Below are 280,846 nucleotides of genomic sequence, written 5' to 3' on the forward strand. Positions count from 1 at the left end.
CGTTGCTGGTGTGTAGAATCTAGAAGTCTGGGAACCACGATAAAAGGCATGTCCCGGGGGCCCCTCTCCTGAGTCTTTCCTTAACCAAGAGGGAAAGAACTGGGGGAGGGGGTGTTAGTCAACAAAGGGCAGCTCTTCATTCTTGCCTGATTAAAAGCAGAAAAACAAGTCATTGGGGACACCTGGGTGCTCAGTTGGTTAAGTGTCGGACTCTCTTGATTTTGGGTCAGGTCATGATCTCACAGTTTGTGAGATTGAGCCCCCACTCCCCTACCTTAGGCTCTACACCGTCAGTGCAGAGCCTGCTTGGGGTTCTCTCTCTCCCTCTCTCTCTCTGCTCCTCCCCAGCTAGCATATTCTCTCTCTCTCAAAATAAATAAATAATTAAAAAAAAAAGAATAATTAAAAAAAAAAGAAAGAAAGAACAAGTCATTGGTGAGAATCTCCAGAACTTCCAAGGCTCAATGAATTTCTCCAAGTACTAAATAGGAATCTCCCTTTCTCTCTCTCCCTCCCTTCCTCCCTCTCTTCTTTAAAAAAAAATTTCTTTTAATGTTTATTATTTTAGAGTGCATGAGAGAGACAGCAAGCAGGGGAAGGGCAGAGAGAGAGAGAGAGAGAGAGAGAGAGAGAGAGAGAGAGACATAGAATCGGAAGCAGAGCCTGAAGCAGGGCTTGAACTCACAGACCAAAAGATCATTACCTGAGCTTAAGTTGGCTACTTAACCAACTGAGCCACCCAGGCACCCCTTTCTCCCTCTCTGTCTTTGTCTCCGTCTCCACCTCTCTCAAAATGCCCTTTCAGGGGAAATTAAAAAAAAGCCCACTGGAAAACATGGTTGTTGTATGAATATTCCAAAATTGAATTAGTCAGAAAAAGAAATCATGTGGTTGTTAGGAGAAAGGAGCCTGGCCTTTTCTGTGACATGGGCGACTGCATCTCCTTTACTAAACTGTGGTAGAGGGCTGTCATTTGTGTTGATAGGGAGGCAGTATTATTCTCCAAAAAGAAAAGAAGATTGTGGTTTTTTTTTTTTTTATCAATACTTAATGAACTAAAATTATAAAGTTAAAAACGAAATGTTCTTCAACCTTTATGTTCAGTTGATAAATCGTGCTCATTTTTTCAACCACCTAATAATGTTGGGAAGTCAAATACAACTTTTCATTATTATTTTTTTTTAATGTCTATTTATTTTGAGAGGGAGCGTGCAGGCATGTGAGTGGGGGAGAGACAGATAGAGGGAGAGAGAAAATCTCAAGCAGTTTCCACACTGTCTTCCCAGAGCTCAGTCTCACTAACAGTGAGATTATGACCTGAGCCGAAATCAAGAGTGGGCCATTTGGGGCTCCTGGGTGGCGCAGTCGGTTAAGCGTCCGACTTCAGCCAGGTCACGATCTCGCGGTCCGTGAGTTCGAGCCCCGCGTCGGGCTCTGGGCTGATGGCTCAGAGCCTGGAGCCTGTTTCCGATTCTGTGTCTCCCTCTCTCTCTGCCCCTCCCCCATTCATGCTCTGTCTCTCTCTGTCCCAAAAATGAATAAACGTTGGAAAAAAAAAAAAAAAAGAGTGGGCCATTCAACCAAATGAGCCACCCAGGTGCCCCTCCTTGTTCTTTAATCAGCACTCAATCTGTGTGTAAATTTGACTGATTAAATTCCCCTAAACAACAGCATTTCCAAACTTGACTAAATTCTCTTAGATAGTTCAAACTATAGTTGAGTATGATATCTAATTCTTTCAAATACTTCAACTGGGAGTTTTTATAATTCTCAGAGGCAAAATTGCCTTGTACCCTCAAGTATTAGCTTGTCCATCTGATAAGTCAGACTTCAGAACCCAACAAATCAGGATCCCTAACCCTATCACCCATCCTAACCGCAGCCAAAGCATACATAAAATAGTGCAATGATTGCAAAACTTGCTACCACAACTATATAAGCAACTTAAACAAGCCCCCATATAATAGGCTGGAGTTCCTTCTTCATCTCAGAGTTAAAAAGGTGCTTATCGGCCATGGAGTTGGATCCCACATCCCAGGCCCTGGGCCTGCAGTGCCATAGGGGAGGGAGCAAGTGTGGGGTCTCAGGACTGGAGCAGAGGCCCAGTGAGTCAGGCTGGCACCCTCATTCCCAAAGACCTCCTTACCACCTGGTAACTCACTTCTTTGCCTTTATGGATTTTCCCCCCCCCGATAACAGTTTACCCCTGCATAGTCCCCACCTGCCTCTACCTGGTCCCCTATCCCAGAGTCAGTCCTGGACCCAGAGGATCCCAGAGTCAGTCCTGCACCAGCAGATCAACTCTCCATGCCCTGATGCACACTGCATGGCGACAGTTGTCAAACAAAATACAAGCCTGGTATGTAATCAGGGGTTATCAGTACATATCATTTTCTGAACCTGTTATTAGAAATTTATATAAAGCTTTCCTGAAGCACGCCTCATACTGTTTGCCTCTTTTGAGGTTGTAATGGACTCAGGGGCTTTACAGAATGATTATATTCTTTTTAATGCTCACAGTGTCACAAGTGTAGCCCATGGGAGCCCCTTATTTAAATTAGCTCCTTTTTAGTCTTGAAATACCTGTATCTTTGACAGCAAGCAAGCTGTGTCAGGCTGGCTTTCATTTTCCTTCTCTACAACACAGAATCAGCTGCTATGATTGAAAGCAGCAGAGAGGCCCTGGGAACGTGACACTGATTTAGGCTGCTTTAGTAAATATCAGAAATTCATATGTATGTGTCTAATTTTACCTCCATCTTTATTTACTGAGTACTCCTTTAAAATTTTTTTATGTTTTTTAATTTTATTTTTGAGAGAGAGAGAGAGAGAGAGAGAGCACAAGTGGGGAAGGGGCAGAGAGAGAGAGACACCAAATCCGAAGCAGCCTCCAGGCTCTGAGCTGTTGGCACAGAGCCTGACGCGGGGCTCGAACCCGCGGACGGCGAGACCATGACCTGAGCCAAAGTCGGATGCCCAACCGAGCCACCCAGGCGCCCCTGAGTACTCCTTTAAAAAAACTTTTTAAAAATTTATTCATTTTGAGAGAAAGAGAGAGAAGAAGCTTGAGTGGGGGAGGGGCAGAGAGAGAGAGAGAGAGAGAGAGAGAATTTCAAGCAGATTCCATGATGTCAGCGCAGAGCCAGACTCAGGACTCTTTACAGGACTTGAACTCTCGAACCGTAAGATCACGACCTGAGCTGAAACCAAGAGTAGGATACTCAGCTGAGCCACCCAGGCGCCCAGGAAGCACTCTTTATTTAAAGCAATCTGATGTAAAATAAAATAAAATTTTCAGTATTTCCCTCCCTTTTCTGAGCCACCGGCTTCTCTCATCTGACATACCCGTATCTTCTCGCCAACTTCAGTGCATCATGCTATACGTTAGTTTCCCCAACAACATGATTAAATCACATCACCTAACCTTCTGTCACACAAATGTGCACCTATTTAGATCCTGGAACCCTCACTTGGGTCGCCTGCTCTTTTAAAGTCCTTATGTGTCCCATTGGCCATTGTTCTGGATTTGTCTGACAATCACCACACTCTATTAGGAGCCAGAGCTTATGGGGTTAGACATAGAAGACTGAAATGTAAAGATGCTTTCATATCTCTCATAACACCAAAATCAGTAAGATGCCTTGTGACTATCAGGCATTAATACTTACAAACGTACTGTTAATATTACTTTACATACCAAACCATTGACTGCAGTTTTGGTACTGCAGTGTCTGTGCTTGTGGGTGGCAGAAAAAGAGAAAAGAGAGGGGACAGGCCTTTTTAGTCACTTTTGGCTCAGTTCACTTACAAACATTAATTCAACAAGCATGTGAGTTCCCACTACGTGCCATGCCCTGTTCTAGGCTCCAGGATCCCCGTCCTTGTTGGGATTACATTCTAATGCCAGCAAATACACTGTGTTAGCTAAAGCATGTTTGCTTCCAAAACCTGATTTAAGCATGTTCTAATTCCCCAGGAGACTGTAGGAGCAGAAAGAGGTCCCCTCACTCCCAATATATAATCCCTCTAACTGAAGTGCTATAGCATGGAACGCTTTTAACAGAGAACAATGCCTTCCAACGAAAAGGCAGGAATCTGGGACAGATTACTTATTGAGTCACTGAATTGCTATGAATGATTTTCCATTGAAATATAAATGTTAACATTCCAGGCTTTGCTGGCTTCATAGAGAGATTAGAAAGTAGGAATGTACTAAGAATGTGCACACAGGAGGACTCCAAGATTAAGAGAAGGAAGGCAACAAGAGGAGGGGCAGAGGACGCCTGGAGCTGGTCTGTGTCCAAGTACATCTAGATGGCTTCTCAAGGGCACATAGGCCTGTGCTCAAGGACATTCTCAAGGACAATGGTGGCCTGCACTCTGTTCTTTGCCTACAGATTTTATTTGATTTTTAAAAACTTTTTACGAGGTACACATGCATTCAGAAAAGTACATATACCCTAAACATAAAACTCACTGAATTTTCAGCAACTGAACATACCTATGCAAACAATCCCAATTAAAAAGCAAGATTTTATTTTGGGCACCTGGGTGGCTCAGTCAGTAAAGCCTCTGACTCGATTTTGGTTCAAGTCATGTTCTCATGGTTCATGGGTTTGAGCCCTGCATTTGGCTCTGTGCTGACAGTGCGGAGTCTGCTTAGGATTCTCTCTCTCTCTCCCTTTCTGTCTGCCCCTCCCCTGCTTGGGTTCTGTCTCTCTCTCTCTCAAAATAAGTAAATAAACACAAAAAAATAAATAAATAAAGGGGCGCCTGGGTGGCTCAGTAGGTTAAGCGTCTGACTTCGGCTCAGGTCATGATCTCGTGGTTTGTGAGTTCGGCCCCACGTCGGGCTCTGTGCTGACAGCTCAGAGCCTGGATCCTGCTTCCGATTCTGTATCTCCCTCTGTCTCTGCCCCTCCGCTGCTCATGCTCTCTCTGTCTCAAAATAAATAAAATGTTTAAAACATTAAAAAAAAAAACAAATAAAAAACAAGGTTTTATTTTAATAATATGAACAATTTTGCATGTGACATGAAATCCAAAAGGTCAAAAGAGTATGTATGAAAGAAGTCTCCCTCCTACCCCATTTGCCAGTCACCCAGTTCTCCTTTCTAGAGAAAAAAAAAACATTGTTAATAGTTTCTCACCCAGTGGGTTTTATTTAGTTTAGGAAGAATTTTTCATTCCAGGATAGTTAACAGACAATGTTAGTTTCAGGTGTACAGGTGTGATTCAACAATTGTATACATTGCTCAGTGCCCATCAGAAGTGTGCTCTTAATCCCCTTTACTATTTCACCATTCCCCCTCCCCCCCCCTCCTGTCTGGCAACCATCAGTTTGTCCTGTATAGTTAAGAGTCTGCTCTTTCACCAATGAGGGTTTTAAGATTTTATTTAAATTTCTTTTTTAGCATTTATTTTTGAGAGACAGAGACAGAATGCAAGCGGGGGAGGGGCAGCAGACTCTGAAGCAGGCTCTAGGCTCTGAGCTGTGAGCACGGAGCCCACCGCCCTGGCCTGAACCTGGGAACCTAGAGATCATGACCTGAGCCAAAGTCGGAAGCTTAACCAACTGAGCGCCCCAGGCGCCCCAAGATTATTTTAAAGTAATCTCTACACCCAAGGTGGGGCTGGAACTCACAAGCCCAAGATGAAGAGTCACATGACCTGCGCAATGAGCCAGCCGGGCGCCCCTAATGAGTTTTAAATCAGACTTTCTGACAACTGTAGGCTCTTTGCTGGGTGGGGGATGGGAGGGTGAAGTCCTCCCTTTATAGGCGCTAAATAAGACCCCTGAACCTGTCCCAGACTCGCCTGGCCTAGGCTGCCCAGAGACAACAGGCAAAAAGGGTCCAGGGCCGCGATTCAAGCAGCAGCCACGCCAAGGTCCGCCCCCACGCCCGCCTTGGCCCCCAGCCTTGGGTGACAGGTTGGGGGAAGGCGGGGCACAGACGCGGGGGAGGGGTGGGAAATCTGAGACTCGAGTCGTATGGGCCCCTGGCCATTAAAGAGGAAGCTTCCGGGCGGCCCAAGGGTGGGCAGAGGGCCATCGTCAGTCCTGGGAAAGGGGAAAGCGAGGAGGCCTAGAGGGCGGCCTTTCCCCGGGAGAGCGTGGAAGGAAGGCGGCGGCGGCCACGCCAAGGAGGAAGAGAGCAGGACAGGGTGGGGACAGCCCCTCCGGGGGCTTCTGGGGGCGGATCCCCGGGGTCTGGGGGTAACCCTTCTGGGTGTCCGGGGACTGTCCTCCCTCCGGGGTCTGGGGGCGGTGCTCTCCGAGGTGTCTGGGGACGGTCCTCTCGCTGGCCGGGCTGCAGCGTGGAGACCCGGAGGACCCGGCGGGGCGGCGGCCCCGCCCCGCGATGCTTTTTCTTTGGGGATCTCCAGGAGAGCCTTTAAAAATAGCCTGGCTGACGTGTGAAGAGCGGCTTCTATGGCAAGGGACGAGTGCCTGCTCTAGTGCAAGCTTGAGCGAGGGTTGAGCGAGGAGGAGAAGGGGCCGAGGCCGCCCGCGGGGAGAAGCGTCAACGCCGCCGCCTGAAGTGGGGCAAAGGTCGCGGTGGCACCCACCGCCTGCGGCGGCCCAGACGCTCTGGTTCTTGTGCCGGAAGCATTTTCACTCTCAACATAATAGGGAAAACAGAATTTTCCATAAAAGGATTTTGTTTTTCCCTTGAAGACGGTACACTTACCGGGTCATCTTTGGGCCTTCCCTTTCTTGATAAAGAAACTCAAAACAGTGACCTCTTTCATATATTCTAGTTAGCTCGTGTCAAATGAGGCGTTTAACTCATCAGCATTTCGGTTAGGTTTGAAGCTGATTGTTAGATAACAGATAACTGATTTATGGACACCTGAGTTCAGTCCGGAGCTATGCCACCTCGAGGGTATTGAGTTTCTGGCCTCAGGTTTATCACCTCTTTGGGAAGATGAAACTAGCACCTTGGATGTAATCCATGACACCAATTTGCGTTACATTGTGAAATCCGTCGACGACTTTTCTAAGACTTCAGAGGAGGAAGAGACCCATGCGAATAAAAGAATCGGGGAAACATTCCAAGAAGAGGCCCATCTTCAAGTTTAGGTGAGATTTCAGTAAGTAGTCACTGGATTACACGGAGTTGAACCTCCTGGAACCTTTTGTTGCCTTTTATAACCGGAAAGCAGGGTGTTAAGGGAAGGCTTTGCCCACACAGGGCTATGTACATCGCCTAGGTGAACGCACTCGAAGTCCCTAGCACCTCGGAAGCTCCCCTTGTGGGAGGGCTCACTTCTCGAGAAATCCCTACCCCCACCTCGAGGTAACCGCTGTCCCAACATTAACACCACGTGTCCATTTTGTTTCCTTTTGAACGTTCACGTATGCCCTCTGTGCCAGCTCTCAGGCTGCCGCCTCTCGGTTCCAGACCCACGCTCCCGTCGGCCTCGCGCTACGGGCGAGGCTGCCTCAGCGCCATCCCTCTGTCCCCTGTCCCTTGATACCCAGACTCCCCTGGAAACCAGCTGCAGGGAACCTGCAGCTCGTAGGAGAGGGGAGGGACTTGCTTCTTCCTGCTGGCTCCCTTTCCTGCCAACGTCACCCTAGCAACCTCCCCCCCCCCCCCCCCCCCCCCCCCCCCCCCCCGCCCCAGTGCCAGCAGCGCTTTCCGGCAGCAGTAATGGAGTCTAGTTTGTAATTTTCGCAGCAGTTAGAGAACCCCTCTGAGCGCCCCCCAAGACACCGGTCCCAGCACCAGAAGGTTGGGGAGGGGGCTGCCTCCAAGCTTCTAGATTTCAGGAATTTCAGCTTTTTTCTTCTTGTGCCCCAGTCCTAGGAGGTGGTAGCTACCTCCCTGATACCTGTTTTTGACTTTTAGTCATCTAGTTAATATCTTTATACCTAGTTAACTGTTCTTTATGATACATCCTGTCTATTGGGTTAGCTGGTGTGGTTTCTCTCTCCTTACTGGTTGCTGACTATAGAATCTATTCTGGGTTAATTTGTGCCTGGCTTCTTTCATGCATCATGGGAGTTAGACTCAGCTGGCTTATTACACGCAGCGATAGTTCATGGATTGTCGCTGCTGCTTATCACTCTGTGGACACACCGCCTTTTATTTATCCAAATACTGTTGTCATATTTTCAGTTTGAGCTATGACATGATGCTGTTGTGAATATCGTTGTACGTGATTTTCAATGCCTAATGTGCGTGCATTTCTGTCTGTGTGTCCCAGCAGTGGAAACGCACGATAGGGCATGCATATGTTCAACTTCAGTAGATCATGTACACGGTTTTCTAGAATGGTTGCACCGGTTACACACCCATCAGCGGCAGTGCAATGAGAGTTGCCATGTTGCACATTGTAATGAGTTCTCCATACCTCAAACTTAAAAATGTTAGCTATTCTGGGGCGTCTGAGTGGTTCAATTGGTTAAGCTTTCAGCTCAGGTCACAATCTCACCGTTTTGTGTTCGAGCCCCACATAAGTCTCTGTGCTGACAGTGCAGAGTCTGCTTGGGATTCTCTATCTCTCTCCCTCTCTCTCTCCCCCTCCCCTCCTCATATTGTCTCTTTCTCAAAGTAAATAAACTTAAAAAAAAATTTTTTTTTAAATTTAGCTCTTCTGGTATATGTGCAGTGGTATCCTAGTGTATATGTCATCTGCATAACAACTTCCCCCCAAATTTGGTGGCTTAAGAAATTCATTATCTCACAGTTTTTGTGGATCACCATTTCTTTGGGAGAGACTTAGCAGGGCAGTTCTGCTCAGGGTCTTTTACTCAGAGTTTGGCTAGAGGCCCCAGTTGCTCTTGGTGTTGGCCTCCCTAAAGCTCCTTGGGCAGCCACCTAACATGGCAGCCCGTGGTCCTGTCCGAGTGATCCAAGAGAGGGGGCGAGGGGGAAGCCACACACTTCGATCTGCTTTATTCTCTGTTGGAAACCAGTGTTTACTCGTAGACTGCCCTCAAAGGAACTAGTCCCCATGTCTTGAAGGGAGAAGTAGCAAAGAATTTGTGGACTTTAAAACCCTCATGCACACCATGGTTTTCATTGACAGCTGGTTATTAACAGAATTGAGATTGCCCATTTGAGTATGCTCTTTGGTGAAGTGTCTGTTCAAACCTATTGCTCATTTTTTCTCTTTATCGTTTTTTATTTTATTTTTATTTATTTATTTTTCTTTATCGTTTTTTTAAAAATTGATTTGTCGGAGTTCTTTGTCTATTCTGGGCACAAGCTCTTTGTGAGAAGTAGGTGTTGCCAATATCTACTCAGTCATGGGAAATTTCTCCTTTATGCCTTTCAGCGTTTTCAAATTTCTTGCTGTTCGCACATGCGACTTTTATATTTTAAAATATCTTTAACAAGTAAAAGCTCTAGTGGCAGACCAACAGGGAAGCAGACGACGCAGAGTTAAAACATCAATGGATGTGAGGGAAGGAAGGCAGTAGGTGCTGGCAGGACAGCTATTCACTGGAAATTAGTCACTGACCTGAACATTCCAAACTCTTGTTTCTTTGGAAACATATGAGGGCAGACATTTAAGAAGACTTAATTAATAAATTTCTGTTTTCTGTCCCAGATTTTGGAGATGACTCCAAGGATAACATATTATGTTCCCTACCTTTCCAAAAAAGGGTTACCTCATCCCCAGGGATGCAAATGTTTTCAGTTCTACTGTTTGCTTGCTCACAAAAAAAAAAATGCATAGCCCCGAGCTGAACGTGTGAGCAGGAACACTGTATTTATTTGTAAGAAACTAGCGAAGCAGCAGAATTTCTACGTTGGCTGATCTCAACAATCTCTAATCAACGTCCCCTTTCTCGAGGTTTCCTTCAGAATTGATTTATCTTTAATTTGTTATGGGAAAGCCTTCTCCATTATAAACCCTTCACCAATTAATACAAATATTTTCAGATATCCTAATTCTTGGTACTTTGTTGTCCTTTGGCACTTAATCTAAAACTCTGTCTTGAAAGAATTCTTAAGTTTTCAGAGCCCAAAATGATATGAATGGAACAATATTATTTGTGAGGTCAATGAGTGTTTTTTAAACAGTTTAACCTGAGAAATAAAATTAAAAGCCTCCAGATTTTGTCTTCCCTACTTAGTGTCTCTTGGAATCCTGCTGAACGATCTCTTTCCTAACCCAACCCCTTACCTGGTTAGGATCTGCTGTTTGAAACATAGTGTGAAGAGGAAACTTATTTTAACACTGTAAGGATCTGGGAAGTCTCATCACAGTAGAGGGCAGCTTGCGCCACCTGCTGGGGACATTAATAGTCCTTGTATCCTCGGCATGAGTCTAATTAGTTCACAACCTGACCACTTTTAGTATTTCTGATTGACGATTATTTGCCTTGAGACCCTTTGTCTTTATGTTTAAGAGAAAAGCAAAATATAACTTACCCTAGAGACAAAATAAATTTAAACCAAAATCTATAGCGTTATCCCAGCCAACATCTGCTCCTACCCCAAAGGATGTCCTAAGGAGTGGCTCAGATAATAGGCAGAGCTGAGAAATAGCTAATGTCTTTAGGGTGATCACAGTGGTGTGTGTGTGTGTGTGTGTGTGTGTGTGTGTGTGTGTGTGTGCGCATGCGCATGGTCCCACCAAACTGATGTCCTTCCCTCCCTCTTCCTTCCTTCCTTTCTTTTTTCATCTTTGTGTTTCTTCTATTTCTTTCCCTCTTTCCTTCCTTTGACCCGCTCTCATTCATTCCCCCTCTTCCTCCTCCTTCTCCATATTCTTTCCCTTTTCATCTCCCTTCCTCTCTTTCTCTCTTTCTCTAATGAACAAAACAATTTTTTGAGAATCTGATATGCATCCAGAACAAAAACTGTGAGCAAAATAGCTTTAGGTATATTCTTTTGTTGGCTAACTTCCCAAGTTTCAGACTCCTGCAGAATTCTGTGCTGTGAGCTGAGGAAACACAAGGAGCTGAATACTCAGTGTTCATGTGGTTCTTGGGTGCTGGGCTCAGAGTACCCCGTCACTAGCCAGTCTGTTGGGGCCTCTGCTCCCTAAAGAGCCAGAAAGGGTGCAGTCAGAGACCTGGGCCTGGAGGTTCCAACTTGGCCCTCACGACTTGTCAGTATCAGTTGTTTCTTTGAGCACTATCTAGCCTGCAGCAGTGTTGAGTCCCCAAACTCTCTACTGTCTGCTGGATTCCTGCCCCCTCACCCCGCCCTTTCCCCCACACCTGTACTCCTCTCTGTCCCCCACCCTTGTACTGGGAGCACCCCTACTCTATGATGGTCTGGGCTACTGGTCTTCTCAGCTTGGTCTTCCCTCTCCTACTCTTGAGCCTTAGCCAGACCCCACCCAACCACCCAAGGATAGACCTCATTAGCTCTGTGCTCCTCAAGGAAGAGTTTAACAATGAATTGACTCTCCATGAATACCAGACCCACTGCTTTCTTTGCTTAGTTACAACTGGTTGCTATTCCAAACTCAATGTAGCTGATCCAACGGTGAGTACCTTAAATCCTTATTTTCTTCCTGATGTGATGGCAGTTTCCATACTGATGACTCTAGTAGGTTTTACTTGCAGGGATTTAAGAAAATTACTTTATCTAATCTGAATTGGAAACCCAGTGAACTAATTTCATAATCTCTGGGTCTGTTTCTTTATCAGAATGGGTTAGAATGCGTCATAGGAGGTGATGAGTCTTAGGGTCACAAGTAAGACTTACTGTACTTTGTGCTCTCAGAGCAGTCTAAAAGTTACATTACTTTTTCTTTTTACTGTTATTGAATATAGGGGGAGAGTGATTGTGTCTACTCTTGACAGGTGTTTGAGATAATTCATATTTGAACATATCTACGTGAGAATAAAAAGTAGTCTCCTTTGTCTTCTATTTCTTTTGTAAAGTTATGAAAATAATTTTAAAACTGTGTTGACTATTACGTCTTCAGAGAAAATTGGTCAGATTTCTTTGAAGGTCTGTCCTAGCTTTTGAAATGATACCTACTATCGTGTGAGGCAAAGCAGGCAGTTTTGATCCTTTCTTACGCGAAGGTATAGATGGCACCAGAGCTGAAGTCCATCACGGTTGATTTAAACAATTATAAATAATTACCAAAGCAAATGAAATAAGCTAAAGTTTTAAAAGTGTCACAACACAATCAAGTACTTTCTTATGGACTGGTGAGGGCAATAGTCAAGAAACCATAAAGAATCTTGGAGGTTTTCAAATTATCTAGTGGGATTTCTTTGTTGACATATTCAATAATATACATTGAAGTGAAAGCTGGGTAGCATTTTAGTGAAAAGTCAGAAGTCCCAGCCCTCACTCTGACTGGCTAGTGACCTTGGGTACGTTACTTAACCTTTCTAAGTTTTAGTTTCCATGATTGTAAAAAAAAAAAAGTGATAATAACAGGGTTCATCTCATGGGATTATGGGTCTCACTTAATTGTCTTAAACGAGTTATTAGTGTTTAGTATGGGGAAGGTGTATAGTAAGTGCTCAATAAATGTCACTTAATGAAGCAAATTAGTTTCACATTCCTTTCGGTAATACGTTACTGTGGTAGTCAGCCTCCTGATATTCATGCCCTTGTAGAGTCCTCACCCATATTGTACCAGAGTTAGTCTGTGTGACCAATAGAACATGGCAGAAGTCAGTGTGTTACTTCTGTGATCGGGCTATAAAAGGCTATGGCTTTCACCATCTTGGGCTCGCCTCATTTTGGGGGAGACATTCAGGTTGCTGACAGTTTGGCTACTGGCAAGGAACTGGGGTATTTGGCCAATAGCCAGGGGGAACTGGACGCTGCCATCAAATATGTGAGTGAGCTTGGAAATGGATTCTCTAGCCCCCGATGATGGCAGCCCCAGCTGGTGGCTTAACGGCAACCTCATGAGAGACCCTTGCCCCAGATCCCCAGAGCCTAAAATAGTGGTGCATGTCACAGCTGATGATGTCTTAGATTTCAAGAAATATTCTCATTTGTCTAAATCACATCAAAGTCACATGGTCAATCTCACCCCCCCCCCCCGAACCGTACTTCTTAAACTGCCACAATCTTCATTTTTAGAAAAAAATTAGTGTATATCTAAAATGGAGATGCCTAGGCACATTTGTCATCTGGAGGGATTTTGGCAATTACTGACCAACTGTGAAACCAACTTATCATTGTGCGATTTTTTACATCGGAGGTGTTGCAAGAGATGTTGATTATGGTGAAGAGGAGGTGATGGCTTAGAAACCTGTAAAAGTGTTCTGGGAAGGCACGGAGAAAAAGGCTGCTGATTATGGGTCCACAGGATAAAGCCTGGGTATACAGGGACTTTATCCTGTGGCTCATCAGTCTCATCCACAAGTCACTGGTAGGTTGGCCACTGATATCATGGGATAGAATGAAGCCTGCGGGCAGGGTGTCTCTCTCTCTCTGTGCTCCCTCCCCACGTCCCACATCCACATCAGCTAGTGTTGGACATAGTGTGAGGTGAGGTGAGGGAGGGAGGAAGGAGGTAAGGAATATAAATGAGGTGCTTCCAAATTTTTCCATGGTAACAAGAAGGTAGTTTGTCAGCAGGGAAAATTTGGATCCCTGGAATTAGACTTTTAGGTGTTTGTTTAAAACTAATGCAGATCACCAACATGCTCATAACGCGTTTACTAGTTTATCAGAAAACCCACGTACTAATTGTAGGGTATGATCCAACAGAACTGTCATGAGCTCCATATTTGTTACATAATTATTATTTCTGCTTTGACAATGCCCTGCAGTCTCTCCCCTCTCTATTTTCTCTCCATCACCCTAGTGTAGTGCTTTGGCTTCAGCCTTTTGGCTGACCCTCCATCCAAGCACCATAATGTTGGCACATCAAGGTTCCTAAAGCACTACCGTTTAGTGCTTGCAAACTGCAATAGATGCTGTGGTTACTGGAATGACGCCCCTTCCTCCGCCAAAGATGTTCACATTCTTATCCCTAGACTCTGTGTATATGTGACCTTACATGGCAAAAGGGAATTACAGTTGTAGATGGAATTAAAGTTGCTGTGGTGAGATAAGAAAGATATTTGGTCTCTGTCCCCACTTCCTGAAACAGTGCTCCTACAACTCTTAGAATTCCTAAGTGAGGAGGTGTTCCAAGGAGGTGACTCTTGCTACCCCAGATAGCATCAGGGTAAGAGCCAGTTGCCAGAAAAGTCAAGAGTTGATTAGAATCTTGGAATTTTCAGCCTCATCTCCCCAACCTCTGGGGTGGAGGGGAGGACTAGAGATTGAGATTGTTGCCAAAGGCCACAATCATGCTTACATAGTAAAACTTCATAAAAATCTAAGGAGATTCCAAGTTGGCAAGCACATCCATGTGCTGGGAGGGTGGCACATCTCATCTCCACAGGGATAGAGGCTCCTGCACTCGGGGTACTTCTGGTTCTTGCCTTATGTGCCTCTTTATTTGGCTGTCTTTGTATCCTTTAAAATTTAATAGCAAGGATAGCAGTTTCCTGAGTTCTTGGAGTCATTGTGTATGTGGGGTTGTATTGTGGGAACCCCTGACTTAAAATTTTTTTTAGTGTTTATTCATTTTTGACAGAGAAAGAGCACACAAGTGGGGAAGGGGCAGAGAGACACAGAATCTGAAGCAGGCTTCAGGCTCTGAACTGTCATCTCAGAACCAGAAGTGGGGCTTGAACCCATGAACCATGAGATCATGACCTGAGCTGAAGTTGGATGCTTAACTGACTGAGCCACCCAGGCACCCTGGGGGAACCTCTGACTTTGTAGCCAAGTCGAAGAGAAGTGAGGCTAACCTGGGCACCCGATACTTGCAACTGGTATCTGAAATGAGGGCAGTCTTGTGGGACCAATCTTTAAACCTGTGGAGTCTGATGCTAACTATGGATAGTTAGTGTCAGAATTGAATTGAGTTGTAAGACACTCAGTTGGTGTTAGAAAATTGGAGCAGTAGCATTTGGAAAGATGCTACATGTTTGGTGTTAGGAGGAAAAAAGATCCTCAGTTTTTGATCAGTTGACCTTGAAAAGGGGAAACTATCCTGGATTATCCATGTGAGCCCATAAAATCACATAAAATTCCTAAAAGTAGAAGAGGGAGGTGGAAGAGGAAGTCAGAATAGTGTCATGGGAAAAGGATTAGATCCATCATTGATGTCTTTGAAGATGGAAGAAGTGACCATGAGCCAAAGAATATGGATGGCTTCTCAATGCTATAAAAGGCAAGGAAATGGATTCTCCCCTAGAGCCTCCAGAAAACTCAGTCTTGCCAACATCTTGATTTTAGCCCAATGAGACTCATGTAGGACTTATAACCTACAGAAGTGTAATATAATAGGTCTGTGCTTTTCAAGCCACTGTATTTGTTGATAATTTGTTGCAGCAGTAATAGGAAACTAATACAGATACCATTTCAATCTTGGTCTTATGTTACATTAGACAATACCCTACTTCCTCTATCTTATCCAAAGTCTACCTACCTTAATGCTTAAACTTCTTTTTGTCTTTCTTTCCAGAGTTAACATTTCTTGAGCATGTATTTACAATTGATGTTCATTATCCTTGGATCCTATATTTCTGAATTTGCCTACTTCCTAAAATTTATCTGTAACCCCCAAGATCATTCACAGATACACGCAAGTGACAAAAAAGGTAAATTTCCCAATATGTGTATTTCCAGTTGAGGTCACACACACCCTCTCTGTGGCCTTGTTTCAGCTCTCAGGCTGTGAAGAAGAATCCTTTCGGAGTCTATTTAGTGGCCTGTGTTTTGCATCTTTGTGTTTTTTGTTGGCTGTCTTGTTTACAACAGGCCCCAAGTGTAATGCTGAAGTGTGGTCCAGTGTTCCTAAGCTTAGCAAGAAGGTGTGATATGCCTTATAGAGAAAGTGCCTGTGTTAGATAAGCTTCATTTAGGACATGCCAAGGGTGTTGTAGGCTGTGCCCTAAAGGATAATAAATCAACAACATGTATTAAAGAAGGTGTCTTTAAACAGAAACACACATCACACAAGGTTCTGCATTGATTTGCTAATGAAAATGTTGTGACCAGTGGTGTGCAGGAACCTAACCTAACATTTCCTTTAAGAACAATGGCTCAGTATTCACTAATTCAGTGACTGCCTCAAAGAAAGAGAAATTATTGCATTCACTCATACAAGCTAACACATTATTTTTTTAAAGCAGTCTCTACCCCCAATGTGGGGCTCAAACCTACCACCCCAAGATCAAGAGTCTGATGCTCTACTGATTGAGCCAGCCAGGTGCCCCAGACTAACACATTGCTGATACGTAAAAACTACTTAATAACTGCTGATTGATTCTGGGGGGAAAAGCAGAGCAGATCATTTTTTTTTTTTGTGATGAAGTTATGTGGTGTGTTTTGTGGTTTGTTTGGCATATAGTGATTTTTATTTGTTGTATACAAATATCTTCCCATGCCTGGCTTCACTAAGGCTAAGAATGAAGTGCTCACAAACATGTCACTGTTCCCTAATAACTTTTTGGTTTATGTAGGATGTATTTGTGTGAATAAAACTAGAACGTGTCTATATTAAAATATCAAGGGCTCAACCTTCTCATTTTGGGTGGGGAGAATATTTCCTCTCATTTAGCTCAATAATTGTCAGCTTTTTATTTTTAGTATTATTATTTAAAATGTTTATTTGTTTTTGTGAGAGAGAAAGAGAGAGAGAGAGAGCGAGCAGGGGAGGAGGAGAGAGAGAGTGGGACAGAGGATCTAAAGTAGGCTCTGCACTGACAGCAGAGAGCCTGACCTGGGGTGTGACCCCATGAACCACAAGATCATAACCTGAGCTAAAATGGGATGCTCAACCAACTGAGCCACTGGCCATAAAGCCAATTTTCAGTTTTTTAATCATATAACCTTAAAGGGATTTTGAAAAACTGTACCCCCTCACCCACATTAATAGTCTTCGAATAATTTCTTTATAAGTTTAAATAGTTGCTACTCTGATGCAATTGTCAACACATTTAAATGACACTGCTACATCTGTCTTTTAAATATGTCCAAAGAAATATAAGTGTCATTGTGATTTATACCCACCTATATACATTTAAAAAAATGAACACGCTTATTTATTTATAAATTTTATTTATTTACTTTTTAATTTTTCCTTTTAATTTTTTTTAAATTTACATCCAAATTAGTTAGCATATAGTGCAACAATGATTTCAGGAGTAGATTTCTTTTTTTTATTTTTTATTTTTTTTTAATGTTTTATCTATTTTTGAGACAGAGAGAGACAGAGCATGAACGGGCGAAGGTCAGAAAGAGAGGGAGACACAGAATCTGAAGTAGGCTCCAGGCTCTGAGCTGTCAGCACAGAGCCTGACGCGGGGCTTGAACTCACGGACCATGAGATCATGACCTGAGCCAAAATCAGACGCTTAACCAACTGAGCCACCCAGGCACCCTCAGGAGTAGATTTCTTAGTGCCCCATACCCCATACCCATTCCCCCTTCCACAACCCCTCCCATAACCCTCAGTTTGTTCTCCATATTTATGAGTCTCTTATGTTTTGTCCCCTTCCCTGTTTTTATATCATTTTTGTTTCCCTTTCCTTATGTTCATCTGTTTTGTCTTTTAAAGTCCTCATATGAATGAAGTCATATGATATTTGTCTTTCTCTGACTCACTAGTTTCACTTAGCATAATACCCTCCAGTTCTATCCATGTAGTTGCAAATGGCAAGATTTCATTCTTTTTGATTTCCGTGTAATACTCCATTGTGTGTGTGTGTGTGTGTGTGTGTGTGTGTGTGTGTGTGTGTATACCACATCTTCTTTATCCATTCATCCATCGATGGACATTTGGACTCCTTTGCATACTTTGGCTATTGTTGATAGTGCTGCTATAAACATTGGGGTGCATGTGCTCCTTCGAAACAGCACACCTGTATCCCTTGGATAAATACCTAGTAGTGCAATTGCTGGGTCGTAGGGTAGTTCTAATTTTAGGTTTTTGAGGAACCTCCATACCGTTTTCCAGAGTGGCTGCACCAGTTTGCATTCCCACCAGCAGTTCAAAAGAGATCCTCTTTCTCCGCATCCTGGCCAACATCTGTTATTGCCTGAGTTGTTAATGCTAGCCATTCTGACAGGTATGAGGTGGTATATCATTGTGGTTTTGATTTGTATTTGCCTGATGATGAGTGATGTGGAGCATTTTTTCATGTGTCGGTTGGCCATCTGGATGTCTTCTTTGGAGAAGTGTCTATTCATGCCTTTTGCCCATTTCTTCACTGGATCATTTGTTTTTTGGGTGTTGAGTTTGATAAGTTCTTTATAGATTTTGGATACTAACCCTTTCTCTGATATGTCGTTTGCAAATATCTTCTCCCATTCTGTCGGTTGCCTTTTAGTTTTGCTGATTGTTTCCTTTGGTGTGCAGAAGCTTTTAATTTTGATGAGGTCCCAGTAGTTCATTTTTGCTTTTGTTATCTCTTTTTTTTAATGTTTATTTATTTTTGACACAGAGAGAGAGACAGAGCCAGAGTGGGGGAGGGGCAGAGAGAGAGGGAGACCCAGAATCTGAAACAGGCTCCAGGCTCCGAGCTGTCAGCACAGAGCCCAACATGGGGCTTGAACTCATGGACAGCGAGATCATGACCTGAGCCAAAGTCAGACGCTCAACCGACTGAGCCACCCAGGCGCCCCTAACATGCTCTTTTTAAAGTCAGAAATCTTACATTTTCTTCTCATCTTGAAATAATATTTCTATTACATACACTTGTTTTTGAAAGTCTTTTATTGATTTCTACATGAAGATATGTATATAAATGAAAATTCAATCTTTAGAAAGTGTCCTCTAACCATTAGGCTTTAGGTGTTTAATCATCTCTTTCCAGTAATCCAGAGTGAGGTTGATGAGAAATGTTTTGTATCCTTAAGGAGAATGCATTTTTCTTGGGAAGGTAAGACTCACATGTAGAAAACTGTAAGATGACTATTGAGCAGTGCTTGCAGAGTTGATGCATGGACTTTTAGGAAGAGGGCGGCCACCAGGAGTTGGAGTACCTGGGCCACCAAGCTGGAGTTGCTTGGGTACAGAAAGGACATTTTCAAATCTGTATCAGGATAAGTTGCTTTTTTTTTTTCTGAGTGAAATATCCAAGTCCATCTTAATAATTAATTCAAGATGAATTATTTTAAGATGGCCCAATTAAATTCTGTTTAAGGCATTGTGCTAATTTCTGGGGATACAACAGTGAATAAAGGATTTAAGATACTCCTACAGCCTGTTCTTTTTCCTAGTGGTGACATTGGGGACAAGAATATCCCTAGAAAGAGATCATCACTAAAGGGGGAACAGGAAGAGAAAAATGACAGGAACAGCAAACAGTATAAGAAGCTAATATTAAAAAAATAAAAAGGTAATTACTTACTGGAATTAGTAATATATTTTTCTTCTGATTCATTTACCATAGTTGAAAATGCATTCTCTTTTCTTCTGAAACTGGCTGGGTCTACATATGAAAAGTAACTGAACTATGACATGACCTATAAACTAATTAAATTGTTTCAATTACTCTGGATTGCCACAGGGATTGCCAATGATTAACACAGTATCAAAGGCTAGTTTATGTGTCATAATGCAATCTGTGGTCTCTTTCGTATAAAACCCAAGATTTATTTTTATTTTTATTTTTATTTTTTTTATTTTTTATTTTTTTCCAATATATGAAATTTATTGTCAAATTGGTAAAACCCAAGATTTAAAGCTTTTTAAAAACTTTTTTCTTTCTTTCTTTCTTCTTTCTTTCTTTCTTTCTTTCTTTCTTTCTTTCTTTCTTTGAGAGAGAGAGAGAGAGAGAGGGAGTGAAAGCAAGCCCAATGTGGGGCTCCATCTCATGAACTGTGAGATCATGGCCTGGGCCAAAATCAAGAGTTGGATGCTTAACCAACTGAGCCGCCTAGGTGCCCCATCTAACATTTTATATCTAGTAAAGGGTTTAATCCTCACAACAATATTATGAAGTAGATATTCGTATCATTCCCACTTTACAGATCCAGAACAAGGGATTAAGGAACTTGTCCAAGACCACATGGTTAATGAGCGGTAGAGTTGGGCCTTAGGTCCAGGAGGTTAGTCCCACAGTTGAAATGCCTAACTACTGCACTAAACATAAGGTTGTGTAGAGTCATGGCGACATATCCAGTTATATCCAGTTCCAAGTCATCGGATGGCACCCGTTCCAGGCCATTTCAAGAACTTTGTAAGCTCCAGGCTTGTTTCAAATTAAAAATCCCATTGCATTATATTAAACATTAAAATGCTTCCACACCCATATTAAAAACTATATATGTATTTGTGTTGTTGCTGTAATACATTTGGAAGGATTTCAAAAAGAGCACTTTTGCTCTTGAAATTACTTAATCTTGAATAATATTCAGTCTATACTTGACTGATTTCTCGACAATCTCTGGGCACACTCAGGGATTTGATCAAAGCGAGAAAAAATGTTTTTATGAGCAATAACGTTTTTATGAAAACTCAAGTTTCCAATGAATAAATTGGATACATTTTATAGTGTTAACGAAACACATTAACTCCAATTTCACAGTTTTCCTTTCTGTATTTTAGAATTAAAAGTTATTATAAAATAAAACCCAGGCACAGGAAACCACACAGACCAAATGTGTGGGCTATGAATTATTATAAAGCAAACACTCTTGAAACCACCACTCAGGTCAAGAAGTGCAACTTTTCCAGACACCCCAGAACCCCCTACCCAGTTGCTGTTCTCAGTCACATCACTCTGCCCCCCAAAATAACCATTATCTTGACTTTCATAATAATCACTTCCCTATGCGTCTTTGTAGTTTTACTACCCACATAGACGATGTAGTTTGGTTTTGTCCATTTTTTATAGGTCTTTTGAGCTTCTTTTAATTTATTTTTAAGTTATTTTGTTTTTTTTATTTATTTTTGAGAGAGAGATAGAGAGATAGAGAGAGAGAATCCCAAGCAGGCTCTTTGCTGTCAGCACAGATCTTACCACTGTGAGATCATCCCCTGGGCTGAAACCAAGTGTTGGACACTTAACTGACTAAGCCACCCAGGTGGGGGTTTTTTTTGTTTGTTTTTTTTTTGGGGGGTTTTTTTGGTGTTTATTTAAATTCCAGTGAGTTAACACAGTGCAATATTAGTTTCAGGTTTACAGTTTCGTGATTCAACACTTATATATGACCCCTGGTTTTTGTCATAGTTTCTTTTAATTTAAAAGCTCCATTTGCGGGACACTTGGGTGGCTCAGTCGGTTGAGCGTCTGACTTTGGCTCAGGTCATGATTTCACGGTTTGTGGGTTCAAGCCCCACGTTGGTCTCTGTGCTGACAGCTCAGAGCCTGTAGCCTGCTTCGGATTCTGTGTCCCCCTCTCTCTCTGCCCCTCCCTGCTCATGCTCTGTCTCTGTCTCTGTCTCTGTCTCTTTCTCAAAAGTGAATAAAGATTAAAAAAAATTTTTTTTCAAGCTCCATTTGCCATCCTCTCCTTTCCTTACAATCTATTTGTTGAAGGCCCGTAGAGTTTGTCCTGTAGAATTTCCCACAGCCTGGATTTTGCTGGTAGCACACTCACACCCAGTTTAACATGTTCCTCTTTCCTCAGTAGGCCATGCACGTTGTCATCTTGATCGGAAGCTTGATCGGCTTCTTCCCCTTGGCAAGAACAGAAGATGGTGTGTTCTTTCCTCAGGCAGAAGAGACCTAATGCCTGATGTGTAATGCTAGAACTTGTCACTGCTCAGTGATATTAATTCAACAGGAGTTACAAAGTAGACATAATCTAATTATATCCTGTCTTTTTCATCTATTCACTTGGAGTACTTCCATAAAACATTTCGAGATCAACTCTTTACTAACCCAGTGTACAGTTCATATAAGAAAACCAGGGTACATTATAACTCTTTCTCTTTATTTGTTTGCTGTGTTGATTATATTTTCATGGTGCAGTTCAAAAATTAGTTTCTTATTTATCTATTTAAAAAAATGTTTATTTACTTTGAAAGAGCTTGAGTGGGGGAGGGGCAGAGAGAGAGAGAGAGAGAGAGAGAGAGAGAGAGAGACAGAGAGACAGAGAGAATCCTAAGCAGACTCCTCTGTCAGCATGGAGCCCAATATGGGGCTCAAATTCACAAACCTGGAGATCATGACCTGAGCCTAAATCAAGACTCACATGCTTAACTGACTGAGCCACCTAGGTGCCCCCCAAATTAATTTTTTAAAACAATATTAATATGAACTCATGGATTTCAAGGTATCTCATGGGTTTTAACTCATTGTAATTATTATCTTTGTTGAGGTTCAGATATCCTGATCTTTGACCTGAGCCTTTTCAAATTGCCTTTAAGTATTTTAGATATCACCCTAGTAATCTTGGATAGACCTTTTTGTCTACTTTGTAACCCCTGTTGACAAAGCGGGAAAGAACATCCAAAGAAATAAAGACAGTCTCTTCAGCAAGTGGTTCTGGGAAAACTGGACAGCCACATGCAGAAAAATGAACCTGGACCACCTTCTTACAACATACACAAAAATGAACTCAAAATGGATAAAAGACTTAAATGTAAGACAGGAAGCTATCAAAATCCTTGAGGAGAAAGCAGGCAAAAACCTCTTTGACCTTGGCCGCAGCAACTTCTAACTCAACACGTCTCTGGAGACAAGGGAGACAAAAGCAAAAATGAACTACTGGGACCTCATCAAAATTAAAAGCTTCTGCACACCAAAGGAAACAATCAGCAAAACTAAAAGGCAACCGACAGAATGGGAGAAGATATTTGCAAACGACATATCAGAGAAAGGGTTAGTATCCAAAATCTATAAAGAACTTATCAAACTCAACACCCAAAAAACAAATGATCCAGTGAAGAAATGGGCAAAAGGCATGAATAGACACTTCTCCAAAGAAGACATCCAGATGGCCAACCGACACATGAAAAAATGCTCCACATCACTCATCATCAGGCAAATACAAATCAAAACCACAATGATATACCACCTCATACCTGTCAGAATGGCTAGCATTAACAACTCAGGCAATAACAGATGTTGGCCAGGATGCGGAGAAAGAGGATCTCTTTTGAACTGCTGGTGGGAATGCAAACTGGTGCAGCCACTCTGGAAAACAGTATGGAGGTTCCTCAAAAACCTAAAATTAGAACTACCCTACGACCCAGCAATTGCACTACTAGGTATTTATCCAAGGGATACAGGTGTGCTGTTTCGAAGGAGCACATGCACCCCAATGTTTATAGCAGCACTATCAACAATAGCCAAAGTATGCAAAGGAGTCCAAATGTCCATCGATGGATGAATGGATAAAGAAGATGTCGTATATATATATACTATTACTCGGCAATCAAAAAGAATGAAATCTTGCCATTTGCAACTACGTGGATGGAACTAGAGGGTATCATGCTAAGAGAAATTAGTCAGAGAAAGACAAATATCATATGACTTCATTCATATGAGGACTTTAAGACCCAGAACAGACCCAGAACAGATGAACATAAGGGAAGGGAAGCAAAAATAATGTAAAAACAGGGAGGGGAACAAAACATAAGAGACTCATAAATATGGAGAACAAACAGAGGGTTACAGGAGGGGGTGTGGGCGGGGGGATGGGCTAAATGGGTAAGGGGCATCAAGGAATCTACCCCTGAAATCATTGTTACTCTATATGCTAACTAATTTGGATGTAAATTAAAAAAATTAAAAAACCCGAATGTAAGCATACTAAATAAATAGATAAATAAATAAAATGAATTAGGAAAAAAATAATATTTCCACATTTTATCTTATTTAGAAATGATCCAAATACTCAACAAATATCTATCATTTAACTTAACCTAGTATAACTCTAAGGTTTTAAGTTACCAGAAAGATTTTGGAAGTTATTTTCAAGCAGACATATTATAAAATGGAAGTATTGTTGAAGGATTCATTTATAAACTTTTATACCACTTACATCTATTTAATTCATATGTTCCTAATGATAATTTTTGGACTGCTCATGAAAATCGTATGAGACATTAGTAAGCTAGCCATCATCTTAAGTAATTTTGGTGTTGTTGACAAATTGTGTAACATATGCTTGTTTGGCAAGCATCAAAAGTCACAGAAGTAAAAAAAAAAAAAAAAAAAAAAAAAAAGAGGTTAGACTGGGAGAGAGCCAAAGCATAAGGAGACTCTTAAAAACTGAGAACAAACTGAGGGTTGATGGGGGGTGGGAGGGAGGGGAGGGTAGGTGATGGGTATTGAAGAGGGCATCTTTTGGGATGAGCACTGGGTGTTGTATGGAAACCAATTTGTCAATAAATTTCATATATTAAAAAAAAAAGTCACAGAAGTAAAGAACCAAAAATTTAAACATATGACTTCCTTTTTTTTTTTAATTGCTGTGTTTGACATACATCAGACAATTAATTTGCTCTACTTTTTATTCTTAGGATAAATTGTAATTTTATGATCTTGTTAAAAGATGAAGTGAGGCATATTAAAAATTTTAAGAGTTTATTTGATATGGAAGCAACCTATGTCCATCAATAGATGAATGGATAAAGTAGATGTGGCATATATTTACGATGGAATATTATTCAGCTGTGAAAAAAAAGAATGAGATCTTGCCATTTGCAACGACATGGATAGACCCAGGGGATATTACGCTAAGTGAAAGAAGTCAGACAGAGAAAGACAGATACCGTATGATTTCACTTATATGTGGAATCTAGAAAACAAACAAACAAACAACCCAGAAACAGATCCGTAAATACAGAGAACAAACTGATGGTTGCCAGAGGGAAGGGGGTGGAGCAGGGGTAGCATGGTTGAAGGGGTGTGGGAGATACTGGCTTCCAGGTATGGAATGAATAAGTAATGGGGGAATGAAAGGTACAGCACAGGGAATATAGCCAATGGTAGTGTAATATGTTGTCTGGTGAAAGATGGCAGCTCCACTCGCAGTGAGTATAGCATAATGTATATAGAGTTGTTGAATCACTATGTTGTACACCTGAACCTATTGTAATGTTGTGTGATGACTCCACCTCAACAAAAAAAAGAAAAGAGTTTATTTGAGCAAAAGTCTATTCAGATGGGGAAGCATCAAACTGGAAGGGGTTAGAAGGCACTCTATGGACAGGAGCCTGGGGAAAGACTCAGAGAAGGTGTGGAAACCAAGTCAGAAAATCACTGATTGTTTACAGCGTAAAGTCTAGTTGGCTGTTGGTGCTTGGTTGTCCTTAGGTTTCAAATTCACAACCTTGAGCTATTTATAGACCTTGGTTTTAGTTTGCTTAGGTGAGCTGCCAAGAGCATTAGAGTCATTTCAGTGTGATGGCCTCCTTGTTTCATGAATTCAACAATCTTAAATATCTAGTAGAAATAACTTAAGCTTATTTGAGTAGTAAACCCAAGTAGAATATAAACACATGCCTGCATTATCCTAAATGCTGACGACTCTGAAGACATGCCTGTTTTCATTAAACCAGTAATATTAAATTAGCCCCATTTTCCAAAGATGATTCCAGTTCATGTGAACTTAAAAGGTACTTGGATTAGTTCCAATTTTTCTGAAAGTTTTAGCAATATCTAATTGGTGTAAGTGCTTGTGTTTTTCTAAGCCAATTAAAATAGATCTCTTATATGGGATTTTAGATTAATTCTGGCAATACCCTCTGGAGGGAGAAAATGCCACACACACACATCGTACATACATAGACACAAACATGCAGACAGACACAAGAATCTTAAAGCTTGCGTCCTAAAATTTTAGCCGTGAGTCAGGCCAACATAGCATTCAAACCCCACAGGTTTATATAAAATGGCTGGATCCAAACTGTGTTTCTGGCAGGTGGAACAGGTTTAGGCTACCTGCTCAATGAAGCCTACCAATATTTGGGGGGAAGACTTTCATTTGCCCTGATATGTAATGATAGAGGCTGTGGACTGAATTTTAGGCAAGAGCTCTTTTGGAAACACCAACAGATTGAGGATTTTAAAAGCTCATCTGAGTGGATAAAATATCTAGTTCATTTTTGGGAAGTTAGAGTAAGGAGCCCTTCAGTTGAGGGACCAACAGTAACCTCCTTGGAAGTTTCCATTTCAGAGAGGTTTCTTGGCTTCTTGAAACAACAGTTCCTATCATCAGAGGTTTGGGGCAACTGTTACTTAAAAAGTTCCCCCCTTTTGTTTTTTTCTTAGGTGCAGAACAGTTCCATTTCCAATGTCCTGACCTTTCACAGTATCTGCAAGAGTCTTCAGATGAACAAGGGAGATGTGGGACTTGGTAAGAAGGATGTCTGGGCTTTGAATTACTTCTAGGGTGTCACTTTCCGTCTTTGTAAAGATTCGATTAGTAAGATGGGGTCAGTTGTTTTTAATTCCTCAAAGAATTCGGTCACCTCAATGATAATAGCAAGGGGGTGACTCTCATCCAACTACATCGTTTTGAATTTGTTTCTTTATTTCAGAAAGATTTCCGACTAAGATGAAAATCTGAGGATTCCCAAATTCCAGATTTATAGCTATGTGCCTTTGGGATGTTTTTAAGTCATTCCACAAAGGCTAGAGTTTGTTTTCTTTTCCTCTGAGTACATAGTTCCATTTTAGCCCAGTTATTCATAGGTGAGGAGGCCTTAAAAACAGCTCCTCTTGGGCCCTGAATGCTGGCCTCCAATTGGGCAACTTCTGACCACAGACTCTTAAAAAAATCCTTTCAAATATATTATTATCAGGTTTGGTGAAGACAAACGTTGAATTTTCCTGGCAGTATCGACCCTCCCACTTTGTTTCTTTCCAAAGGTATACCTATTACAAATGTGACTCAAAACCAAAGTCAATAATTTTGCCTTTTTATAGCTTAACCAGGGACCCAAGAGGATTTCCAAAGCGGGTGCAAAAGACTCAGCTACCATGATCTAGAGCTACTCCCAAAGGCAGCCAGAAGAAAGAAAGACTTGGGGCGCTTGGGTGGCTCAGTTGGTTATGTTTCCTACTTCAGCTCAGGTCATGATCTCACGTGGGGTTCATGGGTTTGAGCCCCACATCGGGCTCGTGCTGACAGCTCAGAGCCTGGAGACTGCTTCGGATTCTATGTCTCCCTCTCTCTCTGCCCCTCCCCTGCTCACGCTCTGTCTTTCTCAAAAATAAATAAACATTTTAAAAAATTAAAAAAGAAAGAAAGAAAGACTTAAGTGAGCTTCCTGATCTCTGGCAATAGTCAGTAGGATATCAGCAACAGTGGAGTGCAGCCCACATCTCTGTGTGGTCAACTACAAGTTCTTGGGGTTCCCCAGCCTGAAGGTTGGCTGTTTGCAGATGCAGGTCTGACAGCCTGACACAAAATGGACAATAAGGAAAGCAATGGCTGTCCTTAGAAGAGCAAGGATCAATAACCAAAGAGTTCTCAAAACCAAGAGTCACCCAAGAGTAATACCCAAAGAACTGGTTCTTCCAAGTGTTTCCTCCTGCTAATCCAAATATAGATAAAGAGGGGCTCTTGCTGTCCTCATTTGATCAGAAATCTGTGAGGCTGACTTGGTATGAATTTTTACTTTTTGCCAGCTTTGTCAGACATCCTGAGTTCTCAGCTACAACCTCTAAAATGATTGAGGTGTCCCACCTGTCCTTTGTGATAGTCAAAACTCTAGTGGAGTAAAGAAAAAACAAAAACAAAAACAAAACAAAAAAACCAAAAACCAAAAAACCAAAAAACAACCATCTTTTTCTTCTATTCTCTGAGGTTCGGTGAGTGGGGCCTGTGAATTAAAGCTATGAGACAGAGTAACAAGAAAAAAGTTTATTTTGCAGGCACACAGCGCCTTCTCAGAAAAGAAGTAAAAACTCGGAGAAGCAGTTAGGCCTGGGGCTTGTATGTCATTTTAAAAAAGGATGATAATTGTGGGGTAGACACTAGACAAAGCAAACTGGGGATTTGGTAAATTGTGGGAAGATGACTAGGAGAAGTATATACTAGTAAGGTTTGTTAGGCAGTCTCAGGTGACTTGTCTTCCAGTACAGGAGAAGGGGACATCTTTAAAAATGGAAATTTCCATTATGAATGGAAGTGAAAGGTATGCCCTGCTTTTAGTCAGATGGGGTGTGGTGGTGTAGACTCTTGCCGTGTTTGTTGTTTCTCAGTGCCTTCAAGGTAAAAATAATCATTATGCCAAAGTGGCATGTTCTGGTCTCCTTCACAAGTTTCCATAGCGAAGAGGTTGGGGGCAGGTTCCCCCAAATGTATCCCTTTCGCCTGTGGACTATCTTGGGCTGAAGGTGATGGAGACCCTGTGGGCTCAAGAGAAACTTTTGCCCCTCCCTTAACTATGTAGAAGAATCTCAGTTGGGGCTCTTTCCAAGAATAAGAATTCTTACCAGAGATAAACTTTATCTGAGTGACCCACGTGTATGGTGAGGCAAAGGTATGTGAATTGCATGCCTTCCCTCTGAAGTCCCAGACCCTTACTGCTTTCTTCTTAGTTCAGGATGATATATATACCTCATTTGGAATTTCCATGTCTGTGTGGATTCCCAGGACATATGACATTAAGTTTGACTTTCTTCTGTTAACCTGTCTCATGTCAATTTGATTCTTAGTCCAGCTAGAGAGACCTTGAAGGGGGCAGGATATTCTTCCTCCCCGACAGTGGGGTACACACCCCCAGCATGGCTGATTCCAAGTGATGTTACCAGTGTGATGTCACCGCTTGTGGATTTTGGAACAGCGCACATGGCTTCTGCATACCCCTGTCTGTATCTCCTTTCTTCCACACCAAGAGTCCTGGTATCAGGGGCACAGGGCCTGATATATTAGAATATCCCACAGTTATTAAGTTGCCTTATCCCCTGTTATACATGCAAAAGTGTTAGAGTAACACCATAAATACCTTTGTTAGCAATATGCTTACTGAAAACAGCAATTTGTTTTTGCATTGTGCTCTCCATTCTTCTATTTTAAAAAAAAAAAAAGTTGTTCTACATCTATTTTGTCAGGGTGCATAGCTATTACATACCATACTCTCTCTTTTAACCAGAACTTGGTCTGCGTTCAAAAGGAACTGTATCTCCGATGTTCACCATCAATGCTTTTACATCAATGTCTCTCCCTCGTCCCTTCAATTGTCCAAAGCTTGTTTTCTGGAAGAAATCATGGGAACTCAATTCTCTGAATTCTTGCATGTTGATAACAGTTGTCCATGACTCTAACACTTGAAATTCCATTTTGCTGCATATAAAAATCCTTGGTCACATTTTCTTTCCTCATGAAATCAGAGTAGGTATACTCTGTTTTCTCCTGTCAAAGTCGGACGATAATCTTGTCAGGGAGCAAGAACTCCTGTCCCCTTCAAGGTCTTTTTAGCTGGACTAAGAATCAAATTGACATGGGACAGATCCACAGGGGAGAATCAAATGTAACAGTGTACTTAACGGGGAATCCACAGAAACACGGAGATTCCAAAGACACTCAGAATGAGGCGTGAATGTGTCCCTCAAGGGGGTAGCGGTCCGGGACTTCAGGGGAAGACATACAGTCCTCAGGAATAATGTAAAAGAGTAAATGCTTGGTAAACAAATGTTTGCTGAGCCACTCGGACACATGGGACATAGAGGACTTTGGTCAACAGGTCTTGCTAGGCTCCTTCTTGTCAACCACACCCAGTAGTATAATGTGGTGATCTGTGGTGATAGCTCCCTTCCCAGAACAGGTCCTCGAATTCTTTTTAGGCACTTGTGGGGGAAGTAAAGAGCTTTTTTTTTTTTTTTTTTTTTTTTTTTTTTTTTATGTATCTGCTGGGTTTTGATTGCTTTTTCGACTCACAATAATGTTCGTGCCAAAGTAGCCCATCTTGGGGTGGCCTGCCCTAGTTCCTACAATATCAATATTTTTCCCTCATAAATCACTTTTTGCCTAGATGCCCAAATATATTTTCTTAGCATTTTTCTTTAAAAATCTCATCATCTTACTGGAATGTGTCTTAATGCTGAACATTCTGAATTAATATTCTCAGGTACATAGGGAGTGCTTTCAATATGCTTCAAATATTTTTTGAAAAGTGCATTTTTTATTTCAGAAAAACCTTCTTGAATTACAGGTTTTAGAATTGTTCTCTGCTATTACTTCTCATCTTTAGGGACTCCTGTTATCTGTAAGATATTCTTGCCTATCCTCCATATTTGTCATATTCTTTGAAGCTCATTTTACCTTTCCTCCATTTCTTTTTGATTTTAAGATCATTGTTTATTTCCTTTCACGGTCCTTTTGGTTTCTGTTTCTTCATTTTTCTTCTCTTATTTCCAATTCTTTCCTGAGTTGTTACTTCATTTCTGAGTTTCCCTAGTCCTGATTTAGTCTGCCTTCATTCTCTTGATGTCTTTAGCTTGTTTTGAAATCATAGGCTCTGGCTCGGGTGTGTTTTGTGGGCATGTCTTTGTGGCGTGCTTTTGTTGTCTGTAGGGATGTTACTCTACTTCTTGCTCAATTTTCTTCTGACGATAACTTTGATAGTTTTCAACCATGATTCTTTAAAAAAATTTTTTTTAAGTTTATTTATTTTGAGAGAGAGAGGACAAGTGGGGTAGGAGCAGAGAGAGAGGGGAGAGAATCCCAAGCAGGCTCCGCACTGTCAGCACAGAGCCTGATGCAGGGCTCGAACTCACAAATGGTGAGATCATGACCTGAGCCTAAATCAAGAGTCCGACACTTAACGGACTAAACCACCCAGGCTCCCCAACCATGATTCTTTTCTAATGCACATTCTTACGTGAATTTACTTCTCCTCGGCATCCAAAAGGAGCGCTTTTGCCAGTTCACTTAACAATGCCTTCTGTTTTTTGTGAGTATGTTAAAATATGCAAGCTTGCCTACTGAAATTTCTCTTTTCCTTCTTTTCTCTGTCTTTTCTCTTTTCCACATTTCTCTTGTCCTTGTCCTGCAAAATTCTTATTGCATCCTAGGAGTTTCCACCCCATGGAGGGTCTTATCTTTATCCCTGTGGAGAAGGAAGGATTGTTCTAACCCTTCAGGTCTATTCGTGGGCTCCTTGCATTTACTGCTATTGGATGGATGACCTTCCTATTTTTTGATGATGTTCTTTCCATAGGGGAAACTCAATGCTGTTTCAGGTTTCCTCTTTTTTTTTTTTTTTAATGTTTATTTATTTTTGAGAGGGAAACAAAGAGACAGAGAACGAGCAGGGGAGCGGCAGAGAGACAGGAAGAGAGAAAATTTGAAGCAGGCTCCAGGCTCTGAACTGTCGGCACAGAGCCCGACGCGGGGCTCAAACCCATGAACAATGAGATCATGACACCTAACTGGCTGAGCCACCCAGGCACCCCAGGGTTTCTCTATCTTTAGGTCCATTAGACGTTTTATTGTTCCCCTGTTTCTGCTCACACGTACTCTGATAGCACCAAATCTTGCAGCTATGCTGTGATTCATCCTCACTGCCTTTACATTTTGGGGTCTGTGGGGATACCTTGTCAACTAATTTTGTCCCAAGAATTGTCCAGGGCTTTTGGTTTTGTTATCTAGTTACTCAGTCCACTGCACCTAATAGATAAATGGCCCTTGATCCATGTTAAAAAAAAAAAAAAGGGAAATTTTAATGAGTTAGTCTTAATAATTTGCACCCTGGACTCTGACTTGAAATAAACACATCAGGGCAGAACAAATCAGAATAATCCTCCTGGGAAAGCACTAACCAAACTGCTTAAAAGCAAGTTTCCTGAAAAGTAATTAAAGTTCCCTAAACTAGAATCTCTGACAATAAATAACATATCTTAATGTTTTCAATTTATCCAATATATGGTAGTTGCCCCCCTTATCTGAATTTTGCTTTCGGTTACCTGTGGTCAACCATGGTTTAGAAGCAGATAATCTTCCTTCTGATGTATGATCAGAAGGTCAAAAGTAGCCTAATTCTGCATCACATGCCTACGTTACTCACTTCATCTTATCACGTAGGCATGTTATCATCTCACATCATTATAAGAAGAAAGATGAGTACAGTGTGATAAGATATTTTGAGAGAGAGAGACCACATTCACATAACTTTTATTATAGTATAACATTATAATTGTTCTATTTTATTATTAGTTGTTGCTATTAATCTCATACTGTGCCTAATTTATAAACTAAACTTTATCATAGGTATGTATGTATGCATAGGAAAAACCAGTATATGTAGAATTCAGAACTATCTGCCATTTTGAGCATCCACTGGGGGTCTTGGAATCTACCCTCCATGGATAAGGGGGCGTTGCTATATTTTTACTGGGAATTAGTTATGTGTTGTATATTGTTATAAGCTATTCTAGATAGGAATAGGTATGAAACATAGCCCCTCTCCTCAAGGAGTTTCTAATTTAGTTAGGATTATATTGGATACCTGAAGTAGGAAGGTGATTTGTAAACTGCAGTGCTATAAACCATGTCAGTCATTTAACCTCTTGCTGCAGGGGTCTCATGTGAAAACTCCCCTTCTCCATTGTTCTCTGTAATTTATGAAGATCACATTGCATGCACTACTTGGAGGGAAGGAAAAATGGATAGACCAGGTTGTTGTTGTTTTTGACCTTTATAACCTAAAACAGAACCCTGAAGAAGAGCAGAATTTGCCACCTCAAAATGTCTGTTCGGCTTAAAGATTGTTGTTTTGAGCTAAAGGCAATGAAAACTGATCAGATTCAAGAAAAGCCCTTTACTGCCTCCTCAGTTGCCTAAACTTACATTGGAAAGGGGGGCCTGTATCAGGGAGAGAGTTATTACCTTTTTACCTAAGAAACTTATGTATATAATAGGTCAACCATTGTTTTCTAAACATCTCCTCTTGCCTTCCTGTGAATGGCCTTCCTTGCCTTTGCAACCCCAGCCCCCAACCCCTTTCGTTAGTTCAGGATGCTATATAAGCCTCAGTAACCTGGCTGCGGGCTGCGGCTGCCTTTTGGAATACACACACACACACACACACACACACACACACACACACACACACACACATATACATTATATATACACATATATATATACATATATATACATATATACATATGCATATATATACATATATACATATATATATATACATATACATATATATATGTATATATGTATGTTTTTTATTTGTTAGTTTGTTTTTTTGAGTAGACTTCATGCCCAGCATGGAGCCCAACGTGGAGCTTGAACTGACGACTCTGAAATCAAGACCTGAGCTGAGATCAAGAGTCAGATGCTTAACTGATTGAGCCACCCAGGTGCCCCTGGATCTTATATTTTTATGGGGCTTTTGTAAATACTGTTAAAAAGAAACCACAAGCCCAAAATGGAGTCACTTGTGCTAGGCCATGTCACCAAACCAGGGCTTAATACGTAACCTAATTGTGGCTGCAACCTCCACCAGAAATGTAGTCTTAACTGAGCAGTCAGGAATTTTGTGGTCAGCATCAATAAGGTAATGTGGCACATAGGCCCTCTCTGCCCCCAAAGAAAGATGAGGTATCCCACCTAATAAGACCCTTTTGTCCCCAAATGAAGGTGACCTCACTTGAAATAATTTTTTTTCCTGTTTATGACTTATTTGTCCTGCCTTTAAAAACTTTCCCTTTCTGTAGCCCTTTGGAGCTCTCCTCTCCTTGCTAGATGGGCTGTCGGTGATTCATGAATTCATGAATGAAGCCAATTAGATCTTTAAAATTTCCTCAGTTGAATTTTTGTTATTTAATAGTAAAAAGTGTGTGTGTGTGTGTGTGTGTGTGTGTGTGTGTGTGTGTGTGTGTAAGTAGGCTCCATGTCTAGTGTGGGGCCTGAACCCATGACTCTGGATCGAGTCACATGTTCTACTGACTGAGCCAGCCAGGCGCCCTGAAATTTGTTTGTTTTTACCTGTTAATCTGTTCTTATCAATTTGATTCGACCAGTTAAAGAACCTACAATACAGGAAGGGAAAATGTTTCCATCCCCCAAAGGATGTTTACCTTAAGAAAAAAATCGCAATGGTCAAAGAACCAAATCTAAGTCGCAAATGGATAACCGAGGTAGGAAATGGCTCCTTTAAGTTCTTTTACCATCTTGAGCAAGAACTCAATGTGTCAAATCAAGATTGATAAACCAGATAAACTGAGAATAGTAATTTACATGCAAACAATTCTCTCATTTATAAAATTGTTAGTGAGCTCTCATTCTGCTTTTGTGTTCGATTTGCTTTTTTGCTGTTTGCATACTTGTATCTCCCCCTCTCCCTCCCTCCCCCTCCCCCAGCCCTTCACAGCTTGGTTTTGGTGCCTTTTTAAAAATTTTCCTGGTGATTGTCTATAGAGTTCAGTACTGTGTATAGCCGAGTCAGGAATCTGCTCTGTCAGATATCCTGGGACTCTCTGGACTTTGGCTCTTCTCTTGAAATGAGGGTAGAATATCATGTAGGGCAGATAGAACACTACATTGTCCCCCAACATGACTCCCAGTGTATACATCCTGTTGAATCTTCCCTTTGAGTGAAGGTGGGACCTATGAATGTGGCAGAGTACCACTCTTGTGAGTAGGGTGTGATACATGGTAACAGTGAAGTGTAAAGGTATTTAAGGTCCCTAACAAGTTGACATTAAGTCAATCAAAAGAGAGATTATTTTAGGTGGGCCTGATTTATCATGGGACTCCTTTGGGTCTAGAGAAGAAACAGAAGAAGTCAGATAGATTTGAACCAACAGCAGCAGATGTTGGCCTTGAAGAAGCAACTGCCATGCTGTGGGAAGTGCTATGGGGCAGGCACAGCGGGAGGTCCTGGGAGCTGAGAGCTTGGTCCTATAATCACATGGAGCTGAATTCTCCCAGCAACCATGAACTGGAGGAACTCGAAACAGAATGTTGTAAATTGCTCAGTTTGTGGTAACTTGTTACCCAGCTATAGAAAGCGAATACACAAAAGTCCTTCTGCTGAATGTCAGGATTCATACTGTCTCTCCCCTCAGCTTTGTCTCTGTCTCACAGCACAATCCCTAGAATAATCTGTGAAAATTTAGCCCCTAGGAACAGAAAGTCTCAATGCATGTCTGTTGCATTGCATGGGTGAATGAAGGCAAGAATGCAAATAGCTGGATACTCCGGAGTTTCTGCTTCATGTGTTTCACTTTTCTCCAAGGTGTTCATGCACAGGATGCAAGTAAATATTTTTCTATAGGGCAATTATGGTTAAAGTGCCAGAATGATTGCTCAACTATGTCCCTGAGGCTGTCTGGTCCTGGACTTTTGTTTGTTGGGAATTTTTTGATTACTGATTCAATTTCTTTGCTGGTAATTGACCTATTCACATTTTCACTTTCTTCCTGATTTACTTTTGGGAGTGTATATGCTTTTAGGAATTTACCCATTTCTTCTAGGTTGTCCAAGTTGTTGGCATATAATTTATCATAATGTTCTTTTATAATCCTTTGTATTTCTGTGATGTCAGTTGTTATTTCTCCTCTTTCATTCCTGACTTTACTTGAGTCTTCTTCTCTTTTTTTTTCTTTCTTTCTTTCTTTCTTTCTTTCTTTCTTTCTTTCTTTCTTTCTTTCTTTCTTTTTTTATGAGTCTGGTTAAAGGTTATCAATTTGTTGATCTTTTCAAAGAAGCAGCTCCTGGTTTCATCTGTTCTATTGTTCTATGTGGAACAATCTGTCCTATTGTTTTTTAGTTTCTGCTAACTTTCTGTTCTAATCTATTATTTCCTTCCTTCTACCGGTTTTGTTTTTGTTTTTCTTCTTTTTCTAGCCCTGCTAGATACCAGGTTAGGTTGTTTGAGATTTTTCTTGCTTCTTGAGGTAGGTCTGCATTGCTATAATCTTCTCTCTTAAAAAGCTTTTGCTGCAGCCCAAAGATTTTGGACCATCGTGTTTTTGTTTTCATTTGTCTCCATATATTGTTTGATTTCTTTTATTTCTTGGTTGACTCATTCATTGTTTAATAGCATGTTATTTAGCCCCCATATATTTGTGGTCTTTCCACATTTTTTCTTGTGGTCGATTTCTAGTTTCATAGCGTTGTGCCTGTAAAAGATGCATGGTATGACTTCAATCTTTTTGAATTTGTTAAGACTTGTTTTGTGACTTAACATGTGATCTATTCTGGAGAATGTATCATGTGTTCTTGAAAAGAATGTGTTATCTGCTGTTTTAGGATGGGATGTTCTGAATATATCTGTTAGATCCATCTGGTCCATTGTGTCATTCAATGCCACTGTTTACTTGTTGATTTTGTGTTTGGATAATCTATCCATTGATGTAAGTGGGGTATTAAATTCCCGTACTATTATTGTATTACTATCAATTACTTCCTTTATGTTTGTTACTAGCTGCTTTATGTATTTGGTTGCTTCCACGTTGAGAGCATAAATACTTATAATTATTACATCTTCTTGTTGAACTGTTCTGTTTATGATTATATAGTGTCCTTCTTTGTCTCTTGTTACAGTCTTTGTTTTAAAGTCTATTTTGTCTGATAATAAGTATTGCTACCCTGGCTTTCTTGTCACTTCCATTTGTATGATAAATGCTTTTCCATCCCTTCACATATTAATTATACTTTTAATGATACTTTTTAAAAGGACATATATAATTCTTTTTCAAATTAAAATGCATCATAATAATTTTGTTAAGTCGGATTCTGTTATGCTTCAGGTATAAATGAAGTACTTTTATTTTTATTTTTTTAAGTTTATTTATTTATTTTGAGAAGGAGACAGAGAGAGTGGATGAGCAGAGGAGGGGCAGAGAGAGAGAGAGAGAGAATCCCAAGCAGACTCTGTACTGTCAATGCATGGAGCCCGACATGGGGCTCAGTCTCACAACTGTGAGATCACGACTTGAGGCAAAATCAAGAGTCAGATGCTTAACTGACTGAGCCACCCGTGCACCCCATGAAGTACTTTTAAAATGTATCATAGTTAGGTCTATGTTTTTTGGACTTAGCAAACATTACAAAAAATTTTAACCATACACAAGAGTGGAGAGAAATATAATGAATGCTTATATTGGTTTTCTATTGCTGCTGTAACAAATCACTATGAATTTAGTGACTTAAGGCTACACAAACTTGTTACTGTTCTGTAGGTCAGTAGTCCACATGAAGTCTCACTGGGCTAATCAGGGTGGTTCTGTGAACGAATCCATTTCCTTGCCTTTTACAGCTTCTAGGGGGCTACATGCCCACATTCCTTGGCTTGTGGCCCCTTCCTTCCTCCATATTCAATATCACTAACAGCAGGTGGAGTCCTTGTTAGGCTGCATCTCTCTGACCCTCCGCTATGCACTGAATGTTTGTGTCCCTCCAAAATTCACATGTTGAAATCCTAATGACCGTGGTGATGGTGTTTAGAGGTGAGGCTTTGGGGAGGTGTCCGGTCCTGAGGGTGGAGGCTTCATGAATGGGATCAGTGTTCTTATAGAAGAGACTTCCTGGGGCTCCCTCACCCCTTCTACCATGTGAGGGCACAGTGAGAAGGTGCCAGTGATGAACCAGGAAGGTGGCTCCCAATTTTCAGCAACCATGCTGGTACCTCAGTCTTATATTTCCAGGGTCCACAAGTTTGAGAAATACATTTGTGTTGTTGATAAGCCACTCGGTATTTTGTGTTTTGTTATAGGACTGACACTCCTGTGTTACCTCCCCTAACTGACACAGCTGTCCTTCCATAGGGAAGGACCCAGTGATTAGACTGGATAACCCAGGCGAACTTCTCACCTCAAAGTCCTTAACCTTAATCACACTTGCAAAGTCCCTTTTCCCATGCAAGGTAACATAGTCACAGGTCCGGAGATTGGGATGTGAAAGTCTCTGGGGGGCCATTGTTCTTCTACCCACTAAGCCATGCACCCCTCTTCTTGCTTCAACATTACCAACATTTTGCCAATGTTGTTTCTTCTCCTACTTCCCTGTTTGCTTTTCAATTTCCTGCAATATTAAAGCAAATTCCAGAAATCTTATAACTTGGCTGTACTTTAGTTTCTCTAACCTTAAAAAAAATTAACCACAATAGCATTATCACAGCAAAATCACCAACAATTCTTTGCACATCCATTCCACGTACAAGTTTCCCAATCTTTAATTCTTTTTTTTGAAAGCTAGTTTGTCCTAATTCTGACCCAAACAAGACCCACATACTTGCTTTGGCTCAATGTGTCTCTCAAGCCTGCTTTATAACAAATTTCCCTCCCCTCCTCTCTCCTTTTTTTTTTTTTCTTTTCCTGATGCTGTTTATTTGTTGAATAAAGAAGGTAGGCCATTTGGGCTGTAAAAATTCCACATTCCGGATCCAGGGAATTGCTTCCTGGTGGTGTCATTTAACCTGTTCGTTTGGTCCTATATTTCTTTAAGCTTGGAGTTAGTTATAGGCTTTACTGGATATATTTACTTTTTTTTTTTCTAGTTAGTGAGAATACTTTAGAGATGACGCTGTGTACTTCTGTTGCATCATGTCGGTGTGCATATGGTGGCAAGTTGTGATGGTAAAATTGTTAACCAGGAGGGGCGCCTGGGTGGCGCAGTCGCTTAAGCGTCCGACTTCAGCCAGGTCACGATCTCGCGGTCCGTGAGTTCGAGCCCCGCGTCAGGCTCTGGGCTGATGGCTCAGAGCCTGGAGCCTGTTTCTGATTCTGTGTCTCCCTCTCTCTCTGCCCCTCCCCCATTCATGCTCTGTCTCTCTCTGTCCCAAAAATAAATAAATGTTGAAAAAAAAATTAAAAAAAAAATTGTTAACCAGGAGGTATTTGAAAATATTACAATATTCAGGGGCAACTGGGTGGCTCAGTCGGTTAAATGTCCAACTTCGGCTCAGGTCATGATCTTGCAATTCGTGGGTTCCAGCCCCGCATCCGGCTCTGCGCTGACAGCTCAGAGCCTGGAGCCTGCTTCGAGTTCTGTGTCTCCCTCTCTCTCTCTCTGCCCCTCCTCTGCTCATACTCTCTCTCTCTCAAAAATAAATAAATGTTAACAGATTTTTTTAAAGAAAATATTACAATATTCTTAATAAATAATAATGTTTCCATTTACTGCTTACTTACCAGATAGCAGGCATTTAGCTGGTTGCTTTCTATACGATTTCTATTATATCTCTGCACATTAAGTATACTCAGCAAAAATATACTAGAATTCGTTGGTTGGGAGACCCTGTGTGTTATTGCTTCGAGCTTCAGTTTTACTTCTTGTAACGTGGGGTAATGGTTCTTGCTCTTAATTTACAAGCTTATTCTGAGGATTATTTGAAGTAATGGATGTGAAGGCCCTTTGAAAAGTAGACCATGCCATGCTATACTGTTATTAACATTAGTTTGAAAAAAATGAAAACTAAGTCCCCAACAGTCGCTCTGATGGCCTCATTTATTCATCACACACTCCCTGAAGGCACTTTGCCAGGCCCTGGAGAAGACGACGGTGAGGGAGACCCAGCGTGGGACTCCGGAGCGCGGTCCAGCGGGGCAGGAGGAGGGAGCGAGCAATCACAGCGCCACCCATCGACGCCGCGCGGAGGTCCGGCGGCTCGGCTTCCCGCCGCAGACAGCTCCCCGGCGCCCGGGGCGCGGAGCTCGCCTCGAGCCGCAGCCGTGCAGACCGGAAGCGAGACCGGGGCCGCCCTGACCCACGAGCGAGGCACCGGGGCCGCCGCAGGGCCGCCCTGACCCGCAACGGCCGGCGCACCCCGCCTCCCCTCACGGGCGCTCGGTGCTCCAAAGGCTTCGCGGCCGCCGCGCGCCCCTCGCCTTCCCGGACGTTGTTCTGGGGGTTCCAGGGAAGCTGCAGCACTAAGGACTCACGGGGAGAGAAAAGTCTAGAAGACATTAAGGATGGCGCAAAGGACCGAGTCGTTGCGGAAGATGCGACCAACTGTTGGGTTTTGCTTCTTTGCACCGACTGTTTAGGAACGCCGTGAGCCGCTGGGCCGAGCCGCTACCAGCTGGTCTGTCCGCACCGCCCGAAGAGTGCCGGGAGCCCGCGTTCCAGAACGCCGGCCCCCGGCGGGGGCGCGGCTGGGGGCGTGCCAGGGGCGGGGCTAGGGCGGGCCTCTCCATGGCGACTGTGCGTTTCCCCGCCCGCCCGAGGCCGGCGGGGCGGGGTTCCAGGGCCGACCCGGACCCGCCGGGCCATCCGCGCGGAAACTGGAAGCTGGCGGGGATGGTCGGCGGGCTCCAGGACAGGTGAAGTGATGGGGGTCCGGCTTTCCCGGAAGCCTTTGCTTTCTGATCCGCCTCCCTTGTTGCTCTCCGCCCACAGCAAGCAAGATTTTCCAGGAATTCTTATGACCGTGTTATATAATATTTAGGCTTCTAGGTTAATTGCTATTTCTTGTTACTGCAAACTGGAACCTCCTTGCCTTTTTAGCATTGCAAGTTAGCCTATTGAAAAAACGGTATTCTGGGAATTAGTCATTCTTTGCTGGCGAATCACGATTACTTAAGGCCCCTGTATTACATCCTAGGGGCCTCTCTCTAGTTTACCTATGTAGACTGACAAAAAAAAAAAATACGTCTTATTAAAAAAATACCATTTAAGATGGAACATTTAACATGCAAATAGTCATTGATGACACTGTGGTAATATGCTTAAGATAATAGGCAAGTAAGAGAAAAAAACTACAGGTCAGTGCATGTTAAACATGTTTTAATGTTGTTTTTGGGTGGAGGGAATTTAGATATTTAATGATAGCTTTGAAGTTAAAAGTCAACGGATAAAATATTTTGTTCCCAGTTGCGGATTGCAGCTACTGTTCTTATGTGTTGGGCAATGTAGAACAATGTTGCAATATGAACAATATAGAACAATGTTGTAATAATGTAGAGTAATCTTAATATTTTATGCTATAATTTAAAAGAGCTATTCTAGAACAATAACATGTCAGTCATTTCTGTTTAGTGTGTGGTTTTCAGGTTATTTTTGTGTTGTAACGGCCAATCAGCTTCCTTCTCCTTGTGCCACAGGGCAGCAGTCACTGCCCTCTGGGAATTGATGCATCTTCCACTTTAATTAAATAGCTAAACGAATGAAAGATTCTTCAGTAACACACACATTTTGTTTTATTTCAGGTAGAGGTGCTCTGATTTGGGGGAACACAAGCCAACTTAGAGCCTTCATACCAGTCTCATCTACCAGTTGTATCCTTTAAAAGGTGAGAAGGTGACTTAGTGATACTCCCTTGAACACAGGCTCCCAAGACTTCTTTTTAAATATAAAAGTAGTGGCTTTATGGGGTGCCTGGGTGGTTCAGTCGGTTAAGCGTCCCAACTTCAGCTCAGGTCATGATCTCATGGTTTGTGGGTTTGAGTACTGCATCCGGCTCTGTGCTGGCAGCTCAGAGCCTGGAGCCTGCTTCAGATTCTGTGTCTCCCTCTCTCTCTGCCCGGCCCCTGCTCGCACTCTGTCTCTCTCAAAAACAGATAAACATTTAAAAAAATTTAAATATAAAAGTAGTGGATTTAGATCCAAAAGGAAGCCTTTGCTCTAGGACATTGTTAGCTTGTAGGGTCTTGTGTGTGTGTTTTGTGTTTGTGTGCTGCTTCCTTTTTAAAGAAAATTGTGGCAAAACCTGCATAACGTAAAACTTAACCATTTTAACCGTTGTAAAGTGTACAGTTCGGTGACGTTTAGTACATTCACATTATTCTTCAACCATCACCACTATCCATTTCCAGAACTTTTTCTTTTTCCCAAATTGAAACCCTGTAAATAATGACTGCTCATTTCCCCCCTCACCCACCCTGACCCCTGGCCACCACCGTTTTACTTTGTCTCTATGAACTGTCTACTCTAGTCCCTTATGTAAGCGGAAGCATATAGTGTTTGTCATTCTGTGTCTGGTTTATTTCACTTAGTATAATGTCTTCAGGGTTCACCGTGCTGTATCATGTATCAGAATATCATTACTTTAAATTAAAAAAAATTTAATTGTGGTAAAATATACATAAAATTTACTATCTTGCCAACTTTTCATAGACTTTTTTTTTTTAAAGAGCAGTTTTAGGTTCACAGCAAAACTGAGCAGAAAGTAGAGAGTTCCCATATACCCCTGCCCCCACATAGCACAACCTCCCCCATTATCATCATTCTCCACCAGAGTCATACATCTGTTACAATTGATGAATCTACACTGACATATCAAAATCACCCAAAGTCCATAGTTCACATTAAGTCTGCTCTTGGTGATGTACATCTAAGGGTTTTAACAATGTATAGTGATATTATATCCACGTACTAAATATCCACGTATAAAAATATCCAAGAGTATTTTTACTGCCCTAAATATCCCCTGTTCCCCGCCTGTTCATCCCTCCCTTCCTTCCCCTAAGGTCCCTGGCAATCACTGATCTTTTATGGTATCCATAGTTTTGTCTTTTCCAGAATGGCATATAGAAAGAATCATATAGTATGTAGCCTTTTCAGACTGATTTCTTTTGGTTAGTAATATGCATTGAAGGTTCCTTCATGCCTTTTCATGGCATGACAGCTCATTTCTTTTTCGCACTGAATAATATTCCATTGTGTGAATGTACCACAGTTTACTTATCCATTCATCTATTGAAGGACATCTTGGTTGCTTCAGAGTTTTGGCAGTTAGGAAAACAGCTGCTGTAAATGTTTGTGTGCAGGTTTTTGTGTGGATGTAAGTTTTCAACTCATTTGGGTAAGATAACAAGCAGCACGATTGCTGGATCACAGGGTGAGAGTATATTTAGTTTTGTAAGAAACTGCCGAACAGTCTTCCAAAGTAGCTGTACCCTTGTGTATTCCCACTAATAATGAAGGAGATGGTCTGTTACTCCACATCCTCGCCAGCATTTGGTGTGGCCAGTGTTCTGGATTTTGGTGACTCTAATTTGTGTGTGTGTCTAATAGGTGTGTATCTTGTTCTTGTTTTAATTTGCATTTCTTTAATGACCTATGATGTGGAGCTTTTCATATACTTATTTGCCATTATACTTCTTTGGTGAGCTGTCCTTGAAGGTCTTCGGCCCATTTTAAATTTATTTTCAATTATTAATTTTTCATTTTCCCCCCAGCTATATTGAAATATAATTGACAAGTAAAATTGTACATATTTAAAATGTATGATGTGATGATTTGAGATATGTCCCTATAGTGAAGTGGTTATCACAGTCTACACAACCATCAACTAAAACATCCATCCAATCACATGGTTATTTTTGTTTGTGGTGTGTGATGAGAATGCGTAAGATCTATTGTGTTACTTTTGCCCACTTTCTAACTGGGCTGTTTCTTTTCTTTTCTTTTTTTTTTTTTTTTTTTAAACGTTTATTTATTTTTGAGACAGAGAGAGACAGAGCATGAACGGGGGAGGGTCAGAGAGAGGGAGACACAGAATCGGAAACAGGTTCCAGGCTCTGAGCGGTCAGCACAGAGCCCGACGCGGGGCTCGAACTCACGGACCGCGAGATCGTGACCCGAGCCGAAGTCGGCCGCCTAACCGACTGAGCCACCCAGGCACCCCTGGGCTGTTTGTTTTCTTATTGAGTTTTAGGAGTTCTTTGTATATGTTTGATAATAGTCCTTTATTAGAAGTGTGTTTTGCAAATATTTTCTTCCAGTCTGAGGCTTGTCTTCTGATGCTTCTGAATCTCTCTGTACTCCATTTTTTTTTTAACGTTTATTTATTTTTGAGACAGAGAGAGACAGAGCATGAACAGGGGAGGGGCAGAGAGAGAGGGAGACACAGAATCCGAAGCAGGCTCCAGGCTCCGAGCTGTCAGCACAGAGCCCGACGCGGGGCTCGAACTCACGGACCGTGAGATCGTGACCTGAGCCGAAGTCGGACACTTAACCGACCGAGCCACCCAGGCGCCCCTCTGTACTCCATTTTTAAGTGTATAGTTCAGTAGGGTTGACATTGTTGTCCAATCTTTAGTGCTTTTCCATCTTGCAAAACGGGATCTACACCCATGAAACAACAACTCCCCGTTTTCCCTTTTCCCAGCCCCTTGGTCACCCCCATTCTACTTTCTGTTTGTATGAATTTGATGACTCTAGTTACCTCTTATAAATGGAATCACATAGTATTTGTCTCTTTGTGACTGGCTCATTTCCCTTAGTATCATGTCCTCAAGATTCATTCATATTGTAGCATGTGTCAGGATTTCTTCCCTTTTAAAGGACTGAGGAATATTCCATTATATATACACACGTGCCACATTTTGTTTGTCCATTGATCAATTGACAGACATTTGGGTTGTTTCCACCTTTTGACTGTTGTGAATAATGCTGCTGTGTACATGGGTGTACAAATATGTGAGTCTCTGCTTTCAGTTCTTTTGAATGTTTACCTGGAAGTGAAATTGTTGGATCATGTAGCAGTTCCATTTTTAATCTTTTGAGGAACCACCACACTGTTTTTTATAGTGGCTGCACCATTTTACATTCCTACTAACAGTACACATGCATTGCAATTTCTCCACATTCTCATCAATGCTTATTATTATTATTATTTTTATAATAACAATCTTGTTTCTCCCCCTCATCCTTTTCTGTTTTGTTTTGTTTTGTTTTGTTTTTTTGTTTTGCTGTTGTTTGCTTGTTTTTGAGCAACTTGCATGAGATCACATACTAGGAAATAATACAACTGGGATGTAGACTTCCCCAGCTGCTGGATCATGCCATCCCCGGGGCTTAGGAGAGAACCCAGGAGCTACCAAGCAAGTACATGAAAGTCATGTACTTCCCTTTTAGAAAGAAAGCTCTTTTCTCCAAAAAGGCTCAGGGAAGATTACTTCCCTTCCATCAGAGGGACACCCAAACTTTTCTTTGGAAGAGTTCCACACAGGGGCTGGTGAGAAAATGTGTTCTGGCCACCTGTTTTGCCCATCTTTAAATTCCTGCTTGGCCCTTTGACCAGAGAGAACAGGTACATCTTCTTTAGCTGTTCCTCTTGTTCCTATGACTGGAGACTGTGAAGCATTTAAAGACCAGAAGAGTGATAATATATGTTTGTAATTCTAGAATGTTTGAGACAGTAAGCTTAAATGGGGGTTGTTAACTCCGTGGATGCGTATCGAGCACTTACTGTTTGCAGGCACTATCCTGGGCACCGGCAGAGGCGGGATATGAAGACGGTGACTAGTGCAATGAGAAATGTATTTTATATCATGATCAGGACACACAGATCCGTGTACTGAAAAGTGGAAGCAAAAGTTTGGTGAAATAAACTTTATGATGCCTTGCCTTGACTCTGTACAGTGCAGGCTAATTTTTTCTATTCTGTTTTCTTCTATCTAATTTTTTAAAACTCTGGTCACAAACCGCCAAACTGATTTCATGAACCAGAGATGGGTTTCTTTTGGCTTTTTGAAAAATTCTGGGTTGGGAGATGTTACCGATGCCATCATGTGTGATGTCAGGAATACAGAGTGTGTCGGCGGTAGAAATCAAAATCTCCAGATTGCGCACTTTAGTTTTTACCAGGGCCCTCTGGGACGTTTAATATCAAGTGTAGCTCTCTTAGAGACAAGTCAGGAAGGGTCCTGAGGGGAGTGCATCTGCCTTTTGATCCCAGCCAGACTGAACATTGTTGGGAGGCCTGTATAGTTTTCCCGCTGGGATATCATTCACCGAGTTTAATAAAACTGACAAATTGACCTTGGGGGGTGAAAACATGAACATTTCAGTAATTTTGCGTTTTGAACCCAAATCTGCTACATGCAAAGGAAAGCGTCTCATATGGACAGAATTCTTCATCACTTAACCACAAGCACTTAACACGCAGAGAATATCATCTTTATTGAAACCCCTCATAGCTTAGTTTTACACCTAGTGATAGAAGATGGATAAACATCTTTTCCCCCCATGTATTCACTGGGGAGGCAGGAAGAGCTGGCCATATCTGGGCCTGGGTGGAGCACTCCACAGTGTTCTGATAAAGGACCAGACCCTCCTTCCATTTTGTCTTAGAAAGAACACAGTTTCTCTCCGTTAGCCTGTAAAAGCCTGGATGTGGAAGATGTAGTAGCATTTAGTTATTCAGGCTGTGTGGCTGTGGAGATTTTAAATCATTGGCCTACATATTATGGTTGAGATAAAATTTCAAGTTTACTTCTAGTAAGGGAAGGGTATGGGGATTTTGGATGTCAAGCATTAGAAAGTCCAACTCAGTAAATGAATGGGGAAGACAGCCGAAGATGGCCACAGCTTCTAGATTCTAATTTCTGGCCTTTATTCTCCACTGGGCTTCATTCTCCCTAATCTGATTATGGCCATTTGAATTGAGTTCCCTTGCCTTGAGCCTGTTGAAGTTCATCACATTGTAAGGTTTACTGTCTAATCTAATCCTGATATACCTGCTTCATTTAAAAAAAAAATTTGTGAACATTATTTTTGTCAATCTCCATGACATCAGTGGAGGCAAGTGCTGTGACCCCATGATGAGGCTCAGAAAGGGTAAGTGGCTTGCCCAAGGTCACATGTAGCTGAGCTGAGCAGTAGGTGGGGTTTTGTCCAATTCATCGTAGCTATTCTCTCTGCTGGTGGGTATTCATAACGTAGGAGAAAATACTGGAAGAGGAATAAGTGGCTGCTGATTCGGTTTTCCTGTTTCCTACCAAGAAAGGTAGGCTCAGTTGTCCCGTGTCTGCTCCAGGGGTGGAGTGTCCTTTGCTCCCAATGGCTGGTGGTCAGCATGCCTTTTTTCACAGGTCAGCTGCATCAGAAAACGAGGACGCAGCACCGTCCCTGGGTTTGGCTTAAGTGCAAGTTGGCTTGAACCCAAGGAGGAGGTCACTTTATACCCATCTGGAAGCAGCCATAAGGTAGGAGTGGCATCTCATTACGTAATGTGCACCTGGCATGGGGGCCTTGCTGTGTCAGTTCTAGGGAGAGATTGGATCCTTTCCCCACCCCATCAGCCCTAAAAATTACTGTCTTCATTTCAGGAGGTAAAAGGGGATATGCTTTGACCATAACATTGAAGACCACATTGGAGATACTACTTTGATGAGTAACACGATGAGTTTGGATAGAGAAGGAGAAGTAGTTTCCCAAGATTTGAGCAAAAGGAATTTTTGCTTTAAGGATTTGGTGTCAGAGGTTGTCAAATAATGGTTTTCACTCTGGTGAGGAGTTCTATTTCTTAAAAATGATCACACTATACTGGAGAGCTGATTGACACGGTGTTAGGGTTTTCTCAAGAAAGTATGGAACAGTACCAGCTAGCTTGCTCTCCCTCTTTGCCTTTCCTTTTTTTCCCTCCTACCCTCCCTCTCGCCTTCCCTCCCTCTCTCCTTCCTTTCCTCCCTTCCTTCTTCCCTCCCTCCCTTCTTTCCTTCTGAGTCCTCTGGCTGAATGGCTCTGTGTGGAATATCTTTTATTTCTTTGTGGAAAAAAGAACACAGACGCTTGAGGGAAGGGCAGGGCCTCCGCCAACCTTTTGTTGCCACGTGGCCTTCCTTAAGCTGAGGAATTGTTCCCTGCCTTTGCTGCAGTCAGCCTGGAGGCAGGGGCCAGGCTGAGCCTCAGCAGGATCCAATGGGAACCTGGGAACCCGGTCGGGGAGAGCCAGCGCCACCTGTGAGTGCAAACCCGTGGCTTGTCACTGTGTGTCCTGTTCTGCTCCCTTGGTCCAGGGAAGCTGACAGACTGCAGCTTTGTGTCCCCTCGGCTCCTGGCCCCCACTCTCTGCTGCACTTGGAGGGCAGGGTGGGCCTGCCGTGCTCCAGGCCACCCATCTTCCCTTGCTGTGTTCCTGGATCTTAGCTATCACCACCGAAACCAGCTTCTCTGATGAAAGGAGGTGGGTGTAGAGAAGCAATTAGAAAGTTGTCATTCTGGTTTTTACCTCGGGAACTTGGAGCCTATAAAGAGCAAAGCTTTGCATGTTAAGAGAATTCTGAGGCTAACTCCAGAAGGCTGGCATTCCTTCCTCTCAACTTGTCCTCTGCGGCGTGAGGAGACATTAAAGTTTTAGGAAGTTTCAGCTGCTGTTTTTAGGATTTCAGGAGATCCTTCCACCTTTTGAAAGAAAATGAGACATTAAGACCAAATGGTTGCTTCAGACATATTTGACTGAATCAAAACAAAGGAAATTGGATGGTATTAAGAAATACATTCATTGTTCCTTAGAGTCTTTGTCCCTCTCTTATGAGCATCACCCAAACAAAATCCATTCCCTTAGTTGTTACTGGCAGCAATTGCACCTCCTTCTGGAGTTTGACTGCTGATAAGTGGATGACAGCAGGAGTCCTTGCTTTCTCTTCACCTGCATCAGATTAAGCACCAGCCTTATGGGCTGGAGGCTTATGGGGTGGCTGCACCCTCGAGTTGCCCAGAACTGCCCTGTTTTTTTTATTATTGTTAGTGCCACCTTTCACTCTCAGAGGAGTCCCCAGTTAGAAGATAAAGTACGGTGATTTTAGTTATGTGGCACAGGGGTTCAACCTTAGAGAAAACAGAGGGGGCGAGGAGGTTCTAAGTACAAGGACAAGGTATGGCACGTCGTCATGGTGGTCAGACCCGCTTGACAAAGATACTATGGATGTTCTGAGTAGAGTTCCAGGAAGAGCATTTGAGCCCAGGTTACATGCACAGCTGCTTTTGACCTCTCTGTCTGAAAGGATGCATTTAATATCTGGCATTCAAGTCCTGTTCCCTCTTTAATCAAATACTTCCCAGTAAGAATGCCACTCGAGAGCAGGTGGAAGAAAGTGAAGGCTTGGGCACAGAGCCATTCATTCCCCTCCTATCCTCTCATTTCTTCTTTTCTGAAAAGCCATAGATGGGAGTGAGGGCTTCGTAGTCCAGCAGACCATTGTCACAGCTCCATTTGGAGAAGCGTGAAGTGTTCCATCATCTTTCAGTTTCTGAAGGCACTTTCAATTCTCGGGTTATGTTTTGAACCTTCGGTAATGGCTCAAAATACATGTTTACCCCCACTTATTTTTCTTTAGGTAATTTTTATGTTTACCCCCACTTAGTTTTCTTTAATCTTACCCTGTAGGTAAGATTAAAAAGAAGTCCTGTATCTCAGTGGGTATATAGAACTCCGCTGTGCAGTAAGCGAGGGCCTTTTATAGGGACTTGGGCTTACATGCAAACATGAACAGCTCTGGAAACGGAATTTTGCAGACATTGTTGTAGACCCTCCAGGAATGAGACTGTTTGTGATCCCTTGTCTGTCAACCATATGAAGGTTCCTGCATTCATCTTAGAACATCATTTCCCCAGAAAGGACTTTTCTGTACATATTGGCTCAGTGAGCATCTGTGGTCAATGTCTCTCATAGCCCCCACCCACTCTGAGACTTCTGGAGTTTTTCGCATATCTGAGTTCTCTGCAGCCACCAGGTCACTACCCTTTAAGATCCTCATCCTTTTTTTTTTTTTTTTCTTTTTTTAAATGTTTATTTATTTATTTTTGAGAGAGAGAGATAGCGAACAAGCAAGGGAGGGGCAAAGAGAGCGGGAGGCACAGGATCCGAAGCAGGCTCCAGGCTCCGAGCTGTCAGCACAGAGCCTGACACGGGGCTTGAACACATGAACCGTGCGATCATAACCTGAGCCAAAGTTGGATGCTTAACTGACTGAGCCACCTAGGCGCCCCTAAGATCCTCATCTTGAGCATAAGATGAAGAACTTTAGTAGCATTCCACTTTTTTTTTTTTAAGTGGGCTTCACTCCCCTCCCATTGCGAGGTTCAACTCACAACTGTGACACAAAGACCTGAGCTGAAATCAAGAGTTAGCAGCTTAACTGACTGAGCCACCAAGGTGCGCCGCTCCCCCACCCCCCCTCCCCACCAACATGCCACTTTTTAAAGCCCATTTCAGGTCGTCCATGTACCAGCCTTTTTCTTCATATGTGTCAAAAGTAAATGCTTTTTTTTTTAATAGGATGCAAAGTTCATTTATGATTCCAAAAAATCCATAAACATTTTAAAGTTTCCCATAGAGAAACCATGGCACATAAATGTCTTCTGACAGAAGGCCATCCGGAAATTTAAGGCCGATTTGCAGGTGAAAACCCATGTTTGTGAAACATATAGTCCTAATGCATCATTGACAGATGTGTACTCTGTGAGGCTCCGGCCTCCGAGCCCAGAGTGGAATGGATTGCTCAGATCCCTGAAGCACATTGTCTGTGAATATTCACTTCTTTTGTGGAAAAGCAGTGTGGAAAAGTGATGAATTCATACCAGAGGCAACACAATGCAGGGGGCTTCTGGCCTGTTGATTTGTAAGGTCCAGGAAGGGCAGTGAATCCTTTTGGGATTCCAGTTACTCTTACTTAATATTTGTTGACTTTCCCTATTATGTGTCCTACCTTAACATTGTCTGGACAGATTGTTATTTAATGATTTCCAAAGTGGTAGTAAAACATTTTTTAGCAGGAAGATCATTCTTCTAGCATAATCTGACATAGTATTCTTGTACAAGTATTGGACACTTCATGTATTTGGCAATATAGGTAGGATTCTGGAACTCATTAGTTCTTAAAAGAATGAGATAGTGTGTGTGGCATTATTACGGAACGTAATCCAATCATTTCTCTTTTCCCTGTAGGTACATGGCTAAGCCCTGGACACCTGCTGCACCTTATGCAGGATTCCACAGTCCCCCCTGGTGAATTCTTGATGGATTTCACTCCTGATTGTTGGCAATTCCTGGGCAGGAGACATGGCCCTGATCAGGCTGGGGTTTGGAAGGCAGCATCTTTGTCTGTTAAGGAGGAGGAGTTTATTGCTGTCGAAACTCATAGCCGTTGTCTTTGCTGTGCTTCTATTCTGCGAATTTTTAATCTATTACTTAGTGATCTTTCGATGCAATTGGCCTGAGGTGAAAACTCCAGCCCACAACAGTGGACAAGAGACTCTGAAAGCCATGTTTTTGGCTGATACTCACTTGCTTGGGGAAATACGAGGCCATTGGCTAGACAAATTACGAAGGTAGGAGCTACAGTCAGAAATCTTTCTGATTCTGAATCTTTCTGGTAGAGAGTCTCTCTCCATAGGTCAAGGTACTCATTAGTTATTTTCTTCTCAAAGAAAGACACATGGGACATTGGACTTTTCCTTAAACATACCATTTGCTGAGCATCTGTTATTTATAAGGACCCAGAATTTGGAAAGCAGGTCTGGGTTTGAGTCTTGTGACCTTGGACAGGTTACTAGGGCTCCTCCAAGCCTATCTCTGCCTCCTTGTTAGTAACAGAGACCTTATGGGCTGTATGAGGAAAATGCCCACAGTAAGGTCCAGCACATGGGTATGGCCGGTCAAGGTAAGTTTCCCTTTTCTCCTGGGCAGGGGGAGAAACAGAGCTGGGTTGGTGGTCCTCTCTTGCAGGCAATGGTGTGTAGTTTATGATTTTATTTTTTTATTTATTATTTTTTAAAATTATTATTTATTTTTTTAATGTTTATTCTTGAGAAAGCATGAGCAGTGGAGGGACAGAGAGAGAGGGAGAGACAGAATCTGAAGCAGACTCCCAGCTCCAAGCTATCAGCACAGAGCCTAATGCAGGGCTCAAACTCATGAATTGTGAGATCATGACCTGAGCTGAAGTCAGACACTTAACTGACTGAGCCACCCAGGCGCCCCAATGGTGTGCAGTTTTCAGCCTACTTGAGCAGGTATGTGGCTTTCACCCTGGGGAGAGGATCAGGTCCTGTCTCTCCCACTTAGACCTGCCTAGCATAATCCATCTGCTTTCCCATCAGAAGGCTTTTTAAAAAATTTAACTGTGATACAGTACACATAACATAAAAGTTACCATCGTAAACAATTTTTTTTTTTTAATTTTTTTTTTTTTCAACGTTTATTTATTTTTGGGACAGAGAGAGACAGCATGAACGGGGGAGGGGCAGAGAGAGAGGGAGACACAGAATCGGAAACAGGCTCCAGGCTCCGAGCCATCAGCCCAGAGCCCGACGCGGGGCTCGAACTCACGGACCGCGAGATCGTGACCTGGCTGAAGTCGGACGCTTAACCGACTGCGCCACCCAGGCGCCCCATAAACAATTTTAAGTGTACATTTCAGTGACATCAAGTACATTCATATTGTTATGCAACGATCACTGCCAGCCGTCTCTGGAACTTTTTCATCTTCCCAGGCTGAAACTTGGTCCTCATGAAATACTGATCCCTCCTTCCCCCTCCACCCCAGCCCCTGCAGCCACCATTCTACCTTCTCTCTCTATGGATGTGTCCACCCTAGGTTCCTCATATAAATGGAGTCATACAGTATTTGTCCTTTTGTGTATGGCTTATTTCACTTAGTATGATGTCTTCAGGGTTCATCCATGTTGTGCATGTGTCAGGATTTCCTTCCCTTTTAGGGTTGCATAATATCCGTTGTATATGTAGACCACATTTTGTTTCTCCATTCATCTGTTGATGGATACTTCCACTTTTGGCCATTGTGAAGAATGCCCACCGAAAGGCGACTGATGGGGCTTTCTACCCCAGGGCATCAGAGCTCTCTTCTTGTCCTTGGTGACGCACTACCCTGCCCCCTTTTCCTCATCATGACTGCATTTGTGCAGGTCTTTAACCTTTACTAGGAGGAATATCCGTGAGCACTTCGGATATGGATGAACCTTACGTTGGGGGTGGGGAGGGGGTGAGATGTGTAATGTCCTTAGAGGTGAGTGACAAAGGCGAGACAAAAGAAGGAAAGATGGATGGGGCCTTCCTTCTTTACTCAGAGTTTTAAACCAAAGGAGGCATGAGATAGAGAAGGGCCAGAGTGAGATTTCCTTGGGCTTCATTTGGGTTTTACCAGTTGAGCTTTCTTCCCTGCCCTCCTGCTGCTGCTGTTTCTAGGTGCTTTCTTCTCCAGGGTGACTAACATGCAATCAAGAAAAACTGAGAAATGAATTTTGGGAGGTATCTTGAGTGAAGGGGTGCACCACGCAGCAGTTTACATGGGGCCTGGCCAGTCTTCTCTGACCCCAAATTACCTTCCCCTGTTTATGTGCCCCAGGATGTCACAGTCCCCTTGGGTAGAGGAAAAACAGCCAGGAGGATGCCTTAAAAAGCAGGAAGAGTTGGAATCCTTAGGAATAGGACACAGGTCATAGTTGGTCAGGGACAGGGGAGGGTGGGTCAAGGAAGCACTAACATGTTTGAACACCTATTGTGTGTTGGTGCTGTGCTGGGCACTTTACAAATGCTATCTCATGTAGGGGCGCCTGGGTGGCTCAGTCAGTTAAGCATCCGACTTCAGCTCAGGTCATGATCTCACGGTTCGTGACTTTGAGTCCTGTGTCGGGTCCTGTGCTGACAACTCAGAGCCTGGAGCCTGCTTCGGATTCTGTGTCTCCCTCTCTCTCTGCCTCTCCCCTGCTTGCACTCTCTCTTTCTCTAAAATAAATAATAAAACACTAAAAAAAACACCAAACCCCAAAACAAAAAACAGATGCTATCTCATTTAATCCCATAACTGTCTTATGAGAGACATAGGTTTTATTATTGCTGTTTACTAATGAAGAATAGAAATCAGAGAGAGTAGGCAGCATCCTCAAGGCCACACAAGTGGTTAATGGGTGCAGCTGGAGTGCCTGTCAGGTTCTAGATCCCCAGCTCTTTTCATTTACTTGTCTTACCAATGGGATGATTTCTTGGATGTCTGAAGTCTCTAGGATTTACAGTTTTGGTATTAGCTAGTCTGATTCTCTCATTATCTCCTCCCAATTCTGAAGGCACATAGGAAGTTGAGGTCCCTTCAAGAAGAAAGTGAAACTTAAGCCAGATGCTATCATCTCCTTGGTGTGATGCAAAATCAGTCTATGCGAGGCATCTTTGGAAGCTGCATTAAGCCCTCCCTGACCTCTCGGGCTGTCATGAGGGATGGCTTCTGGGGTACAGTGTGTGTGTGGGGCCTGATCTGTGGGTGTCACATAGAGGGAAGTCAGCCTTTAAGATGTGTGGGTGGGGCAGTTCAACTCCTGAGGGCTGTTGTTCCTCACATTTAATCAGATATGGACTCTGACCCTTCCAAGCATGGATGGGAAGCAGGGGTGGGGCCATGAAGGAGAATGGGGCCGTTCAGTTTCCTTTTTAAAATTTTTATTCTTAAATATTTATTTGAGAGAGACAGCGTGCGTGTGCTAGTGTGCGCAAGTGTGGGAGGGGCAGAGAGAGGAGAGAGAATCCCAAGGAGGCACCACGCTGTCAGCGCACAGCCCAATGCAAGGCTTGAACCCACGAACTGTGAGGTCATGACCTGAGCCAAAATCAGGAGTCAGACATTTAACCAACTGAGCCACACAGGCGACCCTCAGCTCACTTTTTAAATGGCCCATAAGACAGATCTGGGCTCTCCTAAGAAACAGACTGATGCTGTGCTTTTTCCTGTTGGCCTCAAGGGAGTGGCAAATGGAGAGAGCCTTCCAGACAGCTCTGTGGTTGTTGCAGCCAGAAGTCGTCTTCATCCTAGGGGACATCTTTGATGAAGGGAAGTGGAGCTCCCCCCAGGTAGGACCCTATGATCCGGGCACCCTCATCCCATCCTGCTTTCAGGGTGCAGCACAGGCAGCCCAGAAAATCCATGAAGCGGTATCAGTGCGAGTTGGAAGTTTTGCTTACTACCAATATTAAAAATGTATCGTCTATCTTGAAGGTCATTAGGATCTGTAACCTTGAGTTAAGCTAATCTTAGTTGACCCTTGAACAATGCCAGGTTAGGGGTGCTGACCTTGTATAGTCAGATATCTGTGGGTAAGTTTTGCTTCTCCTCAAACTTAACTACTAATATCCCACTATTGACCGGAAGCCTTACTGTTAACATAATTAGCACATATTTTTTTATGTTACATGTATTCTATACTGTATTCTCTCAATAAAGTAAGCTAAGAGAAGAAAATGTTATGAAGAACATCTTAAGGAAGAGAAAATACATTTATAGTATGGTCCTGTCTTTATATCTATATATATAGTATATATATACAGTATATATAATATATAATATATATATATATATTACATATATATATATTATATAGAGAGAGTATGGTCCTGTCTATATCCACATATAGGTCGACCCACACAGTTCAAACTCTTCTTGTTCAAATATCAATGGTATCTGTTTATGTAGGAAATAGGTAGTTTAGTCAGACCTTACTTTGTTGGAATGTGTATTCCCATGATCCTCTCAGAAAGGGAAAAAGAGGCAAGGTGGGTGCAAAGTTGCTTTTCAGCAGAATTACAGAATGCATATGGAAATATAATTTGACTTAATGTTCTTTTATTTAACCACGAAATTATGAGAACTGTGCTATAAAAGTTACTTGCTACTCTCCTTTTCCTTTCTTCTGAGGGAGAGGTGCAGAAGGGGCCTTGGGGGCCTGGTGTGAGGCTACTGTGCCCGTAGGGGTCTCCATCTGGGTAGTGAGGTGGCATAAGCCTTTCCATCACCAAAGAGAAAGGCTGTTCTCACCCTAGCTGTCAAAATATTTGGCTTATTATATTCCTGGAATTAACGGAAAAAAAGAAAAAACCTGTTTTGCTGCTTAGTTGAAAATGTTTAGTCACAAATGGTTTTTAGAAGGGATTTTGGGGGGTGGGATATTTTTAAAAAATCCATTGGCATTTCCCAGGATAACCCAAAAGGCATACAAAGAAGGTCTTGGTCCAGATCTGATAGAAACCCACTATTTATAAGGTTGCCTTGTTCGTTATAATCTAGTCTGTAATTAGATATAAGATAATGGAAATACTATATGCAACAAATAACTAGTTATAAAATGAGGCTGGATATACATGTTGCTTTTGCATGTTGGATATGCGACAAATAACTAGTTATAAAATGAGGTTGGGGGCGCCTGGGTGGCGCAGTCGGTTAAGCGTCCGACTTCAGCCAGGTCACGATCTCACAGTCCGTGAGTTCGAGCCCCGCGTCAGGCTCTGGGCTGATGGCTCGGAGCCTGGAGCCTGTTTCCGATTCTGTGTCTCCCTCTCTCTCTGCCCCTCCCCTGTTCATGCTCTGTCTCTCTCTGTCCCAAAAATAAATAAACATTGAAAAAAAAATTAAAAAAATAAATAAATAAAATGAGGTTGGATATACATGTTGCTTTTGCTTAATTTTGAAAATTAAGGGCAGCATTTTATGTTTTTATGTTTTTCTAACTTTATGTTATTCTAACTTTATTTTTATTTTTTAGTGTTCTTTAAAAAATGTTTACTTTGAGAGAGTGAGTGGGGAAGGGGAAGGGTCAGAGAGAGAGGCGAAGAAAGAGAATCCCAAGCAGGCTCTGTGCTGTTAGCTCAGAGCCCAATGTGGGGCTCAATCCCATGACCCTGGGATCATGACCTGAGCCCAAATCAAGTCAGATGCTCAACTGACTGAGCCACCCAGGCGCCCCTATGTTATTCTACCTTTAAATGTTATATGTTAAAGTGAAGTCTTTGTAAATGTATTGAAGGACTCTCTATCCAGCATATTTCTCTAGCATGGACCTTATTTAAAACTTTTAGGATAAAGTTAATTACTATTCAACTAAGTATTGTCTTCCTAGTGTTTGTCCAAGTGATGTTTTTAGGCTTAATAAAAGTCAGAATGATACAAACCTAATTCTCAAGCTTTAGTAGTTAAAGCAAATGTCAGCAGAATCTTGAAATATTTGTTGGATTTTGTCTTTCCCCCACATCCCATCCGTTCTCATTCCCACAGTTGTAACCATGGGGAAATGCTAAGATGAGGGATGTACTCATCCTTGTCTTGGTTGAGACACACGAATTTGCTTGGCATTTCCTAAGAGCCTCTTCTTACAATGTGTCCAGATCTGGAGTGATTATCAGCCTGGAGTCCATGGTTGGGCTTCAGGGGTTCTTTTCAGGGGATCTTAAAACAATGGACCTATGAATCAAATGTTTTGAGGATTGCCATCTAATGTTTTAATATGGGGGAATATCATTTAAATTTTTTTCAATGTTTATTTAGTTTTGAGAGAGAGAGAAAGAGAGACAGAATGTGAGTGGGGGAGAGGCAGAGAGTGAGAGGGAGACACAGAATCTGAAGCTCTGAGCTGTCAGCACAGAGCCTGACGTGGGGCTTGAACTCACGAACCATGAGATCATGACCTGAGCCGAAGTCAGACGCTTAACCGACTGAGCCACCCAGGTGCCCCTGGGGGAGTATCACTTAATTAAAAGTTGGCATCAGATTAAATAAAATATTAAGTCTTAGAAAAAGAAGTATGACATAGAATTGGAAATTCTAAGTTCTACATTAGCTCTATGAGCATCTGATTTGGACAGGGTAATTAACTTATCAGAATAAGGAGCATATTTTTTTAGCCACAGGGAAGAGAGGTTTCTGTAGCTCTCAGCAGTGACTTGTTTTTCCCACAGGCCTGGGCAGATGATGTGCAGCGGTTTCAGAAAATATTCAGACACCCACGTCATGTGCTGCTGAAGGTGGTTGCTGGCAACCATGACATTGGCTTCCACTATCAGTAAGTAGTTCAGTGAAGCATTGCATCCTGAGGGCTCTCGTTAACTATAACTTTGAACCTACCATTCTGGTGAAAGCCTTACTTATGCTGTGTGGGGGACATTTGTTGCCCTTGAATGATGTAAGCCCGGGAGCATAAACTCCACAAGGGCAAAGATTTTTGTCTTGGCACTTGTACACCCTTAACAAATCTCTGTTGAATAAATGATTTGTATGTGCCCTTGGGGGATTCTGACTTGAAACTTACATTTAATGACCAATTGTTTTCTTTGGGACTCAGAAAACAAGACCATTTACACTTTTGTAAATGGCATTTATATAGTGCTTATGATGTGCCAGCCTGTTTTAAGCGCTTTATTTCCTTATAGTAACTCATTTAATCTTTCTGATGGTCCTGCTATTTTAACCATTGTGCTGGTGAGGAAACTGAGGCTCTGGGGACTAAGTCACTTGCCCCAGTCTTTACAGTCAGTCAGTGGTGGAGCTGAGATTTGCACCTGATAGCCTGGGCCAGCTGGAGCTCTCACCTCAAAAAACTAGTCCGGCACTCAAATCCTGAGTTATTTCTTGTGTTTATGCTAAGTCTGAAGAGGTGCTAAGATGGCTTGCTCTGAAAAATGTTTCTTTTTACAATTGAACATAGGATGAGCACATACAAAATAAAACGATTTGAGAAAGTTTTCAACCCTGAAAGGCTGTTTTCTTGGAAAGGAATTAAGTGAGTATTATTTGTGAATTAAAAAAAAATTTTAACGCTCATTTATTTTTGAGAGACAGACAGATACAGAGCATGAGTAGGGGAGGGGCGGAGAGAGAGAGGGAGACACCGTATCTGAAGCAGGCTCCCAGGCTCTGAGCTGTCAGCACAGAGCCTGATGTGGGGCTTGAACTCATGAACTGTGAGATCATGACCTGAGCCAAAGTCTGACACTTAACCAACTGAGCCACCCAGGCACCCCTATTTGTGAATTCTTAAGAAGTCCTTCAGTCCTTGGAAACTTAATTTTTTAAGGGAACTGTCTTCGCCTGCCACACCGGGCTCTGTGTGGCATGGTTTACGGTTTCTGATGAAGGCACCACAGGCCTCATCCTGCCTGACGGTCACTGTCCGAGTCACCAGCCCGGTGGACCAGCCAGTCTCTGACTTTGCCTAGCCACCGAGGGCATCGTCTTCCTGTGTGCGGTGTCTCTGGGTGATAGAGATTCCATCAGGCCACTTTGTAGAGGAGTATATTTCATTTGTTCAAAATGTACTTGTTTCCCTTTATAAAGGATACTATTGACATCATGCTATCCCAGGATTGGGTGCAGGTGTGTCCACTGGGCTGTGTAGCTGTGTGCCCCACCCCCACGCCCGTCAGCCTTGATCTGTGGACCAAAGTGTCCCAGTCCTTTTGTCTGACCACAAATGAGCACCTGCTCTCCTTCTGCGTGGCCATTTTCGTGCTGTGTCTGGACCCTGTCGAGTCCGTGTGTATGTTTGCAGCACAGTGGACGAGACCATACATGGTGTTCTAGTTGCAGACCTAGTGGAGAGAGAAAAGGTGGGAGAGGAAGGCTCTTCCTCTTTAGGTCATGGCCCCCATGGGTTTCCAGCACTCGTGACTTTGGCCGTGATAGCTCACTGAGCCCGTCTCAAGAGATGATCTGTGACACTCCCAGAGACCAGGTCGGGGGTTCTCTACAAATGCTCGCTCTTTCCCTCCCTTTGCCCATAGGACTAAGTTTCTAGTAGCGTCCTTTCCTGAGTCATATGAAGACTTGACATAGTTGTAGTTATTTTTCCCTAGGGAGTAGAGTTTAGGAAACTTGAAGTGCACTGACCGTATTTCAGATCGTTTAGTTAGCTTCTTCTCACTAAAATTCTTTAAATTTCAAGCAATCTTTACTGACAGGTGCCTTCTTCACGCCCAGTTGATACGTGTGTAGGAGATGAAAGCATATTTAATGGGAGTCTATAAAAATATAATTAAGGTAAAGTGGTTGTAAAGGGCAACCAAAACTGACTTTATCATCATCCTAATTTGGGATTATCCATACCAGTTAGCTGTGACCTGCAAACCCCCTCCCACCCTGCCTTGTTTTCTGAGTGCGCAGATGTTAGCAAATGTTGCCTGTGGTTTGCTTTATGTAATAATAACAGTATGTAACATTTACCGAGTACTTCCTAGTGGCAGGCTTGATGGTAGTATTTCATTCCGTCCTTACCACAAGTCAGTGGCATGGGTGTGCTATTATATCCCTGTCTTTTCACGTGGTCAGATGCGAGGCTCAGTGGTGGTCTGACCTCAGAGCTTCTGTAATCTGGGATTTCTGAAAGTTCAAGGTTAAAAATCTTCTTATGATGTCTTAGACTCCACTCCCAGTATACTGCTGTTTTGTTTTCTTAACTCGACTCGTACCTAAAAACATAGATTAGTCGAGTGGAGATTTAAAGCTGTTCTGGGGCATGTTTCTTCACACTATGGGTGCTTTCCTTTTGCTTCATGGGAACAGCATTGTGAGAAGACAGTACACGGGAAGCCCAGTGGCCCTGACTCTCTGCCTCCTCCCTCTGTCTCAGTTTTGTGATGGTCAACAGTGTTGCCCTGGAAGGGGACGGCTGCAACCTTTGCTCTGAAGCAGAAGCTGAAATTATCGAAATTTCTCACAAACTGAATTGCTCCCGAGAGGTAGGAGAGCATCTGAATGCACAGGTGCTTCTGTTCTGGCATCTTCTGCGGTGTGGTTGCTGCACTTTGTGTTTTGTCCACCTCTCAGTTCCCTCTTCCCTTCCTGCTGGGGTTGCTGGGTTAACTGATTCCTCCCCAGCAGGAACATCACTCCAGCAGGTGCACAGATGAGCAGCTGCTGCCGGCGTCAGCCCCGGTCCTTCTGCAGGTGAGCGGGGAGAAGGTGGCTCTGCATATCTGGTGGACCAACCAGGGCCTCCTGGTCACATCTGACCGTCTCTAAATCCTGGCAGCATTTCCCCCTTTACCGGAGAAGCGATGCTAATTGTTCCGGGGACGATGCCGCACCTCTGGAAGAGCGGGACATCCCCTTTAAGGAGAGATACGATGCACTTTCCCGGGAGGCCTCACAAAAGGTTTGCTGTGGACCCCGATGCCCCCCAACAGACAGACAGATGGCTGTCACAGTTAGCCACCTGAGGGCGGAGGGCAGGGCTTTGGCAACATCAGCTTTTCCTATCACCCTTTTGTCCCTCCCGCACCCCACCCCCAGTACTTCAACTGCCTAGTATCAAGTTAATGAACATCCTCAGCTTTAAAAAACTTTATTCGAAGTTTTTTCCACCAATTTAAAGGTATTTGGAAATGTGAATGGAACTTAGAGTTAACTTTGGGGGCTTAGGATGTGCTGACTTGTATGTATTTATATAATACAAATATGTATTTATATATTACACAAATATGTATTGTATAATACTTAAATTATAATTATGATATATCAGTATATGAAAATATTTTTGTTATTTTATAAATAAAACATAATGTAAATATTTATATCATATAAATACATATTTGTGTAATGTATGATATGCTGTACTATGTGATAAGATACAAATATATTTATAAAATACATCTACAAAAATATTTATAAAAATATAAAATCTGCGATGAGAAGGATAGATTTTCCCTAAAAGCTCGAACTTACTTTTGATAGGATTTTAAGAAAAAAACGAAGCACTCTACCAAGTAGGGATTTTATATTTATGTTACTGAATACGGGCCCGGATGGGGCTCTGTCAGAGCACTAACCAGCTATCGCTGTCCCCTGGGTGCGGTAGCTGCTCTGGTGGCTCCGGCCGCGGCTGGTCCTGAGCGGCCACACGCACAGCGCCTGCGAGGTGCTCCACGGGGCGGGGACCATGGAGATCAGCGTGCCGTCTTTCAGTTGGAGGAACAGAAACAACCCCAGTTTCATCATGGTAATGTGGACGTTTATTTTCATCTGAAAGCTTTCATATAAGTATTGACATCAACACAGTAATCAACTATTTAATTGCTGCGATCCGTAAACACATATAAAAGCTGTAAATACAAACTTCCCCTGCTCCACACGCGCACTTAGTTTGATACACTAACCCCTGTCTAAACACCTCCCTGGGGACAAATAAACATGGCATTGCTCCTGTAGGGGGCGGGGTGGGGGGCATCTTACAGAGTGTTTCCAGGGACGGCACTGTTCTCAGGTCTGAGCCTATGCATTTTTAATTTTCTAAGGAAACAGGATCATGTCTTCATTAGCCATACTCCATCATCTTGTCTTAGGTTCCAAACGTGCCCATTTGCTCTGGCAGAAAAAGGCTACGGCTCTTGTAAGTTGGCTCAAGATGTTTCAATTAGTGGCCACCTGGTGTTTATTTTACCCAGGTCATAATGCTTTTATGTCAGGTACTTTTACTTCATGAAAAGGTGGGGAAACCCTCATGTTTTCAGATTCAGAGTAAACGAAACCATTCCCCAGTGTCATTCCGCACAGCAAACATGTCTACAGAAAAACCCATTGAGGTGCCCCCGGCACATGCATTTCTGGGTAATAGGTTGCTTACTTTAGCATCGAGCGCCATGAGAAATGGCCTTGTAGTCACTCCCCGTTTCTCAATGGCCACTTACATAGATCTCCATGCCTCTTGTATCTCTGGCACGTATGCGCACTGCACTTTAGAGGAGCCCATTGTGCCGGGGACTGGTTTCAACGGAGAGGTCAGCTCCACTCGGCACATTGGGAGCCTCCACGTTGTGTCTCCGATCAGTGCTTGGGGTGGGTGGCTGGCTTGTGGAAGCTGTGCCCCGCAGTCTAAGGGGAGGAGAGTCACTTCCTGGCCTCACCTGAGGGGACCAAGAAGGCTGCGTCTCCTGTTTTGTCTAAGACTGGTGTGTTGGTGCTGCGGCAGGGCTCTCACTGCAGCATCACTATTCTCATTTCCTTTCCAGGGCATGTTGACCCCCACAGAGTACGCCCTTGCCAAGTGCTACCTCCCCTACGAGAACACCGTTCTGGCCACATACTGTGTAGCAGTTGGGTTCCTTGCGGTCCTCATGTTAGCTCACTTTAAGCTCCTAGCCTCGCCTCTTCTCTTTGGTTGGAACTTGCTCAGAAAACTTAAGACAACGTAAAGCGCAGGAGACGCTTTTGCATTTCGTCACAAATAACAAAGGCAGGAAAACTGAACTCTGGGTAGTGCTCATGTGAGAAGGGGACAAAGGGGGTGGCGGTCTTTACACCCATCACAGGAACTGTAAATCACGGATGCGAACTCCTGCAAGGATAAATAGTTGACTGTACTGTTCTCATGCTATAACAATGGAACGTGTACTCTACAACAAGTCTGTTTTCTCATTTTATCAAATATATGTATAACCAAAGATCGTGTCTGTACAATATGTAAAAGCTATTAAAGTCTCACTTGCATGCACTATGCTGTCTGTCCTGTCCCAAGATGGAGCCGGCACCTGGGATTATGTGCGCACAAACACTGGGCTTGCTTCTGTCCCCCTACGAAGTGGGCCTCAGACTCCTATATATTATAAAGCTATGCACTTAAAATAAAAGTACAGACGCCACAAGCAGGAATATATTGTTTTCACAGACTTTTGTGCTTCTGTGCTCATTATGGAATCAGATTTTTAGCTAAGTGTAATTTTCTCTCCAGCAAGCCAAGCTGTTAAATCTGAATTTAATGTCTGTCCATGATCAAAAGAAACCTGACAAAGAGCTGGGAAGGGGCTTTTGGTACTTAAAAATAAATATGTCTTGATAATTTGAAACCAGGTAAAACGTGTTCTTTTCCAAGAGTCCAACTCTGTGTTTGAAGAGGAAGTTGAGTTACTGCTGAGTGATAACGTATATAACAGTATGCAGCTTTTGCTTTTTGTGCATATGGGGGTGTGTGTGGCTCTTCGGTTCACATTTTATGTGGAAAGTGCAATGGAAACACAGTAATTTCTACTTTATGTGTCTCATTTCAGATCAGGGTTTTATGAAACAGGGAAGAGAGGTCCAGGAATTTAGGGATGCTGACATAAACGGTGTGCTTCTTACACTGACTGTCTACAAAGTTATCCTTTAATTCATGGAAAAGTAGTATTTCAGTCTGGATGCATTTTTTTTTTTTTTTTTTTAGTCTGGATGCATTTATAAAGGATTACAAAATGCCTACTTATAGAGTAAACTTGACAATACTAAAGACTAAAAGGAAATGAAGTCATGTCAGCGAAGCTGTCACCTCTGGGTTTGTATTGTTGAAATCCACCTTTGGACATCTTTGCAGATTATCTCGCACCTAAGGCAACGATCCTCAAAGTTGTGGCTGTGGGTAGAATATGAAGCATCACCGCTATCGCGATTCTTGCTTTCTAGATACTGCGCTGTACGATAACTTCTGACGCTGCATTTACAAATCTTTCAAGTGTGAGAAACAGCCATATATTTTGACTTTGTCTTCCAAATAAAGGTTGTGTAATATTTCTTCTTGAGAGCAGGCAAATGGAGATGCCATCCTTTGACTCTCTTGGGCTGGACATGAACACAGACACCTCTGTCATCTTCTTGCTCTTTGTTTACACTGGAAGCTGTGGCCCAAGTAAGTGGTTCGAAAACTTTGACTAAAGGGAATGGTTGACCTATTTCCACTCAGGGAACTTGTAAAAAGTCTTTAAATAGGAAAATAATCAAAAGACATATTGTCTGGAGAAAAAAAAATCCTTGGTTCTTGAAAAGCTTGTGATGTTGGTACAAAATTATTTGTAAGAGGTGAATGATTAATGTGGATAATTTATATATATATATATGCATATATATATTTAATCAAAGATATTTTTAAAAGCACTAACCTGAAGAATATCCTAAATTCTACACACACCATTCTCTTTTTTAGAGCAAGCAGCAGGTAATGTTGACATTTAGCGGTTCAGCACGATAAAAACACGTTTCTTTTACAGATACAGCCTGATCGAGGCACAAAGATCTACACGGATTTTTGAGTAATTATAGAAAATAATATTACATTTTGTGGTCTGTACAGTTATAATAAACCAGCAGTAAAACAACAACAAGAATATATGAAGGGAGACTCTTGTCCAAGCATATCACACTCTAGAGAATCATGTGTAGACAGGACACACTTTGCAGTGGTGAATGTAGTAGGTTGTCTGCTCAGAGTAGGTCTAACTTAATGCCTGAGGTTGGCAGCGACTCAGATATGATTGAAACGGGTTTCTCTCCACCCTGTGACTTGGGGTCTAGCCTCGCTCCTGGGCCAGTGCAGCTCGGGAGAGGTGGCCACTTGCCCACGCATGTGGCTCACCGCCTCATACCCCTGCCACTGCAATCATGCCTGATAAGTCAGAAAAAAGTGTCATTTCTCCCCCCTTTATCAAGTTCCTGCCGAATCAAGAAATCACTGAATGGATGACTGAAAGGGGCCCTCACCCAGAGGGGTTTCACTGCAGCACCACCCAAGTGAGAGTGCTGGTTTGCAGCGACACAAATTGGTGGGGTTGGGGAGGCTGTGGAAGGTTGTGTTCAGTGAAAATGAAAGCTACAAACCAAACCTGAGGGGAACAGAGGTAGCCAGAGGCTTGGTGGTCACACAGGTCAGAACAGGACAGGGCAGCAGCTGGATGAAACCGGGAACTCCCTACTTTCTACCATGGCTTAGGGCTGACAGACAATCCTGGAATAAATGTTCCACCTGGTGGGGTGGCCAAGGGAGGAGAGGCAGGTGGAGAGAAGGTGCCAGAAGGCGCGCCCACCTGCCCCAGGGCTGCCTCACAAGAGTTCGTACTGTTTGAGGTGCATCCTCTGGATGATGTCACGGCAGTCATTGAACACTCTGCGAATGTTCTCGGTGTCCACGGCACAGGTAAAGTGTGGGTAGCAGTAATGTTTGCCGTCCCCTGTCGCTGTGCTGATCCTCTGGAAAAAAAAAAAAAGCCATCTATGCTGTGGGACCCTGACCACCACGTCCAGGGGTACATGGGAACACTGCTGCTACTCCATTTATTCTTGGAGAAGAATTTGGGCAATACTTTGATCAAAGACAAGGGGAGCTGGGATTGTGACTGTTTAAATACTGAATACCCTGCTGGAAACTCAAAGAACGTCACACTTACCTCTGGCCACAGAAGCTTAGTGTTCAGTTGAGAGAGGACATATATTTAAAAGACAGCCTCTCAGGGGAGCCTGGGTGGCTCTCAGTCGGTTAGGCATCCGACTTCAGCTCAGGTCATGATCTCACAGTTAGTGAGTTTGAGCCCCGCGTCGGGCTCTGTGCTGACAGCTCACGGCCTGGAGCCTGCTTCGGATTCTGTATCTCCCTCTCTTTCTCTACCCCTCCCCTGCTCATGCTCTGTCTCTCTCTCTCAAAAATCAATAAACATAAAAAAATTTTTTTTAAATAAATAAAAGACAGCCTCTCAAGTTAGGGTAGAATTTTCCGGAAATAAATGTCAGTCCCACACCAGCACTGTCCAATGGAACTTTTTGCACTAATGGAAATGTTCTGTATTTCCCCTGCTCTTACGGGAGCCACTATCACTAACTGACGCAACAGAGACTGGAGTTTTAGTTTTAATTTTAATTAACTTAAATTTAAATATCCACATATCACTAGTGGTTCCATGTGGATGGCTCATCCATCCTACTGAGCCCTCCTCCACTAACAACTTGAGCATTTCCTGGGGCGGGGTTCGGGGGGGGGTCCCCTGGTTAGTAGTGGGAGGCTTCATGGGCTTTCTCCCACAGGAGAAAAAACATGACTGATGAGGATTCAGAAGGACATCTTGGAGGGATACGCACATGTGCATTGGGAAGTCAGGTGGGGCAGTGTGGAGAGAGGCTGCCATGGGCTGAATGGTGTTCTCCCCCACCAATTCCTGTGGTGAAGCTCTAACCCCCAGCACCTCTGAGTGTGACTGTATTTGGAGATAGGATCTCTTCTTAAAGAGGTAATTACGGGGGCGCCTGGGTGGCGCAGTCGGTTGAGCGTCCGACTTCAGCCAGGTCACGATCTCGCGGTCCGTGAGTTCGAGCCCCGCGTCGGGCTCTGGGCTAATGGCTCAGAGCCTGGAGCCTGTTTCCGATTCTGTGTCTCCCTCTCTCTCTGCCCCTCCCCCGTTCATGCTCTGTCTCTCTCTGTCCCAAAAATAAATAAACGTTGAAAAAAAAAAATTTAAAAAAAAAAAAAAAAAAGAGGTAATTACGGGGCACCTGGGTGGCTCAGTCGGTTAAGTGTCCGACTTCGGCTCAGGTCATGATATCATGGTCTGTGAGTTCAAGCCCCACATCGGGCTCTGCTGCAGCTCAGAGCCCGGAGCCTGCTTCGGATTCTGTGTCTCCCTCTTTCTGCCCCTCTCCCGCTCCCTCTCTCTCTCCCTCCTTCTCAAAAATAAATAAGCGGTACAAAAAAAAAAAGATAAGTTAAAATGTGGTCATATGGGTGAGCCCAAACCCAGTAAGGTCCTCATAGGAAGAGGGGAGATTGGGACACACACACACAGGAAAGGCCATGTGGCGACACAATGAGAAGACACAATGAGAAGGTGAACATCCACAAGCCAGGGAGAGAGGCCTCAGGAGAAACCAACCCTGTTGACATCTTGATCTCAACTTCTAGCCTCCAGAATGGTGAGAAAATAATGTGTTAAGCCCCCAGTCGGTGGTGCTTTGTTACGGCCTCCCCAGCCAGCAAAGGTAGAGGTCACATGGAGCTTTCTTCATAGGTGCCCACAGGGATCCCCGGACGTCCTCCTCGTCCCTGCTCCCATCCCCTTTCTTGCAAAGCATCTTGGGAATCAAGATGAGACCCCTGCTGGGCTGGGGTAAAGATGTTCATCAGGTTATGAACCTCCTCCTGGGAGCACAGACTTATTTTTAGCAATAGTTAGGATTCTCTTGAGCAATTATAATTTTTAAAAAACTTAAGGACACTGAAACGTGTAGGGTAGGTATCTTTATAGCCCTAGAACATGGGGAGGAAGAGCCGTGTCACACGGAGTGGGCGAATAGGTAACAGGCTTTCTTCTGTAATGATCTGACCAGTCTGTCCCCGCCTGGGGCAACAAGAATGTCAGGCAGAGTCATTACAAAGGTAGTGGCTGTCTGCTTATCTCTAAACACACTGATTTTCACTTTAAATGACATCAATAAGCTTGTCAAGGAAAACTGGGCAGTTCCAGACTGTGCTTGATTGGGTCCCCTGGCTGTTGCCCATCTCTGAGGTCCCCTGTCAGGAGATGATGTTCAAGGTAAAAGAAATCAGAGGGGAGCTCATACAATACCAGGAAGAGAAGCCCGATTAAAGCATACAGGCTTCTAACAGATGCCTAAGGCATCAAGACACAGGGTGCCACTCATGCTTACCACCTGCTTTAAAAGGTCTGATGACGCACGCCCCGGAGGACTCTCTGGCCCAGGTCTGGGCGTGGGCTTGCAGGTGGTTTCCAGTGTGAGGGACAGGACAGCTTGACGGTGACTAGGGGAACACGGGGGGCTGACCACCTGGCTCTCCCTCCTCCTGGCTCCTTGCCCCTTTCGTTCTGAGTTCCTCCTGCTCTGGGGATGAATTGGGCCTCCCCGTCTTGGGAGGAAGTGACCCTGACTGGGACAAACCTGGTGGTCCTTGCCCTCCTCACACAATGACAGTTGAGGAGAACGCTCAGACAGCATGTGGCTCTTTCTTACAGAGGGGTCTATCTCATTATGCCCTTGCCGTTCTCTCCCCAAGCCCACCTTTACCTCCTCAAGGCCGGGTCCCCCCACAGACCTCTCCCTCTCCATGTACGGCCTCTATTCCCCACCCCGTCTCAGGGCCTTCTATCACCAAAGTTATTGTTTCGCCCAAATTTGCTCCCGTCCAGATTCGATACTGTTAACCATTTCTGTAACCTGACCCATTGCCTTCTAGGTCTGGGGTTAGGGCTTCCAACTCAAAACTCCTCCCACGACTCACTGGCCCAGGCAAATTCCACCATAAAAAAAAACCTAAATCAATAACCCCTAGGCGTTTATTTCCCTGACTTGCAAACTGCATACAAGCCAGATTTCTCCCATTGTTAGAGAATCAAAGGTTTTTTCCCAACATCAAATGGTGGTGGCACTAAATGCCTCATAGGCACACTTAGTTAACTTTTAGTCCTCATTAGGACAGCTTTTTATGTGTTTTTATATTTTATGGTCTTGCAAGATGTTCCTCCCAAAGGAAGCCTGTGATAAACTACAAACCGATTTACCTTATCCAAGAGATTCACAAGGCACACGGGCATAGCAAAGGTTCTAGAAAGTCTGACACCGGAGAAACCTGTCTCGATTTATTTCCCAGATTTACTCCTTGCAGAGCCCTTTCCCCATGCTACCTGTTAACCTCCTGGGGAATACTGTTCCTCAGAACTCACCCTGGGGACTTGACTTCTTATCCTTGTTACTTTCTCACTCAGTATAAGATTTCAGGAGGCAACCGATGGGGGCCCATGGTGGGAATAGGATAATAAGGTTCCCCTGAGGAGTCAGGAAGGCACCTGATCCCCGTGGAAATGTCAGGCAGACTGTGGGACCGTCCCTGCTGCACACTGGGCCGATTCTCACCTCTCCAGAAGCACACAGTCCACGTATATATAATTCTTTCACTTTTTATGTAAATTTGAAATCATCTCAAAATAAAGAGTTAAAAAAAAGAGAGAGATCTGAATTTTCCTGAATGTCTGAATTAGCCTCTGAGTGGTGAGTGAATGAAAGGGGGAGGGGCACCCAGTGTGGGTGCTGGTATTTCAGACTCTGCTAAAGGCTTCTTTCCTTTTAGGAAAACACAAGTGAACACAGTCTGGTGGGGGTCTCAGTGCCATTCTCTGGGGCCTTGTGCTGTGCTCCTTGTTTTTGCTTGGGCGCTGTGTGACCTGAGGTGAAAAGCCCAACCTCTCTGAACCCCAGTATGGTCAGTGGTGAGATGAAGTAATAATTCCTTCGCCTCTCATAATTTGGGTGGAGATTAAATCAGATCATGAAAGGGTAAGTGATATGCAAATTGCAAAGAACAATACAACTCTAAGGAGGTAGGAAAGCAAAGAATAAAACTGCTTACCAAAAACAGGTCTCGGATAAAGAACTTGGCTCGTGTAACTTTGGGATCTTCTCCTGCATCTGGTGTTGCTGTAAAAATTACAAGTGGAATTTTGTTTAGGTGATGAGAACACAACTCTATGGAAAATGGAAGAGGAATTACAAAGTAGGGCTGCGGTGCACTCACAGCACTAAAAGACACTCAGAGCAAAGCAGAAAGCTGAAATGTAACTTTATTTCTCTCATTTAGCAGCTGATGAAAGTTTTGGTTTTGTTTCTGATGATGGGGGATGACTCCCACTCAGAGAAAATGAAAGCATGCCACTGAACACTGACCAATCCCATAGCTGCCATCCCCTTCAGAGCTCCCTTGAGAGAGAAGGTTCCAGGGGCTGTGGTTTTAGCAGTGGTTGTGCTCATCCGGTCTGCATTCTCTTAGCTTTGTTCCCTGGAGACCCTCCCCTTCACTGTTCCTACCACGGAGGCCTTCTGTGAAATTGACTGTAGTAACCTGATTCTTCTCCCGTGCAGATTCCAAGTTCCTAAAATCTCGGCTTCCCTGCATGGTCTCATTGCTCTTTTCTTTCTCTATTGCAACTACCATGATTATATGATTATTCACGCTGAGCAGGTGATGGGGAATTCTACAGATGCTGAGTCCGCCCTGATCTGGAGACCTGCCATGCTTGACCCAGGGCAGGTGCCTGGGCAGGTTCGGTGCAGAAGGGAGGGAGGAGCAGGCAGAGAGAGGAGCACAAGATCCACTGAGGGTGTGTGTGGGAGGAGCACAGGATCCACAGAGGGTTGAGGGTTTGGAGCACAGGATCCCCTAAATGTGTGTGGGAAAGGAGCACAGGATCCACGGAGGGTTGTGGTGGGGAACCTAGCTTGTAATATTTTCTGGCCGGGTCACGTGTGGCCTCAGCTTGCGGTGAGATTAAGTCTGTGTTGGTAGGGATCACAAATAGAGTTGTGGTTGTGTTTCAGAAAGATTTTGGCAGCAATCCAAAGACTGTTCTGGAAAGTTGAGTGAACAGAATAAGGAAGCCTGGGCAGGATGCTACCTTGACCAGATCCGGAACTGAGAAGAGGGGAAGGAGGGCCCGGACCAAGACAGAGAGGAGGGAGAGCACATGACAGTGGACGCTTCAGTGTTGACTGTCCAGAGTGTAGGGATGGGAGCCTGGCTTGCTGAGGGCCGTAGTCCGAGATGAGAGGGCAATGCAAGCCGAGCTCTGCTGACTTCTCTTACACCAGGGGCTCAACACTAGACTGGCCAACGTTAGCACAAGGATGAAGAATTTTCTTCACTTCTTATCTAAGTTTCTAGGACAGTCCCTTTCATTCTGCTTTATCTAGCTGGGGGTTCAAATTTTAGGAAGTGGTAGCATTTCACTGCCAATGAACCCCTCCTCCAAGGTGGGCTGAGAACTGAGGAGCCGCAGTTGGAAACGGGGTGTGCCCCGGTCCAGGGCTTTAGCACTGAGAGCCCCCTGCCCCTGAACCCCACACCTGGTCGGCCAGGCCATCCTACTGGTAGCCAAAGTCATCGCTGGGCCGTGGTGGCTGGAAGGGTGGGCTTGGGCATGAAGGTTCAGAGGCTGCCTCGTCTTGGCAAGCTCTACCTGAGTGACCTTGAACGACTGACTACCTCTCTCAGCTCACTTTCCACAGGAAAACATGCAAATAACAAACTTCCGCGTAGGGTTACAGTGAGAGTCAAGGTCGACGTAAAGGGCTGACACAGTGCCAAGTTCAGGACAGACCCAGCCAAGACACCGAGAGAGTACTTAATAGACACACACCCAAAAGTGCCCTGTCTTCTCCTGCACAGTTTGAATGGAAAGTCAAACCCCGACAAATGGAATCCTAAATAGGACATTTTAACACTCTAGCATTTGAAGGTGGGGGCTGCAGTCCGGAGAGTTGATGCAAATTAATTGAATTTCCTAAATTTTCATCACATCTGTTGGAACTACAGTTACAGGGCTAATGAAAAAAATAACCAAATTTTTTCCTGAGTCAGAACTGGTTTTGAAATCTTACCATCTTCAGGAACAGTATAATTTGCATACTCTGGGAAATAATCTTCAATTTTTGATTTCCCCGCCAAGACTTTTTCTGCCAGCATATCCTGTTTGTTCAAGAACAAGATGATAGAAATGGTCCGTAACCACCTGAAAAGAGAAATAAACATACAAACTTCACATCTGCTAGTACATGAAAGTACCTCTAACAGAGGAGGTACTCAGTGAAAAGAACAGCATTTCCATCTTCCTGAAATGTACAGGATCTAGAATGATTTGATGTACCAATCTTGTGGACCCCCACTCCATCTGCATGCAAGACATTCTTATAGTAAGTAAACCTTATAATAAATAAATAGAGTTAATTTAGCAGTTCAGTATTTTCTAATTAATCTTTACTGAGAATATAAACTTACTGGTACCAAAGCTAAGGTTTATTTATGGAATAAATACACCCGGAGTTTTACTAAGAAAGGGTCAGATAAACTAGGAGTTAGAGCGATAATAACAATAAAATACATGAGTCATTAGCTAATCACACAGAATGTAATTTGTAGCTGGCTTGAGTCAGAACAGGCCGAATTTCTCCAGGGGTGGAGCAGGTTGTTAACCAGATATCGGTCATGACCACTGCATTGGACAAGTTAAGGGGAGGGGCTCTGTTACAGTGGAGGAAAGGTTCTCTCTCCTTGTTTTCCTAAACAGACATGAGAACTGGCTTAAGATGAGCTCAGTATGCACATCAGCAAAGCCTTTGTAAATTCTGTTATTTCAAAGGAATCAAGCTGATGACTAGTGCACAGGAATCTTACTATGAATTAGAAACACAATCCATTCTTCCTCCAAGTGGAAATAGTTTTACTGTTCCTTGTTATAAAATATATAATCCTGGTAAAAATGAATTTGTAATCACAGAAAATACATAGAAAAAAATCAAATGTAATTACACACAAAGGCAACTATTAGAACTGTTATGTTTTTACTTCCAGGTTTTTTCCTATTCTCAGACATATTTATAAAATAAGATCATGGTGTTTTTTAATGTGCTTTTTCATTGAACAGTATTGTGGTCATTTTCTCATGTGGTTGTGTGTGTGTGTGTGCTTACATATATATATTTAAATTTATATATATAAATTATATATAAATATATAATATGTATAAATGTAAAATTTATATATACGCTTATATAAAATTTTTTAATGACTCCAAAGTATTCCTTCATGTACCCAGTATTTCCTGACTTTTTTTCTTTCTCATTAACTGTCTCAATACTATATTACTGAGAACAAGTGTTAAACACTTGATAAATACTTTCCTGATAATCCAAATGTTTTGCAAGGTCAGCTTACGTTTCCTGTCCTCCTTGGTGATATTTCTTCTTAAATAGTTCAGAAGACACTTCGATTTTTATATAGGTATGTATCGTGTGTGTGTGTTTGCTGGGTTCCTTTCTAAAATAATCACCTCTTTGCACTAGTAGCAATTTCAAACATGATTATGCTGTGCCTTTGACCTGTAAGGGATCTTCTAGAGATCATCTATAGTTATTTGTGGATGGTACTTTCTAAATTTTAAAAACCAAGCAAAACCATTTTTTAACCCTCGATATAATCTTGAGCTTTAAAAACAGATATTTAAACTTTCTTTCCTTTTTTTTTAATTTTAGAGAGGGAGAGAGGGGCAGAGAGAGAAGGAGAGAGAGAATATTAAGCAGGCTCCATGCTCAGCATGGAGTCCAATGTGGGGCTCGATCTCACAACCCTGAGATCATGACCTGAGCCGAAATCAAGAGTCAGTCACTTAACTGGCTGAGTCACAAAGACACTCCTTAAATTTTCTTAACAGAGCACTATCAGAGCTTCATCGAGGACTACTGCCCATTTTAAGTGGGTCTATACACGAGATGGACCAAAAGAGATCCTGCTAATGGTTTTGGATTTACCAGTAAGAAAAGAATGAATATATCTGGAGAATAAAAATGAAAGCGAGCTGAGTGGTATTTTTAATGAAAGAAAATTTGCGATCCAGAGGTGCAACTGAATTTCTTATTTTTATAACCTGTTGTTCCAGATGCTTTCGAAAAGGTCCAGGGACTCTCTGAGCCTGTTGGTGTTGTTATCTTCCCGAATCACCATGTTGTAGCTGCTGCAGGCCGCAACATAAATGATAGCCGTGACATCTTTGTGGAAGAAGAGAGAAAAAGGGAAGCCCCCTGGTTAGAGAGCCACTGTGTGGTTATGATCAAGTACACGTCCAGCTGCTACTCATTTTCATCCCGTGATTATAAGAACGACTTAAAGAAGCACTGTGTGTGTGGTTGTTTCAGTAATGCACCCATATGAGCAAATGACAAATGTAAATTTAGGATGCTTAAATTCCTTTTTTAAATTAAAAAAAAAATTAATGCTTATTTTTGAGAGAGAGAGAGAGAGAGAGAGAGAGAGAGAAACAGAGAGCGAGTGGGTTAGGGGCAGAGAGAGAGGGAGACACAGAATCTGAAACAGGCTCCAGGCTCTGAGCTGTCAGCACAGAGACCAACACAGGGCTCGAACTCACGGACTGTGAGATCCTCCCCTGAGCCGAAGTCGGACGCTTAACCTACTGAGCTACCCAGGTGCCCTGGGATGCTTAAATTCTTTATGAGATTCACATTTAAGGCATTTGATGGATGGTCTAATCTGATTCAAAGCACAGAAATCACCATTAAAGCACTGGATCCATTTTCTTCTCTCGTCCCTCTGGCCGCCGACATCAAACATGCTGTGGAAGAACAACAGGACATGATGATGGGGTTGGGGGGGCGGGGCGTGACACCTCTGTGCTTCTTTCCTTGGCTGAGGCTCCCCGTCTGAAGCACTGCCCCATGGGTGGCCCCCGCAGACTGCTCCACTGGCTCTAAGTTTCTGCCTGACCCGGGAGTCCCCACCAAGCTGTTCCTTGGGGTCACAGCCCTCACTCTGTGGTCACCAGGCCGGCTCGGGCCCCTCTTCTCAGGGCAGCCTGTGCCAGGCATCCCCCTGCCCGAGCGGGTCCTCTGTACCTACCCAAAAGCCACTGGATCTTTCTCACCTTCTCAGGTGGCTCTGGTTCCCATGTTCCTCCCTGCCCTAAACTTACTGCATGCCCTTTAGGGCCACAGAGTCTGTACGGACTTATCCAAAAGGACAGCGAGGCACATTTGGGATGTTTGATGTCCCAGGGCCCATGGGAGGAAGGCTGGGCTCCCCGACCCCATCAGGACGCCAGCAGACAGCCAGGGCGGGGGGCGTCCTGCCCTTGTCTCTGCAGCAGGTCTGCTCTCAACAACTTACTGAAAGTTTACTTTGTCCACTTGGAATCGGGTCTCAAAAATCCCTGATGTCAGAACTCGGCATCTGAGAAGGTCCTGAGAACAAGAAGACAAACCAAGTGGCAACACTGTTCTTCAGAAGGAAAAGCCCTGAATGCAACCATAATAACGGAGTTTTTCAGATGACCATCTCTTCCAATTGTAAGAGAAACAATAATAACTAAAAAGTCAGACAAATGGTCTGTCTCACCATCTCCCTCCCAGCAGAAAGTCATAATTAATGTATTAGTTTTGTCTTAGAGACTTAGTAGCTGTGCTTTAATTTCCTTTAGCAGGTTTTGTTGTTGTTGTTGTTTTTTAATTTATCACTTCTGCATGTATGTCCATGCCTGTCCTGCACCTGACAGGAGACCCCACGGCTCTCTGCTTGCTGCACCTACCTGCAAAGCCACCTGCTCCGGGTGCAGACCTTCTGGGTGAGAAACCAAAGGCTTGAAAACAAAGATTTGGATAGTTTTGAGCTCTTGGGGTCAGCCTCACAGAGAGATGGATTTTGGGGTGAGAGAGGAGCTCAGGCCTTCAGGAGAGGCAGAGAGGAGAGAGATGCCAGGAGGGGCCCACTGCCAAGGCCCTTCAGGGGACATAGGACACTGGGGGGTGGGGTGTTGGAGAGGCTGTTTGAATGGAGCCCCCTAACTTCTTTGGCGTTCACTAGCTCTAGAGGCTGCTGGGAGCCTCCTAAGCTGAGCAATTCAGGGTTTTCTCCAAGTCTCTGCAGATGCCTGAGTGCCAAAGGTTTCGAGGGGCACAGAGGGTCCCTCTCTTCTACTTCTGAATGTGCAGTGGGACGCTTTTATCCAGCTCAACCCAAAGACGACGCTCTGGGTCACACCCGGAGAGCGTGCCTGTAATATGTGAACCAGGCCAGGGCCCAAAGCAGAATGGGCAGAGTTTACGAAGCTGGTGAAGCACAGGTTCAGTTTTCCGTTCACAGCTCCCAGAGGCACGGGAGTGGCACATTCCTATTCCACAGGGGAAATTACTTTGATATTGGCAGTTTAGAAATCCAGTAGGTTTTAGAGAGCTAAGTCAGGAGGCACAGCACAGGTTCTGGTGGGTACGCTGCGTGTACGTGCAGGGACAGTGGAAACGATTTGCCAGAAGTAGCTATCTTGTGGAATCCCTCCTCCTTAATCCACGTTAAAATAATCAGTGAGTGATAACTGGCACTTCCTCTAGTCCCAGGAAGTTCAAAGAGGTGGTTGCGGGCTCCCGCTTCACCTACCTGGTCTGTGGGTGTGTAGTCCACCAGACTGACACTGTCGATTCTTTCCAGGAAGCTGAAAAGAAAGCCAGCATGGGCTCAGTAGTGTTCTCTGATGGCTTCTCTCCGGGACTGCGGGCCAAGGGGATGGGCTCCTCACACAAGCACAGGAGGGCAGGGGCAGGCAGAGAAGCTGGGGTAAGTTCCCCCTTCCTTCCCTGAATATGTGTCCTCCCAGACAGCAGAACATTCCCGATGGAGGGGCCAAGGCTGACTTTTCTTTTCTTTTTTACCTCTTTTTTTTTTTAACCTTCCCTCTTCCCTTTTGCCCACCGCCCTAGAGTTGGGGGGGAGGGGCCACTCAGCAATTGGGGAGGGGCACAGGGCCTCCTTCAAAGCCACGATACTAGCAGAAGCCCATGTTGCAACATAAACACAACGCGGGAGGTCAGAGACGTTCCTTTAGCGTCACGGGTTCCTAATAAGATCGAAGTAATGTGTGAGCGCGCACACATCAGCAGGTTTAACCTGGTGTGTTCACCTGGAGGGACTCACAGAGGGAGGGAGAAGTAAATGAAAGGAAAGGAGAGGAAGGGAATTGCACTGTATGTGTACGTGGAAGGAGACATGGGCACTTGCTCTCTCACCCCACAGAGAGGCCGTCCTGTCCATCTCCTCGCCAACCTTGCTTTATTCTTCTACGTGGCACTTACCACGGCCTGACACGAGTCGCATTTATTTATGTTTATTATCTATCTCTTCCTCCAAAACGCGAGACCCCCAGGGCAGGTCTTTGTCTCGCTGGCCCAGGTATCCCCAGCACCTAGCGCAGGCCTGGCCCCTAAATCTTTGTTCGGGGAATCAATGTCTGCTCCGCTCCTCCTCCCGCAGCTAGAAGACGTAAGTGAGCAGGTGGCTGAGAGGCCCAGCCCATAATGGACACTGTGGAGATTTTTAAGACACAGGAAGACCTGGGGACTGGTTACCTGGCGAGTAAGGACTGCTTCTGGACAGAGAGGGGGCAGCGGAGGCTTCAAAGGGAGGGAGGACATACAAGTGAGAGAGGGGACTGAGTGGCCCCTGGTCTCCTGGCTGTGGGTGAGGCTCCAGCCCTGGGGAGAGTGAATGTGCCCCAGACTAGGGGGGACATGGCCGACTTCCTGGTCTGTCCAAGCCGGGATGGTTTGGGTTCCATTACTGGGCCTTCCTCTAATGCTCTGATGCTTGTGGGCATTTTGCACAGTGCAGGATGCTGTCACCTCCCCATCTCCACATGCTCCCCCGACCCGCCTGCATGGCAGGCCCATAAGATGCTTCCAGCCTGGCAAGAGGGAGGCTGAAGGCACATTAAGGCTACTCAATTCCCTTGGCTATTGTTATCTCCTCCCTCCTGGAGAGCTACAGATAGCCCCCAGTGGCCCGAGATGTGGCCTGGTGCTGGGGTGACATTTCCGGGGCCCTTCATGACTGCACTGCCTGTCACGGCAGTGGTCGTCAGTCATCTACAGAACTGTGGCTAGGTGGCAGGGCTGCTGAGAAGCCAAAGGGACCCGGATATGCCTGTGGCCTCTCTGGAGCGGGCACTGCGAGCCCTGGTAGGTGTTGCTGTGTGCCTTCCAGAAGATGGGTGAACTAGCCGGTGGGGAGAGCTGGTCCCTGAGCAGGAGGAGTTCGGACAGGACACAAACAATTCTGCAGGTGGGGCAGGAGGGCCTGCCTGGGAGCTGGGGAAACACGGGAGCCCCAGGGAGGGGCCTAGCTTGCTTGAGGTCTGGTTTGAGAGCCACAGTGCAGTTTGGCTCAGTCCTTGCTGCCCTTGAATTTGGTATGGTGGAGAGCGTCTCAGAAGTACCCACCCAGTTCCTGACCGTCTAGTGGAAAAGGGGCGGAAAGACTCTGATGGGAGTCAGAGTGAGACAGGTTTCTGCTCCTGGAAAGGGGGCTCTGGTCTGTAGCCCAGCCGACCAGGTGGTCCGGTTGGGAGATGGGTGCTGACCCCACACTGCGTGGGCTACAGTAATTCGATTCAGAGATGGTCTATCCTCCCAGCAGGAGACACATAATACTGAACATGTGATACAAAAACCAATCATCTCGGATGAAAGGGGCTAGAAAATTAACCTAAATATGGAGCCTTTGGGTATAGTTAGAGTTTAGGAAGCAACCAATTTCAAACAGGATGCAAGAGGGTGGAGGTAGGTGGGTGAATTAATTCAGATGGTAATAACTAGTATAAGTAGAAACAATGAAATGTGGTTAAAAAAATACATCAAAAGTTCTTGATAGATGTGATTAAAGACTGTCTTCCAAAGGAAGAGGTGGGAGTACCATACCGAACGCTATTAAAAATAAGTGGTTCTGGGGCGCCTAGGTGGCGCAGTCGGTTAAGCGTCCGACTTCAGCCAGGTCACGATCTCACGGTCCGTGAGTTCGAGCCCCGCGTCAGGCTCTGGGCTGATGGCTCGGAGCCTGGAGCCTGTTTCCGATTCTGTGTCTCCCTCTCTCTCTGCCCCTCCCCCATTCATGCTCTGTCTCTCTCTGTCCCAAAAAATAAATAAACGTTGAAAAAAAAAAAAATAAGTGGTTCTGAGGTGCCAATGACAAAGGCAAAAGATGTCGAGTTCTTTCCCATCCCTAATTTCCAGGGCAGATATTCAAAGTTCCACCTGGCTCTGGTACTTAATGATCTAAGTGAGACCTGAGAGGCATCCGAACATTTCCAAGAGTATCTTCTCAATTGTTACTGACGCTGAACGGTATTGTGAGTTCATGCATTTCAAATCTGTGCAATGAAAATAAAATGTGAAAATTCCCCCCTGAATGTAAATGCATCCCCCCAGTTCTTTGAAAGACCCTCTAAGGCATAAAGGAATGACAGAAGAATCTATACTGTGGATTTCTGCCAGCCTTTTGCCTTAATCTTTGATTCAATCACTGTATTTTTTCCAGCATGCTGTTAGAAGTACTTCAAATCAGAGCTCCTAAGATAATATCTATAGAAAGCTGAGTTTTAAAAGGATCTTCTAAATCATACACAGAATTTCGCATGACTACATTTTAAAGGGTTACTAAAACTATCTCCTTCAATATGCCACTGCCTCTTACGTGGAAAAATTAACCAGAGTTAAGACTCAACCTTGGAGACCAGTCACTCACACTGGATTCAGTTGCAAGACAATACCAAACTAGAATTATAAAAAGTCACCATAGTGATATGCATGCTGTAAAAAAGTAGTTAGAAAGCAATTTATTTTGATTTTTTCCCCCATTATTTCCAGCTACAGCTCAGGATATTCGTGCTTGGAGAAACATTTTCATGCTTTCCATTTCCATCCCCTCTTCTGCTGGATACGGGCACAAAACAGCAGCTCATGGTCTATTTCTCAGCTGCTGTCTGCCACCCCACTATAACTCAAAAGTCACAGAGTTCTTATGACCATGGCGTTGATCATGAAGCAGGACGAGGGAGTATGAAAAGACGAAAACTGTTGTTTAAACACCTTTAAACAATGAGATCTGAGAAAAAGCACCAACTATATTTAATTAAAATGTATTACAAATTGTTTCGTTTGTGAACAAGTGGCAAGCTGGAATTCTGGCAAAGGTCAGTGAGAAACTTTCCTCAGCGTTAGTGACGTTTACTTCATGATGCTAATGTGCAAGACATACAGATACCGGTGGAGGAGAAAAATATGACCTCCACAGTGACAAAGTACCAGGCAGTTCTGACGTGCTGCCCAGAAGGCGGTCCTCAGACTGGCAGCACGTGCCAACCTTAGGAATCGGGATTTCCAGCTGAGCCACATCCCTAGGTGGTTCTGACCCACAGCATCCCCGGTGCCTCAGTGACCCCTGTGCACGCATCTTTTCCTCTGTTTTTACTGCCATCCTGCTCTAGGCTTCATCTCGTGTCAGCAGGACAATACGGTATCTGATGACTCACACTCCTGCTCTTTTCCTCGGGGTAAAGTCCACATTTTCATTCCAGCCTCCAAGCCCTTGGCAATCTGTCCAATCTCTTCCCTCTTTTTGATGCCAAACGAACCCTCCACTCCTTTCAAATCCCCGTGTGGTTCTGGGCCTCTCAGACCTTTGTGCAATTCCCACTTTATTTTCTTTGAAGCCCCAGATTCAACCCTACCTCTTGCAAGAAGCCAACTCTAACCACAACGGACACCGTGATCCCATTCTGTGTGTACTCAACGTGTATGATTTGATTAGTATGGGCTACTGCTTTATGCTGTAACTTACTCCCTTTTTTAAAAATGTTTATTCATTTTTTGAGAAAGAGGGAAAGAGACAGATTGAGCAGGGGAGGGGCAGAGAGAGACAGATAAACAAAATCTGTAGCTGTCAGCACAGAGCCCGATGCGGAGCTCGAACTTAGGAACTGCGAGATCATGACCTGAGCCGAAGTTGGATGCTCAATCGACTGAGCCACCCAGGCGCCCCACTTAACTTCCTTTTTAAAAGTTGAAGTATAAAACACATGTGTGTCAAGTGCACTAAGCTTAGTGTTCATTTTGATGACTTTTTAACATTCGTATACACTCGTCTCCATTTTTCTCTCTGTGTGTATGCTTTACCTACCTAAATGTATGGAGTACTGTTTAAGGCAGAAGCGTGTCTTTTCCCTAGAAAGAAGCCCCAGATCTATCTAGTCGACATCTGATATACTTTAGTCTAAATCTTTTACTGTATTCAGTCACTCTGAATAAACACTGCTGAATTGTTTGTCCTGCTACTATTCAAGAGGGAGGGAGGATGTATAAACCTCAAACAGTAGGAACAAACATTTCAATTTGAAGAAACATGCTGAAAGAAAAGGATACACGGTGCTTCTGAGGAGACATAACAGGGCTCTGGCCGAGTGCCCCCTGCACCCTCTTTACCCATTGTGTACGTTGTCATCAGAGAACTCTAAGCAGGATTACAGCTGAGAACCCCAAGGGAGCATGCGTTCACACCAGGGACACTACCAGGAGCCAGCTCAGCTGGGTACCACACCAGGCCCAGTAATTGTGACCAAGACAGACACTGCCTTACCATCTAGTTGTAGAAAAACAAACCTAGGTAAACCAGGCAGGCATTCTGCTATGATTTGCTATGACAAGTGCCTGTTCCTCAGTTCATTGAAATGTCCACTGGCTTGGAGCTTTTTGCCAGTATAACAGAAGGTGTTGAGCTTTGGATTTTTGGCTACAGAAATGGCTCCTAGAAGATGTTGTGTGTATTACAGAGGAGGCATCTAAGACATAAGGTTCCTCCCTTCTGCTTTATGATGTGAGGTCTGTCTGGCTGACCCGAGACTACGTTCTGTTAGTAAGGTTATCAGATGGGTGCTTATTTTAGGTGGCTCTTTTCCAAATCAAGGACAGCAGGGTAGGCACCCAGTGTACAAGACTCATAGCATGCCTCCACCTGAAAGGCACATATTCATTAACATTTCTGGAAGAAACAGCTTTAGTAAGAGTTCTAAATTGCACACGTATCATCTGAAATGAAGGAAGCTAAATCGTTCATAAAATAAACTAAAAGTATATTATAAATCCATGTTAGAAACTGTACATTTGAAGGCAGAAAATAAAAAGGGAGATTTGAGTAAAAATTGTACTAGTACCTGCATGGAAAATTAACTATTTCTGTGGGATGTCTGAGCGGAAGCCTCTTATAAAATAGATCTATCATTAGTCCAGCAAGTTTCAATATAAGGAACAATTCTTGCTGCCATGAAGAAACTATTACAGTAAAGAAGTAATAACTAGAGTTTCTAGAAATATACATGAAAATTCCATGCTAACAAAACAGAAATTAAGGTGGTAAGGGAGAGTGTGGAAGAATACCATGCTTTCTGAACCAAATCTTCCTCTGAATTCTTTTTTCTTATATAGTTTTCTTAAATAGGATGTACACTCACATGCAATAACATGCAGTTTAAAATGATTTATTTGACAAACTTCTGTGGCTTACATTTCAGCATTTCATCAGCTGCAAAAGTGAGGAAATAATTCATGGGCCTGGTATGCTTTTGAAAATATTTATGGTTCATAAAAATGTACATTCATATAGTTTGAAATGAACATATTTTAAGAAAGTTCAAGCATATACAAGCATTGTTTAATCTCACAAAATATATTAATTTTGTTGGGAGTATTTGCACTATAAAAGGGTCTTTAATTTACCAAAGGATTCAACACTAAGCTATATTTTAAGTTGTAATTATTTTTCCCAGTCTAAAGAGGCGGTTATGACTCATGCTATGCTCACATAGCTGCCTCTGTGCAACCATGTGGATAAGAAGAGACCCCAAAAGGGAAGAGTTCGAGAAAGAAGAGGCAGGGACAGATAATCAATCGACAGGTATCCCTTACGGAAGACTTCGGAACATCCAAATGTAAAGACACTTAAAAATGAGGGTCAGTCCTCATCTGCATTTACCTGTTCATTTTTTTTTTTTTTCTTTAATACACCCATTCATACTGGAAAATGTAATGGTGACCGTTTGGCCATGAATCTTTCAAGGGGCTTGAAAGAGTCCCTATAACTATTTTTTTGGAACACTGGAATTCTCTTATGGAGAAATCTACCAGTGAAGGAAAGGGGAAATTTCAAATATCCGCAAGTATTTAACTTAGATTAATACACTTGCCAAAATAAAAGCAAGTTGCTCTTCTCCATGTTCAGAGGCTTTGAGAAAGTGGTGGTTACATGCTTTACTTTGCAGCCAGAAAACACACACTGCTGTTCTAGAAAGATGAAAGGCAGCACAGATGGGCTCTAGCCTTAGAGGGTCAAGTCTACTGTCAAATTCTCCATCTTTCCTCCTTCCCAGACTTCCAGCTGGCTGCACATATACTTAAGTTATTTGCATGGCTAAATAAAACATTCCAACTTACTTCCAAGGCTTTTCAACAAGTTGTTCCTCTAAAAGAAAATAATAAATGCAAGTAATTAGAACCTAAAATGCAGTTCTAATTTGATGTCTATTTTTGGTTATTAAAATCAAAAGAAAACCTACAAACACACCACCCCGGAGTTCTCTTAAACCAATCAACAGTTCTTTGGCAATGTTAGAGTAATATGACTGCCATGCTAATTAACATACTTTATAACAAGGCTAATTAAAGTGTTGAGATAGGAAAATAACTAGAAGTGTGTTCAAGACGTTCATTTGAAACTGTCACGTTAAACCTTGTCTTTTGACAAAGTCTTTAGTAAATAAAAATATAAACGAGCAATTTTTCCTTATAATAAATGAAATTATGTGGCCTTTTTCCAGTTGTAAAAACGTAACTACCACATGAAAAATTTATAGAACATAAACAGTAAGAAAATATTATGCACAATGTCCCACCATAATTTCAGTATAAATTATGTGAACAGATCAACAGAAGTCTGGAGGCGATGGCAAAAAAACAAAACAAAACAAAAGACCCCCCAAACCCCACAGAAATAGCACGGTCCATTAAGTTGAATGAGGTGTTGATAGCCCTGTAATCAATCTAAGTAATCCTTCTCCTCCTAATTTTTATGCACCACCTGTCAATTCTAGATATTACCAATTACACTAAATTTAAAAAAAAATCCCCAATTTTGAAAATTCAGGCAGAAAACTGAATACACCGAACAAGAGTTTGGACCAAATTTTCGAGAAAGATTCATACACACCAAATTAACTAGTTCTGTTAAAAGGCAGCTATAAAAATACACATCATCACAAGCTATACGGAACTTTAAAATCCAGTTAAGATGGAGGGAGCCTGGAATTTCTTAGTGTATCTGGAGAGCACTGTAAACCCAAAGGTAGAAGCATCTTAAGTAGAGAGCATTTCAGCATTCTGGCATGTTCAGAGTTTCTAGTGTATAGTATCTCATTAATATACAGAGCATTTCAGAAGGTGGCTACGGCCAGGAAACCTCAGAGTGGGTTCTGTCGTCACACCTGATCCCGCAGGCGGGCCAGTCTCTGGGACAGTTCATCCTGCTCGGCGGAGGCCACGCTCGTGCCCACAGAGCCGGTCTGCCCCTGCGGCAGCTCCATGTTGAGGTCTAGGCCGGCCTCGTCTGCCATTTCCTGGAGCAGCATATCCACTTGGTTCTGGGGAGTGGTCAGCGTAGTCGTGCTGCTCATCGTGTCTTCCATTTGCTGCGTCTGGACGTCCAGCGTCTCAAACTGGTGCTCAAATTTGTCCATCAAAGCAGAGATCTTCTCCAGATTCATAGTCTTCAACGTCGCATCCATCGACTTAACCACACCGGCCATCGACTTGGTCACCTTGCCCATCGTCACCGCCGTCTGGACTCTGGCAGCCACCGCATCGACCCGCGCACTCATTCTCAAGAAATTCACCGCTTGGTTCTTCTGGCGAATGGCATTTTCGGCGTGTATCCTCGCCACTTCCATGTTGCCCTTCTGAATGGCCTTTTTAATCTTGGCCTTTTCGGCCTTTTCCTCCTTGTCGCATTTTTTGGCACTCCTGCTGAGTTCTTTGGCGGCGAACTTTAGGTTGAACAGGTGTTTCTCCATGTTGGACATAGTCGGACGGTTCTTAGGGGTCTGTGGCCAGGGCCAATATGAGCGCGGAAGAGGGAGAAAGAGGCAGGTCCGCTCCCGGCCGCCGCTCCTTTGTTTTGGTCCCACTTCCTGTTTCTACGGCGCGCGGCGCAGACGGTGACGTCAGAGCCCGGCGCCGGGGCGGGGCCTGCGGGACGGACGGCGCTTGGGGTGGGGCGGGGGCGGGGCCTGCGGGACCCAGGGGGCTGGGGGACGCCCTCCGAGGCGGGGCTCGGGCCGCACCACGCAGACGCGGACGGACGCATACGGGTGGACGCTGCCGGTGCCGACCAGGGCGCTTGTTTTCTACGCCCCGTTTTACAAACATTCAAGCATTAGTAAATTGACAAAAATGAGTGTCCATGCACACTTGGGAATTAATCTACCGACGCAGGCAGGCTGTGTCTCGAACTCCCCGTAAAAAAATCTCCGAGGTCCAACTTGGCAGGGCTTCAGGTGTCTGGTCAGGGGGCTAAAAACCGTCAGCCAGGTCTGCAGACCAGCGCTTTCTTTATTTGCCCGGGTAACTTCCACTTCCTCAGGGGAACCTGAGCCGTGGTTCATTAATTCGTTAACAAAACAAACCTGCATCACCGACTTGCTTCTCAATTTCTGACTACAATTTGGAAGGGAATATTGTGATATCCTTTTACTGCAATGGGTGAAAATACCTTTAGAACCGTGGACCACCATATTCATACGGTAGCTTTAAGTTCAGCTTACAGGTGCTTTGCCAGCAACTGTCATCCATCTTTTGCTGACACAATTCTATCTATTTGATGTTTTATAAATAGCCAAGGAACTTCACTCACATTTAAGTTTGACAGGCTACATTGTCATTTTAAATTATGCAAGCAGAGAATGGTGAAGTATTGGGACCGACACCCACTGGCATACATCAAAACTGTCACTTGGTATTATACCCTTAAAAAACTCAGGCTTTGCAATGGCGGCAATGTGTCCTGTAGCTTTTTTTTGGTTTTAGAAAGATTCCTCAGATACAGCAATAACAAAATACAAGAAGGCCCAACCTGCCCTAATGAGCTAGGTTGAAAATGAAGAGCAAGAGCTAGTTCTGTTCAGAGAGAATTTTAATCCAGAGTCATACCATCCCGTTCGGTTTCCTGTGGTAACTTGCAAACCGTCTTGCACCACAAAGTAAGGGGGTGCGCGTGTCACATGCATCTTCTTAAACCACAGCTCTGATTAGATCATTCATGTGCTCCAAAATCTGGGCAAAAAGGCTGAACTTCTCTGTGAGGCATACTGGGTCCCCACCTTCTTTTTCTTTCCTTCCTCTCTGTGCCAGTCAAACCCGACTGAAGCATGGAAGTCTATGATCATTTGTGTCACTTGATCAGTGTGGAGAATGAGGCACGCTCCTCCCTCTGTGTACATTGTCCCTGTTGCCTGAGCTTCCACCCCACACACCTCTGCCTATTGAGATCCTGACACTTCTTTTTAAAAAAAAATTTTTTTTCAACGTTTATTTATTTTTGGGACAGAGAGAGACAGAGCATGAACGGGGGAGGGGCAGAGAGAGAGGGAGACACAGAATCGGAAACAGGCTCCAGGCTCTGAGCCATCAGCCCAGAGCCTGACGCGGGGCTCGAACTCCCGGACCGCGAGATCGTGACCTGGCTGAAGTCAGACGCTTAACCGACTGCGCCACCCAGGCGCCCCATGAGATCCTGACATTTCTTAAAAGCCCCCTCCTCCATGAAGCCTTCCAGGATCCCTCTCCTCTGTGCTGCCTCTGTACTCTGGACCTCTGCCTTAGCACACAGGGCATAACTCCTGGTACTGGGTCTGTGGGTTCAGGGCACTACTATATTATGAACCACATGGAGGTAGAGAACAGTTTTATTCCTTTCCCCCTAAGGAACCCAGCAAGCTCTCTTCACAAAATAGGCACTGAGTCCAGTAAGACTTTGCTGAATTGAATTGTGGTTGAGAGGAGCTAGAACATTATCCTAGTTAGCAGCTTAGCCAAGATTACTTTTTTTTCCCCAAAGCAGAACTCTTTCTTCACATGGGACACTTCTAGAAACAATAGAAAAAAGCAAATAAAAGGAAATCTGTTTGAAGTGGGGGTAGAGGACCTACGTCTCCTTCTCTGCTCACCCCCACCCCCACTCACCCTCCCTTTCTTTTGGTTTCCTTTCAGTTAGCCAAATGGTTCCTTGACATGTTCTTTAGTTTGCCCAATGACAAATTCTAATCAGGTGAGAGGGTTTGGAGCATAATCACGAGAAACTCTGATAGATGAGGAGGATGAGAACAACAAACATTTATTAAGTACTGGTGTGCCAAGCATTGTTCCAAGCACTTCACATGAATTAGCTCATCTCACCTTCACAAGCCCTCTGGGGTAGATGCTACTAACGTCTCCGATGTACCGGTTAGGAAACTGAAGTACAGAGAGCTAGGCAACTGGCCTGTGACCACACATCTGCTTCGTGTTAGAAATAAGATTCCGTGGGAGCGCCTGGGTGGCTAGCCCGTTAAGTGACCGACTCTTGGTTTCGGCTCAGGTCAGGATCTCACAGTTAGTGAGTTAGAGCCCAACGTCAGGGTCTGTGCTGACGTTGTGGAGCCTGTTTGGGATTCTCTCTCTTCCTTGCTCTCTGCCCCTCCTCCCACTCAAAATAAATAAATAAACTTAAAAAAAAAAAAGAAAGAAGATTCCATGGATATGAGACCAGTATAATAAAATAAGGAGGACTCCAAGCAGTTAATAAGAATAATAGACTGATCATCTTTGGCTTAAAAGAATAAGGTGACTTAGCTGTTCTTTTGAGAAGACTGAGGAGTTGCATGGACTCTAAGGTTGATGTGACCTAAGTTAAGGTTGCTAAAAGCAATTAACGCCCCCTGAAGCTACTGTCACTGACTGATGGCAAGTCTCCTCTCTGGGCCAGTCAGTCTAGAGCATGGTGTAGGGTTCCAGAAGCCATATTTTCAGACAGCAGGAACAAGGAGGGGCCAACTTCACCTTTGGCCAGTGCCCCTCCTCCCCCTGAGCTGGGTAGCAGCAGTCCTTAGGCCTCATCCTCTTCTCTCCTCTATCAATACCCCAGCCATCCCATTGTGTTCAGTATGATCTATAGCTAACACTCACTCGTGCATTTCTAGAGCAAGTTTCCTTCTGAGCTCCAGTATCCCCACCTGTCTCCGGACACTGGAGAATTTGGGGTGCCAGACTGTTTGGCAACTCCTCCAATTGACTGAACTCTCAGTCCTTCTCCCAAAAACCTGCTCATCCTACCTATGAAATGGCACCTCTGTTCACCCAGTTACTTGCTCGAGCCAGATTCTTAGGAATCATCCTGATGACTCCCTTCTCTACATCTGTCTACATTCTATTGCTAAGTTTTCCATTCTTTCCACTCCATTGAGGGTGTAAGCCTTCAGGGTCTGTTTCAGACTAGCATGCTTTCTTTTTGTGTATCTAGGAAAGGGGAGATTATTTTGAGTTTATGTAAGATTATCAAGGAACCTTTGTCCTATGGCAATTCTGACTGCACATGGGAATCTTCTGGACTCAATTCATGGTGTAAAGAAAGAATACAGACCTTCCTTGATTTACGATGTGCTATATCCCAATAAACCCATCATAAGTTGAAAAATACCCTAAGTTGAAAAAAATGCATTTAATACATCTCCCCTATTTAAATATTTAAGTGTTTATTTATTTGAGAGAGAGAGAGAGAGAGCAAGCATGAGTGGGGAAGGGGCAGAGAGAGAGAGAGACAGAATCTGAAGCAGACTCTGCATTGTCAGCACAAAGCCCGACATGAACTGTGAGATCATGGCCTGAGCCGAAGTCGAACACTCAACCGACCGAGCCACCCAGGTGCCCCAATACACCTAACGTATTGAACATCATACCTTAGTTGAGCCTGCCTTAAACGTGCTCAGAATACCTCCATTAGCCTGTATTTGGGCCAAATCATCTAACACAAAACCTATTTTATAATCAAGTGTTGAGTAGCTCATGTAATTGACCAAATGCTCTACTGAGAGACATACACAATGGCTGCAGAATGGCTGCAAGGGTATTATCCTTGTGATCATGTGGCTGTCTGGGAGCTGTGTCACTGCGAGGAGCTTTACTGCACATCGCTAACCTGGGAGAAGATCCAAATTCCAAGTATGGTTTCTACCGAACGTGTATTGTTTTCACATCATTGTAAAGTTGAAAAGTCCTAAAGTCGCAACATCGGAAGTCCTGGACCCTCTGTAAACAGTGTACAATCGTGGGACTAGTCAAAGCTTCTGCAGTACCTTATAACACTCAGATCCAAAGTAGAAACTTTCTTCTTAGGGACTCTAAGAAAATTTTGATTAGAGTACAGATATCTCTAGAAAACTGTGAGTCAAGCCAGCTAATTATTTTTACCATAAAATGGGGAAGAAAAATGTTTTAATTTGGTTCATACAGCCTATTCTGTTTCTTTCTTTCTTTGAACCAATACCAATGGCTAAACTTGAGATATTTAAGCGGGTCCTACGGCTTGAGTTCATTGGAAAAGAATCATTTGCTAAATCTAAAGACATTCCAAAATAAAAGAAGGAACTAAATATATATGGAAAATAATTTTATTGTGTGTATTAAAATCCTACTTCTCACAGGTAGTTTTCCAGGGGGGTTGAAACGTTATGCCTTGAATTCTCTTTTAGAGTTCCTCTTCACTTCCCACAATTGTACCTATGTATGTATCTGTGATTATCTCAGTAGCAGTGTGTCCTTTCCGATTTTCCCATGACATTTTGTTTCTTGACCTGGTACCAGTCAACCTCTGGGACACACAGATGCTTAATACATTCCTGTTGAATGCATTCAAAGAACATGGCATTGGATATATATCTTCTTGGTGACCACTTTAAGGGCTACATTACATATACCGTATTACTGTATATATTATATATATAATTGTTTCTATCACCTTTTAATTTTGGAACACGGCTATAATTGAAAACTCTGAGACTCCTCACACCTTGCGAAATTGCAAAGTCATGGTACCTCAAACTATGTTAACGTGATGTCAACGTTTTAAAATGAGTACAAGGAAGAGTTAGAAACAGGAGAGTTGCATTTGAGTGGACTTCTGCATTGCTGTGCATACAGGCTGGTAACGCCTAGATTATTAGTCCCGACGGTGGTGCAGGGAGTTAACACTCTTAGGAGTACCGGAATTCCCTATGTCCTGATGGTCTAATTTGGGATCTACCAACTGTACTGACGTGGGGGTGCTCGTGTTTCCTCTCTATACTGAATAACTTACCCGTGTGATGACAGGCTGGAAATTAAATCTAGATACTCCTGGCTTTCTAAGGATAGTCCAGGATTTCTTTTGGTGTCGAATGGAGCAATGATCACCTTGTCCTAGATGTTCAGAGAACTGGGTGGGAGGCTCCAGAGTCCTTCCCAGTCCTCTTCGCAATAAAGAAAGATCTAGATTTAGAAAAAAATCAATGGCAGTACTTTTTTTTTTTTAAGTAATCTCTAAATATTAATTTTTCTGCTTGGGTTTTGTTAAAGCATAACTCTACACTCTTTTTAGTTCAGTCTTATTTTAAGATGATTTTGGACCTTCTCAGCAAAGGAAGCAATGGGAAAGCAGAGGGAGAGGCGTGCAGTGTGGTCCTGACTGAGCAAGGAGCATGGGGTTCTTTTTTTCTGTCCTGAGCAGCGCTATCAGCTCTCCTTGCTGGGCCTCATTTCTTCATTTATAAAACTGGAAAGGGAGAAATTATGATCGTAACAGTGGGTAATAAGGTCTGCATCAGGTCTTGGCACCAGGAAGGACTGTTCCAAACCACTAAATTAAAAAAAAAAAAAAAATCCCTCAGAATAATTCAGGCAAAGTCTCGAAATAGCGTGTTCTGGCAAAGATATAAAGCAACGAAGACTCTCCCTGGGAATGTCAGTGGATATAATCTCCTTGGGAAAAATAGCATTATCTAATAAAGTTAAAATATGCATCCCCTATAAGCACCAATTCCTTATCTGATTATCCACCCTAGAGAAACTCTTGTGCCTGTATACGAGATTACAGAACAAAATGTTCACAGCATCATTATTCGTCATAGCCCAAACCTGGAAACAACCCAATTGTCCATGAACAGAACAGAAAAATAAATTGTGGTGTATTTTTATAATCGAATACTATATAGTAGTGAAAATAAATAGCTATCACCATACTCAACATATGAATAAATCTTAAAACCTTAATTTGAGTGAAAGAATCAGACCAAAATGGTATAGGCTGCTTAATTTCATTAAAAAAAAAATCCTGAAACAGTCTGTACAGATTCACTGTACAATTTACTAAGAGAAAAACGTGTATTATCTAAATTGTCCTTTTCCCAGCAATTTGTGATGGACGTTTGCAGATCTCACAGGGCACATGTGGAGTAGATTCAGTGAAAACAGAGAAGGCAGTCTGTGTCTATTTCTGTGTTACTCCTCCGTTTACAGAATGTTCTGTAGAAAGAAAACCTACTCCTTCGATGGGGTTCCTGCCTCAGAGGGAGACAAGAATATGAGTAGAAACTAAACTACGGAAGGAAAACAAAGACCTGAAATATTTTCTGTCTGTGAAACAAGCAATATATTCCTCTTTCCAATCACCGTTCCCCCTTTCACCAGAAATCTTTATTATGCTTTTTTTTTTTCTTTTTAAGAAAAACTTATTTCCCTGCATAGAACCACACGGTAATATCTAGTACTGCCTGGCTGTCTAATGGGACACTGGTAGGTCGTCCTGCAGACCCAGTGTCGGATGGAAAGAAATTTCACAGCTACAGATCTAGGGCAAATGGGCAGGGGGTGCAGAGTGGCCTGCCCAGGCTGCGTGCGGGGCCACTCTGCAGGAAGTGGCTGTTCTCACATCACTTTAAAAAAAACTTGAGCATTAAGCTTACAACCTGTGAGTTAAAAAATCGTTAATGTGCACACAAGACAGTGAATTTTGTTGCACACTAAAACCTTCTCTTGTCTTCCTGTTGGTGCACCCTGTGTGTATAATGTAAACAGATCATCAGAAGCTGAGAGCTTCCCCAGGGCTATTTTGGACTGAGTAGGGGGAGGTGGTGGGGGTGGGGATGGGTCTTTACTGCTGCTTCCGGGAACCAGTATGTGCTGTTGACGCACCCGTATCCCTCATCAATGCTGGATCTGATCTGCCGTGTGACACAGCTTTTAAGTCACATCATCTCACAGTTAAATGAAACTTAAGTCAAGTGACTTAAAATACTCATGTCCACAGAATAGAGAGTACTAGTTCTAAGGAATCGCATATTCTGAGAACCATTTGAAGTCTTTTCAATTCTGGTTTAACCCCTACAATATACAAAAAGGAAGGAGTCATTGGCCATTAGTGCCCCTGCAAGGCTGAGCCTGGGAATTCCTTTTGGTCAAGGAAAAGCTGCAATTCAGCTTTTGAGCCAGAACATAAAGACTGTCAGTTTAAGCTGGTATCTTTAGTTAAGCAAAACCATATTAGAAACCAAATACAGGGGCGCTTGGGTGGCTTAGTTGGTTAAGCATCCAATTCTTGATTTCCACTCAAGTCATGGTCTCAGGGTTGTGAGACTGAGCCCTAAGTCGGATTCTGTGCTGAATGTGAAACCTGCAGGAGATTCTCTCTCTCTGCTGCTTCCCTGCTCCTCTTTCTCTAAAACAAAAACAAAAACAAAATAAAGAAAAGAAACCAAATATAACTTAATTCAGGGAGTCCTACTAGAAATAATTTATTTTTTAACCCTCCGTTTACATTGTATAAAGCCCTACGGCGAGGCAGAATATTTCTTGTTGCTTGTATACTACTACAACGTACTATTACAGGATTCATTTTTCTCTGAGACAGTGAACACTGGTGGCTTAATTAAAGTAAGCCAAAGATAGATACATATCTTGTAAGTGTTAACTTTAAAATGGTTTTGAACTAAGCCATCAAGTGCCAGATACCTCAACTAAAATATAACGGATATGCATTCTTGTTCTATAATCTTCAATGGGGCTGGGCTAGAATCTTCCAGCTCGTGCCCAAAAATATTTAGTGAGTTCATGGCTCAGGGATGGGAGACAAGTAATCAGCAAACGCGATGCATGTATTAATGTTCCATAAAGCAGAGGTATTTACTTCCCCCGGTGTTTCTTCTCGTAGAAGGTTCTGCACAACTGGGGCATCAAGGTGCTGGCTGAGCTTTTCCATTAAGATAAGTTCAACATGTGGTGGTTTCTTTTCCAGGAACTACCAGACTGCCTCAGGACATGATTAACCATGTCCTAAATATAATAAGTCCCAGCCAAGATTAACATCTGGAAAATAAGACCTAAGAGTAAATCTTAACATACTGCAGGAAAAGGAAAATGTATTTTTATGAGTAGTTTAGGGGTTAAAGGAGAATTTTCAAAGCTAACTGAATTGCAACTTACGCTACAGTGTGAAACTTTGTGAATTCCTCCAAGTCATTTACAGGAAATAGAATAAGGACACCAACACAAATTGCATTCAACATGGTTCCTGCTCACTGGAAGCATCCTAGGGTTTCCTTTCTGCAGCAGCTCACAAAGGTGTGTCTGTGACGGTACCATCCTGGCGGGTCCCACTATCTGCCCCAGGTCCTTGCAAGGAAGCTGACCTTTAGAATCTAACTGGAAGCATGTGGTTGAACAAGGGTGGAGAAAGGAGCAGTAGGGACTTCTGGACGAGGCGAGCCTTCTGAGAAGGGGTACCCCGTGGGCTCTCTATTTTCAGAGACCAAGTATATGCTGATTTGTTCAAACCACACCATTTGTCAGAGGAAGAAATGGGATTGGCCCTTCCAATCTACATTTACCTGACGCTGAGTTTCTTACCTGAAAAGAGATCTGAGACGTTTTTAACATGTTCAATGCAGGATAACAAATTTTTTTTCACAAATGGCCTATTAAGTCTCGTAGATTTTAGAAGAAGATATATTGAGTCCCTGCATGGATCTTGGCAAAGTATAGCAAAGTAATTTCTTTCTTAGCAGTTACCACCTGCCTCAGGTAGCTTGGTACGAAGACTCTTTCATTTCTTCTTCCCAGAAATGATGCAGAACATTCACATTAATGCAAAATATTAATTCCAGATTCATAGTAATATAAAATAGATTAAGAAACAATGGCGTAACTGTCCACTTAATTGTTGTTATATGAATAAAACTGCTAGTGAGCAAATGGAAATTCTCTTTGTGCTTAGATTTCCTCAATCTAATATAATAATAGAATAAACTTGGATTTGAAAGGTAGCTTTTCATTGATATCATGCATTCTAATTATTATGTGATCGATGTGGTCCGGTGTAAAAGAAGATATGTAATTCTAACCAATGACACCATGCACTATCTCAAGGAAGGCTTTTTCCTTTCTTCCTGTTTTGAGGGCTTTCTTTAATGTGAAATTGTCAAAGGGCAGCTTCCTTACTGGCTAAATCCAATTTAAAGGCTTTAACTAAATTTCTTGATACTGTGAACACATTCTTGTTGTTTACTGGGCGGAGGGAAGTAGTTCTACAACGTTCTGCCATGATATATACAGTTTTCTCTGAGACAGAGAACACGTCTGCCCTAAAGGAGGCCACGAGGTAGTAGCTATGAATATTTCATGCTTTTAAGGGCTGAGTAATAGTTCATCGTATGTACAGACCACATTTTGTTTCTCCATTCACATGACAGACATTTGTGTTGTTTCCACTTTCTGGCTATGTTGAATAATGCTGTCATGAACAGATAGCGTGCCTTTACCCGAGCTTTACAGGAAAATCAATTCTGTATACCTGAGAATGGCAGGCTATGAATGGTACAGAACACAGAGAAAGGAAAGTTATAAAAGTCCATTCGTTTAACAACTATTTTCTGAACACCTGCTATGAGGCAGGCATGGCTCCAGGCACAGTGACATGTATGCAATAATTCCATGTGAGCAGTCGAACTGGCACACGAACCATCCACAAGGAAAACTTTAAAAACGTGGTTATAAAGAGGTTAGAGTGGGAGAGAGAGCCAAAGCATAAGAGACTCCTAATAACTGAGAACAAACTGAGGGTTGATGGGGGGTGGGAGATGGGCATTGAAGAAGGCATCTTTGGGGATGAGCACTGGGTGTTGTATGGAAACCAATTTGACAATAAATTTCATATATTAAAAAAATAAAAAATAATTAAAACATGGTTAGGTTTATTACTCATTCAACAAACATTTAATGAGATGTTACTGTATCAGGCCCTGCATGGAGAGGAATAACTCAAAGTACCACAGAAGTAACTTTTTGTAAAATTACCTGCCAATTTCCATGATGATTATTTTTTAGAGAAGGTAAGACATATTTTCAGCATGAGAATCATATTTTGAATCCGTAGTTTTGCTTTTTCATTTTTTCCTTTCTTTCCTCTCTTAAACGGATTTTAAAAGTAAGAATATGCAAAATGTGAAATGTTAGGAGTCTTATACTGAAAACTATCCACAGCGTAATTACTGTGACCACACTCAATTCAAACACACAGATATGCCGGAATTCACTGTATAGGGAAAGGAATATGAAGTTTAATAGAGCAATTGTTCACTACTTTTGATGGAGTCTCTCCCCCTTGCCTTGGAATTAAATAGAAAGGCCCTGAAATTAGGAAATTCAAATTATCATCAGTCTCCAAATGAATTTTACTCAGGAGCCCAAGTTAAGATCTAACAAGCTAGTTGCAACAGAGGATCTGAATATAAAGTGCATTTGAAATGCACAATTCAATGTGTTTCACATATTCAGAGTTGTGTAACCATCTCCATGATTATTTTTAGGACATTTTCATCACTCCAAAGGGAAACCTTGTACCCATTAGGCAGTCACTCTTCATCGGTCCCCTCACCCTCCCTCAACGCTATGCAACCCTAATCTACTTTCTGTCTCTAGATGTCTATTCTGGGCATTTCCTATAAATGGAATCATACAGCATGTGGCCTTTTGTGTCTGCCTTCCTTCACTTAGCATCGTGTTTTCAAGGTTCTCCGAGGTTGCAGCTTGGATCAGTGCTTCATTCCTTTTTATAGCTAGCTAATCATCCATTGTATGGATAGACCCATTCATAATGTTTACCCATTCATCAATTGATGGGTATTTGGGTTGTTTCCACTTTCTGGCTCTTACGAATAATGCTGTTATGAGTATTTGTCTTGAAGTTTTAGTACGGATGTGTTTTCGGTTCTCTTGAATATATATCTGGGAGGGGAACTGATGGGTCATATGGTAACTCTGATTCACTTTTTGTGGAACTGCCAGACTGCTTTTGGAAGCAGTCCTACCATTTTATATTCCTACCAGCAATATGTGAGCGTTCCAATTTCTCCACATGCTTTGCCAACGTTTGTTTTTTATTTGGCTTTTCTATTATAGCCATCCCAGTGGCTGTGAGGTGGTTTTACTTTGCATTTCTCAATGGCTAATGCTACCGAGCATCTTCTCATGAGTTTATTGGCCATTTACATATCTTATTGGGGAAATGTCTATTCTGCTCCTTTGCTCTTTCTAAAATTGATAAAAGTGTTAATGTTAAAGTTACTTCTATATTTATTATTGAACTGTAGGAGTTATTTCTATGTTCTGGATCCAAGTCCCTTATAAGATACATGATTTACAAATATGTACCCCCTTCGGTGAGTTGTCTTTCCCTTTCTTGAACCCCCCAGGACCTCTATAAAAAAAATATGCTGGCTTTCATTTGCAAACCATACTCATGATAGGAATAGGATGGAAATGGAAGGTAAATGAGAGTGGCTTCAGAATCTGAGAAAATGGGTGCCCTTGTGAAAATCCACTTATTTATAAGCTTAGAGCCAGGACTCATCACTTTTACAATTTACCATCTGGCCACGTCTGGCACACACGTGTGAACTTGAACTTTTAAGAAATAATCTCTCAGATCTTTAGGTTTGGTTTTTTTTTTTTTTTTAATGTTTATTTACTTTTGAGAGACAGAGTGTGAGTCGTGGAGGAGCAGAGAGAGGAGACACAGAATCTGGAGCAGGCTCCAGGCTCCAAGCTGTCAGCACAGAGCCCCCAACGAGGGGCTCGAACTCACAGACGCCGAGATCATGACCTGAGCCGAAGTCAGACGCTTAATCAACTGAACCACCCAGGCACCCCATTACATCTTTAGGTTTAAGATTTGAAATACTCGATAAATCAAGTAATAATCTGGCATGATAGAGTCCTGTGTAAACTTAGGTGATTTTGTTTCCTCCTCTTTGGATAATTAACGAGGATTAATTTGTTAACTTATGAAACGTGCACAGAATAGTGCTCCACATGGTAAATTTCTATAACTATGAGCTATTTTGTAGCTACCTTTTGAAGGTTAGAAATACAAGACATACCTCTAAGTCTTTCTGAAGCTGTACACTTTGTTAATTCTTGTATTTGGTGGTTTTCAATCTGAGGTCCTTGGGTTCCTTGGAAATATTTCAAAGAATTCATCAAATACTTAAGAGAATTGCAATAAAAACCTCTTACAGGCAAATGTCTTATGTGGCATGTTACACTTATGCAGTATCCCTGATGTGTTAACCTGTGTTGCTATGTAATTTATTTTTTTCTATGTTTTCTGATCACATCTGTACACATGTATTTTCCTCCCCCTACATTTCACTATGAAACGTTTCAAACATACAACCTGAAATAATTTCATAGTGGATGCTTGAGTACCCACCATCTAGATTTTGCGATTACCATTTTACCATACTTAAAAAATCATCTATCTCTTATTTTTGATACATTTCAAAGAAATTGCAGACATCAGTTCGCTTCCTCCTAAATACTTCAGCATGCAGATTTTTGTCTACAGATCAGCATTTATTCACAATTTTTTTCTGTTGATGTAAAATTTAGGTTGAAAGAAACACAAATCTTGAGTGCACATTTGCTGAGTTTTGAAACATGTGAACACCTGTGTGACCCCATCCCTCACCAAGCTATTCTGCACACATTTTCAACTTCTTGCAGATGTGCTGCTGTGCTGGGAGAGGGGCTGTGGCAGTGCACTGGCCATTGTGTAGACGGCACAGCACCTGTCCAGCAGTGTAACCATGAAGGTAGGTCCCCGTGAGGCACAGACGAGGCAGCTCCCTGCTCCAGAGAGGTCCAGCCCACAGGGGAGCCCAGGCTCTCATCACACAGCAACTGTCACAGGTGAAAATGTGGCACAGAATAGATTTCTGTCTTAAAGATTGTATCTGTGCATTAAAAAATTTAAAGATCTAAGAACTTAAGTGTCTATCAGACACTTTTTAGAAGTGTGAGTGGGCTATTAGGAATTCAATTTGGAAGAGAATTTCTTGCTCTTCCCTTTTTCACATGCTGCATAATTTAACTTAAAATGTTTCTTGTGATTACAGAGCAAAAAAAAAAAAAAAAAAACCCTTATTTTTGCTACTATTTGTTATTACTCATCTGCATAAACCAGAGCGTTTCCAAACACCCTGCCCCCAGCAGGAAGAAACTGGATGCTGAGCCCTCGTGAAAGATTCAACGGTCATCTATGTGCACTGTGTTTCAATTTCGTTTTTATCAAAATGGCCACATAGATTTTATGATAAGTAAGTGTTATCAAGGTGAACATCTAAAATAACTTTCACTCTAATAAAATACCACTTTGGTGGGGCGCCTGGGTGGCTCGGTCTGTTAAGCGTCCGACTTCGGCTCAGGTCATGATCTCACGGTCCGTGAGTTCAAGCCCCGCGTCGGGCTGTGTGCTGACAGCTCGGAGCCTGGAGCCTGTTTCGGATTCTGTGTCTCCCTCTCTCTCTGCTCCTCCCCTGTTCATGCTCTGTCTCTGTCTCAAAAATAAGTAAACATTAAAAAATAAATTAAAAAAAAATACCACTTTGGTTTGATACAGTTATTCTAATAAAATGCCACTTGGAGTTGGTATTTGATGCAAGTTGCCTTTGGTCCTGCTGTTACAGCTTTGGAAGCTGGCCTTAGTCTTTATTTAAAAAAAAAATTTTTTTTTTAATGTTTATTTATTTTTGAGACAGAGAGAGACAGAGCATGAATGGGGGAGGGGCAGACAGAGAGGGAGACACAGAATCGGAAGCAGGCTCCAGGCTCTGAGCCATCAGCCCAGAGCCCGACGTGGGGCTCGAACTCACAGACCGCGAGATTGTGACCTGAGCTGAAGTCGGACACTTAACCGACTGAGCCACCCAGGCGCCCCTGGCCTTAGTCTTTAAAGTGGGCCCCGGGAGTGTTTCTTGGCACTCACTGAGCCACCGCAAAGGAGCATGGGAGAGAGGTTAAGGGTGTTGCGAGGCTCCTCGTTGCTGCTGACCCCCTCTTCACTACTGGCACCCCTCACAGGACACTGTTTGACAAAAGTCCTATTTCTAGAAATAATTGGGGACACACAGCTAAGGCAGGAAAAACATTATTATAACACTTTTTTTTTTTTAATCATATATACTTCAAAGGCTTGATCTTCACAGCTTCAAAATGAATCTAACAATATCTACTGAATGGGAAACACCAGAAACTACTGTGACGTGCCGGAAGGGACAGGTCTTGGAGCCCCATCTCAGCATCCTCTCTTTATAAGAAGCCTGAATTCAATGAGATGATGCAGGGGAACCAACTAGGATCCTCTACTCAAGGGAGTAGTTTTCCTGAAAGATTTGAAACATTTGTTTACACATGTGAGATAGTCAGGATCTCTGATCCTGATACCTGGCACAGAGCTTTTGAAACTCTTGTAAATTCCTAAGTGATAAGAGCACTGGGAGCATTTTCCATTCTAATATTTGGTCATGGGCCCCCGTTCTTAACACTGCGCTCCTAAATTCCTTGTACCTTCCCGTGTGATAGGAGTGTCTTTTGTTTCAATGAGGTGACTCTGGGTGGGCTCCCTGATGGGGCTGGTCACCAGAAGGACCAAGCCATGACTAGAAGCTTGGCTTCAGCTCCTGCCTACCCCATCCTCCAGGAAGGGAAGAAGGGCTGGAGTTAAGGACAGTTCATGCCTACATGGTGAAGCCTCCATAAAAATCCCAAAGTACAAGGTCTGGAGAGGTTGGTGAACACATGCATGTACCGGGAGGGTGACACATCCCAATTCTATGGTGACAGAAGCTCCTGTGCTCGAGACCCTCCCAGACCTCGCCCTGTGCATCTCCTCGTGTGGCTGTCCATGTATATCCTTTATCACTTCCTTTAATTAACCAGTAAATGTAAGTAAGTGACCTTGAGTTCTGTGAGTCATCAGTAGTAGAGCAGAAGCTATAGATAACCTGGAGACCTATCGCTTGAGACTGGCGTCTGAAGTCGGGGGCAGCCTCGTGGGACTGAGCCCGCAACCTGTGGGATCTGACGCGGTCTCGGGGTAGACAGCATCTGCACTGAGTTAAATTGTAGGACACCCAGCTGGTGTCGTGGGGAATCACTTGGTGTGGGAAAACACCCCACACATCTGCTGTGAGCAGTGTCGTGCGTGTGTATCAGGTGAGTGTGAGAAGGAGACACAGGAGAAGAAGTGCAGGCTTCCTACTCACACAGAAGCCTTGGTGTTAAGCAAGCCCTCTTAAAAATTCCTTCTCAGGACAGGGTTTCCAAACGGGCCCGGAAGAAAATGGAAACAACCAGGGGCTGACCGACTGACTCTGGGGTATTTGGTCCATCTACTTTGTCCTGCCACTGATGCCATGCTTCATACCCACAAGAAATGGACTGTACTGCCCATAAAAGGAACGCGTCCAATTCTGCAGATCAAGAAAATGAATCTGACAATACATTTGGCTAGAAACAAAGATCAACGTGAGTGTTAAGGACAATGTGTAGGTGCACCCAGTTGGTTGATTATATATATAATGAATTCAACAGGGTGTAGTAACATGGACATTTTAAATTACAGTTTCGTTGACTTGAAGATGACCTCAAAAAAACAGCTTTGCAGCTGAGACTTCATGTTTGCTAATAATTTCCTGATTGTCCTGAAAGCTTAAATCTGGGGACTTGGGAGCCATGAGAACAAAATCAGTCCTAGAGAGTAAATGTGGTCAATGTGGTCAATGTGGTCCCCAAGACTCCTGAGAGATGGCCAAAGGCAGACAGGGGCATAGCAGAAAATCACTGTACCTTTCTTGCAATTCTTTCCTTTTTTTCTGGAATATTCTCTCTGAGAGTATTCTAAAACCCATTATTCAAATGGATGCACTCCCAGAGGTGCTTATCATGTAAACAATCAGTACAAAGCACTGGGACCTGCACTGAGCAACAGAGTTTCAAGCTACATTAAGCGAAGTCTGATTTTATAAACCTGTTCTAAAGATCCAATTTTCTCTGATTTGCTTTCTCCCAAAATAGCTGTTTCCATGGCTACATAATCACTTATTATTAGGACTTAGAGGAAATGCGTTTTGGGGGATAATGCAGGAGAGACTGTCTTTTAATTTTCACAGTGGGAACTGGGCAATTCTGTATAAAATATAATCTCTAGTTATTTGTACGGCTTGCTTGGTGCTTCAAAGACATTCATTTTTACCCAAAGTACAATACTTAATGCTCAGTTATGATGACTGTTCCCACAATCCTCTAGCCAAATCGGTCTGTCCTGGCGTCAGACAGTGCAGCCTGGTTGCCCTGCCTTACTGCAGCCTCTGCTCAGGGATGTGGGTGTGGCCACTGACCGCCCAGGGACAGCAGGTGGGGCCACCATGTGAGCAGGCTGGGATCATGGCCAGACGCAGGCTGTCTCCCTTTTAGCAAAGCTGATCTCTCTGCTTCCTCTGGGACCTGGCCTGCAGTGGCAGAGTGGACCTGCCATTAGGAGCAAAGCCAAGCTGAAATGTCCACACAGCAGGAACAGAAGAGCTGGTCCCCACAGCATCTTTGACTCAACAGTGGTTTCCAAGAGAAACTCAGAACAAATTCCCCTCTTTTTGAAGAAGCCTGAGCAAGTTTCTACTCTTTGCATGCCAAATAGCATAATATAGATCATCATACCTTTTTTTTTGTTTTTATACCATAGGCACTTTATAATTTGGGGGCTCCCATTTGCTCATATGTGTTTGCAGAACTGGAGTGTAGCATGCATTTATGATTGACAGAGGCCTTCTAAAAAGCAGGCCTTGTAAGCACATGTGTAGACTTTCATCTGATGTTGACAAGAGGACCCCTGGCTCATCGAGGAGACTGTTCCCTGGCCAATCTTGACGAGTGTTCCCTTTGCCTTTCCTGCCCTGAATCCCTCCCACCTCCACAATCTTTCTTTTTTTTAGATTCAATATAACCCACATAACATATATTTCATATAACATAAAATTCACCATTTTGATTATACAATTCAGTGGTTTTTAGCACAGTCACAAGGTTGTGCAACTATCAATACTATTCCAGGATATTCCCATTGTCCCCCAAATAAATTCTATACCCAGTAGCAGTCCCTCTCAATTTCCCCTTCCCCAGGCCCCTGGCAATCACTAACCTACTTTCTGTTTCTGTGGATTTGCCTGTTCTGGATGTTTCATGTAAACCGAATCATATCATATGTGCCCTTTTGTGTCTGACTTCTTTCACTTAATAGAATGTCTTCAAGGTTCATTTATGCTGTCCCATGAATCAACGTTTCATTCCTCTTTATTCCACATGATATTTCGTTGTGTGATGCATCAGGTTTTGTGCATCACTTGAGGGACATTTGGGTTGTTTGCACTTTTTAGCTATTGTGAGTAATGCTGCCATGAACATCCGTGTGTGAGTTGTTGTGAGGACGTATGTTTTTAATTCTGAGTAAATACCCAGGAGTGGAACTGCCGGCTACCTCTGTGTTTAAGCTTTTAAGGAACCGCCAGACTCTTCCCAGATTCCTCACCGGCAGCTCGGCCTTAACAGAATTTCAGCAGCACTGAGAAGCACCTCTTCCCCCAAAATATTCCCAGGGTTTTTGCCACGGAAGAGGTTACTTTAACCGGGCTGAGAATTATTCCCTTCATAACAAGCACGAACGTTCAAAATACAATTGTGCTGAGCCAGGTAACACAGTGACTTCAATTTCCACCAAGATATAAGTTCTATATTTTCTCTGAGCAATTTTAACGAGAGGGAAAAAGAAAATGCGTCAGAACACTGGGGATCTGCAAGGGGGAAGAAGGAGGCCACAGAGCCTGAATCCAGGGTAGGGTGCGTATGTTTAAAGGGACAGGCCAGCTTTTCCTATCAGTACCACAGTGAACACCAGGCTCCTGTTTTGCTAACTCATTTATTTCAAATAGCCCCTACTGAGCAGCGACTTCATGAAACAATATTCACCTAAGGGCTGGGCATTTAAGGATGAATAAGACACATTCCTTGAGGAATTAAAAGTCGGGTGGGTTGGACAAGATGACCTGAGGATCATCGTCCCAGGGGTTTCCTCTGAGATCATGTCCCTTCATTGTTTTGATGCTGAAATGTCTTTTTTTTTTTTTTATTGGAGGGATGGGCATGGCTGATAAAGGCAGCTTCTGTTCCTTTTTTTTAAAAAAAATTTTTTTTCTTAATGTTTTTATTTATTTTTGAGACAGAGAGAGACAGAGCATGAGCAGGGAAGGGGCAGAGAGAGAGAGAGACACAGAATCAGAAGCAGGCTCCAGGTTCTGAGCCATCAGCACAGAGCCCGATGCGGGGCTCGAACTCACAGACTGTGAGATCATGACTGTGAGATCATGACCTGGGCCAAAGTTGGACGCTCAACCGACTGAGCCACCCAGGCGCCCCAGCTTCTGTTCCTTAAAATCCAATCTGGTAGCATGAAATTTGGTAGCCGTATGTTGGGTCTAACCAATGTTATTGAACTATTCCTTGTATTTTAAATCCCTCACCCCCACCTCAAAACCTGAGTTTAGACGAAAAGCAACAGCTATTAAGAGACAAACGGTATTGATCCGTCTGGATTCCCACATGCATTAAAATAGATAAAGGAAGCAATGTTGGAGAAGTTAGGATTAGTGAGGTCTAGAGGGGGAATCGCTTCCTGTGATTCTGCCAGGCCCCGAGTCAAGAAAGCATAATGAAGCACTGGTGCCTCATTCCTGATGAGCCTGGAGTCTTGACCTCACGCACAAGCACTTTGTGCCATGGCTCTCGGTAATCTGAAAGGACGGGACTGAAGGTCGTGGCTGTGTGCCACCTGTTTCTGGGAAACTGATCTTAAGTGCCTTAGTTTACCTCTCTGGACTTCAGCTTCCATGCTGGTGACATAACATCAGGAGCTTATGTGGGGCTCACCCATGTGCCAAGCACCATTTAGAGGACTTTGGTATATACCTATTTAATCCTATGGGAACTGAATGAGAATGGGACCCATGTCTGTTCCCATGAGTTTGCCCAGAGTCTCACACAATGGTCGTGGCAGAGCTGAGATCTGAATCCTGCCTCTTGTCAAGGCTCTACTTCTTCCTTGTAAAAAATTTATATTTGCATATTCTACCTTAAATTAAGTCATGATTTTTATTCCTGGAGTGGTAGGAGACTAAGTTGTCTCTCTTAAAAAAAAAATTTTTTTTTAATGTTTATTTTTGAGAAAGAGAGAGACAGAGCGTGAGAGGGGGGATGGGCAGAGAGAGAGAGAGAGAGAGAGAGGGAGACACAGAATCTGAAACAGGCTCCAGGCTCTGAGCTGTCAGCACAGAGCCCCATGCAGGGCTCGAGCTCACGGACCGCAAGATCATGACCTGAGCTGAAGTTGGACGCTTCACCAACTGAGCCACCCGGGCGCCCCAGTTTCTCTTTTTTTTAAGAAAGAGAAATTCCTAACTTGACACTGAGTAGCACTGTGGTGTTTGCTCATGATGTCCCTGCCCAAGAAATACGGGAAAACGATGATAAAGCACATATTCACATCAACTTCAAATGCCAACGTATGTGAATTTTAAAATTATTTTGAACTGTGCTTGAAATTCCCATTGCTAGCATTGACTTCAGATAGTCTTTCCATCTGTCTAACACTGCCATGGCCTTTACATGACTCTGAGATGATATGTTCGAGAAAGAGCGAGTAAGAGCTGGAAGGAAAGATGAGAGGCCCTTTGGGAAGTGGAGTGCCTCCTGAGACCCTCCCAGGGTGAGTCCGAGCTCCGCTGGGAAGCTTGTCCCACTCCACACCCAAATCTAAACCAGTCTAAACGTACCACACGACGTGAGAAAAACCACAGTGATGTATTCACCAATGTAAACTAAGGGGCACGCCAATTTGAAAAGGGAATGTTGATTTAAGGCAGGACTTGAAGAAGAGGAATTTTAAATACTTTTCTAGTTCATGAAAAATTTCAATCAGTGAAGGGTTTCTTTAGTATATACAGTGGAGGGTCATTAATGCTCACCTCAGGGTGTATGCAACAGGTGTGTGCCATGCCGAGACCGCTCCCTAGATGTACCTGATGTACCTAACGCTTGAGGACCACCTGCTTGTGGACTGTGGTGGGGGGTGAGCCAGTTCTTGGTCATCGTAAGAAGGAAGTTAAGTAAATTGTAACGCCATCAATCCTCCCCCATCTCAACCCCAAGATCCTCTTCCGTCCTCTAAAGGACTCCCTCTCCATCTACTTCTCAGATGTGGTTTTAGGCTCCTCCTCTTCCTGAAACCAACCTCTGAGGATCGAATTTCCAAGTCCAGGACCCTCTCCTCTATATACCCTGCCAGTCTCAATTGTGAGCTCCAGGCTCCTGCTTCATCTTTCCCCTCGGGTATTGCCTTTGGGATCGCTAACTTAATTTCTTCAAACCGGCGCTCGATACTGTCCCCTGTCCTCCCATAATACGTCCCAGGTTCCTCCATCTCAATAAATGGCACCATGACCTATCCTGTTGTCATCCTTGATCCCCACTTTCCTCCGCCTCCTGCATTTTGACCCACCATCTAGATCTGCCCGTTTGTGCCCCAGGGCTCGCCTCCACGACCCAAGGCATCCCACTCGGGTCCTTGTTTCCTTCTTTTAATTCTCCACACAGCAGTCAGAGTGACCCTGACAACGTCACTTATTGAGTCGACTTTCACTCACTGCATTTGGAGGCAAATCCAAGTTCCTTGGCATGACCTTGGCATTTGGCTCCACTGACCTCTCTCATCTGTTTACGGCTACTCTTCCATTACCCATCTGCCTTCAGACTGGCTTCCCGTCCCTGCCTGGGACACACCCAGCACCTCTCCTTGGGCCCTTTTTATTGGCTTCTCTCAGTGTCCGTCACAAGATGATGCTGCCTGAACTCCTATGGGCGGCCACACAACTACCCTCTCCTTGAAATCAGTATTCAGGGCGTAGCTCCATCGGTGGGTAACAAATATTGTGAATTCCCAGATTGTATGCTCATGAAATCTCTTCCACACGTATGAAGTTTTAGAGTTTACAGACTTAAAATGTAAAAGCACTCATTTCTTGCCGCCCCAAGAGTTATATAAAACAACTTTAAATACAGTTTTTATCAAAAGAGCAAACATATCTAGAGCTTCTTGATTAACATTCTTCTCAGGCCCGTTATTGACTAACATTATAGAATGAGGCTAAAATAGCAAAATGAAATAGGAAAATGAGCATTTCAGGGAAAAACAGTGAGCCAGCCTAGGCACCAGTATTTTCCTTCCTTCCTTCTTTCTTTTTTTTTTTTAAGTTTCTTTATTTCTGAGAGAGGGAGAGAGAAGAGAGAGAGAGCGCGCACGCAAGCATGAGTGGGGGAGGAGCAGAGAGAGGGAGACACAGAATCCAAAGCAGGCTCCAGGCTCCAAGCTATCAGCACAGAGTCCGATGCGGGGCTTGAACTCGCAAACTGTGAGATCACGACCTGAGCCGAAGTCGGATGCTTACCCAACTGAGCCACCCAGGCGCCCCCCCCTTTCCTTATTTCTTGTTTCTCTTCTTACATTTTTTCCATCAAGTCTTTACTTACTATATTAATTACCACCTACTTTCAAGGTTCTAGTCTACTTCTGACTGTATAAGATGATCACTTAGTACTTTAAGTGAGAGCTTGGGCACAACTGCAGATGTCGATATTATTTTATTTATTAGTATTTTTAAAAAATGTTTTATTTATTTTTGAGAGAGAGAATGTGAGCAGGGGAGGGGCAGAGAGAGAGGGGGGCAGAGGATCCGAAGCGGGCTCTGCACTGACAGCAGAGAGCCTGATGTGGGGCTCGAACTCACGAACCATGACATCATGACCTGAGCCAAAGTCACATGCTCAATGGACTGTGCCACCTAGGTGCCCTGATATTATTTTAAAATTTAATTTGGGGGCCCTGCTCCAAAATGAATATATAACAGTGAATATCTAAGTGCAGTCTAATTTATGGAAATACCTGTAATTTTATAGAAAGCAAAAAAAATGAACAGAACTAAAAACACTGATCAGGGTAAAACGAATACACCTGCTTCTGATTCCTATTGGATTTTTAGTTTTCCATCCACCAAATGTGTGCCACTTTAAAAGCTGATTTCTGTAGTAAGATGTTAATGCTTTGTTCCTTGCACTGAAGAGACATCATTGACCCTGGGAGGGCAGCGAACTGTGGGTGCACGGGGAGCTTCAGACAGGCCAGGCCTTGACCAGAAGCTGACTTACTATTGTGCGCAGTCTATCAGCTGGTATTCGTTGGACCTCTCAAAGCACGCCTTCACGCCTTCATCGTCCCAAAGCTTCTTCACGTGATCAAAGAATTCCTAAAATCGGAAAAAGTTACAAAGAAGAAAGCACATGTGTTATCATCTTTTCAAAAGGTAAAAGTAAAAAGAAACTGCCAAAAAAATTTTTGCAGGTAGCGCATGAACCGTTTTCTTTGAGTCGATGTTACACGCCATATACACCACACAGGGCTTGCGATCAGCGTGACGAAAACATGCACCTCTGTGATCATCGCTCACATCAACAGGTCACACATTCTTGTTGTTCCAGGAAGTTCCCCCAAATGAAAATTACAAGTCAAAAGTAATTTTCTGGCATTCACCAACTATACATACGACAGCCATTTTAAGAATAATTTTAAGGTTTTTAGTACTCGGTCACCTGTCTAGTGGTAATGTCACTTCAGCAATGAAAAATCATGCCTATTACAATGATAAGTTTGTGTTAGCTGCTGAGCCATGATTAGGAATGGGCATGACTGAACAGATGGGTCAAATTCGGCCCAGAAGCATTAGGTACACCAGAAGGAAACCTTTAAAATTTCACTCTTCGGGGATGCTAATTCACCGCTTTTTGGCATTTTTTAAAACTGTGAGTTAAATGTCGAACTGTGATTTTGGTTCCCTCAAGCCCATGTGAGCGCAAAGCTCAACTTCATCCATTACGGCAAGGAGCACCCTCCCTGAAAAGGAGGCCGAGAACTTTCCTTCTCTCGAAGTAAGAGGTGGCTTTATGAATTCTTATTTCCAAAATTACCCAAATTAAATTAGCAGTGCTATGGAACCAAATGACAACACATCAGCTGCTAAATATAAAAGAAGTTATGTAAAATTTCACAAACCCGTTCATTAGCATTTTTATATCCCTTCCCACATCAGTCATCAGCCCTTCCCGGCAGCCCTAGGCAGCACCCAATTCCATCTCTGATCTGCACGAAAGGGTCTGGGGCTTCTGATGCCTTATGTTCACTGTGGCTGCCATGTTCTCTAAGAATCAGCATTGATTTTTTGGAGAAAAAAAAATAAAGGGCTGGTTCTTTTGTTGGAGATTCACAATTCCATACAAGGGCGGATCCAAGTACTGTGGGGGCCTCTTTGAAAAAAGAAGAATAAAATCATGAGTACGCAATTCAGTACAAAACCCTAGAAGGGGCAGTAGGACTGAGGGGCCCTGAGCTTAAGCTTCATGAGGTTCTGACTGCCTAGAATCAGGAACAATCTTTAAAGGTTTGCCACATCTTTACACGTGTCATCTGTCTGGCTGCCTGTTGTCATTAACAAATCCAAACTATCCACAGCTGACAACGAAGGGGAACTCCATATGAAGGAGAGATGCTGAACCTCTCAATTTTTATCTTCCTCGATTTGTGGTTCCTTCTGGTGTCTCCCACCACTGCTCTTGTCACTCCATTGACGGCGTTTTTATCAGCATCCTTAAAATTTTTTTTTCCTTCTAAGAGCCATATGAAGACACACACACACACACACACACACACACACACACACCCCAAATGAAAACTAGTCTACTTGATATTGTCAAGATGGTCTGGTCTCGGAAGACAGTGACAACTCCCGTGTCATGGTGATATTCAGAGTTAAGCCCCATCTCTCTCCCCCTCCTGCAAACCCCAAGTGCAACAGTCTCTTGAATAAAGTTCCTGACTGTCTTTATCAAGTGTCAGAATCATTTTTTCTGTCAGCAGTCTGAGCTGAAGCCTCTGAGACAGAATTACAAAGCAGTGCTTGAATCAAGATCCAAGATACAGGATTTCTGAGGTCCGTGTTCATAGCAGTAGCAGAACAGGAATCGCAGGCACTGTGGTTTTAAAGCAGATGATCTGGACAACACCAGATGAACACAAAAACAAGTCTCTCTGTTTCAGCTTCCTAATTGGTGACCAAAGATGTCGGACTAGAACAGAGCTGGAGATCGACAGAGAGCCTGGATTCTCCATGTTTACTTTTATTTTTTTTAACGTTTGTCCATTTTTGAGAGACAGAGTGAGAGCAGGGGGAGGGGCAGACAGAGAGGGAGACACAGCAGGCTCCAGGCTCCGAGCTGTCAGCACAGAGCCCGACACGGGGCTTGAACTCACCAACCACAAGACCGTGACCGGAGCTGAAGTCAGACACTTAACTAACTGAGCCACCCAGGCACCCCACTCCATGTTTACTTTTAAGGGGTTCTAAAAACCTCATGGAAAATTCCAGAGCCGCTACTGCTGTTGCTTCTGCCTTTTATTAGGGAAAATTTCAAACTTACAAAAGGAGAGAGAAGAATTCCCCAGGCCTCTCATTCCTCAGCCTCCACATTTATCAACACATGGCCAATTCTCTCTCTCTCTCTTTTAATAACTCATGGCTTTTCCCCCACATTTCCTATTTTGCAGCACATCTCTTACATCGTATCATTTTATTTCAACGTTGTTTCTAACAGACAAAGGCTCTTAAAAGACATAGCCACAGTACCACTACCTCCATGAAAAATATCACAACAAATAAAGAAATGATTCTGTAACATCATTATTCAGTCAGCCAATTCAGCTTCTTCAGCTATATTTAAACAGTTGTCCAGAGCCAGGCTAGAATTTTCACGTGTTTGCTAAACCAACTGGGAAATAAATATGAGGAATAATTTTGGTATGCCTCCATTAGCAACTAAGATGAATAGTATTAAATAAAAATAATTTCAGTGTTGTGCGTGTGTGTGTATGTGTCTGAAAAAAGAAGGATGATTCACAGAGAAATGTAATTTGCTTTTGACAACTGAGAATATGTAGAAGTTGAGAGTATAAAAAGAAAATTCTTGGGGCACCTGGGTGGCTCAGTTGGCTGAGTGTTCGACTCTTGGTTTTGGCTCAGGTCATGATCTCACCGTCATGAGATCAAGCCACCACGGGGGTGGGGGTGGGGGGTCTATGCTGACAGCATGGAGCCTGCTTGGGATTTTCTTTCTCTCTTCAAAAATAAATAAATAAACTTAAAAAAAGAAAATTACGGACATTTCTTAATTTTCTTCTGTATTACTGAACAAAAATTGCCTTGTGATCTTCATATATTTAGCAACTGAAATACACATTTATGTTATTCTTACTTAAAAGGATTTGACATAGCATAACCTATAAACTTATCAAGTCACTGAGTTGTACAGCTGAAACTAATGTCACATTGTGTGTCAAGGCTCTTCACATTTAAAAATAAAAAATAAAAAAATCCAAAGGGGTTTGAGTTGTGTTATAGAAACTAAAAACCAGGGGCGCCTGGGTGGCTTAGTCGGTTGAGCATCCGACTTCGGCGGCTCAGGTCATGATCTCCCGGTTTGTGAGTTCAAGCCCCGTGTCGGGCTCTGTGCTGACAGCTCAGAGCCTGGAGCCTGCTTCAGATTCTGTGTCCCGCTCTCTCTCCGCCCCACCCCTGCTTGTGCTCTGTCTCTCTCTTTCAAAAATGAATACACATTAAAAAAAAATGAAAAAAAAGAAAGTAAAAATCATACACACACAGGTCTTGAAGGAGAGCTTTCACATGTGGTGTGGATGGAACCCCTCCCTGGGTTGAGTGCAAAGATGTTCTTCATACTCATTACCTAATATCCCTTCTAAGACGACTACGGAAAATCTCTCTCCAATATTAGTATCGGGAATACTTTTTCTGCATCTCTCAAAGCCGCTTTTTATATTTTATTATTAATTTTTAATCACAGGGACCCTCTGGCTCTTGGGCTGTTTTCATTTATGTCACTGAGTTGATCGCACGAAAGCGCTGAGGTCCTGTTTTGGGGTCAGTCTTCATGCGTGTCAAGTCATGATCTCATGGTTCTTGAGTTCGAGCCCTGAGTTGGGTTCTCTGCTGTCAGCACGGAGCCTCCGTGGGATGCTCTCTCCCCCTCTCTCTGCCCCCTCCTCTCTCTCAAGAATAAATAAAGATTAAAAAAAAGTGGTCATACCTAGTATTTACTGAGTGCCTTGTATGTTCTAGGCAGTATTCTAAGGGCCTTATATACAAGGTCTCCAAGCCTTACGCTTTGGATTCTAACTCCACTTTCGGTTCCACGTAACTTACTCTCCTGATCCTAACTTCCTTCTCCTGCGTTTTCACATATTTCATTACCTTGTATTACAACTTTGTAAGCAGCACTAAATCCTTTCTGGAACAAGCTGAAGCACAAACAAATGTTTGCTGGATCTTTCTATGGGAACATAGTGGATAACGTCCACCACCACAATCGAACGGACCTTAGGAATAGGCAGTGGGAAGGTCAGAAGCCCTTTATTTACATGGGATTTTCTAAAGCTCAAGTTGAGGTCTGATTCATTTAAAATACACACACTCAGTTTTATCCCTTGGCTAACAGAAAGACTGAATAGGTTTTTGTCATTTGTTTTTTTCAGATATATGTGGTGGATATCATGCCTGCCGACACTATCGTTCTGTTATTTGTAATCTCTGTCCGTCCTCAAATCTAATTCAATACAGTATGTCTAATATTCTATTGAGAAACAGCTTTTAGAAACTATGTTAAAAGAAAAGCCAAACATTAAATCACTAGCAGTCCCCTCATCCATGTCCTATGACCCACCCTGGGCAGCAATCTCAGCAGGTTACCACGTATGAAAAGAGGTCCTGCTGGGGCACCTGGGTGGCTCCGTCGGTTAAGCCTCTGACTTCTGCTCAAGTCATGATCTCATGGTTCATGAGTTCGAGCCCTGAGGTGGGCTCTCCGCTGTCAGCACGGAGCCTCCTTGGGATGCTCTCTCCCTCTCTCTCTGCCCCCTCCTCTCTCTCAAGAATAAATAAAGATTAAAAAAAAAGAGGTCATACCTAGTATTTACTGAGTGCCTTGTGTGTTCTAGGCAGTATTCTAAGGGCCTTATATACAAGCTCTCATCAGAGACACCCCTGCCATGTAGGTGATTCCATTCCCATTTACTGAGGACAGAATGAGTTGATTACGGATACTTGATACTTGCTCAAGCTCTCTTGGCTAGGAAGTGGTCGACCCTGGATTCCAAAGCCTGCTCTGAAGCCAGCTGGCTTCCTTCTCCTTTGCTGGATGGCTGTTCCCAGTGAGGGCAAACGCAAATGTACAACGTACCCCACACTCGTCTATTTTTTTCTCCCTTAGGACAGCCTACTTTAACTATTCTTAGAATCATTTTTAACAGCTTTTGAGGTATACTATACATACTACAAAATTCACCCATTTACTTACAAAGTCGTGCAACCACCAACGCAATCAAGTTTTAGAACGCCTCCATCATCTCCTCACCCCTCTCTAGTGCCAAGCTCCGCCCCAACCCCGGGTCTCAGACACCGTTCATCTACTTCTGTCTCCACAGCTTTACCTTTTCTAGAAATTTCATATAGATGCAATCACCTTGTCTTTTTGTGTCTGGTTTCTTTGACTCAGCATGATTATTTTCGAGATTCACCCATTTTGTTATGTATATTTTAGCAGTCTGTTCCTTCTTAAAAATTGCTGAGTTCTACGCCATTGTATGAATATACCTTGTTTTGTTTATTCATTCACCAGTTGATGGTCATTTGGGTTATTTCCAGCTCTTGACTGTTATGAATAGTGCCATTAGGAATATCTGTGTACCAGACTGGGTTGATAGCCAGAGTGGAATTGCTGGATTATATGGTAGGTGTTTAACTTAAAAATTTTTTGTGAATGTTTATTTATTTTTGAGAGACAGAGGGAGAGAGACAGACTGTGAGTGGGGGAGGGGCAGAGAGAGAGGGAGACACAGAATCTGAAGCAGGCTCCAGGCTCTGAGCTGTCAGCACAGAGCCCAACGCGGGGCTCAAACTCACGAACTGCACCGAAGTCAGATGTCCAACTGACTGAGCCACCCAGGTGCCCCGGTAGGTGTTTAACTTTAAGAAACTGATGCACTGGAACACCGGGTGGCTCAGTCGGTTAAGTGTCTGACTCTTGATTTCGGCTCAGGTCATGATCTCACAGTCGTGAGATCCATGTGGGGCTCTGCACTGGGCCACAGAGGCTGCTTAAGATTCTCTCTCTCCCTCTGCTCTTCCCCCAGTTGCATGTGTGCTGTCTTTCAAAAACAAAACAAAACAAAACAAAACAAAACAAAACAAAACCAAAAAAAACCCCAACAGCATCCCCCCCAACCTGCTGCATTGTTTTCCAAAGTGGCTATTCCATTTTACATTGTCAAGAGGTCAGTGTCTAGGCGTTCTAGTTTCGCCACATGGTCTCCCATGCTTGCTTCTGTCAGTCTTTTGAATTTGAATTACTCTGGTGAGTGTGCAATGGCATCTAATTGTGGCTTCAGTTTGCATTTCCCTGACGACCAATGAGTTTGAGCATCTTTTCATGTGATTGCTAGCAACTTGCGTATCGTCTTTTTGAGTGTCTGTTCAAGTATTTTGCCCACTTAAAAAAAAACTGGGTTGTATGCCTTCTTAGTATGGAGTTTTATTTCTTTTACAAGAATAAGGGATTTAAAAAATTGTCTGGATTTAAGTCTTTTGTCAGCTCTAGGTTTTGCAAATATTTCCTCCTAAAGTGGAACTTGCATTTTCATTTTCTAAAGTGTCTTTTGATGAGCAAAGTTTTAAATTTTCTGATGCCCAGTGAATCAATTTTATCCTTTTAGCATTTATGCTTTTTTTCTGTGTTCTAAGAAATCTTTTCCTAACCCAAAGTAAAAAAAAAAATTATATATATATATATATATATATATATATATATATATATCCCCCAAGTTTTCTTCTGTAAGTTTTAGAGTCATAGTTCTTACATTTAGGTCTATGATTCATTTGAGTTAATTTTTGAGTATGGTGTGAGGAAAGGGTCAAGTTTCATTTTTTTCCATATGGGTATCCAGCTTCCCCAGCATATTTATTGCAAAGAACCTTCCCCACTGACTTACTTTGGTACCTTTGTTGAGATAGACTATATACATGTGGGTCTATTCCTGGACTCTCAATTCTGTATCACACTGAACTCTATGCCCCTTCTTTCGCCAACAATACACTGTCTCGATTGCTGCAACATGTAGTAAGTCTTAAAATTAGTAATGTGAACTCCTCCAGCTTCGCTTTTCTTTTTCAACATCATTTTGGCTGTTCTAGGTCTTTTGAATTTCCACATACATTTTAGAATTAGCAGGATTTTCTATAAAAATCCTGTTGGTATTTTGATTGAGATTGCATTGAATATATAGTTCACTTAAGGGAGAAGTGTTCTAATCCATGAATATGATGTGTTTATTTATGTCTTATTTAAATTCTTTTGTAATTTACTGGGTATAGAGCTTTCATATCATTTGTTAAATTTTTTCCTCTATAGATTTCTTGGATGTTATTTAAAAAATTTTTGTTAACATTTATTCATTTTTGAGAGATAGAGAGAGACAGAGCATGAGCATGGGAGGGGCAGAGAGAGGGAGACACAGAATCTGAAGCAGGCTCCAGGGTCTGAGCTCAGCACAGAGCCTGACACGGGGCTTGAACTCATGAACTGAGAGATCATGACCTGAGACAAAGTCGGACACTCAACTGATTGAGCCACCCAGGTGCCCCATTTGGATGTTATTTTAAATGTACAGGTTTTTAAAATTTCATTTTTGGATTTCTTTTTCATTGCTAGTATGTAGAAATACAATTGGTTTCTGTATATGATCTTATAGCCTGCAACCTTGTTAATCTCACCTGTAAGTTCTAGGCGCTTTAAAGTGCGGCTGTGTATAGAAACAGCCGTATGGCTCTGGTCTCTCCTCTCTCTTCCTAAAGTGTGACCCATTAGGCAGAATCATACCCTGGAGCAGAATCAGAATTCTCTGTGGTTCCAAGTACAGAGCACTGAGCCTAGGGGACTTCACTCCCTGCTGTGGCCATGTTTCATGGCTTTTGCTGCTCTTAAACACTTTTTTTTTTTTTTTTTTAAAGATATGCTAAGGGGCGCTTGGGTGGCTCAGTTGGTTAAGCATCTGACTTTGGCTCAGGTCATGATCTCGCGGTTTGTGAGTTCAAGCCCCACGGTGGGCTCTGTGCTGACAGCTCAAAGCCTTGAGCCTGCTTCAAATTCTGTGCTTCCTTCTCTCTCTGCTCCCCGCCCCCTGCTCACACTCTGTCTCTTTCTAAAATAAATAAACATTAAAAAAGTTTTTAAAAAAGATACACTAAGATTTGTCTAGGGATTTTACTTTTATTTCCAAATTATAATCTCACAAAACAACTGCGGTAAGTATAAAGTTTTAGTTAATCAGATCCACGAACCATAGCAGAGAATTAAATAAATCGACCTCATAGTGATGAGAACATAATATTCCTCAAGTATTTCTTTCTCCACAAACTTAATTTTTGAGCTTTTGATTTCCCCTTCACAACACTCCCACTCTTATACCTAAGAGTCTCTCTGTAAAATCCTAATTCTCTGAGAAAATTGTGCACTTGGAGAATGTCTAAGAGACTCATCAGAGAAACTTATTTGTGTGGGAACAGAAATAAAATAATTAGGTATTTTCATTAGGGATAAAAGACTCAAAGAATCACGACTTTAGTCACTGCTTCCAGACAATTCTCTATCAAGTTTTCTGACACAAGTTCTCGTTGGAACATAATTACATAACCCTTTAAGGTATTATTCTTGGTCTTCTTAGTCACTCTGAATTCTTTGTTTTTTGTGCTGAGAAGCAACATGAAAGGAGGACCCCTCCTCTTTGGGAAGAAAGTGAGATTCAAAGTAAATGTCTTTAAAAGTGCGTTTGCTCTATTTCTGCTGGCAACAATTATAGAATTAGACACACATGTCTTTGAGAAAGTTTTAGTGTAAAACATACTAACGATATCTAATAAGGAATCAGAAAATACTCATGGTTTGAGCATGGATTTTTGTACTGGAGTGCCTGGGATCAAATCCCAGCGACTGAGACTCAGTTCCCTTTTCTGCTCCACAGGATACAACAGTTCTTCTAGGCAGAGGTTGGCTGGGACAGGTCAGTATCTGGGGAACAGGAGGTGCACGTGTGAGGGGTGAGGGCAGGAAGGAGACGAAGTAAGGTGGCTGGAAAGACAAAACGAGACGTGGGATAGGGTGACGTGGGGGGGCCAATTCTGACTCAAGACAGCCAAGAGAGTGATGACCAACAGCGTGAGGTGCCGGTGAATGGTGAGGGTCCGGGAGAGTCCTTTGACACAGGACAGCACAGAACACAGCACAGTGTTTCTGTAAGAATGGGGCAAGAGCCGTCAGATTCCAACAGGCTGAGAGGGAAACACATGGCGAGGAAACAGAAGTCACGGGTAGGCTCCAGAATGGAGTTCTAGAAACATCTACCACACACTTGCTGGTATAAGGCATTACACCAGGCGCTGGTGTGGGAAAGAGAGGGCTTGGGGTTTCAGAACGTAAGGAGAGGGATGAGCTGGGTCACCAGCACAAGGCAGGTGATGGTGTGGCTGTGCAAAGAACCAAGAGCAGTGCTTAACTTCCCACCCAGTGCTTCTGATCCTGGATTTACCCTAGACTTGCAGACCCTTCCAGAAAGGCCCCCCCACCCCCCACCCCAGCCAATGTGGCTTGTCCAGATTTACCCATTTAACAGCTGGGGAGGGAATGAAGCTGGCTGAATACTGTGTAAGATTACTAGAAGGAAGGAAAGAAAAGGGTGAAGGATATTTACATAAGAATGTGTGCTACAACTTGGGAAATGTGCCTTCATGGTCTTGTGCTGCAAACTGAGCTTCGGAGTCCTTTGCACAGGGGTAGGGTGCCTGCCAGTGACCTCAAGGACCAACAGCTCTCCCCCGCAACAGAAACAGGGTGCAGCCAGGAGCTGCCATGGGGGCAGCTACGTGTGTACCCAGACCCTAAAGTTAGCTGACGGTGTCCTGAGTGGGCAAGAACACAATCACACGGGGTTTTATCATGGGAAACGTGGGGCCCCGCAGCTCTGCTGGGTGGACCAGTCAGAGCGCTCTCTGGGAGGTGACAAACAGCCACCAGAAACTTCGGGACCTCGCACTACATTGGAGGCATTGGTGATTCAAATTTCTATGTAGATATAAAAGAAGGTATTTCAAAGGCAACCACGGAGCTCCTTGGCGATTCTGCAGCAGCTGCCAATCTGACAACAGACAACCAACATAAAAGGGAAGGAAAACTGTCCCCAAACCCCAAACACCGTGCGTGTTTGTGCAAGATCGTCTTTCGGATTTCTTCCATTTCGGGGACTCTATGATTTTAAGTGTTGTGTTTTTCCTCTTTCTTTTTATTTCTTATGCACCAGTTTTACTGGGATATAATTCACACACCATACAATTCACCCATTTAAAGTGTACAATTCAATGGTTTTCAGTATACTCGTAGAGTTGTGCAGCCATCTCGACAATTGCTTTTGGAACGTGACCTCTCCCCACCCCCCGAAGTCCTGTACTGTCAGCAGTCACCCCCCACGTTCCTCCCCCCCAGCCTGTGGCAATCACTGATCTACTTTCTCTCTCCTCGGAGCTGCCTATTCTGGACATTTCATATACGTGGACTCGTAGAACACATGGTCTTTTGTGTCCGGCTTCTTTCCCCCAGCATGTTTCCAGGTTCATTCATATTACAGTACGGATCAGTGCTCCATTCCCTTTTATTGCCAAACAATATCCCATTGTGTGATGGATCACATCTTGTTCATCCATTCATCATCTGGTGGACATTTGAGTTGTTTGCACTTTTTGTCTACTGTGAACAATGCCGCCACGAACATCTGTGTGCGAGTGTTTGTGTGGATGCATGTTTTTAATTCTCTTGGGCACACACCTAGCAGTGGGCCTCCTTTCTTTCCCCAGGGAAACATCTGGAACCATTTACAAGCATTACTAATTGGAATTTCTAATTGCACGTGTTTAATTCATCTCAGCATTTGATGACCAAACAGTTATGTGTCCTAACGGAGGCTGACAGTGTGGTAGATGTTACAAGACGGTCAACCTCATCTAGCTTCTGAATGTACTTCAGGTTTAATGTGAACACAGACAGGGGTGCCTGGGTGGTTCAGTTGGTTAGGTGTCTGACTCAGGCTCAGGTCATGATCTCTCGGTTCGTGAGTTCGTGAGTTCGTGAGTTCGTGAGTTCGTGAGTTCAGGCCCCGCGTCGGGCTCTGTGCCGACAGCTCGGAGCCTGGAGCCTGCTTCGGATTCTGTGTCTCCCTCTGTCTCTGCCCCCTCCCCCACTCACACTCTGTCTGTCTCTCGCTCTCAAAAAATAAATAATGAACGTCAAACAGATTTAACTTTGAACGCAGACAGACCTGGCCTTCTTGAGCTCCTGACAACTGCAAAATAAAAAGACTCGAAGATGACCTGAGGCCCCGGCTCCTCCCGCCTGGGCCCCACATCTGTGTTCTGCTGCAGCGGCTGGCAGTCATCTCTTGAGCTCACTTGGGGCCGTGCCCCGGGGAAACAGGAGGCACCAGGGAAGGGCAGAGCCAGTTCTATTCCTTTGGAGCTTATAGTGACCAAGTGAGTGTTTGGTGTGTGGGGCGGAGGGAGTGATTATTCCTTCCACACCCTCCACTGTGGACTCAAATAATAGGTGTTATTCATCCACAGGTGTGATTCGGCCAATGTTATCGAGGGCCCGGAATGGGTAAGCTTTGTGAGGGGCAAGAACAAAAGGCAAAGTTTAAAAAAAAAAGGAATGAAAAGGGCCTGGCAGGCAAGAAAGGGGGATTTCTTGTGCAGGTGAGGATTAAGCTCGTGACCTCCCAGCTGCTGGGTTCAGTGGTCAATTCTCAGTCCCCTCTTACCTGGCCTATCATAAGCAGCATCCAACACAGCTGACCACAGTCTCTGTACTCCTGGCTTCCAAGACATCTCCCTCTCTCCTGACTTTCCTCCGACCCCATGGGCAGTCTTGCTTGGTGTTCTTTGCTTGGTCCTTCTCTCTTCCCAGCCTCCTACCACTGGATGGACTCACGGATCCTCCTGGGTCGTCTTCTCTGGCTAAACTCACTTCCTCAGTGAGTTCCTCCATCCTGAGACTTACGTACCACGAACATGCTTGTGACTTTCACACTGACGTCTCCAGGTGAACTCTCCTCTGAACTCTGCACTTGTGCATCCATTGCCTGCTTGACATCAACACCTGAATTCTAACAGGCGACCGCAACTCAGGAAGTCCAGAACGGGATGCCTAATTATCCCCCTAAAACTTGCCCCACTGTAAGTCTTCCCCAGTCGCTGGCAATGCCACAATTTAGTTGCGAAGGCCCAACCCCCGGAGTCATCCTTGACCCCTTTCTCTCACACCCGACATGTGATCCTCAAGGAAATCCTGTTGGCTGTACCTTCAGAATACACCCAGATTCTGATCACATCTTGGGCCTGTGCCGCTGCATTCCTGAAGGCAGGTGTCACCCGGGACAGGAAGGTATTGCCACTGAACCCCACCTGACTTGTTTCCACCCTTTCTTACCAGTCTCTTCAACTCCGAAGCCATGGAGTTTTTGAGAACGTCAGTCTGATCACATTACAACTGGGTTCAAAACGATCCCATGCTAACAGCCCAGTCTCCACAGATGGGTGCACAGATGGACAAAATGTGGTATACACATACAATGAAATCATTCAGTCTTAAGAAGGAAGGAAATTCTGCAATATCCTACAACATGGGTGAACCTTGAGGATATTAGCCTCAGTGAAGTAGGCCAAACACGAAAGGACACACACCGCACGATTCCACCTATATGGCGTACCTACAGTAGTGGAATTCACAGAGAAGAAAGTGGAATGACGGTTGCGAGGGGGTGGGGTACGGGGAACGAGGAGTTTGTGCTTAATGGGAACAGAGTTTCAATTTGGGAGGATGAAAAGGTTCTGGTACGGATGGTGGTGATGGCTGCAGACTAACATGAACATACTTAATGCAACAGAAATCATACACTTAAAAATGGTTAAAATGGCAAATATTACGTTTTGTGTATTTACCACATAAAAGAGTTTATTAAGAAAGCCAAACCAATCCAATCCAATGCTTCCCATCCCAGAGTTAAAGCCGAAGTCCCCACGTTATCTGACTCCCCTCCCCCATTCCTGGACCTCTTGCCTTCTCGTGTCTTCTCCGGACACACAGGCCTGGCTGTTCCTGGGCCAGGCCCAATATTCTCGTTTGCCCCACGAGAATGTCAGCTCCGTGAAAGTAAGCTCCTCTATCTGCTGCTGTGTCCACAGCACCTAGAATCATGCCTGGCACATTACACATTTGACGGCCATTTTTGGAATCTATGAATGGATGGGAAGTCTTTGGAGGTTTGGATCAAGAGAACCCCGGAGCTCTGCTCTAGGGATGTGAACTCAGGGGCGACAGGGAATACACCACTGTATACAGCAAGCCTGGAGTGAGCTTGCCAGAGGAGAGAAGGAGCGATAAAGCAAGAAAGGATGGCAAGGATGGGACCTCAGATTGGAGATCCGGAGGAAGAGGAGAGCCAGGAGAAGATTAAAAAATGTACTGTAAAATGAAAACCAAGATGTAGTTGTGGGAGCAGGGCCACTAGCCAAGATGGAATTTAGCCGATTACCGAGGTCAAAGTGAAAAACCACTTACAACAAGACGGTAGACACATGGCTTCCTTCAGAATCAGTGCAGTTATTCCAGTAAGAATTGAAAGCAACCTCCAGGGGCTATGCAAGACATACGGAACACAACAAACAGAAGAGCTCTAGTTCTCGCTCTCGTGAATCTCTTAGAGCCAAACCATCTAATGAGCAGCCAGCAACAGGGTTTTAGGGGGAAGTCCACAACAAGGAGGATCTTTATTAGTTTTTTTCCTACCTTGACTCCAAATATCAAGAAAGTGATATTTTCATGGCAAATGGAACAGTAAGAGGGAATAAATTAAGGCAGCTGACAGATTACAGGAAGAAGAAATATTTTTCATATAATCTTAAAAAAATTTTTTTAATGTTTATTTATTTTTGAGAGAGACAGAGAGAGACAGAGACAGAGACAGAGCACGAGCAGGGAAGGAGCAGAGAGAGAGGGAGACACAGAATCTGAAACAGGCTCCAGGCTCTGAGCTGTCAGCACAGAGCCCGACGTGGGGCTCGAACTCATGAATTGTGAGATCATGACCTGAGCTGAAGCCAGACACCTAACTGACTGAGCCACCCAGGCGCCCCATTTTTCATATAATCTTTATCCTAAATCCACTTTTCTTCCTACCACAAGAAAAATGTCCCCCAACTTTCAGGCAAACAGGTAACTGAGTTATATTTGGAAAAGCTTTGAAAAAATAAACACTATCAATGATGGTTAAGCATTGCACTCATTATTGCTGTGCCTGTTCTAAGGACAGCCTGGGCTCACTTATCTGACAGTGTCTCCTTATTCCCTGACCACAGAGCACTGTCCTTGGAAGAACCTGGTACTTAAAGCTGGAGAAGAACAGTTCTAATGTCTTTCCTTGGGTGTCTAGTGGACGTCTTAAACTCCACACGGTCGGTGTTGAACTCCCGACTCCCACCCCCCACCCCCCGGCCAAACCTGCCTCCTCTACAGCCTTCACGTCTGGGCGGATGGCAACTTTGTCTTTCCAGTTGATTGGAACCAAGCGTGATGTCATTTTGATGCTCCTCTTCCCCTCACCGACCACACTGGGATCCGTCACCGTGACTCTGCTTTCAAACTGTAGCTGGGGTTGAATATCTCACCATGTGCACAGTTCTAACCACTAATACCTGCCACTTAGGTTATGGCGAGACTCCCCCCACCGGTCTCCCTGCTTCCACCTACAGCGTCCTTTGAAACTGCAGTCAGGATGACGCTTTTATAGTGAAGGTCAGCTCAGGTCACTCCTACGGGGCACTACTCACTCAGAGTCCCCAGAGTAACTGTAAGACCCTGTTTCTTCAGCACCCCTCCCTCCATATATCTCTCTAGTATCATGCCATCAGCCTCCTCCTGCTCGCTGTCCAGCCACGCTGGCCTCCTGCTCTTCCCTGTACCCCTGGGGTCTCCCATCCTGGGGCAGGACCTTAGCCCTCGCCTAAGCCTGCCCAACCATTCTTGTCTCTGCAGTCCTTAGCACCTCCTAATACTCTTTAACAAATGCAGTTATCATGTCCTACTTATTCCTTGCATTCCCTGCTAGACTATAAGCCCCACGAGGGCAGGGATCTTCATGTTTTCTTCCCTGATGTATGTCAAGCACTTGAGATAGTCCTGACACTAGGGCTCGAGACGCGGTTGTTTCACAAGCAAGTGGACGAATAAACTGTTATGGGAAGTCCCCTCCTCTCGCTCTGTCAATGTTCACCTCCATAGCAAAAGTTTATGCTAATTGAGAGCTGAAAATTTGGGGCGCCGGGGTGGCTCAGTCAGTTGAAGTGTCCGACTCCTGGTTTCAGCTCAGGTCATGATCTCATGGTTGGTGAGGCTGAGCCCCGCGTCAGGCTCCGTGCTGCCAGTGCAGAGTCGGCTTGGGATTTTCTTTCTCTCTCTCTCTCTGCTCCCTGCCCCACTTTCTCTCTCTCTCAAAATAAACAAACTTAAAAAAAGTTTAGAGAAAAAAGAAAGCTGAGCATTCATACGCGTTATTTGTCAGTAAATTTGAATTGATGGAAACCTGGTTTGTGTCTATAGGTGGGTTTCATCATTTGACGTTTAAAGGCACGTTTCTTCCGGTTCTCTCCTATGAATAATTTAAAAAGTAACTTTTCTCGATCCCAAGAACATTATTGTCCTCAGGAAGTTATAAAGAACTCATGTAACTGACAGCGTGTGGAGCACGACAGGTGAAGGTGTTTCCTTTCTAGGACAAACAGAGCTCAGCCTTCCACACGGGAGCTTCACCACGATGCGCCCTGCAAGTTCAAGGCTGCCCAGCCCTTTCCGGGCCGAGCTCTGACCCCTTGATCCTCAGGGTGGTTGTTTGCCCTGAGGGTTGTAACCCATGGCCGTGTCATCTGGCATGGTCAAGTTCTACCTGGGCCTGTGTCTTGAGGGACATTCTCCTGACGCGGTTGCCCCTTTCCTTCTGTTGGCTTCCGCCAGGATTTATAACTCTCTTCTCACCAAATGCTGTTTCTACATGGTAGTAAATGGCCCCCTGCCACTTACGCATCTCCCCAGAATCTCCAGCAAGAACCGTTTATTCCATACTCGTCAAATTCCTAATTATGACCAGCAATGTGCATGGATAACAAACAACCGAAGCGTAAAGTTATACCCTCAATTTACTCTTCCGTACAACTGGCCACACAACCCTCACGTGATTCTTAAATTCTGGGCCTCACTGCCGGGGTTGGTAGGACACTTGCTGTTTTTCATTTTATCCACCCATCCATCCACCATCCATCCATCCATCCATCCACCCACCCATCCATCTATCTATCATCTGTCCATTTTGTGTATGTTTACATTTGAAATAAATATACAGAAATAAGCATATATATATATATATATATATATATATATATAGTCGTCAATTTTAAGGCTGTTGGTCCACAGGGGAAAAATCAGAACATGGGATATTAGATTCAACTTACAAAATAAAACAAGCAACCGTGATAATAATAACAGCACTTTGGTTTCATGGTCTGTGAAGAGTAGAGAGAGATGGGAGAAAAGGAAAGGAAGGGGACAGAGGAAAACAGACACAGAACAGGGACAGAAAGATAGCTTCAGATGGAGGGGAAGACAGGAGAGAGGATGAGAATCAAAGAGAAAGACTCAGGGGCACAGAGACACAGGGGTTCGCACACACCTGGCAGCAAGGAGACAGTGGGACGTTTTGTAAATTGTGTCATTTTCAGACATGGCTACTAACGTCTTAAAACCAGTGATTAAAAAAAGCCACAAGCAAAAGTAGTACTAACTAAGGGTAGGTCAGTTGATAACAAGCAGAAGGCTGCATGGGCTGGATAGTGACCCTGTTATATCACTGTGTTACTGTATAAAACCACGGAGACATCCTCACTGTAGAAATAATAGAACATTTGTGTTTAAGGCAGGGCAACCAAAAGATGCCACAAGACATTGAAAAATGATTGCTCTAACACCTAAGGAGACAATGGTCCTCACAGCAAAACACTCAGACTGCTCCTGGGCCAGAGAGGTACCTCTCCCAAAAGCACAGTCTCAGAGGGACTGATGGCCTCTGTGCCTGGGGAAATAGGCTTGGGAGCATAGGGCTCATTAGTTTGAGGTGTGTTTTCTGAAGATGTTGTTGGAAAGGGTATATTCATTTAAAATATGTTAAGCTACTTAAGTGCTTTTAGCTAATGATCTGACATCCACATTTGATTCTGAATGTTCCATCTTTTGATATAAACACTGCTAATTAAGAGAGAATGTCTTTAAAATCCACGAAGGCATTTAACAACAAATATATCAAAGTTATATTCAAAGGATAGAATTCTGAATGTGACAAATATCAGCAAACCATTTTATGTATGCATGTTGTAAATACAAACACAATTTATACATCTTTGACGAACTGGATCGGTACTTGCCTTTTATTGTAAAGATCACAGAAGATGGGAAGACTTAAATGCTAACTACTTTAAAGTATATTTATTTTACTTTTGAGAGAGAGAGAGAGAGAGAGCAAGTAGAGGAGGGGCAGAGAGAAAGAGGGAGAGAGAAAATCCCAAGCAGGCTTCATGCTGTTAGTGTAGAGCCCGGCATGGGTTTCAAACCCACAAACTGTGAGATCATGACCTGAGCTGAAATCAAGAGTTGGATGCTTAACCGACTGAGCCACCCAGGCGCCCCTTAAATACTAACTACTTTAAAGGCACAAAGAATAAAGAGAATTAGCTAGGTCCACCCAATTCTGCTACTGATTGGCAGAATTGGGGAAGGTCCACCCAATTCTGGATCCAATCCATCCAATTCTGTGTTTTGTTGCCATGAAGCTGAACTTCCCTGTGGAATGAGATGGGCACGAAGCCCCCGGTCATCAACCCCAAAGGTCCCGCAGTGGGTCTCAAGGCACATAACACTAACCTGAGGGCAGGAGTATCACCAGCGTGCTTTACATGTCTGTTGCCAAACACTGTACCTGCTCATTGTCCATCTGTTATGGGGAAGTATGTGCTAGAAAATCTAACTTACTCATTTAGGTTACAATGTTTATACCAGCACTGTGCGATTCATTCACTAACTCCTTGCTCCAATTCCACTTCATGATGTCACTTCATGGTTGGTCCGAAACCACTGGGACCTTTCAGTTTTGTGTTTCTCTGTGTGGGTGGGCCTGCTTGCAAAAAATACATAGCGGATTCTGACAGATTCATTTCTAAACTCAACTGGAAGCGGGGCACCTGGCACCTGGTTAAGCATCCGACTTTGGCTCAGGTTATGCCCTCATGGTTCATGAGTTTGAGCCCACGTTGGGCTCTCTGCGGTCAGTGCAGAGCCCTCTTTAGATCCTCTGCACCCCTCTCTATGCCCCTCCTCCCCCTCAAAACAACAACAACAACAAACCCCTAAATTCAACCAAAAGCTTACTTCTCTGATAACACTGTCCCCAAAGGGCTCTCAAAAAGGAATACTAAATAATCAAGTAATTCAAGGGACGGAACTTTGTATACCATAAACAAAACATTTTTTTTTTCTGTTACAATTAGGTTAGTCCCCCAAAGTAGTAAATATGACAATATAAATCAAAAGCCTTAGGGATGTTGTACCTTTAAGCAGTTCTGTTAGGAATTTATCCAAAACAGTGTGAAAGTTCCTCAAAAAATTAAAAATAGAACTGCCCTATGACCCAACAATAGCACTGGTAGGTGATGCATAGGGGAACATGTACACCAATGTTTACAGCAGCACTTTCAACAATAGCCAAATAATGGAAAGAGCCTAAATGTCCATCAACAGATGAATGGATAAAGAAGACGTGGTTTACATATACAATGGAATACTACTTGGCAATGAGAAAGAATGAAATCCTGCCATTTGCAGCAACATGGATGGGACTGGAGGATATTATGCTAAGTGAAAGAAGTCAGTCAGAGAAAGACAGGTACCATATGTTTTCACTCATATGTGGCTCTTGAGAAACTTAACAGAAGACCATGGGGGAGGGGAAGGAGAAAAAAAGTTACAAACAGAGAGGGAGGGAGGCAAACCATAAGAGACTCTTAACTACAGAGAACAAACCGAGGGTTGATGGGGGGTGGGGGAGAGGGGAAAGTGGGTGATGGGCATTGAGGAGGGCACCTGTTGGGATGAGCACTGGGTGTTGTATGGAAACCAATTTGACAATAAATTATATTAAAAAAAATAAAAATAAATTAAAAAAGGAATTTATCCTAAGTTAAATCAAGAGTTGTAAAAAGTTACATGCAGTATTTTACATATATAATAAATTTCATATACTATGTAATAGCAAAAAATTAAATGTCTACAATAGGGAGTCTGCCAAATGAGTAATGGGACGCTCGTATGATGAATACTATATATAGTAGAGGGCAGCCATTAAAAATCAGGTTGTAAAGGTATATTCATTAAATGAGAAATGTTTCTAATAAGTTTAAAAAGCAGGTTTTAAATCAGTAGCAAACTAAGATCCCAATTTAATAAAAAACGGGCATGCTTGTCCATAAGATACTGGAAAGATGTCACCGAGGGTTCGTAGTGTTTATCTCTGGGGACCGGGGCTGTGGAAGGATGTTATTTTCTTTCATGGTACTTTCCTGTATTAAAACTAAGAAATCCTACAACATATGCACTCTCACCACGTTAGTCAGCACGTTATGGGTGCTGGGGTTACCTCTCACTGGCTTTCTGCTTAATTATGTTCATTTCTGAATACACAGCAGGTCTGCACAGACGTAATGGGACAGGATGGAATGATTGTTTTCCTCTAATGCAGTAACAGTGTCCTTGCGGGGAAATGTTCTGGTGTCTTTAAAAGCAGACTGCAGTTCTGATCAACCTCATTGCTGGCCCCTCCATTCCTGGTCCTCAGTCATCTGGAGCTGATGAAATGGGAACTGTTTTACCCCTACCCTGGGGGGGGTACCCCTTCTCCTTCGAAAAGGCTGTTCTCCTCCTTACTGGAGTCTGAGGAGATCCAAAGAACCCAGGTGAAACCCAGACCTTCAACAGAGGGCTGCTTTTCTCAGCCAAGCAACCGAAGTGTGTGGGAGACCAGAAGCCTGGCCGGCAGAGGCAGGGTCCTGCTGTTACCAGCTCCCGACACAGCCAGATGACCCAGATGTGCAGACAGAGCCCTAAGCTACACCACGATCAAGTTTCAAGGAAATAGCTGCCTATAAAGGAGCTCAGTTAAACTTTTCCCGTGATGGAATTTATATTATTTTAAGTATCAAGTCTTTCACCGTACCTGCCCTTTTGTCACTATCCATAAATCTGTAGTTTAGCATGACAGTCCTTGGAAAAACGGCAGTATTTTAAGTTGTTTTAGCCTATTTTTTACTCAACAGAAATTCAAGAAAGCAAATTTTTCCTGATGATGGGCACAGACACTGTTAGGTGCCTCTTTACGTACCTCTTAAGATTTTTTAAGAAAACTGAATTGAAATTTGCGTAAATAAAATCAACCATTTTAAAGCGTGCAATTCAGTGGTATTAGTATGTTCACAAGGCTGTGTACCCACCATCTCTGTTTAAGTAGGTTCTAGAACTTTCATCAGTTCAAAAGAAAACCTGTGCCCATTAAGCAATCAATCTCCATTCTTCCTCCCCGCTCCCCAGTACCAGGCAACCACTGGTCTGCTTTCCGTCTCTATGGATTTGCCTGTCCTGGAGATTTCACAGAACTGGAACCCTACGACATGTGGCCTTCATGCCTGGCTTCTTTCACTCAACGTAATATCTTCAGAGCTCGTCCACGTTGCAGCATGAGTCAGCGTGTCACTCCTTTGTGGCCGAGTAATATTCCATCGTATGTACAGACCATGTTGGGTTTATCTGTTCATCTGCTGATGGACATTAGTTTCTTCTGCCTTCCGGCTATCGTGAATAATGCTGCTATCAACATTAGTTTATGGATATCTGCTCGATTCCCCGCTCTCAATTATTTTGGAACTGCTGGGTCACATGGTAGTTCTTTTAACCTTCTGAGAACTGCCAAACTGTTTTCCAGAGTGGCTGCAGTGTCTTTCTTTCCCATCAGCAGTATATGAGTGTTCCAATTTCTCTGCATCCTCACCAATACTTGTTATTATCAGTAATTTTTATTTATTTTATTAAAAAATGTTTTCTAATGTTTATTTTATTTTTGAGAGAGAGAGAGGGAGAAAGAGCGTGAGCAGGGGAGGAACAGAGAGAGAGAAGGAGACACAGAATCCGAAGCAGGCTCCAGGCTCTGAGCTGTCAGCACAGAGCCCGGCGCGGGTCTCAAACCCATGAACTGCGAGACCATGACCTGAGCTGAAGACGGACGCTCAACCGACTGAGCCACCCAGGCGCCCCAGTAATTTTTATTTCTAATGACAGCACATCTAGTAGGTGTGAAGTGGTATCTCATTGTGGTTCTTATGTGCATTTCTCTAACAGCCAGTGGCGTTGAGCATCTTGTCATATGCTTATTGGTCATTTGTGTATTTTCTTTGGAAAAATGTCTCTTCAAGTTTTTTGCTCATCTTTTTTGTTATTCAGTTGTAAGATGTTCTGCATACTAGACCTTTATCAGATATATCGATTTGCAACTATTTCTCCCCATTCTGTGGGTTCTTTTTTCACTTTGTTGATAATGTCCTTGGATGCACAAACGTTTTAAGTTTTGATGACGTCCAATGTATTTAATTGTGTTTTCTTTTGTTGCTTCGGCCTTTGGTGTCACAGCTAAGAAATCACTGCCAACTGCAAGGTCACGAAGATTTAATCTTCTAAGTCTCTTATAGTTTTAGCTCTATGTTTAGGGCACTGATTCATTTTGAGTTATCTTTTGTGTACGGTGTGAGGCTACGTACATTGTTTGATGGTAGTTCAATGCAGGGGCACCTGGGTGGCTCTGTTGGTTAAGCGTCCGACTCTTGATTTTGGCTCGGGTCATGATCTTATAGTTCGTGGGATGGAGCCCTGAGTTGGGTTCTGCACTGACAGCACAGAGCCTGCTTGGGATTCTCTCTCTCCCTCTCTCCTGCTCCTCCCCCATGCTTGCTCTCTCTCTTTCAAAATAAATAATTTAAAGAAAGGTAGTTTAATCTAGACTATTCCTCAAACCCACGTGAATATTTGTTGGAAAGCGACATATTTCAATACTGTTAACAAGTCCATACTACATAAACATACCTAACTTTACCAAGGAATTCTGTAATGCCCTTTCCTACAAAGAGAATATGAAGACTCTCACACAGAATCTTTATCAGTATGTCACTGAGATGGTAGTTTGCCAAAGACATTTTGAAATAAGGATTACCTTCTCCCTCAAAACTTGTCTTCACCGCTCAAGTATTCCCTATGTGCCAACAATCAGTCAGTCACTCAACAAACATTTACTGAATTCCAACTCTGTACTAGGTACCGTGTTAGGGGTTAGTGAGACCACAAGTGAGTGGGAAATAATCTGAAGTTTTGCAGATTATGTGCCTAGCACAAGGCGAGGTGCTGGGGAGACGGATCCCAAGTATTAGCCCCCACCCCGGGTCTCAAGAAGTTAACTCCTTAGTAGGGAGACCGTGCTCAGATATACCAAGTAATGAGAAAATAATAAAAGGCAGTGAAGTACTGAAAAAAATATAATGACTAAATTTACAGTACCTGGGGAAGCCCTAGGAAGTGAAAACTGCAGGGACTCGGGAAAGGGAGAGATTAGATCAGAAAGGTCTCCAAAGAAGGCAGGCTTAAACTTCAGAGAATCCGCAGGATGTGAACAATGAAGGTGGGAATTGTCAGGAGCCTTTGAATAGACAGGCCTAACGTGTTGGGTGGGACGTTGGTACCAGGGCACCTCGAGGGGGAGGCTGGTGGTGCTGCCGTGGAGGCTGGAGAGAGGTCCTTGCACACCTGGATTACTGCAGAGATGGACACAGGAAAGCTACTTGACCCCTGAGGCCTTTGTAGCATCGTCTTCTGTGTCCTGATCATTAAACCCAATGGATCAGAAAGCTCTGTACCTACGTGTTGCTGGTGGGGCTCAGGAGTCTAGGTCTGCACCCAGAAGCCAACCTCCTTTTCCCCAGTAACAGTGTTTTACCTAAATGTATCACATGCACAGTAGGTTGATTTTTTTTTTTTTTTTTTTTTTGGTGGTTACTATATGGACACAGTATCTTATTTAGATAGCAGTGGAGTTGATCATAGGGTTTTGTTTTGTTTTGTTTTGTTTTCATTTTTAAAAGCTTTTGAAATGTTTTACCAAGAAAAACTCCCAGAAGACACCACCTCATTTATTCCAAACAAACAAGCATGATCTCTTGGTAATCAACCTTCTGTTTAGAAGGCAAACACAGTCCCCTATGGCTTCTCTGATCACCTCTCGTGCCTGCGTGTCTCTGTTGCCCAACAAGGGAGTTGTGGCTGCACAAAAAACACCTAGCTGTTCCCACTGCTGTAGTTGGCAACGAAGATACAAATGGACGGGGAATTTAAAAATAACTGTGGCCGAGAGATCTCTTACAGAGTGTCAGCATCACTTTCTTGGAAACCTTCATTAGGATGCCGGCAATGGCTAACGAATCCACACAAGCTTCACGACACAGAGCTTTTCTTCACAGTCACCGAAGGGACAGCTCTGTTGGAGATCGTCATCGTTCCCAAATCAGGATATCTTACTCTATACGTTCTGAGTCGTCGTTTTATCTCTTGTACTAAGCATTGAAATAGTTTAGACAGAAAAATCAATAGGCTGCAAACCACAGAATTTTACTTTATGTTAAATGCCAAAGGAGCCTCAGACATAAAAATTGAATGTGTTAACAGACTCTTTCCCACCCCCAGCATGTCCCCTCAGCGCCACTGTAACGTTACGAATTGCAGAGTTAAAATAAATGTTACAAACTCTTGGCACATTTGCACTAACAATGAGGTCTCTCTCCAAACAACACCCCCCAAGGGACACAGTGATGTCAGACTGTTGGAAGCTGGGGAGTCATGATGCACTAACAAATGCCCTGGAGAATTCTCCCGTTCCAGTTACGGTGCTGTGAGGTCCCAGGGCGACAAATCGCACCCCCACCCACCTACCCAAGACCCAGCGCTCAGTTCCTCATCACAGGAACGGCTTGAGTGACTTATATTTAAACTATCAAAAACCATTCTTCCACTTACATGTTTTACTTTGAATACATCTGCCATCTCGTTACTTTAACGTAAAAGCACCAGGGGCGCCTGGTGGCTCAGCTGGTTGAGCATCCGGCTCTTGATTTTGGCTCAGGTCATGATCCATGGTGGGATTAAGCCCCACGCCCAGAGTGGAGCCTGCCTGGGAATCTCTCTCCCTCTGTCTCTCTCTCCCTCTGCCTCTGTCCCCTGCTCTCTCTCTCTCTCTAAAACAAAATAAAGTAAAAGCACCATTCGTTGGCCACTGGAGAGGTTTAGAAAACTGAAGCCTTGAGCTTGGCTTTCTAGAATTTTCTTCTCATTTTTAATACCAATGACCTGAGCCTTTTCTTCTTCCTTATTAATTTAACATATAATTGGCATATGACATTATATTAGTTTCAGGTGTACAACATACTGTTTTGATTTTTTTATATATTCCAAGTGAGACTTTCCTTCTTCAACTACTGCTATATATTACGAGTAATCAGATTCATGATATACTTCAAACAAAATATTTCCTTTGAGACTGTCACTGTGAAACACAGTAGGGTCACTGGGTCACAAGCTACATCTTGTAACAAAGGCATTTTATTTTTATTTTATTATTATTGTTATTACTATTTTTAAATTCTTAATTTGTTTTTTTAATTTACATCCAAGTTAGTCAGCATATAGTGCAAAAATGATTTCAGGAGTAGATTCCTTATGCCCCTTACCCATTTAGCCCACCCCCCCACACACCCCTCCAGTAACCCTCTGTTTGTTCTCCACATTTAAGAGTCTCTTATGTTTTGTCCCCCCCCCTTTTTATATTATTTTTGCTTCCCTTCCCTTATGTTCTCTGTTTTGTCTCTAAGTCCTCATACAAGTAAAGTCATATGATTTTTGTCTTTCTCTGACTCACTAATTTCGCTTAGCATAATACCCTCTAGTTCCATCCACATAGTTGCAAATGGCAAGATTTCATTCTTTTTTATTGCCAAGTAATACTCCACTGTATATATATACCACATCTTCTTTATCCATTTATCCATTGATGAACATTTGGGCTCTTTCCATACTTTGGCTATTGTCGATAGCGCTGCTATAAACATTGGGGTGCATGTTCCCCCTCGAAACAGCACACCTAAATCCCGTGGATAAATACCTAATAGTGCAATTACTGGGTCGTAGGGTAGTTCTATTTTTAGTTTTCTGAGGAACCTCCATACTGTTTTCCTGAGTGGCTGCACCAGTTTGCATTCCCACCAGCAGTGCAAAAGAGATACTCTTTCTCCGCATCCTCGCCAACATCTGTGGTTGCCTGAGTTGTTAATGTTGGCCATTCTGACAGGTGTGAGGTGGTATCTCATTGTGGTTTTGATTTGTATTTTCCTGATGATGAGTGATGTGGAGCATTTTTTCATGTGTTGGTTGGCCATCTGGATGTCTTCTTTGGAGAAGTGTCTATTCATGTCTTTTGCCCATTTCTTCACTGGATCATTTGTTTTTTGGATGTTGAGTTTGGTAAGTTCTTTATAGATTTTGGATCCTAACCCTTTATCTGATACGTCATTTGCAAATATCTCCTCCCATTCTGTCGGTTGCCTTTTAGTTTTGCTGATTGTTTCCTTCACTGAGCAGAAGTTTTCAATTTTGACGAGGTCCCAATAGTTCATTTTTGCTTTTGTTTCCCTTGCCTCCAGAGACGTGTTGAGTAAGAAGTTGCTGCGGCCAAGGTCAAAGAGATTTTTGCCTGCTTTCTACTCAAAGATTTTGATGGCTTCCTGTCTTACATTGAGGTCTTTCATCCATTTTGAGTTTATTTTTGTGTATGGTGTAAGAAAGTGGTCCAGGTTCATTTTTCTGCATGTGGCTGTCCAGTTTTCCCAGCACCACTTGCTGAAGAGACTGTCTTTATTCCATTGGATATTCTTCCCTGCTTTGTCAAAGAATAGTTGGCCATACATTTGTGGGTTCATTTCTGTGTTCTCTATTCTGTTCCATTGATCCGGATCTGAGTATCCGTTCCTGTGCCAGTATCATACGGTCCTGATGATTATAGCTTTGTAGTATAGCTTGATGTCCAGGATTGTATTGCCTCCAGCTTTGGTTTTCTTTTCAGGATTGCTTTGGCTATTCAGGGTCTTTTCTGGTTCCATACAAATTTTAGAGGATTATTTGTTCTAGCTCTGTGAAGAATGCTGGTGTTATTTTGACAGGGATTGCATTGAGTACGTAGGATTGGGTAGGATTGACATTTTAACAATATTTGTTCTTCCTATCCAGGAGCATGGAATGTTTTTCTATTTTTTTGTGTCTTCAATCTCTTTCATAAAGCTTTCTATAGTTTTCGGTGTATAGATTTTTCACCCTTTGGTTAGATTTGTTCCTAGGTATTTTATGGTTTCTGGCAACTGTAAATGGTATTGATTCCTTCATTTCTCTCTGTTGCTTCATTATTGGTATATAGGAATGCAACCAATTTCTGTGCATTGATTTTATATTCTGCCACTTTGCTGAATTCATGGATCAGTTCTAGCAGTTTTTTGGTGGAATCTTTTGGGTTTTCCACATAGAGTATCATGTCATTTGCGAAGAGTGAAAGTTTGACCTCCTCCTGGCCGATTTGGATGCCTTTTATTTCTTTGTGTTGTCTGATTGCTGAGACTAAGACTTCAATAATATGTTGAATAACAGTGGTGAGAATGGACACCCCTGTCTTTTTCCTGACCTTAGGGGGAAAGCTCTCAGTTTTTTCCCATTGAGGATGATATTAGCGTTGGGTCTTTCTTATATGGCTTTCATGATCTAGAGGTATGATCCTTCTATCTCTACTTTCTTGAGGGTTTTTATCAAGAAAGGATTCTGTATTTTGTCAAATGCTTTCTCTGCATCTATTGAGAGGATCATGTGGTTCTTGTTCTTTCTTCTATTGATGTGATGAATTACATTGTTTTGTGGATACTGAACCAACCCTGCATCCCAGGTATAAATCCCACTTGGTCATGGTGAATAATTTTTTTTAATGTATTGTTGGATCCAGTTCGCTAATATCTTGTTGAGGATTTCTGCATCCATGTTCATCAGGGAAATTGGTCTATAGTTCTCCTTTTTGGTTTTGGAATCAAGGTAATGCTGGCTTCATAGAAAGAGTTTGGAAGTTTTCCTTCCATTTCTATTTTTTGGAACAGCTTCAAGAGAGTAGGTGTTATCTCTTCCTTAAATGTTTGGCAGAATTCCCCTGGAAAGCCATCTGGCCCTGGACTATGGTTTTTTGGGAGATTTTTGGTTACTAATTCGATTTCTTTACTGGTTATGGGTCTGTCCAAATTTTCTATTTCTTCCTGTTTCAGTTTTGATAGTTTACATGTTTTTAGGAATTTGTCCATTTCTTCCAGATTGCCCATTTTATTGGTATATAATTGCTCATAATATTCTCTTATTATTGTTTGTATTTCTGCTGTGTTGGTTGTGATCTCTCTTCTTTCATTCTTAATTTTATTTATTTGGGTCCTTTCCTTTTTCTTTTTGATCAAACTGGCTAGTGGTTTATCAATTTTTGTTAATTCTTTCAGAGAACCAACTTCTGGTTTCATTTATCTGTTCTACTGTTTTTTTTTTTTTTGTTGTTGTTGTTGTTGTTTCAATAGCATTAATTTCTGCTCTAATCTTTATTATTTCATGTCTTCTGCTGGTTTGGGGTTTTACTTGCTGTTCTTTTTCCAGCTTTTTAAAGTGTAAGGTTGGGTTGTGTATCTGTGACTTTTCTTCCTTCTTTTGGAAGGCCCAGATTGCTATACACTTCCCTCTTATGACCTCCTTTGTTGTGTCCCAGAAATTTTGGGCTATGGTGCTATATTTCATGGTGCATATATTTCATAGCTATGGTGTTATATTTTCATTGGCTTCCATGTACTTTTTAATTTCTTCTTTAACTTCTTGGTGAGCCCATTCATTCTTTAGTAGGATGTTCTTTAGTCTCCAAGTATTTGTTATCTTTCTAATTTTTTTCTTGTGCTTGATTTTGAGTTCCACAGCATTATGGTCTGAAAATATGCACGGTATGATCTCGATCTTTGTGTACTTGTTGAGGGGTCACACTGGAATTTAAGAACTGGGCCTTTTACAGCTCCTGGGCCTAAACTTTCCATTTACAACTCAAAGTTAGATGAGCATTATTTGTATAAATAGCATGTGAAACTCTGTGTCAGCGTAAGCTTGCTTCCAAAGTATGTTAGTTAATGCCAAGATAAAAATGGAGATGAAATGTAAGTGGGATGAAGGAGATACACAGAGTACTTTAGTAAAAAATGCACTTAAAAAAGGATATGTTTGTTTATGTTTGTAATCCAGAAGAGCATGGTTGTGTTATCCGATCTGTGGGGAATCTGTCTATACAGAGTCTCCTCACCATATGCTTCGCAGGTGCCATCACCTGGTGCTACCTGTACACGAGTCCCCCAAGCCAGCCATGAGGCTGTGAGAAAACGCTGAACAGGGATCAACAAACATCTGGAAGCAATGCCAACATGGTGGGAATCTATTACTCAGAGTCTCTAAACCTAGAGACCCTTCCTGGTGCCAGAATTTCGACCACCATTTTAAGATTCTTTAATCACTCACAGCTTCCTCAGGCTTAAATACACAGTGAAAGAACAGGACCATTCTGGGCCATGTTTGGCCATTTTCCACGGGCTCCATCATTCTGCCTGGGGCTAGCCTTGGCTGACTTCTTGGCATTCCATAGCATTAGCCCAGTCCTGTGCCTGCAGCTGGGAGCTTCCCACCAAACCCCGCGCCAGCTGTCCTGTGTCTGGCAGGCCTGGCTGGGTGGGGAGTGAAAGAACAGGCGGAAAAAGGCCCAGGTCCTGTCCCTACACTGGAGGCCAGCGAGAGGTGGGGCAGGTGCCCGAACTGACACAGGGCTGGTGGAGCCACTGTGGCTTCAAGCCTTCTTTGTAACCAATCTTGAGCATTTACTTTACCATATACATTCTGCTTTAGCAAAAATGCTGTTGATGACTTTTAGTGAGTCAAGATTTGTTCTGAATTGTAAACACAAAAAGAGCTGTGGGCAAGTGCGGTTCTTACTGTGACCGTGAACGGTCCCTGCAGAGAAAGCAGGGCAACCCGCACCAGTGACTACTCATCACGTGACTAGACAGTTCCTGCACATTCACTGAACATCGCTGAGATTTTAAAATAGGTTCCTTGAACCTTCCCCCAAGAATTCCTGAATCAAAATCTCAGAGGGCAGCTTGGGAATCCTGGTTTAAAAGCTCCCCAGATGATTTTGGAGTGCGGCCTGCTTTGGGAAGAATGCACTGACCGCGTGGCTGAGAAGTTCTCAGGACTCTCCAAGATCTCAAAGGCCTGAATATGGGAGTGGCTGCAGGTGAGATCAAGGATTAATTTGATGGGGACAGAAGGAAAAGAAAAAGTTGCAGAAGGAAGTGGGAAACTGGCAATGTCAATGAGACCAGGAGCTAAAACGCACTCTTTGCCTTTCTTTATTATCAGGCCAGTCTGGTGCAGGTTGCCCAGGATGTTATTAAGTGGATATTCCCTAGATAGACATGAAAACCTCATGAGGTAAGTAAAATTCACCAAGGCCGATAGATCTCAAATACAGGAAATCATCCAATCAGGATGAACGTTTATGAGTTAAGGGATGGCTGCCAGATGATGCCAAAGTCTGGAGTGTTGTAGATCTTATGTCTTATGTCAATGTTGCAAAAAGTCACTAATGATAGATAAAATTAGATGATGCTGTAAATGTTGAGAACAGCTTCAGACCATCTTTCTGCACATCAGATCGTTGCCTCCGAGCACAAGAATGGTTGCCAAACAAGTGATATGTTATTAGCAGAGACTTCTAATATCTATACATCACAGACCTGTACATGCGCTGTTTTGAAGTTTGTCCAGAACAGACTTTTGCCGTCGTCAGATTCTTACTTTCCTTTCTATTTGGTCATAGGAAGTAGAGACAATTCTAAACGAGGACTTTGTTAAATGCCAGGATCTCTTGGTCTTTAGCTCCCCATGAATATCAGTCTTATCTTCCTTATTAGACCATAAGCTCTAGAACAGGGCTTATTTATTTATTTATTTATTCAGTGTTTTAAAAAATATAATTTGTCAAACTGGTTTCCATACAACACCCAGTGCTCATCCCAACAAGTGCCCTCCTCAATGAGAGCAGAGCTTATTTAAAAAATCTTTTCCATACCCCTCAAAGCCCCTAACCCAACTTCTTGAACACTGGCGGAGTGAAATGAACATACGTCGTATAGTTTCGTTAGCCTGGTATGCACAAAAGTGAGTTGAATGAACAGAGAAATTCAGAAATGATGTTCCGAAAAATCCAAAAAGATTTAAATGGAAACTTGTGAAAACCTATCCACTACACTTCCTTAGTCACATGGCAAGAATCCTTACCAAACACTACTTCACATTCAGATCTGACCCCCAAAATAGATTTCTTTTCAGCGGAAGTTCTAGTGCTCAGTGGGATAGGAAAAATCAACCGAGTGTCTGTTCCCTTTACACATTCTTCTCTGTATTTCAGTAATTTGGGGTCTTGGAGTAAACTGCCCTCTGGGGCCAGAAGCCCTCCAGAATGGACCCCCCCTCCAGGGCGAGCACGTACTCTGTATTAGAGCGTGTCCTGCATTTTCAGACTCTGAATTGTAAGCTGGAATAAGCACACAAAAGGATGAGATAAACTTCCCCTTCTCCTGATTTCTGAGAGCCAGAATTCTTCACCCTGCTTCTGAGCACATCCTTCACGGGTGAGGAATAAAAAAGGAGGGGCAGAACCCACCTTTCTTCTCTCTCCTTTTGAGAACAGGGAACAGCCATTTTTCTTTTACTTTCATAACTTCCTCCCTTGGGAGAGGAATTCAAATGTCTTTCATTTGCCAGGAGCGTGGGAGGAAGGTGGGTGGAAATCTTTAAAGACCTTCAATAACAGCTTGACACAGAGCTGAGCTGGCGCTGTAACCCATTCGGAGCCGAGGCAATCTCTGGCATTTCGCTGGAGGCAGGGAACGAAACCAGGGCTCTGGTCAGAATGACCCCTTAGGGCCTCACGTACACCAGCTTGGACCCAATTTAGGAAAGACGTGTGGCAAAAACACACAACTAAAACAATGCAGTTCGCTTTTCAATTCCCTGGCACTGACTTCTCTTACCTAAGAGAATCGATTATGGGCTAGGGAGGGAAAAGACAAAACCCTTAGAAAGGCTGGATGGGGCGCTCCCTGGACGACAGTTCTTGAAGGGTCATGGCCGCACCGGGTCGGTCCTTGCTGGCCCGCACGGCGCCCGGGCTGCGGGGAGGAGTGCTCCTGGGCACTGGCGCTGACAATTCCAGAGTGGCCCCGCATCCTGTTTCCTCTAACTGTTAGACCTTTATATTTTCCATTTGTTGTACTTGTTGGGAGGGTCGAGGCATTCCCACTTACTATGGAGCATTCCTACTTCCATCTGCTGTAGGGACACCAACCCCCCGCTCCCCCCCCCACCCCCCCACCCCCCCCACCCCCCCACCCCCCCCACCCCCCGCCTCTAGAGGATCGCTAGGGGCTGGAACCACGTGAATGGGCAGAAGCCGGGTGCACCTGCATAAGCTTCGCGTCGGCTTCCACGGACCTTTTCACCTTTCAGCTTTCTGGACTTAATTTCCAAATTCCACTGGGGCAAATCTCACAAAAACCCGTCTAGCAGACTTCTCTGGATTGAAGCAGGGGAAGAAATTTCAAATGGCTGAGAAGAGACGGGACCTGAGCGTGGGGCTTGACAAAGAGTATGAATCACAGTAATTCCAGACTTTGGAGGAACTAAAAATGCTACAATATCTGGAACTTTCTCTCCTCAAACACTATTGTGCTAATTGTCTTCTGGTTCTCAGTTTTAAATAGTAGTGACTGAGTAATGCCTCTTGTTTATTCCCTTTTTCTAAACCTGACTTCTCTGTACACCGTGAATCATATTATTTCTTCCCACTTTTCTGACTCCCTCACGTACAGGACACCCAGGCCCGCACAGCTGCCTCAGAATTAAACAGAACATGCACAATGAGTTCCTTTAAGGCTCAGAAATCAGGTACTGACTTATTTTCTCTCCTGATTCCACTGAGGCTGAAAAAGATTTATTTTTCTCCCTCGTGCATCCCATTCAGATTCATAACGCAGTCATTTTAAACACACAGACCGGAATCCAATTTCTTGTCTCAGAAGTAACATGCTAATCTGTATGTTACCAGTGAATTACCAAATGCCCTAAAAAGTGCATGCACAAAAGAAAAACGGAAAGAACAAAACTACACACCCTCTAGCCATACATAATCCCATGGCTCTTTGTAAGCAAAGGCATCAAGAATACATTGAGAGAGCATAGTATTAGGCTTACTACAGCATTCAGTAACTAAGGTGGCACGGTTACACCTGTACACAGAGAACAAGGCTGTCAGCAACACCGCCCATCAATGTGGAAAAGGGCCAGGTGGTTGGATTTAGTCCCCATGTCAGGCCATGGTATTGGCATAGGAGATTTAGAAGCAGTCAGCTGGATTAAGGGGTCACGTCCATTTGGCTGGACACCTCATCCACGGACCTAAAGACAGAAAAGTGTCACAGAGAAGGTTCTACAAGAGTAAGAGTTTCAGGGGTGCCTGGGTGGCTCAGTGGGTTGAGTGTCTGAACTCACGGTTCGTGGGTTCGAGTGCCACATTGGACTCTGTGCTGACAGCTCAGAGCCTGGATGGAGCCTGCTTCAGATTCTGTGTCTCCCTCTCTGTCTGCCCTACCCCACTCACTCAATATAAGTAAAACATTAATAAAATAAAATAAAAAAAAAAGAGTAAGACGTTCTTGTCAGCACTTGGAGGGCAAAGGAGGACGCATGGCTACCAGGCCCAGGCTGTGCCCACTCCTTAGTGAACACCACCCAAGATGGGTCTCCCTTCACCACAGCCTCCACCCTCTAAGGGTGCAGTGGGGTTTGGAGAAGCACAATGAACAGCCGCAAATGGTCTTCTCACCTGACCCCGTGTGTGTCAGTAACGTTAATGCTGAGGCTAGTTAAGAAGAAATCATTAGTCTCCTTGCCCACATCCTCTGGATCAGCCCTGCCTATAGCCACTACTGACAGGTGGCTTTTGAGCACCTCACCTGTGGCTTGCTCAAACTGAGGTGTGCTGTACATTAACATACACAATGGATTTTGAAGACTGACTACACAAAAAGATTCTAAAATATCTCCATAATTTCTAAAAATTACACACTGAAGCAGTCTTTTGGATGTACTGTGTGAAGTAAAATATATTATTAAATTTCACTTGTTCCTTTTGGCATTGGAACAGTATGGCTACTAGAAAATGTAAAATTACATATGTGGTTGTCATGTGTCGTTCACATGGTATTTCCATTTTCTGTATTTGTTCAGTGCGGGTCTGGAGAATGCATTCATTAAAAACGTGCTGGCCACAGTTCCATGTAATGATGCAGTCACTGTGAGCTCAGCAGAATATCTTGGCTTTGCAAACATATAACATGAAAAGTTTGATTTAAAATTTTTTTCTTCTGCATGGCGAATATGGAGTACTTACAATGTGCAAACATTGAGCCCAATCTTTCATGTATATTCACTCATTTAATCCTCACTACAACTCTGTGAGGTAGGACCCATTTTTGAAAGGAACAGACTGAGGCATACTGAGGTGCTCCCCTGGGAAGGGCAGAGCTGGACTCCAAACTTGGGCAGCCTGGCTCCAGGGAGCAGCCTTCTCTCCACCCCCCTTTCTGTTGAATGCTGAAAGTTTAAATTACCTTTAAAAGAATTTGGATTATATTGATAATAAAAAAGAAATAGAAGAGGCATCCATCTCTGGAACTGGAGTCTGATTAAATGCAAGCATGACTGACAGAAAGTGATATGAAATTTACACAATGATAGTTAATTACTTTTACATGCATCGATGTTTGTACCACATCTTCTGCATAATTGGAGTCTGTTTTCATGAAGGTAATACCTTCAGTAACTGTGCCAGCGAATCTGAAAGCACTGCCATCTGTGACAATAAATCCAGATCTCAAATAAAATTCCCGAGATTTATGACTCTTTTTCTTGTGCAGTATGCTCACCTAGCCCCTTCCATATCATCTATGTAAAATCTTCCTTTAAGATGGGACATGACACGGGGCGCCTGGGTGGCGCAGTCGGTTAAGCGTCCGACTTCAGCCAGGTCACGATCTCGCGGTCTGGGAGTTCGAGCCCCGCGTTGGGCTCTGGGCTGATGGCTCAGAGCCTGGAGCCTGTTTCCGATTCTGTGTCTCCCTCTCTCTCTGCCCCTCCCCCGTTCATGCTCTGTCTCTCTCTGTCCCAAAAATAAATAAACATTGAAAAAAAAAATTAAAAAAAAAAAAAAAAGATGGGACATGACACAAAGAAGAACGTATGTCAATGAATGAAGAAAACTCGAATTTCTTTTTAATGCGGACTGCAGGTGAATAGCACTGGCTAATGACACAAGGTCATCGTTAGTTCTCACCCGGTCTTCTTTTCTTTATCTTATTATCTATTTGTTAAATAATACAGTGAACACCATGAACGCCCTCTCTTCCTCCACACTAGGCACGATCAATAATGGACATTCACCCAGGTGCTCATCCAAATGCCCTTTCTCTGCCTCCTCTCCACTACCCTGAATAGTGTGATGACCATTCTCTCCTCTTAAAAAAGTTCAGCACAAATATATGCATACTGAAACAATATGATATTTAATTTTGCTTATTTTTGAGCTTTACAGAAGGGTATTGTATTATATATCACCTTTCAACACTGTAGTTTTTCATTCAACATTAAGATACGGAGATCCATCCATCTGCTATGGTATGGGTGTAATTCATTCATTTCAGCTGCTGCATACTTCACTGTATGGCTATTCCTCATATTATGTATCCATCGTCCTATTGCTGGGCATTTGGTTATTTCCAGTCTTTTGTTCTGACTAACAGTACCACTATTTATTCTGAAGAATAACATGTTGAAACATGTTTCCTGTTACACATTTCTAATAATAACATTTATTTATTAAAACAAATTTAACTTTGAAATCCACTGTAATCCTTGCCCTTCTGGCAGCAGTATTTCTTAGATTTTCCTTAAAAATGGCAGAATAAACACAGACCCAGGAGTTTGATGATTCTACTGTGTCCAATTCATAATTTCCTATCCATGTTACTTACCAAATAAAGCTTTTCAGTCCCTTTAATTACAAATATAACACACACAAATCACTTTATATATATAAAATATAAATTATATATAAGTCACAAAGTACTTTACCATCCTCACAAAAGACAAAATTTATCTTCAAAGAACTCTGTAATTTGTACATTATGTAAAATGACGTTTTTTTTTAAAGAATTATGCAATTAACCAAGGAAATGTTTACGACTGCTCTTCTCTTTTTTCAAAGCAATCTGATGTTTAATTTTTCACAAAATGCTGTATTTTCTCCATTCTTGAGGTTCTACTGTTTTAATAATAGACTTTTGAGGGTATGGGGGAGTATGGGAGAAGAATGCTATCACATTAAATGTGCATATCTATTATAAGATACATGGCAACCTCAGAATTCTACATTTTTAAAATAAAATTTTTAATGTGTTTATTTCTGAGAGAGTGAGCAGGGAAGGGGCAGAGACAGAGGGAGACACAGAATCCGAAGCAGGCTCCAGGCTCTGAGCTGTCAGCACAGAGCCTGATGCCAGGCTTGAACTCACAAGCTGTGAGGTCATGACCTGAGCTAAAATTGGACACTTAACTGACTGAGTCACTCAGGCACCCCTCTAAGTCCAATTTTTTAAATTTATTTTTTATTTTTTAAGTTTATTTATTTTGAGAGACAGAGTGGGGATGGGGGAGAGAGAGAGGGAGAGAAAGAATCCCAAGCAGGCTTCACACTGTTAGCACAGAGCCCGATGTGGGGCTCGAACCCATGAACCATGAGATCATGACCATGAGCTGAGATCAAGAGTCAGATGCTTAACTGACAGAGCCACCCAGATGCCCTTCTAAGTCCACTTTTTAATGTATAAGACAGAGAATGTTTTATTTGTAAGGACCACAGGTATGGCATGTTGAAAAGATGCATATAAGAGTAAATGTCAGTAAGGCAAAATAAAAGACCTTTTCCCTACACTGAAAGTCTTACTTTGAGAACTTATTTGGAGGTTCTAGCAGAGGAACACAGATGCTTGTACATCCTTGACCAACGAATGGTCCTCTTCTGTGGGAGGGACGCGCATGGAGCAGTGAGGAAGGAAAGGGACACCCCCTAGCCAGTGTGATCAGTCAAATCAACCCTGGGGATCAGTGGGGTGACAGGAGTCACAGCCAAACCACACTCACAACCCAAAGTCTTAATTTGAAACAGCCCTAAAGATCACTCATAAGTTTCTGTCATTTACTGGTTGATATTTATTTTTTTTTATTTAAAAAAATTTCTTTTTAATGTTTTATTTATTTTTGAGATAGAGAGAGAGACAGAGCATGAGCAGGGGAGGGGCAGAGAGAGAGGGAGACACAGAATCCAAAGCAGGCTCCAGGCTCTGAGCTGTCAGCACAGACCCCGACGCGGGGCTTGAACTAATGGACCGTGAGATCATGACCTGAGCCAAAGTAGGATGCTTAACCGACTGAGCCACCCAGGCGCCCCTACCGGTTGACATTTAAAATTTAACTTGTAGAATATCACTCCAGTACCACGGGCTCTGAGTTGGTTAAAATGCAAAGATACCTGGTAGAGGTAACACGTTAGTAGTCTGTTATCAGTCATTCACACCTTGGTGAGGCTTAGTTAGGTCTTCCGGGTTTGGCATGGAGTTGTCAGGATTGTATACGTCTTTGTGTTTCCTGCTAATTTTTATTGTAATTCAAGTCCCTTTCTGGTGCTGGCATTTGAACTTAGCCAACAGTAATAACATCTATATAATAATAATTTACATCTATTTTGTGTGTGTGTGTGTGTGTTTGTGTGTGTATGTTTAACTTACCAAGCTTTTTCATGCATGAGATCTAATTCATTTCCCAGCACAACTCCATGAAGTAGGTATGATTATCCCCATCGTACAGATTGGAAAATTCAAAGGCAAGTTGGCTGAGAGACTGTGTCTGGCCAAGAACTGACTCAAGTCTTTTTAATCTTGGGTTCACTGTACCACACTTCACTGGGGTTGATTGGAATAATTTTGAAAAACTGTTTAGACAGGACATTCATCTTCCATACAGCTAAAATATTTTTATTTTAAGGAGCTAAAGCTTCCTTGAGGTGCCTGGGTGGCTCAGTTGGTTAAGTGTCCAACTCTTGGTTTTGGCTCAAATCATGATCTCACGATTTGTGGGTTTGAGCCCCGCCTAGGGCTCGGTGCTGACAGTGCAGAGCTTGCTTGGGATTCTCTCTCCCCCCATCTCTGTCCCTTCCCCACTTACACGCACTTTCTCTCTCAAAATAAATAAATAAACTTAAAAAAAGGAGCTAAGGAGTTTCCTGCAACATAACCACAAGAATTTATTTTTTTGAAGACCTTGAAATATTTAAAGATCCAGAGTTAGCACATCTTCAACTTGACAAAACTTATCCTTTTCTAGGTAGAAGCGGCATAATAAGAAATTTTAGATATGCGCTTTGAAAGAAGGCCTATGTATCAGGATTCACATATGTAAAAACAGTACACAAGGCTAAACTTCCGGATAAGAGAGCAGGAATGTGATGAAGGAAAATTCCCTCAACCTCAGGGACTGGTTTCGAGTCCCTATTGAATAATTTTATGTAACAGCACATGAAAAGAAGTTAAAAAAATTGAGAATAGAAACTGATCACAGAGATCTTTTTATACTACAACCAAAAAGGTAACACGAACCACCTGAGACTCTAAGAAAGAAAAAAACCACACAACCAAACACTGTAAAAAGACACGAAGTGAGCCAACGATCAATGTTCTAATGGTGTATGTATTCCCACAACGACATATTTATTAAAGGCCTTTCCCAACGTGAAAGCCGTTGAGATGCAGTAAGCCGAAGAATCCTTCAAGTGAGTGGAAAAAGAACGCCTGCTTGACACTTTGCCCCTTGATCTCTGTTCCTGACTGCACAATTAAATTTTTCCAGTAGGATGCAGGGAAATGAATAAAACTGCAGGCGTATTCAAGTGAAAATGGCTGACTTTCAGCAAAAGTTTGGCCGATGCACTGTCCTTCAGGGCAGGGACTGTGATATCCAGTTTCCAGGCCATCCTAGACTTGACCTCTGGAAATTCTACTTGAATGAGTGAATGATCCGGTCATTCCCACACTCCCCTTTTCACCTACCTGCATTTTTGCTCCTATAAAAAACCTGAGTGACTATTAGATCTGATTATTTACAGAATAGCTGGAGGTAGGTCACAATGAACTGAAAGAACGCTCTGTGATTCCAGGTCATTTCCCCCTCTTATGCTGTTACAGGAGGTGGAGCCCCTGCCACACAAGCTCCTGTCAGCAGGTCGCTCTCTGTAAGAGTGGCACTTCATCAGAGGACTTATTCCAGCCAGTGTCCACCGAGCAATCTCACTATCTATCTGTCAAGGGCAGCGATGGGTCATAATAAGGATACCACATACTTGAAACTTGAAGAGACCTAATAATATAAACTGAGGATGGCAAACTACTAATGGCAAACTACTAAAGGTACAGATTTGGTAACCAAGAAAGTTGCTTCCATCATAACGATTGCTTGTAATCTTTTGCCCTACATTTGGCAACAGCATGAGACGTCATTCTCCAACCCAAAGTGTGTTTGTCTCCGTGCCACCAACCAATGCCACGGTTACTGGGCTAGGAAGAACAGGTCCCTCTGTGACATCTACACACTGTTTCTAGTTCTTTCCATAGTCAACAGTCAGTGTGTCTCCCGATTCATGATGGCAACTAATAAAAATAGGTTCTTGAGAAAAGGGATTTTTACTTTCTCTATGAATTTTCACCAATGTTCTTATTGCATTACTTAAATAGTATCATTGTCATAATTCTACTGGTTCTTAGAGCTGAACCGGCCTTTCAGGGATCACCTTGCTTGGCATCCATTTTTACAGATGATGCGACAAAACCCCCAGATATTGAGTGATGTTTTGCTTGTACTCACTGAGGGGAAGAGAAGCCAAGTCCCCTCCTACAGAGCTTCTCTGTCACATTGCCCTGCCTCTGCAGATGTGACTCCAGGCTCTGAATATTGGCATAACGATCTAGGGGATGCTCACTCGGTCTACAGTTAGCAGCGTTTTTGAAGAAATAACTGAAACTAAATTAAAATTACTGGATGGGTAATAGAAACACAGATGGGTCAGGGTTCAGACATTCCAGAGAATTCAACTCTTCTTTGATACTGAACTATGTTCATCTGTCCCAAGGATGGGTCAAAAGAAAACCTTTTCCATTCCGAAGGCAGGTAACCAAACAGCTGCTCTTTTCCTTGCCTCAACAGTCACTAGTCCCCGTATCTACGTCATGGGTGGCAGTGACGGTCCTTTCTTGAATAACGTGTTTGGAGGCAACACCGGCATCTGTGGGAAGCAAGCCAGTAAATGGGAATCTCAGGTATCAGACGAGCTGGTAGGGAGGTGTAGCTTCTGGGGCCAGAGGCAGCAGTGTGAAGATATGCAGACAGGCTCTGGACCTGAACCCACCACTGACTAGTGGTGTGGCCCTCCTTCCTGCACTGCAGTCTCCTGGTCTATAGAAGACGGGACACCAAGAGGCCCCCCTGCTGGGTTGTGGTGAGCATTAAGTGAGCATGTGTGTCTGAAGCCCTCAGTGAGCACAGAAGCACCTGTTCTTCTGGGAAGGCTGAAATCCTTGGCAACCTTCACAACAGGGAAACGGGCCCGTCCAGCTTACCTACTGGGTTTTGATTCAGCAACTTGCTAAGAAGAGACTGAAGAGAGGGATGTGGGGGAAAAAAATTTCCAAATGCTAATTATATTACAGGCAGAGCAACACATTGTTCTATCGTCTCGTCATTCTTACTCGGATTTGAAGACGCTTTTCGTGAGCATGCCCTTCCCATTCCAAATGCACCGTTCAAATGAACACGTTGCTTAGATTCATAGATCTCTTCGTTTATATGCCTCTCTTAGAGGTCTTGTGACAAATCATTTGCTGTATTCTGAATACACAGTAGTATGAAATGAAACAGTAGCAATCTGAATACCTGTTGCCCAGGCCTTCACAGACACAGAAGGTGCCAGATGAACCGAGCTCCTGAAGTAGGTCAGCTGGAATAATGGGGAATTGAGTGTGATTTTAAGCTGTATGGTTCATTGTACTTTAAAGTGAGAAATTCTCACTAATTCCGTGTCATCTGACACACGACTAGGAAGAATATCGATCCCAGAAGAAAGGGCTGTCACTGTTAGTCATGCCATGAACTTGGGGAAATCCTACCCCCTCCCCAGGATTCTTGCTTCTCATCTCTGACTCTTCAGAATTTTCTGATCTTACACAAGCACACCATAAACTGAGTTTTTATAAGAGGATTAAGGGAAAAGAAGAGTAAATAAAAATGCATTTGGCCTTCTGATTCCTAATGATGAGGAAAAGTAAAAGGGATTTTTTTGAAAGTATTTTTTTGTTTATTTATTTTGAGAGACAGAAAGAGAGAGAGAGAACATCCCAAGCAGCCTCTGGGCTGTCAGCATACAGCCTGACCTGGGGCTCTATCTCATGACTGTGATGACAGTCAGGACCTGAGCTAAAATCGAGTCGGACGCTTAACTGAGTCACCCAGGCGCCCCAGCAAAATGGCTTTTTATTTTGATACATCCTTTATGCTTTTATGATTTACTTGTTTTTGAGGTTTCATTTTTGGGGTGCCCTCCTGGAAGGCACAAGTGACTATCAGAATAACAGGTGAAGAAATTTGACAAATCGTGAAGGAACCTACAGCCCATGATCCAGTAACAAGTCTTAGCGATGAAAAGTAAATTCTCAACAAAATTACTTTAATGTTTTCAACAAAGCCAAAGGATGAAAAGAATATTGTAGTATTTCTAAGTTTTAAAATCTTATCATAGGAGTTCTCTCTTATTATTAAACACACCAGAAAGTGTTGCTCTTACAAGATTTGAACCCCAGGCGTCTACGTGGCTCAGTAGGTTAAGCGTCTGACTTCGGCTCAGGTCATGATCTCACAGTTCACAAGTTCGGGCCCCACATAGGGCTCTGAGCTGCCAGCTCAGAGCCTGGAGCCTGCTTGGGATTCTGTGTTTCCCTCTCTATCTGCCCGTCCCCCGCTCACGCTCTCTCTGTTTCAAAAATAAATAAACACTAAAAGAATTTTTAAAAATGTGAACCCTCTCTTCATTAACATACTCTTTACATAAAAAAACTTCTTTTCTCAAGAGTATGGAATTTTTTTTCCTAATGAGCTAATTAGAATAAGGTTGTTATCTAAATAACATTTTGTATAATCAAAACAAGAGTGGTTAGAGAAATCAAATGGGTACCTGAATTTAAGAACGAGAAAAGTAGCTTATGAAACAGCAAAAATGTGAATCCTACAGAACTGTATTGAAAAACAAGATTCTAATAAACAAAGAGCAATTCTAGAAACCAAAGCTGTTGATTTTTAGACATCACTAGACCATGACAACGGATGGATAGGTTATACGTCACTTCCATCCAGACTCTCCTCTCTGGGCGTTAACTATTAGAGTTAAACCTTAGGTAAACCAACAGTTAACAAGATTCCAAACAGCCTATCAAGCCAAATCAAAGATTTCTAGATACTCATGGGTTTAACTTTTTCAGCAAAACATATTTTCCCCATATCAATGACTTTTGGATAGAAATCTTTCTGAAGCAGTCCATATATCCTTGCCTTCTTAAAAGTCTGGTGTTTCACTTTTTGCTTCCTAAAGACTCAGGATATAGATTATGAGTATCAATTATTGTATCTGACACAGACAAGTGACACCAAGGGAATCTGTTCCTACATAGGATGCCTCAGAGGATTTGTTTTTTGAGTTCTTATGCATATGTTCTGCTCATTTCTGTCTTTTTTCCCAGTTGCTCATAGTACTTTTTTTTTTTTTAACGTTTATTTATTTTTGAGAGAGAGAGAGAGAGACGGAGCATGAGCAGGGGAGGGGTAGAGACAGAGGGAGATACAGAATCCGAAGCAGGCTCCAGGCTCTGAGCTGTCAGCACAGAAACCCACACGGGGCTGGAACCCACAAACCACGAGATCATGACCTGAACTGAAGTTGGATACTTAACTGACTGAGCCACCCACACGCCCCTGTAGTACTTTTTTTTTTTTTTTAAGGTTTATTTATTTTGGGCAGGGGGGCAGAGGGAGCGGGAGACAGAGGATCCGAAGTGGGCTCTGAGCTGACAGCAGTGAGCCCAATGTGGGGCTCGAACTCATGAACTGTAAGATCATGATTTAAGCTGAAGTCGGACGCTCAACCCACTGAGCCACCCAGGTGCCCCTTCTTAATTTCCAATCTGATACAGGCTTAGGGTTTCAGTCGTAGACAGACTCTTGGACGTTAAGGCTTAGAGTGCAGGCTTTAGAGGCAAGTAGCAGCCCTCCAAGCATGAGCTATGTGATGTGGGGCCAGTTATTCCACTGAACACCCTCATCCACTTCACGGGGTTTGTAATGGTGGCTACCTCATAGAGGTGTGTGTGTGTGTGTGTGTGTGTGTGTGTATGTGTAATGAGATAATCCACGTACAACCTCAGAATGGTGTGTACTGCAAAGCTAAGTATTCAGCGATACCCAAAACAATGGCTTGAAGATGTTTTCATGTGAGGATGGTTAAGCCATGGGGACTTGGAGCAAACCCAGCCTGGCCACCCTCTCCACCGTCGCCGTCACCGTGAGTGTCAGCAGTTGGCTATTCCCCTCTCTCAGAGTGGGGAAATGATACAGAGCAGTTCCTTTAAGGCAGAAGGTTCGTCTTCAGTGATCAAGAACCGGAAAGAAGCCCCAGTCAAGGGCAGATGCAGCAGGAGGTCTCTGCCTACACACTGGGCTCTCCCGAGAGAAAGCAGCCAGGCCTGTGCTGTGGGAAGAGCTGTCATCTCTCAGATGAGGAAGTGAACGATGGCCCCGGCTGGGGGGACCCTGCCCACCCCCAGACAGACTATCATGTAGTCAGATACAGGACCCCGCTCATATACTGCTTACGTCTTCTCTGAGACGTACAAATGAGTCACCAATTTTCATCGACCTCAACTCTGAAAACAAAGATCAAAATGAGGGACACCCTGCTCAAGTCACACCCTGTGGCTGAAATCAGGCTGATTCAGCGTGTGACGTGGACCAGCAGTCCCTGAGCCCAGGAAGGTGACATGACGGGCTCTGGAGTCAGACCCCCTGGGTTCCTGACCTGAACCATGTGCCCACCAGCTCCATGGCCACCTGGGCACGTCACCTGCTTCTCTGTGCTTGTGTGTCCTCACGTGTGAAGTGGGAGAGCAGCGGCCACCCCAGAGTGCTGCTGTGGACACACAACCTGGGGCAGCACTTGGCGTGCAGAGTTGCATGAGCGTTACTCGTTATTTTCATTGCTACCAACTCAAGTTATCAACATCACTAAAAATATATACATAAACACATATATATACACATATATATGTATATATATATATACATGTATATGCATATATATATATACATGTATATGCATATATATATATATATATAAAATAAAGTGAAAAGTGAGGGGCAGAAAATTTTTTTGGTTGGGTATCATGCATTTTAAGATTCCAATTTGATTTTTCTTATATTTTCATCTAAACTATATAATTTACTCCAGATGAAAACATTTTCTGCAGCATATAGTATTTTTAGCTCTTCCCATACAACCCCAAGCCTTGAAAAGGTACAGAAGAGAGACAGTCCTCTGCACACAGCACAGCCTGACCCTTCATTGGGAGCCACGCTGGCTCTGGGGCGGCTCCCAGAAGTGCCGGGCATCCTGTGCGCAATGCACGCATCTGACGGGGGGGGGGGGGGGGGGGGGCGCGGGGGGGTGCACGGGCGCTGTCCCATGTCGGTGACAGCTCCCATCGCCCTGCTCCTGAGGGCCCTGCTGGTCTCAGGAATTCAGCAAGGATCCCAAGCACTGCACTGTCTCTCTGGAGAGAGTGGGGGCAGCGTCTCCCCACCTCCCCACCGAGAGCAACAGTACTTTGCGTGTTTCTGGTGCACAGGTATCTGACAGCAAAATCCCTAAGCGAAGTTTCCAAAGCTTCGGCACTTGGCAACGTCAAATAAATGCCACCAGAAAGGCGATTAGATAACAGCTGACATCTGTTGGAAGCTTGCAGGGTGCCAGCCACAGTGGCAAGCACTGAGATGCATTAGTGCATTTCATTTCCATCACAAGGTAGGCATTATTATTATTATCCCCATTTTACAGATGAGAAAACTGAGCACAGAAATGTCATTTAACTCACCCGAGGTTATATAGTAGACGACAGAGATAAGACAAGAATCTCCATAACATTTAAGGAAAGTTTCCTCTAGTCACCAAAATGACTCACATACAATTGTGGTTTTTGTTTATTTTTTGAGAGAGACAGAGAGAGAGAGAGAGAGAGAGAGCGCAAGCAGTGGGGGAGGGGCAGAGAGAAAGGGAGACACAGAATCTGAAGCAGGCTCCAGGCTCTGATCCGTCAACACAGAGCCCGACATGGGGCTCGAACTTATGAGCCATGAGAGCATGACCTGAGCCCAAGTCGGAGGCTTAACTGACTGAGCTACCCAGGCACCCCTGTTTTAATGGAACTATATATGTAGAGCTATTATAATTAGATTTCTGGTGCAATTTTGCTTCCTTTCTTTTCAAGAAAAAAAAAAAAAAAAAAGAGCCTGAAGAAAGGATACCAAGCTGAGTAAGGGAACGAGTTCAGAGACTGATTACACAGAGCACACCATCCTGTTTATCTCCCACCCCCAACATGTACTGAGACTCTTTCAGGGTGACTTCACACAAAATCCTTTAAACTGACTGCTTGAAGTTCTCGCTGTTACGACTGTAAACAAGCAAACATGTCACATCCTCAGCCACCAAGGATGTGTAACGTCGACCAAATAAGCACTGAGGCAGCCCTGACCAAATGCATCAGGGCGGGGGAAACAGGGACACCGAGGGGGAGGGGGGACGGGAGGATTTGCCACCTCTTGGCCCACAGGCTCCTTGCAAGGCTTAGGAAAGAACCTTGCCCTGCTGCAACCTGGCCACTGATGTGCCCCTCATCGGGGCCCTGGGCATATAAGGGACTGAAGGCTGGTCGGCGACACTCAATCCGTAAGGTTAAACCACAGGAAACTGCATATTGTACGTCAAAAATGGCCGCATACTGGCAATTCCTCTTCCTATAATCTGTCCTATTTATTTTACAACTGGACATTTTAACCCCCTTCTCCTATTTCATTCCCCCCCCACCTCCCTCCTCTCCACTCTGCCAAACATCACATTGTTCTTTGTATCTATAAGTTGTTTCTGTTTTGTTTTGTTTATTTGCTTTGTTTTTTAGATTCCACATGTGAGTGAAGTTATATATTTGTCTTTCTCTGACTTACTTCAATTAGCATAATGCTGCCCTCTAGATCCATCCATGTTGTCCCAAAGAGCAAGATCTCATCTTTTCATGGCTGAGTAATATTCCATAGTTTATCCTTTCATCTATTCACGGACACCTAAGTTGCTCCCGTATCTTGGCTATTGTAAATAATGTTGCAATAAACACAGTGGTGCATGTATCTTTTTAAATTAGTGTTTTTGTTTTCTTCAGATAAACACTCAGAAGTGGAACTGCTAGATCATAGGGTAGTTCTATTTTTAACCTTTTGAAGACCCTCCATACCCCTTTCCATAGTGGCTGTACCAGTTTGCATTACCACCAACAGTATATGAGGGCTCCCTTTTCTCCACATCCTCACCAACATTTGGTATTTCTTGTCTTTTTGGTAATAGCCATTCAGACAAGTATGAGGTGATATGTCCTTGTGGTTTTGATTTCCATTCCCCTGATGATGAGTGGTGGTGTGCATGTTTACATGTGTCTTTTGGCCATCTGGATGTCTCTGGAGACATGTCTATTCAAATCCTCTATTTTTTTTTAAGTTTTTTTTTTTTTAATTTATTTTTGAGAGAGAGAGAGAGAGAGAGAGAGAGAGAGAGAGAGAACAAGCAGGGGAGGGGCAGAGAGTGAGGGAGACACAGAATCCTAAGCAGGCTCCAGGCTTCAAGCTGTCAGCACAGGGCCCGACATGGGGCTTGAACCCACAAACCGTGAGATCATGACCTGAGCCAAAGTCGGACACTCAACCCACTGAGCCACCCAGGCACCCCATCCTCTATTTTTTAATTAAATTTTTTTGTGTGTTGAGTTGTGTGAATTCTTTATATATTTTGGATATTAACCCCTTATCAGTGATATCAGTTGCAAATCTCTTCTTCCATTCAGTTAGTTGCCTTTTCATTTCGTTGAAATATTTTGTTCTGTCGATGGTTTCCTTTTCTGTGTAAAAACCTCTTAGTTTGATGTCGTCCTACTGGCAATTTCTTATTATTCAATCTAATAGGTAATACAAGTCTTCTATATAAATGCAGATCTGGACCATACATAATGAAGCCAATAAGATGAAAAGCAAATGAGGAATTAGGAGACTCTGTGTCTAGTCCTGGCTTGACCTCTGGGTCAACACATTTGGAAGACCCTAGACAAGTCTCTTAAGGTTCTGCTGTCACATCTTGCTCATCTATAAAGTAAGTTCACGCTTAAGGCTAGACTAGACACACTTAAGTCCGCTTCCAGCTGAAATGCTAAGAATCAAGAAGTCAAAATAAGAGTGGAGAGAAGGATGGGGCGCCTGGGTGGTTCAGTCAGTTAAGCGTCCGACTTTAGCTCAGGTCACGATCTCATGGTTCACGGGTTTGAGCCCTGCGTCAGGCTCTGTGCTGACAGCTCAGAGCCTGGAGCCTGCTTCAGATTCTGTGTCTCCCTCTCTCTCTACACCTCCCCCACTCATGCTCTGTTTCTCTCTCTCTCTCTCAAAAAGAAATAGTAAAAAAAAAAAAAAAAAAAGGAGTAGAGAAAAGGAGGTGTGGTCAAAATGAAGTGAAGAAGTCAACTGCATATGACCCATGATCTATTGGGACAAGAGTAGTGCCAAGTACAGAGCAAGTACTGGAAACAGACACCCTGGAAAGAGTTAATCTCCCAAATTTCTTGGTCTCATGAAAAATAATTTGGCTTAAATAGAAAGTAGTTTCAACTTTATCCTCGGTGAAATCAGCTTGGACCATTTAAAGCAATCTTTTCAATGAAGCTCATACATTTTCTGAAGTTCTTGTAATTCTTTTCTATTATCTGTGCAGTTGTTTTCGTTTATTTCTACCGTAACCCTTACACTATAAAATCTTACCCTGGAGTAAGTATAAAAGTCTCCAGTTGAATTACCTAGAACTCAGCTCCAAGACAGCCATGACTCTAAGAACATCTCACCAGGATATTTCTGCAGGGCTAGACTCTCTTTCTCGATTCCTGTTGTGAGCAGGACTCCGCGGATGTTTCACGATTTGTACAAGGTGTTCTGGCACCGCTCCCCTCCATCCCTGGTCTACCTGCCAAACTCGTTCATTCTGCGGTCTGGTCCAGGTCTCACCTTCCCTGGGACAGGGCCACCAACTGCTCCCTAACAGGCCAATCCGACCCTCCTCTGCATAGACAACATACCTCAACGTGTCCTAGTTGTTTATTTAAAACTCCTTCTGGACACACAAAAATGTACCTTGGCATTTCCAGTGTTTACCCCAGTTCCTGACATACCAGGTAACCATTCTTGAAAAACTGTACTGAACACTTATGCGGAGAAAACTGATAATGGGTAATTTGAAAGATAATTACCCTCTGGTAAAGGAGAGAAATTCACATGATATGATGTACTACTTATTAAAGATAACTTTTAACAATGATCATCTTTATCAGCTTAATTCTTTCAAGCAGATAAAGATGCCAGTTGATGTCCTTTGAGTTTCTTGGGTAAGTGATTACATAGTTTCACCAAAACAAATAAAAATACAACGTTTTAAGAATTATTTTAAATAACCTAAAGAAATTTAAAAACGAGTACTTGGTTATGATATGTCATCATTTAAAATGCAAAGCAATTGAACATTTAAATAATGTAAAAATTTAGAGGAGACTGGGTAAGGAGAGGAAGCTTGAGAAAGAGGGGTTAGGGTTCTCCCAATAATTTCTCAAATCAGTCGTATTCTCGCTAAAGGTATTCTTTAGGGTAATGAATATGCTGCTACGGATAAAAACAAATGAAACCTGGTAATAATTCCATAAAACTGCTAACATTAGTTTTGATTGAAATGAAAACTCAAGGAGCAATTCTTGTTTTTTACAAATACTCATTTGACTGAGATTGTGTAGATGGTTCTAGAACCCAATCAAGAATCACGGATGGTAAAACTCACTTTTGAAACCAAACATCACTCTCCTATCCGATGGATGATAATAAAAGGGGAGAAAATAAGGAGAAAATGTCTGTTTTCCTTTTCCAGAGAGAACTGTAAAAGGAGTTTTTGCTGTGAAAAGTTTTCATTCTTTTCAGATATTTTTGAAGAATTATCACTGCACTAAGTGTAGTATTTTATTTTATTTTATTTTATTTTATTTTATTTATTTTATTTCATTTTCTATAGAGAGAGGGTGTGTGTGCATTAGTGGGGGAGAAGAACAGAGGGAGAGAAAGAGAGAGAGAGAGAGAGAGAGAGAGAATCTTAAGCAGGCTCCATGTTCAGCACGGAGCCTGACATGGGGCTCGATCCCATGACCCTGGAATAATAACCTGAGTCGAAATCAAGAGTCGGATTCTTAACTGACTGAGCCACCCAGGCGCCCCATAAGTGTAATATGTTTAAAACAATGTTCACAACTTACATAATACTTTGTGCATGATTCAGCCTGTGTGTGTGTGTGTGTGTGTGTGTGTGTGTGTGTTTTAGATGTGTATGTGGATAAATATGTAGGATAAACAAGATTTTGGTAAGGTTCATTTCACCTCAATGTGGGATAAGCAAGTTCAAATGGAAATGAGTGGCTGTTTATCTTTTCTCTTCCTACATTTTACATGCTTTATAGAATGAAAAAAACACAATTAGCCTGAACATAGTTTTGATTACTAACACTTCTTTAAACACTAAGTAACTATGTGCATGTGTAACAAATTGACTGCCACAACTGTGATTTCACTATTTAAGCTAAAAGATGACATTCTTTCCTTTTTTTGAACACCATGAAGCCAAGTTGGTAGAAACTGGGGTCACCTTAGGCTCCAGCCAAGCTCATGGCTCCCACAGTCCTTCAGGACAACGAAGGAGCTACACTGGCAGATGGATCCTGATTTCATGATGGGCGTGTGCTTCCTGACCAAGTGAGTGCACGTGTGATTCCGTGGACTGCCAATGTCTCTTCCTGTCTGTGTTCTTCTGTTCCGTCTCCCAGAAGCCTTGTTCCAAATCCACAGTGTGCCCCATTTTTTAATAAAATGAATAGTAAGTGTTCCAGCTGGGTTGGCAGCCTCTGTCCTGTCTCCCTAACTCTCCATCTCCTTTCAACACCCACCTTGACTTCAGCTAGGCTGGTTTTTCCCAACTCGGTCCGTAGCTCTTGCTGCTCTGCTAATGAAAACACTATTCTCCCAGGAAGTAGCCCCACCACACGAAGCCTGTGGTCTGAGCCCTACTGTCCTTAGGAATCTTCTCTGAGTGGCTACAGAATCTCTAGTCTAACCCGCAGGAGGTAGCATTAAATTATACAACACTGTGTGGCTCATTAACTCTACAGCACATACCATAGCTTGCTGTACGCACGTCTTGTTTCTTCACTAAGTCGTAGGTTTCCTGAGGCTACAATTTTTGTGTAACTTTGCATAACTCACAGTCCTAAGTACAGTGCTGAGTGTGCGGCAATTACCTTGGTGACCACAGTACACATTTTGGAGCAGAACTCTGTGGCAAATGCAATGGCAAGCAAGGAGGCGATGGTTCCTACCCCCACTAAATACACGTTTATTGGAAAAACACAACACGACTATGACGTGTGAGCTTTAAATAAGAAGGACGGGTAAAGACTTGAAATCATGACACATAACCCACTTTCTAAGTGAGTTTAAGCCTTGCTAATCGGAGGAACTCAAAGGGGGCAAATACTCCTTTCTTTAGTTACTTATATCACTCAGCATTAGTTGAGAACTTCCTAAGTACTCAAAAGGAACCTCTGGCAAATCAGTATTTAAATAAAGACCAATAGCACCCAAACTGTGTTCTGGGAATCGTGGTTGTTCAGGCAGAGGAATTAAGAAACAGCAGGCAGGTTTTGCAGGTGGCAAAGCAAGAACTGGTGGGAAGGAGGGACCACGTACGATGTGCGGATGGAGGTAAGCGTGGCACATGGGAGGAAACCAGGGGTCTTTCCTAATGCAGAAGTTTCAAGGACTGGGAAGTGTGGGAGGGACAGAACATCCTAAAGCCAAGAAGGAATACTACAGGATGGGTACAGAATGAACGGGAGACTCCTATGAGACAGGGCACATGGCCCGACAGGAAATGACCAGAGAAATACCCCAGAGAGCTACCAAACGCTCTGACAGGCTATTAGCCACCCAGAACCCAAAGGTCAAATGCCCTCCAGGTGTTCCACTTGGGTTAACTGTATACTGTAAGGTACCCCTCGGAGGGATGAAGGCTGTGGCTTCTACACTTTAAAACATGGATGTTCACCCTCCAGTTCTATCCACATTGTTGGGAGAGTGAACTATGCTAAGTGAAGTAAGTCAGTCAGAGAAAGACAGAAACTTAACAGAAGACCATAGGGGAAGGGAAGGAAAAATAAGTTCTAAACGGACAAGGAGGCAAACCATAAGAGACTCTTAAATACAGAGAACAAACTGAGGGTTGATGGGGGTGGGGGAGGTGGGTGACGGGTACTGAGGAGGGCACTTGTTGGGATGAGCACTGGGTGTTGTATGTGAGTGATGAATCACGGGAATCTACTCCTGAAGCCAAGCCTACACTGTAGGTGAGCTAACTTGACAATAAATTGTTTGAAAAAAATTAAGAAAAGAAAAAAAAGAAAACTATTACTCTGAAAGCCAAAAAAAAAATAAATGAATAAATAAAACATGGATGCCTAATAAAATTTTCCTATATTTTCGTAACGAAGTACTCTGGCATTTCATCTAAGCACCAAAACCATTTCCTTACAATTTAATGCTAATTCGTTAATGTCAAATTTTATTTCAAAAACATTCACTTGGCAATTCAGGCTAGATATTTTCCCCACACTTAAAAGATTAACTGCAATTGTGTTTTATAAGTGACTACCACTCTGAGATAAAAAGACGTTAAAAGGACTGCTTTCTGAGGGCCCTAAGTCACTTTTATGCTACGCCGGCTGTCTCTGGGTGTGAGACTGGGTATCTGGGGGCTGGAGTGAGAGAGACTTTTCACCCTTTTACATCTTTTGGACTTTGTGCCATACACAAACACTTCCTATTCAAAAAAATACAAATACAACTTAAAAAATGCAACTGCTTTGTGTAGTGACAATGTTATGCATACAGTGGATTTAATTTAATCCAATGCTGTTAAGAAAGGCAGAACAGAAAATGTACAGGAGTATTTTAAGAGGTGAGGAAAAAACCCCACACATTATGGATGAGGTTCTCAAGCAAAACTAAAAAAATTCAAAAATCAGTGTCTGGAAGGAATCTTTTCAGGAGTAAAGTCATCGCTCTGCCTCTTAAAACCTCAGTGTACCTTTCTCACAAACCACACGTGTCAACTCGTTCAAGTCTTAATGTGACATAAGTATAGCCTACTTGTCTGCTCCTTCGACCATTTCCTGAGAGAGAGCCGTAAAGTTCAAGATGTTTTCTCTCCCAGTTACATAAAACTAGCAACGATAAGGACAATATGCTCTAATGCTAAGGTATTTTTAAATGTCATAGGCTCCTGGAAAGAGCAAGTGTCCTTCGAAGTGAACTTCTGCTTTGGTAAGCCAAGTGACAAATTCCCAACGTATCAAAATTTGAGATGAGACTTGACAGCAAAAATCTCACGCTTTCAAAGGATTGGAGGTTTCAATGACATCTTACTCAAGGAGTTAAAAAAATGTGTTGCTTTATTTTGTGACCCTTGAAAATGTGTCCCCTGTAAGGAAAAACACTCTAGGGAAGAGCTGCCTTGTGGGCTCAAGCCTGGATTTCTTGGTGTGTTGTAGACGAGAGGTTGCTCCACACGCTTTTATTATCAAGAGCACAGAATAACTGCCTTTTAATTATGGGAAGAGCAGCATCACGATCTACGTTCTATTTGGTTTTCACTGTAGGATGTAGAGAGAATCAAAAAAATTGGTAACAGCTTGCCCTTTAAATATTTACTGTGGATAAAATATATTAGTCTGCTAAAATCAGAGTGTGAATGTTTTGATAAGAACAGGGTAGTGATATGGCCTCAAAAAGAACATCCCTAGAACAGACGTAGGAATTACAAAGAGGAAAAGGGCAGCAGACCCCACCTTCACTAAGAGCTTCAGCGGTAACATCCGTGATGCACTAGGAAGGCTACGAGGTCACTTCTGGGCTTTTGCTGCCAAAGCGTTAATTGCATCTGCTCACGACACATCAGATGAGCCACGGTGAGGGCACTCCACAAAATTAATGTCTCGTCAAGGTCAGGACAGAAAGGAAGGCTGAGGAACTGATGCAGAATAAAGGAAAAATGGAAATGAAAGGTAGTGCTTGATCCTGGATTGGACTATTGACCAGAGTTCTCACGATGATGATGACGATGATGATGGTGACAACGATGAAGACGACGACTGTAATTTCACTATATTATTCACTATATGTTATTATCTGGACAAGTGGTGAACACTGAATAACATTTGTAGGTTACAAAACAAGACCAAATCAATGTTAAATCTCCTAATTTTGATAACCATACTGTGCTTATCAAAGTGTCTGTCCTTGTTCATCACAATACACACTGGAGTATTTAGAGGTAAAGGAACACAGTGCCTGCAACCAACTCTCAAATGGTTCATGAAAAAATGTGTGTTAGTGTAGACAGAAGGGGGAAGCAAATACGGCCAACTAGCTATTGGTGAATCTGTGTGATGAGTGCCTGGAAGTTCTTTGTACTACTTTTGCATGTTGGGGGTAAGATTAAAAGTGTTGCAGGGGCGCCTGGGTGGCTCAGTCGGTTGAGCGTCCGACTTCAGCTCAGGTCACGATCTCGCGGTCCGCGAGTTCGAGCCCAGCGTCGGGCTCTGGGCTGATGGCTCAGAGCCTGGAGCCTGCTTCCGATTCTGTGCCTCCCTCTCTCTCTGCCCCTCCCCCGTTCATGCTGTGTCTCTCTCTGTCTCAAAAATAAATAAACGTTAAAAAAAAAATTAAAAAAAATAAAAGTGTTGCAAAATAAAAAGTTACTTGTTAGGAATGCCCCTTATGATACGGGTTTCAAAGAAAAAAATGGAATTTTGTTTTATTTTTATTTTTTTATTTTTAATGTTTTTACTTATTTTTGAAGGAGAGAGAGAGAGAGAGAGAGAGAGAGAGAGGCAGAGCATGAGTTGGGGAGGAGCAGAGAGAGAGGGAGACACAGAATTCGAAGCAGGCTCCAGGCTCCAAGCTGTCAGCACAGAGCCCGATGTGGGGCTCGAACCCACAAACTGTGAGATCATGACCTGAGCCGAAGCCGGACGCTCAACCGACTGAGGCACCCAGGCGCACCAAAAGTGGAATTTTATTTTTTTTTTTTAGTTTTTTTTTTTTTTCAACATTTATTTATTTTTGGGACAGAGAGAGACAGAGCATGAACGGGGGAGGGGCAGAGAGAGAGGGAGACTCAGAATCGGAAACAGGCTCCAGGCTCTGAGCCATCAGCCCAGAGCCTGACGCGGGGCTCGAACTCACAGACCGCGAGATCGTGACCTGGCTGAAGTCAGACGCTTAACCGACTGTGCCACCCAGGTGCCCCCCAAAAGTGGAATTTTAAAAAAGCATCCTCACTGAAGCGCTAGTCTTGTCGATGGATCTAACCAAAAGACTTCATTAAAATAATAGCAATTCCTTTCATTTTATACCAGCTGTGCGAAATGAAGTATGGGGGTTCCATTTGTCCTTAGCATTTTGACACAAGCAAAGTGAGGCTTGGAAGCAGGTTTCTGATGGGGGAGTGCCTTCTGCCCAATGGCAGACGGACCCTCAGAGAGCCTTGCAAAGGCAGACATGCAGGAGTGGCCTCTTAATGGATTCGGGAGTAGTCTTTCCAAAGACAACTTACATTTTGTCACTCCCTGACTAGAATCAGTGAATGGTTTTCCAGAACCTTGAGGAGGAGGCCCAAATCCCCTGGCCTCAGCTCAGCATGAAGCTGGTCAGGTGGGGCCCCCCCACACACTCCCAATAGCTCCCCATAAAGATCTCTAGTGTAGCACTGTACAACAACATCCACTTTGGTCATAAGTCTGTATTCCCTCTAGAGGATAAAAGCGTCTAGAGGAAAAGTAGCGCTCCTTATTCATCCTGGTATCCACAGACACTTAAGTGTGTTGACTAAACACTGAAGAAGCAAGAGGAGCTAAGGTAACCTCTTGCACATCCACCTTTCCCCCTCAGCAGCACCTTCACACTCAGTTTTGGCAGAAAAAGCCTTGGGGGTCATCAATGCTGTCCCACTGAAGACTGCTCTTCAGACCACTCTGTTATGAAGGCCTCTCTCCGGAGAGAAAGGGAAGCCATGTTCCATCTTTGCCAACAGCCAGGGTACTCCACGCGCAGTGGGAAATCATGAAACTCCCTGCTTCCCTGGCAAGTTCTTTCCCTCGTTTCCTGCCGTTTCCTCAACTGGACTCTCAGACTAGATGGTCTCTAAGGCCTCACCAACAGTCCGTTTTCAACACACACCACGGTTTTTAAAGTAGGACTTTGATAACGCCCTGTAAAATCAATATGGCAGCCTTGCTCTGAGACATAGGCACTCACCACTTCCAGCAAACTTCAGAAAAGGAAAAAAAAATCCAGGGGTGCAAATGAGAGAAAGAATGGTTATTCTTTACTTAAAGAAATAATCTTTCTAGGATTTTTTTTTTTTTTTAAACTAGAGAAACACATCCTGGGACATTTAAAATATTTTATTTAGCAAAAGTCTAATGCTGAAAACTTTCCTGAGGAGGAACCTATTCTTGAAATGTGATGTATTTCAGTATTAACTTCCCTTGCGGAGGGAGGGGGTGCTTCAGGATACAGCTCATCTCTCTATTATTAGAAAGGGTGTGTTGGGGTGAGTACCGGGTTACAAGAATTAGCCAGAAGCTTGCTGGAACGTGTGGCAAAACCAAGCAGACACTGTAGCCCCAGGGAGGAAGGTGAAAAATGTGACAGACATCTGGCAAATCTAGGGCAGTTACAGGTGGCCTCAGAGAACCTGTCGCTAGGCAAGGCACAGAACGGAAGGGGAGGACCAAGAGGGGCAGAGATGGTGGTAAAGGAGGAAGCCGGAAGTCACTTCAAGAAAATCTGACTGGAGGTAAGATGGAGTAGGAGGAACACGGCTGAGACGCGGGAGGCTGTGGGTGACAGAGGCCAGGTGGGACAGTGCCTGGAGGAGCTCCCCCTGCCCCCGGGGCGTCTGTGCTGTGAGGAGACACTCAGGCCAGGGTTCCTGAGCAGTCAGGGCCAGTGGATGGCTTGACAGCTCTTTGGGGATAATTAGAGACACCTCCTCCCAGGTATGTTGTGAGGTGTTGGGGACATCAGCACTTGGCGTGGACAGAGGACACGGTTTATAGGTGCTGGCTCAAAACAGGGCTGCAGGGTGCAGCTGGCTGGTGGGGGAATAGTGAGAAGGTTCAGTTGTCTCCCCCCCTGCACCCAGAGAGGACTTGACAGTGTGCAGGCAGCTGAGCGTTCATCGGAGGCCACCAGGGCAGGACTGCGGTGAGGAGGGCTGGCACCAAATCAATGCCGGATCACTGCTTCAGTCCTCATAATGACCTCATGCAGTAGGTACTGTGATCACCTCTGTTTCACAGTTGAGAAAAGGCAGACAGCAACAAAGTGATTTGCTCACCCAGGTGGTCTGGCCCCAGTATTTTCCCTCAAGATCAGGACACTGTCCAGTCCACAGACTCCGAGATCCTGGACAGGAGTCTCTGGAGCACCTTGTCCACTTCCTAGCCCAGGAGGATGCTCTTTCTAGGCCCTGCCTTGGCCCTTGAAAGCACAGACGCAGCCCGAGCCCCGCGAGGCCATTCTCCCCTTGGGCTCCCGTTCAGGGCAGTCAGCTCCCCACCCTGCAGCTCCCCGCACCAGGGGCGGCTGAGATCTGGGAAGGGTGCGCCCAAGGCGCCCCCGTGCAGTAATCCCTGTTTATTAATCACATCTGAAATTATCCAAGAGGATTTTTCTCTTGGATGCCATATATACAGATTTCTAAGAGTTTCTGGTTTACTGTGGAACACATACTGGTAGTTCCCACTGCTTACACTTCCTCATGTTACCCTTCTCTTTTACAACACAAAGTAAACCTCACTCCTTCAAAAGGCAAAGAACAGGGTGGGTGCCTGGGACGTGGATCGAAATGTCATCTTGAGTGAAAGCGAGGGTTCACTGTTTCGTTGTATGGAGGGGAACCTTCCTTTCCGTAACGCAGCATGATGGCCCAGGTGGTCAGTCTCCTGACTTGTGACACCCACAGCTCCCTAGTGGAGTGGACAAAGGATTGTGTTATATTCTAACAGGCACTCAGGAGTTGTTTTCCGTGTACCCAGCTGTGTGGTGTGAGTTGTTGGGGGAGAGGACAGGAGGACAGCCAGGGGAGGAGCCTGTTCCCTGGGAGCTAACACAACTGGCCTGTCATTTTCTGACAGTGCTGGGGGGCTCAGAGGGCCCTGATGAGGTTCGAGGGCAAATGCTGGGGACCTAGGGGGGTACTGCAGCTGGGGCTCCAGACGGAAAATTTACTCCTACCTGACATATATTGTGGGCTTTAAAGACTTTTTGGGTGGTGGGATCAAAGAGTTCAGTTGGTTAGAAAAACACTAGCCCACTAACCTGGGTGATGTGAGTCCTAGAATTCTGCACGCATTCCCCACAGGACACAGGACAAGCGCACAGTCAGGAGTAGCTAAGGGTGCCTCAGCACCGGATGCTTCTCAGCCCTTCCGTGCACCCTCCTAACAGCCGCTCCAGGAAGCCTGGCTCCCACATCTGTTCTCACTGAGGGGCAGGCCACTTGCCAGGGGTCACGTCTTTTGAGAGTGGTGGATCTAAGACCCAAGGTGGGCAGCTCCCCGGGCCCTACCCCTCTGCTCTGCAGGGAGCCAGCCTATTCTTCAACCAAATTCCTGGTGTACTTTTACCTGGAAGGGGAGGACAGAATAGTTCCTTCTCTCCGGGCTTATGCTGACCTATAATTCCGATAAAACGGTCACTTAGGAAATAGCAGCTGGTAATGACACATCAACACATCAGACTGCTTTCACATTTCTCCTTGAACCTTATTTATCAGCTTCCCCTTAGAAAAAAAAAACCTAGCAAGCCACAATTTTAAAAGAGCTAATAAAATCCCCACATTTTAAGAAGAAAGGAACCACACAAATTACTAATTCAATTTAATTAATTGATTTAGGTCTGGTATTGTGCTAAGAGTTTTTTGGGAGGTGAAGGGGGAATGTGTCACAGTCATCAGCTGAAACAATTTTCAATCACCTCATGTGTAGATGAGCTGGAGGCAAAGGCATGGTCCTAGCTAGCGCAGGGGTTCCTGGACGGACCCCAGTCCACAGAAAGACAAGTTTTGGATGTATGCATGAGAAAAGAACTAACTAGGCACCTATCAGTGAATACCATCCCACACCAGGCTGCTCCGTTATCTCCCATCTGAATTGCTTCAATAGCTTCCTGAAGTTGCCCCTCTGCAGTCTTGGCTTCCTACTATTCATTCTCCACCTACAGCCAGAGTGGTCCTGATAAATCACAACCAGAGCATGTAACTCCTCTCCAAAGGCCCTTCAGATCAGTACAGATCTGGGAGGTCTGGCCCTGAACATTCTCCCTTACCCCCCACCTCTCCAGAACAACTGTTAGCTGGAGAAATGCGATCCCCTGTCCACCTCGGCATTCTCTATTAAAACTTAGGTTTCAAGTAATTCAGCTGCCATCCAAATGGAAGGCAATATGAACAGCAAAAAGCCAAAAGGTAAACTTAAGTGTAATATTCTTAGAGAAAATCCTTAAGACACCTCAAGATAAGGCTAAACTTTTCACGATAATGGGCAATCTCATATAATTTTAAATGTATATTCTGATTTTTCCTTCTTAAAGAACCCTGAAATTAACTCTTTATGATAAAATCCTTTTCTATCTACAAGAAAATGAGCCTATGACCTCACTTGTGACACCGAAAGACTTTCTCAAGGATCCAATCTCAAAAAGTCCTAGATTTAATGAATTTGTGCTGTATTTACTATTAAGATACTTGATTTAGCTCTACTTTTATGGCCTATACAATAATATATATTTTCTTTAAATAAAAGTTAATTTTCTCCAATATCTTACTATCTTTCTCAGTGAGGATCATCAAAATGTGAATCCAAGAACTATTCAAGTTAGTAATATAAGTGATGACTATTTCAGAGCATGATAGAATACATGTTACTGAAAAATGTGTGGACATTAAAATAAAAATGGAATCTTCAGAAGGAACGTTGTATGTTTAGGTATTAATTTCCTTCTTTATATAAATGTAGACTATTAGAATCGTAATCACATTTGACACACCATAGGCACATAAGACAAAAGAATGTCAGGTTTAAAACCTACCGAAAGAGAAAAAAAGGATTATCTCTGAAAGAGCATAATTGCATTCATCCCAGTCAACCCAGAACTGTTGGGTCCTAATTCTCTTTTATTTTATTTGTAATGAATTATGGTTTCTGATACTTATTTTTAAGTAGCCTTAATACACCTATGTGAAAATACATGTTTTCAAAGGAAATGGGTCCTTCAGTTTTCTCTTTTTATTAAAAATATTCACGATAGAGCTCAAAAACACTTTCACAGGTTAGGTGCTTTGGATTCCTTAGTAATCCCCTCAGGAGTTACTGTTTCTGAACTTGGCATTGAATATGAAATCCCTTATCAGGTGTGAGCCTATCATGTGAAGAAGAAAAACATGTGACTAACACACCTTAATTCTAATTCCTCATTACATGATAAGAATCACTTTTTTTCCTAAGTCAGAATGATATAGGAGATATTTTATGTTTCTTACTTTCAAGCAAACCTGCCCAGACAGACTTGAGAATTCAAGTATATGTCTATGAATGTATAAATCTGAAGTTGCATGGGAACACCATCTGTGATTTGATCTAGGACCTTGTAGTTTTGGGGGCCCTCTTCGATACATACAGTGTCGCAGAGTACTAGGGGACACCCTATAGCTCTAGCTGGCTGAATCACTGCTTTGGTCCTACCCCTTACGCTCCTCCCTCATCATCTCCTTTACCCCCTCTAAGCCATCCAGTTAAAGACACAGCTCAGGGAGCACCTGGGTGGCTCAGTCGGTTAAATGTCCCACTTCGGCTCAGGTCATGATCTCGCGGTCCGTGAGTTCGAGCCCCGCATCGGGCTCTGTGCCGACAGCTCAGAGCCTGGAGCCTGCTTCGGATTCTGTGTCTCCTTCTCTCTCTCTGCCCCTTCTCCACTCATGCTCTGTCTCTCTCTCTCTCTCTCTCTCTCTCTCTCAAAAATAAATACACGTTGGGGCGCCTGGGTGGCGCAGTCGGTTAAGCGTCCGACTTCAGCCAGGTCACGATCTCGCGGTCCGTGAGTTCAAGCCCCGCGTCGGGCTCTGGGCTGATGGCTCAGAGCCTGGACCCTGTTTCTGATTCTGTGTCTCCCTCTCTCTCTGCCCCTCCCCCGTTCATGCTCTGTCTCTCTCTGTCCCCAAAAAATAAATAAACGTTAAAAAAAATTAAAAAAAAAATAAATACACGTTAAAAATAATTAAAAAAATAAAAAAGACACAGTTCAGTAAAAAAGTGTTCCTGCTGTGCCAGACACCCTAGCCCCCTTTTCTAGCCAGTTTGCCACTTCTAACCCTCCCTTTTAGAAATTCTAGAGCTCTGACTGGTTACACTGGAATGCTTATCAGAAGCAAAAATCAAATGAAAGGATGCAAACAAAAGGTTTAAAAAAGGGTAATCCTTATCTGCCATCTTGCTGCAAAGCCTATAGGACACGATGCTCCCGATGAAGAGACAGGGTAGGGGCTAGAAGGTGCACACGGGCCCAGACTTCGGTCAGAGCATTTGACACACTGTCTGCTGTACACACTGCTTTTTGCATCACCTTCCCTTCGAAGAGAGGACTCGGAGAAAGAAAAATGCCTCAAGAGCCCTACACCGGGTGATGAAAACTTTGAAATTCTGTTACTGTTGGGAACGTACACACATACACACACACTCACGCACGTACACACACACAGGTGCACGCACAAATATGTTCTTTTGGCACAGCTATAAGAAAGATGAGTTTCTGAGAAATCTAACAAATATATTTTCCTTTGACACATGCTTAATCCAATTACCACATAACAATATTTTGAAAATATGCATATACACCAAAGAAAAGAAAATTACAATTTATTTCACCCTTTCACATGAGCCATACTGCCATCCCACTGGTTAGGAAAGTGCCCGTAAATACTGCAGATGTGAAGCAAACTACCTTTTTCCATCATAGAATAAACACTCAGAAGGGATCCGTGTTATTTACAGCATGCATTCTCTTCTCATTTGAGCTACAGGATGCGCATTGTAAGAGTGACCTGAATTCTGTTCTACTATTCCCATGGAAGCGATCACTTACCATAAGTATTTCTCTCTGCTTACGTAAATTCTATTCTTTGGTTATCTGGGAAACTGCTGAGTTATTAATTTAGAAATACATATAGGAAAAAGTACTATCAATATTTTCCTAAAGGTATGCTACTTTCCTGATTACCGACCTCACGAATACATTCATAAGAGCGTTTCTTACAACCCTATCGTCTTTAATATTTTTAACAAATGTTAATACTTTGTTATAAAGGAAAGCATTTCTCTAGGCAGAGAGCTAGATTTTAAAGAATGTCAAGAATAAAATAATGTTAGCATTGATTCTCAAGCAATCTCATTGAAAATGGGTCTCTCTTGAACCATTTAAAATATTTCAAGAAGGATTTACTTACCTGGGAATATTCAAAGTCAGTGATAGGAGCTATACTCTTGATATAGTCTGATCGAAACTGGTTTTCTGGGTTGGCCAGTGGAACTGGAGGTATGATAGTACTCATAGCAGAAACAATTGTCTAAAATGGAATGAAGAAAAAAGTATATGGATAAATAGAACATTGAGGCTCCGTGTATGACAACTAAAATATACCAAACAAACATTTTTTAAAAAGCCCTTACCACAATAGCGTCTTTAACATTTTTCCGGATGTCCAGGATTTTCTGTTTCTTTTCCCTATATGAAGAGAATTGTTATTAACTTAGTTCACTTTTAGCACTCACTTGAATCAGTTGATGTGGGGTTTTAAACTTCCAGCTGCAGCATGGGGCTAGACTGGTTTTCCTGGGGGTCAATGTCAACCCCCAAGACAAAAGGTGCAAAGTTTTTAACTGGTAAAGGAAAACATGCTTTTTTTCTAATCTGTACTCTAAGCAAACTTGAATGCATGCGTTACAGACCATATATAGCTGTATACAACTACGCAGGCTACACATAGCCTAGCAAAGTGGTTATGAATACTGCATATAAAAGCTATACAGCTACACTTGTAAATACATTTCATGTGAATTATTATATGTTGATAGTTAGGAATTGAAATAGAAGCAAAGGATATAGAGAAAAATATTTAGTGACATATTGGTTAAGTGTACTCAGAGCAAAACTAATAACACAGACAAATACCTCAAGAACATCTAATAAGTCATATTTTGTTAAGCAAGTTATTTTATTTTTTGAACTAGACACCACCAAAAGGATTAGGCTAAATATTACAAATTCAACAACAGGCTTCTTTTTTCCTCCCTCTCAAAAGTCTGCTCGGTGATCAAATTAACTGTTTAAAGAAAGCACTTTGGGGGAAACTAGAGAGAAGTGAAAAAGTTCGCATGCAGTTTGGAGGCAAAAGCAAAACTGGTCGATCGTTCCTTACTCAGGATTAAATCCATTGACATGCAGGATCCTCATTTGTTTGACGATAGTGCTTTTCCCCGACTCACCAGCGCCTGCAAACAAACAAAAAGATTGCTGTGATCGGTAGCCCAACACCGTTGCCATCGCTGCCGACAACGCAGACAGCAATTACCCTACCCAGCGTGGGTATTTTCCAGCACGCGCCAGCTCCTGGCTGGAGGAGCGGGTCCCCGGTCGCCGGCGGTGCGCGCGGCCCCCTCCCGGCCCTGCCCGCCCGGCCCCCGCGCTGGCTCGCTGCGCTCTGGGCTGTGCGCTCCGCTCGGGCCGGGGCCGCCAAGCGCCCACCGCCCTTACCCAGTAGCAGCAGGCGGTGAGTCGCTTTGTAAGCCAGACGCTCCTTCTGCAGCTGCTTCTCGATCTTCTTGTTGGCCTCGCGTCGTTCTTTTTCATCGACGCCCTGGTCTTCTGCGGTCTTGCTGTTGCCCAAACACCCCATGCCTGCCCCCTTGGATGGACCTCGGGCAGAGTTAGGAATTTGCACAAAAAGCAATAGAGAGTTGTAGATGTGTGTAGCTCCTGCGACGGCTTCTTCTCCTCGCTGCTGAAAGAGATGCTCTGGTCTCTCGGTGTTTTTCGATCAGAACAAGTGTTCCGTCTCCCTCCCTCTGCCCACCGCAAACTCCTAACTCAAAAGGATGCGAGGACTCGCGGAGCCAAATGAATACTTTTTAAAGGTAAAGGCTTAGTATTTTCTGTTGGACAAACAGCATGGCATGAAAGGAGACGGGGGCCGAGAGCGCCGAGCTCTGCCGGAGCCAGCCGGGATGGCGCAGCGCCCTCCGCTCGCCCCGCGTCTCCGCGCCCGCGCCGCCCGCCGAGCTGAGCCCCGCTCAGCCCCGCCCCCGCCTGCGCGGCGGGGAAGCGCCCAACGGGACCGTGAAGATGCCCGGGCCCCGCGGGCTGCTGGCCGACCGCGGCGCGGAGGGACGGAACTCGTCGCCGGGTCCCCGAAGGGCGATCGTGGGCACCAGGCGGCCGGCTCGCGCTCCGCGCTGCCTCCGCCGTCGGACGCGCGCCCCCTCCCGGTTCCGAGCGACCCCCGCGCCTCCGCCCGGCCGGGAAGGGGAGCTGGGCCTGCTGGCGAGGATCTGGCAGGGGCGCTAACGGAGCTGGAGGGGTCGGGAGCTGACCTCTAGGAGCCCGGCCCCGCGGGACGCTCACCCGCGCGGGGTCCGCACCGCGCCCGCGTGGCCCTCTCGCACTCGGAGCCCGGGAGAATGGGTCTGGGCGTGCGCTCCCCGCCGATGTCTCGGACGCCTCCTTGCTCCCAGGCGGGCGAGGACTCGCGCAGGATCATGCATATTCTATCAGGGAGGAGGATCTGTAAGAGGCTCACCAGTCACTCCGCCTTTGTTCGTTCATTTTCTAGACTATTCCAGCGCACCCACGCTGCCGCCTCCCTTAGCCTCTTGTCTTTATCTCCAGCCCCCGTTTCTCCTTCGCAGTTCTCTGAACAGCTCTACTACTTCCCTAGGAGACTTCATGGCCTTGAACTTGGCATCTTAGCGGTGGAACTGATGAAGGCAGGAGACCGGACTGTGCTCTCATTCGCTGTGCTGAGTTCGAGTTCCCAGAGACGGTCCGTCCGCAGTCTTGCAGTCGACTTTTTGGATTTGAGGGAAAGATGGCAAAAGAGGCGACCCAGAAGTCCAGGTCCCCGATCACTTCCTTGTGCAGCGCTGTTAGGGCTCGGTGAGGCCGGCACACAGATTCTTTTACATGGCCTTGTTCATCTGTCTTCTATGCCCCAGTTTCTTCCCTCCCAGACTACATTTCTCCCTTTCTCACCAAGGCCTGATCTTCTTTACAGAGAGCAAACACCACAGCGGGGGTGGGTGGGTGTGGGGTGTTTTCCTTGCTCTGCTGCCCCCTCTCCTCTGCAGCCTGCACCCAGGGGCACAGCCGGCTTCACTTGTCCACTTGTCTCTTCTCCTCTGGCTCTCCTCTCTTTCCTCAGCCTCCCCTTTTCTGCTGGCTTGTAACCTCAAGTGGACAAACGTATTCACCTCTGCCTTATTCAAAACCAACAGCACCTCCTTACGTCTCAGGCTCCTTGTTAGTGTCACCATTTTCCCTCGTGCACATGGCAGCCTAGAGTTAGGAAGGGCATCTGACTCTGGCCTGACTTTCTTTACCTCCTGCTCACACCTCTCAGCTCCTGGCAGCCTGGCTTTGGCCCACCTCCCTACTGAAGATATTCAGCATATTTCAGAATATTGAAAATATTCTCATTAGGGTCTTCAATGGCCTCCCAGGCACTAAACTTCATTCATGAACTTAGGTCTTTACTTTCTTTGACCTCTCCAGGGAGCTGGCACTGACCCTCCTTGAGACTGTCTTGTCTTGTGGTTTTGATGTCCTGTCCACCCTCTGCCTGGTGGAGGTGCCTGAGACCCCACCACTCTTTCTCCCCTTGCACACATTCCTGGAAGGGCTGACTGTATCCTCAACAGTCTGTGCACACAGCTCTATGCCCACATCACATCTCCATCCCGGCTCACCCGCTTGTCCAACGCCGTCCCCAAGCACACCTCCATTTCTATGCCTCACAGGGATCCTCACTTCTACCTGCCAAGGGCTGAGCTCCTCCCCTAAGCCTACCCCCACACCCCCCGCCTGTTCCTCTCTGTTCTCTCTCTCTGTGATAAGGGCCCCTGATTTTCCAAACCAGAACATGGGAGCCATTCCTGACTCCTTTTCCTTCTTGCAAACCCGAGTAGTTACTGTGTCCCAAAGAGTCTGTTTCCTAAATATCGGTCCTGTCTTTTCCACCCTATCTTCCGTTGCCATGGTCTTAGATCACGAATCTAACCTGGACTTCAGCAATGGCTCCTGCTCACTCACTCCAGTGCTGGTACCATGTTGCTGCAGTGACAATACAGATCTGCCATGTTCCCGTCGCCTATGAGAGCTTGACCATGATCCTTCAAGGCTGGGTTGATGTGAACTCTGTGGCCACAGCTTTCTCAAGTCTCTCCCCTTCCCAGCACTGCCCTGCCTCTCCTTCCAACTACTTGTACTTCCTGAACACCCTAGCTTATCCCTGGGTCCACCTGCTGGTTCTTTCTGGAATACCTGGAATACCTTCTTCACTCGGCCACCTCCTAATTATCCTTCCAGCCTCACCACTCCCTCCACATGCAGGTTAGGCCCCCTTCCCTGTGCTGCATCCTCTCACCAGCTCCTTGCATTGTAATGGTTTATTTGTAGCTTTCCCCACAGTTCACTAGAAGGGCGACTCTACAAGGGCCAGGTCTGAGCCTGTCCTTTACACATGCAGCACCTGCATCCAGTCCAGGGCTCAGCCTGCAGGAGCTGCCTGCCCCAGGAACCTTCATGGAATGGATGAATGAATTCATGAAAGCCAGAGATAACTCTGCTCAAAGTCTGGGGTCTCATGAAAGGAATTTTGTGATCAGGTTTTAAGTTCAGAGAGTACTTGTCCAGGTTAGTATCATGTCGAAATTATTCTTTTCGACAAAAGCAAACCTCCAGTGCCATACTATACTCTGAGCTAGGTTGAAAGTTCTCGTGTTGTGTAAGGGGACTATTTATCACTGTTGCCAGGCCTCACACCTCGAGTTAACACAACTGTTCACACGTGGCAACAGCAACCTGGCATGTACTGTGGCTACTGGGGAAGTCGGGAGGCGAGAAAAGGTAAGTAAAAATTGCTTAGTGTAGTGGGATGTTTATAAGGATTTGCCAACTTTCGTAATGCCAAGATTTTTAGAAACTGTTAGTTGGAAGAAAAAGTTTCAAAACGAATCCCATGGAAACTTATAAAGGGAGAATTAAGTTAGAACCCCCAAACCACACTTTAAAGGCAGCCTGATAATTCGGTGACCCTAAAAACACAGCAAAAAGTTTCCACTTGTTCAGATCTAAGAATTAGGGCTGTTACAAGACAAGACAACAGGTCCAAAATGGAGTCCCTTATGCTAAGCCCCGCATCACCAAACTGAGAATCAATTAGTTTTGACTTTCCCAGAAATGAAATCTTAAACCTGTCAATCTGGAACCGCCAGATCAGCACTAGTTAGATAATCTGCCTCATACACTCCTGTCATCTCCTAACGGCAAGGAACCTTGCAATAACCAACCCACTTTTTAACCTAGTGTAATTGCCTTGTTTCCGCTCCCGGCTGGATATGGAAGTCTTCATTTTGTACTGCTCCTCGGAGCTACTTTCCATCAGCTAGATGGGGTGTTGCCTGATTTGAATCAAGTTTTGCTCAAATAAGCTCTTAAACATTTTAATATGCCTGAGTTTATCATTAAACAGGGTTAACGATAAATTCTTATATTTGGAATTCAGAAAGACTCACGTGAACAGGTATGATGAAAAATATGCCATAATACACCCAAGAAGTTAATATATCAATATAATAATAATAATAGTAATAAAAAATAATAATAATCCGTGTAAAATAGCTTCTACTAGTTGTCCACTGATTTCTGGCACTGTGCTAATCCTTCCCATGGAGTAATTTGTGTAGCATTTGCAGTAAGGAACTATTGCCAAGATTACTTCCAGAAGCTTAGAAGGGCGAGGAAGAGGTGTATCTGGGATATAAACCTTTGTGTCCTGGCTGCGATATCTGCACTGTACGAGGTACAGTGTGCCCACAGTCCACTGCTAAACATTCGGAAATAGAAAGTCAACGTCCGTATACAGTGATGCAACAAAGCCAGTTTTACCTAGTCTGGTAGGAGTTCAAGACGCTTTTTTTGTTTTTTTTTTAATCCAATCATCTGGCCTTTTTCTAGTCTGGTCTGGGAAGCGAATCCTCATTTGTATTTTAAACCATGGGATCAGAATCCCAAATCCCAGCTGGCTTGTTGCAGCAGCAGAAGGGGAGCTTTTGGGGAGCACCCAGGGTAACCTGGAGGCAGGCAGCGCGAGCATCTGTTGCCAGGCAACGGCTATGCAGCAGCATCGCCCTCACCAAGAAGCACGCACACCCACCTGCAGAGACTAAGGGCTGCCCTGCAGCTGCTTGCCCTGAGAGGAGGGGGTGGCAGCGGGGCAGGGAAGCGCCTGCGCCTGCCTCCGAGGCTGGGAAAGGCCCTGGGCTCACCAAGGAGAACTGAGAAGGCACAGAGTTTGAGGCAGAAGGACAAAGGTCAAACAAAGTGGTGTTTTCCTCGCTCTTGTTGATATTTTTTTTTTTTTTTTTTTTAAATTTTTTTTCAACATTTATTTATTTTTGGGACACAGAGAGAGACAGAGCATGAATGGGGGAGGGGCAGAGAGAGAGGGAGACACAGAATCGGAAACAGGCTCCAGGCTCTGAGCCATCAGCCCAGAGCCTGACGCGGGGCTCGAACTCACGGACCGTGAGATCGTGACCTGGCTGAAGTCGGACGCTTAACCGACTGCGCCACCCAGGCGCCCCTCTTGTTGATATTTAAGACAGGGTATCTCAAGTCTGAGTGCATTTGGAAGTTTAATTATTTAAATTTCTTTTACACTTAGTTTTGTGACTTTTGAATAGTGACTTTAAAATTTGGTTTTGCCTCCGACCCTCTGATTTAACCTGGCACGTGATGAAAACAAAAAAGAAACTGCACCTGTTCTCTGGTTAGCTGAACTCAAGATCGTGGCAGCAGGACCGACACCATTTGCTTCCCCCTTAAGGAGGTGCCGGTAGAAGTGTAATTAACAACCGGCTGGAACATTCAAGGAAACGGTTTCAGTTTATGACAAGCCTAGATGATTATTTTAAAAATGTAGTAACTGGTCTTGGGGTGGCATTTTATGCTTTCCAACCTCCTGAACGTTAAAGCTGCAGTAAGAATTTTAGAACAGATGTATCAAAAGTTTTAGAAGAAAAGGAACAAAACAGTTTAGGAAAGGTGCATAGTTACTAATTCCATGCAAGGGCAGTGTTCCAAGAAACTAAAAGCTGCAGCTAGTTTTGCTAAGCCCAGGGCGGGGGTGGGGTGGGGGGAAGGGGGTGGTGCCAGCATGGCCACAGGCTGAGCGGATGGTGTGCACACAGCCTTGCCACTGTAGACAGCTTGCTGTTGTTTTATCTCCTTTCTTTCTTAGCGCATTGGTGCAAATAACCCGTGCAGATTATTTTCCCTTAGAACAGAGCTCACTGCATGACCTAATTACCATACACTTAAAAATACTGTGGTTAAAAAGTTGTACATTTTTTATGGAAAAGCAGGGACACATTCAGTTTACCCTTTCTTTACATAATACTCTGCAATCAAATACTTGAGAATTCATTGAAATAATTTGTCTTTTTTTCGCCCTTGCTCCTCCAGCCAAAGTAATATTAAGTAGCATTTGGAAGGGCCATGCATAAAGGGTAGTGATGCAGTCTGTTCAGCTGACAGCTTTAAAAACTAAAACAGCAACGAATCTGTAGGAAAGGTATTTTAACTGTCTTTCACCCTGCCCTGTGTCCAAAAACCTAGGACTGAAATATCCTCATTGGAATACACAACTCAGTGTGACAGGCAGGAGTTTAATTACAGTATAAAAATAGAAGTGAGACTACTGAATACCTTAAAGAAAACAACAACAAAGACTCCATAAAGCAGAATGGGCAATCTGCAAACACCGTGAAACTATTACAGTGTTGCAGTTCAAAACATCTGTGAAAGCTACCAAGCGGGTCAGGTTATGAGGCAGAGACATCAGAAGGGCAGCTTGTGGACCCTCCGCGTATATTGCAAGAGAAACCACACACATTAAAGTTGCATTTAGTACACATTTCCCAAACAGAAATCAAATAAGGGGCTCAAGAAGGACGGAGTGAAAATTAGCCTTCCACCAGTAAAGATTAGCATCCCTAGCTATTTTATCCTGATCTTCAACCTTAGATGGCCTAACAAAATATGGGACTACAGCAGATTTTCAGACACAGGTTGCTTAATTGATAGATTTTGATACTGATGTAAAATTGCAAAGATAGTCTGAACAGTTTTAAAGATCTTTCTTTCTTTACTAATTAACAACCATCAGATGTAAGATGTAGAACTTGCAAACAAACAAATCTACCATATGTGAATCAATTTTACATTTATTCTTTTTCATTTTTTTGAAAGTTTTTTAATTCCACTTAGGTCACATACAGAGTTATACTAGTTTCAGGTGTACAATATAGCGATGCAACACTTCCATACCACACCGTGTGCTCATCCCAACAAGTGTGCTCCTTAATCCCAGTCACCTGTTTCACCCATCTCCCCGCCCCCACCCCACCTCCTTCTAGTAACCATCAGTTTGTTCTCTATAGTTAGGAGTCAGTTTCTTGAATAATGCTTAAATCTAAGGAACATTTTATGATAAAAATAGTTTTAGCATTTAGTTCTAGATACCATGAGTTTTCTAGTCCTCAGCTAACTATATCCACCAACACTTTTTTTAAAGATTCAATCTCATGCAATCTCTGGGGTTAGAAGAATGCGCCCGGTGATTAAGAGTTCTCGCCCAATTTAGTTTTTTGTAAAGTGCATCACATTCTTCCCCTGATTGGGAGCAAAAAGAGACAATGTGATGCACGTTTTAAATGCTTACAAACGTTCTCTTGGTGTCAGTGAGGTGCCCTTATGGGATGCCAGAGCTTCGGGAGGCTTGGTGACATGAATCCTGGTTTTCGCACGCCTATTCATAGGGTTGGACTTCAGCGATGCCTGCCTGCCTCACAATTGTCCTCCTAATTTAAGCAAATCCAGTAACAATATGCTATAAGGCAAGGCCATTAAGAGAAGCCAATTTTATATCTACGCAACATAGATTCATGTCATTGAACACATGTTTATCTCTTCCTACAGGCCATCATCTGTGGAGATGTAACACTGAAGCCATTTTCTCACCTTTTCGAGCAGCTGGGGAAATCAAACTAGCACACTGCCATCATTCAGAGGTCAATGTGTGACAACATGCATGAGCCCAGGGCTGAAAGGGGTGGGAGGGTTCATGGAATTGGCAAAAGCTTCACCAAGGAGGAGGGGCCCCAGGTTGGACAGGGTAGGGAGTAGGAGCACACTACAGGTGAGGAAGAGCTGCTTAAGTAAAAGCAAAGGGGAGGGAATAGGTATAGCAGAGGACGCAGAGGGACGCACGGTGCACCGTGTCTCCGAGGTGGGGTGAACCCAATGAGCCCCAGGAAAATACATAGTCTTGGCATGGTAATTTTCCTAAGATAAAAGCTCTCCCTTGCATTGTGTAGCTCAGAGGTTAAGAGCATGGGTTGCTGAGCAAGAATGGCTGGTCTCAAATCCATTTTCTGCTGTGTGGTTCTGTTTCTTTCTCCATAAATGGGTGAGAACAATGGCACTCACCTCATAGAGTTACGGCAAGAATGTTATGAATCGGTTCATCTTATCATAGTGGCTGGCAAGGAGCAAGCTCTCAATAAATGTAGTAATTATTATGATTCAACATTAATTTAACAAGTACAATTTAACAATATCCACTTAACTCCTCTACATGAAGCAACACGTTGTCCTCGATGAGCTCCTGATTTTTTCTACTAGGCAGACACACGAGCAATGGCATATAGTACAGTCAACAAAGATTGGTTGAGGGTCTACCTACACTCAGCTGAGCAAAGTACTAGCCCTGGCTGGGGACATAAAGGCAACATGTTGGAATCAGAAAAAAAAAAAAAAGCACAAGTGGTGGATGGATAGACAAAATGTGGTCTACACATAGGATAAAATAGTATTCTGCTTCAAAGAGGAAGGACATTCTGGGGACCCCTGGGTGGCTTGGTCTTTTGAATGTCTGACTCTTGATTTTGGCTCAGGTCATGATCCCAGGGTCATGGTATTGAGCCTTGCACTGGGCTCTGTGCTGAGTGTATAGCCTGCTTAAGATTTTCTCTCTCTCCCTCTGCTCCTCTCCCCTGTTCGTGTGCACGATCTTTCTCAAATAAAAAAAAAAAAAAAAAAAAGGAAGGAAGGACACTCTGAAGGGTGCTGCAACATGGGTAAACCTTGAAGACATTATGCCAAGTGAAAAAATAAAAACAGTCACTAAAGGACATTTACTGTATGATCCCACTTACGTCAGGGACCTAGAGTTGGTCCGATTCATGGAGACAGAAAGTATAATGGTGGTTGCCAGGGGCTGAGGGCAGGGAATGGGGAATCATTGCTTAAAGGGCAATGAACATTTCTGTTTGGGAAGAGGAAAACATTCTGCGGATGGATGGAAGCAGTGGCTGCCCAACAATGGGATGAATGCAGTTAATGCCACAGAATCATACACTTAAAAATGGTTAAGAGGGTAAATTTTATGTTATGTGTATTTTGACACAATAAAAACAAGAAAAACTAGCATGTAGAATATTTATCATGCCAATGTGGAATAGAGAAATCTTTCTCCTTTGTGGTTTCAGGATGTTTGATTTGACTTTTCTGATTCTGGTTAAGGGACTTCAATTTCTTTGGAAACATTTACTGCAATTATAGATTCTTACCAGCAGGTGGCAATGTAGAGCTGGAAGGACAGATGGAAGCTGTAGGGATGCTTCAGTGGTACATTTACATTCATTCTTTCACCATTAAGTATGTTTTTAAATGTCTATATATGCATAGCCTTGAGATTATAAGGATTAATTAGACACGGCCCCCCATCTCAAGCAGTTTACTAGTCTAGTAGAGAGGGGAAGACATGCAATCAAGTAAATGCAATCAAGTTCTCCGCATTCTGTAGAGATTACAGCAAGGATACATAGAGGGTGTGTGGTCAATTATAAAAGTGAAGAAAGAATATCATTTACTTTCCCAGGGAAATGCATGCTAACCTTTGTTACTCACTCTTCATCTTAATTTTGAAAAGACACTGAAAGGTGCTTTATTTCTAGCATCGCATCCAATCCTCACAGCGGCCTCCAAGATGCACATTATTATCCCCATTTTGCAGAAAGGGCTATTGGTCTGAAGGTCCCACCAGGGCCTGAAAGGGGTGGGGCACCTGTCTGATTGCAAAGCCTGTGCCTTGTCCAGAAGGAACTCTGTGGCCCTTACAGACTGAAAAAAAAAAAAAAAAAAAAAAAAATCACACCATTCTTCTTCTACTATTTCCAAAAAGAAAAAAAATCAAACAAGTCCACCTCCTTTCTAACTCAGTTAGGCAGATTAATCTGCATATAATGACTGATGAACTAATTAACTCTTTGCCCAGTTGCCTTAGCAACTGGCTTCTTTTAGAATTTGGCTTAGTTGCAGAGTTTAAAGCAACAGTATTCCTTATAATAGAATGTCAAGTTGTATATGAAATTAAATGGAACATAAACTCATTTTACCACAGGTGGGAACCTGTGGCTTTCTCAGAAAAGTTGCAATGTCTCTTCCTAAAGCTTGCAGGGCTGTTGGCAAAGAACAAGGAAGATAGAGTCTGGTATTTATTTATATTTGCCATTACATGGTTTGTTTACATTTGTCATTAAGTAGGAACCACTCAGTGGATTTAAACTGTAAATAAATGAAAGACTGACATTCCAAAAGGGAGTCTCTGACTGAAGACAAGCCCCAAACTATCTTAGATGTATTGTAGGATTGAGCAAGTGCAGAAATGTGTTGATGTGGTTATAGACAGCCAGGATTTTCAGAGGGGAAGAATAATGCACAAATACAGAATGAGGAGGGGCGCCTGGGTCGCTCAGCCGGTTAAGCGTCCGTCTCTTGATCTCAGCACAGGTCACGATCTCTTGGTTCATGAGATCGAGCCCCACGTCAGACTCTGTGCTGACCACGTGGAGCCTGCTTGGGAGTCTCTCTCTCTCTGACCCTCCATCCTGCTCATGGCCTCCCTCTCTCTATCTCTCAAAATAAATAAATAAACTTAAAAAAAATATAGAATGAGGAAAGGCAAAGAAAAGCCTGTGAGAATGAGTTGGGATTGTAATGACCGCTGGGAAATCATGATTTTCAAATATGTACGTATATGTTCATAGTTATGGGCACATATGTGTGTTCAGTTGTATGCCTGTGTATATATATATATATATATATACGTACAGATCATTGACCTTGAACAATGCAAGGTTGGGGTGCCGATCCCCTGCATAGTTGAAAGTCCATGTATAACTTGACTCCTCAAAAACTCAGCTGCTCATAGCCTACTGTTGACCAGAAACCTTACTGAGAACATAAACAAATAATTAAACACATATTTTGTATGTTAAATATATTATCTACTGTATTCTTATAATAAGTAAGCTAGAGAAAAATGTTATTAAGAAAATCATAAGGAAGGGAAAATATATTTACAGTACTGTACTGTATAAAAAAAAAATCTCCATGTTGGTGGATTTGTGCAGTTCGAATTTGTGTGGTTCGAGGGTCCACTGTATGTGCATTTATTTTTTAGTGTTGTCTGCTGAAAAGGCCAAGAAGTTAAGACACTCCAGCAGCAGTGAGCACATCTCCTGTCCAGATCTGGGTCTTTAATCTTATGACCACAAGCAACTTGGGCTCTCCAGAGAAATGGCTGGTACCAGCATGGGGGCCAGGGAAGCTACAAGCTATACCTGGAACATTGTTATGCCAGAAGGTAAGAAAGTGCTTAAAAACCATCGGGGTCATGTCATCAGAACACAAGAGCCAGATCGAAGGGGCTCTCACCTGGTCAAATCCGGATGACATGAGCACCCACATATTTACTCACACAAATGAGTTCTAAAGCACTGAAGAATACAGGAATATTATGTGTTCTTGCCAATAACACATAGATAAATAAATACATGGGGCAGAAAGGAGGGCTCTTGCTGGCTAGCAGCCAGAGAATGCGAACGGAGTCCTGGAACGGGAGAGTCAGCACTTGTAACCAGCACAGTGAACTCTGGGTCAGGCAAGATCCAGTGACAGAGGCTCAATCAAGGGGAACATTAAAAAAAATTTTTTTTAATGTTTATTTATTTTGGAGAGAGAGGGAGAGAGAGAGAGAGAGAGAGAGAGAATGGGGGAGGGGCAGAGAGAGAGGGAGAGAAAATCTAAAGCAGCTCCAGGCTCTGAGCTGTCAGCACAGAGCCCCATACGGGGCTCGAACCCATGAACGGCAAGATCATGACCTGAGCTGAAGTTGGGCGCTTAACTGACTGAGCCACCCATGCACTCCATCATTAAAAAAGTTTTTTTTTAATGTTCCACTAGATTGAGGGGTGCCTGGGTGGCTCAGTCGGTTTAGCGTCCAACTTCGGCTCAGGTCATGATCTTGCCGTTCATGAATTCGTGCCCTGCATCGGGCTCTGTGCTGACAGCTCAGAGCCTGGAGCTTGCTTCAGATACTCTATTCCCCTCTCTCTGTGCCCCTTTCCCTTCTCAAAAACAAATAAATGTTAAAAAAAATTAAAAAATTAAAAATATGTTAATGTTTATTTATTTTTGAGAAAGAGAGAAGAGTATGAGCAGGGGAGGAGCAGAGAGAGAGAGAGACACAGAATCTGAAGCAGGCTCCAGGCTCTGAGCTGTCAGCATAGCTGACTATTGATTACTTAAAGTAATCTGTACACCCAACAGAGGGCTCAAACTCACAAGCTTGAGATCAGGAGTCGCACGCTCCACCGACTGAGTCAGCCAGGCATTCCCCAGGTAACATTTTCTTGAGGAACAGAATTTCTGCATGATCTCCCCACAGACTGCTTATCAGTTACAAAAAAAAAAAAAAAGCTACTCAGTGGAGAAACTAGACAACAGTTTGGGTAATTAAAATGAACACCATCACAGGAGGAGGGGCTGGACGTTATCCACTTCCAGATGCAGATCCTGAGAAGGACAGATGTCATCTAGGTAAGTATTCTGGCCAGGGAGGCATAACCTGAGCTTAAGTCAGGAGGAAACATCAGGCAAACCTAATTTTTTTTTTAATGTTTTTTATTTATTTTTGTGTGAGAGTGAGAGAGAGAGTGAGAGCTGGGGAGGGGCAGAGAGAGAGGGAGACACAGAATCCGAAGCAGGCTCTAAGCTCTGAGCTGTCAGCACAGAGCCCGTCGCGGGGCTCGAACCCACAAACCGCGAGATCCTGACCTGAGCCGAAGTCGGACGCCCAACGGACTGAGCCACCCAGGAGCCCCCAAACCTAAATTTTACCAAAAGGAAGGTGGGGGGTGGGTATGTATTCTTCAAAAATGGCAATGTCGTAAAAGGCAATGCAAGACTGTGGCAATGTTCCAGGTCAAGGGTAACTAAAGAGAGATGGAAACTAGACTGGATCCTGTGCTGGAGGGGAAAGGCTATACGGGACATAGTCGGCTCAACTGATAACAACTAGAATACGGGCTGCAAATAAAATATATTGATGGTGTCAATGTTAAACTCCCCGAAGTTGCTAACTGCACCGTGGTTATGTAAGAAAATACCCCTGTTCTTAGGAAGTGAACGCTCAAGTCTTTCAAGGGTAAAGGGCCACGATGCTGACAAGTCAGTCTGAAATGATTAAGGAAAAAAAGAATCACGAATCTAGATCTATACCAAAGATTCGTACAAAGAATGCAAGTGATGAGGCATGTGTGGCCAATGTTAGCAGGTGCTGGATCTGGGTGACAGGTATCCGAGAGTTCTCTGTACTCTTCTTATACTGGAAACTTTTCTGAGTTTCAAATTACTTCTAAATAAAAAGTGAAATCACAAAAACAGTACCACAGGGATTCTGTGCTCCACAAAAGGCTCAAAAACGCATTAAAAAATCAAATGCCCCTAGGGCATTTAGGTTTGTCTAGAGCCCTCTCCAGGCTGCGTGGCCTTGTTCAGTCAACAACCTACACACCCACAATATGTCGTTTAGTAGTACATCTAGTGCATGGAGTATGGTAAGAACATGGTGTTAATGTGGGACAGCTAAGCATATGTGACCATCCTCAGCCGCTGTGGTCATTAGTGCTCCTTTAGAGGTGCAGGTGTTGAGACCTCAAAAATCACTTGCTGTCCTGCGGCCATCAAACGGGTCCACAGCTCTTTCATGTGCGGTTCACACCATACGATTTTCCCATGCGGCCTGGAAGGAGTGGTCTCGAATTCCCTACTGGGTCCCTGGTCCAAGGGGAAAGCGCTTAGAGGCTGGGAGGAGGGAGGCTGGAGGCATTGTCCACCTGGGCTCTGCCCATGGGAGGTCAGACCTTCCAGACACCCTCCTGCTCCTCTGGAAGACTGGAATCCAGCGCTCGCACCCTTGACACTCCCCACCCCCGCCCTGCTCCCCGCCAGGAGCAGATGTGACAATACATGTTACCGTCAGTGAAGCCACAGAGGCCAAGAGCCAGGGGCACCTTGGTCTGGGATGTGCTCAGGCACGGCCCAAAGCCTGTCAGGAGAAGGGCCCTGGAGGAAATAGAGAGACTATCACTAGCAAAGTTTGTGGGGGTACAGGCTGTGTTCAGGTTGGGGAGTGCCGATCTCAAAGTTTGCAGCCTGGTAGCTGGAAGAGATAATGTTGGCTAGCTGGGTCTGTGGGAAGTTGCAAAAATTCAAATAAGGAATGTAAGTCAGCCCTTTATCCCTTAAGTGCTGAGATACCAGCAGGCCTGTTAGCCCCCAAGTCCACTACCTTATGTGAATCAGAAAGGATTCTATGCTGGGCATTTTCCTGGTTCTGCAGACCTGTCCTCTCGTGCCCAGGAGGCTGGTTTCTGCACACCGCCTTATGTGGGCTCCAGGTTCCCGGCTCCCATGGGTGCAGAGGGGATGGAAAGGCGGGGAGGGGGGGGGTGGGTCACAGTGTGTGCCTTAGTCCTCTCCCTGCCAGGCTGTTGTCCGGCTGTGGCTTTCTCCTCCCCTGAAAGCCACAGCTCCTGGCCAGAGGCCCTTTCCTTGGCTCCAATAACTGCTGTGGCCTCCTGCCCCTTAGGCCTGGGCTGGCAATGGCTCCCTGCTGTTGGCCATCTCTGGGATACGACACCATCCCTTTTGGGTTTTCCTAACCCTGTGCACACTTTTATAAATAATATTTTCATCAAGCTCCCTGAAATAACTTGGTTTGAATGGGATATTTGTTTTCTGCCAGGATCCTGACCCAAACACAGCCCTTCCTCTGAGCTGATGTGTCCGTGTGCCAGGCCTGTGGTTTGGGAAGCAGAGCCATCTGGGTTTCAGTCTCCATGGCTATTTTGGTTAGGTGTCCCTGTCCAGTGGAAGATCGGTACAACTGTGTTTGAGTGGAGCCCAGGCATACTGTCAGGTTCTGAGCGGGCTGTGATCTGACATGGCCTTTGCTTTCAGAAGGAAGAATCGTTCCCAAGCTGGAAAAGATGAGTGAAGGGACAAGGGGGTGGCTCAATCAACAGAGAACTGGAGGCCCAGGCAGGGTGCTGAAGACAGCGCACATTACGAGGAGAAGCGGAAGGGAGAAACATTCAGAGAAACTTGCGAGAACGTGGGGGCTTGGGGAGAGGGAAATGAAAAAGTGCTCAAGATCCTTAGAATTGGCTAGAAGACAATATACCCAGTGTAAAAGCATTTGTGGGTCATTATTACAAAGAAGCAAGCTATTTTTCTTCTACAAAGATCTTTAAGATATGTACAATAAACTGATTTAATAGTCACCACGTCAATATTTAGCTACATGTTTTTCAAATTTTTTTTAAATATGAAATTTATTGTCAAATTGGTTTCCATACAACACCCAGTGCTCATCCCAACAGGTGCCCTCCTCAATGCCCATCACCCCCCCACCCCCCATCAACCTTCAGTTTATTCTCGGTTTTTAAAAGTCTCTTACGGTTTGGCTCCCTCCCTCTCTAACTTTTTTTTTCTTCCTTCCCCTCCCCCATGGTCTTCTGTTAAGTTTCTCAGGATCCACATAAGAGTGAAAACATATGGTATCTGTCTTTCTCTGTATGACTTATTTCACTTAGCATAATACTCTCCAGTTCCATCCTTTTGCTACAAAAGGCCATATTTCATTCTTTCTCATTGCCACGTAGTATTCCATTGTGTATATAAACCACAATTTCCTTATCCACTCGTCAGTTGATGGACATTTAGGCTCTTTCCATAATTTGGCTATTGTTGAAAGTGCTGCTATAAACATTGGAGTACAAGTGCCCCTATGCATCAGCACTCCTGTATCTCTTGGGTAAATTCCTAGCAGTGCTATTGCTGGGTCATAGGGTAGATCTATTTTCAATTATTTGAGGAACCTCCACGCTGTTTCCCAGAGCGGCTGCACCAGTTTGCATTCCCACCAACAATGCCAGAGGGTTCCCGTTGCTCCACATCCTCTCCAGCATCTATAGTCTCCTGATTTGTTCATTTTGGCCACTCTGGCTGGCGTGAGGTGATATTTGAGTGTGGTTTTGATTTGTATTTCCCTGATAAGGAGTGACGTTGAGCCATTTTCTCATGTGCCTGTTGGCCATCTGGATGTCTTCTTTAGAGAAGTGTCTATTCATGTTTTCTGCCCATTTCTTCACTGGATTATTTGTTTTTTGGGTGTGGAGTTTGGTGAGTTCTTTATAGATTTTGGATACCAGCCCTTTGTCCGATATGTCATTTGCAAATATCTTTTCCCGTTTTGTCGGTTGCCTTTGAATTTTGTTGATTGTTTCCTTTGCTGCGCAGAAGCTTTTTATCTTCATGATGTCCCAATTGTTCATTTTTGCTTTTAACTCCCTTGCCTTTGGGGATGTATCAAGTAAGAAATTGCCGTGGCTGAGGTCAGAGAGGTTTTTTCCTGCTTTCTCCTCTAGGGTTTTGATGGTTTCTTGTCTCACATTCAGGTCCTTCATCCATTTTGAGTTTATTTTTGTGAATGGTGTGAGAAAGTGGTCTAGTTTCAATCTTCTGCATGTTGCTGTCCAGGTCTCCCAGCACCATTTGTGAAAGAGACTGTCCTTTTTCCATTGGATATTCTTTCCTGCTTTGTCAAAGATTAGTATGTTTTTCAATTTTTAATTTTGAACTTACAGAAAGTTGTAAGAATAGCATAACATTTTGCTGCAGACCCTTCACCCGGATCCTCCATTGGTAGCATGTTGCTGCATTTGCTTTATTGTACAATCTGTGTTTTCATACTTCATATGCACACACTTTTTCTGGAACTATCTGACAGTAAACTGCAGACATTATGTCTTTGTCAGTGTGTATTTTCTAAGAACAAGATTCTCTCATAGAACTACAAACACTTCCATGGTCCTAGTAACTAATCTAAAGTCTATACTCAAAGTCTGCCAGTAGAAAGATTGATGTCCCTTACAGCCATCCTGTCCGTCCCCCTTCCAGGAGCCAGCCCACCATCACGCAGCATTCTGTTGTTAGGTCTGTCTTTTTCCTAATCTGAGAAATGTCCACCCTGGTGCTGATGTGGGAAAATGAGAAAGGATGCTTTTCATGTGCCGAAGGAGGCTGTGATTTCCAGCAGCTTCCAAACAACATGGCAAAATCTACTGTCAGACATGTGCCCGTCCCCCAGGGCCTTGTGCAGAATCCCGGTGCAAATCTTTTAGGACGGATGCTGTACAAAGGCATTGTAAAGGGGGCATGGCACTTTTTAAAATCCTCATTCATGAGATTGCCTTTTACCATGACTTAATTTTCAAATTACTTAAAAATCAAACCAACGCCTCCACATTAAAAAGAAAGAAAACCACACACAAGGATCTTTGATGAAAACTACCCTGCCGGTGGAAAGAAAACCAAGTAGTTGTAGAGGCGCCCTGACATGTTAGGTCAGGTCCCCAGTGGGCTGCAGGACAATGTAAGGTGCACTTCCCCGCTTGTCTAAAGTTACGTACGCCCCAGATTCTTGTCTGCGACAATGCAGAGGGCCCGAGGGGCACCCGGAAAAATTGGGACAGGGGAAGGGAAGGTTTTCACTTTTGGTTCTGTCCTTCCGCATTCTCTGAACTTTTTACAATTAATTTGTATTCTTTTAAGCAAAAGAGACCAATGGACAAGTGAAATTACTGAAATCATCAGTCCCTTGTAGTCACCCCTTCAGTTAATCCAGCTCCTTTTCGAGCACCACTTGCTAATACCTTCAGTGTCCATCAACCCTCACACTGGCCCAGTGTTTTCCCCTCCCTGTATTAGTTTGGCCTCTCTCTCTGTCTGGAAAGGTTTTCAACAGCATCCCTGCACATCTATGCACATCCTTTTGCAACCCTAGACTCCTGCCAGTGTCTCCTGTCCGAAGGCGACCCTGGTCCTGCAGTGACACATCTCATGGAAATCCCACTGGGTTTTTAACTCCCTCCCTCGTCGCTGTGGTTCTGCGAATGTCTAGTGTCTCTACTAGAATAAGCCCCTCCAAAGGCTGTTTCCCACAGGACTTGTCAGATCCACGATGTTTACTGACTGAAGGAGAGAAAGACTACAGGGCAACCTCCACTTAGGGACAAGCGGTGTTCCTCTTGGAACCCAAAGCCAATGCCATGAGGTGGTTAGGATCCCAGGCTAGCCCATGACATCCCCACAGTCTCCACGATGCCCATAAGGATTCTTACCCAGCCATGTCTAGTTTTTTTCTGTGTTGTTCTTGTCAGCACCGATGTGGACAGAAAACTCCTGAAACTCAGCCATTTCAATTTTATTCATGTCTCACAATCGTTTCTGTTTGCTATATCCTAAAGTATGATCCTACGATATTAAAAATCTGAAGCAATATATTTATGGACACAGATTTTCCATGAACACTATTGTCATCTTTTTAAAGTTTATAATCCATAAAGGAAAAAAGTTTATGACTGCATATGAATTTTCCTGGCATAGAATTCCTTCCCCCCATCAAATAGAGAATAAGAAATATTTCAACCTTCATTGAATATAGTTCTGAAATATTACTTTGCCTTTCTGCTTAACCAAATAAAATGTTTTTAAAGTAAGTTACCTTTTATTAATTTTATAGGATCTTAGAGACACTAAAATAAGTGATCAAAATTCTACATTCTCCAGGGTTGTTTCTTTCATATGACACTGAAATGCTTGCATGCAAGAGACGTTAAAAAAAAAAAAAGGTTATATTGTGGAGGGGGCACCTGGGTGGCTCAGTTGGTTAAGTGTCTGACTCTTGGTTTCAGCTCAGGTCTCATTAGACTCTCCTGTCTACTCTAGCTCAGGTCATGATCTCACAAGCCGTGAGATTGAGTCCCGTGTCAAGCTAGCACTGGGTGTGGAGCCTGCTTGGGATTCTCCCTCTCTCTCTCCCTCTCTCTCTCAAAATAAATAAATAAACATTAAAAAAATAAAAATAAGAAAAGTGTTATTGTGGAAATTTTCAAACATATGCAAAAGTAGACAGGTGAGTCTAATGACTACCTCACCATGCTCTCGGCCCGTGGAGATCCAGCGATGACGGTTTCAACCTGATCCAGACTTTCGATCCTTTTGCACAAAGAAAAGGTTGATGACGGTTTCAACCTGATCCAGACTTTCGATCCTTTTGCACAAAGAAAAGGTTGCTGCTCTTGCTTAAGCCCCCAACTCCATCAAGAAACCACTGAGCCTCTGGACAGACAGCTGCATCTGTCTGAGGACATGAGACCCCTCTGATGCCTTAATCTTTCCTGGTGAGACGGGAGCATGAAAGTCTTGGAAAGTCTTGCAGTCTTGATGATCTACAAGTCAGCACCCGTGCAAATCTCCTTACGACGTGGCCCAGAAACACCTCAGTTCATCAGTCAGGGAGAAATAAGAACCACTTCTTCACCGCTACTTCTGTCAGCTCCTTACCTTCTTACTTGTGATATTTGGATTCGGTTTGTGCAGAGTTTATCACTGATCTCCCCAAGTAATTATGGCGTGCTGATGACGTGGCAGGTGTTGTCCCAAGGAGTCAGGGACTCACACACTGACTAGCTGTGGGTTCTGATGAAGATTCTGTTCTTTATCCTGAGAATGGCGGAAGTCACAGAGCTGTCAGAAGGAGGGCAGTGACAGGGAAAGTTTAGTCTCAAAATGATTCTGATATGTGGAGAACTGATTACAGGTAGGACAAAACTGGAATCAGGTGGCAATTAGGACGCGCTGTGCTTTCTCTGGGGCAGAGACCATGCGAGCAGTTTTGCAGAGTGGACAGGTGCATGACCTGACCAGAAATGTGCAGAATCACATGAGCACGTAAGTCTTGGGCTTGGATTTCTTTAGCACAGAAAAAAATATTCCCAGAAGAGAATAAAGAACATACAGATGACGGGATGGTACCTGCTGCTGGCTTAACTCCAACTCCAGAATGCTGCTGTGTGTCCAGGTAAGTGCCACCCAGGCCTCATCCATGGGCACTCTGTGGGGGCCACCTGGTATAGCATGCATCAGACAGACCACTTGAACTTCCCTTTGAAACAAGGTAATGGAGGAAATCGTCCAGTACTCACCATTTCATATCTAGGAGCTTAATACATGACAGTTTTCCACTAACAACAAGAACTTGGGTGGCAGCCGCCCCAAGTAACCAGTATTGGACTCTGAAGGTCCCTGGAGCCCTGGTGACAGATTGCAAGAAGCCCCTCCTCTCTACCCCCTACCCGCCACTCTGGGCCCTCGGCCACGAGTCCAGCTTTCCTGTTCGACAGCACCATCTGGCGGCTGGGTCAGGAATAACCCAATTGTGAGCACATAACTTAAGCATCTCTCACTTTCAAGCGCCCGGAACCGCCGCCAGGCACCGCCTCTTTTTCCTTCTCAGCAGGACAGCGCACAGTTTAATTTCTCTTTTTCCCCCTGGTTGCTATTTCTCAGATATCAATTAATCAAAGCTCAGAAAACACCGGTTTCAAAAACACACAGCACTTCCTTTATCCACTCCTTCCCTTTTCCTAATATTGCTGTTTTCTCTCTCCTTGAAGGTCCCAGTACTTCTGCTTACCCTACTGCTGTTAGCTGTTAAATTATCGTGTTCGTGACCAGTTATTAGGGCCTCCTGATTTAACAATGACATTGATAAAACCGATTCAAGGTATATCCACATCTTAACTTGTTTTGAAAATTCCATATATTCCCCTAAATTTGTAAATGTCGGTAAAGGTCCATATTTAGAAACTTGAAATTAAGACTCTTGATATTGCTAACGTGCAACACAATTAAAATTATAAAAACTAGGGGCGAAAGTTGACATTATTCACTACTGAGTAGATATCCCATGGGCTAGCACACAAGGCTCAGAGTTGCATGTGGTTAGGAACAGAAGGCTCTAGTGTCCAGAATATTTAAGGAACTCCTACAACCCAATGACAGGAAGACAAATAACCCAATTAAAAATGAACAAAGGATTTGAATTTAGACACTTCTCTAAGGAAGATACACAAACGGCCAGACAGCACATGAAAAGATGCTCAAAATAAAAATCAGAAGCACAGTGAAAACAATTTCACACCCACTAGGATAGCTGTACTCACAAGGACAGACAATAACAAGTGTTGGTGAGGATGCAGAGAAACTGGAACCCGTACGTATTGCTGGTGGAAACATAAAATGACTCAGCCGCTCTGGAAAACTCCTTTACTGTTCGTCAAAAAGTTAAAAAGTTAGCATATGACTCAGCAGTTCCACTCCTCGACATATACCCACGAGAAATGAACACAACCTTGCAGGCAATCACTTGTGCATGAATGTTCATGGCCGCATTCTTCATGATGGCCAAAGAGTGGAAATAACCTAACTGCCCATCAATGGAATGAATGGACAAATAGTGTGGCATATCCATGCAGTGGACTCTTATTACACCACACAAAGAAATGAAGTAACGGTACACATTACACATGGATGAAAACATCATGCTAAGCAAAAGAAGCTCAACACCAAAGACCATGTATTGTAGAATTATTTATATGACATGCCCAGAACAGACCATTCCATAAAGACAGAAAATAGATTAGTGGTTGTTAGGGGCTGGGAGGGGGTGGAAAATGAAGGATGGGGTTTCTTTTCTGGGGGGATGACCATGTTTTGTAACTAGACAATGGTGATGATGCCACAGCCTCGTGGATGCACTAAAACCCACCGACTTGCACCATGTAAAGAACAATAAATTTCATGGTACAGGAATTATATTTCAATTAAGAAAAAAAAAGGAACACACAACAATCTTTCTGGATTGGAATGAAAATGCATAATGGGATTTTCATGTTCTCATTTCCGTTTTGTCAGTGGTTGTTTCTGATTCATTTTGTGCCAGATTCTTCCAGGTTGTATGGAGGCCACAGAAATGAACCCAAAATGAACCCAGAAATGAACCATGGCTCTCATAGAATACATAATCTGATAATAGATTTAAGCTAAGCTCATCTCATGAATATCTACAACATAAAGTAAAAAGCATTGTAAGGGAAGTACCTATAAAATGAACAAAGACTTCCAACAGAGAGGATGAGGACATGTTTCAAAGAGGAGGGAACACTTGAGATGGCTTCTGAAATATGGGGATGATATCTAGCCATTTGGGGAAGGGATTCCAGGGGCAAAGGAAGCTGAGGAGGCAGCAAGCAGAGAGGTCTAGTCTGGTGGGTTCACACTGCAGATTAAAGGGGGTGTGGTTCATAAGAAATGGGGGAGGGAAGCCAAAAGGTGCAAACTTCCAGTTATAAAATAAATAAGTCCTGGGATGTAATATACAGCATGGTGACTATAGGTAATAATACTGCATTGTATATTTGAAAGTTGCTAAGACAGTAGATCTTAAAAGTCCTCATCACAAGAAAAAAATTTCTGCAGTCCCTATCAAAACAACACCAGCATTCTTCACAGAGCTAGAATAATCCTAAAATTTGTATGGAACCAGAAAAGACCCCAAACAGCCAAAGCAATCCTGAAAAAGAAAACCAAAGCTGGAGGCATCACAATCCCGGACTTCAAGCTGTATTGCAAAGCCGTAATCATCAAGACAGTATGGAACTGGCACAAAAACAGACACATAGATCAGTGGAACAGAATAGAGAACCCAGAAATGTACTCAGAAATGTATGGCCAACTAATCTTTGACAAAGCAGGAAGAATATCCAATGGAATAAAGACAGTCTCTTCAGCAAGTGGTGCTGGGAAAACTGGACAGCGACATGCAGAAGAATGAACCTGGACCACTTTCTTACACCATACACAAAAATAAACTCAAAATGGATAAGAGACCTAAATGTAAGACAGGAAGCCATCAAAACCCTCAAGGAGAAAGCAGGCAAAAACCTCTCTGACCTCGGCCACAGCAACTTTTTACTCAACACATCTCTGGAGGCTAGGGAAACAAAAGCAAAAATCAACTGGTGGGACCTCATCAAAATTAAAAGCTTCTGCACAGCGACGGAAACAATCAGCAAAACTAAAAGGCAACCGACAGAATGGGAGAAGATATTTGCAAATGACATATCAGATAAAGGGTTAGTATCCAAAATCTAGAAAGAACTTATCAAACTCAACACCCAAAAAACAAATAATCCAGAGAGGAAATGGGCAAAAGACATGAATAGATACTTTTCCAAAGAAGACATCCAGATGGCCAACCGACACATGAAAAAATGCTCAACATGGAAATACAAATCAAAATCACAATGAAATACCACCTCACACCTGTCAGAATGGCTAACATTAACAATTCAGGCAACAACAGATGTTGGCGAGGATGCGGAGAAAGAGGATCTCTTTTGCATTGTTGGTGGGAATGCAAGCTGGTGCAGCCACTCTGGAAAACAGTATGGAGGTTCCTCAAAAAACTAAAAATAGAACTGCCCTACGACCCAGCAATTTACTACTAGGTATTTATCCAAGGGATACAGGTGTGCTGTTTAGAAGGGATACAGTCACCCCAATGTTTATAGCAGCGCTATCGACAATAGCCAAAGTATGGAAAGAGCCCAAATGTCCATCGATGGATGAATGGATAAAGAAGATGTGGTATATCTTCTTTATACTTATATATACCTATATCTATCTATCTATCTATATATATATATAGATATCTATATGGAGTATTACTAGGCAATCAAAAAAAATGAAATCTTGCCATTTGCAACTATGTGGATGGAACTGGAGGGTATTATGCCAAGTGAAATTAGTCAGAGAAAGACACAAATCATATGACTTCACTCATATGAGGACTTTAAGAGACAAAACAGATGAACATAAGGGCAAGGAAGCAAAAGTAATATAAAAAGAGGGAGGGGGACAAAACATAAGAGACAAATATAGAGAACAAACAGAGGGTTGCTGGAGGGGTTGTGGGAGGGGGGATGGGCTAAACGGGTAAGGGGCATTAAGGAATCTGCTCCTGAAATCACTGTTGCACGGGGCGCCTGGGTGGCGCAGTTGGTTAAGCGTCCGACTTCAGCCAGGTCACGATCTCGCGGTCCGTGAGTTTGAGCCCCACGTCAGGCTCTGGGCTGATGGCTCAGAGCTTGGAACCTGTTTCCGATTCTGTGTCTCCCTCTCTCTCTGCCCCTCCCCTGTTCATGCTCTGTCTCTCTCTGTCCCAAGAAAAATAAATAAACGTTGAAAAAAAATTAAAAAAAAAAAAGAAATCACTGTTGCACTAAATGCTAACTTGGATATTATTTTAAAAATAAAAAAAAGAAGAAAAAATTTCTTTTTGTAACTCTGTGTGGTGACAGATGTTAATTTATTATGGTGATCATTTTGCAATCTATCCAGATATTGAATCATTATGTTGTACGCCTGAAACTAATATGCTATAGGTAAATTATGCCTCAATAAAAAATACTAAAACAAAATAACCTCCAAGAAAACAGGTTTGCCATCTAAATGTGCACTCGTGGTCTATAGCATCATGCCTCATAGCATCCACCTGCTGGGGCACAAGAGGAAAGCATTTACACGTGGTGCTGAGGGACCTCCTTACTTATTACCATTCTGATCTTAATCTGACGTTCATTTATTTATTGAAAACATCCTGCAGGCACCATGAATGACACAAGAGACTGAGTAGGAGACATGAAGGCTGAGGTCCCTTGTCCTAGGAGTTTATTGGTGTCAAACACTAAGCAAACACATGCATGAAAATATACTTGAGAAATGAAAAATACTTAAGTTCTATGAAGAAAAGAGACAGTTAATCCCAGGAAAGAATAAAATGGGCAAGCAAGTAAAGCCTCTGAAGAGGAAGTGATAATTGAGCTCATATGTGAAGAATAAGATGGAGTTCATGCAGGAAAATTAAAAAAAAAAAAAAAAAAAGGACGCATTTTCCAGTGGCAGGAATACCAAGTGTAAAGAAGTTAAAAAAAAAAAGGGACAGAGGGGTGGAGAGAAAGTCATCTATAAAGTACACCTGAAATTAAGTTACTGGTGGTATTTCACAAAACAAAGCAAAACAAAACAGGGGTGGGGGGTGGAAAACAGCATAGTTGGGTCATTAAGAGCCTTAAAACAAGCCCGCTTTAGGCAGGAAAGCTTGTTTTCTTTCTAACCTCTCAGGAAAAAAAAATGTTCCATTTCTCTGTGTTAGATGATGCAATACATCACATTCTGAATGTCATTCCCAGGATTTTAGAAAAACGGCTTACATATCTTCTTTGCTGCCAAATATTAAATTGTACAAAGACCAAATAACAAATCAAAACTATGATACTAGAGGTCTCCCCGCGCCCCCTCCCCAAAGGTTCTGACATCTCTCAATGAGACTTTATCTACTAAATGGTCCACCCGCACCAATGTGTTTAAACTCTCGGAACTGTAAGTGATGATTTGTGATTTCTCCCACGAGAGGAAGCAGCCTTTCCTTAGTAGGCTCCCAAGGAAACAATTTGCCTTCAAAATGCATAAGTGTTTTCAGCTTGCAATATTGATTGGTATCATAAAACTCACTAAGACAGAATCCAGGAACATTTTTCTTTCCTTACAGTGATGTAGCAAATATCTGTTTCTGTTCATTTCATCGCTATAAGGAAATAAAAATATGAAGAAATCAAGGTCTCTTACCAAAGATTTGTGGCGAAATTAAGGTCAGAAATAATTTTGGAAAATACTAAATGAATTTATCTTAAAAAGTAACTTGTATGGTGACAGATGGTAACTAGACTTAGTGTAGTGATCATTTCATAATGCATATAAATTTTTTTTTTACATTTATTTATTTTTGAAAGACAGAGACAGAGCACAAGTGGGGAAGGGACAGAGAGAGAATGAGACACAGAATCCGAAGCAGGCTCCAGGATCTGAGCTGTCGGCAGAGCCCAATGTGGGGCTTGAACCCACCAACTGTGAGATCATGACCTTAGCTGAAGTTGCATGTTTAACTGACTGAGCCACCCAGGCACCCTTCCTAATGCATATAAATGTCGACTCACTCTGCTGTACAGCTGCAAGTAGTGTAATATTGTATGTTAACTATACTTCAGGCTTTTCAAAAAAAGCAATCCTGCGGTTTGGGAGAACAAATGCCAGTTAGAAACAATTTTATTTTATTGTATTATTATTTTTTTAAACGTTTATTTATTTTTGAGACAGAGAGAGACAGAGCATGAACAGGGGAGGGGCAGAGAGAGAGGGAGACACAGAATCCGAAACAGGCTCCAGGCTCTGAGCAGTCAGCACAGAGCCCGACGTGGGGCTCGAACTCACAGACTGTGAGATCATGACCTGAGCCGAAGTCGGACGCTTAACCGACCAAGCCATCCAGGCGCCCCTAGAAACAATTTTAAACTCTCAGTTGAATTGTCCAGTTCAGAATTGTTCCGCCTCTTTCCACTGGGCTCTTAAGACTCTGTGATGTTGGAGGGAGCCCTGGTGGCTGAGTGGTTAAGTGCCCGACTTCGGCTCAGGCCATGATCTCATAGTTCGTGGGTTTGAGCCCCGTGTCAGCCTCTGTGCTGTCTCCCTCTCTCTCTGCCCCTACCTTGTTCACGCTCTCTTTCTCTCTCTCAAAAATAAATAAACGTTAAAAAAAAAAAAAAAAAAAAAGACTGTGATGTTGGAATCACTGGTAGCATATCTGAAATAGTGGCCGGAACAGGCAGAATGGAGCCCTGGAAGTGACGGAGTGTGGATGACAATGCCGTCAGGACACGTGGACTTCCTGGTTCCACGCTACTCCTCTCCCTGTAACTTACACGTTTGAGTTGGAATTCTGTCACTTACGATAGAAAGGGTCTGGATTAAAACAAGCAATGTGCAATTTCTTCACACAGTTGGCCCAATGAATGGCTTCTTATCAGGCTTTCTGCCTTTGAGTTTCAGGTTTGTAACTTCAATTAGGGGTCCTGATGTAGAGAGAAGACAGAGGGGAACAGAGCATAAAAGGAGTAAAGCAGTAGGGGGGTCTGATAACAAAGTAGTTTATGGTACCACGATGGCTGGCATCATGTAGGAGCTCCGAAAGTGTCCAAATAGGCAGTTAGTTTGAACACAAAACTCCTCTTTCAATCCTGAGTACACGACAGAGAGATTAGCTACACCACTCTCGCCCCCTCCCACATACCAAAGTCCCACTTCAGAATTTGGTGTTTAATCTTTGGGATCATTAGAACTCATTCTAGCCAGAGGTGGAGATCTTTTTTCTGCATTAAACATATTAAATTCAGGTATGATGCAGCAAGCCGTAATTTATGATCTCATTATACAGTTAGAATCGTCTTTGTTGAATTTAATGTATCCTTTAAAAAATCCTTTTTTAAAATAGCAAACATTTACTACCTTTTTACCAAGTACATGCAGGCACCACTTTTAAGGGCTTCATTAAAAATAGCAAAATTTGGGTGGGTGATGGGTATTGAGGAGGGCACCTTTTGGGATGAGCACTGGGTGTTGTATGGAAACCAATTTGACAATAAATTTCATATATAAATAAAAAAAATAAAATAAAAAAAATAGCAAAATTTACCTACAGTGAAATACACAGATCTTAAGTGTATAGTGTGATAACTTTTGATACATATTTACACCTGTAGAATTACCACTTTGATCAACATATAGAATATTTCCATGACCCCAGAAAAGTGCCTCATGACTGTTTTCAGAAATCTGCCCCCCAAAACTACTGTGATTTCTATCATCATAGATTAGTTTTACTTGTTGTTGAATTAAATATAAATAGAATCCTAAGTAGACACTCTTTTATTTCAGCACACCTTTTTATATACGTGCATAATATTTTATTTTTATTTATTTTTAACATTTATTCACTTTTGAGAGACAGAGAGAGACAGAGCAGGAGTGGGGGGGTTGGGCAGAGAGAGAGAGGGAGACAGAATCCAAAGCAGTCTCCAGGCTCTGAGCTGTCACCACAGAGCCCAACATGGGGCTTGAACTCATGAACTATGAGACCATGACCTGAACTGACATTGGATGCTTAACCGACTGAGCCACCCAGGCGCCCCTATTTTATTTTATTTTATTTTATTTTATTTTATTTTATTTTATTTTATTTTATTTTATTTTATTTTATTTTATTTTATTTTGTTTTGTTTTAAATGTTTATTTATTATCTTTGAGAGAGAAAGAGAGAGAGTGCGAAGAAGCAGGGGAGGGGCAGAGAGAGAGGGAGACAGAGGATCTGAAGTGGGCTCCATGCTAACAGCAGAGAGCCCAATGTGGGACATGAACCCACAAACCACGAGATCATGACCCGAACCGAAGTTGGACGCTCAACCGATTGAGCCACCCAGGCACCCTATTAGTTTAATTTGTTTTAAGTTTATTTATTTTGGGGGAGGGCAGAGAGAGGAAGAGAGAATCCCAAGCACAGAACCCAATGTGGGGCTGTGTACATATTTAAAAAATTTTTTTAAGTTTATTTATTTATTTTGAGAGAGAAAGAGTGTGAGCAGGGTAGAGGCAGAAAGAGAGAGGGGAGAGAAAGAATCCCAAGCAGGCTCCTTGATGTCAGCTCACCTTGATGTCAAATTCACCAACCATGAGATCATGACCTGAGCTGAAGTCAAGAGGGGGCATGCTCAACAGATTGAGCCACCCAGGTGCCCCTCTGTACATATATTTAAAACAATTTCAATTTAACTAATTAATTAATTAATTTTTAATTTACATCTAAATTAGTTAGCATATAGTGCAACAATGATTTCAGAAGTAGATTCCTTAGTGTCCCTTACCCATTTAGCCCATCCCCCCCTCCCACAACCCCTCCAGCAACCCTCTGTTCTCCATATTTATGAGTCTCTTATGTTTTGTCCCCCTCCCTGGTTTTATATTATTTTTGTTTCCCTTCCCTTATGTTCATCTGTTTTGTCTCTTAAAGTCCTCATATGAGTGAAGTCATATGATTTGTGTCTTTCTCTGACTAATTTCACTTAGCATAATACCCTCCAGCTCCATCCACGTAGTTGCAAATGGCAGATTTCATTCTTTTTGATTGCCAAGTAATACTCCGTTGTATATATATCCCACATCTTCTTTATCCATTCATCCATCGATGGACATTGGGCTCTTTCCATACTTGGCTATTGTTGATAGTGCTGCTATAAACATGGGGGTGCATGTGCTCCTTTGAAACAGCACACCTGTATCCTGTGGATAAACGCCTAGCAGTGCAATTGCTGGGTCATAGGGTAGTCCTATTTTTAGTTTTTGGAGGACCCTCCATACTGTTTTCCAGAGTGGCTACACCAGCTTGCATTCCCACCCTCTGTACATATTTTAAAAATTCATCAATGTTGTTTGTTTTCCATTAGTAATTTTTATTGTTGAATATTTCATTGCATGAAGATACATAATTTGTTTATGCATTCTCCTGTTGATAAAATTTGGGTTGTTTCCTGTTTTTGGCTATCTTGAATAAAGTTGATATAAACATTCTGTATAGATCTTTTTTTTAATTTTTATGTTTTTAAAGACTGTTTTTCATTTTATTTATTTTCAGAGAGAAAGAGAGAGAGCACAAGCAGGAGAGAGAGCAGAGGGAGAGAGAGAGAGAATCTCAAGCAGGCTCCATGCTCAGTGCAGAGCCTGATGTGGGGCTCGATGCCACGAGGCTGAGATCACAACCTGAGCTGAGATCAAGAGTCCACACTTCACCAACTGAGCCACCCAGGCACCCCATGTACAAATCTTTGTGCAAACACGTTTTCATTTTTCTTGGGTAAATTCCTAGGAGTGGTATCACTAAGTCTTAGGATAGGTATATGTTTAACTTCGCAAAAAAAACCCCAAGAACAACAACAACAAAAATCCAATAATTCTTTGAAGTAATTGTACAACTTGTACCACCAACAAAGAGTGAGACTTTAGGCTCTAGATAAGGGCTCAGCAAACTTCAGTTTGCCACCTGTTTGTATATAATCCATGAGCTAAGAAAAGTTTAAATGGCTGAGGAAAAAAAAAATCGGAGGAAGAATAATACTCCACAACACTTTACAATTCTATGAAATTCAAATTTAAGTGTTTATAAATAAAGTTTTATTGGCACACAACGACACTCATGTGTTTCTGTGGGGTCTGTGGCTCCTTTCTTGGTACAACGCAGCACTGTGTAGCTGCCACAGAGATCCTATGGCTTGCAAAACATATTTACCATCTGCCCCTTAGAGGGATTTTGCTGACCCCTATTCTGCATGCTGATCAACATTTGGTATTGCTGGATTTTAAGCCATTCTTGGGGGTATGGACTGCTATCTCCATGATTTTAATTTGCATTTCCTTGATGACCAATGATGTTGGCAGCTTACTGATTCTTCATGCATCATTTTTCGTGAAATGTCTGCTTCAGATCTTTTGCCTGTTTTAACTGGGCATTTTTTATGTCAGTCTGTAGGATTCCTTTTTATGTGCTGGAAACAAGGGCTTTACACCTGTGAGATCATGACCTAAGCTGAAACCAAGAGTTAGATGCTTAACCAACTGAGCCACTCAGGTGCCCTGAGGCTGTTTCTTCTTAATAGTGGCCCGGGTGTCTTATTTTAAATTGTTAGGATACTTTTATCCCGTAATCATACAATTCAGATATAACAGCCTCACGTATTTGGTTATAATGTTCTGTTTTGAGAATTTAAAGCACACACAGAGACAATAAGTCATAGTTCTGCTTCCCCCCTTCCCACCCTCCCCCACCAGCTATAACGATAATCCTGGCCTCCCCCTGCCCCACCCTAACTATAACCATAATCCTGGAGTCCTCGCCTTCTCTCTCACTCATGTCCAATTCATCAGCAACTGTTAATCTGCTTTCAAAATCTGTCTAGAAACTGACCACTTCTCATCACTCCATTGCTACCACCCTGTTCCAGGCTTCCACTGGCTATTTGATTTATTACAATAGCCAGAGTAAAATCCAAGATCTTTTTAGTGTCTTGTATGTTCCTACATGGTTGGCCACCGGCTGGGCTCTTCCTTGACCACGCTAGGCTCATGCAAACCTCAGGGCCTTTGTATTCGCCTCTCCATATCCTGAGATGCTCTTCTCCATAAAATTACCTGGTCCTATCTTTTATCTCCTTCAGGGCTTGGTGCAAATATCCATCTTCTCAATGAAAGCTTCCTGAACAAGTTATTTAAAATTGCAACCCAGTGCTCATTCAGCAATCCCTGTGCTCATCAGATGTCATTTAGGTGGCGGCAATGATGAAGCACAGCAGAGGTGCCTAGTGGGCAGGTCCCCGGAAAGAGAAGTGGTTATAGAAAGGGTGGGAAGAGCTAAAATCCTAGTGTCACTTATTTTTGCAATTCTGTTTAGTTGCTGGCACTGGGGGTGGCCTTAGAAAACCCTGATTCTGGGCTGTTCCTTTATTTAGATAAAACTTGGGCTTTGTCCCCTGTAAGGTGCAGATATTCCTGGGGAAGGGAACACATAAGACCTTGCCCTTAAGCCATGGTATGAATTAAGGAACGACAGGAACAGGGGGCAGGAAAGTGCCTTCAGCGTACTCTGTGTCTTGAATTTTCACAATGATCCTTCTGGAAAGTACTCTCATCTTCATGTTATACTGAAGGAAAGGAAGCTCAGAGGTGTGGAGTAACCTCCCAGGGCCTACACGGCAGGGGCTCTCTGTTAGTTCACACAGCCGCTTTCTTTATGGATATGTGCATGCAGAAGACAGAAAATATAGACAATGGTTCTGCCATATGTAAAGATCCAACTTCGACCCACAGCACCCAGCCCAGGAGGCCAACCCACTCTCTGCACTAACCAGCCCAGGAAGTGAAACCCTTATCTCAAGCAACTTGTTCCAGAAGGCAGACAATAACCCTGTAACAATTGGTCCCAAGTGGCCAGGACTTGATTAATAACTGACAGCTTCCTTAATTTTTGTCCCCAACCTCCAACTTAGGACCACCTGGAGAATGGCAAATAGGTACTCCTAACCAATCGGATGGGATGCCCTTTTTCTAGTTAGCCCACCTGCATCCTCCCCTCACCAGCAGCCTCTGCTGGGAATTCCACCTGAGGCCTTTCCTTTTTTCCACTGAAAAGCTTTCTGGCTCCTCTGCCTCTGTCTCTGAGCCTGCCAGGTGCAGCGACGGTGGCTGACTCTCCCGCTGTCACAGGCTCTGAACGAACAGCCTCTGCTTGTGCTCATTTGGGTGGTCACCATGAAGTTCCACAGTGGGTTCACAGAAGCAGCTGAGTTCTGGGTACACAGTGCTTGTGGATGCTTTGGGGTGATAAAATTGTTGTTGGTTAGCGTGAAGGACTGCGGTATAGCAGCGTCTCGCAAGAAGCGGTGTTCAGTCTGGGTTCCACGGTGTCCATGGCTGGGAACTTCAGAGAGGATGCTCCCAGCAACCTGGGATGGGGGTCCTTCCCTCCCCGCTTCTGTCACCCCTGCCTGGGGGGTGGGTTGCAGGGGGAGATGCAGGAAACAGACTATTCAGTGAAGACACAGGGAATGGAGTCTCTAAAAGGCGGCTAGTTAATACCAGCCGTGGAAAAGTCTGTTGACCCTGTAGCTGTGCTCCTTCGGAGCCCTGACCGGGTGCAGCTGAGTCCTCCCCTCCTTTTGGAAGGGAAACTGAGTAACAGAGCCCACGCTGGCTGGGGAGGGCCAAGGGGGAAATGTGGACCAGGGAGGGAGACCAGGCATTTCCAATTGGACTGGAAACTCTATGGAAAAAATTACAAATGATCTCGTACCATCCTTTGGCCTTCAATTGAATTACAATTCTCTAGTAATAAAATGTTATCTTTGGTAATGGACTTAATCTTCATTTAATAACACGACAGGAATGACTAAAATGCCCCACTTAAGAGCAAGGTGCTGTATGGAGAAAATGAAAGCAAATACTGATATCAAGAAAGGGGAAGAGAGGCAAAAATGGAGGAGTGGAGCCCAAACACCCTAGCGCGGGCCACTTGGTGGGTTCTGGGGGCCGGGGAGGGAGCTAGTGAGCAGATCAGGCAGCTGGAGCTGTCCCTCTGCACCTGTGTATTAACAGGAGCAGGTGCATATTCATGTGGGGGAACATGTCCTCACAGCTCATTGGTCATTGGTTGTCCCTAGCCCTGTCCTCACTGCTCCCACCCTCTGCCCTGAGAGCCTGGGCCCTTAGTACTTCCTGGGCCCCTACCGAGGGGCTATGCCAAGAGTTTTGGCAGAACTCCAAGCTGTCTTCCCCTGTGGTGTCTAAGTGGTTCTCCTCAAAACACTGAATTTCTTTGCACAGCAAAAACCTACAACAGTCAAAAAAAAAAAAAAAAAAAAAAGAGTAACTCCCAATACACTGCGTGATCCAGGCTGTGACCCACCGTGTGACCCACAGTGATCCATGGTGTTCAGGTTCTTTTGAAGAATGGCTTGCTGCTTTTTTTTTTTTTTTTCCATTTTTGTTTGAATAACAGGATTTTGAAACCCATCATCTATATTCCTAAGTGAACATTCAGCTATGCTTGATTTAAATCAGGGACAATTTACACATAGGATAACCTATAGGAATTTATGTCAAGGGAGAGCTGAGGCAGAAATAAAAGGCCTTCCTTGGGATGGGGCAGTATCGGGGGAAGCACGCCTCCCTGTGTCCACTTTGGTGACTCACTGACACCAGATCCCTCCTCTTCCTCCATCCACAGGGCCACACAGCTCCTGCGTCTGTACCTGTGTGAGACCATTGACCCTGTCCCCCTGCACCCTGTTATGAGCTCATTATTGTGTCCAAGCCCAAATGGGAGCGGTTTCTTCTAAGAAAATACCATTAGACCAGAAGAGGAAAGTGGATCTGAATATTAAAGAAACATTCTCCATTAGGCACAGCAAAGTATATCAGACCAACTTCCTCTCTGCCTGCTTTTTATTTCTAGGCAGCATATATAAATAGTTGATGTTCAGCATGCTGTTCCATTAACAAATAATTCTACAATGAAGTACCAGTTAAAATAATTTCAGAGATAAAGAATTATGTAATTGTCCATTACTGGCCCAGGAAGGAAAGAAATGTATTAAATGGCTGTCTTCCTCTCATGGCATCTGATTGGTTTTCTTTAGCACATTGGGTTTCTTAGTACAACGAAAACCTGTAATAACCAAAAAGAGAGGGTTACTCCCTCATGTCCCAAGAATGTCACATATGTCAATTACAATGTATCTGAACTGGACTTTGAACTTTGCAGTGGACCCAGAGTTTTAATGCAACTCTGGAAAACGTGTGATTTTTTTTTTTACTTTTTGTTTGTTCTAAGTGAAACCTTAATATACTCTATTCCAACAAACCCCTCAAAATAGAAAGCAAATCCCTTAACTTTATAAACGGAAATATTCAACAAGGGTATTTTCATTTTTCAGTGAGAAAGCTCTTTGGAGGTCGGACTTGGGTGCCCTCTGCCCAGAAGCTCCTTTGTACGGCCTCGTCCCTCTGTCCTCAGTGCATCATGGGTACTGGGTTATGCTGTGTCATTCGGGTGCTTTATATCCTTGTCTCCTGCACAAAGCCATGAGTTTCTGAGGATGACCTCGTATGCCAGCCCTTGGCAGACCTGGTAGGTCGCAGGTACCATTGACTGTGATCGAAATAATGAAGGAGTGGCCCATCATATAGCACTGACCTCCTTCTGAGCACACAAGTGACTCAAACAAATAAGGTCAAAGAGCTGATTGATTTGGAACCTACACTCCTCTGGGATATGCTGGCTTTGGCCTTGTTCTAGGTTTCCTTCTCAGGGAGCTGTGGCCTTATGGTTTGTCTACGTGGTCTCTAAGGCTGACCAACCCTCCTTGGGGGCTCAGGTAGGGTGAGGCCCAAGCACTCCCAGGGATTAGCACCCACCTTCTTATTCTGTCCTGCTTCATGCTGTGGGCCCTAATCCACTTTCCGAGTCTTGCTCTGCTCACTCAGAATGGTGACTTTTGTGTCTACATAGATCTTGGTAGCTGGCCTACCTCTGATTGTCTTTCCCCTGAGAAAGAAATACAATCTGGGTCTCAGTGCATGTGTGCCTCATGATTCTGACTCGACCTGATGCCTCTTACTGAGAAGCTACTTGTGGGGAAAGAAGAATCAGAAATTTAGGTCTTGGCCTCCCAGCTGGAGCATGCATGGAGATGCCAAATTATACTCTCTAGATGTTTCTAGAAGCTCCTGCAAAACACAACTGCTTCTCTGCAATGAAGTTAAAGGTTTCGCATTATGGCTTGGCATTTATTTTTACAGTTATTTTCTTTCAAACTATAAAACAACAGTTAATTAGAATTATACCATCAAAAACTCCTTACCCACTATTGTGCAGGGGCGGGGGGAAGAATTGCCAATGCCTGGATCCTGGGTAAGCTATTCCCCTCACCTGCGCATGTTTTTTTTTAATTTTTTTTTTTAATTTTTTTTTCAACGTTTATTTATTTTTGGGACCGAGAGAGACAGAGCGTGAACGGGGGAGGGGCAGAGAGAGAGGGAGACACAGAATCGGAAACAGGCTCCAGGCTCTGAGCCATCAGCGCAGAGCCTGACGCGGGGCTCGAACTCACGGACCGCGAGATCCTGACCTGGCTGAAGTCGGACGCTTAACCGACTGCGCCACCCAGGCGCCCCCACCTGCGCACATTTTAAAACCACTTTCATCAAAACTTAAAAACTGTTGTCTTTGGGGCATCTGGGTGGCTCAGTCAGTTAAGCTCTCAACTTTGGCTCAGGTCACGATCTCCTGGTTCATGAGTTCCAGCCCCGTATCGGGCTCTGTGCTGACAGCTCAGAGCCTGGAGCCTGTTTCGGATTCTGTGTCTCCCTCTCTCTCTCTGGCCCTCCCCCGCTCGTGCACTGTCTCTCTCTCTCTCTCTCTCTCTCTCTCTCTCTCTCAAAAATAAATAAGCATTAAAAACATTAAAAAAGAAGGGTGTCCTTATGACAGTAGTAAATAAACAGTGTCCACTGCTTAAATGTGGACCGTTTTTGAGGGTCGAATAACAGCCCTGAACTTCACAATGAATATGTTTCTTCATAAAAAAAAACCAAAAAGGTAAACTTTTGTTTTCTTCATGCCTCTTTACAGTCAGTCTGCCACGATGGTGTCATTCAAGATGCAGCTTCTACTATTGATTTATAAAGCACTTTGATGGTTGGGGGTGAAAGGAGCCATCTCCCTCTCACTTCACACTGCATTTATACTGCCGTTCGAACTTTCTTCATGTTCTCAAACCATCCGTCCTATTTGGTAAGCACCCCAGGTCTCCGCTACCTCCTGAGCACCTCTGGGCTCTTTCTGTGGCTCTACGATGAATAGGGAAACCGGGCTGCCAGGTGTAAACTCCCAGAGGGTTTCAGGATGCTTCTGCTGGTGGTCTGCTTTCGGGATCTGTAACAGCATTATACACATTTATGTGCAAACGCCAAAATTCCTCCAAGCAATTAAGTTCCTGCCTTCCTTGTGCTCCCCTGCTAAGAATGCATCCTAAGGAAGGGGGAAGCCCATCACACTGTTAGATTTCTGTGTGACCCCTACTACTGGTGTTATTCACCCATGCTGCTGCCATTCAGCACATAGCACGCGCACACTTACATTGCTATTTCTTTTGCAGGCTCATGCCCTTTTTCTCTGACCACACTGTGAGTATCTTCTGGGCTGAGACTGTATCCTCTGCCCCTTGGAATCTCCGTAATATTACCCAGAGGAGCAACTGCCACACAGTAGGCTCTCAAAGAAATGTGTGTGGTAAGTGAGCAGTAGAAGTGATTCAATGGATAAAGCACCCTTTTCCCTCGTGGCTCAGGGTATCGATACAATTGCTTCTTGTTTTCCTCTCACGCCGAATGTCCTCTGGCTGAGTTCGTCCTGGACGACTTTTAGGGCATATCTGACTTCCTGGGAGAGAAAACTCACTTTTCTGCTGCAGAAAAATACACCGAGTGAGCCCTAATACAAGGTATAGGGATGCGGGCCTCCCCTAGGTCTGTCTCTTCTGTTAGGATTAAAGAGAAGCACGCGGCCCACACTTACCCTGGGACAGCTTTGCATCTTCACTGCCCTCACAACAGCAAGTGAAGGCTTGATGGGAGGCCCCCCCCCAACATCCTGTCTTCAGTGACACTGGGTACGACCCCTTTTGACAGCAGCAGCATAATGATGCTGTGACTGCTCTTGACTAGGACACAGAGATCGGGCAGCCCTACAGAGCAGATGCGAGGCCGCCTGGAGGTCTAGGGCGCGGCATGCTACTCCCCACACTGCGGAGGGGCTGGATTGCATTCTAAAAGCCTTCTTGGTTGCCAATAATTTACCCCCTAGTACTGCAGGAGGAAATGTATTCAAGTGGTGCTTTTTTATTCATAAGCCATAGTTTTTGGTAATGAGACACGATCTCTCCTGCTTTGGTCAACTTTTTGGGCTTTTTAAGAGGAGGGCCTGATGCTTGTGGTCCTGGGCTCTTCCTCTTGGGATCCTAATTCAGGGATAAGAATTTTTCTCCTTTTCTATTAAGGGAATTTTAAAAAAAGATCTAATTTTAGAGTAGTTTTAGATTCACAGCAAAATTGGAGAGTATAGAGACTTCCCATATCCCCCTGCCCGCCTTCCCCGCAGCCTTCCCCTACCACTGACATTCCTAGATCAACAGGGTGGTTTGTTTGTTACAGCTGATGACCCAACACTGATGCATCTTTATCCGCTGAAGTCCATAGTTTATATTAGGGCTTATCCTTGGTGTTGTATATCCTTGGTGTTGTATCCATTGGAAAAATAGATAATGACCTGTATCCATCATTACAGCATCATACAAAGTAGTTTAGCTGCTTTAAAATTCCTCTGTGCTCTGTCTATTCATCCCTAGTAAGGAAATTTTAAAACACTAGGCAGTTTTCACTGTCCCTAAATAGAATTAGAATCACTGCTTCAGCTGACAGTCTGATTCTCTTCTCTTTTTTTCAGTTTAAAGAGTTTGTTTTGGCTTGAAACCAACCAAAAAAATAACTGAGTATTAATAAATGTAGACATGAAGTCAATTATTCTGGGTGCTGTGGGGTAAGGAACAATCATTCAGGGTTCTTTGTTTACTCCAATTGCTTTATTGATGCCATGGGGTTTTGACAAGCTCCTGCTTATCTTTCAAAGTCATGAGCTGATTTGAGGCCCTCGTAGTTAGGTCTTACCTTTGAAAATGCTTATACTTGGAAACTTTTCATAGACCGAATTAGCTAGAGAATTTGCTTGATCTTTTGGTTTCAACTGAACTGAACAACCTGCTTGCCACTGAAGAATTTCACTCTAGATTGCAAATGTATCTGACAATGTCAAGAGAACAGTTACCTGGGGTAGAGGCGGGGGGGGGGGGGGGGCAGGGCCCACACACCTGAATGCGAGACAGCAGACTCATGGGAGTGCTAGGCAAGCCCCGGGCTCTCTCAGGAACCCTTGTGAGCACAAACACCTGATCATTCCTTTCCCCACGTCTTTCTCTTCACCTGCAGGAGGCAATCACCTGTACACATCCTGCAATTTCATTTGGATCCTTCCAAACCCTTTCCTTAAGGCCCACGTTGAAAGTTGTGGTCACTGCTGTATTGTCCTCCCCAGAATGGGCTCTGTGACAGTTGCACTGTTCCTGCCTTCTTGTCTCCAGCCTCCTGTACCACCTTTGCATAAAGTGAAAAACGCTGGGGATTCCTTTTTGGTCCTAATTATCTTTGAACTCCCAGCTGAAACTCCTTGGCTTCTCCCAGATGTCTTTGTTATTCTTTATACCTTTCCTTCTGCAACACTCTTCTGATCTGGGGCCCTGTCCTGGGCCCTTCTTCTCCTACTCTGAATATTCTCCTGGGGTGGCATCCCCTCCCCCAGGGCCTGTTGCTTCCCAGAGAATGCCCACCGGCTTCTCATGGGTGACTCACCTTCAACACATTCCAAGCGCAACTCATTGTTCTTTCACTCCGCCTCTCTCTTCCTCCTAAGTCCCCTATCGTAGGGGGTGCCATTGCCATATTGCCCGAGAGAGAAATCTAAGATTTCACCAAGACTCGCGCCCCCCCCAACCCCCCCCCCCCGCCACCCCTCCTTTCCACCACCTCCTCGGTCACCAGATTTGGTGGATTCTACTTTGCCTATATCTCGATCCCCTCTGGCCCTTCCTCTTTGTTGTTACTACACCGGCCTGCATTCACTTCTTCACCTCTCTTGACTGGACCATTGCAACCTTCTCCAGCTGGCTGTTTGCCAGTGTGGTGCAGTGAAGCCAGACTGCTGGGTTGGAATCCTGGGCTCCATTACAGAGAGGTTGTGTGAATCTGGAATGGGATTAGTGTTTTTAGACTGTGTGATCTCGTGTTACTATTTAGTTTACAATTTAGAGTATGTGTATTACAGGGAGGAGTGGTTCCGCTGAATATAGAATTCAGAGATTCTGCCAATTTATGGAGTCTTCACCAGGTGCTAAGCTCTATGCCAAGTAAGTTTACATACTTTTTTTTTTCAACTAATTTCAATTAATCCTGTCAGTAAGCATGTGGCATCAGGATTATTATCGATATGGAAACTGCAGCCCTCACCTACGGTCGCATAGCTGGTAAATGGGTACGTTGGGATTTCAAACAAAATTTCTGTCTGACTCCAATGCCATGTTCTTAAACACCATGCATCTTTTAGTGGATCATAAGTATATCCCCAAGTTTTGAGAGTATTCATAAAAAGACTTACATATTCCAGTGACACAATCACAGTAGTTGACATCTAGCTTGAGACCAGTTTCAGAGCCAGTACTAATCATCTGTATAAACATGAATGGGTTTGCAAGTCGTTATGGACTGAGCGGTGTCCCCTCAAAAGTCATATGTTGAAGCTGTGTTTCTGAGCATGACTATCTGGAGACAGGGTTTTTAGGAGTAAAGTTAAAGGCGGTCATAAGGGTGGCACCCTAATCCAATAGGGTTGGTGTCCTCATAAGAGGAAGGGAGACCAGTGCCCTCTCTCGCCATGACAGAGCATTCGAGAAGGCAGCCATCTGCAAGCCACGAAGGGAGACTTCCTCAGACACCAAATTCTGCTGGATGTTGAACCTGGACTTTCCAGCCTCTGCAAACTGTGAGGAAATTAATTTCTGTGGTGTAAGCCACCTTGTCTGTGGTGTTATCACAGCCAGAGCTGACTATGACCCAAGTCAAAGAAAGCAGCTTTGACTGAGTGCTCTGACCTTCCGGTGTTTTGACAGGTCAAAGAACAGCTTGAATTCTGGGAATGAAATCTGGCTTCATGTAAACAATGCCAGTGTCAAGCCTGTAAAACTGTAGTTAATGAATTAAACAGTAGCATGATACAGAAGTTGTGACTAAAATACCATAAGGGCATGACATCCCCTTCCGAGGCTGTAAGGAAGTGTGACGCTTCTGTGACTTTAGGAAAGTGAAGGTGTAGTCAGGTTATCTGGGACTTCTACTGACTTTCAGAGCCACGCTCCTACGGGAAGCTGGGGCAAAAGGAAGGCAGCGAGTTGACGAGGATGTGCCGCAGACAGCCACGAACCTCAAGTCTACTGCACAACTCAATGGCTATCTTGGCCACTGTATGCATTACCATGAATTAAGGGGGGGAAAAATAACCCAGGGGCGCCTGGGTGGCTCAGTCGGTTAAGCATCCGACTTCAGCTCAGGTCATGATCTCACAGTCCGTGGGTTCGAGCCCCGTGTCGGGCTCTGCGCTGACAGCTCAGAGCCTGGAGCCTGCTTCAGATTCTGTGTCTCCCTCTCTCTCTGCCCCTCCCCTGCTCACACTCTGTCTCTGTCTCAAAAATAAATAAACATGAACAAAAATTATTACAAAAAAGAAAAAAAATCCCAGCCATTTATTTGAAAACAAACAAACAAACAAAAAAACAAGTGATCAAAACACTACAGTGGAGAATATTCCACGTTTCTGTGACTATACCAACCGCCTCCTCTTGGAACTGAACACTTGGACTGAGGTCATTCTGGTTTGTACTAACAGCCCGGCGCAGAGAGAAATCAGCAAATGCCCCAAAGGCATTGCTTCCCTGGTGAAAGGTGTATTTCTGGCACAGAAGTACCAATCATACAAACACAGGACAGGAAATAGTTGAATACAGCAAAAAAACATAAATCCTACCCACCACTGAGAATTGGAAAATTGAGTAACAATCTGGAAAAGGAATAGTATCAAATGAGTAGCTGGGCCGTACATGACGGCTCTGCCCCAACAGGTATGTGGTGAACAAGGTTCACATCAGAGTCAACAAAAGCTGTGGAAGAAAAGACCGTGGCATCTACTATATGATAACCCCATGAGCTCAGTGGTAGAAAATTCTCTCGGACAATGGTGAATGTAGCTTTCCTTGCTCAAGGTGTTTGGATAAATATTCTGATCCTACCTTCAGTTTTGTCAACCGTGTTTTCATCGGTGTAGACCCAGGGCCGCTGCCACTGGAGCCTAGAAACGTCTGTGTTGCTTGGGATAGAGATCAGAGATAAGAACTGGCGGCCTGTGGACTGCATCAGGCACATAGGTTGTGTTTTATTAATTTGAGCCAATGCTTAAAAATAAGTAGGCGTCAGATGAAAATGGGCATTTTCATCTTGTTTCGGAAATTCAGAAGACCTGGCAACAGTGGGCCTGAGTTCTCACAAGGCAACAGTGGGATGAAGCTAGGACACAACGGTCCCTTGTAGTCAGAGCGTGGTCTGTCTCTGAAACCTCCTTCTGAATTGTGCCCCTCCCCCTACCTCTCATTCATAAGTTGAAGCCCTAACCCCCAAAGAGCCTATATTTGGAGACAGGGCATTTAAGGAGGTTCTTAAGGTTAAATGAGGTCATAGCGTGGGTCTCTAATCTGATTTTTCCATCTCCCCTGTGTACAGGTGTACAGAAGAAAGGCCATGTGAGGACACAGCAAGAAGGTGGCCATCTGAGAGCCAGGAAGAGAGGTCTAAAGGAAACAAAATCTGCTGCACCTCAGACTTGGACTTCCAGCCTCCAGAACCGTGAGAAAATAACTGGCTGTTGTTTGGTACTTGCTATGGCAGTTCAAGCCTACTCATATACAGCTCATGCTCTGGAGAACAGAGTTCTCTGAGAACTCCTCCCCATGGTCCACCCTACACACCTGACATATGCCCACTTCTCTGAGACCATTCCCTCCCCTTTCCTGCTCCACTGCTCTAGCTCTGACTCCAGGATCCCTTCTGGATCTGTGGCCTGCTAACTGGAACCTCCATCTTATCTCCACACCGTCGTTGCACCCTCTTAAAATCCAGCCACCCCATGCCTGAAAGAATGTTCCATCTAAAGGTTACAATGGAATCACATCCCTCTTGTTGTTAAGCCCTCATGGGTCACATTGGCTCCCAGACTCTAGTGCTCTTAGCACAATGTGGGGTGCTAAGTCCTGTGCAAGAAACAAAGCCCAGGTCATCGGCATGGAGCCAGGGGGGCATCAGCATGCATCAAAGCACCCATGAAGTCCTGTGGACTGTAACAAAGTGCCAAACAAGAGATGCAAATAGAATTCAATATGGACACGAGTGAGTTAAACATTTATTCCCATGGAGGACTGTGGGCATGTCTCCTGGAGGAGATGTCAACATGGAAGATGGGACAGCCTTGGACCAGGGAGCATGGAGTAAGGAAGGGCCCTGAAGTGCATGTGTCCTTCCTGAGCCTGTGAGTTCTCTGATGCACATTCCGGAATAAGTAAATGGGGTCCGCAAGCAAGATAAATGGCTACTCAACACAATAGCAGCAAAACAAACATTTGAGGACATGAGTGGTCAGTAAATCATGCTTTTGATTCAAAGTTTTCCAGCTAAATCCATTCTAAATCCTAACAAAACCAAGAACCCTTCTCAGTTTAACTCAAATCTATACAAAATCTGATAAACCATGTCAACCTGATGCAACAGTCTATGTTTTAATGTTGACCTCTTTGGGTGACAGATACAATGTATTTTTCCCCCAAAGGGTGAGTCGTTTGGTTCAACACCATTTTCAATATGAGACTGATATACAAGTTACATTAGGCTATGAGACAATATCTTTAAAGAGGATAGGCATTCAATATACGTTACTAGAAGTTAGTTCTTTGGCGCACATCAACCCCTTCATTAGATAGATCTCCCAGTTTCTCTTCAAAGAATCATAAGCTTATTCATTTTTATATATATCAGAGAAGCTCTGCTTCACCTATCCTTTTATTTTTTAAAAAATTTGTTCAACTGCACAATCACATTAAAACATTACACTGCCACAACCCTAGACCTTATTTTATTCTTCTCTTATTTCTTGCGACCACAATCCTCTCCTTTTTGAGTTATCTTAATCTGATGCACTTACAAATTTTGGCTTGAGCAATTTCACATCAATTTCCTTCCAGACAAATAAGTGGGTGGGAGCATGCTTTAAGCACTTGCATTTCTGAAAATCTATTTTACCCTCATACACAAACAACAGTTTAATGAGATATGAAATTCTAAGATTACAATTCCATATTTTCGGAACTCTGGAAACGCTGCTCTGTCATAGTGTAGAAGTTAGCACTGTTGATGAGAACTCTGCTTCTGATGTGGTCCTTTTCCCTGTTCAGGTAACCTGCTTGCTTGTTTAGTTTTTTCTTCTCTGTTTCTCTCTCACCAACCGCCCCCCCCCCATTTCATTTTATTTTAGAATTCAGATATCTCACCAGGATACAGCAGCTAGGGTTGTGTTGTTTTAACTAGTCATTCTTGCAGTTAAGTGAGCTCTTTCAAATTGAAGACTTAATTGGTTCTCTAAATGTTAAAAAGGCCACCTTCATTTATAACCAGGTATCTTAAGTCATGGAACGGGTTCTTTTCCTATGCATAACAGAGCACAGAAGTAAACAGTTTTTTTTTCTTTATTATCTCATAAAATTTGGGTCAAAAGCCCACATATTAATTACATTTTTTGCCTTACAACTTATTTTTTTAAGCAGTTTATTTATTTAGGAGTGCCTGGATGGCTCAGTTGGTTAAGTATCTGACTTCAGCTCAGGTCATGATCTAGCAGTTCGTGAGTTCAATCCCCGCATGGGGCTCTGTGCTGACTGCTCAGAGCCTGGAGCCTGCTTCAGATTCTGTCTCCCTCTCTCTTTGCCCCTCCCTTGCTTGTACTCTGTCTCTCTCTCTCAAAAACTAAATAAACATATATTTTTTAAAAATTTTATTTATTTATTTTGAGAGAGAGAGGTAGAGAGAACACGAGCAGGGGAGGGGCAGAGGAAAGAGAGAGAGAGAGAGAGAGAGAGAGAGAGAGAGAGAGAGAGAGAAGGAGGGAGGGAGAGAGAATCCCAAGCAAGCTCTGCTCTAACACGGGGTTGAACTCACAAAGGGTGAGATCATGACTTGAGCTGAAACCAAGATTCAAGGTTTAACCAACTGAGCCACCCAAGCGCCCCTTGCCTTAACATTTAAAAGGCGTCAAGCAGCATCAGGAATTCATGATTTTTTAAAAATTTTAAAGGATTTATTTATTTTTATTCTCCAGTAGAGTACATAGAAAATGCCTTCCGGGTGTTAACTTGGAGAAGCACTGCTATGCTTGCTACAGCTAAAGCTTTGAGAAAATCCTAGCAAACCGTGTAGCAGTTTGTTCCTTTAAAACGCTGGTGACTTGGTGCCCGCTTTCTTGCAGGCAGTTAGCACCACGCACAGCTCTCGGGGAGCCTGCCACGCTATTCTGCTTCTGGTTCTGAAAGAGAAGCAAACGTTCCGAGAGCACTAGGGCTGCAATTACTCAATGAAATAGAAGTGCCACATCTTCAGCTGTTGAAGTTACTTCTACAAGCCACACCCACCGACAACTCTGCCCTAATTCTGCGATTGGAATAAAGCTTTGCGGTCACGCTAAAAGGCCTTCCAGTCTCCTGCCATTTGTGTTCCTAAAACAAAGTGCAGCGTGACTACACCGTTGCAGGAAATGAGATGCTCGCGTTAGCCATCCCTGTGGATCACAGGCCGGGGAAGCAAATCAATTGAGGGGGGAAAATTCCCAGAGAAGCTCATTAATTAGTAATAAATGGGCAAATGGCCCAAATCACAAGGTGTGGAAGGCAGCTAAGGCCGGCAGTGTGTTCTCGGCCAAATCACGGATGTAAATACTGTCGGTGTAAAAGTCGACCTAGCGACGATTTCAGCCCGACCACCCGCCCCGCACACGTCTGCGACCGTAGCCCACCGGGTGCGGAAGGACCCGGGCCCCGCGCCCGGCCGGGGCGGGGCGCGCGCCGACGACACCTACCCAGCAGCAGGAGCCGGTGCGTCTGCTGCAGGTCGCGCTTCTGCTCGCGGAGCATGCGGTCGATGTTCCTGCTGACCTTCCTCGCCTCCCGCTCCGCCTCGCGCTCCTCCGCGCGTAGCTGCTCCGGCCGCCGTCGCCGCTCCTTCTTCGGGGCGGCTTTGGGCCGCGTGCACGCCGGGCTCTCGCCGGCGCCCCGAGGGAGAGGGGTCTGGGCCGCGCCTCCCCCTAGCCGGGTCGGGGCCGAGGCCGGGGTCGGGGCCGGCACCGGGCCGCGCCGCGCGTCCTCAGCAGGCGCTTCCGAGGCGGCGTGGGGGACGTCCTCCGGGTCCCCGAAGAGCAGCGGCCGCAGACTGTAGCACAGACCCATGTGGACGCGAGGGCGCGGGGCGCTCGGGGCTCACGCCGGGGCCCCCGCGGAGGGGCGGGAGGGGGCTGCACCCGCACCCGGCGCGGCGCTACCGCCCGCAGGCTGCGGGCTGGGGGTGCGGCGGGCCCGGGCCGAGGGCCACGGCCCCTTACTGTCCCGGAGGGCCATTTTGCATTTTCCGCCGGGTGCAGGGGGTGGCAGCCGCCCGGGCTGGAGATCACCTGATAACGCGGCGAGCCGGCCGCGCCGACGGGCCTCCACGAGCCCGGCCCCTGTTACCGTAAATACCGCCTTCCGGGCCGTCCCCCGTTACCGTAAAAGCCGCCACCGGGGCCGGCCCCCCGTTACCGTAAATACCGCCGCCAGGGCCGACCCTCGTTACCGTAAATACTGCAGCCGTGCTGGTTGCACCGTAAATCCTACCGCCTGGTCCACTCTGATTACGGTAAATATCGCCGCCTTGGCCCGGCCCCCGAGACGGCAGGCACCGCCTCGCGCTCGGGACTTCGATACCGTAAATACGGTTGCCCGAGTCCGGCGTGCAGCTGCGGACAGTGCCGCAGTGGCGGTGGTGGTGCCGTCACCACCCAGAGCTGCCATTGCAGCACTTAAAATCTGGGATAGTGGTAAAAGAGAACGGGAAGCCGGAGAGAGCGATGGAGATGCTAGCTTTCAGATCTAGAACTGCCGGATGTATTCCCTGCAGAGATTGCCGCACCTTGCCTCGCCTTTTTCTGCTCACTTACATTTTACACGCATGCAGACATGTCTACACACTTTTGGTCCTTACCATAATTCTATTATGGCTTTGGTGTCGACAAAATCTCCAAATCAGGAGGTCCGTGACATCATTTTTAACAACTACACTTGAGAAAACACTGAAAAGGAGAACGTGTAATTGTCATATGCTATTTTTATTTGCTAAGACGAGTTATGAAATTGCACTCTGTATACTATTTGTTGATCCACAGTATAGGGCAGAGAGGAGCAGAGGCACATCCAGACGGAGTGCCCTTTCTCCAGGCCTCCTATGGCTACAACCTCCCAGAAATCCCCAGTTTCCGTTGTTTCCCCTTTAATATCCATCATCTTATAGATCATTTGCAACAGATGAAGATTTCTGTTAGCTTTTAAGAACTCTGCTATAATATGTGGTCCTTAATTTCCAACAAAATGACATGAAATATTACAACTGATGGTTAAATATATCTAATATAAATCCCGTTAATACAGCAGATTGGTCTGCTAAATGCGACACAGCATGTAACAAGTGTATGCTGTACCAATTGGCACTCGGTGTAAATATTACATTTGATTAAGTTTTTAAAGAAGGAAATTGGGAGATCTAGATTCACATTTATTTCAAGGCCCCATTAATAACAAATGTATATACCATGTAATGTTTTGGATCTAACAACCCCCCAATTTCCCCCAAATTGGCTGCATTTTAGATCTTTGAGTAGTAGAAGAAAGAGGCTATAGAAAATCTAACCTGAGAAAACAAAAAAATTTATCTCGACCCATCCTCCCTGTTATCCATCCACTTATTTAGTATTTAGCAAGCACTGACAATATGCTAGGCATTCTGGTTCCTATCTGGTGAGGCAAAAGACATGGGTCCTTGTGTTTATACACTAGTGAGGTAGAAATATGTTCAATCACATACACACACAACTTAATACATTTATGATACATTTCAAATTATGCAAATGCTGTTAAGGGAAAGAACAGGGTTCTCTAAGAAGTTATAAGGCCCAGTTTAAATTGGGAAGGGAGGCCAAGAAAAGGAAAACCCTGATTCAAAGTGATACATGCACCCTTATGTTTACAGCAGCATTGTTTACCATGGCCAAGATATGGAAGCAACCCAAGTGTCCATCAATAGATGAATAAAGAAGTTGTAATAGATATATACATATATATTATACAGTAATACAGTATAATATATGGTATTCCATTATGTATGTATACATATATATTTTCATACTATATATCATATATGTATCTTGATTTTAGCTCAGGTTGCGATCTCATGGATCATGGGATTGAGCCCCGTGTTGGGCTCTGTGCTGACATTTAGAATCTGCTTGGGATGTTCTCTCTCTCTTTCAAAATAAACAAAACCAAAATACTTTGAAAAAAGAAACTTTTATTTTTTCTCTACATTAGGAATCAAAAGACCAAATGCAGCTTTTTTTTTTTTCCCCACTCTTCTTTTCCTTTGGTCCTCTTTTAAAAATTCAAATTATGGGGCACCAGGGTGGCTCAGTCAGTTAAGCATCCAACTCTCGATTTCAGCTCAGGTCATGATCTCATGGTTCATGAGATTGAGCCCCACATTGGGCTCTGTGCTGACAGCACAGAGTCTGCTTGGGATGTTCTCTTTCTCTCAAACAAACAAAATACTTAAAAAAAAAAAAGCCCCTTCACTTTTCCTCAGCATTAGGAATCAAAAGGCCAAATACGTTTTTTCCCACTCTTTTCCTTTGGTCCTCTTATAAAAACACAGATTATGGGGCTCCTGGGTGGCTCAGTCAGTTAAGTGTCTGACTGTTGATTTTGGTTCAGGTCATGATCTCAGGGTTTGTGAGTTCGAGCCCCCTCCCCCCCCCCCCCCCCCCCCCCCCCGCGGCCATGGGACTCTGTGCTGATAGTGTGGAGTCTGTTTGGGATTCTTTCTTCTCCTCTAACTCTGCCCCTCCCCCACTCATTCTCTCTCAGTCTCTCAAAATAAACTTTAGGGTGCCTGGGTAGCTCAGTTGGTTAAGCGTCTGACTTTGGCTCAGGTCATGATCTCATGGTTTGTGGGTTCGAGCCCCACACCAAGCTCTCTGCTGTCAGCACAGAGCCTACTTCAGATCCTCTGTCTCCTTCTCTCTCTGCCCCTCCCCTTCTTGTGCTCTCCTTCTCAAAAATAAACATTCAAATTAAAAATAAACTTTAAGAAAAATAATACTACACACACACACACACACACACACACACACACACACTGGAATATTACTCAGCCATAAAAAATAAGGAGATCTTGCCATTCACAACATGGATGGACCTAGTGAAATAAATCAGAGAAAGACTAATACCATATGATTTCACTCATATGTGGAACTTAAGAAAACAAATGAACAAAGAAGAAAAGAGACAAGCAAAAAACCAGACTCTTAAATACAGAGAACACACTGGGGCATAGTAGAGAGGAGGTAGGTTGATGGTGGGGATGGGTGAAATAGGTGAGGTGGATTGAAGAATAAACTTATCATGATGAGCACAGATAATGTATACAATTGTTAAATCATTATATTGTACACCTGAAACTAATATGACAGTGTTTCTTTTCTTTCTTTCTTTTTTTTTTTTTCTTTTAAAGTAGGCTCCACGGCCAATGCAGAACCCAACATGGGACTTGAACTCACGGCCCTGAGATCAAGACCTGAGCTGAGATCAAGAGTTGGATGCTTACGTGGATGGAACTGGAGGGTATTATGCTAAGTGAAATAAGTCAGGCAGAGAAAGACAGATACTGTATGTTTTCACTCATATGCGGATCCTGAGGAATTTAACAGAAGGCCATGGGGAAGGGGAAGGGAAAAAAAAAGTTACAGAGAGGGAGGGAGGCAAACCATAAGAGACTCTTAAATACTGAGAACAAACTGAGGGTTGATGGGGGCTGGGGGAGAGGAGAAAATGGGTGTTGGGCATTGAGGAGGGCAGCTGTTGGAATGAGCACTGGGTGTTGTATGGAAACAAATTTGACAATAAATTATACTTAATACACACATAAAAAAGAGTTGGATACTTAACTGACTGAGCCACCCAGGTGACCCTACACTGTATGTTAATTATACTTCAAAAAAAAAATTGGTAGGGAAAAAAAGTTTGTGTATGATACAGGGAAGGCCTTTCAGAGGAAGGGATATTTGAACGGAGACCTGAGGAATATATACCAATTCCTTTCCTGTTGTACTTATTAGCTAAACCTTGTCAACTAGTATCACAAGAGACGGATAACATTTTATATATTTAAGGCAGGTGAAAATAGAAAACATAGATTTTAATTTTTTTAATGTTTATTCATTTTTGAGACACAGAGAGGGACAGAGCGTGAGCAGGGAAGGGGCAAAGAACAAGGGAGGCACAGAATCCGAAACAGGCTCCAGGCTCCGAGCTGTCAGCACAGAGCCGAATGCCGGGCTTGAACTCACTGACAAGGAGATCATGACCTGAGCTGAAGTCAGATGCTCAACTGACTGAGCCACCCAGGTGCCCCTAGATTTTTAAATTACATAAATTAATTTGTATCTAAATGAGAATTCACTCACATTTAAGAATTTATTTAAAAGAGGAGCTAGAAGACAATGTTTTCTATTGGTACCCAATATTATAAACTGAAAATAATTCTTGAACTCTTATTAACAGACTCTTAGGAAAAACTGTTGTGCCCATTGTGCCCACATTTCAATTTCTTTCAACACTTTTAATTACATATCAATTATACAAAATTGATTACATGTTCTCCGCATAAGATCAATTAGAATATTTAATACTTATATATCACTGTTAATTAAATTTAATGTTTTCTAATGCAAGGCTGATTTTTAATTCATGAATAATTGAGTCATATCAGTAAGCAATTTCTAATGTCAAAGAATGATTGTGAATCTGAAAATAGAAATTATGAGGGGACTCTAAAGTAAATGTAAAATTATAGCATGTTAATTTAGGGTGTAATTTTATGTTTAATCTTAACTGATGCCAATATGATTATTTCAGTCTGAATCCATTTTCCTCCGGACTTCCTAAGAGCAAACCAAATTAGATGTAGTGAAACATTATGTCTAAGGTCTTTGTATGGAAATTATGTTCAGTTGGTGAAAGTGGCATTTCTCACCCCAGTTGGAGCTATATTTGAATAGTATGATGTATAGTTATAGAGGATTGATTAAACAATGATACATCCTCAAGAATGTGGTAATAATGTATCCATTAAAAATGAAAGAGGACTAATTTCCTATAATACAAGATTTCTCAACCTTGGCACTATTGACTTTGGTGGCTAGATAATTTGTTGTGGCGGGGAGCTGTCCTGTGTATTGTAGGATGTTTAGCAACATCCTTGGCCTCTACCCAGTAGATGCCAGTAGGATTCTTCCTCAATGGTGACAACAACAATAAAATGTCTCCAGTTATGCCAAATATGTACTTAGGCAAAATTGCCCCTTGTTCAAAACCATGGTTGCAATAGAATGGCAGAGGAACGAACTCAGTTGGACTAATCAATTAAAAATATCTCCCATTTGAATGTAGTAGAGAGTAACCAGGATGAATCTACCCTTGAAAGATAAATATGATGGATAAGATTTGCGATTTTAAGGCTTTTTGCTTGAGGACATTTCCCAATCTGTAATCAGTGGGCAGCAGAAAGCCACAATTATGGGGTCCAGGGCAAAATGAAAATCCTATGCCCCTTGTTGCAAATTTAATTTGAAGACAATAACAGAATATTAAACCAGGCCTGAAGTCCTGTGTGACTTTGCCTGTGAAGCTGGGCCTACTTATGGGCTTGAGATGTTAGAGAATAGAATTTGGGAAACAGCCAGAAAGTTAGTAGTGAAATCCTAGAAGGGAGGGAACTTTAAAAATGTGAGCCCCACAAATATGTATATAAAATCCACTCAAATCTTTGGCTGACTATTAAACAATAATGCAGGAGGAGACCCTGGGGGCCTGACAAAAACACCTAAAATATACAAAGGGACAGAGCAAAGATTTCATGGTCTTCTTTCTTCAGGACAGGTAGAGTTTGAGTCCAACACAATTACTGGGTTAGAGAACAAAACAGAACAAAACAAAACAAAACAAAACAAAACAAAACAAAACAAAACAAAAATCACTCAGTAGAGAGATACAACAGAAAACAAAGTCTCTACAAGATACCATTTATAATTCCTGGCATCCAATGAAGAGCATTAGACAAGCACCCAGACAGAAAAATGTGACCCATAGTTAAGAAAAAAAGCAATAATATAAATTGATGCCTAGATGAACCAGATGTAACAGTCAGCAGACAAGGGTTTTAAAGTAGCAATTAAAAACATGTTCAGAGAGTTAAAAGAAGATGTCTACATCATGAAGCAACCCATGGAGAATTGAAACAGAGAAACCGAAACTGTAGAAGGGGAGCAAATGGAAATAATAAAACTCAGAAATACAACAACTGAAATAAACAAAATCACTGGATGGGCTTCCCAGCAGGTTGAAGATAGAAGAACACATTGATGAAATTAAACATCTATCCATAGAGATGATCCAATCTGAAGAACAGAGAGGAAAAGACAACTGAAGAAAAACTAGCAGATCCTCTGAGGACTGTTGATCAATACTATGTGGTCTAAACTAAGAGCAATTAAAGTCCTAGAAATAGATAGAAATTGGGATAGAAACAATATCTGAAGAAGTAATGGCCCCAAACTTCTGATATTTGATGAGACAACATTAATTTGCAAATCCAAGAAACCTCAGTGAACCTTCAAATATGAAGAGAGATGAGAGAATAAAAGTAGCCAAAGAAAACAGAGACATTATGTATAAAAAGCAGCATATGAAAAATGCTGGCTTTTCATCAGAAATGGTGGATGCTGAAAGGCAGCAGGACAGCATGGCTGAAGTGCTGAAATACAGAGAAATATTACCAACTGACTGTTTTATATCTTTTGAAGCTATACTTCAAGAATAAAAGTGAAAAAAATAAGATTAAGGAAAATAAGAGAGGCTAAACATCAGCTGACCTGTGCTGTGGAAAAATGCCAAATGGGAGTCTTCAGGCTAAAGGGATGTGACACTAGATGATAACTCAGATCCAGAGGAAATATAAAGATCAGCATAAATGGTAAATATGAAGACTGTATTTTTCTTTTTAAGATTTCTTTTATAAACACGCCTATTTAAGGAAAATTATTAATAGTGTATTGTGGATTTATAATGCACTCAGGTGAAATCTATGGAAATGTTACAAAGAGTGGTGTGGGCAAGGGACTAGACTCTCACAAAGTTCTAATGTTTTATGGAAAGTAGTATAATATTAACCATAAGTAGATTATGATAAGCTACCAATAGAATTTTCTGCACTGATAAAAATGTTCTATATCTGCATTGCTCCCTAAGGTAGCCACTAGTCGTATTTACTTCCTGCACACTTGAAATGTGGGTATTGTCACTGGAGAACTCAATTTTAATTTTCATTAATTAAAAAAACAGACTCTTGAATACAGAGAACTCGTGTTTGCCAGAGGGGAGGAGGGTGAGGAGATGGGCAAACTAGGTGAAGAGGATTAAGAGGTACAAACTTCCGGTTATAAAATGAATAAGTCATGGGGATGAAAGGTACATCATGGGGAATATATAGTCAATAATATTGTAATAACATTGTATGGTGACAGATGGTGACTACACTTGCCGTGGTGAATAATGTATAGAATTGTCAAATCACTGTGTTGTACACCTGAAATGAATAGAACACTGTATGTCAATTATACTTCAATAATTTATCAAAATAAATGTAAATGGTAACATGTGGATAGTGGCTACCATTTTGCACAATGTAGTGCTAGAGAAACCAGTAAAAAATAGTGAAAATTAGGATACCTAGAAAGCTAATTGGGGAACAAACTGAAATACCAAGAAGTATTCAATTAAGCCCAAAGAAAGAAGAAACAAAGGGAACCAACAAATGAACCAAATAGAAAACAAATAGCAAAATGGCTAATGTAAATCCAACTATTGTAGTAAATGTAAGTGGACTAAACCTTTTAATTAAAAGACAGAGAATGTCAGAGTGAATAAAGAAGATCCAACTTTCTGCTGTTTATAAGGAACACACTGTAAACACAGACACAAGTAGGTAGATAGTAAAAAGAAGGGAAAATGTATAGATGGTGTGTGAGGTTCCTAGTGCTGCAGGAACAAATTACCACAAGCTGAGAAGTTTAAGACAACAGATGTTCATTCTTTCACAGTCCTGAAGGTCAGAAGTCAAAATTAAGGTGTTGGCAGGGCCACGTTCTCTCTGCAGCTCTAGGGGAAAGTCCTTCCTGGCCTCCTCCAGCTTCTCGTGGCTCCTGGTGCCTACTGACTGTGGCAGCAACTGTGCAGTCTCTGCCTCTGTGTTCACTTGCCTTCTGCCCTGCATCTCTGAGTGTCCTTTTCTGTCTCTTATAAACATGGTCTCATTGGGTTTAGGGCCCACCCTAATCTAATATGATTTGATCTCTATCCTTCCCTTAATGATAATCTGCAAAGATTTTATTTCCAAGTAAGGCCATGTTCTAGGGCTTTAGGGGGACACAAATTGTGGAGAGACACTGCTTAACCCACTACATATGGAAATATGAGTCATGAGGAACCTGGAATGGCTACATTAATACCAGACAACATAGCATTCAAGGTAAGGAGGTTCACTGAAAATAAAGAGCACTACTTCATCATGATGAAAGGACCAGTACATCAGGAAGACATAACAAATATAAATATATATACAGAGCTGCAAAATGCATGAAGTTACAGCTGACAAAACATAGAGAAGTAAAAAATCCACAATCTTAGGTGAACATGCTTGTCTCATTAACAGAAAAAACTGAAAGGTCCTAATGACATCCCAAGCCACATTTATCTAACTGATATTTATAGAACACTATATCCAACAATTGCAAAATGCTCCTCCCGGGTTCAAGTGAAATGATCACCAAGATAGACCAGAACTAGACCAAAAACCCTATCACCAAATTATAAAACACTAGAAGTCTTCTAGAGCGTGCTTTCTGACCACAATGGAATTATGTCAGAAGGGCAATAAGGTATCTAAAAATCCCCTAATATTTGAAATCAAACAACCAACTTTTGAGTGAGCCATAGTTCTTAGACAAGTTCAATAAGGGTAATAAATTCCTAGCAAGGGGTAGAGAAAATACAAATTATCAATACCAGGTAAAAAAGGAGGAAAAATGCTATAGGAACTAGATATGTCAAAATGATAAATAGGAATATTATGGACAAATTTATATCAACACATTTGGCAATTTAGGTGGAATAGACAAATTCTTTGAAAAATGCAGTTTAACAAAATTAATACAAGAAGAAACAAAATGTGAATAGTGGTGTATCTAGCAAATAAATGGAAGTTGTTACTGAACATGTCCCCACAAAGAAAACTCCCGAGTACTGATCACTGGTGAATTCTACAAAACATTTAAGGGAGATAATAATACCAATATTAAATAAACTCTCTCACAATAAAGAGGAAGAAAAACATTTAAAACTCTGTGACTTGTTTGAAGCTAACACAACCTTGATACAAAAACTTGACAGATGTAGGAGATTTTATATAAGACCAGGAGATTTTAGGCCAATATTGCTCATCAGTATAAATGCAAAAAAGTTTTCAAAATGTTACCCAGCAATGTAGAAAAATAATATGTCACCATCGAGTGGGATTTATCCCCATGATGAAACGTTGATTGAACATATTCTCTGGATTTCCAAGTGACATAATTGTTTACATAGAAATTACTAAGGAATAATCTTAAAAGCATTCTAGAACAAAATGTGAGTTTATCCAGGTCTATGGATATGAGATCAGTATACAAAAATAAATTATATTACTATATACTAACAACAACAACAGCAACAACAACAACAACAATTGGAACATGAAATTTTAAAATTCCATCTATAGTTGAACCCCAAACTACAAAATAGGAATAAATTTGATAAAAGATGTAAAAAAACTTCTACACAGAGAGCTATAAAAATGTTGCTGAGAGGAATTAAAGACCTACATAAATGGAGAGGCACAACATGAAAGATTCAGTATTGTTATTTTCCCCAAACTGGTCTATAGGTTCAATGCAATATCAGTTATAATCAAGAAGCCATTTTTATAGGTGTTGATAAGCTGATTATAAAATTGATATGGAGATGCAAATGACCAAGATTGTCCATAAGAATCTTGGTAAAGAAGACCGAAGCTGGAGGACTTTCATTACCTTTCTTCAAAACTCACTGTAAGAAGACAGTAATCAAGATAGTGTGGCACACAAGGACAGGCAAATATATCAGTGAAATAGAATGCTGAGAGCAGAAATAGACCCACATTCACATGGTCTATTGGGTTTCAGCAAAGGTGCCAAAGTAATTTAATGGGAAAAAGTTTTTTCAACACATAGTGACAGAACAAGTGGATGTCCACATTAGAACAAAATGGGCCCTGTTCCCTACTTCCCATCACATACACAAAAGAAATGGGGATTAAATGTAAACTTACGTATGAAATCTACAGCTTTTTAAAAAGAAACCATAAATGGATATCTTTGTGACATGCGGGTAGACAGATTTCTTGTGTGGGACAAAGAAAAATAAACCATAAAAGAAAAATTGGACTTCAAAAAATTAAAAACTGATCACCAAAACATGCTATTAAGTGAGTAAATGAAGTATTTGCAATAGTTACGTTGACAATGAGCTCCCACAAACTAACAAACATAAGATTCCTAAAAAATGTGTGAAATACTTAGACACTCTATGAAGGAGAATGTTTGGCCAATAACCAAATGAAAAAGTGATCAACACCTTTAGTCGACCACAAAATGATAATTTAGCCTATATCAACTGAAATGGCTAAAATTAAAAAGATACTCAACACCAAGTGTTGGTGAAGATATGGAGAAACCAGAACACTAATGTTTTTCTAGTGGGAAACTACAATGGTCCAATCACTTTAGAAAAAGTTTTGAAGTTTTATTTATAAACTTAACAATTTACTATTCTTTTTTTTTATATATGAAATTTATTGTCAAATTCGTTTCCATACAACACCCAGTGCTCATCCCAAAAGGTGCCCTCCTCAATACCCATCACCCACCCTCTCCTCCCTCCCACCCCCCATCAACCCTTAGTTTGTTCTCAGTTCTCAACAGTCTCTTATGCTTTGGCTCTCTCCCACTCTAACCTCTTTTTTTTTTTTTTTTCCTTCCCCTCCACCATGGGTTCCTGTTAAGTTTCTCAGGATCCACATAAGAGTGAAACCATATGGTATCTGTCTTTCTCTGTATGGCTTATATCACTTAGCATCACACTCTCCAGTTCCATCCACGTTGCTACAAAAGGCCATATTTCATTTTTTCTCATTGCCACGTAGTATTCCATTGTGTATATAAACCACAATTTCTTTATCCATTCATCAGTTGATGGACATTTAGGCTCTTTCCATAATTTGGCTATTGTTGAGAGTGCTGCTATGAACATTGGGGTACAAGTGCCCCTATGCATCAGTACTCCTGTGTCCCTTGGATAAATTCCTAGCAGTGCTATTGCTGGGTCATAGGGTAGGTCTATTTTTAATTTTCTGAGGAACCTCCACACTGCTTTCCAGAGCGGCTGCACCAATTTGCATTCCCACCAACAGTGCAAGAGGGTTCCCGTTTCTCCACATCCTCTCCAGCATCTATAGTCTCCTGATTTGTTCATTTTGGCCACTCTGACTGGCGTGAGGTGATACCTGAGTGTGGTTTTGATTTGTATTTCCCTGATAAGGAGCGACGCTGAACATCTTTTCATGTGCCTGTTGGCCATCCGGATGTCTTCTTTAGAGAAGTGTCTATTCATGTTTTCTGCCCATTTCTTCACTGGGTTATTTGCTTTTTGGGTGTGGAGTTTGGTGAGCTCTTTATAGATTTTGGATACTAGCCCTTTGTCTGATATGTCATTTGCAAATATCTTTTCCCATTCCGTTGGTTGCCTTTTAGTTTTGTTGGTTGTTTCCTTTGCTGTGCAGAAGCTTTTTATCTTCATAAGGTCCCAGTAATTCACTTTTGCTTTTAATTCCCTTGCCTTTGGGGATGTGTCGAGTAAGAGATTGCTACGGCTGAGGTCAGAGAGGTCTTTTCCTGCTTTCTCCTCTAAGGTTTGGATGGTTTCCTGTCTCACATTCAGGTCCTTTATCCATTTTGAGTTTATTTTTGTGAATGGTGTGAGAAAGTGGTCTAGTTTCAACCTTCTGCATGTTGCTGTCCAGTTCTCCCAGCACCATTTGTTAAAGAGACTGTCTTTTTTCCATTGGATGTTCTTTCCTGCTTTGTCAAAGATGAGTTGGCCATACGTTTGTGGGTCTAGTTCTGGGGTTTCTATTCTATTCCATTGGTCTAGGTGTCTGTTTTTGTGCCAATACCATGCTGTCTTGATGATGACAGCTTTGTAGTAGAGGCTAAAGTCTGGGATTGTGATGCCTCCTGCTTTGGTCTTCTTTTTCAAAATTACTTTGGCTATTCGGGGCCTTTTGTGGTTCCATATGAATTTTAGGATTGCTTGTTCTAGTTTCGAGAAGAATGCTGGTGCAATTTTGATTGGGATTGCATTGAATGTGTAGATAGCTTTGGGTAGTATTGACATTTTGACAATATTTATTCTTCCAATCCATGAGCAGGGAATGTCTTTCCATTTCTTTAAATCTTCTTCAATTACCTTCATAAGCTTTCTATAGTTTTCAGCATACAGATCCTTTACATCTTTGGTTAGATTTATTCCTAGGTATTTTATGCTTCTTGGTGCAATTGTGAATGGGATCAGTTTCTTTATTTGTCTTTCTGTTGCTTCATTGTTAGTGTATAAGAATGCAACTGATTTCTGTACATTGATTTTGTATCCTGCAACTTTGCTGAATTCATGTATCAGTTCTAGCAGACTTTTGGTGGAGTCTATTGGATTTTCCACGTATAATATCATGTCATCTGCAAAAAGCGAAAGCTTGACTTCATCTTTGCCAATTTTGATGCCTTTGATTTCCTTTTGCTGTCTGATTGCTGATGCTAGAACTTCCAGCACTATGTTAAACAACAGCGGTGAGAGTGGGCATCCCTGTCATGTTCCTGATCTCAGGGAAAAAGCTCTCAGTTTTTCCCCGTTGAGGATGATGTTAGCTGTGGGCTTTTCATAAATGGCTTTTATGATCTTTAAGTATGTTCCTTCTATCCCGACTTTCTCAAGGGTTTTTATTAAGAAAGGGTGCTGGATTTTGTCAAAGGCCTTTTCTGCATCGATTGACAGGATCATATGGTGTTTCTCTTTTTTTTTGTTAATGTGATGTATCACGTTGATTGATTTGCGAATGTTGAACCAGCCCTGCATCCCAGGAATGAATCCCACTTGATCATGGTGAATCATTCTTTTTATATGCCGTTGAATTCGATTTGCTAGTATCTTATTGAGAATTTTTGCATCCATATTCATCAGGGATATTGGCCTGTGGTTCTCTTTTTTTACTGGGTCTCTGTCTGGTTTAGGAATCAAAGTAATACTGGCTTCATAGAATGAGTCTGGAAGTTTTCCTTCCCTTTCTATTTCTTGGAATAGCTTGAGAAGGATAGGTATTATCTCTGCTTTAAACGTCTGGTAGAACTCCCCTGGGAAGCCATCTGGTCCTGGACTCTTATTTGTTGGGAGATTTTTGATAACCGATTCAATTTCTTCACTGGTTATGGGTCTGTTCAAGCTTTCTATTTCCTCCTGATTGAGTTTTGGAAGAGTGTGGGTGTTCAGGAATTTGTCCATTTCTTCCAGGTTGTCCAATTTGTTGGCATATATTTTTTCATAGTATTCCCTGATAATTGTTTGTATCTCTGAGGGATTGGTTGTAATAATTCCATTTTCATTCATGATTTTATCTATTTGGGTCATCTCCCTTTTCTTTTTGAGAAGCCTGGCTAGAGGTTTGTCAATTTTGTTTATTTTTTCAAAAAACCAACTCTTGGTTTCGTTGATCTGCTCTACAGTTTTTTTAGATTCTATATTGTTTATTTCTGCTCTGATCTTTATTATTTGTCTTCTTCTGCTGGGTTTAGGCTGCCTTTGCTGTTCTGCTTCTATTTCCTTTAGGTGTGCTGTTAGATTTTGTATTTGGGATTTTTCTTGTTTCTTGAGATAGGCCTGGATTGCAATGTATTTTCCTCTCAGGACTGCCTTCGCTGCGTCCCAAAGCGTTTGGATTGTTGTATTTTCATTTTCGTTTGTTTCCATATATTTTTTAATTTCTTCTCTAATTGCCTGGTTGACCCACTCATTCGTTAGTAGGGTGTTCTTTAACCTCCATGTTTTTGGAGGTTTTCCAGACTTTTTTCTGTGGTTGATTTCAAGCTTCATAGCATTGTGGTCTGAAAGTATGCATGGTATGATTTCAATTCTTGTAAACTTATGAAGGGCTGTTTTGTGACCCAGTATATGATCTATCTTGGAGAATGTTCCATGTGCACTCGAGAAGAAAGTATATTCTGTTGCTTTGGGATGCAGAGTTCTAAATATATCTGTCAAGTCCTTCTGATCCAATGTGTCATTCAGGGCCCTTGTTTCTTTATTGACCGTGTGTCTAGATGATCTATCCATTTCTGTAAGTGGGGTGTTAAAGTCCCCTGCAATTACCACATTCTTATCAATAAGGTTGCTTATGTTTATGAGTAATTGTTTTATATATTTGGGCGCTCCAGTATTCGGCGCATAGACATTTATAATTGTTAGCTCTTCCTGATGGATAGACCCTGTCACTATTATATATTGTCCTTCTTCATCTCTTGTTACAGCCTTTAATTTAAAGTCTAGTTTGTCTGATAGAAGTATGGCTACTCCAGCTTTCTTTTGGCTTCCAGTCGCATGATAAATAGTTCTCCATCCCCTCACTCTCAATCTAAAGGTGTCCTCAGGTCTAAAATGAGTCTCTTGTAGACAGCAAATAGAGGGGTCTTGTTTTTTTATCCATTCTGATACCCTATGTCTTTTGGTTGGCGCATTTAATCCATTTACATTCAGTGTTATTATAGAAAGATATGGGTTTAGCGTCATTGTGATGTCTGTATGTTTTATGCTTGTAGTGATGTCTCTGGTACTTTGTCTCACAGGGTCCCCCTTAGGATCTCTTGGAGGGCTGGTTTAGTGGTGACAAATTCCTTGAGTTTTTGTTTGTTTGGGAAGACCTTTATCTCTCCTTCTATTCTAAATGACAGACTTGCTGGATAAAGGATTCTCGGCTGCATATTTTTTCTGTCTAGCACACTGAAAATCTCGTGCCAATTCTTTCTGGCCTGCCAAGTTTCAAAAGAGAGATCAGTCACGAGTCTTATAGGTCTCCCTTTATATGTGAGGGCATGTTTACCCCTTGCTGCTTTCAGAATTTTCTCTTTATCCTTGTATTTTGCCAGTTTCACTATGATATGTCGTGCAGAAGATCGATTCAAGTTACGTCTGAAGGGAGTTCTCTGTGCCTCTTGGATTTCAATGCCTTTTTCCTTCCCCAGTTCAGGGAAGTTCTCAGCTATAATTTCTTCAAGTACCCCTTCAGCACCTTTCCCTCTCTCTTCCTCCTCTGGGATACCAATTATGCGTAGATTATTTCTTTTTAGTGTATCACTTAGTTCTCTAATTTTCCCCTCATACTCCTGGATTTTTTTTATCTCTCTTTTTCTCAGCTTCCTCTTTTTCCATAACTTTATCTTCTAGTTCACCTATTCTCTCCTCTGCCTCTTCAATCCGAGCCGTGGTGGTTTCCATTTTGTTATGCATTTCGTTTAAAGCGTTTTTCAGCTCCTCGTGACTGTTCCTTAGTCCCTTGATCTCTGTAGCAAGAGATTCTCTGCTGTCCGCTATACTGTTTTCAAGCCCAGCGATTAATTTTATGACTATTATTCTAAATTCACTTTCTGTTATATTATTTAAATCCTTTTTGATCAGCTCATTAGCTGTTGTTATTTCCTGGAGATTCTTCTGAGGGGAATTCTTCCGCTTGGTCATTTTGGATAGTCCCTGGCGTGGTGAGGACCTGCAGGGCACTTCCCCTGTGCTGTGGTGTATAGCTGGAGTTGGTGGGCGGAGCCGCAGTCAGACCTGATGTCTGCCCCCAGCCCACCGCTGGGGCCACAGTCAGACTGGTGTGTGCCTTCTCTTCCCCTCTCCTAGGGGCGGGATTCACTGTGGGGTGGGGTGGCCTGTCTGGGCTACTTGCACACTGCCAGGCTTGTGATGCTGGGGATCTGGCGTCTTAGCTGGGGTGGGTAGGCAAGGTGCACGGGGGCAGGAGGGGCAGGCTTAGCTTGCTTCTCCTTAGGTGTTCCACTTCAGGAGGGGCCCTGTGGCAGCAGGAGGGAGTCAGATCCGCTGCCGGAGGTTTGGCTCCACAGAAGCGCAGAGTTGGGTGTTTGCGCGGAGCGAGCAAGTTCCCTGGCAGGAACTGGTGCTCTTTGGGATTTTGGCTGGGGGATGGGCGGGGGAGATGGCGCTGGCGAGCGCCTTTGTTCCCCACCAAACTGAGCTCTGTCGTCCGGGGGCTCAGCAGCTTTCCTTCCCTTTGTCCTCCAGCCTTCCCGCTTTCCGAGCAGAGCTGTTAACTTATGACCTCCCAGACGCTAAGTCGCGCTTGCTGTGGGAACACAGTCCGTCAGGCCCCTCCGCTTTTTGCAAGCCAGACTCGGGGGCTCTGCTTGGCCGGCGAGCCGCCCCTCCACCCCGGCTCCCTCCCGCCAGTCCGTGGAGCGCGCACCGCCTCGCCGCCCTTCCTACCCTCTTCCGTGGGCCTCTCGTCTGCGCTTGGCTCCGGCGACTCTGTTCTGCTAATCCTCTGGCGGTTTTCTGGGTTATTTAGGCAGGTGTAGGTGGAATCTAAGTGATCAGCAGGACGCGCGGTGAGCCCAGCGTCCTCCTACGCCGCCATCTTCCCTCTCTCTCCAATAATTTACTATTCTTTTAAGCCAGTAATTCCACTCCTAGGTATTCGTCCAAAAGAGATTTAAGATTGTGTCCACAGAAAGACTTGACACAAATACCCATCGTTAGGATGGTTACTAAAAAAATTGTGGGATAGTCATAAAATGGAGTATTACTCTTGACTAGAAAGAAACAAACTACTAGGGGTGTCTGGATGGCTCAGTTGGTTAAGTTACTGACTCTTGATTTCGGCTCAGGTCATGATCTCTCAGTTTGTAAGATCAAGCCCCATGTTGGGCTCTGTGATGACAGCTCAGAGCCTGCTTGGGCTTCTCTCCTCTCTCTCTCCTCTCTTCCCCTTGCCCACTTGTGCTCTCTCTCTCTCACTCTCTATCTCTATCAAAAGAAATAAACATTAAAAAGAAGAAACTACTAATGAATTTTACAACGTGGATGAACCTCACTGACGTTTTGCTGAGTGAAAAAAGCCAACACGAAAGACCACATACTCTGCTTAGTTTAAGTTCTAGAAAAGAGCTAATTCAAGTTGAAAAAAATTATAACAATGGTTGCCTCTGTTGGACAGTGTTGAATGAATTTTCAGGGGGATGAAGAAGGTTCAATACGATAGGGATGTGGGGTTATACATCTTTCAAAATTGTACAACTAAGATGTGAGAGTGCGTTGTATGTAAATTTTACTTAAAAAAAATCAGGTGCCTGAGTGTCTCATTGGTTGAGCGTCCAACTCTTTGATTTTGGCTCAGGTCATGATCGCAGGGTGGGGGGATTGAGCCCCGTGTTGGGCTCCAGGCTCTGTGCTGGGCATGGAACGTGCTTAAGATTCCCTTCTCTGCCCCACTCCAAACCTACCCCTCTCCACACCCCCTTCCACCCTCAAGTGCTCATGTGTTATCTCTCCAAAACAACAACAACAACAAACACACAACCCACCTCCCACCCCTCCACAAAACCCCTAAAGTCTAGTGGAGTGTTGGGAAGTGGGTAGAGATACAGATAATATAGGAATAGCAGAATGTTTATAACTGTTGAAGTTGGGTGATGAATACATTTGGGTTCATTATACTATTTTTACTTTGTGTATGTTTGAAATTTCCATAATAGAATGTTTAAAAATCATGAGCAGATACAGATTAAATATATTATGCAACATTATGACAATGAAAAATGTTGACAAATTTTAAGACACACAAAATATTATAAATGAAAAAAAGGAACTTCTACAGCAACACCTTGTGAAAAGCAACAACTCAGTGCATAGAAAGTCACTGAAAAATTAATTCTAAAGTGTAAGCAATGTTCTCTTAATAGTTGAATTACAGGTAATTTTTTGTTATTTGTGCTCTTTTCTATCTCTTTACCCCCCACCCCCCCTCAGTGAACACGTATAGCTTCATCATTCTATTGATATCTTTCTTGAAATTCATGTAGGTAGTTGACATCTAGTTCAATCCAAAGTTGGTCTGGGCATTTGGTTATTTTGTATCTTTATTGATGCAGAAAAGGGCCCTGAGGTGAACCTAAGACCCAGGAGATATGCACAGTAAAACCTTGGATTGCGAGTAACTTGTTCTATGAGTGTTCTGCAAGACAAGCAAACATTTCTAATAAATTTTAACTTGATAAAGGAGTGATGTCTTGCAATGCAAGTACTATGTACCACTGAACGTCACATGATCACTCTTTCTCTGTCTCCCTCACACTTCTCTTTCTCTCTCCCTCTCTCTCTTTGGGATTGTGGGTGATCATCTCCCATGCTCAGATGCTCAGTCTCAGGCAACGGTGTTTGGCAGAAATCAGTGATTTTTCAGAACATTGGAAGGTGCCCACAACTGGCACCAGTGTATTTTCTGTCACTTCGACGCACCTATGGACAGTCCTTTGCTTTTCTATGCAAGAGTAAGCTTAGGAATGCTTTGCTTCATTCTAAGTCAGGCTGCCTGCAGTTATAGACCCTTTCCTCAGCTGCCTTTTTGCCAGTTACATTAAATACAGTGTATGACAAGAGTTTATTAATACTGTATTGTAGTCAACATCCATTAGTGATGGTGAAAATAGTCCTACACAACAACCCTCCTCTCTCTGGTCTCCTGTACCAACCATGAAGGTTTTCAAAGGTAACTGCAGATTAATTTATGTCTTTATACTTCGTATTTTCTTTATTATTTTATACTATTTTTACAGTATTGTGATCATTTTTACCTGAATATTCTTGGGTTGTGGAACAAATCATCTGAGTTTCCATTATTTCTTACGAGGAAATTTGCTTTGATACACAAGTGCTCTGGATTATAAGCATGTTTCCGGAACGAATCATGCTCGCAAAGCAAGGTTTTACTGTATTTGCTTCTTCTAACCAGATACCAGGTTACTGAGAGATTTAGAGTTCAGGGACATTGCAGGTTCATTTCCAGACCACCACAGAGCAAATATGGCAAAAATTTGAGTTAAATAAATGTTTTGGTTTCCCAGTGCATCTAAGATTGTTTACACTCTAATGTAGTCTATTCAGTGTGCACAGGCATTATGTAAAAAAAAAATATGCACATACCTTAATTTAAAAATACTTTACTTCTGAAAAATGCTAACCATTGGGGCGCCAGAGTGGCTCAGTTGGTTGAGCATCCGACTCTTGGTTTTAGCTCAGGTCATGATCTCATGGTTGGTGAGTTCATGCCTCACATCAGGCTCTGTGCTGATAGCGGGGAGCCTGCTTGGGATTCATTCTTTTTCCCTCTCTCTCTGCCCCTCCCCCATTCTCACTGTTTTTTCTCTCAAAATAAATAAATGTAAAAAACTTTAAAAAATGCTAACCATCATCTGACCTTTCATCAAGTGGCCATCATTGGTCGCAGATCACCATAACAAATATGATAATAATGAAAAAGTTTGAAATATTGAGAGAATTACCAAGATATGACATAGAGGCATGAAGTCAGCAAATGCTGTCAGAAAAATGGTGCTGACGGACTTACTGGACACAAGGTTGCCACAGACCTTCAATTTGTAAAAAACACAGTATCTGCGAAGCACAATAAAGTGAAGTGCAGTAAGACAGGTATGCCTGTAGTGGATTAATATACCCGTGGAGTGTGCACAGTGGTTTGCTGGAATTCCAGGAGAAAATAAAAAGACATCTCTAGGGGTGCCTGGGTGGCTCAGATTGTTAAGCTTCTGACTTGGGCTCAGGTCATGATCTCATGGTCTGTAGATTTGAGCCCCGCGTCAGGCTCTGGGCTGACAGCTCAGAGCCTGGAGACTGCTTCCGATTCTGTGTCTCCCTCTCTCTGCCCCTTCACCTCTCGTCCTCTCTCTCTCTCAAAAATAAATAAACATAAAAAAATAAAAAAAAGACATCTCTAAAAATTTGTATTAAAAAATTTTTTTTACATTTCTTTATTTTTGAGAGACTGAGTGAGACAGAGCGCGAGTGGAGGAGGGGCAGAGAGAGAAGGAGACATGGAATCTGAAGCAGGTTCCAGGCTCTGAGCAGAGTTCACCACAAAGCCCGACATGGGGCTCGAACCCACAAACCATGAGATCATGACCTGAGCCGAAGTCAGACGCTCAACTGAGCCACCCAGGTGGCCCCCCCAAATTTGTATTTTATATCTCAATTTTTTAAATATCAGTTTTGTGTATGTGTTTTATAATGATCATGATATATTAGTATGACTGGTAGCATGCACATGTCAAAGGTTTGAATTGAAATATTTTTTCACTGACTGGGGGAACAAAACCACTGGGAGATACTGATTTAGAGGATATTTGGCCGGCTATGCCATTTGGGCATCTCTTTGCTGGTCACTCTGGGAGGCCCAGGGAAGTGAGTGGGGTCTTCCTGGGCTGTTGGGAGTGGGTCTCTGGTGCAGAGTTGAAATGGCGTGGGGTTCTGATTGCTGGTCCCTGAACAGAGACTAGTCTGCTGCTCACAGCCACAGCCAAACTGATGCCATGAGGACTGTCCCCAACCTGATGGAGGTAGAACAGAAATCAGGAGAGCTTCTACCCTAAGCTCACCTAAATCCACATGTTCAATAGCTGGTTTTTTTATTTGTTTCAAATTTTTGTTTAAATTCTAGTTAGTTAACATATAGTGTAATATCAGTTTCAGGAGTAGAATTTAGTGATTCATTACTTACATACAACACCCAGTACTCATCACAAGTGCCCTGCTTAATACCCATCATCCATTTAGCTCATCCTCTGACCACCTCCCCTCCAGCAGCCATCAGTTTGTTCTTTATCATTAAGAGTCTCTTATGGTTTGTCTTCCTCTTTTTTCCATCCCCCTACATTCATCTGTTTTCTTTCTTTCTTTCTTTCTTTCTTTCTTTCTTTCTTTCTTTCTTCTTCTGTTTTATTTTATTTTTTTAAATATGAAATTTATTGTCAAATTGGTTTCCATACAACACCCAGTGCTCATCCCAAAAGGTGCCCTCCTCAATACCCATCACCCACCCTCCCCTCCCTCCCACCCCCCATCAACCCTCAGTTTGGCTCAGTTTTTAAGAGTCTCTTATGCTTTGGCTCTCTTCCACTCTAACCTCTTTTTTTTTTCTTCCCCTCCCCCATGGACTTCTGTTAAGTTTCTCAGGATCCACATAAGAGTGAAACCATATGGTATCTGTCTTTCTCTGTATGACTTATTTCACATAGCATAACACTCTCCAGTTCCATCCACATTGCTACAAAAGGCCAGATTTCATTCTTTCTCCTTGCCATGTAGTACTCCATTGTGTATATAAACCACAATTTCTTTATCCATTCATCAGTTGATGGACATTTAGGCTCTTTCCATAATTTGGCTATTGTTGAGAGTGCTGCTATAAACATTGGGGTACAAGTGCCCTGATGCATCAGCACTCCTGTATCCCTTGGGTAATTTCCTAGCAGTGCTACTGCTGGGTCATAGGGTAGATCTATTTTCAATTATTTGAGGAACCTCCACGCTGTTTTCCAGAGTGACTGCACCAGTTTGCATTCCCACCAACAGTGCAAGAGGGTTCCCGTTTCTCCACATCCTCTCCAGCATCTATAGTCTCCTGATTTGTTCATTTTGGCCACTCTGACTGGCGTGAGGTGGTATCTGAGTGTGGTTTTGGTTTGTATTTCCCTGATGAAGAGTGACGTTGAGCATCTTTTCATGTGCCTGTTGGCCATTCGGATGTCTTCTTTAGAGAAGTGTCTATTCATGTTTTCTGCCCATTTCTTCACTCGATTATTTGTTTTTTGGGTGTGGAGTTTGGTGAGTTCTTTATAGATTTTGGATACTAGCCCTTTGCCCGATATGTCATTTACAAATATCTTTTCCCATTCCTTTGGTTGCCTTTGAGTTTTGTTGATTGTTTCCTTTGCTGTGCAGAAGCTTTTTATCTTCATGAGGTCCCAATAGTTCATTTTTGCATTTAATCCCCTTGCCTTTGGGGATGTGTCAAGTAAGAAATTGCTACGGCTGAGGTCAGAGAGGTTTTTTTCTGTTTTCTCCTCTAAGGTTTTGATGGTTTCCTGTCTCACATTCAGGTCCTTTATCCATTTTGAGTTTATTTTTGTGAATGGTGTGAGAAAGTGGTCTAGTTTCATCCTTCTGCATGTTGCTGTCCAGTTCTCCCAGCACCATTTGTTAAAGAGACTGTCTTTTTTCCATTGGATATTCTTTCCTGCTTTGTCAAAGATGAGTTGGCCATACGTTTGTGGGTCTAGTTCTGGGGTTTCTATTCTATTCCATTGGTCTAGGTGTCTGTTTTTGTGCCAATACCATGCTGTCTTGATGATTACAGCTTTGTAGTAGAGGCTAAAGTCTGGGATTATGATGCCTCCTGCTTTGGTCTCCTTCTTCAATATTACTTTGGCTATTCAGGGCCTTTTGTGGTTCCATATGAATTTTAGGATTGCTTGTTCTAGCTTCGAGAAGAATGCTGGTGCAATTTTGATTGGGATTGCATTGAATGTGTAGATTGCTTTGGGTAGTGTTGACATTTTAACAATATTCATTCTTCCAACCCATGAGCACGGGATGTTTTTCCATTTCTTTATATCTTCTTCAATTTCCTTCATAAGCTTTCTATCGTTGTCAGCATACAGATCTTTTACATCTTTGGTTAGGTTTATTCCTAGGTATTTTATGCTTCTTGGCGCAATTGTGAATGGGATCAGTTTCTTTATTTGTCTTTCTGTTGCTTCCTTATTAGCGTATAAGAATGCAACTGATTTCTGTACATTGATTTTGTATCCTGCGACTTTGCTGAATTCATGTATCAGTTCTAGCAGACTTTTGGTGGAGTCTGTCGGATTTTCCATGTATAATATCATGTCATCTGCAAAAAGGGAAAGCTTAACTTCATCTTTGCCAATTTTGATGCCTTTGATTTCCTTTTGTTGTCTGATTGCTGATGCTAGAACTTCCACCACGATGTTAAGTATACAAGTACTGCATCCCAGGAATGAATCCCACTTGATCATGGTGAATAATTCTTTTTATATGCTGTTGAATTCGATTTGTTAGTATCTTATTGAGCATTTTTGCATCCATATTCATCAGGGATATTGGCCTGGAGTTCTCTTTTTTTACTGGGTCCCTGTCTGGTTTAGGAATCAAAGTACTACTGGCTTCATAGAATGAGTCTGGAAGTTTTCCTTCCCTTTCTGTTTTTTGGAATCGCTTGAGAAGGATAGGTATTATCTCTGCTTTCAATGTCTGGTAGAACTCCCCTGGGAAGCCATCTGGTCCTGGACTCTTATTTGTTGGGAGATTTTTGATAACTGATTCAATTTCTTCACTGGTTATGGGTCTGTTCAAGCTTTCTATTGTCTCCTGATGGAGTTTTGGAAGTGTGTGGGTGCTTAGGAATTTGTCCATTTCTTCCAGGTTGTCCAGTTTGTTGGCATATAGTTTTTCATAGTATTCCCTGATAATTGCTTGTATTTCTGAGGGATTGGTTGTAATAATTCCATTTTCATTCATGATTTTGTCTATTTGGGTCATCTCCCTTTTCTTCTTGAGAAGCCTGGCTAGAGGTTTATCAATTTTGTTTATTTTTTCAAAAAACCAACTCTTGGTTTCATTGATCTGCTCTGCAGTGTTTTTAGATTCTATATTGTTTATTTCTGCTCTCATCTTTATTATTTCTCTTCTTCTGCTGGGTTTGGGGTGTCTTTGCTGTTCTGCTTCTCTTTCCTTTAGGTGTGCTGTTAGATTTTGTATTTGGGATTTTTCTTGTTTCTTGAGATAGGCCTGGATTGCAATGTATTTTCCTCTCAGGACTGCCTTCGCTGCGTCCCAAAGCGTTTGAATTGTTGTATTTTCATTTTCGTTTGTTTCCATATTTTTTTAAATTTCTTCTCTAATTTCATGGTTGACTCATTCATTCTCTAGTAGGGTGTTCTTTAACCTCCATGCTTTTCGTGGTTGTCCAGACTTTTTCCTGTGGTTGATTTCAAGCTGCATAACGTTGTGGTCTGAATGTATGCATGGTATGATCTCAATTCTTGTATACTTAGGAAGGGCTGTTTTGTGACCCAGTATGTGATCTATCTTGGAGAATGCTCCATGTGCACTCAAGAAGAAAGTATATTCTGTTGCTTTGGGATGCAGAGTTCTAAATATATCTGTCAAGTCCATCTTGGCCAATGTATCATTCAGGGCCCTTGTTTCTTTATTGACCGTGTGTCTAGATGATCCATCCATTGTTGTAAGTGCAGTATTAAAGTCCCCTGCAATTACCACATTCGTATCAATAAGGTTGCTTATGTTTGTGATTGTTTTATATATTTGGGGGCTCTCGTATTCAGTGCATAGACATTTAAAATTGTTAGCTCTTCCTGATGGATAGACCCTGTAATTATTATATAATGCCTTTCTTCATCTCTTGTTACAGCCTTTCATTTAAAGTCTAGTTTGTCTGATAGAAGTATGGCTACTCCAGCTCTCTTTTGACTTCCAGTAGCATGATAAGTAGTTCTCCATCCCCTCACTTTCAATCTGAAGGTGTCCTCAGGTCTAAAATGAGTCTCTTGTAGCCAGCAAATACATGGGTCTTGTTTTTTTTATCCATTCTGATACCGTATGTCTTTTGGTGGGCGCATTTAGTCCATTTACATTCAGTGTTATTATAGAAAGATATGATATGGGTTTAGAGTCATTGTGATGTCCGTAGGTTTCATGCTTGTAGTGATAGCTCTGGTACTTTGTCTCACAAGATCCCCTTTAGGATCTCTTGTAGGGGTGGTTTAGTGGTGATGAATTCCTTCAGTTTTTGTTTGTTGGGGAAGACCTTTATCTCTCCTTCTATTCTAAATGACAGACTTGCTGGACAAAGATTCTCGGCTGCATAGTTTTTCCATTTATCACATTGAAGATCTCCTGCCATTCCTTTCTGGCCTGCCAAGTTTCAGTAGAGAGATCCGTCACGAGTCTTATCGGTCTCCCTTTATATGTTAGAGCACGTTTATCCCTAGCTGCTTTCAGAATTTTCTCTTTATCCTTGTATTTTGCCAGTTTCACTATGATATGTCGTGCAGAAGATCGATTCAAGTTCTGTCTAAAAAAGTTCTCTGTGCCTCTTGGATTTCACTGCCTTTTTCCTTCCCCAGATCAGGGAAGTTCTCAGCTATGATTTCTTCAAGTACACCTTCAGCACCTTTCCCTCTCTCTTCCTCCTCTGGAAAACCAATTATGCGTATATTATTTCTCTTTAGTGCATCACTTAGTTCTCTAATTTTCCCCTCATACTCCTGGATTTTTTTTATCTCTCTTTTTCTCAGCTTCTTCTTTTTCCATAGTTTTATTTTCTAGTTCACCTATTCTCTCCTCTGCCTCTTCAATCCGAGCTGTGGTCGTCTCCATTTTATTTTGCAGCTCATTTATAACATTTTTTAGCTCCTCCTGCTGTTCATTAGTCCCTTGATCTCTGTAGCAATAAGTTCTCTGCTGTCCTCTATACTGTTTTCAAGCCCAGCGATTAATTTTATGACTGTTATTCTAAATTCACTTTCTGTTATATTGTTTAAATCATTTTTTTTATTAGTTTGTTAGCTGTTGTTATTTCCTGGACGTTTTTCTGAGGAGAATTCTTCTGTTTCGTCATTTTGGATAGTCCCTGGAGTGGTGCGGGACTGCCGGGCACTTCCCCTGTGCTGTCTTGAATAGCTTGCGTTGGTGGGCGGGGCTGCAGTCAGACCTGATATCTGCTCCCAGCCCACCGCTGGGGCCACAGTCGGACTGGTGTGTGCCTTCTCTTCCCCTCTCCTAGAGGCGGGATTCACTGTGGGGTGGCGTGGCCCATCTGGGCTACTTGCACACTGCCAGGCTTGTGGTGCTGGGGATCTGGCGTATTAGCTGGGGTGGATCGGCAAGGTGCACGGGGGCGGGAGGGACAGGCTCAGCTCGCTTTTCCTTGGGAGATCCGCTTCAGGAGGGGCCCTGCGGCACCAGGAGGGAGTCAGACCCGCCAGAGGGATGGATCCGCAGAAGCACAGCGTTGGGTGTTTGCGCGGTGCAAGCAAGTTCCCTGGCAGGAACTGGTTCCCTCTGGGATTTTGGCTGGGGGATGGGCGAGGGAGATGGCGCTGGCGAGCGCCTTTGTTCCCCACCAAGCTGCGGTCTGTCGTCGGGGGCTCCACAACTCTCCCTCCCGTTGTCTTCCAGCCCTCCCGTCCTCCGAGCAGAGCTGTTAGCTTATAACCTTCCAGATGTCAAGTCCCGCTTGCTGTCGGAACACACTCCGTCTGGCCCCTCCGCTTTTGCCAGCCAGACTCGGGGGCTCTGCTTGTCCACCGGCCGCCCCTCCACCCTGGCTCCCTCCCACCAGTCCATGTAGCGCGCCATGCCCCGCCGCCCTTCCTACCCTCTTCCCTGAGCCTCTCGTCTGCACTTGGCTCTGGAGACTCCATTCTCCTAGTCTTCTGGTGGTTTTCTGGCTTATTTAGGCAGGTGTGGGTGGACTCTAAGTGATCAGCAGGACGTGGTGAGCCCAGCGTCCTCCTACGCCGCCATCTTCCTCGTGAATCTCCAGCCTCAAGCCTTTTGAAGTCACGCTTAAATACTTTTGTCAAAGACTCAGGATCACACAAAAGCTATTTCTTAAAAAAGGAATCCAGTGCTGCAGGGCGTTGTTCTGGCTAGACCGGCTACCCAGACGATTTGTCTGAAGTCTAGTCCCGGGCCTGCCATTCCCTTCGGCCCCAATGCCAGGGTAGTGACATCTGGACTCAGTATCCAGAAATCTGTCATTTCAAATTTTGCACAGTCAGAAACGGGGCTTCTAGGTAGCTGTGCTCTGCCACGATGCCACCAACTTTCCCCAGGCTGGGCTCACCTCCTTGCCATCTCTGTGTCACTGACCCTCCACCTTCACCCGGGTACTACGTTCTCTTTCCCACACAGCCAGATTTCTTGAAAATTTTGCTCGGTTTATTCTCCCCTTTCCTTGCACCCCTCCTGACCTCTCTTGAATCCACTGCATCCTGGCCTTAACCACGTGGCCAACACCAGCTTCTGTCAAAGACACCAGTGAGCTGCTCATTGTCAAAAGTTATGGATACATTTTGTCCTCATCCTGGGACATCCCTTGGACCACTTATTCTGTCAAGCACTCTGTTTTAAAACTCTTGTTTGACCTCCTCGTATTGCGTAACTCAAGAATACACAGTCGGGCTACAAAGATGAATTTAAGATTTAGGCCCCTTTAAGGAGTTCTGAGTCTGGTGGGAAACACAGACTGTTTTGTGGTAACACAGAAAGGGAGCAGCAGACCCAACTTAGAAAGGTCTGGGAGGCTTTTCTAAAGGATGAGGAGGAAGTTCTAAAATAGAGAAAATGGGAGAGACAAGAAGGAGGGCTTTCCTTGCACAGATAGTGGTCTGTCTTCTAGACCCCAAAGCCAAAATCACAGCTGGGCCTCCAACAGGTCCTGGAAACAACCTCTGAGAAGCCCTCGGCCTTCTCCGGTCTTACCTGGGGTCCTCTCTGAACGTCTGTTATGTTCTTTTCTTTCTGCAGACTGGCTTCCTCTGACTACAGGTCCCTTGGCTGCCTTGAATCAGCACATTAGATATCAAAACAGAGAATGGCCATCTTTCTTGACACTAATTCTTGACTTTGTCATTGACTCATCCAAAGTTAAGGCTCCACGCAACCCGTTTAGGCGCGGAAAAGGGAAGGAATCACACGGTAGGGATGTGCTGGCCAGAGCCCCCCGCCCTGCACCAGTGGAGGGGGGACCACGGCCCACAAGCTAGGGTGACCAGAAACTAAGTCCACCTATGAGAGGTCAATGGTAGACCAGAGCTACCACCAAGTAAGTTTTGAATTGATCTTGTTGCTAATGCAATAAACTATCTCTTAAGGAATAGAATTAAGCTCCTATGCCTGTCACCCGCTCTCAATCTTGAGTCTTCTTGGCCAGCAGTCACTCCTGGGAACCACTATGTTAAGAGTGAGCTGAATCTCTGTTCGGTTTCAGGGGCCTGGTTCTTCTTGATCTCCTCCTGGGAGTCTGACTTGATTCCTGGGACCGCAGAGTCACTCAGGCAGCAGTGCTGTGGTGCACGGGGACAGGAAACCTTCCCAATATCTTTGCAAACCTGCTTCCCTACAGCGGAGTTGCTGTAGGCTAAGGGTGCTGCTGCTATCAACAGCGTTTCTAATTCAGACCAGAGCCATCCTGGCTTCCACAGAGAGCCCGGCCATGAGTTTTCCTTTACTATGCCCCACGCCGAATGGGTACTCTGCTCTTGACAGCTGCCAGAATTCTGCCAAAGTATGCCCTACCCTGCAGACCCGCCACGATGCAGACTGCCCAGGCTCGTCCCGGAGTCCCCCGGGCCAACTTTTGCGGCAGGATGCATTTCCTCTATATTCCTAGGGAGTGGGTTTCTGCTTTGCTCCTTCTCCCCTCTGGGCTCATGTGGTCCCTTCCTAAAATCAAAACCCACCTGTGCCACTGCAACTCCCCCAGCACACACACACACAGGTGCTTCGGGTAAACCTGTAATCTTCAAGCATGCTAAGTGTCCACATGTTGTAATTGGTATCAATCTCCATCCGACACGTTCAAGTGGGCACTTATGGGGCACGTGGAAGTGTGGGGGTGGGGGTAAAGGAGGAAAAATGAGATAGGGACCTTGCACAGAGGTAGGGACCTTGCACAGACCAGTGACGTTAATGGGCCAAGAACCAAAGAGGATGAATAAATCAGTCTCATCTTCCGGGTGCTACCCTGAGGAGGTGCTCTGCTGTTCTGACTATATCCTCAGGACACAAGCCTGTCCCCAGCTTCTGCTTCTGTAAGCTTCTTCAGAAGATGGCCTTTGGGCTACTAGAATGGCTTCATTTGACATGCTGATTGCTGGAAGTAGCTGGGAATTTGTGGCCCTCTGAGCAGCTCCTGGCCAGTGGCTGATCACTGAGGTGCAGGAAAGCCCCCCAGGCCTCAAGGCAGGAATAAGATGGTGATGCGACATAGGCTCCAGGGCTTCCCTTGGGAACAAGCCAAAGATGAACCATCACCTAAAATCCCACCTGGCTCGGCTCCTTCCTACCTCACTTCCCCTGCTCTCTAACCAGCTTCTCCGGAGAGCACTGCCTTAACAAATCACTTGCATCCAAATCTCTGTCTCAGGGTCTGTCTGCCGTTGGGGAACCCCACCGAAAACGATTGCCAAAATGAAAAATAAATTGCTATCACATGCATGCAAAGAATAACAGGTATTTTCTTATAACCCAATGAAATTTCTATTGGGAGACTTCATTCGACCCAGATTGAAGGAATTCCTTGGTCAATTACTGATTTGTTCCCAGTGGTGTACAAGTAAACCAGGATGTCCAGGAAAAAGAAAAAGCAAAGGTCTTGATCTCTAGCATTTACTATTTTCCATGATATAAATACTCCCATTATGACCAATCTCAGCCTCCCAATATGATGTCACTGAGTGGGAGCTGGAAAGAGCCCCACAAAGTGCTCTCACCTGCTCTCACGGAGGACCAGCCTCGTGCCACCTTTCCATCCCACCCCCTACTCCTGGAGTTTTGTCCATGTTACTGGGAACAAATATGCTGTGATTCCAGGTGTGGTGGCTACCTGCCCCTGAGTGCCCTCAGAGACTTTTCTCACGTGTGGCCACCTAGTCCCTTGGGTCTGCTGACTCTGTCTGAAACTTACAGACAGAGCTGTCTGTGGCCATGTTTTCAAACTGCAGCACCACCCCGTAACTCTCTCCCTCTGGGTTTTGCCGGCATCCCCTAGTTGCAGCCAGAAAGCAGGACACTTCTCCTAACTCCTCTGTCTCTCCTTCTCCATGCATGGAGAGTCTACTCTGGGGATGGAAAGTGAGGAGTAGGGGCAAGGCCACCCCACTTTCTTTCTGAATGCTCCTCAGTGCTTCCCCCCATGTCTTCTTCCTTTGAGACACGGTGGTTAAAACAACTCTAGTTCATTCATTCACTGACCTAGACACAGGGGATACAAGGAATTAGAAAAACTGGCTTCTTCTTCCCACAGAGCCTACATTCAGTTCCCATTCCTTACTCCTGGCCATTCAGTGATGCTAGCTAGTAGCTGCCTGGGAACGCTATCTAGGCAGAGGAAAGGCAGTTGCAAAGGCCCTGAGGCAGACATGAACTTGGTGTTTGAGGGCCAGAAAGCCAGACACAGTGGACCTGCGCATGTTATAGGAAAGTAGTAGAAGACTCAGAGAGGTAGGCAGAAACCAGATCATGCAGGGCACATAAGTCAGGCAAGGAGGTGGGAGCTTTACTCTCAATGCAAAGGGAAACCACTGAAGGCTTAATAGAAACAGAGTGACATCATTGGATTTATGTCTTTAAAAGATTGCTGCCACCACATTGTAGTGGAAGCCAGGAAATCATTTTGATTAGGCTCCTGCAGAAAACCAACTGAAAGAAGGCAGTTGTTTGACCCAGGATGCAGGCGGTGGAGACAGAAGTACTTGAAGTACACGTGAAGGTAGAAGTGACAGGGCTTGATCACAGACCGGTGTGGAGCATGAGGTAGAGGGACAGAGGAGGCCTCCTTAGTCTCTGTCTTGAGCAATGGTTGGTCTTTGGTCTCCTTATCTGACTTGGGGAGGACAGAAAAAGGAATCCGTTAAGGGGGCAGGAGTTTCATTTTGCACAAGTTAAAATAAGTTGACTAGTAGACATGCAAACACAGTTGCTGAGTAGTTCATTAAGTGTTAGAACCTGGAAGTCGGGAGGAAGTGTGAGCTAGCACTAGAAATCTGGGGTCACGAATGTGGAGGAAGGATTCAAACCGTGGGCTGGATTTTAACCACGATCTGGGAAGAGAGAAAGGGCTGAGCCTGAGGACTCACACCATTTAGAGATTAGGTCAAAGAAGTAGGGATGGCAACGGAGAGTGAGACAGAGCAGCTAGAGAAGAAAATTGGGAGAGAGTAGTCACAAAAGATGAGAGAAGACAGACTCTAAGAACTGTATCAAATGTAGCTGAACTCGATGTTGACACGGGAAATGCCTGATGACTGTGTTGCATCCACATGACTCCTGAAACAGAATGCTACGGGCACCAGTGACAGTCACAACAAAGTTTATTGCAATGAGAGGCAAGGCCGACAGATCAGGACCAACACTCTTGATAAGAGTGCGGCCCGGAACAGCCAGAGTACAGAGTTTTTATGGCCGATCGCATCGTTTTCTCATCACCTGGGAACAGAACAAACAGTTCCCAGATGAGTTAGAAACAGTTGCCGGATGAGGTGATTATTTTAAGTTGCAACCAGTGGATCTCCTTGACCTTGCCTCTGATGCTATTTTCTTTGAGCTTTTGTTTCCTTCATTGGTGAAGCCTGATTTACAAGAGTATGAAGCATGATTTACAAGAGTAAAGCAAGGCTGTTACCTCTTGACCTTCAGTGTCAGAACAAAACCGTTATTTTTTAAGCTACCAGTTAGCCCTACACTACAATTTAACCCTAACAACTGTAGCAGCAAGCGGGTCCCTGCTGACATTGGCCAGAGCTGTTTTCAGTGGACAGTGGGCACAGGTGCCAGAAAGCATGGGGTCAGAGAAGGAATTGGACCTGAATTCCTACTGAGGATGATTGAGTAGAAAGCAAGACATGTGGTGCAAGAAAGAGAGGCGATAACTGTGGGAAAGATGCTAGAGGGCGTAAGAAGGGAGCAGACACAGAAGGACCTTGATAGAAGCAGACACCCCTCCCGAGGAAGGAAGGAAGCACAGGTATCGATGAAAATGGGTTTACATCTTTGTCCAGGAGAAGATGAGGCTTCTGTTCATTGTTCTCTAGTTTCTTTGTGAAAGGAAGCAAGATCTCAGAATTCATTGTTCTCACACAAAGAAGGACCTATGAAGGACCATCTTTAACAGTAGAAAAGTCCTTCTCCCTTCCCTGTTTCCTCATCACCACTGACACCTCACTCAAGACCTCCCCAGGGTAGTCGGCAGTAAATGTTTACTGAACACATTGCACCTGTGCTAATCCACAGAATATATAGCTGTAGGTGGGCCTAAGGTCACTGTTTCATAAATCTGAATATCATTTACGCATAGGTTATTGTACTATTTCTGGGTGAACCAAACTGGCCCCATAGCCATGATTGTCAGGACAAAAACTATCCTTGACTGAGTTCTTCACTTCACAAGTTAAAAGGAGCAAGCTGGGTCTGACTGATATTATTGCCAGATTAGAAAGTCTTTTTTAAAAATGGAGTCACAGGAAGGCATTCTTTATGTCAAAGCATTATATGTGTGTGTGTTGTGATCCAAGGTGCACAGAGAATTTGATACTTGCTCATTTTTATCTATATTTTGAAGCTGACCAAGTGTGCTTAACATCTGCTGCCTCCCTAAACTCCACGAGGCTGAAATAAAAAAAGAACAAGACAGTGGGAGCAAAGAAAACAAAACTTTGGAAGCCAGATCAGAGGGATCAGCTCAAAGAAAGCTGTACCATAAAACAGCAGTGGGAAATCAAGGAAAGCACCTGGTTGATGTCATTAGACACCCAAAGACTCAGGAATATAACAGACATGAACATAAATCTAGAAATGAGGGTAATCTTAGTGCTAAAAAGTTTTTAAAAAGCAGTAAAACCCTTGGAAGGCCTGGGTGACTCAGTTGTTTAAGTGTCCCCACTTTGGCCCAGGTCATGATCTCACAGCTTGTGGGTCCAGGCCCCGCATCAGGCTTTGTGCTGATAGCTCAGAGACTGGAGCCTGCTTCGGATTCTGTGTCTCCCTCTCTCTTCTGCCCCTCTCCTGCTTGCGCTTGCTCTCTCTCTCTTTCTCTCTCCCTCTCTCTCTCAAAAATAAATAAACATTAAAAAAATTAAAAACAAAAAATCAGTGAGGCCCCAAATCCTCTCCCTCACTCTACACAGTTAAACAACTGCCCTTCACCCCTCCTGGCAGACGCCTTGAACCTTGTTCTTTGCAGAGGGTAAATCAGGACATCTGACCTGGGCACAGCTGAAAGATGGATTATGGAACTGAAAATAGGGAAATTAACTGAAAGTTTACACACTGAATGATAAGATTTCCCACTCAACCATCACAATGCCAGGAGCCAAGCTCAAGCTTAGACCCTCTGGGAAAAACATGGAAGAAACTTCTGGAGAATCTAATCATCCAGGAGAAAAGGCCTGAAGATACTTAATTGGGAACTCCCCCCGCCAACCCCATAAAATGTTCCAGCCACATCACCCTACAGGGAAGACAGCACAGTTGTATAGTAATGCCCATGTGCACAGAGATTCCAATACACTTTTAAGTTCAAAGGGTGACCACATAATTTGGAGGAAAATGTACAGAATGAAAGACACTAAGGCAAATATATGAAGAGAAACATGGAAAAAAAATTCAAGACTAAGAAAACTTTGAGCACATCTGGGTGGCTCAGTTAGTTAAGCATCTGACTCTTGATTTCAGCTCAGGTCATGACCTCACGGTTCATGACATCGAGCCTCACGACCAGCTGCACATCGACAGCATGGAGTCTGCTTGGGATTCTCTCTCTCCTCTCTCTGCCTCTCTCTCTCTCCCTCTCAAAAAATAAATAAACTTCAAAAAAAAAGCATGTGGAGAAATTGGGACTTCCATATATTACTGGTAAGAGTATAAAATGGGGGCAGCCACGGAAAAAAACTGTTTGGCAGTCCCTCAAAAAATTAAACATAGAGTCACCACATGACCAGCAATTCCCAGGAGAAATGAAAATGTGTGTCCACACAAAATGTGTACAGAAATATTCATAACACTGTTATTCACAATAGCCAAAAAGTGAAAATAATCCAAGTGTCCATCAACTGATGGATAAATAAAATATGGTGCACAATAGGTGGAATGAAGTAATGATACATGGATGAACCTTGAAAACAGTATGCTAAATAAAAGAAACCCACACAAAAGGCCACATATTATATGATTCTATTCATATGAAATGTCCAGAATAGGCAAATCCATCGAGCTAGGAAGGAGATGAGGAGTGGTTGCCAGAAGCTGGGAGGAGAGAGGAGCAGGGAGTGACTTCTAATAAATACACATTTCTTTGGGGGAACATGATGAAAATGTTCTGGAATTAGGAAGAGGGGATGGTTTTACAATTTTGTGAATACACTAGAAAAAAAAACACTGAATTATACAATTTAAAAGGCTAAATTTTAGGACATGTGAGTTATATCTCTACGTATCTGTGTGTTTTTTTTAAGCAATGAATAGGGAGTTAAAACTCCCACAAAAAGTAAAGCAAAAAGACGAATAGCTGGAAAATAAAAGAGGAATGGGGTGCCTGGATGGTTTAGTCATAAGCGTTGGACTCTTGATTTTAGATCAGGTCATGATCTATCTCAAAATTTGTGAGATGGAGCCCAGTGTTGGGCTCTGAGCTGACAGTGCAGAGACTGGTTGGTATTCTCTCTCTCGCATTCTCTATGTTCCTCCCCTGCGTGCTCTCTCTCTCTCTCTCTTAAAAATAAACATTCAAATTTAAAAAAATAAACGGCATGCCTTAAACATTCTAAGAAAAAATATTTCAAATACAGAATTCTATATCCAGCCAAACTAGCAATTAAGCATGGTGAAGAAGCCATTTTTAGATACACAACTACTCAGCAAGTTTACATCCAACGTACCTTTCTAAAAACGCCATGACCAGATGTTTTCTACAAAATAGAGTAAGGAAAGCAAGAAAGAGAAATTCATAGCATCCGGAGAATAGGGAATCCTACATAAAAGACACATGATATCACACAATTTAGCAATCGTGCTCCTTGGTATTTTTACCCAAAGGACTTGAAAACATGTCCACACAAAGACCTGCACACAGATGTTTATAGCAGCTTTATTTATAATGGCCAAAATTTGGAAGCAAGTAGGTGAATGGATAAATAAACTGGTGTATCCAGACAATAGGATATTATCCAGTGCTAAAAAGAAATGAGCTATCAAGTCATGAAAAAACATGAAGGAAACTTAAATGCGTATTTCTAAGCAAAGAAGCCAATCTGAAAAGACAACACACTGTATGATTCCATCTATATGACATTTTGGTAAAGGCAAAACCACAGTCAGTAAAAGGATAGTACTTGCCAGCAACTGAGGGAAAGAAGAAATGAATAGGCAAAGCACAGAGAACTTTTAGGACATAGAAAGTATTCTGTATGGCACTTAGTGGTGGATACATGGTTGTTATATATCTGTTAAAGTCCACATAAAGTACAGCACCAAAAGTGAACCACCATGTAAACTACAACATATAGCTGATAATAATGTGTCAAAGTAGGTTCACCAGTTGTAACAAATGCATCACTCTAGTTAAGATGTCAGGAATGGGAGAGGCTACCCATGCGTGGGAACAGGGGATCTATAGGAAATCTCTGTAATTTCTGCTCAGTTTTGTTTTGAATCCACAACTGCTCTAAAAAATAGTCTTTTTATAAAGTTAATTCATTTCAACTGCTTCTAACGATATTTCCTAAGGAAAATATCAGAATGGTTAAGAAAAATAATATCCATCAGGCCACCTGGATGGCTCAGTTGGTTGACTATCTGACTCTTGATTTCAGCTCAGGTCATGATCCTGGGGTTGTGGGATCGAGCCCTGCATCCACACTGAGCATGGAGCCTGCTTATTAAGATTCTCTCTCTCCCTTTGTCACTCTCCCCTACTCACAAGTGTGCTCTCTCTCTCTAAAATAAAATTTTTTTTAAAGAAAAAGGAAAATGAATGTATGTCTAAATGATGAAATGCTATGTAATAATCTTTGTTTTTAAACATTATGTAATAAAATAGGGGTGGGGAGGGGAGGGGAGGCCAAAAGAAGTGAGATAATACCTGGGCTGAGGAATTTTCTAGCAAAGGGAAAGCCCCAGCAGTACCCAGGCTGAGAGAGAGAGAGAGCAACCAGTCCAGATAGAAGCAAACAGTGGAATTGATAGCACTAATATGTTTGAATGTGTTTGGAGGTGATTCCTACAATGGAGGGGAGAGGAGAGCAGAAGGTAGAGTGGAATTAGTGATGAAGATGTAGAAACCCAGAGTAGACAGAGGATTATGCACTCTAGAGGAAATATAACACCATACAGAAATGGAAAAGTGATACTAATATAGTCAAGTGACTCAACTATAAAGAGAATTTACCTAGTCATAATGATGTAAATGCTAAATACTGACCTAAATTTTAATAAAATGCTATGGGATTTTTGAGAGGGAATGACGAATGGTGAAAATATATTTGCACCCCCATGTTTGTTGCAGAATTATTTACAATAGCCAAGACATGGAAGCAGTCTAAGTGTCCATGAATGGATGAATGGATAAAGAAAATATATATACAGTGAGATATTATTCCACCATAAGAAAAGGAAATCCTACCATTTGCAACAATATGGGTAGACCTTGAGGGCAAAATGCCAAATGAAATAGGTCAGATAGAGAAAGACAAATACTGTATGATATTACTTATATGTGGAATCTAAAAAACAAGAACAAAACAAAACAAAACAAACAGGAAATGCAACTCATAGATACAGGGAACAGATTGGTGGTTGCCAGAGGTGGGTATTGGTAGGGGTGGGGGGCGAAATGGGTGAAGGGAGGCAAAGGTACAACAGGCCTGGGGATGTAACATACAGCACGGTGACTGTCGTCAGTAATACTGTATTGCATATTTGAAAGTTGTTAAGAGAGCAAATCTCAAAAGTTCTCATTACGAGGAAAATAATTGTAACTGTGTATGGTGACAGATTTTAACCAGACTTACTGTGGTGATCCTTTTGGAATATACATACAAGTTGCAAATCATTATCTTGTACACATAATGAATGTTATGTGTCAATTACACATCAAGTCTTTTTTAGAAGAGTCAATGTGAGGGGTGGAGGGAGCAGGCAGGGGGTGTTGACAAGAGCTGAAGTCCCAACTTCCCTTCTGGGAAGCCCACAGACTGTGCCTGAAATTGAACAATCAAGGAGTAGCAGTGGAAATTACATATGTAAATTACAGGAATAAGATAAATACTAAAAAAAAAAAAAAAAAAGCTAAGAAAGTTGAAATTGGCTGCCTCCTGAGAACCAGAAATGGGTGGGAAGATTGGCAAAGGAAAGCCGTTTTTCATAAATTAGAGAACAATTTCCCTCTAAAGTATGTGTATATGATTTTGATAAAAATAAAACTAAACAAAAAGGAGTTTCTGGGAGATGATGTGTCACACACAGATGGCACTGTAGCGGATAAGCACAAATGCTTCCTGAGTGCTCACTATGTGCCAGGCGTTGCTCTAGAGGCGGGAAGCAATCACACACTCACACACACTCTTCCAGAACACATATACATACATATATTATCCAGTATGCTCACACCGTGGATGATGAGCCAGTGGTTAATCCTGTCTGTTGCATTGTTCAATGATTATCTTCATCAGACCCAGCATATTCATGGCTGAATGTTTACAGTCAGTGGTTACATTTGAAGACGGGTAATCAGTGAATACCTCATTTTATGAATGCAGTGCTTAAGCAGTATCTTCATGCACAATTCAACCAGATAATCTCGGAACAGGCAAATGAAATTGCAGGAAAACATCTCATTTGAGATTGTATTGTTCTAATGTTTTACCAATCATTAAAGGACAGTATGGTAATTATGTTCTCCCTTTATTTCCTGATTTCTTTCTTCTTGGAGCTCTAGAGTTTGGTCATTAGTTTCAGTTTTCTAATTGTTGTTTTCTCAGCTGTGTCTAAATATGAAGAATATCAAGAATATAGGTCCATTTCCATGAATGTCCTTTGATGTGAGTGACTTCACTTCTTTATGCTTCACTTTATCCATCCATTCCCCAACTGCAGAAGACTGTTGAACCATTTGGGATACTATTTTAAAACAAACAGCTATTTTGTGTAGGAAATACTATTGGCTTTATTATTAGAAATTAAGTTGGCTACATGTGGGTGTTTTAAGGGGGCATCAAAACTGCTTGTAAGATACAAGTGATTCCACTTAGCAAGATACACTCGAGCTCCATTCATGTCATTACAAATGGCAATATTTCATTCTTTTTGATGGCTGAGTAATATTCCATTGTGTATATATGTGTGTGTGTATATATAAATGCATCTTCTTTATCCATTCATCAGTTGATGGAAATTTGGGCTCTTTCCATACTTTGACTATCGTTGATAATGCTGCTACAAATATTGGGGTGCTTATATGTGGAACTTAAGAAAACAGATGAGAACAGAGGAATTTGGGAATATGATGGCGTAGGAGGACGCTGGGCTCACTGCGTCCTGCTGATCACTTAGATTCCACCCACATCGGCCTAAATAACCTAGAAAACTGCCAGAAAACGAGCCGAACAGATTCTCCAGAGCCAAGCGTAGAAAAGAGACCCACGGAAGAGGGTGGGAAGGATGGAGAGGCGGTGCATGCTACAAGGACTGGTGGGAGGGAGCCGGGGCGGTGGAGGGGCAGCCCGCCCGGCAAGACAGAGCCCCCAAGTCTGACTTGCAAAAGTGGAGGGGCCAGACAGAGTGAGTTCTGACAGCCAGTGGGACTTAACATCTGGAATGTTATAAGTCAACAGCTCTGCTGAGAGAGAGGGAGGGAGAGAGGACAACAGGAGGGAGAGTTGTTGAGCCCAGGAGGACAGAGCTCAGCTCGGAGAGGAACAAAGAGGCTAGAAAGCACCATCTCCCTCGCCCATCCCCCAGCCAAAATGCCAAAGGGAACCAGTTCCCGGCACCGAACTTGGCTTGCACCGCACAAACACCCAACACTGTGCTTCTATGGATCCATCCCTCCAACGGGTCTGCCTTCCTCCCGGTGCCACAGGGCACCTCCCGAAGCCAACCACTGAAGCAAAGCAGGCTGAGTCTGCCCCTCCCACCCCTGTGCACCTGTGGATCCACCCCGGCTCATATGCCAGATCCCATAAAGCCGCACCACAAGCCTGGCAGTATGCAAGTAGCCCAGACAGGGGCCACACCACTCCACAGTGAGTCCAGCCCCTGGGAGAGGGGAAGATAAGGTATACACCAGTCTAACTGTGGCCCCAGCGGTGGGCTGGGGGCAGACATCAGGTCAGACTGTGGCCCCGGCCACCAATGCAAGTGACTACAGACAGCACAGGGGAAGTGCCCTGCAGTTCCACGCCACTCCAGGGACTATCCAAAATGAAGAAACATAAGAATTCTCCTCAAAAGAAACTCCACGAAGTAGTGACAGCTAATGAATTGATCAAAAACGATTTAAGCAATACAACGGAACAAGAATTTAGAATAATAGTCATAAAATTAATCGCTGGGCTTGAAAAAAGCATAGAGGACAGCAGAGAATCTATTGCTACAGAGATCAGGGGACTAAGAAACAGTCAGAAGAAGCTAAAAAAAAAATGCTATAAATGAGCTGCAAAATAAAATGGAGGCGACCACAGCTCGGATTGAAGAGGCAGAGGAGAGAATAGGTGAAATAGAACATAAAATTATGGAAAAAGAGGAAGCTGAGAAAAAGAGAGTTAAAAAAATCCAGGAGTATGAGGGGAAAATTAGAGAACTAATTGATGTGATAAAAGGTAATAATATACGCATAATTGGGATTCCAGAGGAGGAAGAGAGAGGGAAAGGTGCTGAAGGTGTACTTGAAGAAATCATAGCTGAGAACTTACCTGATCTGGGGAAGGAAAAAGGCACTGAAATCCAAGAGGCACAGAGAACTCCCTTCAGATGGAACTTGAATTGATCTTCTGCACGACATATCATAGTGAAACTAGCAAAATACAAGGATAAAGAGAAAATTCTAAATGCAGCTAGGGATAAACATGCTCTAACATATAAAGGGAGACCAATAAGACTAGTGATGGATCTATCTATTGAAACTTGGCAGGCCAGAAAGGAATAGCAGGAAATCGTCAAGTGATGAACAGAAAAACTATGCAGCCGAGAATCTTTGTCCAGCAAGTCTGTCATTTAGAATAGAAGGAGAGATAAAGGTCTTCCTAAACAAACAAAAACTGAAGGATTTGGTCACCACTAAACCAGCCCTACAAGAGATCCTAAGGGGGATCCTGAGAGACAAAGTACCAGAGACATCACTTCAAGCATGAAACCTACAGACATCACAATGACTCTAAACCCATATCTTTCTATAATAACACTGAATGTAAATGGGCTAAATGCTCTAACCAAAAGACATAGGGTATCGGGGCGCCTGGGTGGCGCAGTCGGTTAAGCGTCCGACTTCAGCCAGGTCACGATCTCACGGTCCGTGAGTTCAAGCCCAGCATCAGGCTCTGGGCTGATGGCTCAGAGCCTGGAGCCTGTTTCCAATTCTGTGTCTCCCTCTCTCTCTGCCCCTCCCCTGTTCATGCTCTGTCTCTCTCTGTCCCAAAAATAAATAAACGTTGAAAAAAAAAATTAAAAAAAATTAAAAAAAAAAAAACAAAAGACATAGGGTATCAGAATGGATAAAAATACAAGACCCATCTATTTGCTGTCTACAAGACTCATTTTAGACCTGAGGACACCTTCAGATTGAAGGTGAGCGGATGGAGAACTATTTATCATGCTACTGGAAGTCAAAAGAGAGCTGGAGTAGCCATACTTCTATCAGACAAACTAGACTTTAAATGAAAGGCTGTAACAAGAGATGAAGAAGGGCATTATATAATAATTACAGGGTCTATCCATCAGGAAGAGCTAACAATTTTAAATGTCTATGCACCGAATACGAGAGCCCCCAAATATATAAAACAATCACAAACATAAGCAACCTTATTGATAAGAATGTGGTAATTGCAGGGGACTTTAATACTGCACTTACAACAATGGATGGATCATCTAGACACATGGTCAATAAAGAAACAAGGGCCCTGAATGATACATTGGCCCAGATGGACTTGACAGATATATTTAGAACTCTGCATCCCAAAGCAACAGAATATACTTTCTTCTTGAGTGCACATGGAGCATTCTCCAAGATAGATCACATACTGGGTCACAAAACAGCCCTTCCTAAGTATACAAGAATTGAGATCATACCATGCATACATTCGGACCACAACGTTATGCAGCTTGAAATCAACCACAGGAAAAAGTCTGGACAACCACTAAAAGCATGGAGGTTAAAGAACACCCTACTAGAGAATGAATGGGTCAACCAGGCAATTAGAGAAGAAATTTAAAAAAATATGGAAACAAACGAAAATGAAAATACAACAATCCAAACGCTTTGGGATGCAGCGAAGGCAGTCCTAAGAGGAAAATACATTGCAATCCAGGCCTATCTCAAGAAACAAGAAAAATCCCAAATACAAAATCTAACAGCACACCTAAAGGAAAGAGAAGCAGAACAGCAAAGACACCCCAAAGCCAGCAGAAGAAGAGAAATAATAAAGATGAGAGCAGAAATAAACAATATAGAATCTAAAAACACTGCAGAGCAGATCAATGAAACCAAGAGTTGGTTTTTTGAAAAAATAAACAAAATTGATAAACCTCTAGCCAGGCTTCTCAAGAAGAAAAGGGAGATGACCCAAATAGACAAAATCATGAATGAAAATGGAATTATTACAACCAATCCCTCAGAAATACAAGCAATTATCAGGGAATACTATGAAAAACTATATGCCAACAAACTGGACAACCTGGAAGAAATGGACAAATTCCTAAGCACCCACACACTTCCAAAACTCCATCAGGAGACAATAGAAAGCTTGAACAGACCCATAACCAGTCAAGAAATTGAATCAGTTATCAAAAATCTCCCAACAAATAAGAGTCCAGGACCAGATGGCTTCCCAGGGGAGTTCTACCAGACATTGAAAGCAGAGATAATACCTATCCTTCTCAAGCGATTCCAAAAAACAGAAAGGGAAGGAAAACTTCCAGACTCATTCTATGAAGCCAGTAGTACTTTGATTCCTAAACCAGACAGGGACCCAGTACAAAAAGAGAACTCCAGGCCAATATCCCTGATGAATATGGATGCAAAAATGCTCAATAAGATACTAACAAATCGAATTCAACAGCATATAAAAAGAATTATTCACCATGATCAAGTGGGATTCATTCCTGGGATGCAGTACTTGTATACTTAACATCGTGGTGGAAGTTCTAACATCAGCAATCAGACAACAAAAGGAAATCAAAGGCATCAAAATTGGCAAAGATGAAGTTAAGCTTTCCCTTTTTGCAGATGACATGATATTATACATGGAAAATCCGACAGACTCCACCAAAAGTCTGCTAGAACTGATACATGAATTCAGCAAAGTTGCAGGATACAAAATCAATGTACAGAAATCAGTTGCATTCTTATACGCTAATAAGGAAGCAACAGAAAGACAAATAAAGAAACTGATCCCATTCACAATTGCACCAAGAAGCATAAAATACCTAGGAATAAACCTAACCAAAGATGTAAAAGATCTGTATGCTGACAACGATAGAAAGCTTATGAAGGAAATTGAAGAAGATATAAAGAAATGGAAAAACATCCCGTGCTCATGGGTTGGAAGAATGAATATTGTTAAAATGTCAACACTACCCAAAGCAATCTACACATTCAATGCAATCCCAATCAAAATTGCACCAGCATTCTTCTCAAAGCTAGAACAAGCTAAAATTCATATGGAACCACAAAAGGCCCCGAATAACCAAAGTAATATTGAAGAAGACCAAAGCAGGAGGCATCATAATCCCAGACTTTAGCCTCTACTTCAATGCTGTAATCATCAAGACAGCATGGTATTGGCACAAAAACAGACACCTAGACCAATGGAATAGAATAGAAACCCCAGAACTAGACCCACAAACGTATGGCCAACTCATCTTTGACAAAGCAGGAAAGAATATCCAATGAAAAAAAGACAGTCTCTTTAACAAATGGTGCTGGAAGAACTGGACAGCAACATGCAGAAGGATGAAACTAGACCACTTTCTCACACCATTCACAAAAATAAACTCAAAATGGATAAAGGACCTGAATGTGAGACAGGAAACCATCCAAACCTTAGAGGAGAAAACAGAAAAAAACCTCTCTGACCTCAGCCGTAGCAATTTCTTACTTGACACATCTCCAAAGGCAAGGGAATTAAAAGCAAAAACGAACTATTGGGACCTCATGAAGATAAAAAGCTTCTGCACAGCAAAGGAAACAATCAACAAAACTCAAAGGCAACCAAAGGAATGGGAAAGATATTTGCAAATGACATATCGGGCAAAGGGCTAGTATCCAAAATCTATAAAGAATTCACCAAACTCCACACCCAAAAAACAAATAATCGAGTGAAGAAATGGGCAGAAAACATGAATAGACACTTCTCTAAAGAAGACATCCGAATGGCCAACAGGCACATGAAAAGATGCTCAACGTCACTCTTCATCAGGGAAATACAAACCAAAACCACACTCAGATACCACCTCACGCCAGTCAGAGTGACCAAAATGAACAAATCAGGAGACTATAGATGCTGGAGAGGATGTGGAGAAACGGGAACCCTCTTGCACTGTTGGTGGGAATGCAAACTGGTGTAGCCTCTCTGGAGAACAGCGTGGAGGTTCCTCAAATAATTGAAAATAGATCTACCCTATGACTCAGCAGTAGCACTGCTAGGAAATTACCCAAGGGATACAGGAGTGTTGTTGCATCGGGGCACTTGTACCCCAATGTTTATAGCAGCACTTTCAACAATAGCCAAATTATGGAAAGATCCTAAATGTCCATCAACTGATGAATGGATAAAGAAATTGTGGTTTATATACACAATGGAGTACTATGTGGCAATGAGAAAGAATGAAATCTGGCCTTTTGCAGCAACGTGGATGGAACTGGAGAGTGTTATGCTAAGTTAAATAAGCCATACAGAGAAAAAGACAGATACCATATTGTTTCACTCTTATGTGGATCCTGAGAAACTTAACAGAAACCTATGGGGGAGGGGAAGGAAAAAAAAGAGGTTAGAGAGGGTGAGAGCCAAAGCATAAGAGACTCTTAAGAACTGAGAACAAACTGAGGGTTGATGGGGATGGGAGGGAGGGGTGGGTGGGTGATGGGTACTGAGGAGGACACCTGTTCGGATGAGCACTGGGTGTTGTACAGAAACCAATTTGACAGTAAATTTCATATATTTAAAAAAAAAAACGCTCGAGGCTTGGATGGAGACAATCACCAGCGCTGGGCATGGTTGACAGTGTCTCAGGAAGTGAGCTAGTCCAGGGCGGGGCCGGTCCCCGGTGGGGACGGGAGGATCCGGAGGCGGTTCTGAGTCAGTGGCAGTTGCGTGGAAGGGGTTGATGGACAGGGCAGCCTTGGAACCCCAAGGCAGTTATAAGAGGCAGTTCCAACGCCAGAAGCAGCCTGCGCGGAGCTGGGCTGGGCAGAGGCGGAGGGCAGAGTGTTGACTCTTCCTTCTTCGCGCTTTACAGTCTTTGACTCACAGTTTGGTGTTGCAAGGACCCGAGAAAGAGCAGGGCTGGGGGCGGGTGCGGGGGGAGGGGGGGGCGGCGGGGAACCGGGAGCAGAGCGCTCCTGCCACTGTCACAGGCTTGGGAGGAAGTTCCTCCTGGCCACGCAGCCGGCAGGGCTCGGGTGGGGTGAAGGCCTCAGAAGACAAGTTTCCCCTCTTCTCTCACCTCTCACCATCAGGCCGGCTCTCTGCACCCCCAGCGCCGCTGGCCGGTGGAGTGAAGAGGCAGAGGAGCCATTTCTAGAGAGATTCTCGGCTTGGACAACAGCACCTGTTGGGTGTGTTGGACTCTAGCATTGGCCTCTATTCCCCATGAGGCTGGCCGAAAGGGAGCCAGAGCCACGGGGGTGATTCAAACCCACCGTTCCCTGATTCTCCCAGCCATCCCTGGGCTCTACTCACTTCTCTATGGGGATATACCTACTGCCTTTCTTTCTTCTTTTGTTTTGTTTTGTTTTCCTGACTCCAATCTACTCTCTACAAAATAGTTTCAAAACTTAAAAAAAAAATTAAACATCAAAAAGCAAACCAAAAAACCCAAGAAGCAGTCCTCGGCATTTCCTATCAAATGTCCGTAACATCCTCTTAGGCCCATGGGGCCTGTAGGCCAGGTCTGACGTGGCCCCCTGGCCCCAGCTCTGGTACGTTGCCCGGTGGTCTGGGGCTGTCCGCCACTGATGGAGCCACCCCGCTGCTCCTGCCTCAGACCTCCAAGTCTCCTGCCTTGTCCAGGAAACGTTCCTTACCTCTGTCTGGGGCTCCTCACCCTTCGTCTGGGTCCCGGCAAAACCACCACTCCCTTCGAGGCTTCGTGACCGAGCTGGCAGCGTCTCCCCGAGAGGCTCTGTCTCGGTGTCCTGTTAATTTGCTCTCAGCCCTCACCAGGTGTGCCGTGTATTTGCTCAGTCTGTGTCCCTAGAGGCGGTGGCCGTCACACGGGATTTCTCAGCCAGCACTCGGCACGCAGCGTGCACGGTATGTGTCTGATGAGGGGGCACCCGGACTCTTGGGTCTCCTGTTTACGTTACAACCTATGCATTCTGCCAGGAGGAAGGCTCCACTCCTGTGTTAGCCGAGTGCTTCCAAGCGTTGGCAGCCTTGATTTTTACAGACTGAATCTGCAGCGTCTCAGTCAGGCTTGCAAGGGGTCCGGGCGTTTCTTCCCACTCTGGCCCGCTGGGCTGGGGAGAGGGGTGACATCTTCCCATCCCTCTCTGAACGAGCTAGCTCTTCTAGACCATGTCTTCTGGCGGTGCCTTTTCCATATTGAACTCCCGTCTGTCTTCCCTTGACAAGCCAGTTGCTTCTAAAATTTGCTCTCTGATGTCCTCTCCTCTGAATTATTTTAAGGATTCGTTTTGAGACCATTAACTTTGGTGGCCCAGTCACATATCACTTATTGATAACTATTTCTGTGACTGTGTGCTTTGTCTATCTTCCCTCCAGTAGTACCTTGAGTCGTGCCTGGTACACTAATAAGTATCGGCTGAATGAATTAATCTTTTAAAATGTGGTGGGGAAAATATCCTTACCCCGTAAAATGTTCATATTTTGTAATAATAAGAAATTAATATGGAAGTAACATTCCACAGGTTTGAGTTATTTTGAATGTCCCTTCAATGTACCAGCTCGTCTTGATCATGTCGAATCGGCTAACAGCGTTGCTTTGCCATTTCTGTCAAAAAGGACAATGAAAAAGTAGCATTTTGGTTATAGAAATTTGCTTTACAGTCCAACATTATAAGCCGATGGGCAAGTAGTGTGTAGCTAACACAGTCTGGTAGGGAGGGGGAGTGGGATTCGTGAGAAAGTACTGTGGTCTGAGTCAGGAGACCTGTCCCAGACTGAGTTCTGTGGTTAGCCAGCTGTGTGACTTTGGACCAAGAACTTAATTTCTCTGGCACTCTCCTGCCTCATGAAGACCAGGGGGTTATGTTAGATTCTGTCTAGTTTTAACATTGGGGGGGGGGTTTATTTCTGGATCATATCAGCTGCTTCTGAAGGTGACCCTGTGGTAGTGGAAAAATATCTGGACTGAGATCCAGGACCCTTGAGACCGTGGGGTGACAGTAAGACATACCGGGACCTTAAGCTTATTAACCTCGGGGACTTAGAAGTACAGAAGTCCATAATGGACAGATAAGACATGAAGTTAGCCCTTGCTAACCTTAAAATTGAGTTTCTGGGCCTATATAGCTGATGACCAGAACTTAGGCCTTGAGGTTCAACCAGGAGGTAGCGAAGATGAGGCCTCCAAAGATTTCGGGGAGATGAGCCATGTGCAGAATGGCACATAGTTCATTAAAACAATCTACAAAAGAAAGGCAGCAGGGAAAAAGAGGAATATAGTGTTTTAAATTTAATTCTTTACCCTGTGACAGGCCGCGCCCCAATTTGACGATTATGTGTATGGCAATTAGAGTCGTTACTGGCCCAATTCACTCAGACATGACACTTCTCGACCTCGTTTCCTGTACAGTAAGGGAGTTGGAATAGCCGGCCTCAACCTCCCTTTCAGCTCTACTGATCTGTGATTTAATTTTGCATCCCTGAAATCCTAGGTAGCAGATGCATTTCGACCTGATCTTACCCTCTTTGGGATGGCGACTTGATACTCTTTGTTGGTGGCAGGCTCAGCGGAGCGTGAAGGGCCACCGCGCTGCAGAGCTAATGGTTGCATGAATGCTATTGGGCAGAGAAGCTCATCTCTCAGCCTAGGGCCTCCTTTATTGGTGATAGTTCGGAGAGAAATCTTTGTGCATCCAGAGTACTTGTCTGTTACTGATAGAACATACTGGCAGATACGATGCCCCACAGGTTCCCAAGCTTGCTTGGCCACCAATCCCCCTTTCGTGCACAACCAAAAGTGTCCTCATGTAAAATCTGTCCTTTCCACGAAGGACTGACTCCCAATCTTGCCTCCGTTCCTTCCTTCCTTTGGTGAGATGAAAGATGTTGTTTTTTCTTTGCACAGCCAAGCTTGAGGCATGATTTTTGTAATCATGCTCCCCTAATTTACCAAGACAACATTTCTAGTAACAATTCTATTAATAGGAAGGATTAAGGCCATTTATAATAACCGTAACATGGGGGTAGAGTGGGGCCCGGGGGGGCACGCATCCACTCGAGCTGGGGGCTCAGCCACTCCAAAGGCACAAGGACTATTAAATGGGAAGGGGGCGGGTCCCCAAATGGGGGTTGGGCAAAGTGGTTACATCCCTAGTTATAGAATTAATGAATCTGATGCCTCTTCTCAAACCCCCAGGAATGGGGGATACTCTTGCACCGTAGGTTATAGTTGCTTTGATATTTGAGGAGGAAGGCAGAGGTGCCCAAGGTTCCAGGACAGGCTTAACATCCTGTGGTCCCTCATGTGTTGCTTCAGGTGTTTTGTTCTCTCAGCTTCCAAAGTGTTTGTTGAGAAGCAACAAACCGTGGGACAGACATTCTTTGCAAGCGGGGTCAGTGCATTTTCTCGTAAATGTTTAAGAACAAGCTTGGTGACATTTTGTGTCCAAAGACTGCCCAGTGAAGCGGGGAAAGCCTGAGTTCTCGAGTCAGAAACCTGGGGGTCACATTTAGGCCTCTGTTTTCACATCTGGGTAACCGCTGCTTAGGCATTTCACCTCTCTTTCCCGACTGGTAAGATGGCGGTGGGCCCATCAGTCTCCTCTACCTGAGAGGGTTTTGTGGGGATCAAATGAGATTATGCATGGGAGAATGCTTTCATAAAATCAAATAGTTACATGGATAAAGGTCATATATTTAAGAATTTAAACTAATATATAAATGGTATGCTCCCAAGTGTTTGTGTGAGTGAATGAACTTATCTTAAGTGTTTTAAATGTTTTGTCCACTTTATAAAGCCCACATCTGTGTTCAGTCAAGATATAACACCCTATTTTTGCTGCCCTAATAAGTTACCACATCATGATTCTGAGCAAGGCACAGAGTAGCCCATGCAGGGGAGGGAGCCCACAGGGATGACTGGGGGCTCTCAAAAGCTTCTCATCTTGGGTCTAGGCACCCCACCAGATCTAAAGCAGATGGGTGACAGGCCAAGGAGTCACTCATTGCTGGGGTCTGGCTGAGATGAGGACACCACTTCTGTAAGAGACATGTGAATTCCAGAAACCTCAGTCAATTTCTCCATTTGGAGGGACTATTTAAAAAAGTTGTTTTCGGGGCACCTGGGTGGCTCAGTCCGTTAGGCGGCCGACTTCGGCTCAGGTCATGATCTCGCGGTCCGTGAGTTTGGTCCGTGGGTTCGAGCCGACGTCGGGCTCTGTGCTGACAGCTCGGAGCCTGGAGCCTGTTTCAGATTCTGTGTCTCCCTCTCTCTGACCCTCCCCCGTTCATGCTCTGTCCCTCTCTGTCTCAAAAATAAATAGACGTTAAAAAAATAAATAAATAAATACAAAAGTTGTTTTCTAGAAGCAAAAGATTAACAGGTCATCTTGGTGAGGAGCTCTAAAGGATCCCACGGCACCAGTATGATATGAGGTCGCGTGGTGGCTGGATGGGTCAGAAGTCATCTGTGACTCTGTGAGCTTCCCTGAGATTGGGGCAGTCCTGGCGTACATACTTACGCCCGTGGTAGTAACAGCAGAATCAATATTCCTTGAACTGAACTGAAAAGGACAACCTTTCGTCCTTCATCTTACAATGGTATTAGAGGAATTTTGTGGTCCTAAAACACCTGTATTTTGGGAGCTGTAATTTAGAACTAAAACCTATCTACCCCTTTGCTGCCACCTCGCTCCCCATCCTTCTAAAAGACAAAGGGGGTGGGATTCTTAACTTTCTAAGGAAGACATTAACGAAAACATTAGTCTGAATGAAAATAAGATCAGTAGTCAATTTCAGGACAATCCTTCAATGTCTCTTAAAAGAGAGACAGAATAGATCCCTATCTCAACTGCATGATTCTGTGGGAATGGACTCCCACAGTTCTACCGTAGGAAAGTCATCCCCCTTGGGGTGGGGAAGTGTGTGGGTGCCCAACCACCGAAACCACAGGCAACGTGAGGGGCCTCAGTAGCAATTCGTAAGCTGGCACCCCACCTGTCCACCCGAGCAGCAGAGATGAGTTGGGTGATTCACAGAGTATGTTAAGAAAGTGTGAATTGGCTGAAGACATTTAAACGTTGGGGCATTCCACACAAAAATATGTGTTTCTCACTTCCCTTGAAAAATCCAGAAGACCAGGAAGCCTGGGGCATGTATGTGCACAGGCCAAAAATGGACCTCTTTGCTGGGTGATGGCTGCCACGGGTAATGGCTGGACCCCTTTCTGTCTCCTGCCTGGCCCCGCAGTGATTTGAACTTGTGACCCTTGCTGCTAGGGTCTTTGAGGGAGGAAGGGAGGGGTAAACTAAGGGTAAGTCATTAGAGATGTTGAAAGCTAAGCTTTCATGGTGAACAATCCAAGCAAGAAGCAATAATTAGGTATTTCAGGGCAGGAAACCTAAACTTTATAAGCTTGACTTTTCTTCATTGATTTTCCAAGTGTATTCATATTATTAAAGTCCTTTAGAAAATTACCAGCGTTTACAGATGGGCTGATGGTGAGGAAAAAAAAAAAAAAAAAAGACCGAAAGTGCTGAGTTGGAGGGGAGGAGGAAAGTTGCCCTTTCACTGTGGCCTTGCAAGGCTCCGCGCTCTTGGTTCAGAAAGGATCCAGGGAGCCGCCAGGGGGCGCCCCACACGACCTCCTTGCTCCCTGCCACTGGAGACGTGAGGGTCCTCTTCGCCTCTCTTTTTGGTCAGTTTTCCTTTATTCACATTTGTCAGAGAGAAAAGCTGGTTGGTGGAGACTGGGGCAGAGAGGGATATAAAAGAAAGAAAGCCCGAAGGGACAATGGAAGCTCAGATGAACGGAGGCAAGAAGTTCCTTTTTTCGTATTCTTAGGAAGATTTTGAGACATCTTCTCAGAGGCGAGGAGTGTGTGTGCTGTGGTGGGAGCACTCCAAGCTTATTTAAAACTTTTTGGAAGAGAAGAGATTGATAATATGGCTTGGGAATTCACTTCTCACTTATTCAGGGTGTAACGGTTTAATTTCGCGGTTCAGGAAGAAACTTGAAATCATTTTCTAGGTCAAGGTTTGGCTTAGCCCCGGATGGACATTTAGTGACTGCTATTGAATCCGAGCTCAGTGCTTGTGTGGGTGAATTAATGGGTACCGGGGCCCATCCCAGGCAAACGCCACCCCACATGTAGCCCGGTCCTGTTTGCTCAGGGACAGTTCCTGTTAGGGAAGCGCAAGGCCTCACCCTCCTTGCCTCCACTCTGCACCCGCTGCCCACCTTCAGGGCAGAACTGGCGTGTTCTTGCTTCTGCAGAACAAACATTTACTGAGCCAGATGAACAATCTGGCTCTTACTTAGGTTCTGAGGAGAAATGAAGGGACTCCCTCACTTTTAACACCCCTTTCTCTGTCCTGCTCTTTCTTAAATCCCTGTCACGCCTCTTCTGGGTCTTCTCCCCAAATGTTTTCTCCAAAGGCCCTTCAAGCCCACTCACTTTTCTTTCCTGTCTGACTTCTTGAAATCTCAACTTGCCCTTTGGTCAGGAGAAACAATAGAAAAATTTCCTGAACCCCGAATGCCTGTTCCCTTCAGCAGACCCCTTCGGTTTGGAGTTGGAAGGCCTTAATTCCTCCTAGTTAGGAGAAGTGACAGTTAAATAGGACTTGCCAAGTGATGATCTGACTGTTAGCCTTTGTGTGTTCTTCTGTAGCCATGGACCTCCACGTGCCGACTTGTTTTTTGGGCAAGAAATAAAGCGAACCCTGTATTTCTGCATATAAACAGAGGCAACAATAGGATAATAAAAGTTAGAAGCTTTATTTGTAACGTAAGACCACAACTGCCTTGTGTGGAGGGGACCCCGGTGCGTCTTGCATGGATGGTGGGGTTTTCACGTGTGGCTCTGGGCTGAGGGAATGGGAAGGCTGGGGGGCTCTGCATTAGGGCTGGAAAGGGAAGACTTTGGAGCCTACCAGACTGGGTGCTGAGGGAATGGGAAGGGGCCTAGAACAAAGGCCTTGGGTTTCCTATCAAGATCGTACTCCCATGTTTACAGAGGAAGAGTTTATGGAATCCATATGGCTCACCAAGGCTTTTGTGTAAGTTGGTTCTTTCAGGGCAGCTTGGGGGAAACGTTCAGGTTCATGACTTGGGTTGGCGGGGTGTGGGGGGAAGGTGGGGTGACCCTGGGGGCGTGGGGACCACAGGGGCAGACAGCATGAGCACTCGCGAAGTAGGGTCTTGTCTGGAAGTCTCCACAGACGAGCGTCAGGAGGCTTAGGTTTCCAACCTGTGGTAGGTTTGAAGGGATGGCGGGGGACGGGATGTGGTTCCAGGTCTGTCTCGTGAGGTTGTCGTCTCAGAGAGGGCGTTGCAGATGTACGAAGTCGCCTTCTGCTAATGCTTGTCACATTTGCTCTTGATTTTCGGGGTTTGAAAGAATAAGGAAGTCAGGGTGGTTGTCGGCGAGGAAGCCGGGGAAGGGGGTCAAAGGTGGTCCAGTGTCCCCGCTACCCATGTCCTGTCGTCTGAAACCCTGTGGCAACACCAGCATATTGTAGAGGCTTTCTCCTCCCCTCGTTTAAAAGTAGAGTTTAGTGTCAGTCTCACCCACTGAGATTCTGCCAGTCGTCGTCTTTGTTGAGGACAGTCCAAATGTGCTTTAGCTGTCAAACAGGCCCGGGGCCTGGCTCTTCCCGGGGCGGGGGGGGGGGGGGTGCTGCTCTGGCCTCCTTCTCTGCCTGCAAACCACGAGTAAGGACAGGCTCTCTCTACCCCACAGGGTTGTTGTGAACAGCAAAGGGGACAATAAGTGCCAGGTGGTGCTTTAAAAAGAGTCCCGAGTGGCTGTGCAAAGTGTACTAGTTATTTGGGGGACCCGCGCGAAGCGAGCAGTGGGATATTGCGGTGGTTGAGGGTGCGATGAACTGACTACCTGTGAGCTGCCTGAGCTCAGACCTCCTTGACTCCATCCTGAATCACAGCTCTGCTTCCTCGAGGCCCTCACTGACTCCATCCTGCCTCAGGTGGCCCAGTCGCCTCTGCGATGGCCACGATGATATCCGAACACACGTACCTCACCCCTCACGCCCAGGTGGATATTTCAGTGGAAACCTGGCTGTGGACTTTGGGCAGTGCACCCGCTTCTCGGGTTCACTACCACCTCCGCCCCCTACCCCGCACACGGCCCCTCTGCTGAGTGTGCCTTTGCACACTCTCCTCACATTTTAGAAGGCTGCTTACCTCTTCTTCCCAAATGCAACCTCTTCCGGGTGCTACCTCCTCTAACAAAAAGTGAAAATAATTATTCGACCTGTATATGTAAGTCCTGTATGTAGAGTTGACAGGGGATCATAAAAAGCTGCCCTTCCTTGCCAAACCGGTAATAAATGCGTGTTGTACGTTGCAAAAGTCAGACAGGCACGCGCTTTACTTCCGATGCCTTTGGCTTTGCTCCCTGTGGCTGGAATCAGTGCCCCGTCGCCAGCCAGTCTGTCACCTCCACGTAGTCCCTCCCCTGAATGTGGCAGGTGCATTCGTCACGGTACATATGCTGGTTTCTATTCTGTTGACTTTGTGACTGTAGGGTCAGATGATGCCCTTTCCCCTACACAAAGTCCAAATTCCCTGCCTGGACTTAAGGGCTCTGCATGGTCTGGTTTGTGCCTGACTCTTTGAGGTCAACTCAGACTCTTCTTCTCCTGGGTTACCTTCTCCTTTGGCCTTTGGCCTATATGTGGGCCATGCCAACCTGTGCCTCCTCGTCCCTGGGAAAGCTCTGCCCTCAGGCCATTCCCCTTGTGGTTATGAGCTCCATGAACTCACACATCACACCTCAGAGGAGAGATGGTGTTCAGCACCCCAGTCTTTCGAGAGTGGTGCAGATGCTCTCCGCCACATCAGCCTTCATCATCTCCGCCTTGACCCGTCTTATTTGTCCGCTTTTGCCCCGTCTCCCCCGTTGTGGGGTGGCAAGCAGAGAGAGGTCTGGTTTAGTTCTCTCCAGTGGTGCCTGCATCAGTGCCTGGCACGTAATCACTCAGTAAACCCTATGGGACAAATGTCTTGCTTCTCCAACTAGATTGTAAGCTCTTGAGCACTGGAACAGCTTGCCCTTGCTCTGATTCCTTCTCCAAAGTGCCTGGAACACAGGCAGTGCCGGGTGAGCATGCATTCGTTCATAGGTTATCGAATGTGGTTGGCTCTCGTTTGGTGACACCAGTTGGTGGAGAGGAAGGCATCTGGGTAACAGGTTTCCCGGTGGTGCTGTGAATTTGCTCGTACACACTGCATACAGATTGGGAGCATGTGACACGGGGCAAGCTTTGACTTGGCTTCTAGTTCCATTGCTACCACTAAGCAGCTGTGCGTTCTTGAGGAAGTATTTTCATGTATTCTGCGAGGGAGTGAGCCTCCTAGCCTGACCCCCTCAGTTCTCATACCTCTGAATATGGGAATTAGGTGAGGGAGGATCTGGGCTCCCTCCCAGCTCTACATTCTGACCTGTGTCCTTTGAGGCCAGCACGTCCCCTCATCAGGTCTCTTCCCCTTGGTTTTTTGAATATTCACTGATATTGGTAGCTCAATCCTATGCTGTGGGAAGCATAGTTCTTTCCAGGACAGAGAACAGGTACAAAGGCGAGAGGCATAGATATGTCACTGAGAAGTTGGGTCCGGAGGTGTAGGCAAGAGAAGAACCCCGTAGCGGGCGAGCAGAGGTGCCCGGCTGGGTCCTGCCCAGCTGTTCCGGGCTGGTTGCTCAAGTGAATGCTCTCAACGTGCCGCATCGTTCATTTGTGAGAACTGACCTTGAAAAGCAACCTGGTGATGGAGGTGAGGAGGGCAACCGATGGGCAAAAGTTTAATTCTGCAAAGAAAGTTTAATTCTGAAAAAGAAAAGACAAAAGTAAAAGTTTAATTCCGGGCCACATCGTGGTGCCCAATTTCAACACAGACTCCGTGGAGGGAAAGGAAAAGCTGATTCCCGAAATCGTTTGAACGAATGCTTCAGCCGATACCCTTCAAAAGCACGAATCGGATGCTTCCTAAGGGTGTGTGTGTGTGTGTGTTTCTGGATGGCTTTAAGGCGTATTCCTTGCGAACATGGATAGAAAGTAAGATGCGGGCACATGCCCAAAGTGCCTGGGGTTGGAAAAATGCCAGCGCGCCTTCCTCAGCTGCTCCCACCGGTGCCTCTGCTGGTTCCCACCTACTCATTCCTCTTCCTTCCGTTCCTGGCTAATCTTCCCCGGGGGCCCAGCTAGTGAGCGTGGTCTCAGGTCACAGCTGGGGGCTCTGAAACAGTCCTGGGGAGCCTTCTATCCAGGGTCTGGGTGCTCCCCGCCCCCAGGTCAAGTCATGGCGTCTTGTTCAAGCAGGTTTCTCCTTCCGCTTCCGTGTCTAGCGCATGCCGCTGGCCCCGGATCCTGACGCCCTGGCCTAACTTCTTGGTCCCCTTGGCAGGACAGTGCGGGCCCCTCCCTCTGGTTGCGGTCAGAGTCCAGCCACGAGTGCCGTTTGTGTAAACAACAGCGCTGCCACTGCGCCCCCCCCCCCCCCCCCCTGCAGTGGTCCTTTCCTGACAGATGCAGCCAACCAGTTCTGCGTCGGCAAGCCCGAGGGCCCAAGACCTTTGGGCTTCCTTTTGTACACGTCTTAGGTGGATGAATCTGTCTGCCCCCGCGGAGGCTGGGGGGGGGGGGTGGGGGCGTGGGGGAGGGGGGTGGGAGAGGGTGGGGGGGGTCGGCTTCGTGGCCGCCAGCGCACTCTCAGGATTCGTTTCCTTTCCCTTCCCCCAAGTTCAAGGCGCTGAGGCCACGTGGCAACTGTCCTCGCATCCACACCGTGCTTCAGGGCGAACCTTCCCCGGGAAAGGAAATTAACCTCACGTTTGAAAGCGATCCCAAACGCCTCACTAGTCGTAGGGGAGGTTGACTTGAACTTTATCGTTTGACGGTCCGGGGCCTGAGACAAACGAACTTAAAAATGAAATGAATTGGCAACTTTAGGATTGTTAAATTGAAAAAAAAAAAAAAAATTTGAATTGTTACCACCCCATCAGCCAATGGGGTGGTCAGGATCCTGTTTTTTAGATGGATTGTGCATGTTTATGCCAGTTGGGAGTGTTTGGGAAACTATGTGTGCTTTTCATTATTTTAAAGTCTGGATCTTTCGGCCATTATACTTTTACTTGGGCCCGCGGTAAGCACGAATATTTGCGGAAAACATCCAGCTCTGTGGATAAGGTTTGCAAACCAAAGAGCTGTTTATCCACACTGTCTCGAACCACATAAACGTGGGAGATAATTTTTTACTCGATATAGAACCACGGGGCTCTCGGGGAGGAAGGCAGTTAGACGTTTGCCCAGCCCTACCTGGTGCTGAAATTCCCTTCTGGTGTTCTGTCTGAGAACACTTCTGATGACAGAGAACTCATTACCTCTGAAGAAAGACAGGCTTAAGCTTGGTGTTAGGCCGGTCTTTTACTCAGCCCAAATGCATCTTCTCATACGTGGCTCTCTCCCTGCTGTTTGAATTTAATTCTTCCCTTTGGGGCACCGTGGAAATAGCCTGGGTTCTCTAGAGATCAAAGCTGGACGCAGAAGGAAGAGGGGCCGGGGATAAAGAGGAATGAGGCAAGGGAGTCCATAGCTGGGAACTTGATCATGACTGATGTCCCAGTCCACAGGACCATGCTTTTGAGGGGCTATGCCGGCCAAGCCCTAGGATGTTCTGTTGGCAATGAGAAAGGGGGAGAATCCACGTATTGGTTTGGGTCTCCTACTGGGGGGACAGCTCCCTTACACTCTGGGCGCCAGCCACTCATGTGTTGGTGTGGACGCGTGGTGGTATAGAACAGTGACCTCTCCAGGGTTGGGGACAAGAGGCGTGTGGGCAGCACTGTCAGGTTGTGCCTGCATCGAGATGGTTGGTGTACTGCTGATCAGTAAAGGTCAGACCAGGAACCCCTTTGAAAGTGAAAAGGGACACAATAATTATGTCAGAACAACAGGCACACACTGGGATTGTTCTGGGCAAACTGGGATGCATGCCCATCCTCCTCAGAGCCCATGAAGAGCAGGATCCAGGACTCATGAGGTCTCGAGGCTCTGAAGAGGTGCCTAAGAGGCTCTGCTGTGACTCTCATCCACATGATAGTGTGAGTTGAGGGTTCATGCATTCATTTCCACAAATATTTATTGAGTGTCTTCTAATACCAGCACTGCACTGGGTCCTAGGGAGACAGGAGTGAGCAAAGCCATGCACAGCTTTCTGCTTTCCTGGAGTCTGTAGTTTAAGAGAGCACATACCCACTTCACAATTATTAAGTAACTATTTAATTACCCGTGTGGTGCTGTGGAGAAATGCTGTAAATACATAGAAGGTTATAATGTCTTCTGGGGCTAGTGGCAATCAGGAAAATGTCCCTATGGGAGTAATGTTAAAGGCGAGACACTAAAGTGTGAGCAGAATTGGCCAGGCTGGGCTGCGCTGGGCAGAGGAGGAAAGCATGAAGGAGGGAGAAGGGAAGGGGCAGGGCAGGAGAGAAGAGTGTCTTGGGCAGGGCAGGTGTCATGGCAGAAGACTCCTGGCTGCGAGGAATTCGGTGTCCAAGACGATAGGAAGTGCAGCCGTGAGCCTGGGGCCCGGCATCCAAGGGGAGGGTTAGATGGGGGTGAGAGCACGTGGAGGCTGGGGCCAGGTGGCTCCCGGCACCAGGCTAGGGATCACGTCTTCGGTGATTTAAACGGAAGCTGTGTTCTCACTACCATCTGCTGTGTGGCGGCACGCGCACAGGGGAAAATCCCTAGGAGGTTTTTGGGAGTGTCGTACAGTGAAAGTTGCAGGTGCTTTGGGTAGGACGGAGGGGGCGGAAATGGAGAAAAGTCGATGGGTCGGGGATATTTAGAAGACAGGACTGGCAGAGCTCGACGACCTGACCTGTTGGGTGCAAGTGGGGAGGGACAGGGAAGGGTCAAGGATGAGCTCCAGGTTTTAGCGCGAAGGGCTTCAGCGCCGAGTTGCCATTTCATGGAGGTGAGCAGGGCGGAGAGGGAGGAGCTGTTTGTGTGCAAGGAGGAGACCCAGCCATGTGTGCGTTCTGGATTTGCAGAGGCTGGGGCGATGTGCAATCCTCCCGTGGAGAGGTAAATTAGGTAGCTCATGGGGCGGACTGGAAATGGAGCAGAGATCTGGCCTGGAGTTAGGGATCGGGACATTGTGAATCTCTGAAGCCACGGGAGTGGTTCGACCTTCGAAGGAGAGCCCCTAGAGAGAAGGGAGTCTAGGACAGCATCTCGGTGAACTCCGACGTTTAAAGCTTTGGAGGAGAAGGACGAGCTCTCAAGAGGAAACTCAGAAACACTGGCCGGAGATTCAGAAGGGAAACAAAGAGAGTGGTCACTCAGGAAGCCGGGGGAAGAGTGTTTCAAGAAGGAACAAAATGGTTAACGGTGCCCAAGGCTTCTGAGAGGTCCAGAAGATCGAGACCCTCCAGGCAGCAGGTTTATCAAGAGGCAAAGTCATTGCTGACCTAAAGGAGAGCTTTAGCGGAAGGCAGGCCGACTGGGGAGGGCGGGAGAAGTAGTGGGGGCTGAGGAAAAGGACATGCAAACGGGGAGTGGGCATGAATCAGAGGGAGGCTGAGACAGGAGAGATGGGGATGTCGCACTGGCGGCAGGGGCCACTGGGGAGGCTCACGGCGGGAGAGACAGGAGAATGTCCTCAGGCTGCTGGGAAGAGAGCTCGCAAGGAGAGGCTGAGGGTGTACAAGAAATGGCCGCACTTTGGTTCAGATAAGGTGGTGGGCAGGATCTGATGGAGTTGCTGACTGGTGGCCTCCGATGAAACGTCTGAGATAAGTTCACCCACTACATGGTGGCAAGAAATGCTGGAGGGGTGGGGGGACATTTGGAGGTATTTACTAGGTTCCACGATACAAAGATGGCCCAGAGGAGTTAGCCAGCTCCTGAATGTTCCCTGAGAAGTTGGCCGCCTCAACCAGCAGCACAGACGGTGGTCACTTTCTCAAGAGCGTGTGCAGATATTTGAGGCACAATGTTCCTGCCTTGTCACCGAAAGTTGTTCTGGGCTCAAGTATACTAATGAGCATCTGAGACACTGTTCCCACCTTCTTAGCTTTTCCGTTCAAAACGTTTTCACAAACTACTTTTCTCTGCCCCCTGGTGAGAGATCTCAAAGTTGGCTTAAAAAAAAGAAATCGCTTTCTGGGAATGCCCATGACCTCGTAGCTGAAGTGACAAAGCCCATGCCCTTTATTTTTTATTTATTTTTAATTTTTTAAAAAATGTTCATCTTTGAGAGAGACACACACACACACACAGAGACAGAAAGAAATAGAGATTGTGAGTGGAGGAGGGGCAGAGAGAAAGGAAGATAGAGAATCCGAAACAGGCTCCAGGCTCTGAGCTGTCAGCACAGCTTGAACAGCATGGCTTGAACCCATGAAAGGTGAGATCATGACCTGAGCCGAAGGCAGATGCTTAACTGAGCCACCCAGGCGCCCCCATACCCTTTAGAACAAAGTACATTTTCTTGTTTTTTGTAGTTGTACATTGGGATGGGGGTGGGGAGGGGTGGGAGGCAGAGCTCGATTTCATTGGCACAGGAAGGCCCCAAATGCATGCATATCAGAGGGGCAAACTGTCCCTGTCTCTTGTCTGTGCTCCTTTGTTGTAGAAAAGATGGTAACATTCTCTGGGCCACATCTGGAGGCTTGAGTTTGCTAAATGTGCTCTCTACCTGGACAAACCACAGACAATTTTTCCTCCAAATTTCTATTTAAATTCCAGTTGGTTAACATACAGTGTAATGTCAGTTTCAGGTCTACAACATAGTGATTCATCATTCCATACATCTCCTTGGGCTCATCACAACAAGTGCCATCCTTAAAGCCCATCACCTATTTCACCCATTCCCACCCCACCCCCCCACCTGGTAACCATCAGTTTGTTCTCTACAATTAAGAGTCTTTGGTGTGCCTCTTTCCCCTTCCCCCACCCCCTTGCGTTCATTTACTGTTTCTTAAATTCAAAGAAGTGGTATATATACACTGGAAAACTACTCAGCTGCAAAAATGAATGAAGTCTTGCCATTCACAGACAGCTTTCTATGAGAAGCTATTTAAGGGACACTGGCCCTCCTGGGAATGCCACAGAGATTCAAGGGATTTAAAAGTCTGGAATAAAATCTGTCGCAAACCACTCTATTGGTGAACGGCCTAGTTTTGAGCTGTGTCTGGTTGAGATGCCCCACTAGTGGGCCCGAAGCCCTTGTGGGAGGGAGTAGTGTTGATCTGGAAGCTGTGGTTTAGTGCTGTGGGGCTTCCAGTGAATTCATTTATGAGGGATATAAACTTTGTGCCTCGGAGTTACGATTAGGGATTAGATAGAGGGATAATAGTTATTCATAAACACGATGACTGCTGCGGGCTCCCTCTTGACTTCCGACTCCTCACAACGGGGCTGGTCTCACCTCTGATTCCTGGCAGGGAAACTTCCACTCTAGCTCTGCAGAGTAGATGAGGCAGAATCCCCTTGAACTGCCCTCAGGAGCACTCTGGACCCCATGTCTTCTTTCCCCTTGACGTCCTCAGTTCCTTGAAGAGTGGGACGATGCCTCCTATGTGTTTGTATTCCCAGGGTTTCCCACTGAGTACTTTCTGGATGTACGGAACTCCTCGGATTTTCAGAAGAGTTGCTCAACTGTAAAGACCAGACACTGAACTTGCTGACAAAATTTCCCTTTTACTGTGACATCAGCAAATTCTCTTTTCTATCAGCTTTTAGTAGGCAAAGAGCAGCACCCTCGTAATTTCCCCGTTGTCCAGACCCAGCTCGCCCGTTCTCCTCTTCTCCTCTCCATCACCTTTCTACTGTTGAATTAGTAAGAGGTGAGCCAAGAAGTGCGATCCATCTGTATAAAGCGTGACCCATGCCACGGGAATGATTTCACCCTGGAGGCAAACAGGTGCTGGCAAGGTAATACACAGCGGTGTAGAGCGCCCTCTGCTGGCTTCACTCAGAACCGCAGAGAGGGTTGGTTTAACCCGCTCTGTGTGCCATTAATGGAAGAAGAAATGTGAATCTAGAAACTTAGCCTCTTGGGAATGCGAAGATGTAGGTTAATGTCCCTTGGGCCGCCTCTCCAAAGCTGTAGGTTTCATTTTAGTAAGTCGCTTAGCATGACTGGGGGAGGCCGTGTTGCTTTAGAAATCAAATGGTATTTCTGCTTCACAATTTTACCAGACCCAGGCACTCAGCGAAGGTGTCCTTTGAAAAGCCACACTCACCTAGAAGCCAAAGCCGGGGCAGTGTGCCCTGAGGGAAACGGGGGTGGCTGGTGCTGAGGAAAGGGCGCTGGGCTTAGTAGTGGGGAGGTCAGCCTTGGATTCCTGGCTCCTTCCCTAAGCTGGGTTTTTCCTTGTGAAAAATAGAGTCGTTTGACTAGATGATTTCTAAGGACCCTTCCAGCTCTGTGTCTATTGGAGGCAGCACCATCCCTGCCTTCCAGGAATTTATAATCCAAGTAGCACATTTACTGGACCTACTGTGGTAAAGCACGTGCATGGCCTGGCATGGCTGGTTGGGTGAAGTGATCTGACGTGATGGATGGATGGCCACCTCTGTGACTGAACACATACACACACACGCGCGCGCACACGTGCTTCCTTCCTGGTCACTGACCCTATAGACTCAACGTTGGCTGAGGTCACCTGGGCATCCAGCACTCCTTCCCGATTCCTGTGTGCATCCCTGCACAGCGTTCCCTTCCATTGAGCAAGAGAGCTCTTTCAAAGCTTCCCCGCCCCAGTCCTTTGATCCTGTCGCCTGTTACCATACTCTTCACAGACGAATCTGCCTCCTTCCTGCTTCACAGAGGAAGACAGAAGCTATTGGTAAAGAATGCCCCCACACTGCCAGCCTCCCTCTCATGGCTGGCCTGCTCCCACTAGTATTGAACTTATTCATGTCTGCCCCATCCAAAAAAATAATAAGCCTCTCCCTGGAGGACACACCCCCATTCTGTACCTTCCGTCTCCTCACGTTCACAGCCAAATGTCTTGAAAGCAGTGCCTACATTCACCGTCTCCCTGAGGGCCTTTTCCCCACTCACCCCCTGTTCAGTGTGGTTTTCTCCCTCCATTCCACTCCCCTGAAGCAGTCCCCGCTGACCTCCATGTTGCTAAGGCCAGTGGATACTTGGCATTTCTTGTCTTCTCAAGCCTAGATGGTTCCGCTCTCCCTCCGCAAGCCTCTCTCTCCTCGCTTGACTAATGGTTCCACTGGATGCTACCGGTTTCTCTCCTCTCTCTTTGGCTGTTTATTTCTGGTGTTTGGGGTCCTGCCACCTTCGTCTTTCCTTTGGGTTCTGTCCTAGATGCTTTTCTGTTTTGCTCCACACCCTCTCCTGTTGAGACGGGGACAGAGGAGGGGGAAGCAAGAGCAGAGAGGAACGTGTCTTGGGTAGGTTGGCTATAAAAAGCAAGAGTGGAGGGAACTTGGCCTTGTTTTCAGTTCCAAACTGTAGGTGGAGGGTCGGGGGACATTTATTAGGGTGGATGGAACGGTGTATGAATAGGAAAAGCACCAGTCGGCATGCCTGCACCCCGTCAGCTCCTGTGTGGCCTAGGGGGCTGGGGCCCAGACATGCACCCACATCCACAGAGGCATGACGGCTGCCAAAGTGGGGGTGGCGAAGGGGCCCTGTAGATGAAGGTGGCTGGGTGAGTTGCCTGGAGAAGGGATGGGGTGGGGGTTGTACCGTAATTGTGACAGGGGACCCCAAGGGGCCCCTAGTGCCAGCGAGGGCTGAACAGGGGTGTATCAGCATGAGCCAGTGGACAGGCCCTTTGAGAGGAATGCCCACGCTGAAGGAAAGGCTCATTTTCCCAGCTGGATGCTAGGGGCCAGACCAGCCCACCCTGCTAAGTGACCCCCCCAACGTGCACCCCAGCCAGCACGTCCAGTCCAAGGTGGAGTCCGAGGTGAAGGCATGGGCAGGCCTCCGATGCCATGAGGGCACCAGGACCCCTCCAAGTGCTGACTCCCTCTTGGATAGGAGCAAGGGAGTGGGAGAACATGGGCACTCATACACCCCCAAAAGTCACTCACAAGAGCCCATTTCATTGGGCAGGGACTGTGGCGACATAAATCGTCAGGTTGAAAGTTATCCCTGTTCTCACGGAGGTGTAGGGTCTTGAGAACATTCAAGTAGTTCCAGAAGATTAAAAAAACCCCACATGTTCTTTGCACACGTCAGTGTGACGTGAGAAATGTATACATTTTACAAGACACTTGAAGGGGCCTTTAAAATACTTGAAAATATACATTCATGATAACAATAAATATAGTCTGTGGATCAACACAAAAAAACCCTGTGGGATGTGATATTAAGTGAGCAAAGAATACACATTGTATGTTTGATTTTAACCACTGAAAATTATATGCATTTGAGTAAAAATCTGGAAAGAAGCACAAGGAGATGAAACTACCAGTGCCATAGTCACAGAGACAGATTTTTGCAAAGTTTGTATTACTGATAAAATGAAACTATTAACGGATTCATTTTATTAATTATGGTATGTTTAAGGTGATGAGTGAAAGTCCTATTTCCATTTTGTTTTCTGGTAGGGCCTCCCACTCCACACTTCCTTTCTTCTTTCTCTGGAGCAAGTGTTTCCGTTTGCAAACCACCCAGAATATAATTTTCAGTGGCCGTTCCTTCAAAAATTGCTTTCTTAAAAAACATACAACTGACGTAGCATTTCCTTCTCCTCTGAAAAATCACAGAAGCTTCAGGTGCACGCTAGGCTACAGAAAAGAAAAATGCAGTTTGATCTTATTTGTGTAAAACAAGTCTCCAACCCACGTGCCCCGTCTCTGTTACTGGTTCCCTACTCTATTCGACGTCTCCCTTGCATTTCAGTAAACCTGTTCTCTTGTAAAATGATTCCTATGAGACGTATTATCTGTCGCTGCATGAAAAATCACCCCAATGCTCAGTGGCTTTAAACAATGCTCAGGGGTGTATTTATTGTCTGACACTGATTTGCGGGGAGGGGTCAGGGATTTGGGAGTGGCTTAGCTTGAAATTGCTCACAAGGTTGTAGTCAAGGCCTGGGCCAGCCCTGCAGTTGTCAGAAAGCTTTGTGGAGGGGGTGGAGGACCCAGCTTCTGCCTACTGCCAAATCCACAGCTGCCCCTGTATCTTAGGTTTTTGTTTCTGTAGTGCCCTACTACTGAGTTCCAAAGTCTATCAGTTATCTATGACTGTGTAAGAAGTTACCCCCAAACTTAGATGCTTACAACAAGGTGTCTCACTTGCATGACCGGGAGGTGGGGGCTGGCTGTTGGCTGGAGCCCTTAGCTGCTTGCTCTATGGACCCCCCTTCAGGGGTGCTTGCGTGTTTTGATGGCATGGTCATTAGCTTCCCTCAAAATGAGGGTTACAGGAGAGCTCAGGGGAACTCAAAATTGTCTTTGATGACCTAGTCTTGGAAGGCATATGCTGTGATTTCTATTGGTTCCACACACAGGGCCTGCTCGCTGTGAAATGGGAAGACACAAGGGCATGAATACCAGGAGTTGAGGAGCACTGGGGGCCATCTTGGAGGCTGGCCACCGAAGTTGACCCTCTGGCCTCCCAATGTTACTCATGTCCTTTGCACATGCAATATACTCCTCTCTTCTCAAGGTCCCCTAAAGGTTTCATCCCACCCAAGGATCTCCTCCAAGAACCCAGGGTCTCATTATCCAAATGAGGCCCAGTTCCTCACAGTCTGAAGATCTGTGAAGTAAAGAGACAAGTTATTTGCCTCTCACACCCAACATTCAGTGATGGGACAGCAGGCGCAGGATAACTGCTATAGACATTCCTGTCCAAAAACAGGGGAGAAGTGGGCTATATGGGAATCACTGGCCCATAACAATTCTGAAATCCATTGGGATACATTTAAAAAACTTCTAGGACTCAGTCCTCCTCCTGCCTTGGAATGAGTCTCCCACGGCACCAGTATGACATGAGGTCGCGTGGTGGCTGGATGGGTCAGAAGTCATCTGTGACTCTGTGACCTTCCCTGAGATTGGGGCAGTCCTGGGGCACATACTTATGCCCTTGGTAGTAAGAGCAGAATCAATATTCCTTGAACTGAACTGAAAAGGACAACCTTTCATCCTTCATCTTACAATTGTATTAGAAGAATTTTGTGGTCCTCAAACACCTGTATTTTGGGAGCTGTAATTTAGAACTAAAACCTATCTACCCCTTTGCTGCCACCTTGCTCCCCATCCTTCTAAAAAACAAAGGGGGTAGGATTCTTAACTTTCTAAGGAAGACATTAACGAAAACATTAGTCTGAATGAAAATAAGATCAGTAGTCAATTTCAGGACAATCCTTCAATGTCTCTTAAAAGAGAGACAGAATGGATCCCTATCTCAACTGCATGATTCT

The 280,846-nt window shown here is 43.7% G+C and overlaps 3 protein-coding genes across 17 annotated transcripts; 1 reads left to right on the forward strand and 2 right to left on the reverse strand.

Annotated features, from left to right (window-relative positions):
* Nucleotides 1-6,005: 6,005 nt before the first annotated feature.
* MPPE1 (metallophosphoesterase 1) lies at nucleotides 6,006-62,804 on the forward strand. 13 transcript variants are annotated; one of them, XM_086682433.1, is made up of 14 exons: nucleotides 6,006-7,095; nucleotides 17,968-18,079; nucleotides 26,183-26,267; nucleotides 41,027-41,109; nucleotides 46,637-46,750; nucleotides 50,494-50,876; nucleotides 54,297-54,405; nucleotides 57,280-57,383; nucleotides 58,026-58,100; nucleotides 59,946-60,054; nucleotides 60,194-60,262; nucleotides 60,348-60,470; nucleotides 61,173-61,313; nucleotides 62,323-62,804. In XM_086682433.1, the coding sequence occupies exons 6-14, from the start codon at nucleotides 50,608-50,610 to the stop codon at nucleotides 62,503-62,505; spliced, it is 1,182 nt and encodes a 393-aa protein (XP_086538559.1). In that variant the 5' UTR covers nucleotides 6,006-7,095; nucleotides 17,968-18,079; nucleotides 26,183-26,267; nucleotides 41,027-41,109; nucleotides 46,637-46,750; nucleotides 50,494-50,607; the 3' UTR covers nucleotides 62,506-62,804. The 13 variants fall into 13 exon arrangements, with proteins under 13 accessions (XP_086538559.1, XP_086538557.1, XP_086538560.1 ...); XM_086682431.1 differs by having other exon boundaries at nucleotides 6,006-7,084; XM_086682434.1 differs by lacking the exon at nucleotides 17,968-18,079.
* GNAL (G protein subunit alpha L) lies at nucleotides 61,304-216,095 on the reverse strand. 3 transcript variants are annotated; one of them, XM_086682429.1, is made up of 13 exons: nucleotides 170,978-171,086; nucleotides 170,111-170,354; nucleotides 169,776-169,848; nucleotides 169,027-169,081; nucleotides 168,804-168,923; nucleotides 107,186-107,283; nucleotides 76,047-76,101; nucleotides 74,784-74,857; nucleotides 74,174-74,232; nucleotides 73,531-73,651; nucleotides 71,489-71,619; nucleotides 69,465-69,532; nucleotides 61,304-65,305 (listed from the first exon to the last, which is right to left on the reverse strand). In XM_086682429.1, the coding sequence occupies exons 2-13, from the start codon at nucleotides 170,250-170,252 to the stop codon at nucleotides 65,159-65,161; spliced, it is 1,143 nt and encodes a 380-aa protein (XP_086538555.1). In that variant the 5' UTR covers nucleotides 170,253-170,354; nucleotides 170,978-171,086; the 3' UTR covers nucleotides 61,304-65,158. The 3 variants fall into 3 exon arrangements, with proteins under 3 accessions (XP_086538555.1, XP_025787125.1, XP_086538554.1); XM_025931340.2 differs by having other exon boundaries at nucleotides 170,947-171,058; XM_086682428.1 differs by lacking the exons at nucleotides 170,111-170,354; nucleotides 170,978-171,086 and adding an exon at nucleotides 215,271-216,095.
* Nucleotides 81,954-84,688, reverse strand: CHMP1B (charged multivesicular body protein 1B). The gene has a single exon (XM_025931341.2). It carries the CDS (start codon nucleotides 84,559-84,561, stop codon nucleotides 83,962-83,964), a length of 600 nt encoding a protein of 199 aa, XP_025787126.1. The 5' UTR covers nucleotides 84,562-84,688; the 3' UTR covers nucleotides 81,954-83,961.
* Nucleotides 216,096-280,846: the final 64,751 nt, after the last annotated feature.

This window comes from Puma concolor, chromosome D3 (genome assembly GCF_028749965.1).
Source record: "Puma concolor isolate L17-30 chromosome D3, mPumCon1.1.hap2, whole genome shotgun sequence".
Taxonomy (NCBI): Eukaryota; Metazoa; Chordata; class Mammalia; order Carnivora; family Felidae; genus Puma; species Puma concolor.

Excerpts from the sequence above, each read along its gene's own strand:
- GNAL (XM_086682428.1), bottom strand. The coding sequence starts at position 215,637 with ATGGGTCTGTGCTACAGTCTGCGGCCGCTGCTCTTCGGGGACCCGGAG. Across the intron at positions 168,924-169,026 it reads ATGTTAAAGACGCTATTGTG|ACAATTGTTTCTGCTATGAG; the intron begins GTAAGGGCTTTT and ends ATTCCATTTTAG. Across the intron at positions 74,858-76,046 it reads ACTACACACCCACAGACCAG|GACCTTCTCAGATGCCGAGT; the intron begins GTAGGTGAAGCG and ends TCTTGTTCTCAG.
- CHMP1B (XM_025931341.2), bottom strand. The coding sequence starts at position 84,561 with ATGTCCAACATGGAGAAACACCTGTTCAACCTAAAGTTCGCCGCCAAA.
- MPPE1 (XM_086682433.1), top strand. The coding sequence starts at position 50,608 with ATGGCCCTGATCAGGCTGGGGTTTGGAAGGCAGCATCTTTGTCTGTTA. Across the intron at positions 60,055-60,193 it reads AACTGAATTGCTCCCGAGAG|CAGGAACATCACTCCAGCAG; the intron begins GTAGGAGAGCAT and ends ATTCCTCCCCAG. Across the intron at positions 60,263-60,347 it reads CAGCCCCGGTCCTTCTGCAG|CATTTCCCCCTTTACCGGAG; the intron begins GTGAGCGGGGAG and ends AAATCCTGGCAG.